Genomic DNA, 230,637 nt, shown 5'->3' on the forward strand with positions numbered 1-230,637 from the left:
CCTGAGATTGATTTCTAATTTGCTTTACCAAATTTTCCTCATTCTGGACTATACCAATTTTCTGATCTTCCTTCCATCTAGCACGTAATTGCTCGTATTGGAACCAAGTATAATTGTTCCCTTCTTCTTTTAATACGTGCAAGGATTTTAATTGCAAACTACCACTTTCAATATACAAAAGATCTTTATATGTAGTCATTTCCTGATTCTGTTCTAAATTTATATTCTCTATTGTATGTCTAGGACTTGCCCACATGGGAACCTTATAATTTAATTTATAAAAATATTTCTTCCAGACACGCAAGAGAGCAATTCTTAACACATGGTTTTTAAAAGCCATCCATGCCATCCATATAGTAAATCATAACCTTCTATATTCAGGATTCTTTCCTCCGTTAGATTAAACCAGTCACTTATTGCGGCGAGAACAGCTGCTTCATAGTATAATTTAAAATTAGGCATTTTAAAGCCTCCCCTTTCCCGTGAATCTTGAATTATTTTCATTTTAACCCTGGCTTTTTTACCTTCCCAATGGCAGATTAATTCCAATCTGCCATTCCTCCAAATTTTTATCTTTGATCTTTATTGGTATCATCTGAAAGAGGAATAAGAACCTAGGTAAAACGTTCATTTTAATAGCAGCTATTCTCCCCAACAGCGATAACTGCAATTTTTTCCAAACTGTCAAGTCCTTCTGAACTTTTTGCCATAAGACCTCATAATTATTCTTATACAATTTCACATTTGATGGTGTAATATAAACCCCTAAATATTTAACCTTTTTTACAATTTCAAATCCTGTTATTTCCTCTAACTTTTCTTTCTGTTGTTTGGTTATACTTTTTATTATCACTTTTGTTTTATTCTTGGTTACCTTAAACCCTGAGACCTTTCCATATCAATCAATTATTTCCAACAAAGATACACCTGAATTTATAGGATTTGTTAAGGTAATCACCAAGTCATCTGCAAAGGCTCTCAGTTTATATTCATGTTGTCGTAACTTTAATACCCTCTATCTCCTTAGATTCTCGTATTTTATCCAATAATGGCTCCAAAGTTAAGATAAACAATAATGGTGATAAAGGACATCCCTGTCTTGTTCCTTTCGCAATCTTAAAAGCTTCTGTTAAGTTACCATTAATTATTATCTGGGCTGTTTGCTCTCCATAAATTGCTCTAATTCCAAATTGCATTTTTTCTATTAATTTAAATAAAAAATCCCAATGCAATTGATCAAAAGCTTTCTCTGCATCCAAAAAAATAAATGCTGCTGATATAAAATTTTTCTTTTCTAAATATTCCAATAGGTTAACAATCTGCCTAACATTATTCCTCATCTGTCTCCCTTTTATAAATCCAGATTGATCAGTATGAATTCTATGTTGTAAAAGTACCATTAATCTATTTGCTATTATTTTAGCAAAAATCTTATAATCATTATTTAAAAGCGAGATTGGCCTATAGTTCCCAGGTTTAGAACAATCCTGTTCCTCTTTTGGTATCAATGAAATAAAAGAAGTTCTCCATGAAGGGGGAATTCCCCCTCCTAATTGTATTTGATTAAATAATCCCTTAAGTGGACCTAACATCTCATCCTGTAGATTCCTATAATAACTTACTGTAAGCCCATCTGTACCAGGAGTTTTCTCCATTTTTAATTGTTTAATTACCAAAATAATTTCTTCAGAAGTTATAGGCTGATTTAATTCTTCCCTTTCTTCTAAAGTTAAACTTTTAACCTTATAATCTTTCATATAATTATCAATATCCATATTCAATATTTTATCTTTAGCATATATATTTATGTAATATTCTAAGAAAGCTTTTTTAATTATATCCTGTTGATATCTCTCTTTACCTTTATATTCTATTTTTTCTATAATACGTTGTTTCTTTTTTTCCCTTAAAGTGTGTGCTAACCACCTACCAGGTCTATTTGCATTACAAAAAGTATTATGTTTGGCATATTGTATATTTGTTGCCATTTGGTCAGCCATTATCATATTAAATTGACTCTGTAATATCTTTATTGCATCCTTAATCTTTTAGTCCTGCGGGTTATGTATTAGTAATTGTTGTTTCTTATAAATCTCCTCTTCTAAGTACCTATGCTGTCTTTGTTGCTTATTTCTCTGTATATTGTTAATATATATTAACACACCTCTCATAAAGGCTTTACTGGCATCCCAAACCATTTCTATCAATGTTTTCTTATTCAAATTATAATCAAAAAATTATTTCATCTGCTTTTTACATTGATTTACATTATCCTGATATCTAAACAAATTTTCATTTAATCTCCATGTTCTTCTGCCTTCTTTTCCATATTGCAGTTCCATCCAAACAGGACTATGATCAGACAAACATCTTGGAAATATCTTAATTTTCTTCACCCTAGAAAGCAGATCATTAGAAGTTAGAATAAAGTCAATAAGTGAAAAGGATTGATGCCTATCAGAGAAAAAAGTATAATCTCTTTCCTCCAAGTTCCGCAGTCTCCATACATCTCTCAACTCAAAATCTTCTATCATCTCAAAAAAAGATTTAGGCAGCTTTGCATGTGCAGGTATCTTCTTAGAAGAAATTCTCTTGTCCTTTCGTGTATCTATTACTCCATTCCAATCTCCTAATATAATACATGATTTAAAATCCCGTAGAATCAACTTGTCATACAACATTCTGTAAAATTTTTCTTGTTGCTGATTGGGTGCATATATACCAAGCAGAAGAGTCTTTTTTGTTTTTAATATAAGTTCAATGGCAATATATCTTCCGTAAATATCTGCCTCTATTAACTTGGTGTCAAGGTTCCAGAAGAACCTCTTCTGCATAAAAGAAACTCAGAAGCCATTGTCTTTCAGAGTTCTTTACTAGCATGAGGAAACTGGCACACGATGAGTGGAATTCCAAAACTGAACTTCCGGATTCTTTTCCCAGTTATACAAACCCCAAGAGTCCCACCCCCCTGACCCCTTTGCTGGTCACATGGTCCCACGTTCTCCCAGTTCATTCAAATATCTTCTCGCCACTCTTCCTGCAGATGTGAACACCATCCGACCTTGACCGCTTGAAGAATGTTACCATACCCCTCAACCAGCTATTGTGGCTGGTTGCTGAGCTGTAAAGGGGGGTGAAATTCCCCCTGGCTGCTGAGAAGGAAGTTCTTGAAATGCTTCAGTTGACGAGGCAAAAATCGGCCTGGGGCCCCCAGGAAAGAAAGGTGCTGAACTTGCTGGTTGCCATTGGTATTCGATCCATCCTTGTCCAGGATAAAATGCCCAACCAGGAGGAATAGAAGCAGCAGGAGGCAGCGTAGGCCTCTGTTGGCGGGAAAAGTCAATTGGAGGGGGGAGTTGCGATTCCCCCCAAGTCCCTGGTGCTGCCTGAACTCCCTGCCGTCTGAAGGAGGGAAGGGAGGTCCTCCTGCGTTCATCGGAATGGCTTTGAGCTTCAGTAATTTCTCCCTCTCTGGTGGGAGGGAAGGTGAATTTAGGCTGACCTAAAGGCTCTCAAGGTGAGTGAGCTGAGCTTATACGAGGCCTCACTTCCAAACGCTCAAAAGTTTCAGGGAGGTCTAATAGGGACTGGGATTTCAGGGGGTTTCTCAGGTCCCAATCCAGTGACTCTCTCGATTCTCCAGGTTTTACTGTCCTCCAGTGAGGTTGAGAAGAGGGAGGGGGCTCTACATTCCGCCCCGAGGAAATGTTTTCTCCCGAACGACAGCTTACCCATGAATCGGAGTCTTTGGGCCGTGCACCAAGCTGACAAGCAGGCTCTACCACTTCGGGTTTTTGAGTCATATCTTCCGATGGGAAGTAGGTGATTTCAACTAAACCCTCAGATTCCAACTTCTGTGCTACTTCTACGCTTTCAGCTTGCTGCCCTTCCATCTTCGCTGGGTCTTTGCACCACTATGGAGGTTGCAGAGGCTGGGGCCCAGCACCCCCCTAACGGGCCCCCTCTGAGCGGAGGAGAGGGTACCGTTAAGCAAAAGAAAGTTATGAGTTTTGGAATAATGTCAAGGTTCCAGAAAAACCTCTTCTGCATAAAAGAAACTCAGAAGCCATTGTCTTTCAGAGTTCTTTACTAGCATGAGGAAACTGGCACACGATGAGTGGAATTCCAAAACTGAACTTCCGGATTCTTTTCCCAGTTATACAAACCCCAAGAGTCCCACCCCCCTGACCCCTTTGCTGGTCACATGGTCCCACGTTCTCCCAGTTCATTCGAATATCTTCTCGCCACTCTTCCTGCAGATGTGAACACCATCCGACCTTGACCGCTTGAAGAATGTTACCATATCCCTCAACCCCCCTTCTTCCCCTCAGGGGAAAAATGTGGCAGCGTCTGGAACCCTAAAGTCTAGTATGGTTTCCAGGCCTGACACTTGGCTGGTATATCTTTTCTCAAATATACCACTATACCATGTTTTTTATCCAAAGCTGAGACAGCAAAATGTTTATCTAACTTTGAATTTATTAAGTATTTTTGACCTGATAATTTAATATGTGTTTCTTGTAACCAAATCACATCATTTCTAAATTGTTTTAAATAATGAAATATTTTTCTTCTCTTCTGAGCTGAATTCAAACCATTGACCTTCCAAGTCAAGATTTTATTTGCCATTACTGGCCTGCTGAAGCCTTTGAGCGATCAGCTGAAGATCATTCTCCCATATCTTCGGCCTTGCTCCTCCCACCGCTTCTGTAGCAGAATCCTGAGCTTTACTTTGAGTTTGTTGCTCCTTTTCTTTACGCTTGAGGGCTCCCATCGTCACTCTTTGTTCTTGTGGTTGTTCCTCAGATGGTAACATCACTGGGATCACCTCAGCTTCCACACCAATTTGAGTCTCTTGAATTCTTCTTTCTATTACTTTTATTTCAACTTTCAGCACAGTAGAAAGTCAGTCTTTGGCCTTAAGCACAGTATCAATACGATATCTTCTTCCTTGATAATACACTGTCAGACCAACTGGAACTTCCCATCTAAATTGAATCTGGTACTTCTTAAGTTCTTGTGTAAAAAATATAAAGTCTTTCCTATCCCTTAACATCTTGGGAGGAATCTCTTTCAAAACCTTCAGTTCCTGTTCTCCTATTTTCAGGTTTTTCTGATATGCAACTTGCAAAATCTGACTTCTCATTGTCCTTTTCAAAAAATAAACTACAATGTCTCTAGGATGTTTCTTCTGCCTGGCAATCCAAGAATTAACTCTGTAAATTTTATCGATTTGATAAGCAACCTCTTGTGGGTCAAGTTCAATAAATTCAGCCAGGGCTTCTGATAATTTTTTTTTTAAATCTTCACCTTTTTCTTCATATAAGCCCCTAATTCTCAGAGCTCCTTCCATCATTCTATACTGCATCACCACCACTTGATCTTCACTTTTGTCCAATTTTATTTGCATTCCTCCCATTCTATTATCTAATTGCTGGTTTGAGTGAACAATTTCTTGCACCTCCTCCTCCACCCCCTCCAGTCTTTTTGCCAAACCTTGAAAAGCGATCAAAATATCTTCTCTTATCTTTTTATTATCTTCTTTTATTTCTTTTATGTCTTCTCTTATTTTCTCATTATTATCCATCATCTCCTTAAACCTCTCCTCAAATACTTTTCCTTGTTCTTTAATCAAATCCTCCAAAGCTACTTCAGATCCCCTTCAGCCTGCAGTCTTAGGTGGTTTAGTAGCCATTTCAATTTTTAAAAGTCACAAAATGTAGGTTTAAAAACTTCTCTTTCCCCCTTTAAGTATAGGAGAGCTCAATTCGTTACAATCCACAAGTAACGTTTCCTAGCTTCTTAGTTACACAGCCTGCTCACTTTCACTTCACTTTACTTTCACTTCCTCTCAGACGCCATTTTAAGCAGTCAGTTAAAGCAAGGGAAAAAAAGTTTCTCTTTTTAAAAGGCAGAAGTCAGGAAGTCAAAAATACTTGCAATCCAATAATTGTTCACTCGTGCTTGTTCCGTCTGCATGTAGAAATCCACAAAAAGAAATCAATTGAGCAGAGATGGACACCTTCTTCTTTTCCTGCTTTTGCAGGAGCGTGCTGAAGATCGGAGCTTGGCAGGATTCAGTGGGATTCAACCCTTCGGGGTTTTGCATAACAAAACAAAGCCCCTGGGGAGATCTACCATTCCCCCGCTGCTCTATTATCTCCCTTTCTCCCAGGGAGAGAAATTGAAGCTGGGAACAGCTGTTCTTCGCTGTTTTCACCGGCTTTTATGATATCCAGTGCAGAACGCCTTAATTAGGCACCCAGCGAAGAAGGTGGCACCACCGAAAGCGAGATTTACAACTCTTAAAGCCTTTTTTGTAATGATGTTACAGTGAGCTCCGGGATTTAGATCTTTAGAAATGAGTACTCCTAGGTCCTTAACAGAGTGTGGGTCAACTTTTAAATCATTACCAGCCAGAAAATATTTGAAGTTCTTATTTCTACTGCCAATGTGCAGGACTGAACATTTGTTAGCAGAGATTTGGAGTTGCCAATTCTTAGACCATTCAGTTACATAGTCGAGGTCATTTTGAAGGGTAGCAAAGTTGTGGTGTTGCATAGTTTAACATCATTGGCAAAGAGGACACAGCTGCTTATAATTTGATCAGAAAGGTCGTTGATATAAAGCAGAAAGAGTGTTGGACCTAGAACGCTGCCTTGGGGAACACCACTGTTGACAGGTGCAGGATTGATAAGGCACTGCCTATTTTGACCACGTGTTGCCTGTTTGACAGGAACACAGCTATCCAATTAGGAGTCCAGAAATAACTTGATCTTAGTCCAGGGCTACATCATAAATCTATTGCTAAAGAAACAAATGTTGTGTGATGATGTAAACTATTCCAAGCAGCAAAAAATGTGATAAAGAATAGAAATTATGGAGGGAACCAGAAGTGTTGCAGCAAGACTGGCTGGAAAATAGCAGGCTTTGACGAGCCTCACGAAAATCCAGCCAGACAAACTGCTGTCGGGGAGGGGGGGGTCTTCAGACTGGAATTGTCTTGAAGGGATGGTGAAGAAGGAGAGGCACCTCGGATGACCCAGAGGAACAGGCAAGTTCCTCGACTGGTTGGAGGCAACTCTCTGAATTGGCGGTGGGGGTGGTGGCCTTTAAAATGACCACTCTGAAGCTGGGACAACTGGACTAAGATTTGTGCAGGAGCAATGTTCGAATGGAGTATTGCTACCAGGTGAGTGATTGGTCAACTCACAGGTAAAAAGATTTTTTTTTAAAAGTTTAAAAGAGGCCCCGGTGTGGAAATAAGTGGCTAATTGGCACTTGCGAATTTTAATTGGAGGGAGAAGAACAAAGAGGAAGTTAAAGGACCAAAGCCCAAAAAAGAAAACTTTCTACCTGGACTTAAAATTGGATTTGGAGAAATTAAAAATAATACAGGAAAAAGAAAACCAAAATGGAATTTGGAGAAATTTAAAACAATAAACGGAAAAGAAATTGAAGAGAATATATTTTTTTATGTGGACTTAAAGATACTCCTTTGTTGTCTTGGGATTTGTGGATTGGAGAGAGACATTTGCTGGTAGAAAGAAAGCACTACAACGATTGCTTTGAAAATTGAAGGAACAACAAGGACCTTGACTACCATGAGAAATTTTAAGGAGTATTTGTTTATTTTTTAAACAGCTGGGTCTTGACTTTGAAAGGAGATGAAAAAGAACAAAGCCTTCAATTGGAATGGACTAGATAACTGCATATTATTTGGAAATAAAAAAGAGAGACTATATGGACTTGAATCTTAATTAAACATAAATTAAAATTAAAAAAATTGAATTGACAAAATGGAGCATTGGGAGTATGAGGAACTAATGGAGATGCTGAAAAATGTGTGTGTGTAAGGGTAATAAAGAAGCAGAAGCCTGGTTAAAATACACAAAAAAAGAAAACAGAATATAAATGAGAAGCAAGAACACAATGTTGAAGGGAAAATAACTGAAGATAAAAAGATAGATAATTACACTGGGATTGACAGTGACAAAAAAAATGGATGTGGGGAATATCCCCCAAAAAAGAAGGGAAGAGAAGGAAATGGGAAAAGACTGAGTAAAAATGGGGAGAATTATGAGGTTAACAGTCTTGAAAGTTAGAGAAAGAATTCAGGGGAAAAGATACAATAAATACAAAAAGAAGAAGAAGAAGATAAGAAAATGGGATAAAGGGAGAAAAATATTAAGAAGTGGAATTTTGGAGAGGCCAAAAGAAAATGGTTAAAAGGGGAAGAATAATGGAGAGAAGAAAGGGAAATAAAGCATTTATTAGTTGATTTAAGGGAACTGTGTTAATAATAGAAATTGTATGTAAGAAGCAAACAAGATGAAGTATATTGTTTATTGTAATCAGCAGATGTAATATGAAATGTAGTTTGGTTTAACTATGAAAATAACAAATTAAGATATAAAATTGAAATGTTAGTAAATGATTAAATAAAATAATTAATTGATGTTAGAATAAGAAATTAGGAATTAAGGAAAATAAGAGGTGGAAGGTTAACTGAGTTAAAAGGTTTCAATGTAAAAATGGAATAAGATGAAATACATTGTTAATAATCAAAAAATGTGATGGGGATTTTGAAAAACATATTCAATATATGGAGAAAAAATTGGGGTTGCTTGGATACCATTTTGGAAAATATTGATTTGAAAATGAATACAACAATGGAGAGAATAGAAAGAGTAGAGAGATAGAAGGAGGGGAGAAGAGAAGAAGGAGAGAGAGGAACAGAAGAAAGGGAAAAAGAGGAAGAAAGAAAAAAGGGAGGGGAAATGAGTAGGAGAGAAGGTCAGAAAGGGAGAAGGAAGGAGGAGTGAGGGAACGGAAGGAGAAGTAGAGAAGGAATAGGAGAGGAAGAAAGAAAGTAGAAAAGGATAGAAGGGAAAGAGAGGAGGAGGAGAAGAAGGATTGTTGTAAAATAATAATAATAATAGTATAATAATAATAGTAATAGTAATTTATTTATTTGTTTATTTATTTATTTGATTTCTATACCGCCCTTCTCCCGAAGGACTCAGGGCGGTGTACAGGCAAGAATAAAACAGACGGTATAATATACAAATTTAAAATGCAGTTAAAAAACTTATTTTAAAATTGGCCTGATAAATAAAATATGTAATAAGCTAAAAACCCCATTTAAAATTAGTTAATAAGAATTTAAAAATTTGTTAAAATCAATTTAAGCCAGCCCCGCGCGAATAAAAAGATGTGTCTTCAGTTCGCAACGGAATGTCCGAAGGTCAGGTATTTGGTGTAAACCCGGGGGAAGTTCGTTCCAGAGTGTGGGAGCCCCCACAGAGAAGGACCTTCCCCTGGGGGCCGCCAGCCGACATTGCTTGGCGGACGGCACCCTGAGAAGCTGCATTCTGGACTAACTGAAGCCTCCGAGTGCACTTCAAGGGGAGCCCCATGTAGAGAGCATTACAATAATCCAAGCGAGAGGTAACGAGCGCATGAGTGACCGTGCACAAGGCATCCCGATCAAGGAAGGGGCGCAACTGCCGAACCAGGCGAACCTGGTGGAAGGCCCCCCTGGAGACGGCCGTCAAATGATCTTCAAACGACAGCCGTTCATCCAGGAGGACACCTAAGTTGCGCACCCTATCCTTTGGGGCCAATAACTCGCCTCCAACAGTCAGCCGCAGCTGCAGCTGACTGAATCGGGGTGCCGGCATCCACAGCCACTCCGTCTTGGAGGGATTAAGCTTGAGCCTGTTTCTCCCCATCCAGACCCGTACGGCTTCCACACACCGGGACAGCACTTCGACAGCTTCATTGGGGTGGCCTGGGGTGGAGAAGTACAGCTGGGTGTCATCAGCGTACAGCTGGTATCTCACCCCAAAGCCACTGATGATCTCCCCCAACAACCTGTCCACGTCCTCGGGAGCCACAGGGTCAAACTCATCCCAAATGGACTCAACAAGACGTGTCTCCTCTCCCTCGCCTGGATCATCCCACTTTCGGTCCAGACCATCCCGGAGCTGAGCGATTTTATCGTATAGATAACCACTAAACTCCTCAGCACGTCCCTGCAACGGGTCATCCCGCACCTCCTGATGAAGGAGGGAGCGGGTCACCCGAAACAGGGCGGCCGGGCGGTTATCTGCCGACGCAATGAGGGTGGAGGCATATGAGCGCCTCGCCTCCCTCATTGCCACTAGGTAGGTCCTAGAATAGGACCTAACTAGTGTCCGATCAGCTTCGGAACGGCTGGACCTCCAGGTGCTCTCTAGACGTCTTCTCCGGCGTTTCATCTCCCTCAGCCCCTCGGAGAACCAAGGGGCCAAGCGAGATCTGTGCCGGGTCAGAGGTCGCAAAGGCACGACACGGTCCAAGGCCCCAGCTGCGGCCCGCTCCCAGGCCGCAACTAGTTCCTCAGTCGTGCCGTGGGCCAGATCCTCAGGGAATGGCCCAAGCTGCGTCCGGAACCTCTCAGGGTCCATCAGGCGCCTGGGACGGAACCACCGTATAGGTTCCATCTCCCTGTGATGGTGGATGGCGGTTCGGAAGTCTAGTCGAAGGAGAAAATGATCGGACCATGACATCGGTTCTGTTACTAAATCATCTAATTCCAGATCATTTAACCACTGACCAGAGATATAAATCAGGTCCAGTGTGCCTCCCCCCATGTGCGTGGGGCCATCATTTACCCGAATCAGGTCCAAGGCCGTCATGGAAGCCTGGAACTCCCGAGCTGCAGTCGATAGCAAGCCAGCCGATGGCAAGTTGAAATCCCCCATGACTATGAGTCTGGGGGTCTCAACCGCCACAGAGGCAAGTACCTCCAACAGCTCGGGCAGGGCTGTGGTCACGCAGCAAGGAGCCAGGTATGCGATCAACAAGCCCAACTGATTCCTATGGCCCCACCTCACATAGAGGGATTCACAACCGGCAATCTGAGGAACAGTGGCCTCCCTCGGTTCTAGATCTTCCTTAATGACAACCGCCACCCCCCCACCCCTACCTTGGGCCCTCGGCTGATGAAATGCTCGGGAACCTGGAGGGGACAGCTCAACGAGGAACCCCCTCCGGACCCAACCAGGTCTCCGTAATGCCCATAAGGTCCGCGGACTCCCCCTGAATAAGATCGCAGATCAGGGGGGCTTTATTAGCCACGGACCGGGCATTACATAACATCAACCGAAGATCCAGGCTCGCTATTAATAGTAATAGTAATAGTAATAGTAATAGTAATAATATTAATGATAATAATAATAATAATAATAATAATAATAATAATAATAATAATAATAATAATAAGAAGAAGAAGAAGAAGAAGAAGAAGAAGAAGAAGAAGAAGAAGAAGAAGAAGAAGAAATGGTAGAAGGGCAACCCCGAGTATATTCAAATTTATTAGGATGAAGAATGAACTAATATGAAAGTTAAAAGAGAATATATATGATTAACAATGGATAAGGAAAGATAACTAATTGAAAAAATGTTAAGAAATTAGGATTTGAGGGCAGATGATGATACTATTTATATAATAAGTATAGAAGTATTAAGATAAGATAAAAAAGTAGGGGGAAAATATTTTGGCAGAAATTGAAACTATGTAAAGCCTATTTGGATATGATAATAGTGTATGGTAAAATGGGCAAAAAATGTGAGTAATGCTCACATAATGCTAGATAAATGGTAGGATATATAGACAAATGGACTAAAATTAACATTAAATTATAGTTTGAAAGAAAACTTTTATAAAATGATGTATCGTTGGTATTTGACTCAGATAAATTAGCAAAAATGTATAAAGGGATTTCTAATAAATGCTGGACATGTAATCAAAATCCAGATTCATTTTATCATAAGTGATGGCCTTGCAAATATGTGAAAACATACTGGATAAACATGACAATGTCAATACAAAAAATATTTAAGATACAAATATTAATGAAACCTGAAGTTTTTCTTTTAGGTATGATGGACAAGGCAATTGAAAAGCAGTTTGGAGTGCTATTCTATCACATGCAGACGGCTGTGAGAATTGTACTTGCCAAACACTGGAAAGAAAAAGATACCAATTGTTGAAGAGTGGATTTTAAAATTGACTGAATTGGCAGAGATGGCAAAATCAACTGCTTTGATTAGAAATAATGGACTAGACAGTTTTTTAAGAGACTGAAGTTTGTGTACTTTCTACACGCTAAATACAATAACAGATGTTTAACAGAGGGACTTGAAGATTAGTGAGCACCCAGCCATGGTGGATCTTACATGTCAATTTTAATTTATCACTTTTTCTTTTCTTTTTTTGTACATTATTGTTTTCTTTTTTGTTGTTGTTAGGGTTAAATGTATGTTTCTGTTTTTTTTCATTTTGTTTGTTTTACTGTTTTGTGTGGTATTTTTTTATGATAAAACAATAAATAATTTTTTTAAAAAAAGACCCATTACTCAGGGGTCTCAAATATTTGAAGCAATTTATCAGTATCTGGTTATTATCAACAGTGTTTTTTGGTTCTATGGGCTTGATATTTGACATGGGCTGATAAAAATACTTCAGTGTTCTGGTGAATAGCTGAAGAATATAGTAGCATCTGAGAATTTGTTCAGCATCAACTTTAGATCACTGTTTTTGTGTGCCAAGGACACACAGTCATCAGGAAAGAGGGATTGTATGGAGGCACCTAGTGTATGTATTCAACCAGTGAAAGTCAGAGAGTCATCCAATGGGTACTTGATGTACATTTCTCCTTCAGACAGCATGTGACAATATGCACATGAATAGGACTGAGGCTAGTACACAACTCCATTGGAAATGCAAATGCAGCTTGTGTGTGTGTACAGTCTTGTAATCTTCCTTATGATATCAGTGTCAACTTTGAAACTGATTGGGCCTGTTGCAGCCATTTTCTCTGTTTCTCAGCTTGACACACTTCGGGGTGGGTGGGAGGGAGCTTGGAATGTCAGATCAGACATCAAAACCTTATTATCTCATGAGAACCAAGGTCATCCCAACAGGTGCTAGCCAGAGACTGGAAGAGGTTACTAAGGAGATGCCAGAACACCTAATTGGACAATGTGACATGTAATCAGGGGAGAGGGGGCTGTCTAATCTTTAATTATACTGAAAGCATGGGAAATAGCCAGAGCTGCTTTTGTAATTCAACTGTGCTGAAATAAAGCAGTTCTTTAAGAAAGCTAAGAGTCTCAGAGTTGCTGGCTTGGCCATTACTCTGAACCTTGACATTAAACCAGCTCTGTCTTCTAAAGCTTTAATTAGCTATAAATTCTTCCAGGGTCCTGAGCCCGGGCTGCCTACCCAATCACTTTCAGGAGGACAGAGAAGACTCAGGGAAGACATGGGATGGAGCAAAGGGAGACTCTGCTTCTCAGCCGTGGGTGGGTCCAGAGAAGGAGATGCAGCAAGCGACCCCCGTAGATCTTGGAGCCGAGTTGGAATTAACCCAGCTGAAGGACTGAGTGGAGAGGACTGAGTGGTGGTGCAAGAGGAGACTGAGTGGTGGTGCAGCAGGAGACCCTGAGGACCATGGACCTGTACTACCAAGCAGAGGAGGACTTCTGGCAGAGGAGGACACCAAAGGCAGCTGAAGCCGAGTTCCACCTGACCTCCCCTTGAACTTTGACTGCGCCAAGGTGGAGAGCAAGGAAGATAGCAGAGTGGGACAAGCACGCAGAGTGGAGATACTTGACAGCCACTTGTAGCCCCTCAGAGCAGTTGAGGGAGAAGTTCTGCCACATGGAGTGTACAGAGTGGAACTGGTACACAGAGCCACCAGTCTGTTCCCTAGGGGGCTGCAGCAGCTGGCACTGCCCCTCAGCAGAGTCCCATGAGGCCTCAGCGAGCAGTAAGTCCTCCTGCTACCATGGGCCCCCAACACCAGATTCTGTATGGGGGCCCCCATGCTGTTCAAGGAGAAAGAGGATGGGTCGATGAGGCCATGCATGGTCAATGAAGTGCTGCATGGTCACCTGTATAACAGGGTCCTGGTGTACCTAGATAATACTCTCATCTTTACCAAGAAGATGGAAGAGCACGTGAAACTAGTGTGACAGGTGCTCAAAAAACTTGGCAGCCAATTTGTATGCCAAACTGTCCAAATGTGAATTCCACAAGTCTTGCTTGATTACCTGAGCTCCCGAGTGTCAAGCAAGTGGGTGGAAATGGACCTGAGGAAGGTAAAGACCATACTAGAGTGGCAAGCCCCTAGGACCTGAAAGCAGTTGCAGAGTTTCCTGGGGTTTACTAACTTTTACCAGCAGTTCATCCCCTCTTTTGCCAAGATTGCCCTGCCAATTACTGGACTATTAAAAACAGAGATGGTGGGGGAGAAACCTCAACCAAGCCAACCATTAAACTGGACAATGGAGTGCCAGAATGTTTTCTTTTTGGCAAAAAAAAAAGTTTTTTATTTTTTAAAAAAAAAACAAACATAAAGAGTACACTTTTTCTGAATAGAGTATTGACCGAGTCAAAATTTACATCTTATAACCATGATGGTGAACCTATGGCATATGTGCCGGAAGTGGCATGCAGAGCCATTTCTCTGGGTAGGCAGAGCCATGGGCCGTTGCTCTTCCGGGTTCTGGTGCATTGGCCAGTGTGCTGAAAACCAGAAGAGCAGCCACCCATTGCACATGCGTGTGTTAGGTGTGCCTCCTTTCAGTACTCAAGAAAGAAAACCCCCAACTCCATTTTCATAGAGGTACTTTTACTGAGTATGAACTGAATGCAACCAAAGAAAAGCAAGATCCGAGGCAATAGGCGGGAAAATTACATATAGGAAATATCCCCAAAACCCTCCCCCCAAAGATCCAGTCAGTATTATCCAATCCACGTTCCTCCAGAGGATCACGTGGGGTGCAGCTTCACATGGCTCCATCCCTCTGGTATGCCTGGACAGTTGGCCTTGATGGGTTATCAGTACGCCTCCCAACTGCAGAGTAACGCTGAGGGAAATTCTTCCAAACCTCACAGCATCTCCACCAGCTTGCTTTCCCCCCTTCTCCCATAATCAAGACAATTCCTCCCTCCCCCCCCCCACGTTGCAATGACAGCCATAGCAAGCAGAGCAATAAATGAATAAAACAATAGACAGCAAACAGAGCAATAAATCAGTAGTAAGCGGAGGCTGACAGCATGCTCCAGGAAGATCATCTTCCTATTTTCAGAGTGCACATGCGCACCAGCCAGCTAGTCTGGTTTCTGGCGCGCATGTGCATGCAAAGACCAGCAACAAGTGCGCATGCCAAAACATGCAGAGAGGGGATACCGGCGGTCGCTTCCTAAGGGAGCAGAGCAAAGTAAGCCGGGGCTTCCCTCCCTTCCTGCCCACGCAAGTTTCTTGTGCAGTTCCAGGTGGTCCAGAGCACTGGTAGACCAGCAGCCAGGGAGGGCAGGGTGGTGGTAGTGGTGGTCTGCCCACGCAGATGACTCCATGATCTGGTTTCCTCCCTGTTGGAAGCCACAGTTCCCTGGCTGGCAGCAGCACTCTTGGCCCCACCACCTTGGCAGCACCATGCACCAGCTGGGGAAGCTCAGAACACTCAGCCTTGCCTGGGCTCCTCCCCACTGGGATCCGCAGGCTGAGCAGGTGAGGCTGGCAGGGCTTTGGCAGCTGGTGAGGGTGGGGTGGTGGTGGACTGCCTGCGCAGATGATCCTGTGGTCGCCATCAAAGCTGGGCTGAAACACCCCACTTGGCTCGCTCCACCAACCACGTGGGTTTCCTGGGCTGCATTACTCCTGCGCAGCTGTATCACCCCAGAAGAACAACCGCATCTGCAGCCGCAGGGGGAAGGGAAGAGCAACTGGCTGGCTCAGACGCATGGGGCAGCATTTGCTGGCAGGGCAGGCAGCTGCCCCGCCCACGGCTCCTACCCCGGCATTAGACCAGAGAGCCTGGCTTGAATGGTGGCGCAGCAGCTGGGGTCGAGTGCGGGTGCGGCACCATCTGCGGTTGGGCCCATTACCAAGCCCCCGCCATGCCAAATCCCGCCCGAAAACCCTGTTGCCACGATCTTGGCAAGCATTTTCGGGTGACAGTGCTGCAATCCCCTCCCCAAATTTCAGGTGGCAGATCTAACCAGGAGGAAAGAGAAAGTGAGTCTGCGGAGAAGGAGGAGGAGGACGTGCGGCTCTGCAATGTGCATTTCCAGGGAAGGCAAGAGAAAGCTATTACTTGATGGGGGGAGAAAGAGTGGAGATCGGAGAAGGCACGGAAGGCAGGACGAAGCTAGGACTCAATGGGGGTAGAAATTGGAGATCAAAGAAGGCACGGAAGGCAGGAGAAAGCTAGGACTTGATGATGGGGGAAGTGTGGAGATCAGAGAAGGTATGGAAGGCAGGAGAAATGAGGATTTGATGGAGGGGAAAGTGTGGAGATTGGAAAAGGCATGGAAGGCAGGAGAAAACTAGGACTTGATGGGGTGGAAAGTGTGGAGATCGGAGAAGGCATAGAAGGCATGAGAAAGCTTTCCTCACTGGAAATGCACATTGCAGAGCTGCACATCCTCCTCCTTCTCCGCAGACTCACTTTCTCTTTCCTCCTGGCTAAATCTGATGCCTGTAATTCGAGGAGGAAATTGCAGCACTGCCACCCGAAAATGCTTGCCGAGATCATGGCAACAGTGTTTTCGGGTGGCAGCACCTTGCCTTACGCCCCCTGCGCAGTGCCCATTTCACCAACTGAGTCTTGACCTCCGCGCTTCCCCGGGCTGCTTCCAGAATCAGGCTCCGACCGAGGCAGCAAAGTTGCAGGGGGCTTGCCGGGAAGCCTGGCACCCAGCGGGCAAGGGTTCGGGGTCGCAGCAGAACAAACAACCAAAGCCCATCTCTGCCGCTGCACCTGCCTCTACCCCCCGTTCTTGGAAGAAGAGCCGCTTGCTGGCCTTGGGCACCCGAGGGAAGCACTGGATGGCTATTTTGAAAGGGACGAGAGCAGTTTATGCAAGCTGCGGGATACAGCCTGAGCCTCCTCAATTGATGCACCTCCCTGGGAATTGCTGCCCTGCCTGGCCCGGGTGTTTGGAAAAACTACACTGCTGGAAGGTGAAGGAGAGAGGAGGAGGGGCCTTACCCAGAGACAAGGCAGCAGATAAAAGCTGCAAGGCTCTGCCATAGTTCTTTCGGGCAAGCCATCCCCACATGGCTCTCAGGTCCCTGTCCAAACTGGCCTGGAAGTGGCGCATCACCTTGCACCTATGAGCGAGGCGGTGGCTGCTTTTGCCGGTAACCTGAGCCTGCAAATTGGCGTGGTGTGCTCAGTTACTGGTGAGAGCAGCTGCCACTTCGTTCATGCCTTCTCATCCTGTAGGAATTTAGCACCCACCCCCCTCCTAGAAGAATGAAATATTCTAGGAAATATTTTAAAAAGCAGAATATTATACCTTCCTGGATGAGAAATGGAGAAACATATTTTAAAGACAAAGGAGCTCCCTGCAACTTCCTGACTCCCCCCCACCTTTGTCAATGGGCCATTAAAAGCCTCAGCTAAGCTCACTCATTCTCCCCACCTTTGTCAATGGGCAATTAAGGCTTCAACCAAGCTCACTCAATCCCCCCATGATTTGCAACACAATACAACTGAAACTCACCACATGGCAAGGCTCAAGCAAGCTTGAGAGACAGCCAGCAAGGCTAGCTAAGACCCCCACCCCCTGGGAGTCTGACAACCAATCAGGATACTCTTCCTGTGCCCCAGAAAGGTCAAAGCTCAGAAAAATCATAAAACCAGGGAGCACACAGGATCTCAGGCCTTTTTCTGTTCAGGAACTCAAGCCATGTGATCCTGACCACCATTAAACCATCTTTCCAAGCAGCCTCCATGTTTCCAGTGTCTTTGTCCCCACTTGGAACTGAACCCAGATGGATATTTCTTCCAACAATCCAAACTGCCGGGTGTTGCTCTGGTTCTTTCTGCCATAGCCACAGAGACTTTTCTTCCAATTCTAGCTATGCCTTGGCACTTGCAGCCACGGCACCCCAGAACTGCAGTTCCCCTCGCTCCAACTAGCAGCATCTACTCGTGTCAAGGAACCAGCAGCCGGGCAGGAGGACAAGGAAGGGCGCAAGGTGACACGCTGCTTCTAACCCAGTCCGGCTGGCAGGTGGGTGAGCAGGCAGCCCTCAGGGAAGAGCGCTGCACTAGGTGACACATCTCCCGGTCGCGGGCTGCATGTGGGGCCCGAGGCATAGGAGTGAGCTTCCCCAGCTGGTGCATGGTGCTTCCGAGGCGGCGGGGTTGAGAGTGCTGCCACCGGCCAGGGAATAGTTGTCACACCAGGGAACGGGCCGGTAACTGGTTGTCCTCCATATGAGGCATGCCAGGCCTCCTGGAAAAAGTGGGGCACGCACATGTGCAGTGGGGGGGGTGCATGTGCACATGTGCAAATGGGGACGCCCATTGCATTATGGGTGCTGGCACATGAGAACGCAAGAGCGATTGCATGCTTGGACTTTTGGCACGCAACACCAAAAATGTTCGCCGTCACTGGCTTATGACGTAAGTACTTCCCAAATGTAATTTATATATTTCAATTTCTGCCATAATATTTTTTTCCTACTTTTTTATTTTTCATCTCTACTTAATTTATAATCACTATTACTATCCGCCCTAACCTACAATTTTAATCTTATTTCATGTCATTATCTTATTTCTCCATTTATCATATATATTTCTCAAAATCACCACATTTGTAAATGATCATCAATTTGTTTCCTCTTAATTTCTTTTTTCTATTGAAACCCTTTGATTTAAACATAGTCATTTCCATCCTTAGTTTCTATTTTTAAAAAATTATAGCTTAATATTTCACATTTATCTCTTAATGTCAATTTTTTTCTATGGTGGACTTTATCATTTCTTATTTCCCTATTAATCATTTTACCATTTTACCAAAAACAATACAGATTTTTCACACCACCTTTTTCAGATACAAACATTATCTTAATCTCTTAATCATATTTTTCTTAATTTCTATTAATATCTTATTCAATTTCATTTGAAGTTCCATAACTTAACTCCTTCTAAATACATCATAATAAGATCATATTAACCCTTCTACCATTCTTTTTGTATTTCACAATTTATATCATAATTCAATTTTTACAATACTGATATTAATACAATTCATTTGAGTCTATAGGAATATAGCATATTTCCTTTCCTTCTTTCCCTTGTTTTTCTCCATTCTACCATTCGTATTAAACAATATATTTTGTATTACAATCACAAATATTAATAATAATACAGTTCACTTATGACTATAAGTATATATCATATTACCCTTTCTCCTTTCCATTAATTACTCCTTTTAACCATTTTCTCTTGGTCCATCCAGCAATCCCTCTCTTAAAATTTCCCTCCCTTTACCCCATTCTCTCATTTTATTTTTTTTATTTTTATAATTATTATGTCTTTTCTTCTGTATCCTTCCTTTGACTTTTAAATCCTTTACTCGTCTAGTTTGTCCTAAGTTCCCATCTGATCTATTCCCCTTTTCTCCTCTCACTTTTCTTATTTCCCCACTGATGAGATCATGAGAGAACATGAGATCTAATGAGAGATCTTAATCTCTCATTAAACTTTTTTGTGCCTTATCATTTCCCCTTTTCTTTTCTCCTTTGGTTCATCTTATCCTCTCTATTTTTGGCACTTTTAATCCCAGTGTAATCATTAAAAATATTTTCCTCTCGCCTTTTCCCCTTTCTTTTTTTCCCCTTAGTTTGCTTCTTTTTTGTAGGTTGTTTCCTCCTATCCCTTCCCTTTTTTTCATTGTTACTCCCAATGTAATCATTTAATTTTTCATCATCAATGTCTTTTATCTTCAGTGCTGTTTTCTTGCTTCTTGTTCTTGTTCTTTATCTTATTGAATATGTTCTAACACAATTTCTCATTTTCTATTAAGATTAAATGATATATGCATCATTTTAACCATCCCAATTAGTTCCTGCCACATTTTGACGTTCTGGTTTGTTTTTAACTCCAATTTATAGTTTTGTTATTTTCCTCCTTCAAACTTCTCATGACTCTTGTATCTCAAGGTCACTGTAATTTTTTCCAGATTTCAAATTGTTCGTTGTAGAGCTTTTATTCCACCAGGAGATGTCTCTCTCCTATCCACAAGTTTCAAATCAACAAAGTCACAAAATATCCAGTTTGTGTATTAAATCCACTTATCAAATATTTTTCAAGTTTGTTCTTTCTCTTCTTAATTTTATATATCCCAAATTCCAGTTTAAAATCCAATTTCAAATCCAATTTAAAAATTTCCTTTACAAGGCTTTTCTATTTTAAATTTTTCTTTGTTCTTCCTTCAAAGTTCAAAACTTTTAAAATTATGTCCAATCTTGTTCAGAAACTTTTTTGGGGGGGTTTCTTTTTCTTATAATAATTTTACTATCTCCAAATCCAATTTCCAATCCAAATATCAAGCTCTGTTCTGGGCTTTAGTGCTTTAAGTTCCATTTTGTTCTTCTCCCTCCATTAACATTCCTCAACGCCAATTAGCTGCTATTTCCTTGCCGGGACTTCTTTTGCAAATTTTAAAATACTTCTTTTTTACCTGTGAGTTGGCCAGTCACTCACCCAGTACCAATACTCCAAAATACCACACCTGCAAAAATCTTATGGTTGCCCCAGCTTCATGATTGTCATAATGGCTGCTGCCACCGCCACCAAATCAAAGAGTTTCCTCTAACCTCTGACGAACTTGCCTGTTCCTCTTGGTTGTCTGAGATGCCTCTCCTTCTTCACCGTCCCTACAAGATGGATCCAGTCTGAATACTCCCTGACAGCAGTTTGTTTGGCTGGATTTTCACAAGGCTCATCGGAGCTTGCTATTTTGCAGCCAGTCTTGTTGCAACGCTTCCAATTCCCTCCAAAATTTCTATTCTTCATCACATTTTTTGCTGCATAGAATAGTTTACATCATCATGCAACATTTGCTTCTTTAGCAATAGATTTATGATGTAGCCCTGGACTAAGATCAAGTTATTTACCAGCTATCTTGACAAAAATTTATCCAACATTTACCATCATCTAGACAAAAATACACTCTGTTCATGTGTAGTGCTTCTAGATCAGGGATCCTTCAACCATTGAACTGGACAATGGAGTGCCAGAATGTTTTCGAAAAGCTGAAGCAGCAGTTTGCTGAGGAGCCAGTTCTGGTTCCCCAACTCCAAGGAGCCTTTTATCATCCAGGCAGACACCAGCATTGTATGGGGGCAGTGCTACTTCAGAGAAATAGGAAAAGGAAGCTGCAGCTGTGCATTTATACCTTGCGAAAGCTGACCAAGATACAGAAGCATTGGGCAGTTTGGGAGAAGGAAGCATTTGCTGCAAGATGGGCCATATTCACCTGGCATCTATTCCTTGAGGGGAGTAAAGTGCCTTTTGAAGTATAGACTGACCATAAGAATCTCGATGTCGAGCCTAGCTCCGGCTCGACACATGACGCTACAGGGATCTGGATCATGGGAGCAGCCCCTAATTTTATTTATTTATTTATTTATTTATTTTTCATATTTATATACCACCCTATCTCCCTAAGGACTCAGGGCGGTTCACAGGCAATTAAAATACATATAAATACAGATTAAAATTGACGATTAAAAAACTTATTCTATTGCCAAATTATTAAAAACAATATAAATAGTAAAAACCCCTTAAAACCAATAACTTTAAAATCTAATCCAGTCCCGCGCAGATGAATAAGTGTGTTTTAAGCTCGCGACGAAAGGTTCGGAGGTCCGGAAGTTGACGAAGTCCTGGAGGGAGTTCGTTCCAGAGGGTGGGAGCCCCCACAGAGAAGGCCCTTCCCCTGGGTGTCGCCAGACGGCACTGCCTAGCTGACGGCACCCTGAGGAGTCTCTCTCTGTGAGAGCGCACGGGTCGGTGAGAGGTATTTGGTAGCAGTAGGCGGTCCCGTAAATAGCCCGGCCCTATGCCATGGAGCGCTTTAAAGATTGTCACCAACACCTTGAAGCGCACCCGGAAGGCCACAGGTAGCCAGTGCAGTCTGCGCAGGATAGGTGTCACACGGGAGCCACAAGGGGCTCCCTCTATCACCCGCGCAGCCGCATTCTGGACTAACTGAAGCCTCTGGATGCCCCTCAAGGGGAGCCCCATGTAGAGAGCATTGCAGTAATCCAGGCGAGACGTCACGAGGGCGTGAGTGACCGTGCATAAGGCATCCCGGTCTAGAAAGGGGCGCAACTGGCGCACCAGGCGAACCTGGTGGAAAGCTCTCCTGGAGACGGCCGTCAAATGATCTTCAAAAGACAGCCCAGGAGAACGCCCAGATTGCGCACCCTCTCCATCGGGGCCAATGACTCGCCCCCAACAGTCAGCCGAGGACTCAGCTGACTGTACCGGGATGCCGGCATCCACAGCCACTCTGTCTTGGAAGGATTGAGCTTGAGCCTGTTTCTCCCATTAAAGATCCAAAGGGATGACATATCAAGGACTTGTTTGAGGGCTGCAGGGATCTGCGTTTGGCAAGCATGGGAAAGGAATCAGCACACTGGTGGCCGGGATAGAGGGAGATGAGGGCTGGGTGTTAGGAAGAGCTACTTTAGTTCTGGGATTTAGCAGATGACGTGGCAGCTGAGGCTGTCAGACGAGGAGGGAGAGAGGGGCCAATGGAGCAGTTCAGCCATGGGGTGGGCCATGAGCAGCGCAGGATGTTTAAAAGGGGCTGAGAGGCAGAAGCTCTCAGCGCTGACTTTATACAGAGAGACCTCAACTTTTACTGAGACTCGGTTTGTAGCAGACCCAATAAACGAAGTCACTATTGGAAAGAAAACCAAGTTGACTTGTTTCTTCTCACGGTGTCTGACACAACTGTGGCTGAGCAAGCCGAGAGGAAATCAGCGCTCACCTCTTTCCAAAGAAGCTGTCTGTTCCACTCAGAGTGAGTACTATGGCTCAAGGCATTTCTAAACCTGAGGCTGAACCCGAGGTGTGTGGAGGGGAAGAGGAGGTGGTCGAGACAGTTGCGGTGGAGGACAGTGAAGTCAGAGTGGTATGTCCAAAGGAGAAGAAAATGGTGATAGAAGAAAGTGGAAACCAGAGGAGTCACGACCCACACAATCCTCCTCTGGCCATTGGTGGCCCTGAAGTTGCTAGAGCCAAAACCCCTCCACCAGTTGGAGCCCCTTCATTCCAGGAATGGTGGGAAAGGAGATGGATAGAAGAAGATGACCAGGACTGGAATTGTTTTATTGGAGTTGGGACTAGTTCTATGGAAGCACTCAGGGAACAGTTTGGGGAGGCCAGTTTTTGTGATGTCCTATCCTGGCAACCATGGGTGATGGGGATGGACTCTTCAGATACATGGAGGCCACTTGGGGCGGCAAGAACTGATTCAAGATTCCACCTGGCTAGTCTCAAATTTAGACTGGAACAGGAGACTAGGAGGTCTAGGTCTTCAGAACATCATCCTGCTGGCCAGGTGGGAGTAGGACCACGATATACCTCCAGCACTCGGGGGGAAGGAACAGCCACCACGTCCCTACCTACCACCATATCCCTACCTACAAGGAGACAAACAGAATCATCCCATGAGACTGCTGGTAGCAGAGAAATGCCCAGGGGTTATGGCCAAGCACAATGGTGGGCTAGGGGGCAGTGGCCAGACCCACAGCCTGTTTGGGGCCATCCACCCATTCAGGCCTCGTTTGATGGAGCTTCAGATCGAGTAAGCTTATTTCTAAACCAAGTCATAAGCCACTTTGATCTATATGGGCGTCTTTATCCCTCGCAATGGGCGATGGTAGTCGCAGTCACAACAGTATTGCAGGGGGAGGCAGTAGATTGGGTGGCTAGTCTTCACAGTGCCCATGCTAGGGAATTGATTGATCTGGGTATGTTTTTGGAGGCGCTGAGGGGAAGGTTTGAGGATGAATCAAGCACCAAATTAGTTGAAGGTGAGATACTTTCCCTCAGGCAGAAAGGTAGGCCGATAAAAAAATACGTTAAAGAATTTCAGAACCTGGAGGACTTCCTGTTTGGCACCGTAGGTGATGGCGGTGATCTTTACGATCACCAACCTCTGGATTATGTGGAATCGCTAGGACAGCTTAAATCTGCTGTCCAGCGGTTCGAAAAACCCTCTCTTCGGGAGAAGAAGAGATGGTGAGCTGAGGGCAGAGGTTGAATTTCCCTAAAGCCCCTGAGAAAAAAGGGGTTTGAAGGGTTAAGTTCCCTCCAGCAACCCGAAGTGCTCCAGATCCGAGGATTTTTCTGCTTTGGCGGAACCAATCACCACGACCAAACACCGAGATTTATTTTGGACAATAAAGGATTATACCGGACAGAACGAAAGTGGGAGAACTTTATGCAAGTAGCCAAGCCAATTCCCCGTTACTTTGTAACAAGCTTGAAAACAGCAAGAAAATGGAGGCGAATTGTTAACAAGTTAACGAGTGGAAAGCGAAAGTGATACTTTTAGCGTTTGCCGTCTGCTGCTGGTAAATTGCATGTTATTTGCTACTTTAACTCTTTAACTCTTTGCTGCCTGCTGATAGAATCTAGGGGAGATTTTTAAATATTGCTTTAAAAGACTGTGTTTCTCAGAGGTTAAGAAGATTTAAAGTGAATATTAAGTTGGAAATAAATAAATAATTTTATAGAAGATGGCAGCCAAACAATTAAAGTCTACTGTAACAAAGGGCTCTGGAATTTCATCAGCTGGTGCCTCTCCAGCTCATACAGCAGAGACTAGAACATTGAACTTAGAGGCGGTACAAGAGAACTTAAAAGACTTTATGCAAGAAAAATTTAAAGTAATAACTGATGAGATGTCTGAAATGAAAGAGCAGATATTAGAAATTCAAGTGGGAAATAAAGAAGTTAAGGAAGGATTTGTAATTGCAGTACAAAGTTTGGCAACAAATGTGATTTTATTAGAAGAGGAAGTTGAAGAAATTAAGCAACATAATTCAAAATTAGAAAATAAAATGGCTGAATTTCAAAGTAAAATGGAAAAAACAGATGATGAAATAGTTTTGATACAATATAGAAATATGGAATTTGCTCTAAGAATCCGTGGTTTGAAAGAAAATAAAGAAGAGAATTTAAGGGAAATTTTTTCTGAAGTATTTGCTGAGATATTAGCAGCTCGTCCAGCAGATGTGGCTTATCAAATTGATAAAATATATCGTGTGAATTCTTGGATAGCAAGGCAAAAAAAGTTGCCAAGGGATGTTGTTATTTATTTTACAAATAGAACAGTGAGAAATCAGATTTTGCAAGCCTCATATAAGGGGGAGAAGATTCAGGTTGCTGGTCAAGATATTTTAATATTAAAGGAAATTCCACCAAAAATGTTAAGGGCTAGGAAGGAATTTGCCTTCCTGGTGAATGAACTTAAAAAACGTCAGATTGAATATAGATGGGATATTCCAACTGGTATAATAGTATATTATGCAGGGAAAGTACATCGTCTCAATACATTTGGAAAAGCAAGAGAATTTTATGTTGAGGCATTAAAAGTTGGAAGTCTTCCTCCATTGGAAGCTAGAAGAAGGGAGACTGAAGTGAAGGAAAGAGAAGTGAAGCAGGTACAAGAACAGATTGTGATGGAAGAAGATTTATTACAAGTGTTGGAAATACCTACGACGGGTTCAGACTCAAAAGAACAAAGGCTGACAAGAGCTGCTGCTAAACGCAAGGAACAAGAGATGAAGGCACAACAACAACTGGCAACTACTACAACGGAAACAGTGGGAGGAGCAAGGCCTAAAGCAAAATGTGATCTGCGGCTAGTGTTCCAAAAGTTTCCTTTGGCCGATAATGGCAATTAAACTATTATCTTGGAATGTTAATGGTTTGAATTCACCGCAGAAGAGAAGGAAAGTATTTCATTATTTGAAACAATTTAAAAATGACATTACCTGTTTACAAGAAACACATATTAGATCTTTAGACCAGAAATATTTGATAAATTCAAAACTGGGAGTACATTTTGTTGCCTCCTCTTTGGAAAAAAAATGGTTTAGTTATATATATAAAGAAGGATATATCAGCAAAATTAATTGAGGTGGATAAGCAAGGAAGATATATTGCTATTGAACTTTTGTAGGAGGGAAAGAAGACATTATTAGTTTATGCTCCGAATCAACAACAAGAAATTTTTTTCAAGTTTTTACATAAAAGAATAGTATTTTGGATTATAAATCATATATATTAATGGGTGATTGGAATGGTGTGTTGGATACTCAAAAAGACAAAAAAATTTAAGGAAGATATCAAGCCGGGCGAAATTACCAAAGGCTTTTTTTGAAATGATGGAGGACTTGGAATTAAGAGATATTTGGAGAGAACATAATACAGAAGAGAGGGATTTTACCTTCTTTTCTGACAGGCATCAATCATTTTCGAGGATTGATTTTATTTTGATTACTAATGATTTGTATTCTAGAGTGAAGAAGACTAAGATTTGTTCAAGAACTCTATCTGATCATAGTCCGGTTTGGATTGAATTTGATCGGGAAAAGGAGGCTAGGAGATCATGGAGGTTGAATGAGAATTTGTTTAAATATGAACAAAATGTAAATGAATGTAAAAAGCAAATGAAAGAATTTTTTATTATGAATATGAAAAAAGAGACATCTATAGAGATGATTTGGGACGCTAGCAAGGCTTATATGAGAGGAAATCTTATACAAATGAATATTAAATACAAAAATAAATTGCAGAAAAAGAAAAAGGAACTGAAAGAGGAAATTAAAAAGAAAGAACAATTATTGATAAATAGCCCAGGAAATAGTAAAATAAAAGAATCAATAAATATATTAAGAGGTCAGTTTAATATGTTGATGGCAGATCAAGTAGCAATTAATTTACAATATGTAAAACATAATACGTTTAATAATGCCAATAAGCCAGGAAGATGGCTTGCCTATTTAATAAGGAAAAAACAGAAATCACGAACGATTGATAAAATAGAATATAGGGGTAAGGAAGTTTATCAAAAGAACTTGATTAAAAAAGCATTTTTAGAGTATTATAGTAAGTTATATTCTAGGGATATGATTGATGATACAGAGATAGAAAGATATTTACAACAACAAAATATTTGTGAGCTTACAGAAAACCAAAGAGAAGAACTGAATCAATTAATTACTTCAGAGGAAATTTTGTTAGCAATTAAGCAACTTAAAATCGGTAAAGCACCAGGTACAGATGGTTTAACAGCTGTTTATTATAAAAAATTACAAAATGAGATGGTTGAACCACTTAAAGAGTTATTTAATAAAATTCAAATGGGAGGAGATGTTCCCCCTTCATGGAGGACAGCCTTTATTTCGTTAATACCGAAGGAAGATCGAGATGGTATTAAAGCAGAGAATTATAGGCCTATATCACTTTTAAATACTGATTACAAGATATTTACCAAGATACTTGCTAATAGATTAATGCCAGTGATGAATCAAATAATTCATAATGATCAGTCAGGATTTATTAAGGGTAGGCAGATGAGATATAATGTGAGGCAAATCGTAAATTTACTTGAATATTTGGAATGAAACAACCAAGTCTCAGCGGCATTCCTTTTTTTGGATGCTGAAAAAGCTTTTGATAGATTGGATTGGCAGTTTTTGTTTAAAGTAATAGAAAAAATGCAATTTGGGGATTATTTTATCCATGCAATTAAAGCAATATATCAGAAGCAAACAGCACAAATAATAGTAAATGGTGGGTTAACAGAAACTTTTAAAATTGGGAAAGGGACGAGACAGGGATGTCCCTTGTCCCCATTACTTTATTTTAACTTTAGAAATTCTTCTGAATAAAATACGTGGTTCCGATCGAATAAAGGGAATTAGAGTTAAACATCAAGATTACAGATTAAGAGCTTTTGCAGATGACCTGGTTGTTACTGTATCTCAACCAATATACTCAGTTACTGGTTTAAAAGATATAATTGGTCAGTATGGCAAAGTATCTGGATTTAAGGTGAATCAGCAAAAGACAAAGATGATAACTAAAAATATGAATATACAACAAAAAGAAGAGTTAGAAAGAACTACAGGTTTTGAAATTGTTAAAAAGGTTAAATATTTAGGAATATATATTACAGCTTCAAATGTTAAATTATACAAAAATAATTATGAGGTATTGTGGCAGAAGGTATGGAAAGAAATGGAGAGTTGGAAGAAGTTACAACTATCTTTGCTGGGAAGAATAGCGGCTATAAAAATGAATGTTTTGCCCAGGTTTTTATTTTTGTTTCAAATGATACCGGTGCTTAAGAATGATATTAAATTACAGGAATGGCAAAAGGGGATTAATAAATTTGTATGGATGGGCAAAAAACCAAGAATAAAATTAAAAATAATGCAGGATACAAGGGAAAGGGGGGGTCTTAAAATGCCTAACTTAAAATTGTATTATGAAGCAGTTGTCTTATCATTAATTACTGATTGGATTAATTTAACTGAGGAAAGAGTTTTGAATATAGAAGGTTATGGTTTGTTATATGGGTGGCATGCCTATTTATTATATGATAAGAAAGTAGATAAAATATTTAAAAATAATATAATTAGAAATGCATTATTGAGGGTTTGGAGGAAATATCAATATAAATTAGATGGAAAGATTCCAATATGGGCAATCCCGAGACACATGATAGAAAATATAAATATATATCAAAAGATGGAGGTAGTTACCTATAAAGAACTTCTTTGGATGGAAAAGGGGGAATTATAATTAAAATAATTACAATTAGCACAGGGCCCCCCCAAGGCTGTGTGCTCTCCCCACTTCTCTTCTCTCTGTATACCAATGACTGCATCTCCAATGATCCATTTGTTAAGCTACTGAAGTTCGCAGATGACACAACAGTGATTGGTCTCATTCGAGACAATGACGAATCCGCATATAGACGAGAGGTCGAACGACTAGCCTTGTGGTGCAACCAAAACAATCTGGAACTGAACACACTCAAAACCGTAGAAATGGTGGTAGACTTTAGGAAAAACCCTTCCATACTTCCACCTCTCACAACACTTGACAACACAGTATCAACAGTAGAAACCTTCAAATTTCTGGGTTCTATCATATTGCAAGATCTCAAATGGACAGCTAACATCAAAAACATCATTAAAAAAGGACAACAAAGAATGTTCTTTCTGCGCCAACTCAGTAAGCTCAAACTGCCGAAGGAGCTGCTGATCCAATTCTACAGAGGAATTATTGAGTCTGTCATTTGCACCTCTATAACTGTCTGGTTCGGTTTGGCAACCCAACAAGAAAAACACAGACTTCAGAGGATAATTAGAACTGCAGAAAAAATAATTGCTACCAACTTGCCTTCCATTGAGGACCTGTATACTGCACGAATCAAGAAGAGGGCCGTGAAAATATTTGCAGATCCCTCGCATCCTGGACATAAACTGTTTCAACTCCTACCCTCAAAACGACGCTATAGAGCACTGCACACCAGAACAACTAGACACAAGAACAGTTTTTTCCCGAAGGCCATCACTCTGCTAAACAAATAATTCCCTCAACACTGTCAGACTATCTACTGAATCTGCACTACTATTAATCGTTTCATAGTTCCCATCACCAATCTCTTTCCACTTATGACTGTATGACTATAACTTGTTGCTGGCAATCCTTATGATTTATATTGATATATTGATCATCAATTGTGTTGTAAATGTTGTACCTTGATGAATGTATCTTTTCTTTTATGTACACTGAGAGCATATGCACCAAGACAAATTCCTTGTGTGTCCAATCACACTTGGCCAATAAAATTCTATTCTATTCTATTCTATTCTAAATCTAGAGAAAAGATGGGGGAAGAAGGGAAAAATTATACATGGTTCCAATATGGACAATTACAAGCTAGATGGAAATTAGATCAAAAAATAGGTGTTAAGCAAATTGAGGATAATTTGTTAAAACAAATGAGAGATCAAGGCCAACAGCATATTAAGAGGTTGTATAATGTATTAGTAGAAATAGACTCAGAGACTGAATTGGTTAAGGATTGTATGATTAAGTGGGCACAAAATTTTCAGCAACCAATAATGTTGGAAACTTGGGAAAGAATTTGGGTGAGGAATGTTAAATTTACACAAGCGCAAAATATGAGAGAAAATTTTTATAAGATGTTTTATAGATGGCATTTAGACCCCCAAAAATTGTCATGTATGTATCCTAATGTACAGGCTAAATGTTGGAGATGCGATTGTGAAGATGCCACTTATTACCATATATGGTGGACTTGTAAAAAAGTTAAAGCATTTTGGATTAAAGTATGGTGGATCATGCAGAATATTTTGAAAAAGAAGATTAAGTTTACCCCGCAGTTCTTTTTACTAGGAATAATTATGGATTGTACAGCTATAGAGACTAAATTGATTTTGAACTTAATAACAGCCGCAAGACTTTTGATTGCTCAATATTGGAAGAAAGAAGAATTACCTACAATTGAAGAATGGACACTTAAAGTATCAAATCTGGCAGAAATGGCAAAAATCTCTGCTTACTTGAAAGACTATACACAAGAAAAATATATTTTAGAATGGAAAATGTGGATTGATTATATTCAAAATAAGTATCAAATAAAAAAATATTGAATAGCATATGAGTAAATTTAGGAAATATTTTGTATTAGATATATTTCTGAAGGAGAGGGGAATTGAGAGTGTGATTAAGTGTGGAGAGACTAGAGATTATAATTTAGGAATTATTTTAGATTATGATTGTTAGTTTTGATACCCTGCATTTTGTTCTGGGAAGTCGGGGTGGGGTGGGGGTAAGGGGAGGGGGGGGGTTGAGGCTAGAGATGGAGTGATGGTTAATGTACAGGGATTATTGAAGATGTATAAATATAATTAATGTAGGGTCGGGTCTGCCCAGTTACCATTTTAGAACGGTGGGGAGGGAGAAAAGAGAGAGTAGGAGGTAGGAAAGAGGAGAAGAGGAAGGAAGAGGGGTAGAAGAGGGAGAAGGAAGGTGTAGGGTGGAGGGAGGAGAGGATGTAGATAAGAGAAGGAGAGGAAGGTCTGGAAAGTAAAAGAAGGTAGAAGAGGGAAGAGTGTTAAAAAGGGTGGTGGTGACTGGGCAGCCCGACTAATTGTATAAAACTGTACATTGAATGAGTTGTTTGACATGATTGTAAAAATAAAACTTTTTTATGGAAAAAAAAAAGAATTTCAGAACCTGGCAGGCCTATAGAGAACGTGGCCGGAGAGACTGCTAGTCCACCAGTTTCATAGGGGACTGGATAGGGACATATGTCAGGTTTGTATTAACCGAGGATTGCCTGCACACCTGGCTGATTGGTTTAAGGCGGCAATAGAACTGGACATTGGCTTACGGGAATTTGGGGGGGGATATGTTAGTGCTAATCAACTGACTCAAAGGACCACAGACAGGACTACACCACATGGTAGAGAAACCACAGCACCACCTTCTTTGCCGGTCACTGTGGCTGCATCTCATCGACTGATTTTCTGGTATTTCCACTGCAATAAATTGGGCCATCGTGTAGTGGAATGCCCTTGGCCACCCCCTCGGACGTCAGGGGTTTCAACACCAAACACCAGAGTAAACCAGAGGGAACAGCCATGGCCCATTCCTGACTGGACAAGAATGGCAATACAGACCATGGCCAAAACTTCAAGTGCTCCTGGGAAAGGTCCTGAGAGATCACCTGTGGATGGGTGTAGTGGAGCTCTACTGGTAGTCGCAATGGATAATGATGAGAATGAGTCCAATGACTCCATGGTAAGTGGCCCTGTTCATCCCTTTATGATCCCAGTAACTGTCCGAAATATAAAGACTGCATTGGGGTTGGAACATGGAGCTCTGATTGATTTAGGGTGCATGTGGTGCTTAATCAGTAGGTCAGTAGCATCGGGATTAGCAGTCACATATCAAATGCCTGAAAGTACCCATTAGACTTGAACAAATGGATGGATCTATCCTTGGGGGAGCACCGACTACCCACGTCATGGACCTGATCCAGTTAGAGATTGGGGATCATTGGGAACATATACCTTTTATAGTGGTACAAAAATTAGTTGAGCCTATTATTTTAGGGTTAACTTGGTTGGATAAATGGTGGGAAGGCGAGTATCATAAACTAAGGTTAACACTGGGACCATAACCACCGGTAGACTGGGCAGAAAGTGGAAAAAGGGGTATCATACAAGAAGAGACCAAAAATAGAAAAAAGGAGGAGTTCCCAAATATATATGAGGATTTGGCACAAGTATTCAGTGAAGAGGAGTGTGAGGTCTTATCTCCACACTGTGCAACAGATTGCGCTATCGAATTGATACCTGGAGCTAAGTTGCCAAAACCTCGTATGTATTCAATAATCTCTAAAGAACTCGAGGAACTAAGGAAATACATTGATAAAAACTTAGCTAGAGGGTTTATTCGACCTAGCCGGTCTCACATGCAGTGCCCGTTTTATTTAGGGGAAAAAAAGATGGAGGTTTACATCTTGTGTGGACTTCTGGGGCCTGAATGCGATTTATGTTGAAAACCTATACACTTTACCATTAATGAAGGATTTACCCTATCAACAGGAAAAATATTCACAAAATTGGATTTGAGGGAAGCGTACTACAGGGTACATATATGACCAGGGGATGAGTGGAAGACAACCTTCAATTGCCCTTTAGGCAGTTACCAATTTCAAGTAATGCCGTTCAGACTACAGGGCGCTCCTACTGTCTTTATGCAGGTCATTAATGAAGTATTGCATGACCATCTATACCGGGTTTTTTGGTATACTTAGACAATAATTTAATATATACCAAAACAATGGAGGAACACACTCAATTAGTCCGACAGGTCTTGAAGAAATTATTAGCTGCCAAATTATTCAGAAAACTATCTAAGTGCGAATTTCATCGTACAGAGATAGATTATTTGGGATATCGTATTTCAGGAGAGGGAATTGGAATGGATCCCAAGAAGGTGAAACCAGTACTAGAATGGCAGGCTCCAACCACGAGGAAACAATTACCAAGTTTCCTCAGTTTTGCCAATTTCTATCAGCAATTTATTCCTTCCTTTGCCCAGATAGCTTTACCTTTGACTGACCTGTTATGGACTAAACAAACCGGGACAAAGCCAAGACCAGGGCAGGTGTTGGAATGGACATCGAAATGTCAGAGGGCTTTTGAGAAATTGAAAGAAATGTTTGCTTGTGAACCAGTGCTAAAACACCCCGATCAATCATTACCTTTTATTATACAAGCTGATGCTAGTGATGTAGCTGTAGGGTCTGTTTTACTTCAACAGAACACTCAGAAGGTCTTACAACCTTGTGCCTATACCTCACGTAAATTTACTCCCACTGAAAGAGGATGGGCTATATCGGAAAAAAAGGCATTCGCAGTGAGGTGGGCCCTCCTTACTTGGTAACATTTACTTGAAGGAGCAGACACTCTGTTCGAAGTCTGGACAGATCACTGGAATTTAGAAACATTGCGGAATCCCAGAAAATTATCTCTGAAACAGGTGCACTGGGTGCAATATTTTAGGAGGTTCAAATTCACACTAAAATATGTACCTGCAGGTAGAAATTTCTTAGTGGATGCGCTGTCATGTATGTCACAATATAAAAGTAAAAGGGGGGAGGTGATACAGGCCATGATACTGGCTAGTCAGTCAATTGGTCAAATACAGTAGACCCAGCCAGGAAATCTTTGGTATGAGAAAGCCTGACAAGTGCTAGCCACCGACACCTGGCTACAGGGTAATAAAACTCGTGTGTCATTTAAAGATGGTCTTGCCTGAAAAGGGGATAAACTATATATCCCAAAGGATGTACGTCTTGCTCTTTTACAGAGATGTCACAACGTTAAATCGGCAGGCCATTTTGGCTTCCTTAAAACATTACATCTGGCAAGACGGCAATTTTGGTGGCCTGGCCTGCATAGAGACTTTAAGGAAGATACCAGGAAGTGTAGGACATGTGCTACCACTAAACTGCACCCCGGAAAGCCTCTAGGTTTACTACAATCAATAGCCGACTCCGGGAGGCAATAGCCGCGGCTGACTGTTGGGGGCGAGTCATTGGCCCCAATGGAGAGGGTGCGCAACTTGGGCGTCCTCCTGGATGGACGGCTGTCTTTCGAAGACCATTTGACGGCCGTCTCCAGGAGAGCTTTTCACCAGGTTCGCCTGGTTCGCCAGTTGCACCCCTTTCTAGACTGGGATGCCCTATGCATGGTCACTCATGCTCTCGTGACATCTCGTCTGGATTACTGCAATGCTCTCTACATGGGGCTCCCCTTGAGGAGCACCCGGAGACTCCAGGTAGTTCAGAATGCGGCTGCGCGGGTGATAGAGGGAGCCCCTCGTGGCTCCCACGTAACACCTCTCCTGCGCAGACTGCACTGGCTGCCTGTGGCCTTCCGGGTGTGCTTCAAGGTTTTGGTAATGATCTTCAAAGTGCTCCATGGCATAGGGCCGGGCTACTTACGGGACCGTCTGCTGCCACTGAATGCCTCTCACCGACCCGTGCGCTCTCACAGAAAGGGACTCCTCAGGGTGCCGTCGGCCAGGCAGTGCCGACTGGCAACACCCAGGGGAAGGGCCTTTTCTGTGGGGGCCCACACCCTCTGGAACAAGCTTCCCCCAGGTCTTCGCCAACTTCCTAACCTTTGAACCTTCCGCCGCGAGCTTAAGACACATCTATTTATCTGCGCAGGACTGAACTAGAATTTTAAATTTTTAAATGTTTAAATTTTAAATCTGGTTTTAAATGGGTTTTATTATTTATATCTCTATTTTAAATATTCGGCCTATGTAATAAGTTTTTTAAATTAATGTTTTACCCTGTATATATATATATGTTTTTTATATGGCTGTAAACCGCCCTGAGTCCCTAGGGAGATAGGGCGGTATAAAAGTGTGAATAATAAAAGTGTGAATAATAAATGGGATGAAATAGTGATGGATTTCATAGTCAACCTCCCGGAGAGTCAAGACTACACAGTAATCTGGACTGTAGTAGACCTATTTTCTAAGCAGGCACATTTTGTACCCTGCAAAGGGTTACCGTCAGCATGGTGGTTAGCATGGATGTTCATATAACACATTTATCGGTTACACGGAGTACCGAACTGAATAATATCAGATAGGGGAGTGCAGTTCACTGCACACTTTTGGAGGAACTTTATTAGGCTCATTGGTTCATCTCAGGGACTAAGTTTGGCATTCCACCCTGGTACTAACAGAGCCGCTGAAAGAGCAAAAGAAGTTATGTAATGTATCAACAATCGGATTGGTCCGATCTCATTTCGTTTGCTGAAGTAACATATAACAATGCTGTCCATCATAATACTGGGTTCACCCCTTTCCAAATAGTAATGGGGAAGGAATTTAACGCTATACCAGAATTAGACCCCGAGGGGCAGGATCAAACATCTGTTAGTGGATGGGCAGAAAAAATCCAAGATGTTACAAGCGTTACAAGCGTTACAAAAGGCTGCTATTGAATACAAAATGCAAGTGGATAAGAGAAGGAGGGAACCCAAGCCTTTCTAAGTAGGAGATCGTGTATATTTGTCCACCAAATATATCAAACTAAGGCTGCTGTGCAAGTAATTAGGGCATATATATTTTGGACCATTTATGATAATCAAAGTTATCAACCCTGTGACTGTTATGCTGAAACTCCCTCCACTGTTAGGGAAAATACATCCAGTGTTCCATAGCAGTTTACTTAAACCTCTAGTGGAGGGGAAACCTACAAAACCACCTGGACCAATAACAGGGGACTGGTATGAAATAGCTAAGATTCTTGATTCAAAGGCGACAAAGGGAAGACTAAAATATCTAGTCAGGTGGAAGGGGTATCCCTATGAAGACTCATCCTGGGTGTAGGAACATAATATTGACGCTCCTAAAATGTTAAGGAGGTTTCATAATATCCACGTAAACTGGGTCCCACTGAAAACGATTAACATTCTGTTTATGTTTTATAAGTGAGCTCCTGGTAGAGGGGCTGTCTGTCGAGCCCAGCTCTGGCTCGACACATGATGCTACAGGGATCTGGATCATGGGAGAAGCCCCTAATCAAGGGATGACATATCAAGGACTTGTTTGAGGGCTTCAGGGATCTGCGTTTGGCAAGCATGGGAAAGGAATCAGCACACTGGTGACCGGGATAGAGGGAGATGAGGGCTGGGCATTAGGAAGAGCTGCTTTAGTTCTGGGATTTAGCAGATGACATGGCAGCTGAGGCTGCAGACAAGGAGGGAGAGAGCGGCCGGGCGTCCAATCAATGGAGCAGTTCAGCCATGGGGCGGGCCATATGCAGCGCGGGATGTTTAAAAGGAGCTGAGAGGCAGAAGCTCTCAGCGCTGACTTTATACAGAGAGACCTCAACTTTTACTGAGACCTGGTTTCTGGCAGACCCAATAAACAAAGTCATTATCGGAAAGAAAACCAAGTTGGCTTGTTTCTTCTCACATCGTCTGACACAACTATGGCTGAGCAAGCTGAGACTGGAGGTACTTAGGATCCCACAGAAGTTCTCACTGAAACAGGTCTGGAGGGTGCAGTACTTTGACCGATTTAAATTTGAGTTAAAATAGATCCCAGCAGGGAATAATTTTTTGGCCGATGCCCTATCCTATATGCCACAGTACAATAGCAGTCAAGAGGAGGTAGTAAATGCTATCATTCCCCTGACACAGAAGGTGGCACAAGTGACTACAAGGCAACAGGCCAGGACAAACCGTTGGACCCAGGGCCCAAGTTAACCCAGCAGCTAAAGAGGGAGCTGCAGTTAAATCTGTGGTTCAAAGACCATGGGATGGGAGCTGATGTCAAGACAGGGGCTAGCCTGAAAAAAAGACAAATTGTACATCCCTAAAACCCAGTGGGTCCAAGTCCTTCAGCAGAGCCATGATGTCAAGAAAGTTGGCCACTTCAGGTTTCTCAAGACCCTGAACCTAGTGAAGTGCCAATTCTGGTGGCCAGGGATGAAAAAGGACATTGAGAGCTAAGTGAAAAGCTGCGCTGTGTGTGCAGCCATGAAGAAAAGGTCAGGGAAGAGCCTGTTGTTGCAGCAAATGGCAGATCCAAACTAATAGCAATGGACTTCATAGTTGAGCTCCCTGAAAGTGGGGGGGGGGGGGACACAGTAATCTAGACGGTGATAGATTTGTTTTCCAAGCAAGCTCACTTCATAACCTGCTTGAGCCTCCTGTCTGCCCGGAAATAGGCCAGATTGTTTCTGCAGCACATTTATAGGCTGCATGGGGTGCCAAGGAGGATTATCTCAAACCTGGGAGGTCTAATTCACAGCAAAGTGTTTGAGGGAGTTTGTGAAAATGATAGGGTGCTCCCAGGGGCTTAGTTCTGCATTTCATCTGCGTACAAACAGGGCCGTGGAATGAGCTAAAACAGTGATAGAGCAATATTTGACTGCTACATCAACTATCAACAGTCCAATTGGGCAGACCTTCTGCCCTTCACTGAGGTTGCCAATAAGGCAGTCCATAGTAGCATGGGGCTTACCCTGTTCAAGATAGGCACAGGCATAGAATTTATCCCCATACCTGAGTACCCTCAGAAACCCTCCTCTTCAGTGAGTTCGACAGAATGAGTGGACTCCCTGCAGAACACATGGGAAGCATAAAGCATAAAGTGTGTGTTAGTTAAGGCTGCTGAAACACAGAAAGTGCAAGCAGACAAGAGGCGATCACCCTAGAAGCCCTTCCATGTGGGGGAAAAAGGTGTACCTCTCCACAAAATATCTGAAACTAAAACTGCTCTGCCAGAAACTGGGTCTGAAGTGCATAGGACCTTTCCCAATAGTGAAAATAACCCGGTGACAGCAGACATAAAACTACCACAGCTACTGGGGAAAGTACACCCTGTGTTTCATTGCAGTTTGCTCAAGCCGGTGGTGGGGTCAGAACTGAGATCAATAGCCTGGATAGGGCCCAAGCCAATAATGTTAGAGGGGGAGACATATTATGAGGTTAAAAGGATTCTAGATTCCAGGTTGTACAATGGCAAACTGCAGTACATAGTTCAGTGGAAGGGGTACCCAATGTCAGAAGCTAGGTGGCTGAAAGCGCAAGACATGAAGGTAGGAAATTCCACAAGAAATACCCCATAAAGGGTCTTTCCAGAGGTAAGGGAGGGTCCTGGGTCGTGTGTGTGTGTGTGTGTGTATGTATATTTGAAGTTTTTCAGGTGCTTCTCACTTGTTAGGGGATACGACTGTCATCTTTGAAACTGATTGGGCCTGTCGCAGCCATTTTCTCCGTTTCTCAGCTTGACACACTTTGGGGTGGCATAGGGAGCTTGGAATGTCAGACCAGACGTCAAAAACTTATCTCATGAGAACCAAGTCATCCCAACAGGTACTGGCCAGAGACTGGAAGAGGTTACCAAGGAATCGCCAGAACACCTAATTGGGCAATGTGATGTGTGACCAGGGGAGAGGGAGCTGTCTAATCTTTAATTATACAGAAAGCACAGGAAATAGCTAAAGTTGGTTTTATAATTGAACTGTACTGAAATGATGTACTCAATAAAGCCGTTTTTTGAGAAAGCTAAGAGTCTCAAGAGTTGCTGGATTGGTTGGGTTCATTATTTGGAACCTTGACAATTCTTAGATTACAAGCAGCTGAACTGAGTCTATTTGCCTGCCATTGTTTAATCCTGGATTATCTAGATTTCTAGTTTGTTTGTTTGTTTGTTTGTTTACATTTATACTCCGCCCTTCTCCGAAGACTCAGAGCGGCTTACAGTGTATAAGGCAATAGTCTCATTCTATTTGTATATTTTTACAAAGTCAACTTATTGCCCCCCCAACAATCTGGGTCCTCATTTTACCTACCTTATAAAGGATGGAAAGCTGAGTCAATCTTGGGCCGGGCTTGAAACTGCAGTAATTGCAGGCTTTGTGTTCTTAATAACAGGCTTTACCAGCCTGAGCTATTCCGGCCCCTAGTTACCTAGGATTACGAATTTGAAATAAAAACTAGGTAATCATAGTTTATCTAGACTTTAGTTAGGCATTTAATAACAGATTAACAGAGTTGGAAGGGACCTTATAAGTAATTTAGTCCAATCCCCCACTCTAGCAGGAGACCCTACACCATTTCTGACAAATGGTAGTCCAATCTTTTCTTGAAAGTCTCAAGTGATGACGCTTTCACAGCTTCTGAAGGCAAGCTGTTCCATTGGTTGATTGTTCTCAGTGTCAGAAAGTTCCTCCTCATTTCTAGGTCGAATCTCTCCTTGGTCAGTTTCCATCAATTATTCCTTGTCTGGTCTTCAGGGGCTTTGGAAAATAGCTTGACCCCCTCCTCTCTGTGGCAGCCCCTCAAATATTGGAACACCATTATCATGTCTCCCCTGGTCCTTCTCTTCACTAGACTAGCCATGCCAAGTTCCTGTAACTGTTCTTCATATGTTTTAGTCTCCAGTTCCTGGTTGCTCTCCTCTGCACTTTTTCTAGAGTCTCAACATCTTTTTTATAGTGTGGTGACCAAAACTGGATGCAGTACTCTAGGTGTGGTCTTACTAGGGCTTTATGTACACTGAGAGCATATGCACCAAGACAAATTCCTTGTGTGTCCAATCACACTTGGCCAATAAAAAAATAATAATTCTAAATTCTAAATTCTATAGAGTGGTATTAGTACCTCACTTGAAAAACTACAGTATGTACTTACAATATGGTAAGATAGAATAATGTGGGATAGACAAAAAGGATTGGCAACTGGCTGATCAATGGCATTCAGCACCCACTGATTCTTCAATGGAACCACATCTACATGGAGGAAAGCATAAAATGGGATACCTCAAAACTCTGTCTTAACCCAGTTTTCATAAATGATCTAGATTAGGGGATAAAAAGGGGAATTCCTCAAATTTGCAGACAATACCAAAGTGGGGGAGAATAGTTAACATTTTAAATGATAGACTCAAGATTCAGAAGGACCTCAATAGACTTGAACACTGGGCCCAATTCAACAAAATATATTCAGAGGTCAGAAAAGTAAAGTCCTAGACTTAGACAAGAAAACACATCACACAGGTTTGGAATAAGTGATTTATGGCTCAACAATAGTAACTGTGCAAGGGATTCAGATGTCCTAGTGGACCATCACTTAAGTATGAGCCAACAGTATGCTGCAGTATGCTTCAGCTGCCAAAAAGCTAATGCAGCCTTGGTTGCACTAACAGAAGGATAGTTGTAAGTCAGACCACATGAAGAGATAGTACCACTTTATACTGCACTAGTGAGACAACACTTGGAATACTGCATCTAATTCTGATCACCATGATATAAAAGAAATGTTGAGAGTAGAATACAGAGAAGAGCAACTGAAGCAGGGGTGAAATCTAAAAATTTTCCCTACCTGTTCTGTGGGTGTGGCTTAATTGGTGGGCGTGGCTTGGTGGTCAGATGACTGGGTGGGCGTGGCCAATAACAATAAATAATAAAAATAATTAACTAAGTATAAAAAACAATAAGAGGTACCAAAAACCAACTTTCACACTTTACACACACACAACACAACACAACACAACAGACTCACACACAATGTAAAAGCAGCTGTACTTCACACTTCACACAGCCACAAAAAGCTCAAAAACCAACTTTCACACTTTATACACACACAACTGACACACACACACACACACACACACACAAAATGCCACATACAGCTTTCTGAGATTTTGTGTGTTTGTGTAGTTAGAGTGAAACACTACAGAAACACACCAAATCTCAGAAAGCTGCACAAATATTTTATTTTATTGTGGACTTCAAATCCCAGAGTTCCTCAGCCAGCAAAGCCAGCCAGCATTAGTTGATCCCTGAGGAAATAGATTAGCTAAGCAATTGATTCTGTCTGGCTGAAAGTGAAACTGGGGCTTTCCGGCTGGAAAAAAAGCCATGCATTCATCAGTAATCAGGTAAGTGCCTTAGAATCTCTACTCTTACTTGTAGAAAACATGTTTTCTACAAGTAAGAATACAAGTAAGGTTCTGCTGATGAGGAACTCAGGTGAGATCGCCAGAGGAGATTTTAATAATTTTTTTAAAAGTGTAAAGTCTCTGTGATCTCAGCTGAGGGGCGGGATCCTCAAAGGCCTTTTTTTACTTTTAAAGGCATGTTTCGGCTGAAAAAAAGCCAGATTTTAAAAGTAAAAAAAAAAACCCTCTGCTGATGGTGCGGTTCAGCAGAAGCAGGGGGCGGGGCCAGGGATTTTTGCTATCGGCCCTCCGAACCAGCAGCTGCCATTGCTACCGGATTGTGCGAGCCGGTCCGAACCGGGAGCATTTCACCCCTGGTCTGAAGGCTAAACCATATGATGAATGATTAAGGGAACTAGGTATGTCTAACAAAGACAAGGGCTAGGGGTGATATGATAGCAGTACTTCCAGTACTTCTCTGGTGTCACAAGGAAGAGTGAGTCAACTTATTCTCTAATGCACCTGTGGGCAGGACAAGACGTAAAAAAGGAACTGAGCAGACCAAAAGCACAGATGAGGCTGAAAAGTCTTGAGCACCAAAGGACAGAAGGGGGCTGGCAGAAAAAACAACAAGAGGCCAGAGCAGGACAGAAATTAAAAGTTAAAAAATAGGCAATAACAAGGACAAGAATGGAACATTAGAAATCAAGAGGATTTCTATAGAATAGATTAATAAAGATCAATCAAATAAATAAGGCAAATCTTAAATAATAAAATGAGGAACTAGAGCTCAAAAACTTTTTAAAAATATAAGGAAGTAAAGGATAAATAAAACTAACATAATAGTAGGCAAGTTAAATAACAAGGTAGAAAAACAAGGACAAAAAGGCAGAAAAAAAGAGGAAAAAAAAGAAAGATACAAAACTTTTACAAAACCAGCAAAAAAGAAACAAACTCATGGGTGATTGATACTATTGTGGTATGCAATATATGTTCCAACTTCCATGTACCTGTATGTGCTTATGCCCAAAGAACATCCAAATTATACATGTACTGTTGGAAGAAATATCCTTCTGGGTTCAGTTCCAAGTGGGGGAAAAGACACTGGATTCATGGAAGTTGCTTGGAAAGAAGGTTTATTGATGAACAGGATCACATGGGTTGAGTTCCTGAATAGGATCACATGGATTGAGGGTTGTTGTTTTTTTGTCACATTATATACAAGCACATACAATGAAAGGAAACAATAGGACAGGAATGGTAGGCACTTTTGTGCACTTATGCATGCCCTTTATAGTCCTCTTAGGAATGGGGTGAGGTCAAAGGTAGACAGTTTTTGGTTAAAGCTTTTGGGAGTTTGAGAAGAGACCACAGAGTCAGGTAATGTATTCCAAGCATTAACAAGTCTGTTACAAAAGTCATATTTTCTGCAATCAAGATTGAAGCGGTTAACATTAAGTTTGAATCTATTGTTTGCTCTTGTATTATTGCGATTGAAGCTGAAGTAGTCTTTAACAGGAGGACATTGCAATAGATGATTCTGTATGTTAAACACAGGTCTTGTTGGAGTCGGCAGAGTTCTAAGTTTTCTAATCCCAGGATTTCAAGTCTGGTGGTATAAGGTATTTTGTTGTTTTCAGAGGAGCGGAGAACTCTTCTTGTAAAATATTTCTGGACTCGTTCAATTGTATTAATGTCAGAGATGTGGTATGGGTTCCAGACAGGTGAGCTGTATTCAAGAATAGGTCTAGCAAATGTTTTGTATGCTCTGGTTAGTAGTGTAAAGTTTTTGGAAAAGAAGCTAGGCAAAATTAGGTTTTACAACTCTTTTTTGCTATGTAGCTGCAGTGGGCTTTGGCACTTAGATCATTTGATATGAAAACTCCAAGGTCTTTAACAGAGTGGGGGTCATCTGTAAGGTAATGTCCATCAAGCTTGTACTTAGTGTTTGGGTTCTTTTTTCCAATGAGCATTTGCTGGTTGAGATTTGGAGTTGCCAAGTTTTAAACCAATCGGATACAAAGTCAAGGTCTTTTTGAAGGGTAGTAGTATTGTTGGTGGTGTTAAATAGTTTGACATCGTCAGCAAAGAGAACACAATAACCTGAGATATGGTCACAGAGATCATTTATGTATAGTATGAAGAGCGTTGGTCCAAGAACACTGCCTTGGGGAACGCCACTTTTGACAGGAACAGGATTTGATAGAGCGTTGCCAATTTTGACCACTTGTCTGTTTAACAGGAAGGCAGTTATCCAATTGTGAAGAGGTCCTGAAATGCCGTAGGATTTTAGTTTTAGGAGAAGTTTATCGTGTACTACTGAGTCAAAAGCTTTGCAGAAGTCTATGTAGATTGCATCTATTGCTTTGCCTTGATCAAGATTAGTAGTCCATACGTTTTTGCAGTGGAGAAGTTGTAAGTTACATGATAATTTTTTTCTGAAACCAAATTGTTTATTAGAGAGTAGGTTGTTTGTTTCTAGGTGGAGGGTAATGGATTGGTTGATGATAGATTCCATTACTTTGCAGGTGACACAGCATAGAGAGATTGGTCTGTAATTTTCAACTAGGCTGGGATCTCCTTTTTTGAAGATAGGGATGACTGTGGCTGGAGACCAAAGTTTGGAAAGGGAACCGGTCATGAAAGCTTTATCAAAGATTATGCTTAGGGGTTCTGCTATATTAGTGGAAAGTTTTTTTAAGATGTATGCACATAGTTCATCAGGCCCAATAGATAAAGATGGTTTCAGTTTGTGAAGAGCTTTTTCAACATTATCTTCTGTGAAGTCTATATGTGTTAAGTCGTTGTAATCATTGTTGGTACGATTGGGGAATGTCGGATATGTGCCATCACTGTTAACAAAGACTGAGTCAAAGAATGTGTTAAAGAGGTTTGCTTTAACTGTTTCATCGTTACATTCTTTGCCGTTAGATTCTTTTAGTGGTGGGATGGATCTTGATTCTTTAAGTTTATTGTTCACAAAATTATAAAAAGCACGATTGGAATTTGTGCACAGAAGGCCTTCTTCTTGCTTTGTGTGGTAAATGGTGCATTCAGTTTTTATTTGGTTGCAAATATTTCTGTAGTGGTTTTTGAAGTTTGCTACATGGCCCTTTTTGTTTCTTCTCCAGAGGGACTTTTTTTTGGATTGAAGCTTTTTTATTGATATGGGTAATTTGTTTTTTTTATTTTGGTGGTGATTTGTGGTACGTATAGTTTGGTGATTCTATTGATTTCAAGTAGGAAAACTCTATAGTGGTCTTCGGCAGTGATACAGGTTGAGAATAGATTTTGCCAGTTAAGAGATGAGAGGTCAGTGTTTATAAGGTCATAGTTAGCTTTTTTGAAATTGTAGTTAGGAATACTATTATTATGACGATTTATGTGAGGGTGTATATTAAGACAAAAGTCTATCATGCAGTGGTCACTGTTGGAAAAGGGTTTTTTTATTTGTAGTCCATAAATTGAGTTTGTGTTATTGCAAAAGATGAGGTCAAGGCAGTTGTTGAGTCTTGTATTGTTAGTTACCAGTTGTTCAAGACCTAGGTCTGTAACGGCGTTGTATAGTGTAGTATGGATTGGTTCAGTTGTACATTCATTTGTTATCCAGTTAATAAAAGGTAGATTTAGGTCACCCAGGAAGATGAGAGGATATGGGCAAGAGGTAAGTGTGGTTAACATATTTGCGTGAGCGATGTCGTAGTCAGGGGCTCTGTAGCATAGTAAGAATCGAAGTGTGGTGTTAATGAACAGATCGCACACAATAGTTTCAGGAAGAGAAAGTTTATGTGCAACTTGAATATTTTTTAGGTTCAGTGATTTTTTGTAAAAGATAGCCACTCCACCACTTCTGTGGTTTTCATGATCTGGTCGAAAAACTTGATACTCTTTGTTTGAAATAATGGAGTCGGGGAGGATGAGTTCAGCCATGTTTCACAAACAAATATAATATCAAATGTACCATTGTTAACAATAGGATAAATTCAGATAATTTATTTACAATACTTCTTGCATTTATTAATTTACATTTGAGACCTGCAGTGTTTGGTGTAGAAGAGGTAAGGGGCATGCATACCTAGTTTTGATTGATAGTTGATTGAGGGTTATGTACAACAGGTGGTTGAAGGAAGGTTGGTTGAGCAATGAGTGGTTGTTCATTGGATGGTTGGAGGTTTTGTACGGGTGGTTGGGGGTTAGTTGGTTGATTGACAGTTGATTGAACGGGTGGATGAATGTTTCGATTGTCAGATGGATGGATGCCTTGATTGATGGATTGATGGATGTTTTGATTGAAGTGTGGTTGAGTGAATGGCTATTTGATTGTAGGATTTTCTTTTTATGCAGTCAGCACGGTAATCAATGTAAAGGTTGGTTTTGCCTTCTTTTTGCCATCATCTGAGCTCTGAATGAAGTTCACAGGATCTAATACGTTGTAGGAATGATAGGTCTGGTCTAGCTCTGAGTTTGTTGAGGCTGAGATTGTTTCTGGCAATTGTGTTTATAGTATAGATGAAATTTCTTTTGCTGGTTTCATTTTTGCATATGACTCTACAGAATTTAGGCGCCACTGAACCATCACTGTATTTGAATTTGGGTCCATCTCTGGAGACTTCAGTTATTTCAGTAGGGTTGAAGGTTGATAATTTGTAATTTGAAATGATATTACGTATTTTATCAATATCTGGTTCATTTGTAATAACTAGTCCAAATAATATAGCATTCTGACACTTTTGTTCTCTCTCAATGGTATCTTTTACTAGTATTGCTACATGGTTTGGTTGATTGGTAGATGTTTGTGGTTTAGTTTGTGTAGAAGACAATGTTTGTTGGTTTGGGAAATGTTTTTGATCAGTTGCGTTTCCATTTATTTGTGCTGTAATTTTTCTTTAAGATTTGTGAAAAGTGTATCAAAATATGCTAGTAATCTTTTTTCTAAATTTGTTTGAATGGTGTTAATGATAGTTTTTTCTAGGTTTGTTAGAATGGAGTTAGTGATAGTTTTTTCTAAGTTAGCTTGAATGGATTCAATGATATTTTGATGAGATTTTACAGTTATATCCATGGTTTGTGTATTATCAGATATAGGATTATTATAATTATGACATAATTTTGATTCATATTGGTCATTATTTGCAGTGGCATCTATTGATCGAGAGTGTTTTGTATTTTTGTTGGAATTTCTGCTTGGCATGATTCCGTTTGTATTTTACAGTTAATTTAACTGTAATTAGACTAATATTAATAGGTGGTAAGGTAAGATTTTAGAATCTCTCTCTCTCTTTTCCACAAGATGGCAGTGTTGGGAAGATGTAGGATGGATAGATGGTGGATGGATAAAGGATGTAAGGTGGAGGCTGAAGGATGAGGATGAGTCTCTTTATCTTTCTCTCTCAACAGTAGAGAAGACAAGTAGAGTGATTGAAGGGTGGATGGAGGTGGTTGAGAGGTTAGGGCTGAAGGTGGAGTGGTGACTCACCGGTTTAGCAATTGGTGTGAAGGGTCCAAGTCGCGTTAGCGTCTTCTTGGCGTGGCCTCAGTGGCAGGAAATTTAAAAGCAGATCTAAGTTGGGAGACTGGAGTCTCCTTGGCACTCTCCAGATTCGGCAGAGTAGAGCAGGGCTTCAGCTTCAGTGGAGGGAAATCCTGAGCTGCAGCCCGGTCCTGATGATCCAGGTCCTGGGAATTCCGGTCCAGTTGCCAGCGGCGGTGGGACGGCAGCAGTCTCGGTGGTCTCAGTGGGGCAGCAGCTCGCCTTCTGCTTCAGTGTGGCCACTTCAGTCCCAGCAGCTGAATCACAAGGATCACATGCCTTGAAAATCTTGAAGAAAAAAAGGGAAGAAATGCTAAGAGACCCTGGGTTTATGCTGTCTCTCGGCCCCACCTTAGAGCTTCCTGTTTCTGTGTAAGAAATGTATTCTGATTGGTGGTCAGACTCCCAGGGGCCAGGGGTCTTAACTAACTTTGTATGCTGTCTCCCAAGCTTGGTTGGAGCCTTGCCGGCTGATGTAATCTTCCCAGGTGCCATGTGGTGAGTTTCTGTTGCTAGATGGGTCCTATTATGTCCTGGAGGCCATGTTTTTTTGTGTTGCAAATGAACTGGCTCAGGCCTTAATGGCCCATTGACAAAGGTGGGGGGCAAAGTTTCTGCCTCCCTTTAGGGGAAATATTCTGCCCTTTTAATATTTCCTAAAATATTTCATTCCTCTAGGAGGGAGTGGGTGCTAACTTCCTAAAGTACCAAATATAAACTATGTGAACTACTAGAGGAAAAAGTAAGGGATCTAGATGCAGCCAAACTCCAACCTACACAAATAACTTCCAGAGGATTTGACTCTGCTGATAATCCCTTGGAGGAAGACAAATGGAGCAAGGGTGAAATCTAAAAATTTTCCCTACTGGTTCTGTGGGTGTGGCTTAATTGGTGGGCATGGCTTGGTGGTCAGATGACTGGGTGGGTGTGGCCAATAACAATAAATAATAAAAATAATAAACAAAGTATACAAAACAATAAGAGGTACCAAAAACCAACTTTCACACTTTACACATACACAACACAACACAGCTGACTCACACACAATATAAAAGCAGCTGCACTTCACCCAAAATGGCCCCTGCAACAAGCAGGAACCTCACACAGCCACAAAAAGCTCAAAAACCAACTTTCACACTTTACACACACACAACACAACACAACTGACTCTCTCTTACACACACACACACACCAAATGCCACATACAGCTTTGTGAGGTTTTGTGTGTTTGTGTAGTTAGAGTGAAACACTACAAAAACACACAAATCTCAGGAAGCTGCACAAATATTTTATTTTATTATTTTATTTTATTTATATTTTTAGATTGGGGTCTCCAACTTTAGTAACTTTAAGGTTTGTGGACTTCAACTCTCAGAATTCCTCAGCCAGTAAATCTGGCTGAAGAACTCTGGAAGTTGAAATCTACAAACCTTAAAGTTACTAAAGTTGGAGACCCCTGTTTTAGATAAAAGCAGCTAAATTTAAAACTTTCTTAACTTTAAATTGCTGTCTAAAAAAAAACTCCTTAAAAAACCCCCAATTAACTATTTTTTAAAGCTCTCCCCACCCCCATTTACTTACCCAATTGGAGGCAGGCAGATTGAGTTGCTCACCGAGGAGATGGATTGCAGGCAGGCAGATTCAGTTGCTAGCTGATGCAACTGATTGCAGCAGCCGAAGCAAAGCAAGGCTTAGTAACCCCTAAAGAAGCAGCAATTAGGCAAGTGGGGATGGGGCAGTTGGGTGGGCATGGGTGGGGGCTGTTGTAAGAGGTTGTAAAAAAATGATTTTAAAAGCCTGTGATGATCAGGCAACTCAGCTGGGATCGTCAGAGGAAAAAAAGATTTTAAAAGGCTCCTCTGACGATCCCAGCTGAAGTTGCCTGATGCCAGAACCTCTTAAAAAGATTGTTTTAACAACCTCTTCGGCCAAAGAGCTTTTAGGATGCAGGCACCATACTCTCACTCAAGTATTCATTTGCACCTTCACAAACCATAGTGCCAAGATTCTACTGACAGTTTTTAATTTATGCATAAGCCCAAATTCAAGTACAAACTTTTTGTACTTAAAGAATATTTAGGTTACAAAAGATGAAATTGAACCATAGTAATAGGACACGGTGCTCAGGGGCTAGGACGTTGAGCTTGTCGATTGAAAGGTCGGCAGCTCAGCGGTTTGAAGCCCTAGTGCTGCCGTGTAAGGGGGTGAGCTCCCGTTACTTGTCCCAGCTTCTGCCAACCTAGCAGTTTTGAAAGCATGTAAAAATGCAAGTAGAAAAAATAGGGACCACCTTTGGTGGGAAGGTAACAGCATTCCGTGCACCTTTGGCGTTGAGTCATGCCGGCCACATGACCACGGAGACATCTTCGGATAGCGCTGGCTCTTCAGCTTTGAAACGGAGATGAGCACCGCCCCCTAGAGTCGGCAATGACTAGCACATATGTGCGAGGGAAACCTTTACCTTTTAATAGGACAGCATAGGTACAATTTGAATAGTGTGTCTAATTCTGGAAGTTTCGGGATGGATTGGATCAAAATTGGGTAGATCCAGGTGAGAGTTTCGAGACCCGTCTTGTTGAGATTGTTTGGGATAGTTTTGACACTGTGACTCCCGAGGACATGGACAGGTTGCTGGGAAGATTGAATGCCACCACATGTTTACTGGACCCGTGCCCCTCCTGGTTGGTGCTGGCCACGCAGGAGGTGACATGAGGCTGGCTCCGGGGAATTACAAATGCTTCTTTGCCGGAGGGGATCTTTCCCGCTGCCTTGAAAGAGGTGGTGGTGAGACCTCTTCTCAAGAAGCCTTCCCTCGACCCAGCTGTTTTAGGAAATTACCGTCCAGTCTCCAACCTTCGTTTTACGGTGAAGGTTGTAGAGAGTGCGGTGGCACGTCAATTACCCCAGTACCTGGATGAAACTGTCTATCTAGACCCGTTCCAGTCTGGCTTCCGGCCCGGATACAGTACTGAGACGGCTTTGGTCGCATTGGTGGATGATCTCTGGAGGGCCAGGGATAAGGGTTACTCTTCTGCCCTGGTCCTATTAGATCTCTCAGCGGCTTTCGATACCATCGACCATGGTATCCTGCTGCGCCGGTTGGAGGGTTTGGGAGTGGGAGGCACCCTTTATCGGTGGTTCTCCCCCTACCTCTCTGACCGGACGCAGACGGCGTTGACAGGGGGGCAGAGATCGACTCCAAGGTGCCTCATGTGTGGGGTGCCGCAGGGATCGATTCTCTCGCCCCTCCTGTTCAACATCTACATGAAGCCGCTGGGTGAGATCATCAGTGGTTTTGGGGTGAGATACCAACTGTACGCTGATGACACGCATGTGTCATGATGTACTTTTCCACCCCAGGCCACCCCAACGAAGCTATTGAAGTACTGTCCCGGTGTTTGGAAGCTGTACGGGTCTGGATGGGGAGAAACAGGCTCAAGCTTAATCCCTCCAAGACGGAGTGGCTGTGGATGCCGGCACCCCGGTACAGTTAGCTGCAGATGCGGGTGTCTGTTGGGGGCGAGTCATTGGCCCCGATGGAAAGGGTGCGCAACTTGGGCGTGCTCCTGGATGGGCGGTTGTCCTTTGAAGATCATTTGACGACCGTCTCCAGGAGAACTTTTTATCAGGTTCGCCTGATCCGCCAGATCCGCCCTTCCTGGACTGGGATGCCCTATGCACGGTCACTCATGCTCTCGTTACCTCTCGCTTGGACTATTGCAATGCTCTCTACATGGGGCTCCCCTTGAAGAGCACCCGGAGACTCCAGTTAGTCCAGAATGCGGCTGCGCGGGTTATTGAGGGAGCAGTTCGGAGCTCCCATGTAACACCTATCCTGCGCAGACTGCACTGGCTACCTGTTGTCTTCCGGGTGCGCTTCAAGGTATTGGTTACTATCTTTAAAGCGCTCCATGGCTTAGAACCGGGATACTTATGGGACCGTCTACTGCCGTCCTCTATCTCCCAACGACCGATGCGTTCTCACAGAGAGGGACTCCTTAGGGTGCCGTCAGCCAAACAATGTCGACTGGCGGCCCCCAGGGGAAGGGCCTTCTCTGTGGGGGCTCCTACCCTGTGGAACGAACTTCCCCCTGGACTTCGACAACTATCTGACCTTAGGACCTTTCGCCGCGAACTTAAAACCTATTTATTCCGCCTTGCTGGACTGGCTTGATTTTTAAAATTTTTAATTTGATTTTATGGGTTTTAAATTTTTGTCAATTTTATAGGGTGTTATTGTATTTTAAATTTGGCCATTTGAATAAGTTTTTTAAGGGTTGTTCTTAGTATTGTATGTATTGTTCCTTTTGTATTTTATTTTGGCTGTTCACTGCCCTGAGTCCTTCGGGAGAAGGGCGGTATACAAATTAAAATATTATTATTATTATTCTTTGGAGTAGCTTCCACTGTTTGTTTGTTGAATTGATTAAACGACATTCTTTTCTACTCATCATACATTGGTATTTTGAGATATTTTATCTTTCAAAAATTATAAGAAATCAATTTTTAAAAAACAATCCATGTTTATTTCTATTATGTTAATTATTATTTAGGTATTAATGTTTTTTGACATTAACTTAGTTTTTATACTTGGTAAATTCTACAGTGAAAAACATAATGCAAATCTTCAAATGATCAAAAGCTAACAATTAAATATTTTCCCTTCATTCTGTAGGCACTTTGTTTAATCCCAACCAACAAACTGACCAGTATTTTTTTTCTAGTTTTGAATTTTCTATTTGACGCATTACATAAAAAAAACATCACAGGGTAGCTCTCTGGGTTTTAGTAACATATTTATGCTAGAAATAGCTATTGCTTAGAAGAACTTTTAAACAAGCTTTTTTCTTGTGCTTTCCCACCATCCCATTTGGGTTTCTTTTTCCCCTCCTGCAGAAATGGACTCCTCAAGGGCTCAGGAAACAGTGACAACACTTGGAGATACAAGACTCCTCCTTCCATCTGTAGAGGCAGATCAAGCCAACCCTCACTACAGTACAAGAAATCTTAGTGACTGAAATGTTGAAAATAAATCCTTTTGCTTTGGATTTTTTGGATACAATGATCTGTTTCAAGTATGTCGGGCATTTTGCCTACAGTTTAAAATGTAGAACAATTAGTCATTTTTAAATGGTTGTACCGCATCTGTGATGTTACAGCCATTGCCATAGCAACAGCTTGCTTCCATGTGCATAAAAAAAGGGAGAAGAGGAAGTATACAGATGTGCTGTCCCAAAATGGGAGATCAGGATTTTTGAACAATTCCAAAACTAGGCTAGTGCACTAGGGATTAACTGCAGTATTTATTCTTTAGATAAATGTTCTTCACATTTCCCTGCATCTGTCTTTGTAATATGCTCCCTGACAGGCTTGCATAAGTGAAAGCTGCAAGTCAAATCTGAGGACCCAGATTGTTGGGGGCAATAAAAGTTGACTTTGTATATAATATACAAATGGATGAAGACTATTGCTTAACACTGTGTAAGCTGCCCTGAGTCTTCGGAGAAGGACGGGATATAAATTCAAATTTTAAAAAAAAATCTCCCTGAATCATGAGAAAAATAAATGTTTGTTGTAACTACATGATTAAAAGGTACAGCAGGGATTCACAACATAGCACTCTTCTGTATTGTCCACAACACTCCCTGCTAATATCCATAGGGTTTTTCCCAAATAAAGGACTGAAATTCCCTTACCAAATATCAATTGTAGAGATTTGAAATTGATGTAAGGTTCCAGGTGTTCTTAAAATCACTTTTCCCATTTCCCTAAATGTTATATTGATTGTTTTTGTAACTTCCTTGTTTCATTTGTATAGTTAATCCTAAAGCTAGGATCCAAAGCACCTGAAGTATGTGTGATTTCTCAAGTAATGCCCCCTCCTGGCCCTGGGGCTTGAAAATGAGTTGAAATCAGCCAGTGAGCTTTTGATGTAGCTCTTTGATTAGATGGCAGCACATTAAGCCACCATAACTGGCCTCTAGGATGAGAATAGCAAGTATTGATTTAACATCACCTGTTCACAACTTTCTCTTTAGATTTCCTTAATCCAGTGGTGAAATGCTCCCAGTTCACACCAGCTCGCCGGATTAGGTAGCAATGGCAGCTGCTGGTTCGGAGGAATCCCTGGCCCCGCCCCCCTTGCCTCTGCTGAGCCCCACCATCAGCAGAGGGTTTTTTTTTACTTTTAAAAGAAGGTTTTGCTTCAGCCAAAGCATGCCTTTAAAAGCAAAAAAAAGCCTTTGAGGATCCCGCCCCTCAGCTGAGATCGGCAGAGCCTTTAAAATTAAAAAAAAATTAAAGGCTACTCTGGGGATCTCACCTGAGTTCTTCATCAGCAGAACCTTAAAAAGCATGTTTTCTGTAGAAAACATGTAGAAAACCTCCTTTTAAGAGATTCTAAGGCACTTACCTATTACTCATGGCTTTTTTCCCAGCTGGAAAGCCCCAGTTTCGCTTTCAGCACGAGACAGAACTAATCTAAATTTAGCTAATCTATTTCATCACTGAGTGATTAATGCTGTCTGGCTTTTCTGGCTGAGCAACTCTGGGAATTGAAGTCCACAATAAAATAAAATAAAATAATAAAATAAAATATTTGTGCAGCTTTCTGAGATTTGGTGTGTTTGTGTAGTGTTTCACTCTAACTACACAAACACACAATATCTCAGAAAGCTGTATGTGGTATTTTGTGTGTGTGTGTCTGTCAGTTGTGTTGTGTGTGTGTAAAGTGTGAGTTGGTTTTTGAGCTTTTTGTTGCTGTGTGAAGTGTGAAGTGCAAATGCTTTTACACTGTGTGAATCAGTTGTGTTGTGTTGTGTTGCATGTGTGTAAAGTGTGAAAGTTGGTTTATGGTACCTCTTATTGTTTTTTATACTTTGTTTATTATTTTTATTATTTATTGTTATTGGCCACGGCCACCCAGCCATCTGACCACCAAGCCACACCTATTAATTAAGCCACGCCCACAGAACTGGTAGGGAAATATTTTAGATTTCACCCTTGCCTTAATCCCTTTCCCTCTGCATTATTGGAGGAAAATAACAATACTCCAATTTTTCCATGTATAAGACACTACTTTTTTAAAAAAATATTTACTTGAAAATGGAAAATGGAGGGGCATTTTAAATAGTCTCTGTGTGCATGCGTGAGAATGGCATTCAACTAGATGCTGCGGAGGATGGCAAACTTCTCAAACCCAGTTTTTGGTAGGAAGGGGACTTTCTGACAACTTTGCCCCCCTTCCCAGTTGGGTGGAACATTGCGCCAGGCCGATGAGGTTTTTTTTTACCCCCCATGAGGAGTTCTTGGCTGGCTAGCGAGGTGAGAACGCGACCACTGGCTTTTCCAGTGAGCTTGGGGCGGCGGCCATCGTTTCTTGGCGTTTTTCTTCTCGGCGGCGGCAGCGGCGGCGGGGATGGTTGGCGGCAACACTCAGCGCCCGGAGTATGTGAAGAGGATTTCCCCCCTCCTCCCCGTTGGATGGAACGTGGTATCCAGTTGGAGTGGAACATCATGGAGTGTCGTGCCAGACCGAGGAGGGAGTCTTCGGCCCTCGGGAAGAGCTTGATGGGCTGGCACGGCGAGAACGCGACTGCCGGCCTATTCATTATGTTTGGGGCGGCGGGCGGCATTCTCGCCATTTTTTCTTGTCGGTGGTAGCGGAAGCGATTGCACTTGATGCCTGGAGCACCCGAAGAGATTGCCCACTGGGTAGTATTTGCAGAGACCATCTTATCAATGAGACTGGAAGAGCTGAAGGGACTGTGAAGGGACTATGCCCTGAATAGAGAGTGGACGTGGGGTGCTGTGTGGTGATGTGGATGTTTCCTCGGCCGGCTGGGGGATGCGGATGTTGGTCCTGCTAACCAGCTCGGGGGTGGCGGCCAGCACCTGGCCGTTTTTTCGGCGGTGGCAGCAGCAACACCTGAAGAGGGCTTTTTACCCACAAAAAAAATGCGGTTAGCTGTGGCGGGGCGTGGTTTTGGACTCCGGCCCCCACGGACTTGACAAGGGTAGCGGTCGCTATGTCTGCCACTCTCCAGCACCAGCGGCGACGACTGTGAACGTCGCAGCGGCGATGGTGGTAGAGGGGCCGAGGTGCCCTTCCCCCCCGGGGATTCTTGGAATCGGCTGATGTTTGGGGAGGTGCCTCCCCCGCCGCTTCGGTGTTGGAGGTGGTATGGTGTGGACGATGGTGTTAACAACGGCGTTTCTCCCCACTATGGCCTTTAGGGGCCCATTTTTATGTCTTCGATACTATCTTTGTCATCATGCACTTGACTTTCCACCTTGGAGCATTGCCATTTGGTGTAACATCTTTGGGACCATCTTTCCCCACTCTCGGATCATCATACTTTCATCTCCCGGCTCGAACCTACCGTGTTTGATTATATCCTTGTTTTACCATCTGAAAGACTGGGTTGGGATTGGATTTTTGCCATTTTATATTTCCGAGATGTATCTGAAGACGCAACTTCTTAGTTTGCGAGATTCCCCCCTCTTGCGAACATGGCCCTCTACGTTATCGAAGGCCTACCTTGATGACGGATTTTGGAATCCCAAGAGGTGGCATGCGGCAAAGAAGAGGCTTAGGGGTTTTTTAAATATGTGTTTTATTAAATTTTTAAATAGGACATCTATGGGGAGGGAAAGGAAGGGAGGGTTGGGTGGGTGGGGACACCCACAGGGGATTAGGCTAGTCCCTGCTAGGGTTCCCGATTTGGAGGTGCTTGATACGGAGGTAGCTGAGGAGGTTAAAACTCAACCTTTTATGGGTATGTCCATCGGCACGGTAAGAGGGAGGGGCAGATATGGTGGAAGCGGGGGCTCATATCATGTTCGGGGAGTATGCTCTCGCTGTTTGCGAGCGATTGCGTGCTCCGGGCCCCCAAGCTTGCCTCGTTCCCCGAGTGGCTATGCCTCCAGGAACCTGGACCTTCGGTGATGCTATGCAATGCCAGGTCTATCGTAAATAAAGCCCCCCTCATAGCTGATCTTATTCAAGAGGGGGGGGGCGGACCTGGGATGAGTTTGAGCCTGTGACCCCTGATGACATGGACAGGTTGTTGGCTAGGCTGAATCCCACCACATGTTTATTGGACCCGTGTCCCTCCTGGTTGGTACTGGCCACATGGGAGGTGACACGAGGCTGGCTCCTGGGAATTACCAACGCTTCTTTGTTGGAGGGCATCTTTCTCACCGCCTTGAAAGAGGCGGTGATGAGGTCCCTCCTCAAGAAGCCATCCTTGGATCCAGCTGTATTGGCGAACTATCGTCCAATCTCCAACCTTCGCTTTTTGGCGAAGGTTGTTGAGAGTGTGGTGGCATATCAGCTTCCCCAATACCTGGAGGAAACTCTTTCTAGACCCGTTCCAGTCCGGCTTCAGACCTGGTTACAGCACCAAGATGGCTTTGGTCGCGTTGGTGGATGACCTCTGGAGGGCTCAGGACAGGGGTTGCTCCTCTGTCCTGGTCCTGTTAGATCTCTCGGCAGCTTTTGATACCATCGACCATGGTATCCTGCTGCGACAGTTGGGGGGATTGGGGGAGGGAGGTACCATTTATCGGTGGTTCTCATCCTATCTCTCTGACTGTTCACAGACGGTGTTGGCAGGGGGGTGGAGATCGACCTCTAGGTGCCTCACTTGTGGGGTGCCTCAGGGGTCGGTTCTCTCGCCTCTCCTGTTCAACATCTATATGAAGCCGTTGGGTGAGGTTATCCGTGGTTTCGGGGTGGATTATCATCTGTACGCTGATGATACTCAGCTGTACATTTCCACCCCGAACCACCCCAACGAAGCTGTCGAGGTGTCTCGAGGCCGTGCGGGTCTGGATGGGGAGGAACAGGCTCCAGCTCAATCCCACCAAGACAGAGTGGCTATGGGTTTCGGCGTCCCGGTACAGTCAGCTTACGCCTTCGCTGACTGTGGGAGTGAAGTTCTGATCCCCAGGGGAAGGGTGCACAACTTGGGTGTTCTCCTGGACGATCGGCTGTCCCTAGAGGAACACCTGATGGCCATCACCAGGGGAGCATTTTATCAGGTTCGCCTGATGCGCCAGTTGCGCCCCTTTCTTGACCGGGACTCTTTACGCACGGTCACTCATGCCCTCTTTACCTCTCGCTTGGACTATTGCAATGCTCTCTACGTGGGGCTCCCCTTGAAGAGCACCGGGAGGCTCCAGCTAGTCCAGAATGCGGCTGCGCAGGTAATAGTGGGAGCACCACGTTGCTCCCATATAACACCTATCCTGCGTGGCCTGCACTGGCTGCCGGTAGCCTTCCGGGTGCAATTCAAGGTGTTAGTGCTCACCTTTAAAGCTCTCCATGGCTTAGGACCGGGCTATTTACAAGACCGCCTTCTGCCACCGATAGCCTCCCAACGACCTGTGCGCTCCCACAGAGTGGGCCTGCTCCGGGTGCCATCAGCCAAACAGTGTCGGCTGGTGGCCCCCAGGGGGAGAGCCTTCTCTGTGACAGCACCGACCCTATGGAATGAGTTACCTCCAGGGCTGCGTCAACTTCCTGACCTCCGAACCTTCAAACGGGAACTGAAGACTCTATTATTTAACCGGGCGGGACTAGCCTAAATATTTTAATTTAATTTTAACTTAATTTTAATTTAATTTTAATGTATTAATCCATTTATAATTTTAAATTTTAAGGGTTTATATTGGGTTGGACCATTTTAGTCAATTTGGCCTGTTAAATATTTTGTTTTAAATGTATTTTAAATCTGGGATTTATGTGTTTTAAATAAGGCTGTACACTGCCCTGAGTCCTTTGGGAGAAGGGCGGTATAAAAATTTAATAAAACTAAATTAAAACTAACTAAACTATACATGGGGGACCGAGAGAAGGCATGACCCATCTCCATCCTCCAGCTCCTGAGCACTGCAATGGAGAAATGGGAAATGGAGTAGCTGACATGAGGGAAGGAGGAGCAGCGAGAAGAAAGAGGGAAAGCAGCCTCCTTCCCTTGCATTGGCTGCTCTCTTTCCTATTTCTTCATTGCAGCACAATGCCACGGAGCTTGCCCCACCCACCACCAACCAGATGCCCTGTAACAGGGTTATAGTTACTGATATTTTCTTCTATTGGTAATAGAAAATCATTGCTAATGTATTACGGGTTTTATACAGCCATTCGGAACACATCACACAGTGCTCAAAATGGGGCAGGGACATAGCCAAGAGCAAGTTTCATAGATTATGGTTGCATAAATAGAAACTACTGCCATCTACCTGTCTACTTTAGAAGTCAGGGGAGGAGGTGATACATGGAGGGAGATAAACAAGGGGAAAAAAATACACATTCTATTCTAGTCCACATCAATCGTGGTCTAGGATAGATATGATATGGATGACGACAGAGCTTAGAAAAGATGTAGAAGAAGTGGAAATAGTGACAAACATGTGGTGGACCATAATCCAGTAAGAGTAACATGGAAAGGCCAAAAGAAAAGAAAAAGGTGGATGATGAATAAAGAAATACTAAAAGATAAAGAGTACGCCCAGATGATTGAAAAGGAGATGAATATATTTTTCAAGATAAACACAAAAGAAGAAACTTCCCTTCAAAACTTATGGGACACTGCAAAAGCAGTGCAAAAGCATACATGTACATTGCCTTATATACTGTAAGACGCCCTGAGTCTTCGGAGAAGGGCGGGATATAAATGTAAACAAAAAAAAAAAAATAAGAGGTCTAACAATTGCCTACATCAGGGGTAGTCAACCTTTTTATACCTACCACCCACTTTTGTATCTCTGTTGGTAGTAAAATTTTCTAACTGCCCACCAGTTTCACAGTAATGCACTGTATATCGTTGTCTGCGCATTCCTCTCACACATCGTGGATTGGGTTTGCGGGGATACCGGCTACCAGCTCTGCTTGTCTGTTACAGCTAGGTGGTGTGGTGGGAGATGTGCGTGCTATACTGGGATGAGGCTCTTTTGTTTACGGTTGCACTATAGCGCCATTTAGTTTCACTTACGTAACATGAACTAAACTTATGCGCAAGTGATACAAATAGTATATTTTCAGAAATTTAAATTGTCATGTGGAATTTTATGAAAACCTAATGGAAATGTTTTTAAATAATGCTATGAAATTTTTTTTAAAAGTCAATTAAATTAAAAAAAAGGAAAGTGCTTCAGTATCAGACAAAACCCCTACCGCCCACCATGAAAGCTGGAACGCCCACTAGTGGGCGGTAGGGACCAGGTTGACTACCACTGGCCTACACAGTGAAGAAAAATAAAAAGAATGAGACAATCTGTTACAAGAACTTTAAAAATGGGAATCTGACCTACAGAAGGAACCCCAAAATAAAAAGATCAAAGGAAATATAGATTTGATAAAACATAAAATCAATTTGACTACACAAATAGAGATAGCATGGAAAATTAAGTCAGCAAAACAAAATCACTTCAAACACACAAACAAAACGGGACGATGGCTGGCATACAAACTGAAAAAAGAAAAAGAGAAGAAAATGATACATCAATTACTAGACCAGAAAGGAGAGACACGCTATAAAAACGAAGATAAGAAAAATAGAGCAAAAAAATTCTTTCAAAACGTATATGCACAAGAAAACGGGCCTCTAGTGGCTTAACAGACTAAGCAGTCTGTTATTAACACAGCTGCTTGCAATTACTGCAGGTTCAAGTCCCACCAGGCCCAAGCTTGACTCAGCCTTCCATCCTTTATAAGGTAGGTAAAATGAGGACCCAGATTGTTGGGGGCAATAAAAGTTGACTTTGTATATAATATACAAATGGATGAAGACTATTGCTTAACACAATGTAAGCCGCCCTGAGTCTTCGGAGAAGGACGGGATATAATTCAAATAATATATATATATATATATATATATATATATATATATATATATATATATATATATATATATATATATATATATATATATATATATATATATATATATATATATATATATATATATATATATATATATATATATATATGTAGGTCTTTGGTTATTCGGGTTTTCTCCGCGTAAAATTGGAAGTGTCTTGGCGACGTTTGACGAAATCTCATTCGTCATCTTCAGGCTTCAACTTCAGGCTTCTGGGAGCAATGTGTGATTGCAGCTGTTTCTTCCTTTTTAACTGCTAGTGAGGATTTGAACTGATTGGGTGGGAGCTTGGCTGTGCTCTGATTGGATGGGGTTTTTTTGTGCTCTGATTGGCTGGGGGTGTGTCCTGTTTGGGTGGGGGCTTGGTTGTGCTCAGATTAGTCTGAGTTGCAGGGGGATTTGAGCTGGTGAGCTGCATTGCTGTTGTTTGGCTTCGTGTTTGTGGTCGTGCTACATCTTCATAGTGGGTGTCTGTCTGCTGTATGTATGGATTGGAGGGGTTTGAAATGGCTAATGTTGCAGCTGCGGTCTGGCTTCTGGTCCTTGGTCGTGCTTCCTGATCAGTGTGGGTTTGGGTCTGCTTTCTGGGTGGATGTGTGGTAGTGACATCCTGGGTGGACCTCGTGAGTGTGGGTCTGGTGTCATTCCTCGTGTTAGGGACTCGTTTGTCAATAAGGGCGGGTTTCCAAATGGCTGGTAGGCAGGAGGTATCATCTCGTTTGTTCATGCTGTATGGGCGTTTTTCTATCTCAATGGCTTCTCTGATTATTCTGTTGTTAAAGTGTTCAGTTTTGGCGATAGTTCTGGTCTTTTTAAAGTCAATATCGTGTCCTGTGGCTTTAAGGTGTTGGACCAGGGAAGAAGTTGGTTCCTCTTTTTTGACTGAGTTCTTGTGTTCTTCAATGCGTGCACTTATTCTTCTGTTGGTTTGTCCGATGTATGTGGTGGGGCGGGCGGTGCATGGGATTTCATATACTCCTTGATTTTCTAACTCAATTTTGTCTTTGGGGTTTCTTAGGATGGTGGATATTTTTTGGTTTGTGCAGAATGCTGTCTTGATGTTGTGTTTGTGGAGGATCTTGCTGATTCTGTCTGTGGTGCCTTTTATATATGGGAGGAGGGCTGTGCCGTTTTCTTGTTCTCTGTCTTGGGTTTTAGTGGGGGGTTCTTTTTGGATTAGTTTGGTAATCTTATTTCTCTGGAATCCATTGGATGTTAGTACGTTTGTGAGAGTGTGTAGTTCGGTTTTTAGGTGTTGTTCGTCAGCTAAGTGTTTTATTCTAGAGATGAGTTTCTTGGCTACGGAGTTGATCTGTGCTGGGTGGTGGTGTGAGAGTGCGTGCAGATAGCGGTTTGTGTGTGTTTTCTTCTGGTAGATGGTGTGTCCTAGGGAGCCATTGGGTTTCTTGTAGACTAAGACATCTAGGAAGGGAAGTTGGTTGTTAATTTCTGTTTCCATAGTGAACTGTATTTTGGGGTGTAGGCTATTGAGGTGTGTGAGAAAGTTGTCAAGTTTTTCTTTCCCGTGTGGCCAGATTATGAAGGTGTCGTCTACGTATCTGAGACAGAGTTTGGGTTTGTGATCAGATTTTTCTAGTGCTCGGGTTTCAAAGTGTTCCATGTAGAGGTTGGCAATGACAGGTGAGAGGGGTGATCCCATGGGTGCTCCTTCTATTTGTTTGTATTTTTGTCCGTTATAGATGAAGTATGTGTTGGATAGTGTTCTGTTTCCCTTCCCCCAATACTCCCAGCAAAGAGTCCGTCAGAGGCCTTCCTTTTTTTTTTCCTTTTATTTACATAGATACATGTCCTGGCCACGTCTACCCACGGGCCTGCCAAGTTTCTGGAGATAACGAGGAAATTATAGATAAGGCCAGAATTACTCACGAATATATTCTTCCCTCCATTGAAATAGTTAGCTCGCGCCAATTCATTAGCTCGCGCCAACTCATTACTTTGTCCAAGACAAAAAACCAGGAAGTCCCGCCTCCTATTTATAGTCTCTGCAGATGTCACTGCATGACAATTATGACTTGGCTTTGTCCCAACTCTTCCGCTGCTGCGCACGCGACACGCTCACGTGACCTTGCATCGCCCAAAACTGTTCTTGGGCGTTGCCAAATCAGAAGGAGGCTCCATGGAATCAGGCTGTGCCGGCCCCTCCCCATCCCTTTGAGTGGGTGCCAGGGAGGGAAAGGGCTCAAGAGAAGCAGGGCTGGCCAGGTCTTCTCCCTCACTTTCTGAATCATCCGAGTCCAGGAGTCCAGGTCCAGGAACCTGGGTCACAACACTATCCCTCACCGCAGGGCCCTTCCCCCGGGGCTGACGATCGGGATGCGGTCGAGCTGGGTTCTGCTCATGGAAGGCCTGCACCAGGTCAGGGGCATGAACGTCGGAGGCATCTACCCAGGAGAAATCAGTCCCGTATCCCTTCCACGCGATCAAATATTGGAAACGACCCTTCAGCCAGCGGGAGTCTCGTACGCTGTGGACTTCGTATTCCTCCGATCCGTCCTCGGCGACAGTGACGGGTGCTGTTGGGCACCGAAGGGGACTCGGTGTGGCCTCAGGAACCAGAAGGGACCGGTGAAAAACGGGGTGGATCCGCATGGATCGTGGCAGGGTCAGTCGGTAGGCTACCGGGTTGATGACTGCCTCGACAGGGAACGGGCCGATGAATCGGTGGTCCAACTTCTTTACCGGGCGGTTGGACGGGAGGTGTTTGGTGGAGAGCCACACCCGGTCTCCAACTGCCAGCGGGGGCGTTGCCCGTCGGGAGCGGTCGGCGGACCGTTTGTAATCCTCCTTTGCCCGATTCAGCTGCTGACGTACCAACTGTTGGACCGCATGCAATTCCGTCAGGAAGGTCTGCGTTTCGGGAACAGGAGAGTCCGGTGGTGCCAGAGGGAAGAGCCGCGGATGGTACCCCACATTGGCAAAGAACGGGGTCATCTGAGTAGAGGTGTGCTGAGAGTTGTTAAAAGCAAACTCCGCCAGGGACAGGTAGTCGGCCCAGTTGTCCTGTTGCTGGTTGATGAAGCAACGGAGATACTGTTCCAGTATACCGATGACCTTCTCTGTACCCCCGTCGGTCTCCGGATGGTGCGATGACGACAGACACACCTGCACCTCCAACGCGGCCATCAGGCTCTTCCAGAAGCGGGCTGTGAACTGAACTCCGCGGTCTGAAACCACCCTGTCCGGTAGACCATGGAGGCGGAAGATGTGCTGCAGAAAGAGACGGGCCGTTTTTGCGGCTGTGGGCAGTCCGCGGCATGGGATGAAGTGTGCCATCTTGGTGAGCATGTCCACCACCACCAGCACCGTGGTGAACCCAGAGGACGGCGGCAGGTCTGTCAGGAAGTCCATAGAGATCGCCCCCCAGGGTCTGTCGGGTGTCGGCAAGGGCTGGAGGAGCCCGGGCGGGGCCCCCGTGGCGACCTTGGCTTGCCGGCACGGTACGCAGGATGTCACATAGGCATGTATATCATGCCGCACTCGGCGCCACCAAAAGGTCCGTGTCACCAGGTGGAGGGTCTTGAAGAACCCAAAATGTCCTGCTGCAGGGTTGTCGTGGCACTGGGTCATGACGAGGGCTCGGAGTGGTCCTGTGGGCACATATAATCGCCCCAAACTTGAGTAAGTCCTCCTCCAAGGTCCAAGGAGACGTGGGGCCCACCTCCGCCTCCTTTGCTGCGACCAGGCGTCCTGGCGCTGCGCCTCGCACCTGGGCCCGCAAGTCCACTGGCTCCGTGCTGCGGCCAAGGCTTCTGCCGCAGCACTGTCCGTGGAGGAAGGGGTCCTGGCGCAGAGGTACTCTGGCTTGCGGGACAGGGCATCCGCCCGGTTGTGACCGCTGGGAATGTACGTCACGCGGAAGTTGAACCGGGCAAAACAACGACCACCGGATCTGCCGCTGGTTCAACTTCCGAGCTGTGGTGAGGTGCTCGAGATTCCGATGGTCCGCTCGACCTCCACCTGATGTCGGGCCCCTCCAGATGATGTCGCCAAGCCTCGAATGCAGCCTTGATAGCCAGCAACTCTTTTCCCAGATAGTGTAGTTGCGCTCGGAAGGATTGAGTTTCCGGGAGTAGTAAGCGCGGGAAAAGTGTGCCACCATTCGTCGGAGCCTGTAGCAGCACCGCTCCCAGAGCCACATTGGACGCGTCTGTTTCCACCACAAAAGGCCGGAGCGGGTCGGGATGCCTCAGGACGGGTTCTGTGACGAAGGCTTTCTTGAGGGCTGTGAATGCTTCTTGCTGCGGGGGACCCCACCGGGACGCAACCTTCTTCCTGAGGAGCTGGGTAAGTGGAGCCGCCAGTGGCAAAGCCCGGGATGAAGGTCCGTAGTAGTTGGCGGCCAGCAAGCGCTGAACATCCTTCACCCGACGAGGGGCTTCCCAGCTACACAAAGCTTCTACTTTGCATGGGTCCATGGCTATGCCCTTGGGCGAGATGATATGCCTGAGGAATTCTATGGAAGTCCGGAAGAAGACACATTTCTCCAGCTTCGCATTGAGTTGTTGCTCCCGCAAGCGTTGCAGAACCAGACCGACGTGTCGAAGGTGGCTTTCCCTGGACCGGGAGTAAATCAGGATGTCGTCCAGGTAGATAACCACGAACCGATCCAACATGTCTCGGAACACGTCGTTCATGAAGTGCTGGAAAACGGCGGGAGCGTTGGTCAACCCAAATGGCATGACAGTGTATTCGTAGTGTCCGTATCGGGTGCCGAATGCCGTCTTCCATTCGTCTCCTTCTCGCATCCGCACCAGGTTGTAGGCCCCCCAAAGATCAAGCTTGGTGAAGATCGTGGCCTCCCGCAACCTCTCCAGTAGCTCCGGGATGAGCGGCAGGGGGTAGCGATTCCGCACCGTAATGGCGTTTAGCCGGCGGTAATCGCAGCATAGGCGCAAGTCCCCTGTCTTCTTCTTCACCAAGAGGACCGGGGCCGAGAGGGACTTTGAAGGCGGATGAACCCTCGGGCCAGGTTTTTGTCCAGGAAGTCCCTGAGGGCGGCCAACTCGGGCTCCGACATGGAATACAGGCGTCCCACAGGCAGTGGTGCGTTGGGCATAAGGTCCACGGGGCAATCGTAGGGCCGATGCGGGGGTAGTCGGTCCGCCTCCTTCTCGCTGAACACGTCGGCGAAGTCCGTCAGCTCAGGAGGCAAGGTGATGGCAGCGGTGGGCACGTTCTGGCCGGCACAGGTGTGGCGGATGTGATCGACGCACTGCAGACTCGGGAAAGAGATGGTGTTCCGCGACCAGGCCACCTGAGGATCGTGGGTCCGAAGCCAGGCCATCCCAAGGACCACAGGAAAATGAAGTCCGCCGTGACATAAAACTGGATCACCTCCTCATGGTCCCCAATAGCCAGGCGCAAAGGCTGGGTGGCAAATTTAATGGGGCCGGACACCAGTTCTCGCCCATCAATTGTCTCTACCCGCATCGGAGGGTCCACCGGAACCACGGGGACCGCAAACTGGGTCACAAAGGCCTGGTCCATAAAGTTTGTTGTGGCCCCTGAGTCCACCAGCGCATGCGCCTGGAGCCCGTCCGACTGGTTCCCCAACCATATCCGTGTGTCCAGAATCAGATGCCGAGGGGGCCCAGAGTCTACTTCCGCAACGTCCAGTGGGGGCTTAGTACGTGCCCGACCTAGGGTTTCCCCGAGGTCGGGCCTGCTCCGTTTCCCGATTGGTCACGCTGTGATTCGGGGACCGGCGTGCGTGCCCCACTTCGCTTTCTGGGGCAAGAAGCAGCGAAGTGGCCGGGCTCCCCACAGTACAGGCACAATCCCCCTTGGCGCCTCCGGTTCCGCTCCTGGGCTGTCAGGCGAGATCTGGCCGCTCCCAACTCCATGGGCTCTTCCGCAGCGGTTACAAAACGTGGGGCGACCCTGGGTGCTGGTGGTGCAGGAAGTGGGGGCACAGATGTCGACGGCGGGTCCCGGGGGGTGCGACGGGACGGTCGCCGTTGCAGACGGGCATCGAGGCGGAGACAAAGGGGCACCAAGTTGTCAAGGGTCCGCGGCGCCTCCACGCGGGCCAGCTCGTCTTGCAATTCCTCTGAGAGTCCCTCCTGGAACGCGTCCACCAGCGCTGCATCATTCCAGTCAGAGCCCTGGCACAAAAGACGAAATTCGGCGATGTACTCCTGCAGGGGGCGTTTCCCTTGACTGAGTTCCTTAAGGCGCCTGGTTGCCGTCAGCATTCGAACGGGGTCCTCATACATGGTGCGCAGGTGCTGCCAAAAACGCTGTTGGTCCGCCAGCAGGGGGCTGTCCTGGAGCAAGAGGGGCGTGGCCCATCGAGCAGCCGAGCCGGAAAGAAGGTTAATCACGAAGGCCACCTTAGCCCGGTCGTCTGGGAAATCCTCTGGCCTCATAGCCATGTAGAGCTGGCACTGTCCCAAGAAGGTCGGGAACATCTCAGGCTGCCCAGAAAACTTATCCGGCACGGTTATCGGGCACTTGCGGCGAGGAGGGGGAGGAGGGGGGGGGGCTGCAGGCACATTCCTGGCAGCAAGTTGGCCTGCCAAGTGAGCCACTTGCTGCTGGAGCTGTTGATTAGCTGCTTGTAGCTGCTCTAACTGCTGCTGTACCTGCTGCTGATCCATCTTTGGTAGAAGATGTTTTAGTCAGGTCTTGGACAAAATGTTCTGTTTCCCTTCCCCCAATACTCCCAGCAAAGAGTCCGTCAGAGGCCTTCCTTTTTTTCCTTTTTATTTACATAGATACATGTCCTGGCCACGTCTACCCACGGGCCTGCCAAGTTTCTGGAGATAACGAGGAAATTATAGATAAGGCCAGAATTACTCACGAATATATTCTTCCCTCCATTGAAATAGTTAGCTCGCGCCAATTCATTAGCTCGCGCCAACTCATTACTTTGTCCAAGACAAAAAACCAGGAAGTCCCGCCTCCTATTTATAGTCTCTGCAGATGTCACTGCATGACAATTATGACTTGGCTTTGTCCCAACTCTTCCGCTGCTGCGCACGACGATTACGTCTACGTGACCTTGCATCGCTCCAAAACTGTTCTTGGGGCGTTGCCAAATCAGAAGGAGGCTCCATGGAATCAGGCTGTGCCGGCCCCTCCCCATCCCTTTGAGTGGGTGCCAGGGAGGGAAAGGGCTCAAGAGAAGCAGGGCTGGCCAGGTCTTCTCCCTCACTTTCTGAATCATCCGAGTCCAGGAGTCCAGGTCCAGGAACCTGGGTCACAACAGATAGGCAGTGGTTGGTCAGATCTAGGATGTGCTTGGGGGGGTTATATTTGTTTTGGATAGCTGTCAAGGCTTCTTTGATTGGCACTTGGGTGAAGAGGGATATGACATCAAAGCTCACGAGTAGGTCGCTGGGCTGTAAGTTTTGTTTCTTTATGATCTCTATGAACTGGAATGAGTTTTTTACATGTGAGGCGATGGATTCTGCATAGGGCTGTAGTTGTTTGGCGAGAAATTTGGCTAGGTTTTGTAGAGGTGAGCCTATGGAGCTGACTATGGGTCTGAGTGGGGTTCCTTCTTTGTGTATCTTGGGGAGGCCGTAGAGCTTAGGGCATCTGGATGATTTCTCTCTGGGAATAATTCTTTGTTGGATTTCTTCACTGATGGGGGAGGCTTTTATTTTGGATCTAGTGGTTTTTTCTAGGTAGGTGGTGGGGTCTGTTTTTAGGGGCTTGTATGCAGGGTCTTGGAGTAGGTTGGTTAATTTGGTTTGGTAGTCAGATGTGTTCATAACCTGTTGTGTGCATTGCCCTTGTCTGCTGGTAGGATTATTATGCTGGTGTCTTTTTTCAGGTTAAGTAGTGCTGTCTGTTCCTCTTTGGGTAAGTTGCTTTTGGGTGGCTTGCTGCTGCAGAGGATGTTGGTGATTTCGAGTCTGATTTTGTTAGCGTCATCGGGGTTGGTTTTGGTCAGGCTGGTTTCAACTCCGCATATAATAGTTTCAGTGGGGATGTATTTGGGAGTGACTGCAAAGTTGAATCCTTTGGAAAGGACATCGGTTTCAGCTTTGGTGAGGATCCTATCTGAGATGTTATGCACTGTTTGTTTCATGTGTGGCTGTGAGTGGGGAGGGGTTTGTTTCTGGCGTTCTTGTAGTCTTCGGAGTTTGTTGGTGTGTGTGTCTGTCTTGAGGGTGGTCTGTGTTTCGGCTCTCCAGACGGCGAGTTGTTTGGATTTGTCCCAAAGTGCAGGGTGGATCTTGTTGCTGAGTTTGAGGTGAAGTGTGAGGAGATCTTTGTTGATTTGATCTAGGAGGAATCTTTTTGTGTGAAGTTCATTTCTGATTAGGGCCAATTCTGTTCTTTTTAGGATGCGTTTGGCGGCTGCAGAGTTGGAGTGGAATTTCATTTGGAAGCATGTGGGGATTAAATTTTGATCTCGGCAGTTTCGTAGGAATGCAAGGTCACATAAAATGGAAGCTCTTTGGACTTCTAGTTTTTCATAGGTCCTGGTCAGATGGTGGATTTCCTCCCCGTAGAGGTGCAATATTTGTTTTCTGAGGTTTTCGCGGGTGTTTGTATGTAGGTCTTTGGTTATTCGGGTTTTCTCCCGCGTAAAATTGGAAGTGTCTTGGTGACGTTTCGACGAAGTCTCATTCGTTATCTTCAGGCTTCAGCTTCGTGCTTCTGGGAGCAATGTGTGATTGCAGCTGTTTCTTCCTTTTTAACTGCTAGTGGGAGTTTGAACTGATTGGGTGGGAGCTTGGCTGTGCTCTGATTGGATGGGGTTTTTTTTGTGCTCTGATTGGATGGGGGGGTGTCCTGTTTGGGTGGGGGCTTGGTTTTGCTCACACTAGTCTGAGTTGCAGGGGGATTTGAGCTGGTGAGCTGCATTGCTGTTGTTTGGCTTCATGTTTGTGGTCGTGCTACATCTTCATAGTGGGTGTCAGTCTGCTGCATGTATGAATTGGAGGGGTTTGAAATGGCTAATGTTGCAGCTGCGGTCTGGCTTCTGGTCCTTGGTCGTGCTTCAGGATCAGTGTGGGTTTGGGTCTGCTTTCTGGGTGGATGTGTGGTGGTGACATCCTGTGTGGACCTTGTGAGTGTGGGTCTCGTGTCATTCCTCATGTTAGGGACTCGTTTGTCAATAAGGGCGGGTTTCCAAATGGCTGGTAGGCGGGAGGTATCATCTCGTTTGTTCATGCTGTATGGGCATTTTTCTATCTCGATGGCTTCTCTGATTATTCTGTTGTTAAAGTGTTCAGTTTTGGCGATAGTTCTGGTCTTTTTAAAGTCAATATCGTGTCCTGTGGCTTTAAGGTGTTGGACCAGGGAAGAAGTGGGTTCCTCTTTTTTGACTGAGAACTATTTTTTCTTCTTTTTTGACTGAGAACTACCATCCAATCAGAGCACAGCCAAGCTCCCACCCAATCAGTTCAAACCCCCACTAGCAGTTAAAAAGGAAGAAACAGCTGCAATCACACATTGCTCCCAGAAGCACGAAGCTGAAGCCTGAAGATGACGAATGAGACTTCGTCGAAACGTCGCCAAGACACTTCCAATTTTACGCGGAAGAAAACCCGAATAACCAAAGACCTATATATATATACTTGAAGAAGATATTAAACAATACCTAAATAAATCAGATCTAATGGAATTAGAAGAGACACAGAGGGAAATATTAAATGGCCAATTAGTTTGACTGAATTAATGGAGTGCAAACTACTATCACAAATAGAAGAATATGGGAAGGTAGCAGGACTCAAACAGGCTAAAACCAAAGGCACTAACTAAAAATCTTACAAAACAACAGGAGAAGGAATTAGAAGACAAAATGGGTATACAAATGACAAAAAAAAATAATCTAGGAATTTGGCTAACAAATAAAGGTTCATCGATCAGAGAAGAATAAAGAAAGACTTAGAAATTGGGAGCAAATTACAGCTATCTTTGCTAGGAAAAATAGCATCAATCAAAATGAATGTGTTACCAAGAATACTATTTTTATTCCAAGTAATACCCATAAAATTAGGGAAAATTTTCTTTAAAGACTTCAATAAACTTATAGCGAGTTATATTTGGCAGGGGAAGAAACCAAGGATTAAAATAAAATCTTTACAAGATAGCAGGGAAAGAGGAGGATTCGGATTTCCAGATTGGGAAACCTATTATAAAGCAACATCATTGATATGGATCAAGGATTGGATAGAATTAAAAAATAAAAGAATTCTAGCATTCGAGGGGTACTATCTACAAAGAGGGTGGCATGCATATCTGTGGGAGGGAAAAAGTAGACAGCATGGATATTTTCAAAGGCATTTAATTAGAGAAGCACTGCTACAGACATGGCAAGGGATAAAAAAGAACCACTGTTATAAAATTCCGGAATGGTTATTCACAATTGAGGCACAAATTTACCCAAATGCATTAGACATTGGTAACATGAAAAGATACAAAGTTTTGTTAAATAATCAAGGGGAACTAAAAACAAGACAGGAATTAAAAGATACAGACATTGATTGGTGGCCTTATATGCAAATAAAATCCAGATACAAGACAGATTTAATACAATTTGGATTCCCAGGAAGCATATGAATTAGACAAAATTCTTCAAGGTACAGAAGACAAATTGATTTAAAAAGTCTACAATTATTTATTAAGATACAAATTGGAAGAAGAGGTAGTCAAAGAAAAAATGATAATTTGGGCAAAAATTTTCGGTTATAATATTGAATTAGATAAGTGTGAGAAATATGGAATACAAATTATAAACTAACTATGTCTGTACCCTATAAAGAAAACATGTATAAAATGTTTTATAGGTGGCACCTGTCACCAGCTAGATTGGCAAAGATGTTCCCCAACACTTCATCACTATGTTGGAAATGTAAACATCATGGATATTTTCAAAGGCATTTAATTAGAGAAGCACTGCTACAGACATGGCAAGGGATAAAAAAGAACCACTGTTATAAAATTCCGGAATGGTTATTCACAATTGAGGCACAAATTTACCCAAATGCATTAGACATTGGTAACATGAAAAGATACAAAGTTTTGTTAAATAATCAAGGGGAACTAAAAACAAGACAGGAATTAAAAGATACAGACATTGATTGGTGGCCTTATATGCAAATAAAATCCAGATACAAGACAGATTTAATACAATTTGGATTCCCAGGAAGCATATGAATTAGACAAAATTCTTCAAGGTACAGAAGACAAATTGATTTAAAAAGTCTACAATTATTTATTAAGATACAAATTGGAAGAAGAGGTAGTCAAAGAAAAAATGATAATTTGGGCAAAAATTTTCGGTTATAATATTGAATTAGATAAGTGTGAGAAATATGGAATACAAATTATAAACTAACTATGTCTGTACCCTATAAAGAAAACATGTATAAAATGTTTTATAGGTGGCACCTGTCACCAGCTAGATTGGCAAAGATGTTCCCCAACACTTCATCACTATGTTGGAAATGTAAACATCATAAAGGAACGTATTATCATATGTGGTCATAAAGCGAAACAATATTGCCAAAAAATTAAATTACAAATAGAAGAAATTATAAATCAACATATAGAAATGAGGCCAGAAACATTTTTACTGGGAATAATTACAGGGCCATATGAAAAAGAAATACGGTATTTACTTAGCCACATAGTTAAAGCAGCACGAATAGACTACGCACAGAACTGGAAAAATAACAATATACCATCAGAAAATGTAATTAGAAAAATCATGGAATGTGTGGAAATGGATAAGCTTATGAAAAAAAAAAAGAAACAGAATATTATCTAGTCTGGGAGAGATGGTATAAATGGTTGGAAGAAAAGGGGAAAAAAAGGACAAGGAAAGATTAAATAACGGCTAAATTAGGAATAGAAATATAAGAACAAATAGAAAGAAACAAAAATTGTGGAAAGGAAATTGGGTACACATGTATATCTAAGTTTATATGTAAATAAAATAATCAGAATAATATATATTATAGTGATATATATATGATATATTGGAAATATATGTATGAAAGATACATTAGAATAAGAGAGAGAAAATGTATAAGTATTGATCACTGACACAAAACCGTTGAAAAGAAGAAAGTGTTAATATTTCTTTTTTTGTTGTTTTTAAAATCTGTTTAAAAAAAATATTTTTTTAAAAAAAGAAGTCAAGGGAGGAGGAAAGGGACAGTGGTGGTCTTGAAAGCAACTCGATCTCTTGACTCTAAAGAGGTGATTGAACTCAGCCCTTGCTATTTTCAGAGACAGCCAGATCAGTCTGGCTAGCAACAGCGCTGAAAACGCAGACCTCACCCACAGGGGGAGTTGACCTTCAGCAATCTCGCACATACGTGGATCCTTCATATAGTTCTCACCTCCCCAGTCCTGGCTGCAGCCCCCCAGGTAACCTAGCGAGCATTGCCCGCAGAGAGCTGCTTCTGCCTATGCCCACTGCCGACTCACAGCCCCTGCACTCCAAAGACAGCGGGTTGGGCTGGTCTCGGAAAGGACCATTTCGCAGGCCGCCAGATCTTGGTTCCCTGTCAGCCATACCGGTGAAGGAGCTGGGCAGGGACAGATGGGGCTCACAAGGGGATGACAAGGCAAATCCTTCCGGCAAAAGACACAAAAGACCCGAAAGACACCACACAAAAGACCTGAATGGACTGATGGCCGGCGGCAAAGGAGGAAAGGAAGGAAGGGGCGAGCGGGTCTGGGAATGGCAGCCCTGACTCTGAGAGGACCTGAGGGCAGAGGATAACCCTGATTTCTTTCGTGCCACCACTCCGTTTCCCCATTGCAGTGGAGCAACACACTGCAGAGCTTGCCCCACCCACCACCACACAGATGCCATTCATTTCCCCCAAGCATTTCTTTGTTGATCTAATTTCCAGCTCTGTTGTGTTTCTCCAACACATTTCTCACCATCGTATGCAGGAAAACAAGTTTGTGGGACTAAAAAAAAAGTTCAAGCAATCAATTCCAATTTCCCGCAAATCTTTTTTTCTTTGTGAGAAGTTGTAATTGATTCATTGAACTTTCTTTTTAGTCTGTTAGAGTTTATTGTAGCACACAAAACCAGATAATTCAGCAGGATTCAAAACTTCTTTATATATATAATAATAAATAAGGCAAATATACAATACCCATGCTGGTTTTTCCAACGTGGCAGAGAGAAGAGATTGTAAGTAGGTACAAACACAAGCTGGGGACAGCAGAGATAAGTCTTCTCCTATATACAGAATAGTTGAGCTAAGCCACGCCCAGTCTCCTAGATGTCTGAACCATCAAACAGCCTCCACTGGTTGACCTCGTTGTTATGCCTATTCCAACCCATGAACTCTTATACACCGACATAGTCCCACAAACTTGTTTTCCTGCACACGATGGCAAGAAACGCAATGGAGAAATGTGTCAGACCTGGAAATTATATTAGCCAAGAAATGCTTGGGGGAAGCGAGGGCATCTGGGCACCAAGTGCTGAAACAGGCCTGTCTCTCTCTCCAGCAGTTTCCAAGGCCCGCCAGAGGGAAGGTCAGCATCTACTGGCACTTAAACATGGTAGCATTCCAGATTTTTGATTTTGGGGTAGGAAAAGTGGGGGGCATCTTATACATGGGGGTGTCTTAGGCAGAAAAATATTTATTTTGATATACTCGTTTGCATTTGTTCTTTTGCTCTGGGGGAACCTAAGATCCTAACCCATGTGCTCCTTTTATGCCCTTTCTGAAGTAACATACATTCTGCCCTTATACTTTCATATGCCATCAGAAATCCATTCTACCTTGAGGACAATTTTATTTGTTCCTTTCTGTAAGATCAGGACCCTAACACTAGTAGGAGAGTTGCAAAGTTTCTTTCATTTGTTACTGGAAACCATTTTCTGATTTTATTAATGTACAATTTTATCTTGTTCTCTTATGTGTCTTATATTACATCTAGATCTTATATTTTATCATATTTTGTCACTGACCAATATACAATTTTACTTACAGATACTTATGTATATACACATTCAGATCCCTATATGCTGTATTCACTTAATACTGTAGTGTAATACTACAGTATTACAAATAAATAAATAAATCAATCAATCAATAAAATAAATAGTGTAATACTCAATAGGTGGGATTCTAATATGTTACAGCAGTTGTTCTCAATCTTTTATTCACCATGTACCCTCTTTAAATACCTTTTGTGGCTATGGACCATGGCCACAGACCACGAAGACTTAAGTTTTAAAGCACTAGACTGCATCAAGCCTTCATGATGACACTCACAAGATTTGCTATTGGTAGAATAATTGGGGTCTTGATAGCAATCTTGGAGTTGAGGTGTGCCAAATACATAATGCAATACATTTTCTCATATTCACCTGATGAAATTGTTGCAGATTTTTTCTTTGCACTGCTGAAGGGCTATTTTAGTTAATAGCTATTTCTGAAACATAAGAGTATATACTAGATTGAGTTGAAGACAATGATATTGGAAGCAATAAATACTTTCTCCTCTGATTGGGGTCCAAAGGTTTGCTGTCAGATGTGCTGGATGAGACTAAAATTCAGATATGTTAGTAAATATACATTTGTTCTACTTTTTCTTCTATTTTAGATAGAGATTATAGGAAAAATTTCAATTAAATTTTAGTTTACCATTATATATTTAGGAACATTTTAAATAAAAAATGTTTTGGATCACCAAATAATATAATCATAGGGCTAGAAAGGACCTAGTCCAGTCCCCTGCCCAAGATAGACTTTATTCCATCTCCAACAAATGGATGTCCAATCTTTTCTTGGAGACCTCTAGTGATGGAGTGCCCACAATTTTAGATGACAAGGTGTTCCATTAATTTTGTTACTGTCAGGAAATTTCTCGTTAAGGCTAAATATACCTAGTTCTCTTAAACATTTTACTGCATGATTTAGCCTCCAGACCCCATTTCATTTTGTTACTCTTCTCTGCACACTTTCAACGTGTAGAGCAGCATCTTTTTCTCTACTGTGGCAACCAGAACTGGATGCAGTATTCCAAGTGTGGCCTCACTAATGCAGTATAGAGTGGTGCTATTACTTACTTACTTACTTATTTATTTATTTATTTTATTCACCCATGGTGACCCAAGGTAGTTTACAGAATAAAAACCACATTTAAAACAATACAAACTAACAAAAAGAACCAAATAAATTAATATAGTACAATATAACAAAATCACCCCCCACTTTTATAAATTTTTATAAAAATTTAATAAATAAATAAATAAATAAATAAATAAATAAATAAATAAACCTCCCACTTCCACCCTGGCAGCCCTGCTCTGGGTTCCCCAGGTCCGCTGGCAGAACCAGGTGTTCAGCGCCTTCTAGAAGAGTATTAGTGTGGGGGCCATTCTAATCTTTGGGGGAATGATGTTCCAAAGAGAGGGAGCCACATGGAAAAGGCCCTTCTTCTGGATCCCACCAGGTGTATCTCCCTTGTGGATAGGTAAAAGTAAAGGTTCCCCTCTCACATATGTGCTAGTCATTGCTGACTCTAGGGGGCAGTGCTCATCTCCGTTTCAAAACCGAAGAGCCAGCACTGTCCGAAGACGTCTCCATGGTCATGTGGCCAGCATGACTCAACACCAAAGGCGCACGGAACACTGTTACCATTCCACCAAAGGTGGTCCCTATTTTTTCTACTTTCATTTTTATGTGCTTTCGAAACTGCTAGGTTGGCAGAAGCTGGGGAAAGTAACGGGAGCTCACCCCATTACATGGCAGCACTAGGAATTCGAACTGCCAAGCTGCCGACCTTTCGATCGACAAGCTCAACGTCCTAGTCCCTGAGCCACCGTGTCCTATGCCCTTGTGGATGGGACCTGCAATATTCCCTGCCTCCCCTCTCTGATGGGTTAGGTAGATGTGACCAGCAAGAGACAGTCCCTCAGATAACCTGGTCCCAAGCCATGAAGGGCTTTAAAGGTGTCAACCAGCACCTTGAATTGCACCCAGAGGGAGGTGGGGCTGAGTTCCCAGTGTTATGACATGCCTCAGGGAAGCTCCTGGGGATGTTGAAATCCCAGCTCCCAGTTTTTTTGGAACATAAATCTCCTCGGAGGGGCGATAAACAAAGGAAGCACACTCTGCTGGTCTCAGGGAGCCTGCAAACTCTCTGATTGATCCAGAGAATGCTTCCTAAATTGACGACTGGGAAACTGGCCATTGCATGCCACTATGATGCTGGGGCAGTCACTGGAAGAGAAGGAAGATAGAAGGAAAGTGTGATCGATCTGAGTGAGATACTTTAACTATAGATTTTTAAAACTTTTTTTTAGAAGAGCCCCCTGGGGAACAACAGAGGACAGTGTGACTCAAAGAAAGCAGGTGGGAGCGGGTTTTCCACCTCTGGAAGAAAAGCTGCAAGGAAAGCTTTTGGAGCCATTATAAAAAAAGAAAGTGATTTATAAGGATTTGTTGGAGGATAGAAAACCGGACTGGACATCTTAATTTTTAAATTAGGAACTATTGGTTAATGTAAAACTGACTATACGAACTTTGTTTTTCTTTCATTTTTTCTTATAAATATCACATTTTCTACTTATATTGAGAGATACAGTATAAAGAGAAAAAAAAGAAGAGCAAAGCATCACTGCCATCTACAGGCTAAAGTGCACATTAGAAGACATAAGAGGGGGAAAACAGCTTTGAGAATTTGTGAACTAAATTGATAAGTTGTTGTTTTGATTGAAGAATTAAGATAGAGAGTGGAACACTGGAATCCCACCCCCCTTTTTTAAAAGTGTAGCTCTTGGAACTTAAAAGGAAAACATAACAAGACAAGCTAAACAAGGCTGTACAAGATTTGCTTTTTGAACAAGTGTGTGTGTGTGTGTGTGTGTGTGTTTTGCTTTTTTGTTTTGTTTTTTTTGTTTTGCTGCTCTGCAAAACTTTTCTGGATAGAAATACTTGGTGATTGCACTTTTGGGGCTCAGTGGGCCGACTTGGATTACAAATTTCTTTTTCCCCCCTCCTCATGACAACTTTTATTGCTGCTTAGTGGATTTTTTTGTGTTTTTTCTTTTTTTTCCTACTGTTTTTGGGATTTGGTGGGCCAATTTGGATTACAAATTGATACTTTATAAATTTTTGTCCCAGTGACATATTTGGATTAGGATTGGAAGAACTGAAGAAAAGAAACATTTTATAAACTGATAAAATCTGATTTGCATTATAAATAATATTTTTATTTTTCCCTTGGATTATAATTGTCCTGACTATTGGTGGATCACAAATATTAAGATACTGGAAGATGAAGAAAACAACATCAGCACCATCCTCAGTGTCCTCATTGATGTACTCCAGCCAAGCTGGTCAGAGAACATTGGATGCAATGCTTCAACAAGAGAAGACTAATGCCGCACAAGCAGAAATAAAAATTACAATATAAGCCCTCCATGATGATTTGAAGGAACAAATAGGGAAAGTAGAAGAGAAAATAGAAAAGAAAATAGAAAAAGTAGATGATAAATTAGAGAACCTACAACAAATATTGGAGAAAAATGAACAACATATACAAAAAATAGAAGAAAAAGCCGAATTGACAGAAAAGAGTCGGAGAGCTTGATTTTAGATTTATAACAGCAGAGCAAAATAAGGAAAAGACAATAATATCTTTAGAGATGGATCAAGCAGATTATTATCTAAGATTCCATAATATGGAAGAAGAAAAAGGAGAAAATTTAGCAGAAATAATGGCAGATTTTCTGACAGAAGCGTTGGAGATGCCAAAGGAGAAAATGCTGGCTGACATTGATGAAATATTTAGAGTGCACACTAGATATGCACTGGGAAATAAACTTCCTAGAGAGGTCCATGTCAGATTCACAAAGAAAGCAATAAAAACAGAAATCTTGCAGAGAGCGAGAGACGATCCTTTGAAATATAAAGGGAAAGAAACAGTAGTGTTAAAACAAATCCTGGGAAGAGTTAGAGACTTAAGAAGAGAATACCAGTTTTTGACAAAATGCTTAATCAAAAAAGGAGTGAACTTTAGATGGCTGATTCCAGCGGAAATATTGGTGACATGGCATGAACAAAGACATAGATTGATTCAATAGAGAAGGTGGGACAATTTTATGACCAGTTTTTGGGACCACAAGAGGAAAAGAGATTGAGAGAGGAAAGAGAGGTTAGATGTCAAGAGGAACTTACTGAAAAAAGAGACATACAACAAAAGGAAGATGCAATAGAACAGGAGGAAATAGCAATAAGAGAAGGAGCAAGGGCAAAAGAAGTAAGAGAGATAATAGCAACTAGAACAGCAAATCCCATTTATAAGTAAACACCATAGAAGAAGAAATAAAGTTAATGTCAATTAATATAAATGGACTGAATTCAACTATAAAAGAGAAAAAAACCTTTAATAAATTAGAAAAATTAAAATTGGACATAATTTGTTTACAAGAAGTTAACATTAAAAAGCAACATAAAAGAAAATTAGAATACCCAAAAATTAGGAAGTTATATGCCTCTCTCGCACAACGAAGTAAGAGGGGTGTAGTACTCTATATTAAAGAGACAATAAAAGCTAAACAAATTTTCACAGATGAAGAAGGGAGGATCTTAATGAACTATAAGCATATAAGTTTATAATAATGAACTATAAACAAATGCTTCTAGTGGCAATATATGCCCACCAAATGATAATCAAGAGGATTTTTATCGTAAATTACATAAGAAAATAATAGAATTGTAATATGAAAACATATGCATTATAGGAGACTTTAATGCAATTGTAGATGTGGACTTGGACTATAAAACTAGTAAAATGAACAAAAAAGTGAGGAAAATACTCCCAAGATCCTTTTTTAAAATGATGGAAGAACTAGGTATTCAAGGTGCTTGGCGAGGAACATATCCCAAGAAAACTCAATATATGTTTTATTCAAACAGACATATATCCTGGTCCAGATTAGACTTGTTGTGAATGTCAACTGAGCTAATAGCTAATATACAAGAAATAAATATTCAGACAAATGTCTGGGTGAATCATATCCCAATAAAAGTTATATGGAAGGGACAAAAAAAGAAGTCAAGATGGACAATGAATTGAACAATATTGAAAGAAGAGGAATATATGCAATTTATGGAAAGAGAAATGGACTTCTTCAAAGAGAATAGAAAAGAAACTTCATTACAGAATGTATGGGATATAGCAAAGGCATATATTAGAGGATTAACCATAACATATGTGGGAAAGAGAAACAAAAAAAAGAAGTCAAGTGCAAAAGAACTAAGAAGAGGAGTATTGGTTAGGGAAGTGGTGGCTCAGTGGCTAAGATGCTGAGCTTGTCAATCGAAAGGTCAGCAGTTCAGCGATTTGAATCCCTAGTGCTGCATAATGGGGTGAGCTCCTGTTACTTGTCCCAGCTTCTGCTAACCTAGCAGTTTGAAAGCATGTAAAAAATGCAAGTAGAAAAATAGGGACCACCTTTGGTGGGAAAGTAACAACATTCCGTGCGCCTTTGGCATTTAGTCATGCTGGCTACATGACCACAGAGACATCTTCAGACTGTTCTGTCTCCTTCCCCACCTCAGATCCACGAGCTGGCCTTCAGCCAGTGGATTCACGGCTCTTATCAGTCCTGGCAGAGAAATCGCAGCTGCCTGCCAAAGTTCAAACAAATGACTCACATAGCAAGACTTTCAGCACTTTTTGAAACGGTTCAGCTAAACTTTTGCTTCCCGTGGAGTGAGATCAGTCCCAAAGCTCCTTATATATCCTGTGGGGTGGGGCTCCTACCCCACCCTTCCTTTTGATGACGCCGCCTCTCTAATAGAATAGAATAGAATAGAATAGAATTTTTATTGGCCAAGTGTGATTGGACACACAAGGAATTTGTCTTGGTTACTATATATTCGCAAGTTCCTTGTAGGTACACATAGGTCTTCACAGAAGCTGACATATGATGTTACAGTATCTGTGAGTTCATCCAGGTCTGCAGAGGTATCTTTAATAATATTCCAATCAGTGCAGTCAAAACATGCCTGTATCTTTAATTTTTATTCCTCCGTCCAGGTCTTCACTGATTTAATTATTGGTTTTGTGGCTTTAAGTCTTTGCCTGTAAGCAGGTGCAAGGTGAATCATGCAATGATCAGAGTGTCCTACAGCTGCACGTGGTAAAGACCGATAAGTTCCTTGGCTTAGGACCTGGGTACTTACGAGACCGCCTGCTGTTACCTCATGCCTCCCACCGACCTGTACGCTCTCACAGAGAGGGTCTCCTCAGGGTGCCGTCCGCCAAACAGTGTCAGCTGGTGCCCCCCAGGAGTAGGGCCTTCTCTGTGGGAGCATCGACGCTCTGGAATGAACTTCCCCCTGGCCTACGTCAAGTGCCTGATCTTCGGACCTTCCGTCGGGAGCTAAAAACACACTTATTTATTCAAGCGGGACTGGCATAATAGTTTTGAATTTTAAATTGGGATTTTATTAATACTTTTATAATTTAAAATTTAAATTTTAAATTATCAGCCTTTTTATAATTTGTTATGTTTTAAATGTTGATTTTAATTGTATATATCTTGTGTTTTATTTCTGGCTGTACACTGCCCTGAGTCCTTTGGGAGAAGGGTGGTATAAAAATGTAATAATAAATAATAATAATAATAATAATAAAAAGCATCTTTTAGTGTTGTGTAGCAATGGTCTAGAGTATTCTTGCCTCTAGTGGGACAATTGACATGCTGAAAGTATTTTGGTAGCTCTTTCCTTAAGTTTGCCTTGTTTAGATCTCCCAAAACAATGGGAGATCTTCTGAATCTCTAATCTTCTAATCTTCTGAACGGGTCAATCCAAGCTTGATTATTATTATCAGCTGGGTCTGAAGGCATAGCCTGGGGAAGGGAGGAATCAGGGGATGACAGCCTCATTACGTCCTCCGACTGGTCTGGTTCTGGCTCCTGGAGCTGAGCCAAAGGAATCGGTGCTCCCGAGGTAAACCTTACCAGCCCTTCCCCCTCACTCTCAGTCACTGTCGAGCATAGGGCCAGGTTCGGGGGCTGGAGTCACAACACAGACAGTGCTGGTTCTCCGGCTTTGAAATGGAGATGAGCATCACTCCCCAGAGTCGGGAACGCATCCAGAGAAGCAAATGGCGTTGATTTTTCTTGATGCACAGAAGGCGTTTGATAATATGAACTGGCAGTTTATGCTGATGCAACTAAAAGTCATGGATTTTGGGGAGAGATTTATTAAGATGATTAAGACAATAAACTACAAACCAGGGGTCCCCAACCTTTTGGACATCAGGGACCACTAAGTTCATAATTTTAAATCCCGCAGACCAATAATACGAATCCAGCGCATCGCTTGCTGAAGCGCCTGAACTCCCAGTGACGGGATGGGGACCTTCAGGCACTGTCCCTCCTCTCTCTTTCTCCCGCCTCTCTCTTCCACTCTTTCTCATTCTCTCTCCCCCCCTCTCCCTTTCTCTCATTCTTTCTCTCTCTCTCCTTTTTTCTCTTTCTCCCCCTCCCCTTTCTCTCATTCTTTCTCTCTCTCTCCTTTTTTCTCTTTCTCCCCCTCCCCTTTCTCCCACTCATTCTTTCTTTCTCTCCCCCTTTCTCTCTCATTCTTTCTCTTTCTCTCTCTTTCCCCCTTTCATTCTCTCTCCCACTTTCTTATTCTTTCTCCCCCCACTCTTCCACTCATTCTCTCTCTCCCTCTCTCCCACTCTTTCTCTCTCATTCTCTTTTCTCTCCCCTCTCTCTCCCACTCATTCTCTCTCATTCATTCTCTCTCTTCCCCCTGTCCCACTCATTCTCTTTCCCACTCTTTCTCTCCCCCCCACTTTCTCGCTCTCATTCTGATTCTCTCTCTCTGATTCTATTTCATTCTGTCTCTCTCTCATTCTCTCTTTCTCACTCTCTGATTCTGATTCTCCATGCATCCTTTTCAGAGCCAGGTGGCTTCAAGCAAGATCTGCAAAGAGAGCCCCCCCCCCCCGGTGACATCCCCGGGGAGGCAGGCAAGCCAGGTGGCAGGGCGCCCTTTGAGTTTTCCCTCTGGCTGAGTAAGCAGCCCAGAGACTCTGGGAGGAGGAGAAGGTGGGCAGAAATGGGAGGGGGGCGGAGTGTTTTGGAGAAACAAGGCGCATCAGGATGGACCATTGCCTGCTGTGCCAACCTCGCAAAATTGAGGTGGGGGGGTTGATACTTAATGCAAGACATCCCCTTCGGGTCCCCCCACACTTCTTCCAAGAAGGCAGTGCTCTCTCTCTCTCTCATTCTCTCTCATTCTTATTCTTTCTCTGTCTCTCATTCTGATTCTCTCACTCTCTGATTCTCTTTCTCATTCTCTCCCTCTCATTCTGTCTCTTTTTCTCTATTTCATTTTGCGTGGCATTAGCATTTCGCTTCGGTATATTTGCCCAGCCAGTGGATCAAAGCAGCCTTCGTCTCCTGCCTCTTAGGACTCAGAGCTGTAAATGGCGTCTGATCAGCGGAGCAGCTGGATTTTGCTCTCCATAGTGGATGCCAGATTGTCCCCCTGCAAGCTCTCGTCTCTTGAGGAGCCCAGCCAAACTTTCCCACGCTGCTTCAGCGAGCACTCCTCGTGAGACGAGAGCTTGCAGGTGGGCAAAAGACACCTTCTGGACAAAGATGCCATTTGGCATTGGCTTCCCAAGCATGAGCAGGCAGTATAGGAGATAAAATGCTTGGTCACTATTGGTCCAGTGTTAAAATATTACGATGTTACAAAGACTGTTACCATCCAAGACTGTTACCACTCAAGCAAAAATGGCCTAGGATGTTGGCTATTGCAAGCTGATTGCATATGTATCCAGAGCACTCTCTTCTGCCAAGTTGAATTATGCTCAAATTGAAAAGTAATGCTTAAGTATTGTATTTGCCTGCCAGTGTTTCCATCATTATCTTTATGGCCGGGATACAATCACCGCTGAAACTGATCACAAACCGCTAATAACCATATTCAAGAAGCCCCTTTTGTGCACTCCCAAATGGCTGCTGAGCATGATGCTTAGTTTGCAGAATTACAACCTTAATGTTGTCTACAAGCCAGGACGTGAAATGTATATTAGTGATACCCTGAGTAGGGCTATGTTAGATCAGGTGACACTTGGAGGAAAACATGAGCATCAGACAGTCTGGTGGTTGCAACAGGAACAAACTTTTTTCACTGAAATTAATCAAGCATACTATCTTAATGTCACAAATCAGCAGCTATGTCGGCTTAGGCAGCACACAGGTACTGATGTAGCTTTACAGGCACTAAAGGCTATTATTATGAGTTCCGCCTCTTTCCAATCTACAATTCTAATCAACAATTAACGAAGGTATCCATTTTGTTTCTTTTATTTAGAGCCGCGCTTTATTTTGCTTTAACTTTTTAATTGTTCCAATTAGTTCCATTTAAAATTCATGTCCCAATTTAATTAGTTCCAATTCATAGAGGAAGAAGAAAATCAGAGAAATTTCACCACGTTGTAATTTTAAATTCCCTGGTTTTTTTTCCTTTTTATATTTTGCAACAGATTTTAAAAGTCTCCAAATTTTCCAGCTTTCTTTAAGGGTTTCCTTATTTTTTCTTTCTTTTTGACGGGTCTCCACTTCAATTTTAAAAATCAAATTTCTTTTGGGTCTTTGGGTAAATGCTTCCATTTATTTTATTTTGTTGTGTTTACAATCCTTCTTAGTTTAGCCGCTATTCCACCACCGAAGATTTTTTTTGCAAATGTCAAATTAAAGTATTTTCTTGTGAGTTGGTATTCACTCACCCAGCTTTAATATTCCGTCTAAATCACGGCTCCTGCTCAAAAACTTGATCCAGTTGCCCCAGTTTAATGATGGCTGCCATAGCCACTGCCCCCGCCGCTGAGTCAAAGAGTTTTCCTCTGACCTCCAAGGAACTTGCCGGTTCCTCTCAGTTGTCTGGGGTGCCTCCTTCTTCACCATCCCTACAGGACAGCTCTAGTCCGAAGATCCCTCAAACAGCGGTTTGTCAGCCTGGGAATTCCCAGAGCTCGGGGGAGCTTGCTTTTCCCCATCCATCTCGCCATGACCCTTCCGGTCGAATCCAGGAAATAGAACCCCTTACGGACTGTTCAGGTGAGACAACCATTAAGAGATGCAAGAGTCAGTTTGCACATTATGGCCAACAAGATAAAGTGATCTCAGATACTGGTCCTCAGTTTATGAGTTTATAATTTAGGAGATTTGCTGCTGATTGGGAGTTTGAGCATGTGACCTCTTCACCGTGTCATCTGCAAGCTAATAGCAAAGCTGAATTAGCTGTGAATATCACTAAGAATCTATGTAGGAAAGCTCACAGTGAAGGTAAAGATCCATGGAAAGCCATTCTACACTGGAGAAATACCCCATCTGAGGACATGGACAGTAGTCCGGCACAGAGTCTAATGGCAAGGAGACTAAAGACATCATTACCAGTGGCCGACAGGCTGCTTGAGCCTTCGGTGATACAAGGGTGTTCCAGAAAAGTTACGGCTGAAGAGACCAGCAGTCAAGGCAAGATATGACAACTCAGCTAGAGATTTGCCAGAATCGAAGATTGGGGAATGGATTTGGATGAGACCACTGCCTGGAGATTGAACAGGTTGCTGGAAAATGGGTAGCTGCTTACAAGTGGCTCCACATTCTTATTTAGTGGATGTTGAAGGAACTTTGTATCATCGCAATCAGGGAGACTTGCATGTAGCTGACCGGCCAGATTTTACATATCCTGTGGACAGGCCAAATATATCTGGTATTATCACACCGCGCTTACCCATGGACAATGAGGAATGCACAGGGATGGGGCCTCAGACTAATGTTGATGAGAGCTCGGAGCAAGCAGGTATACCTGATAGCAGTCGAGCGCTGGACACTCCAGTAAGAGGCGAGAAGAGCCCAGCAGTTCCAATGAGGTCGAAGCCCATAGTGCAAAGAGAGCCAGTCAGCGCAAGAGGGCTAGTCATCACTCGCAGTGGCCAATGTTCGCAACCACCTGACAGACTCAACTTGTAGAAAGTATTGATATTGTTCCCTTTTACAATTTGAACTCTTTTGCAATGTTTTATACTGTTTTAATGTGTGATAGTTGTGTTAATATGAAAAGGGAAGATAATACAGTTGCTTGCATCGGAACTTTGTATGTTTCACAATGTTCATAATATTTGTAATGTTTTAATAATATAATGTTCTATACTGTTTTAATGCTTATATATAATGCTTATAAGGTTAATAAGGTTTTATGTTTTAATATGTGATAGTTGTATTAATGAAAAAGGGAAGATGTTACAGTGGTTATGTCTGCAGTCTTGGCAGGATTAGTTTGAGATGTATTCTCTGCCTCTCGAGGAGCTGCCTTCAGCTGCTTCTGTGAGGTATGTCCAGTTCCTGTCATATGTAGATATATAGCTGCAATGATGGCTTGTTGTGGGTCTTTTCTTACAATTAAACTATTTGAAACAGGAGGTGTGTGCACATGTGCAGCAGAGCTGAGCTGGGGTGATGGTGCACGTGTCCACAGATACACCTCTGTGTGCCACCTCTGGCACGCGTGCCATAGATTTGCCACCACTGCCCTAGATGATAGGCTCAAGATCCAAATGGATCTTGACAGACTTGAACACTGGTCCTATCTAACAAAATAAAATTCAATGTAGAGAAAAATAAAGTCTTACACTTAGGAAGAAAAACCAAAAGTACACATATAGACTGGGTGAAAACAGGCTTAATAGCAGTAACTGTGAGAGGGATCTCGGAGTCTTAGTGGAGAACCAATTAAATATAAGCCAACAGTGTGTGGTGGCAGCCAAAAAAGCCAATGCAATCCTAAATTGCATTAACAAAGGAATACAATCAAGATCAAGTGACTGCTCTATACTGCATCCAGTTTTGGTCACCAGACTATAATGTTGAAACTCTAGAAAAAGTGCAGATGATTAGGGATGCACCAAGATGATTAGAGGTCTGGAGGCTAAAACATATGATGAACGGTTGCAGAAACTGGGCATGACTAGTCTAGTGAAGCGAAGGACTAGGGGAGACATGATAGCAGTTTTCCAATATTTGAGAGGCTGCCACAGAGAGGAGCAATTTTCTAAAGCACCTGAAGGCCAGACAATGGATGGAAGCTGAACAAGGAGAGGTTCAACCTGGAAATAAGGAGAAATTTTCTGACAGTGAGAGCAATCCACCAATGGAACAGCTTGCCTTCAGAAGTTGCGGGAGCTTCATCACTGGAAGCTTTCAAGAAGAGCCTGGCTGCCATCTGTGAGAAATAGTGTAGTAGGGTCTCCTGATTGGGCAGTGGGTTGGACCAGATGACCTACAAAGTCCCTTCCAAGTCTGTTAATTTGTTAAAGTTGGATCTGTTATGCAATGTCCTTTTAAGTATCAGAAGTGTTATAATATCCCGATCAGTTATCAGTTAAGACCAACCCTCTCTTCCTAAGATTTAGCTTTAAATTATTTTATACACTTCATTAGCCTAGCTTAGAAATATTACAATTGCTCTGAATTCTTCTGAGCCCAGAACTAGACAGTTGAGATGGAGTCTGACAAAAGCATAACAGAGTGGAATGTTTGCTTCATATAATTAAAAAATATGTCTGATTTGTTACATCCCTAAATTGCATTTGCATTCTTTCAGCCATAAGAAATTCCTATTTGGAATCAATACTATTCTAAGAGTTTTTTTTAACACAAATATTAATACCAGTTCAGGTATCCTCTATCCCAATGGTACTCAACCTGTGGTCTGCGGACCACAATATTATCACAGGGAGTCTGCAAAGACTTGAAGAAATGTTGTGATTTAAATCTTGAGTTCAGTCTTGGTGGTCCGTGGCCATTAAATAACCCTTAAAAGGTATTTAAAGGGTGTCTGTGAGGAAGAAAAGGTTGAGAACCACTGCTCTATCCCATATTTAAGCATTCAGTGATGGTTTTACAGGGGAACAACTTTGAACATGTCTATGCTGAATTTGTTAATTTCATGCCATTTCTCTAGCATGCTGTGATTCTATTTCTGCTTTCTAGCTATCCTAACCAATTACATCTGAAAATTTGATAAGGATGCTTTCCAATTTGAGCTTCCGGTTTGACTCCGCTTCATTGATGGCAGTCTTTTTTAGACTGCTAACCCCGTAGTCTGTAGAGCTGCCAGGACACCATAAATCAGCTGTCCGGCAGCTTGTAAATCTTCCCCTCGGGCAAAGAGGGAGAGATGAGCATTCAGGCTGAAGTTGAGCCACCAGAGAAGCCCCAGAAAAGTTTCTGGAGGCATGAGGGGAGTGCTCCTTCCAAAGTCTGAAAAAAAGCTCCAGACTCGGAGGGCATCTGCCTTTTGGTAGGAAAAAAACATAGCTTCCAATCTCCACGGCAGAAATTGATTTGTGATGGATTGTAACGCGGACAGAGCAGAAACTGGAGTTCTAGCATTTGTTTGTAAGAAGACTGCAAGCTCCAATAAAGGATACATTTATTGCGAAGATAGGAGAGAAGAATGCAAATGGTGTTTTGTGGAAAGCAAGCAATGGCGATTTATGTATTGGAAACGAAAGTTAAGGAAATGCTTATTAACAGCTCGTGTGGAACTAGGAGATATACAAGAAGATACTGACTAAATGGAAGAAATGATAATTTTATGATTTATATTTCTTCTTCTTCTTTGGGATTATACTGATTTAGAAGAAAAGTTTTTTGAATCTTTCCTTTTTAACTCCTTTTTGTCCTCTGTTACTGGGTAGGCTATATATTTTAAAAAATGGCTTTTAAGCAAATAGTACCAAAAGCCACTAAAAACTTTGAAATTTCTTCAGTTCAGATACGAAAATTAAAAGAAAAAATTAAAGAAGAATTAAGAAATTTTTTACAAGAGTTTCTGGAGACTCGTTTTTCAGAAATAGATCAAAAATTTGATGAAACAGAGAAGGGATGTTGGATTTTAAGGAAGTGGTGGAAGAGTAGAAGAGGGAAATGAAAATGGTAAAAGATGCAATTTTGCAAATATTAAGGTCTTGTATTCAGATGGAGGATAGTTTTGAAGAAATTAATAAAGCTAATTTAGAGTTGCAAAGAAAAATAGAGGAAATTCAAAAGAATCAAAACAATTGGAACTTAGATAATAGGATGGAAGATATACAGGCAAAGGTAGATAGGGCAGATGAAGAAAGAGTAATATTACAATATAGATTAATGGAATATGCTATAAGGGTGAGGGGGTTGAGGGAAAGTAGGAAGGAAAATTTAAAAGAGATTTTTACGCAAGCTTTTGCTCAGATAAAGGGTGTGGAGCCAGAAGACTTTGAGATTAATATTGAAAGAATTTATTATGTTAATTCTTGGTGGGCACGACAAAATAGATTACCGAGGGATGTGGTTATTTATTTTACAATTAAAAAGGTTAGGTATGAAATCTTGCAAGCCTTTTATAAAAATAAATTTCAAATATTGGGACAAGATATAAAAATGATGAAGGAAATTCCTCCTAAAATGTTAAGAAAGAGAAGAGAATTTGCTTTTTTAGTGGATGAGTTTAAGAAACATCAGATATATTTTAGAAGGGAAGTTCCAATGGGTTTGTAAGTGAATTTTAGAGGTAGAAAGTATTTTCTTAGTACAGTTATGAAAGCAAGACATTTCTATATTAATGTTTTAAAGAGTGGGAATGATTTGTTGTTAGATGCTAAGTTAACTGATTTGGAGATGATGGAAAATAGAATACGAGAGGGGGGGAATGTTTAAGATGTGAATATGATGATTATGGTTAATTCCTAGAATTGATTGGTTTAGGATATAAATTATAGGATTTTTGTTATTTGTAAGGTATAAACCTATGGGATGATATTATTTAATTGTGAAGGATGGAAAGTAAAATTTATGAATTCAGATAATGTTGCGGATGTAATGATGTTAATTGTTTACTGTTATATTGTGCATGTGACTTAAATGATTATTCGTTTTAATTGATACGTTTATAGACAGTAAAAGTTATGAAGTTAAGTTGGAAATATTGTATCTGAGAGACTTTATTCGTAATGATATTTGACTGATGGAGTAATATTGGAAGATCGGACAACAAATGTTATGACAATTGAAGAAATATATAAATGATATTTGACTGATGGAGTAATATTGGAAGATCGGACAACAAATGTTATGACAATTGAAGAAATATATAAGTGATTGAGCTCGAGAAGATGGACTGTAATTTAAGAAATGGACTTATGAAATTTGAAGGAATATACTGTCAAGGTTCCAGAAAAACCTCTTCTGCATAAAAAAACCTCAGAAGCATTGTCTTTCAGAGTTCTTTACTAGTATGAGGAAACTGGACACGATGAGTGGGATTCCAAAACTGAACTTCCGGATTCTTTTCCCAGTTATACAAACCCCAAGAGTCCCACCCCCCTGACCCCTTTGCTGGTCACATGGTCCCACGTTCTCCCAGTTCATTCGAATATCTTCTCGCCACTCTTCCTGCAGATGTGAACACCATCCGACCTTGACCGCTTGAAGAATGTTACCATACCCCTCAACCCCCCTTCTTCCCCTCAGGGGAAAAATGTGGCAGCGTCTGGAACCCTAAAGTCTAGTATGGTTTCCAGGCCTGACAGGCGTCCCCCCTTGGAAAAGAAGCTATATCCTAGGAAAGAAAACAAAGAGTTGATAAAGAAGAGTGTCAGTGGTCCACACTTCCCTTCAACCCCCCTCTCCCCCCTCCAAGAGGTTTTTTAGGTTTGTCAGGGAAAGTGTCGTGAAATTGTTTAATCAAATTGTCCGCATTTACTTTCCAACTTTTGACCCAGGTAGAGTCAGATAATGGATATCCCTTCCAGAGGACTAAATATTGTAATTGACCTCTGTATAGTCTAGAGTCAAGGATTTTCTTGATTTCATAGTGGGTTTCACCTTGGATTATCAAGAGTGGTGGGGGAGCGGCAGGTTGAGGTCTCAGACCAGACTGTCTAGCAGGTTTTAATAAGCTGGTATGGAATACCGGGTGTATTTTCCCCAACATTCGAGGGAGCTTGAGTTGAACGGTAACGGGATTAATAATTTTTACAATGGGGAAAGGACCCAAAAATTTTGGACCGAATTTTCTGCTGGGTATTCTCAACCTCAGATACTTAATAGATAAAAAGACTTTATCTCCAATGCGAAAAGGGGGTTGAAGGGAACGGTGTTTGTCAGCTTGGGCTTTGTAATTCCGAGCTGTCACAGCTAAGGCCTTTTTTGTATTTTCCCAACCTTTTTTCAACGAATTCATCCAGTCCGTTAGGGAAACGGAAGTGGGGGGTTGCACGGGGAGTTCAGGCACTGGAACGAAGTCCATGCCGGTGGTTACTTGAAAAGGGGTTAACCCCGTGCTGCTGTGTACAGCATTATTATATGCGACCTCTGCAAATGGTAACAAATCTGACCAGTTTTCTTGTTGGTAATTTACATAACACCGTATGTATTGTTCCATCATCGAGTTTAATTTTTCAGCCGCCCCGTTGGTCTCCGGATGGAACCCAGAACTAAGTCCTTGAGATGACCCAATGGACCGTAGGAACTCCCTCCAGAACTTGGCTGTGAATTGAACACCCCTGTCGGATATTATCCTTTTAGGAACTCCATGCAGTCTGTAGATGTGTTTGACGAAGAGCTTTGCTAATTTTCTCGCCGATGGCAATCCGCTGCACGCAGTGAAGTGGGCCTGTTTAGAGAACAAGTCCACTACGGTCCATATCACTGTATTACCCCCACTAGGTGGGAGTTCAACAATAAAATCCATGGCAATCTCTTCCCAGGGTCTGGTGGGTTCGGCTACGGGTTGCAGGAGTCCAGGGGGTTTCCCTGGTCTGGACTTCATGGTGGCGCAGGTAGCACAGCTCCGGACATAGTCTTCGATATCTGATTTCATTTTTGGCCACCAGAATTGTCTTCTAGCCAAGTGGAGAGTCTTTAAAAATCCAAAGTGACCTCCTAGGCGAGAGTCGTGGCTTCTTTGTAGTATATGCAGCCGCATAGCGACGGGTACATAAATCTTGGTTCCCTTCCAGGGTATTCCATCCCTTAAGGTGAGGTCTGTCAAGTTTTCTTTAAACCAAGCATCGTCAGTGAGTGCTGATTTTAATTCTGCTAGTAGTTTATTTGGTGGGATGTTAGTACTACGGCATGATCGCGGTCGAGTAAGTGCTTGGCTGGCTGGTTCGCTATCGGGAATCATCGCATGTATTACCTCTTCGCGTTGGCTGTCAAATTTGGTTTCCTAGATAGGGCGTCAGCCAGTAGATGCAGGTGGGTTTAGCTGGCCTGCTTGCGGTTGAAGAGGGATTTGCGGGAGGGCCATTGCTATTGTGGCTGGTTGCTGAGTTGTAAAAGGGGTGGAATTCCCCCGGCTGCTGTGAAGGAAGTCCTTGAAATGCTTCAGTTGACGAGGCAAAAATCGGCCTGGGGCCTCCAGGAAAGAAAGGTGCTGAACTTGCTGGTTGCCATTGGTATTGGATCCATCCTTGTCCAGAATAAAATGCCCAACCAGGAAGAATAGAAGCAGCAGGAGGCAGCGTAGGCCTCTGTTGGCGGGAAAAGTCAATTGGAGGGGGGAGTTGCGATTCCCCCCCCAAGTCCCTGGTGCTGCCTGAACTCCCTGCCGTCTGAAGGAGGGAAGGGAGGTCCTCCTGTGTTCATCGGAACGGCTTTGAGCTTCAGTAATTTCTCCCTCTCTGGTGGGAGGGAAGGTGAATTTAGGCTGAGCTAAAGGCTCTCAAGATGGGTGAGCTGAGCTTATACGAGGCCTCACTTCCAAACGCTCAAAAGTTTCCGGGAGGTCTAATAGGGACTGGGATTTCAGGGGGTTTGTCAGGTCCCAATCCAGTGACTCTCCCGATTCTCCGGGTTTTACTGTCCTCCATCGAGGTTGAGAAGAGGGAGGGGGCTCTCCATTCCGCCCCGGGGAAATGTTTTCTCCCGAACGACAGCTTACCCATGAATTGGAGTCTTTGGGCCATGCACTAAGCTGACAAGCAGGCTCTACCACTTCGGGTTTTTAAGTCATATCTTCTGATGGGAAGTAGGTGATTTCAACTAAGTCCTCAGATTCCAACTTCTGTGCTACTTCCACGCTTTCAGATTGCTGCCCTTCCATCTTCACTGGGTCTTTGCTTCGCTGTGGAGGTTGCGGAGGCTGGGGCCCAGCACCCCCCTAACGGGCCCCCTCTGAGCGGAGGAGAGGGTACCGTTAAGCAAAAGAAAGTTATGAGTTTTGGAATAATGTCAAGGTTCCAGAAAAACCTCTTCTGCATAAAAGAAACTTAGAAGCCATTGTCTTTCAGAGTTCTTTACTAGCATGAGGAAACTGGCACACGATGAGTGGAATTCCAAAACTGAACTTCCGGATTCTTTTCCCAGTTATACAAACCCCAAGAGTCCCAACCCCCTGACCCCTTTGCTGGTCACATGGTCCCACGTTCTCCCAGTTCATTCGAATATCTTCTCGCCACTCTTCCTGCAGATGTGAACACCATCCGACCTTGACCGCTTGAAGAATGTTACCATACCCCTCAACCCCCCTTCTTCCCCTCAGGGGAAAAATGTGGCAGCGTCTGGAACCCTAAAGTCTAGTATGGTTTCCAGGCCTGACATATACAAGTGGAGAAAATTTGAATTTGAGAAGGTGGACTAATTTTAAAAATGGACTGTAAGAAGAAGTAATATGCGAAGGAAAGATTGTATTGGTATTGTTCTTTTTCTTTTTTATTATTCTTTCTTATCTCTTTATTCTTATTGTGAGGGGATTTAAAGTTTTAGAGAGGGGTGGGAGTTTATGTATATTTTGTATACTTTAGCTTTTGATTGTTGGTCATAATACCCGTATTTGCTCTGGAAGTCCGGGGGGAGGGGGGAGGGGGGAGGAGGGGGGGGAAAATGATACATGGATTGGTTATTAATGTACAGTAATGATTGAAGATATGAAACTAAAATTTGAAATGATATTGGGGCTGCCCGACTGCAATTTCAGAAAGAAAGGGAGAGAGTAGAAGGAGGGAAGAAAGTAGGTAGGAAAGAGTTGAGAAGGAGGAGGGGAATAAGAAGGTTAGAAAGGGTGGAAGAAGGGAGGAGTGGAGAAGGAAGAGAGGAAGTAGTAAAGTGAAGGAGGGGAAGGAGGGGAAAGTAGTAGAGGATAGAGAGAGGTTGTGAAGAAAGGAAGTTGCAGTCGGGCAGGCCCGAATCAGCAATAAATAAAAATTAATGATTAATGATGGACAACAGACTGTACATAAATATGTTGGAAAATGGAAATAAAAAATTTTTTATTATAGAAAAGGATGCTTTCTAATTTTGCATTCAAATAATTAATTAAAATATCCATTGTCATGCCACCCAGCCAACATTTAGCAAGCTTGATAATCAACATGTCAAGTAGTACTTCATCAAAATCTTTATAGAAGATGGTATTAAATATACAGCATCTCATACTTACACACCTCTTGTCCAAATATTCAGTATGAGTGTAGTGTAGTGTAGTGTTAAATCTGCTCTAGCTAAACTGAAACTGGGCACCAGCACTTACCTATTTGAGAAGATAAAATAATTTCAAAAGATGTGAATATTAGCCTCCTGTTCATTAATAGCCTTGAGGTAACATGTAGCACACTTAAAACATATTCTTTTTTTTGAAAATGAGAGGGTACATAGTAAGCTTAAAGGACCAGCAGCTGCATTCACAAGACAGAAATAAATGCCAAAAATGGGTGAAGCAATTTCAAGCATTTCAAAGTGTTCTTTCAAATGTGGTGAACTTTGTCAACTTCTGCACTTATTCTTGCTTTTTGTGTTTTCATTGGTGGGATGAATAGCACTTGACCAAGTTTCTTTGCCGCTTTATGAATCTTCTGTTTATCTCCCTCTTGTTGCTGCTTTAGCTTTGCCTTCAGTCTTGCTTCTTTCTTTTTTAGAAAACTGATCACATCTGTGGCAGTGATTCCTTCTCTAATGGCTTTGGTAAGTGCTGCTGTTCCAATAGTATCCATTTCACTATCCTTTAAACACTTTTTTTTATAAACTAGTCTATATGGACCATGCAACTTATTGCTTCCACAGATACTATTATTGCACTTAAGGTCAGAGAATTTCAGCTCCACAATTTCTTGTAGTTTTCTTACAGCCATGCAGAAATATTCCTCTCCTTCTTTTTCTTGCCTTGTTCTGACCTATAAAAAGGAAATTATAATTAGATTGGTAAATGTAGACTGTACAAGTACAAGGATGGCAGAGACACATCATGACTACTCCAGCCCCCACGAATTCTGATTAATGGAGAAGTGGTGCCATGTTTCCTCTTCTGATTCTGTTTACAATTTGTGGCTGTTACACCTGGCATTCAGGAACAGAAGTCCCTCTATGAAGGAAATGGGTGGTTTCTAAATTTTATAAGTAAATAAAATTAAAAATAAACTAAAGATGCACAAAATATATATTATGAAGTTGTAATAATTTCCTATTATCATATTAGAGAAAATTTTTGTTAATAATATGCACTGTTTGCCACTTCAGGGTTTAAAGGAAAATTAAGATATGCAGAGTTAAATGTTTTTGAAGTCCAAATAAATTACTTTTTGTTCTGATTAGTTGGCAGTTTTAATTTTTTTTATTCATAAACATTTTTTAATACAGTGCATTGTCAGGGTATACCATTTACAAATAAAAAAGACCAAAGAAAGGGTGATAGTAAATATTAACACAAACTAACAACAACAACAACAACAATAATAATATAACCAAAAAGCTTTAACTAAGTTTCTTCTTATATTAGATTATTTACATTTTTGTTGATTATTGTGATTATAGTTATATACTATTTTCAATGCTAACATTCATAATCTTACTTTCTCTAATTTCTACCTCTTGTCTCTATCCATTCATAAAATTTATTTCAAATCAAAAAATATTCTGTATCTTCTTTATCTTTAATTTTTAAAGTTAGTCTGTCCATATCGGCATAGTCCAAAATTTTTCAAATTACAACCTCCTCTAGTAGGGTGTTCATATTTTTCCAGCATTTAGCATATATGATCCTTGCTGCTGTCAGTATATGTAAAAATAAATATGTGGTCCCTTTATCATAACCCTCCTATACTATACCTAAGAGACATGTTTCTGGTTTCAACTCAATATTCTGTTTAATTATCATTTTCAGCCAGCTATGTATTTTCTCCCAATATTTTCTTGCTTTACTGCACATCCACCACATGTGATAGTAGGTACCTCAGGTCTGATTGCATTTCTAGCATTTGGCAGACAGATTACTGAACATTTTTGCCAGTCTTGCAAGTGGTAAATGCCACCTGTAGAACATTTTAGAGGTTTTCTTTGTTATGTCAAAGCCATAGTCAATTTATAGTTTCTGTTAGTTGGCAGTTTTAAGCCACATTATTTTGAACATTGTATTAGGGCAGCTGTTGAGTTCTTTTCCTTTTTTTCAAGCCTAACCATGATGTCCCTGCTGTTATTGCTTTAAATAGGATGGAGGATGTGATAGTGGGAACAGAGGGAACAACATGGTTGTTTGTGTGTGTGTGTGTGTGTGTAAGCTTACAGCTGAAAAATTGCTGCTGTCTGGTTATTCATTGCCATAGGAAAGGTAAGAATTTATGCTGAGCTATATTGTGTACTGTTCTTATTTTGGAGGCAAAGGATGCCTCCCACAAACATGGATGTATGTTTATGTGTACAGCAGTATTTAGCACACAAACCTTGTATAGCTATTGAGATTGCATAAATGAAAATACAATGTTTGGTAAAATACTTGGTTTAGGAAGATTGAGACTATGTGCATTATATCTGCATCTATCTGCATCTCTCATGTTCTGTTGAGCTTCCAGAGTGCATTTTAAAACTTTATTTAAATCTTTATTTAAAAGTTATTCAAATTATTTATTAAAGATATTTCTGCACCTCAAATGATACACTTCTGAGTGGTAGACAGAAGAATTCCAAAAAAACAATCTCCCAAATACAGTAATTCATAACAATTAGGCAATCTGGATGATGTATACTATCTACAGTCCATCTATGACCCAATTCAGTTAGGTTTATGGGTGGATCATAGCACCCATCACAATGGTGGATGACCTTTGGTTGCCTCAGGATGGGTGCAATGCATCTACTCTAGCTTTCTTTGACCTCTCAACTGCCTTTGATTTCATTGACTGATTCTTCTCAATCAGCTTAGGATGATGAGAGTGGAGCGACCTTTTTGTGGTGGTTCTCCTCTTTTCACCATGCTGGGCTCCAGTTGATGTTTGTTGGGGTGATAAGTCTAGTCCATGTTGCAGATGCTTCAAAGATCTACTTTCTCTGCACTCTTCTTTAACAGTTACATAAAATCATTGGGCGAGGTCATCTGCCAGCATAGAGTAAAATATCATCAGTAGGTTGATAATACTCAATTGTACATCTCTGCCCCTCTTTATCCTGACAAAGGCCTAATGTCTGTAGGTTGTGAAGACCTAGATCAGGAGTGTCAAATTCAATTTATTTGAGGGCTACATCAGCATTATGGTTTCCCTCAAAAGGCCAGTTGCTTGTAAGAATATGATGACTCACAGCAACTAGGTGGGTGTGACTGGTGGGTGTGGTCAGCTTGATGCCACTCACTGGGTGTGGTTAACTTGGAATGTCTGAATCAGGATGGAACAAGTCACACTGGTTAACTCAACATGAGGACAATTTGGTGCCCCACAAGCTCCTTGCCTCCCCGAACTGCTGGCAGCTAAGCACATGCATGTGCGCACAAACAAAGACACTGCATTCTACATTTGGGGACTTTTATCCACTGAGGAAGGAGAGGGCCTTCTCCCCAAGCCCAGGCATGATTGGCAGTTTGCAAGCTCAGATGTGGATAAGTCTCCAAGCTTGGAATGGTGTGTATGTGCATGTACATGCACAGCATGCCAAAGGAGATGTTCTTCCAATCCAAGACATTGTTGGCATTTTCCAGTCCGGTGCCTTCGCCCAGCAAAGCAGGAGGTGGAGGATGATACTGCTGTGGGTTGAAGTGCAGAGGAAAAAGTTTGCAAGAAGCAGTTTCCTCCAAGTCCAACTTCTGCCTTGACAGAACTTTGGAGAGCAAGAGGAAGAGGCAGAGGAGCAGTGCTCCCCGATCCTGCAAGCCAGATCTAATCACATCTTGGCCTGAATCTGGCCTGCAGGCCTTGAGTTTCACATGTCTGACCTAGATGGAGAAAAGCAAGCTCTGGCTTAATTCTGTTAAAAACAGAGTGGCTCTGGGTTTTGGACCCAGAAAGTTTCTATCCTTTAAGTAAGGTATAACTTTACAAGAAGAAAGATCTTAGGCAAGCCTTCTTTTGCAGGAGCACTGCTGCCAGGGCCACATCACTACCATCTGCTTGGATTATGAATTGCCATTCTGGATCTGGTGCTGGAGGATCGGTTCTTCAGTGAAGAGCTTTTTTAATGTCTTGAAGGCTTTTTGACAGGCCTTTCAAAAAATTTTTTTAATTTTTGACCAAGCAAGCGGTTGGCTTGGTCATGGCTTCCCAGGGGTTAGCCCCATTTTTAACAGTTCTGTTAGGGGCAATGTGACCTCTGCGAATGCTGGAATAAACTGTCTGTAAAGGTTTGCAAATTCCAGGAAGCTTTGCAGCTGTTTGCGGTTGTGTGGGGGTTGTAAGTCTAGCACTGCTTTTACTTTTCCTGGATCCATTTCCACCCCTCCGCTGAATATGGGGTAGCCTAGGTAGTCAAGGGAAGTTTGATGGAATTCTCATTTTGACAGTTTTTCAGCCAGGATTTTTTTCAGCACTTGCCGCACCAGCTTTATGTGTCCTTTGAGGGTCTTACTGAATATGAAATCTAAATAAACTAGGACCCCTTTGTATAAGTGTTCATGCAGCACTTCATTGATTAATTGCATGAAGACTGCTGAGGGCCCTTGCAGATCGAATGGCATGACTTTGAATTGGAAGCTGCCAAGTGGACAGTTAAAGGCTTTTTTCCATTCATCTCTTTCTTTGATTCTGATATGGTAATAGGCCTCCCTCAAGTCCAGTTTGGTGAACACCTTCCCCTTGGCTAAGTGGCTTAGCATATCCTTCAAAAGTGAGAGGGGGTAGGTGCTTTCCACACACATGGCATTAATTCTGTGAAAATCCATGCAAAGCCTCATCCCATCTTTTTTTCCTTTAAACAGTACTGGGGCAGCCCCCCTGGGTTTTGCGGGTTGGATAAAGCCCCATGCTAAGTTGGCATCAATGTACTTTCTTAGCTCTTCCATTTCCTTCGAAGTCATGGAGTATATCTTTGGCTTGGGCAGCTTGGCTTCTGGCATGAATTCAATTGCACAATCGGTCAGGGTGGTGTGGGGGGAGGAAGTTGCAATTCTCTTTGCTAAAGACGCCCGATAGGTCTCTGTATTCCCCTGGCACTTGCGGGCAGCCAGGCGGTCCATCGGTTTCAGGGGCTGAGGCCTGCAGCTCATTAGTAATAGTGTGGCTTACAGAGACTTGGCCTCAGCCAGGCTTTTTGGGAGGCAGCGGTCCAATGCCTATATTTAACTTTCATGGCTTGTGCTCACTCCTCAACCAGCCTGGATTTCTGAAAAGTTGCCAAGAAGAAAGAAAAGGAGTAGTGAAGAGCCCCAAGGAGAATGCTTTCCAAGACAGAGAGAAGAGAGAGAGAGAAGGAGAGAAAAATGGAGAGAGAGAGAGAGAAATGAGAAAATGATGGAGGGAGAGAGAGAGCCCATTTTTGGAGTTTTGTGTGACATTATGTCCAATTTGCTTTTTTTCCTCCCTTTTTTTGTTTTGTTCCAATACACACAAAGGGAATAAACATGTGTATAGCAAAACATGTGTTAATGCAATATTTTTCTGTGAGAAATACTTGATTTTCTGGAAAAATTTCTGGGGTGCCAACACTTTTGGCCATGACTGTATTAATTGAGTAATTAATTTTTTTTCCTTTTTTCATTTTGTACACCAACCATCTGCCTGGCTTGTTTGCATTTTCAAAAAAGTTCTGTTTAGCTGCCCTTAATTTACATGCCAGGACCTCTTGTTCAATTAAGTTTATTTCATGTTTTTTCAATTCCATTTCTTTTTTAAGTCTTTTGTTTTATATCTCTTTTTGTAATTCCTTCTCTAACTTCTTATAGTCCTCTTCCAACTTTTTTTTTTTGCATTTTTCTTTTCTTTTTATTCTTTTTTCCCAGATACGTCATTGCCAACTCTCTAAAATATGCTTTCGCTGATTTCCATGTTTTGAAGTGACGTATCCTCTTTTTTATTTTCTTTAAAGAAAAAAACCAATCCCTTCTCCGTAAATTGTTGAATTTTTTTCATTTAAAATTGTTTGATTCAAAGTCCATCTTGACCTTTTTCTTTGCCTTTTCCATATTATTGTAATCGGATTGTGATCTGCCCGTAGAATAGAATAGAATAGAATAGAATAGAATAGAATTTTTTATTGGCCAAGTGTGATTGGACACACAAGGAATTTGTCTTGGTGCATATGCTCTCAGTGTACATAAAAGAAAAGATACGTTCATCAAGGTACGTATATTTGTTTCAATATTTACTTCTTGTACATTAACTAATAAGTCTGTTGACATCATGTTAAGAAACCAGCATGGATGCATAAAGAACCATCTGACAAATTGAAAGACAAAAAGGACAAATATAAAAAGTGGAAAGAGGGGCAAATAACTAAGGCAGAATATCAGCAAATAGCCCGAGCCTGTAAAGATGAAGTGAGGAAAGCTAAGGCTCACAATGAACAAAGGCTAGCGACAAAAGTAAAAAATAACAAAAAAAGCTTCTTCCAACATGTTAAAAACAAGAAAAAAGTCAAGGAAACAATTGGCCCATTGCTGGGAGAAAGTGGCAAGAAGATGACAAGCAACAGGGAGAAAGCAGATCTACTTAACTCATATTTTGCATCTGTCTTTACACAAAAGGAAAAAACAATCCAACCTATCAAAAACAGCACTACAAAAAACAGATTAGAAACACAAGTTAAAATAGGGAAGAAAATGGTAACTGAACACCTGTCTACCCTAGACGAGTTCAAATCACCAGGACCGGATGGATTACACCCCAAGGTTCTGAAGGAACTGGCAGACGTGATCTCAGAACCACTGAACTATATCTTTCAAAGATCCTGGAGCACAGGGGAACTGCCAGAGGACTGGAAAAGAGCTGATGTAGTTTCCATCTTCAAAAAAGGAAAAAAAACAGACCCAGGAAACTACAGACCTATCAGCCTGACCTCAATACCGGGGAAGATTCTAGAAAAGATAATCAAGCAACGAATCACCAAACACCTAGAAGCAAACAAAGTAATAACCAAAAGCCAACATGGGTTTGTCAAAAACAGATCATGCCAGACTAATCTTATCGCATTCTTTGACAAAATGACAAAATTAGTAGACCAGAGGAATGCTGTCGATATAATTTACTTGGACTTCAGTAAAGCATTTGATAAAGTAGACCATAACCTACTACTAGATAAAGTAGAAAAATGTGGGTTAGACAGCACCACCACCAGATGGATTCGTAACTGGCTGACCAACTGCACTCAACATGTAGTCCTCAACGGAACTACATCCACATGGAGGGAAGTATGCAGTGGAGTACCCCAAGGCTCTGTTTTAGGCCCAGTACTCTTCAACATCTTCATCAATGACTTGGACGAGGGGATAGATGGGGAACTCATCAAATTTGCAGATGACACCAAGCTGGCAGGAATAGCCAACACTCCAGAAGATAGGCTCAAATTACAGAAAGATCTTGACAAACTTGAACATTGGGCGCTATCTAACAAAATGAAATTCAACAGTGAAAAAAGTAAGATTCTACATTTAGGCAAAAAAAAAACAAAATGCACCGGTACCGTATATGTGGTACTTTGCTCAATAGTAGTACCTGTGAGAGGGATCTTGGACTCCTAATGGATAACCATTTAGATATGAGCCAGCAGTGTGCAGCAGCTGCTAAAAAAGCCAACACAGTTCTGGGCTGCATAAACAGAGGGATAAAATCAAGATCACGTGAAGTGTTAGTGCCACTTTATAATGCCTTGGTAAGGCCACACTTGGAATATTGCATCCAGTTTTGGTCTCCACGATGTAAAAAAGATGTTGAGACTCTAGAAAGAGTGCAGAGAAGAGCAACAAAGATGATTAGAGGACTGGAGGCTAAAACATATGAAGAACGGTTGCAGGAACTGGGTATGTCTAGTTTAATAAAAAGAAGGACTAGGGGAGACATGATAGCTGTGTTCCAATATCTCAGGGGTTGCCACAAAGAAGAGGGAGTCGGGCTGTTCTCCAAAGCACCTGAGGGTAGAACAAGAAGCAATGGGTGGAAACTGATCAAAGAAAGAAGCAACTTAGAACTAAGGAGAAATTTCCTGACAGTTAGAACAATTAATAAGTGGAACGACTTGCCTGCAGAAGTTGTGAATGCTCCAACACTGGAAATTTTTAAGAAAATGTTGGATAACCATCTGACTGAGATGGTGTAGGGTTCCTGCCTAGGCAGGGGGTTGGACTAGAAGGCCTCCAAGGTTCCTTCCAACTCTGTTGTTATGTTATGTTATGTTATGTTATGTTATGTTATGTCTATTCTAGACCATGACATGTGTCTATTTGAATAAAAAATATATTGTTTTTCATTCAAATGTCCTTTTCCCCACGCATCTTATATACTTAATTCCTCTACTATTGTAAAAAAAAAAAGTCTTTGGAAAGGTTTTCCTAGGTTTCTTATTTGTCTTTGTCGTTTTATAGACCATATCTGCATCTATTACCGTATTAAAATCACCCACTATACAGATATTTTCATATTCAAGTTCCAATATTTTTCTGTGTAGTTTCCCATAAAACTCTTCCTGATTATCATTTGGTGCACATAATACTACCAGAAGTATTTGTTTAAAGTTCATTGTTACTTCCACCATAAGGATCCATTGACAAATATTTGCTTAGGTTCTAGTTTTTCTTTAATATATAACACTACACCTCTCTTGCTTTGATGCATCAATGAAGTGAATAGTATTCCCAATTTTGAATATTTTAATAGTTTTTTAATGTTATTTTCTAATGTGTACTTCTTGCAAACACATAATGTCCATCTTTGAACTATTTAGTTTTGTCACCTTTAGTCCATTTATATTTATTGATATTGCTTTTATTTCTTCTTCCATAATTTACTTATTGCTGGTTTTTGTCGATCTTGTCATTCTTATCTCTCTTTGTTCTTTTGCATCTTTCCCTCTTGCTCCTTCTCTAATTGCTCTTTCTTCTTGTTCTTTTGTCCTTTCTTTTGTTTTCTCTTCTTTTTCTTTTACAGCTTCCTCCTGATGTCTGGTCTCTTTTGTTTCTCCCAGTTTTCCATCGTCTAGTGGTTCACAGAATTGTTCATAAAATAATTCTGCTTTTTCTACAGAATCTAATCTGTGTTTGTTCTTGCCAAGTCACCAATATTCCTTCTGATATTAACCACCTGAAACTCACTCCTTTTTTGATTAAACACTTTGTCAAAAATTGGTATTCTTTTCTCAAATCTCTCACTCGTCTAGGTATTTGTCTCAACACTATCTCCTTGTCCTTATATTTCATTGGGGCATTCCTTGTTATTTGTAATATCTGTTTTTATCGCTTTCTTTGTAAATCTTAATAATAATAATAATAATAATAATAATAATAATAATAATAATAATAATAATAATAATAATAATAATAATAATAATATCAGAGTTGGAAGGGACCTTGGAGGTCTTCTAGTCCAAACCCCTGCCCAGGCAGGAAACCCTACACCATTTTTTTTTTTTATTCAAAAAGTTTTACAAAAAAATTTTCCCCCTTTCCCCCCCTCCTCTCCCTCCCTTCACAAGCCCCCTCCCCCCCCCGACTTCCCGGAACGGGCACAAGGTATAGTTAAAAATAAAACAAACATATGCTAAAAAATTTTCATCCCAACTTAATTATACCCCTACAATCATCAATTCCTAACTTCCCCCAAAAACAATCAAGAATAATACATCATAATCATTCAAAAACAGTCTGATAACTCTTAGTCTGATATCTACGTTGAATATAGTCAATCCATTTTTCCATTCCTTTAAGTATCTTTCTTATGTATTGTCTTTCAAAAAGGCTGATATCTTCGCCATCTCAGCCAAATTGGCAACCTTCAATATCCATTCTTCTATTGTAGGTACTTCTTTTTTCTTCCAGTATTGTCCTATTAGTAGTCTTGCTGCTGTTATTAGGTTTAAAATCAATTTAGTCTCAATTACTGTACAATCCGTAATAATTCCCAACAAGAAAAATTGCGGCAGGAACTTTATCTTCTTTTCAAAACATTTTGTAAAATCCACCAAATTTTTATCCAAAAGGCCTTTATGTCCTTACAAGTCCACCAAATGTGAAAATATGTAGCGTCATCACAATTACATCTCCAACATTTTGCTTGCATATCTGGATACATACACGATAATTTTTTAGGATCTAGATGCCATCTATAAAACATTTTATAAAATTTTCCTCAGATTCTGTGCTCGTGAATTTAACATTTCTAACCCAAATTTTTCCCAAGTTTCCAATAATATTGGCTCCTGAAAATTTTGTGCCCACTTTATCATACAGTCCTTTACCAAGTCCCTTTCAGAATCTATTTCAAGTAACACATTATACAATCTCTTTATATGCTCCTGAGACTGATTTCTAATTTGCTTTACCAAATTTCCCTCGTTCTGCTCTATACCAATTTTCTGATCTCCCTTCCATCTAGCACGTAGTTGCTCATATTGAAACCAAGTATAATTTTTCCCTTCCTCTCTTAATACCTGCAGAGATTTTAACTGCAAATTACCTCTTTCAGTATACAAAAGATCTTTATATGTAATCATTTCCTGATTCTGTTCTATGTTTATATTTTCTACTGTATGTCTAGGACTTGCCCATATAGGAACCTTATAATTTAATTTATAAGAGTATTTTTTCCAAACACGCAGAAGGGCATTTCTTAGCACGATTTTTAAAGGCCTTATCCACTTTTTTGTCGTAAATTAAATATGCATGCCATCCATATAGCAAATCATAACCTTCTATATTCAAAATTCTGTCCTCTGTTAAATTAAACCAATCACTTATTGCAGAGAGAGCAGCTGCTTCATAATATAATTTAAAATTAGGCATTTTTAAACCTCCCCTTTCCCGAGAATCTTGAATTATTTTCATTTTAACCCTTCCCATATGAATTTGTTAATTCCCTTCTGCCATTCCTCAAGATTCTTATCTTTCTTAATTATTGGTATCATCTGAAAGAGGAATAAAAATCTAGGTAAAACATTCATTTTAATAGCAGCAATTCTCCCCAGCAAAGATAATTGCAATTTTTTCCAAACAATCAACTCCTTCTGAACTTTTTGCCATAAAACCTCATAGTTATTCTTATACAATTTCACATTTGACAATGTAATATAAACCCCTAAGTACTTAACCTTCTTTACAATTTCAAATCCTGTTATTTCCTCTAGTTTTTCTTTCTGTTGTCTGGCCATATTTTTTATTATCACTTTTGTCTTTTTCTGATTTACCTTAAACCCTGAAACATTCCCATATTGATCAATTATTTCCAACAAAGATTTACTAGAATTTATAGGGTTTGTTAAAGTAATCACCAAATCATCTGCAAAAGCTCTTAACTTATATTCATATTGTCTAACTCTAATTCCTCTATCTCCTTTACTTCGTATTTTATCCAATAATGGTTCTAGAGTTAAAATAAACAATAATGGTGATAAAGGACATCCCTGTCTTGTTCCTTTCGCAATCTTAAAAGGTTCTGTTAAGCTACCATTGATTATAATCTGTGCTGTTTGCTCTCCATAAATTGCCCTAATTATTCTTAAAAAACCATCTCCAAATTGCATCTTTTCTATTAATTTAAATAAAAAATCCCAATGCAATCGATCAAAAGCTTTCTCTGCATCGAGAAAAATAAATGCTGCTGGAATAAAATTTTTCTTTTCTAAGTACTCCAGTAAATTAACAATCTGCCTAACATTATTCCTCATCTGTCTCCCTTTTATAAATCCAGATTGATCATTATGAATTCTTCGCTGCAGAATCAACATTAATCTATTAGCTATTATTTTAACAAAATCTTATAATCATTATTTAAAAGTGAGATTGGCCTATAATTCCCAGGTTTAGAACAATCCTGTTCCTCTTTGGTATCAATGAAATAAAAGAGGTTCTCCATGAGGGGAATTCTCCTAGTTGTATCTGATTAAATAATTCCTTAAGTGGACCTAACATCTCATCCTGTAAATTCCTATAATAACTAACTGTGAGCCCATCCATTCAGGAGTTTTCCCATTTTAATTGTTTAATTACCAAAATAATTTCTTCCGAGGTTATAGGCCGATTCAGTTCATCCGTTTGTTCTAAAGTTAAATTTTTAACCTTATATTCCTTCAAATAATTATCAATATCCTATTCAATATATTATCTTTAAGATATAAATTTGTATAATATTCTAAAAAGCTTTTTAATTTTATCCTGTTGATATCTCTCTTGCCTTTATATTCTATTTTTCTATAGTACGTTGTTTTTGTCTTTTCCTTAAAGTGTATGCTAACCACCTACCAGGTCTATTTGCGTTACAAAAAGTATTATGTTTGGCATATTGTATATTTGTTGCCACCTGATCAGCCATTATCATATTAAATTGATTCTGTAGTAACTTTATTGCATCTTTTTGATCATGTGGATTATGTATTAATAATTGTTGTTTCTTATAAATTTCCTCTTCTAAATACCTACGCTGTCTTTGTTGCTTATTTCTCTGTCTATTATTAAGATATATTAACACACCTCTCATAAAAGCTTTACTGGCGTCCCAAACCATTTCTATCGATGTTTCATTATTCAAATTATAATCAAAAAATTCTTTCATCTGCTTTTTACATTGATTTACATTATCCTGATATCTAAACAAATTTTCATTTAATCTCCAAGTTCTTCTACCCTCTTTTCCATATTGCAATTCCATCCAAACAGGACTATGATCAGACAAACATCTTGGAAATATCTTAGTTTTCTCCACCCTAAAAAGCAAATCATTAGAAATTAAAATAAAATCAATACGTGAGAAGGATTGATGCCTATCAGAGAAAAAAGTATAGTCTCTTTCCTCCAAATTCCGCAGTCTCCATACATCTCTTAACTCGAAATCTTCTATCATATCAAAAAAGGATTTAGGCAGCTTTGCATGTGCAGGTATCTTCTTGGAAGAAATTCTCGTCCTTTCGTGTATCTATTACTCCATTCCAATCTCCCAATATAACGCACGATTTATAATCCCATAGAATCAACTTATCATATAACATTCTATAAAATTTTTCTTGTTGCTGATTGGGTGCATATATACCAAACAAGAGAGTCCTTTTTGTTTCTATTGTAAGTTCAATAGCAATATATCTTCCGTGAATATCTGCCTCTATTAACTTGGCTGGTATATCTTTTCTCAAATAAACCACTATGCCATGTTTTTTCTCCAAAGCTGAAGCAACAAAATGTTTACCTAACTTTGAGTTTATTAGGTACTTTTGATCTGATAATTTAATATGCGTTTCTTGTAAGCAAATAACATCATTTTTAAATTGTTTCAAATAATGAAATATTTTTCTTCTCTTCTGAGCTGAATTCAAACTATTGACATTCCAAGTCAAGATTTTATTTGCCATTACTGGGCTGCTGAAGCTTTTGAGCAATCAACTGAAGATCGTCCTCCCGTATCTTCGGCCGTACTCCTCCCACTGCTTCTGTAGCAGAATCCTGAACTTTACTTTGAGTTTGTTGCTCCTTTTCTTTACGCTTAAGGGCTCCCCTCGTCAGTCTTTGTTCTTGTGGTTGTTCCTCAGATGGTAACATCACTGGAATCACCTCAGCTTCCACACCCATTTGAGTCTCTTGAATTCTTTTTTCTATTATTTCTATTTCAAGTTTCAGCACTGTAGAAAGAAAATCTTTGGCCTTAAGCACTGTGTCAATACGATATCTCCTTCCTTGATAATACACTGTCAAACCAACTGGAACCTCCCATCTAAATTGAATCTGGTATTTCTTAAGTTCTTGTGTGAAAAATGTAAAGTCCTTTCTATCCCTTAACATCTTGGGAGGAATCTCTTTCAAAACCTTCAACTCCTGTTCTCCTATTTTCAAGTTTTTCTGAAAAGCAACTTGCAAAATTTGATTCCTCACTGTTCTTTTCAAAAAATAAACCACAATGTCTCTAGGAAGTTTCTTTTGCCTAGCAATCCAAGAATTAACTCTATAAATTTTGTCAATTTGATAAGCAACCTCTTGTGGATCAAGTTCAATAAATTCAGCCAGAGCTTCTGATAAAAATTTTTTTAAATCTTCCCCTTTCTCCTCATTCAAACCCCTAATTCTCAGAGCTCCTTCCATCATTCTATACTGCATCACCACCACTTGATCTTCATTTTTGTCCAATTTGATTTGCATTCCCCCCATTCTATTTTCTATTTGTTGATTTGACTGAACAATTTCTTGCACCTCCTCCTCCACCACCTCCAGTCTTTTTGCCAAACCTTGAAAAGCCATCAAGATATCTTCTCTTATTTTTTTATTATTCTCTTTTATTTCTTCTCTTATCTTCTCATTATTATCCATAATCTCCTTAAACCTTTCTTCAGACACTTTCCCTTGCTCTTTAATCAGATCTTCTAAAGCTGGTTCAGAACCCCTTCTACCCCCAGTCTTAGATGGTTTAGTAGCCATTTCAGTTTTTAAAATTCACAAAATATAAGTCTAGAAACTTCTCTTTTCCCCTTTAAGTATAGGAGAGCTCACTTCACTTCATTAAAATCCACACATAACATTTCTTATCTTCTTAGTTACACAGACTGTTTGAAATTCCATTCGTCACTTTCACTCCCGTTCAGGCGCCATCTTTAAGAGTCAATTAAAACAAAGAAAAAAAAGTTTCTCTTTTTTAAAAGGTAGAAGTCGGGAGATCAAGAATACTTGCAATCCAGTAATTGTCCGCTCGCACTCATTCCGTCTGCTTAAAGAGATCCATGAAGATAAGACAATTAGCAGAGATGGACACTTTCTTCTTTTCCTGCTTTTGCAGGCACGCACTGAAGTCGGAGCATGGCAGGAATATTTATGGGACCGTCGACCCTTCAGGGCTCTGCTTAATTAAAAACAAAGCCTCTGGGGAGGTCTACCAACACTTCCCTGCTGCTCTTATCTTTTCCCTTTCATCCAGGGAAAGAGATTAAAGCTGGCTTTTCCTGGCTTTTACGATGTTCAGTGCGGAGCCCCTTTAATTAGGAGCTCAGCGAAGAGATGGAGCCACCGGAAGCCAACCCTACACCATTTCAGACAAATGGCTATCCAACATTTTCTTAAAAATTTCCAGTGTTGGAGCATTTACAACTTCTGCAGGCAAGTTGTTCCATTGATTAATTGTTCTAACTGTCAGGAAATTTCTCTTTAGTTCTAGGTTGCTTCTCCCCTTGATTAGTTTCCACCCATTGCTTCTTGTTCTATCCTCAGGTGCTTTGGAGAATAGTTTGACTCCCTCTACTTTGTGGCAACCCCTGAGATATTGGAACATTGCTGTCATGTCTCACCTAGTCCTTTTTATTAAACTAGGCATACCGAGTTCCTGCAACAGTTCTTCATATGTTTTAGCCTCCAGTCCTCTAATCATCTTCGTCGCTCTTTTCTGCACTCTTTCTAGAGTCTCAACATCCTTTTACATGCACTTCTCTTGGTAGTTTATTTCTCATTGCGTATCTTGTATATACCCCTAAATACCTTGTCGATCCCATTTAGTATCTTCTCTTTAGGTTCCTCCATCACTTCTGCCAGCATCTCTGCCATTACTTCGGCCAGGTTTCCCCCCTCTCTTTCTCTATATTTTGAAATCTTAAATAATAATCAGAACGGTCCATCTCTAAGGCAATAATTGTTCTTTCCTGATTTTTGTCAACTGATGTCAATCTTTCCTCAAGTCCTCCTTTTTTTCTGACAAATTAGCTTCCTCCTCTACTTTTTGAATTGTTTCTTCATTTTTCCCAATCATTTCCTTGACTTCTTTTAAATCCTCATCTACTTTTTCCATTTTCTCATCCAATTTCTCTATTCTTTCTTTCAAATCTTCATGAAACATCTATATTAAATTTTTAAGTTCCATAGTCTCTGGTGTTTTCTGTGGCTCTGCAGTAGAGGGGCTTGCTGCTGAATGTAATTTCTTTATTCTTGATTTTGGTAGTCACCCAATTTATAATCCAAATGTGGTTTCAATTTATAATCCAAATATCTAATCTACCCCATTGGGTGGATTAGAAAAAATAGGAACAAAAGTAAAATCCAAACAACCACCCCAAAAAGAAAAAAAACAAAAAACAAAAATAACATAGGTCAATAAAAAGCTATAAAAAGAGAGATAAAAGATAAAAAAAACAAAGAAAAAAGCAGACCAAATATCCTTCTTCAGGCTCTTCGTGCCTTAATCCAAATTCTCTTTATAATTAAGCCAAACCAAAAGTGCCTTTTTGTCAAACAGCCAAAAAGAACAAAGAGGAAAAAAGGAAAAAAAGGAAAAACCAGATCCAAAAGTCTTATCTAACCATTTGTTCCCACCAGCAAATGGTAAACAAGAAGGTAAGAACAAAAGTTCCAAAAAATACTTCCAAAGTAGCAAGGGAAAGAAAAAAGGAGATATTCAAAAAACAAAAACAAAATCAGCAGGTAAATCCATTACTTCAACCTTTCAAAGAGCTCACTATTCAGCTTGACTTAAAAACATAACTCCCAATGTGCCTCTCTTCCTTTGTCATCTGTTTCTTATCAGTCCAGCCAACATTGTCAAAGTCAGCCTTATTTCTTGTATTCAACTCAAAGTCTTTTCTCTTATGCCACCAGATGGCACTACAGTTTTATTTTCAGTCAGCAAAAATAGAAAAAATTAAAACTTTTAAAACATTTCTATTTCATTCAAATTCATTGAAATTCATTAAATCATATTTAAAAAATACTCAGACAGGTTTTGTATCTTCTCTTATTTTTAAATCAATTTTTTCAATAACTTTTCCTTGGACTTCTTTGCTTTCCTTGCCACTCTAATACTGGAAGTGGAGAGTCGACACAGACCCATTCTTCCTCCCCTCTTTGCGCCACTTTTCCACTCTATATTAATTCCAAGCGGGTATGAAAAGAAACATACATAAAAAGCCAGGTTCTCATGCAGATGATCCACTTTTGTCTTTTGCTTTCTCACTTCAGTTGCGGCTGCCCCAGCTTCTTAGTGGCATAGTATGGCCACTTTCTCAGTTGCCGGTATGAGAGGCTTCTTCCGACTAACCAGGGAATTTGCAGTTTCCCTGTCAGTCCATGCCTCTCTTGTTCACCGTCCCTATCAGAGGGCTTAGGTCAATGAAGACCCCCAAACAGCTGAGATATCAACGGTTCCCCAGGAGCTCCCGAAGCACATGTTGTCTCGCCACAACGCTGGCCATGCCCCTCCGCCAATTTACATTGTCAAAGGCTTTCTGTGCATTGAAAAAAAATTAGCACCATTTGTTTTTCTGAGTGCACTTCATAATATTCCAATGTGTCTAGAATAAATCTTACATTGTTTTTTATTTGTCTTTTTGGAATGAACCCAATTTAATCCGGGTAAATGAATTCATTCAGAAATCTTTTTAATAATAATAATAATAATAATGATGATGATGATGATGATGATGATGATGATGATGATGTTTTAATTTGTATACCGCCCTTCTCCCGAAGGACTCAGGGCGGTGAACAGGCAGATAAAATACAGACATACACAATAGTTAAAACAACCCTTAAAAAACTGATTTAAATTTGCCCAAAAATTAAAATAACATACATCCCCATAAAATTACTCTCTCTGCCATTTAATCTCTCTTCCAGGCCTAACACACACACCCATCAGAAGATCGTGTCCTGCAACGAGAGTAACACAGGGGTTCAGTTCAAAAGACTAATCACCGCTTTCCCCCCACCTTCAGGGGGATCCTTGGGCTTATCAGGATATTTATCATGGAATTGTTTTACTAGACTGCCTGCTTTTACATCCCAGTTTTTAACCCAAGAAGCTTCAGACAAAGGGTACCCCTTCCAGTGAACTAAATATTGCTATTGACTTCTATATAATCTAGTGTCAAAAATCTTTTTAACTTCCGTGAAAAACAGGATGCACTTTCTCTAGAATGCAGGGGAGGTTAAATTGAACTGTCATTTGGTTAATTATTTTCACTATTGGGAATAGACCTAAAAACTTAGGTCCCAGCTTTTTACTAGGCAGCTTTAGTCTACCTCTGACGCAGAGCCCTCACCTGAGCTTTCCCCAACTCCCATGACTGGCCCATGTTCCTCCCCAACCTCCTCACTGCCTGACTCCGCTGCCACCTCCACTGGACCATGACTTGTGCCTGCTTGAATAAAATGTGTTTTGATTTTCCCCCGGATTCATTTCTCTTCATACATCCTGCATAGATATTTCTTCTGACATTTTAAAAAAATGCCTTTGGGAGTATCTTCCTTGCCTTTTTTCCAGTCATGCTACTTCTGTAATCTAGTCTTGCATCTACAATTGGATTAAAATCTCCTACAATGTAAATATTTTCATACTCCACTTCTAATATCTTTTTATGCAGCTTTTGATAGAAATTTTCTTGCTTATTATTTGGTGCATATATTGCTATTAGTAGTATCTTTTTTTGGTTTGTTACTATCTCCATCATTAAAATTCTTCCTTCATATCCGTATAAATTTGTTTAGAATTTATTGTTTCCTAAATATATAAAGCTACCCCTCTTTTCTTTTGCTGTGCTGATGAAAAATATAATTTCCCAATTTTGGGGTATTTCAATAGTTTACTGTACTGCTTCTTTATGTTATATCTTTTTAATTTTTGCAGTTGGGTTAAAAAAAATTTCCTTTTTGTGGGTGAATTCAGTCCATTTATATTTATTGACCACATCTCGCTTTCCCATTCTATCTGTTATTTATATCTAGGTGTCATTTTCCTGACCTGCTCCTGAGTTGCCATAGGCAGGTGGATGGGAAATCGTGCCTTGCAGCTACACAGAGGAATTCACAATAGTCAATGACTGCGTAAGGAATTCACCTCAGTCAAAACAAAACACATCCTAGCTGCCCAAAGTCAAGGCCATGTCCACAGAGACCTGCAATGGCTGGAGGAAGTGACTTCTATGAACTGTGAAATTGCTTTGTTGGGAGTGTGACTGGTGACACACCTTATGGGGAGGGGGAAATAGGGTTAGAGGCAAGGTGCGAAATGGGTGAAGTCAGAGTTGGCTACACTTAGTATGTGCCGACATGGCGCTCGTAATAAGCAACCAGATTTTTCTTGCTAAATGGTTTGGGGCTCCTGCTTTTATTAGAGCATCGGTCAGAACCTTGACAATAGGTCTTAGAGTCGTAGTTGTTCTTCTTTGTCTCTGGTCTTTTGCCTTGCTCCTTCTCATTCTGCTCTATTTTTTTCTTTTTCTTGTTGGGTCTTCCTCTCTTCTCCTGTTGATTCCTCTTGTTCTTGATATTCTAACTCTCCTCTTATTTCTTGTCCCTCATTTTCAGCAAAGTAACAATCATAAAATTCTAATGCTTTATCTATCGAATCCAGTCTACATATTTTCCCCTCCCAATTTACTAGTATTCCTCTGGTACCATCTAAAGTTTGCCTCTCTTTGATCAGCTTTATGGTCAGAAATTGATATTGCTTACGTAAGTCTTTTACCTTCCTAGGGATCTGCTTCAAAACCAGTTTCTTTCCCTCTATAGTCCAATGGATCTTCCCTTGCTCTTCTTAGTATTTCAGCTCTTACTGATTTTTTAACAAATCTCACAAGTACCTCCCTCGGGACCTTGTGTCTCCTTGCATAACTTGTGTTTATTCTAAATATTTAATCAATCTCTCCCTCTATCTCTTGCTTTCCTATCCCTAAAGCATTTGCCAATAGCTCTGCCATCACTTCAGGGAGGTCTTCTTCTTTATCCTTCTCTATATTTTGAATCCTTAGGAAATGGCTGCTTTCTCTATTTCCAGAATAATCGTCTCCTCTAGGTTCTTATTTGTGTCAGTTCCTCCATTTTTTCCCAGGTTTCTTCTGATCTATCCTCTATTTTCTGGATCCTTAGTTCTTTTTTATTATCATTTGCTGAAAATTCTCTAATCTCTCATCCCTGCATCTAGGTTTGAGGCATCATCCTCAAACAAATGGTTGGATGGAACGTAAGAACTTGATTCCAATACAATACCTTAGATGCCTTATTAACTACCAATAAGACGACTGGACTGACCTCCTGTTATTCGCAGTTGTCACCTATAAAAACGCTGTGCACAGGACTTCCTGTTTGGCACCGTAGGTGATGGCGGTGATCTTTACGATCACCAACCTCTGGATTATGTGGAATTGCTAGGACAGCTTAAATCTGCTGTCCAGCGGTTTGAAAAACCCTCTCTTCGGGAAAAGAAGAGATGGTGAGCTGAGGGCAGAGGTAGAATTTCCCTAAAGCCCCTGAGAAAAAAGGGGTTTGAAGGGTTAAGTTCCCTCCAGCAACCCGAAGTGCTCCAGATCCGAGGATTTTTCTGCTTTGGCAGAACCAATCACCACGACCAAACACCGAGATTTATTTTGGACAATAAAGGATTATACCGGACAGAACGAAAGTGGGAGAACTTTATGCAAGTAGCCAAGCCAATTCCCCGTTACTTTGTAACAAGCTTGAAAACAGCAAGAAAATGGAGGCGAATTGTTAACAAGCTAATGAGTGGAAAGCGAAAGTGATACTTTTAGCGTTTGCCGTCTGCTGCTGGTAAATTGCATGTTATTTGCTACTTTAACTCTTTAACTCTTTGCTGCCTGCTGATAGAATCTAGGGGAGTTTTTTAAATATTGCTTTAAAAGACTGTGTTTCTCAGAGGTTAAGAAGATTTAAAGTGAATATTAAGTTGGAAATAAATAAATAATTTTATAGAAGATGGCAGCCAAACAATTAAAGTCTACTGTAACAAAGGGCTCTGGAATTTCATCAGCTGGTGCCTCTCCAGCTCATACAGCAGAGACTAGAACATTGAATTTAGAGGCGTTACAAGAGAATTTAAAAGACTTTATACAAGAAAAATTTAAAGTAATAACTGATGAGATGTCTGAAATGAAAGAGTAGATATTAGAAATTCAAGTGGGAAATAAAGAAGTTAAGGAAGGATTTGTAATTGCAGTACAAAGTTTGGCAACAAATGTGATTTTATTAGAAGAGAAAGTTGAAGAAGCAACATAATTCAAAATTAGAAAATAAAATGGATGAATTTCAAAGTAAAATGGAAAAAACAGATGATGAAATAGTTTTGATACAATATAGAAATATGGAATTTGCTCTAAGAATCCGTGGCTTGAATGAAAATAAAGAAGAGAATTTAAGGGAAATTTTTTCTGAAGTATTTGCTGAGATATTAGCAGCTTGTCCAGCAGATGTGGTTTATCAAATTGATAAAATATATCATGTGAATTCTTGGATAGCAAGGCAAAAAAAGTTGCCAAGGGATGTTGTTATTTATTTTACAAGCAGAACAGTGAGAAATCAGATTCTGCAAGTCTCATATAAGGGGGAGAAGATTCAGGTTGCTGGTCAAGATATTTTAATATTAAAGGAAATTCCACCAAAAATGTTAAGGGCTAGGAAGGAATTTGCCTTCCTGGTGAATGAACTTAAAAAACGTCAGATTGAATATAGATGGGATATCCCAACTGGTATAATAGTATATTATGCAGGGAAAGTACATCATCTCAATACAGTTGGAAAACTGTAGGGGCCGGGATAGCTCAGGCAATAGAGAAGCCTGTTATTAGAACACAGAGCCTGCAATTACTGCAGGTTCGAGCCCGGCCCAAGGTTGACTCAGCCTTCCACCCTTTATAAGGTATGTAAAATGAGGACCCAGATTGTTGGGGGGGCAATAAGTTGACTTTGTAAAAAATATACAAATAGAATGAGACTATTGCCTTATACATTGTAAGCCACCCTGAGTCTTCGGAGAAGGGCGGGGTATAAATGTAAACAAAAAAAAAAAGCAAGAGAATTTTATGTTGAGGCATTAAAAGTTGGAAGTCTTCCCCCATTGGAAGCTAGAAGAAGGGAGACTGAAGTGAAGGAAAGAGAAGTGAAGCAGGTACAAGAACAGATTGTGATGGAAGAAGATTTATTACAAGTGTTGGAAATACCTACGACGGGTTCAGATTCAAAAGAACAAAGGCTGACAAGAGCTTCCTTTGGCCGATAATTGCAATTAAACTATTATCTTGGAATGTTAATGGTTTGAATTCACCGCAGAAGAGAAGGAAAGTATTTCATTATTTGAAACAATTTAAAAATGTCATTACCTGTTTACAAGAAACACATATTAGATCTTTAGACCAGAAATATTTGATAAACTCAAAACTGGGAGTACATTTTGTTGCCTCCTCTTTGGGAAAAAAACCCGGTTTAGTTATATATATAAAGAAGGATATATCAGCAAAATTAATTGAGGTGGATAAGCAAGGAAGATACATTGCTATTGAACTTTTGTTGGAGGGAAAGAAGACATTATTAATAGGAGTTTATGCTCCGAATCAACAACAAGAAAATTTTTTCAAGTTTTTACATAAAAGAATAGTATTTTGGGATTATAAATCATATATATTAATGGGTGTATATAAATCATATATATTAATGGGTGATTGGAATGGTGTGTTGGATACTCAAAAAGACAAAAAAAGTCAAGCCGGGCGAAATTACCAAAGGCTTTTTTTGAAATGATGGAGGACTTGGAATTAAGAGATATTTGGAGAGAACATAATACAGAAGAGAGGGATTTTACCTTCTTTTCTAACAGGCATCAATCATTTTTGAGGATTGATTTTATTTTGATTTCTAATGATTTGTATTCTAGAGTGAAGAAGACTAAGATTTGCTCAAGAACTCTATCTGATCATAGTCCGGTTTGGATTGAATTTGATCGGGAAAAGGAGGCTAGGAGATCATGGAGGTTGAATGAGAATTTGTTTAAATATGAACAAAATGTAAATGAATGTAAAAAGCAAATGAAATAATTTTTTATTATGAATATGAAAAAAGAAACATCTATAGAAATGATTTGGGAAGCTAGTAAGGCTTATATGAGAGGAAATCTTATACAAATGAATATTAAATATAAAAATAAATTGCAGAAAAAGAAAAAGGAATTGGAAGAGGAAATTAAAAAGAAAGAACAGTTATTGATAAATAGCCCAGGAAATAGTAAAATAAAAGAATCAATAAATATATTAAGAGGTCAGTTTAACATGTTGATGGCAGATCAAGTAGCAATTAATTTACAATATGTAAAACATAATACGTTTAATAATGCCAATAAGCCAAGAAGATGGCTTGCCTATTTAATAAGGAAAAAACAGAAATCACGAACGATTGATAAAATAGAATATAGGGGTAAGGAAGTTTATCAAAAGAACTTGATTAAAAAAGCATTTTTAGAGTATTATAGTAAGTTATATACTAGGGATATGATTGATGATACAGAGATAGAAAGATATTTACAACAACAAAATATTTGTGAGCTTACAGAAAATCAAAGAGAAGAACTGAATCAATTAATTACTTCAGAGGAAATTTTGTTAGCAATTAAGCAACTTAAAATCGGTAAAGCACCAGGTACAGATGATTTAACAGCTGTTTATTATAAAAATTTACAAAATGAGATGGTTGAACCACTTAAAGAGTTATTTAATAAAATTCAAATGGGAGGAGATGTTCCCCCTTCATGGAGGACAGCCTTTATTTCGTTAATACCGAAGGAAGATCGAGATGGTATTAAAGCAGAGAATTATAGGCCTATATCACTTTTAAATACTGATTATAAGATATTTGCCAAGATACTTGCTAATAGATTAATGCCAGTGATGAATCAAATAATTCATAATGATCAGTCAGGATTTATTAAGGGTAGGCAGATGAGATATAATGTGAGGCAAATTGTAAATTTACTTGAATATTTGGAACGAAACAACCAAGTCTCAGCGGCATTCTTTTTTGGATGCTGAAAAGCTTTTGATAGATTGGATTGGCAGTTTTATTTAAAGTAATAGAAAAATGCAATTTGGGGATTATTTTATCCATGCAATTAAAGCAATATATCAGAAGCAAACAGCACAAATAATAGTAAATGGTGGGTTAACAGAAACTTTTAAAATTGGGAAAGGGACGAGACAGGGATGTCCCCTGTCTCCATTACTTTTTATTTTAACTTTAGAAATTCTTCTGAATAAAATACGTGGTTCCGATCAAATAAAGGGAATTAGAGTTAAACATCTAGATTACAGATTAAGAGCTTTTGCAGATGACTTGGTTGTTACTGTATCTCAACCAATATACTCAGCTACTGGTTTAAAAGATATAATTGGTCAGTACGGCAAAGTATCTGGATTTAAGGTGAATCAGCAAAAGACAAAGATGATAACTAAAAATATGAATATACAACAAAAAGAAGAGTTAGAAAGAACTACAGGTTTTGAAATTGTTAAAAAGGTTAAATATTTAGGAATATATATTACAGCTTCAAATGTTAAATTATACAAAAATAATTATGAGGTATTGTGGCAGAAGGTATGGAAAGAAATGGAGAGTTGGAAGAAGTTACAACTATCCCTGTTGGGAAGAATAGCGGCTATAAAAATGAATGTTTTGCCCAGGTTTCTATTTTTGTTTCAAATGATACCGGTGCTTAAGAATGACATTAAATTAGAAAAATGGCAAAGGGGGGTTAATAACTTTGTATGGATGGGCAAAAAGCCAAGAATAAAATTAAAAATAATGCAGGATATAAGGGAAAGTGGGGGTCTTAAAATGCCTAATTTAAAATTGTATTATGAAGCAGTTGTCTTATCATTAATTACTGATTGGATTAATTTGACTGAGGAAAGAGTTTTGAATATAGAAGGTTATGGTTTGTTATATGGGTGGCATGCCTATTTATTATATGATAAGAAAGTAGATAAAATATTTAAAAATAATATAATTAGAAATGCATTATTGAGGGTCTGGAGGAAATATCAATATAAATTAGATGGAAAGATTCCAATATGGGCAATCCCGAGACACATGATAGAAAATATAAATATATATCAAAAGATGGAGGTAGTTACCTATAAAGAACTTTTTTTTTTTTTTATTAAAAAAGTTTTACAACAATTAATTTTTCCCCCTCCCCCCCTCCCTCCTAAACCCCCCTCCCCCCCCCCCGGACTTCCCGGAGCAAACACAAGGTATAGTTCCTTAAACAAAACAGTCATACATTAAACTTTTTAAAATCTAACACAATTATAATCTTTCTCTCTCACATAACCTGACTTCTTCCATTAAAATCAAAAATAACATCCTTCATTCAAAAGCAATCCGAAATTTCTTAATCTGATATCTATTTTGAATATAATCAATCCAGTTCTTCCATTCATTTAAATATTTTCTTGAGTACTGTCTTTCAAGAAGGCTGAGATTTTAGCCATCTCAGCCAAATTGGAAACTTTCAATATCCATTCTTCTATTGTGGGTAATTCTTTTTTCTTCCAATATTGTCCAATCAACAGTCGTGCTGCTGTTATTAAGTTCAAAATCAACTTAGTCTCAATCACTGTACAATCCGTTGTTATTCCCAAAAGGAAAAATTATGTAGAAACTTTATCTTCTTCTTCAGAACATTCTGCATAATCCACCAGATTCTTATCCAGAAAGACTTAATTTTCTTACAAGTCCACCATACATGAAAATATGTAGCATCATCACAATTACATCTCCAACATTTCGCTTGCATATCTGGATACATACATGATAATTTCTTAGGATCTAAATGCCATCTATAAAACATCTTATAAAATTTTTCCCTTAAATTTGCGCTATGTAAATTTAACATTTCTAACCAAATTTTTCCCATGTTTCCAACATTATTGGTTCTTGAATATTCTGTGCCCATTTTATCATACAATCCTTTATTAAATCTCTTTCAGAATCTATTTCTATCAACACAGTATACAATCTCTTTATATGCCCCTGAGTTTGATTTCTAATTTGTTTAACCAGATTTTCTTCATTTTGAATGATACCAATTTTCTGATCTTCTTTCCATCTAGCCTTTAACTGTCCATATTGAAACCAAGTATAATTCCTCCTTCTTCTTTTAATGTATCCAAAGATTTTAGTTGTAAATTTCCCTCTCATTGTATAAAAGATCTTTATAAGTAATCATTTCTTGTTCCTGTTCTATATTTATATTCTCTACTGCGTGCGAGGACATACCCACATAGGAATTTTATAATTTAACTTATAATAATATTTTTCCAGACACAGAAGAGAAATTCTCAACACATGATTCTTAAAAGCTTTATCTACTTTCTTATCATACAATAAATATGCATGCCAACCATATAATAAATCATAACCTTCTATATTCAAAATCCTTTCCTCCGTCAAATTAAACCAATCACTTATTACCGAAAGAACAACTGCTTCATAATACAGTTTTAAATTAGGCATTTTTAATCCTCCTCTTTCCCGTGTATCTTGCATTATTTTCATTTTGACTCTCGCTTTTTTCCCTTCCCATATAAATTTATTAATTCCAATCTGCCATTCATCCAAATTTTTATCTTTCTTAATTATTGGTATCATCTGAAACAAGAACAAGAATTTAGGCAGAACATTCATTTTTATAGCTGCTATTCTCCCTAACAAAGATAATTGTAATTTTTTCCAAGTATTCATTTCCTTCTGAATTTTTTTCCATAACACATCATAATTATTCTTATACAATTTTCCATTTGATGAAGTAAGAAAGACTCCTAAATATTTAACCTTTTTTACAATTTCAAATCCTGTTATTTCCTCTAGTTTTTCTTTCTGGTTCTTAATCATATTTTGGTTAACACTTTTGTTTTATTTTGATTCACTTTAAACCCTGAGACCCTTCCATATTGATTAATTACTTCCAACAAATATACACTCGAATTTATAGGCTGAGTCAACATAACAACCAAATCATCTGCAAATGCTCTAACTTTATATTCATATCTTCTAATTCTAATACCCTCTATCTCCCTTAACTCTCTTATCTTATCCAATAAAGGTTCCAAAGATAAAATAAACAATAAAGGTGATAAAGGACACCCCTGCCTTGTTCCTTTCGCAATTTTAAAACTATCTGTCAAACTACCATTAATTATTATCTGAGCTGTTTGCTCTCCATAAATTGCCCTAAGTATTCGTGTAAAACCATTTCCAAATTGCATTTTGTCTGATAATTTAAATAAAAATTCCCAATGCAAACGATCAAAAGCTTTCTCTGCATCCAAGAATATAAACGCTGCCGGAATCTGATTTTTCTTTTCCAAATATTCCAATAAATTCACTATCTGCCTAACATTATTCCTCATTTGTCTCCCTTTTATGAAACCAGACTGGTCAGTGTGAATCCTTTGTTGTACAATTTCCATTAACCTATTTGCCATTATTTTTGCAAAAATCTTATAATCATTATTCAAGAGTGAAATCGGTCTATAATTCCCAGGCTTAGTACAATCCTGATCCTCTTTTGGTATCAATGAAATAAAAGTAGTCCTCCATGATGGTGGTACTCCTCCTCCCATCAATATCTGATTAAATAACTCCATAAGTGGACCAACTATCTCATCCTGTAACTTTTTATAATATATTGCTGTAAGTCCATCTGTGCCTGGGATTTCCCTATTTTTAATTGCTTTATTACCAAGATAATTTCCTCAGAAGTTATAGGCCGATTCAACTCTTCCCTTTGTTCATTAGTTAAACCTTTAACTTTATATTCTTTCAAATATTTATCAATATCCATATTCAATATTGTATCTCTGGCATATAAATTTGTATAATATTCCAAGAAAGCTTTTTTAATTTTATCCTGTTGAAATCGCACTTTACCCTTGTATTCAATTCCTTCAATAGTACGTGCTTTCTGTCTTTTCCTTAACATATAAGCCAACCACCTCCCTGATTTATTGACTTCCGGTGGTTTCGTTTTCCCCGAGGAGGACGCCTGGAATGGCGTCCCGAACTGAGATTCTGTAAAAGCTGGTGAAACAGCAGGAGAACGGCTGTTAGCCAGCTTCAAAGCTTTTCTCTGGGTGAAAGAGATTAGCCAGAGCGGCTGGAGAGCAGAAGATTGCCCCAGGGGCTCTGCTTTCTTATGCAGAGTCTCGGAGGGCTGCCTGCATAACCCAGCCTCACTCCAGACTCGGCTCGATCCTGTTAATTAAGCAGGACAAGAGGAAAACGCCCACCTCTGCTCAATTGATTCCGTTTTGAATAACTTAAAGCAGACGGGACAAATACAAGTGATCGATTACTGGGAAGCAAGAAGAGAGCTGACTTCTACTCCTTTTAAAAGGGAAAACTTTTCTCACTTGAACTTAGTGAAGGAAGAAATGGCGTCTGAGAGGAAGTGGATTGAGGCTGCTTGTGAGAGAAAGTGAAGTTCGTCTTTGTGGATTTTAGCTGAATAGAAGCTTTCCAGAGGAGGCAAGGTGAAAGTTTTATTTTACAACTTTAATTGGAGACTTTTGAGACTTTGAGATTTTATAATTCTAATTAGAGACTTTACTTAAATTAAAATGGCTTCTAAGCCACCAAAAGTTCCCATGACGAGAAGGGGTCTGAAACTAATTTAGAAGATATATTAAAGGAACAGAATAGAGTTTCTGAAGAGCGATTTAAAGAAATTATGAATAATATTCATGGTGTGAAGGATCAACTTAGGGAAGAAATTAAAGAGACTAATAAAAAATTAGAGAAGATTTATTGATGGTTTTCAAGGTTTGGCAAAAATTTGGAAGTAATGGAGGATAAAGTGGAAGTAATTAGTCAAGCAAATCAGTATTTGGATAATAAAGTTGAGAGCTTCAAAATAAAGTGGATAAAAATGAGGATCATGTGGTGGTATTGCAATATAGAGCGTTGGAGAAGGCTTTGAGAATTAGGGGTCTTCAAGACCGGAAGGAAGAAGATCTTAAAAAAGTTATATCAGAAGCCTTAGCTGAAATGTTAGGCATGGACCCTCGAGAAGTTGATTTTCAAATTGATAAGGCATATAGGGTTAATTCTTGGGTAGCGAGGCAGAAAAAGCTTCCAAGAGATATTGTAATTTACTTTTTAACTTCTACAATAAGAAATCAGATTTTGCAAGCTACATACCAAAAGAAATTGCAAATAGCAGAACAGGAGGTGTTGGTTTTGAAAGAGATCCCTGCTAAAATGTTAAAGGATAGAAGGGATTTTAGGTTTTTTACACAAGAGCTTAAGAAGCATCAGATTCAATATAGATGGGAGGTTCCAATTGGTTTAACAGTATTTTTTCAAGGCAGGAGATATCGAATTGATACTGAATTGAAAGCAAAAGATTTTCTTTTTAATGTATTGAAAGTGGATGTAGAAACAGTGGATAAAAGTCTTCAAGAGAAACAGAGTGGGAAGCTGAAACTGCACCTGTGATATCAGTACCTCAAGAACAATCTCAAGAACAAAGAGTGACAAGGGAGCTATTAGGCGTAAGGAGATGGAGGAACGACTTCAAAGACAGGAACGGATTCTACTACTGAAGCTGTGGGAGGAGCCAAGTCAAGAGTGAGGGTCTTCAGCTAATTGCTCAGAAGCTTCAAGAGGCCAGAGATGGCAAATAAATTTTGACATGGAATGTTAATGGTTTAAATTCAGCACAGAAAAGAAGAAAAATATTCCATTATTTGAAACAATTTAAAATGATGTGATATGTTTGCAAGAGACACATATAAAATTATCAGATCAGAAATATTTGATTAATTGAAATTAGGTAAACATTTTGTTTCTTCTGCTCGAATAAGAAAAATGGTATAGTTATATATTTGAAGAAAAATATATCAAGTAAATTAATTGAAACGGATATTCAAGGAAGATATATTGCTATTGAATTGATTTTAGAAGGAAAAAGACACTTGTGATTGGCATATATGCACCTAATCAACAACAAGAAAATTTTATAAACTGTTACATGAAAAATTGACTTTTTGGGACTATAAAACATTTATTATATTAGGGGATTGGAATGGTGTAATGGACACTAGAAGAGATAAAAGAACTCTTTCTAAGAAAATTCCTATGCATGCAAAATTGCCTAAATCTTTTTTTGATTTGATGGAAGATTTTGAGTTGAAAGATATATGGAGAAGGCAGAATTTTGATGATAGAGATTATACTTATTTTTCGGACAGGCATCAATCTTTTTCACGTATTGATTTTATATTAATTACCAATGACTTGCTTTCTAGGGTTAGGAAAACAAAGATATTTCCAAGGTGTATATTGGATGGAGTTGCAATATGAAGGTGGAAGAAGATCATGGAGAATAAATGAAAATTTGTTTAGATATGAGGATAATGTAAATCAATGTAAAAAACAAATGAATTTTTTGATTATAATTTGGGAAAGGGAACTTCGATAGAAATGGTGTGGGACGCGAGCAAGGCCTTTATGAGAGGAAATTTGATATATATTAATAGTAGACAGAGGAGAAAACTACAAAAACAGCGTAGGGATTTAGAAGAGGAAATTCAGAGGAAACAACAATTATTGGTATATAATCCACATGATTTAAAAACTACTGAAGCGATAAAGATATTACAGAGTCAATTTAATATGTTAATGGCAGATCAGGTGGCAACCAATATACAATATGCTAAACATAATACTTTTTATAAAGAACTTTTTTGTATGGAAAAGGGGGAATTACAATTAAAATCCAGAGAAAAGATGGGGGAAGAAGGGAAAAATTATACATGGTTCCAATATGGACAATTACAAGCTAGATGGAAACTAGATCAAAAAATAGGTGTTAAGCAAACTGAGGATAATTTGTTAAAACAAATGAGAGATCAAGGCCAACAGCATATTAAGAGGTTGTATAATGTATTAGTAGAAATAGACTCAGAGACTGAACTGGTTAAGGATTGTATGATTAAGTGGGCACAAAATTTTCAGCAACCAATAATGTTGGAAACTTGGGAAAGAATTTGGGTGAGGAATGTTAAATTTACACAAGCGCAAAATATGAGAGAAAATTTTATAAGATGTTTTATAGATGGCATTTAGACCCCAAAAAGTTATCATGTATGTATCCTAATGTACAGGCTAAATGTTGGAGATGCGATTGTGAAGATGCCACTTATTACCATATATGGTGGACTTGTAAAAAAGTTAAAGCATTTTGGATTAAAGTATAATCATATAATCATATAACATCAGAGTTGGAAGGGACCTTGGAGGCCTTCTAGTCCAACCCCCTGCCCAGGCAGGAAACCCTACACCAGTGATTCCCAAAGTGTGAGCCGCGGCTCCCCAGGGAGCCGCGCTATCGTCATGGGGGCGCCGCGGAATATCTGCGCCCGCTGGGTCTGGCGCTGATGCGCCATTTCTGGGGCATCTGGTGCGCATGCGCAGTTGCAGGTCGGATTTCCGGGGGAGCCGCGGGCGAAAAAGATTGGGAACCTCTGCCCTACACCATCTCAGTCAGATGGTTATCCAACATTTTCTTAAAAATTTCCAGTGTTGGAGCATTCACAACTTCTGAAGGCAAGTCGTTCCACTTATTAATTGTTCTAACTGTCAGGAAATTTCTCCTTAGTTCTAAGTTGCTTCTTTCTTTGATCAGTTTCCACCCATTGCTTCTTGTTCTACCCTCAGGTGCTTTGGAGAACAGCCCGACTCCCTCTTCTTTGTGGCAGCCCCTGAGATATTGGAACACAGCTATCATGTCTCCCCTAGTCCTTCTCTTTGTTAAACTAGTGCCCAGCTCTTTGTTAAACTAGTGCCCAGTTCCTGCAACCGTTCTTCATATGTTTTATCCTCCAGTCCCCTAATCATCTTTGTTGCTCTTCTCTGCACTCTTTCTAGAGTCTCAACATCTTTTTTACATCGTGGCGACCAAAACTGGATGCAATATTCCAAGTGTGGCCTTACCAAGGCATTATAAAGTGGTACTAGCACTTCACGTGATCTTGATTCTATCCCTCTGTTTATGCAGCCCAGAACTGTGTTGGCTTTTTTAACAGCTGCTGCACACTGCTGGCTCATATCTAGATGGTTATCCACTAGGACTCCAAGATCCCTCTCACAGGTACTACTATTGAGCAAGGTACCACATATACGGTACTGGTGCATTTTGTTTTTTTGGCCTAAATGTAGAACCTTACTTTTTTCACTGTTGAATTTCATTTTGTTAGATAGCGCCCAATGTTCAAGTCTGTCAAGATCTTTCTGTAACTTGAGCCTATCTTCTGGAGTGTTGGCTATTCCTGCCAGCTTGGTGTCATCTGCAAATTTGATGAGTTCCCCATCTATCCCTCGTCCAAGTCATTGATGAAGATGTTGAAGAGTACTGGGCCTAAAACAGAGCCTTGGGGTACTCCACTGCATACTTCCTCCATGTGGATGTAGTTCCGTTGAGGACTACACGTTGAGTGCGGTTGGTCAGCCAGTTACGAATCCATCTGGTGGTGGTGCTGTCTAACCCACATTTTTCTACTTTATCTAGTAGTAGGTTATGGTCTACTTTATCAAATGCTTTACTGAAGTCCAAGTAAATTATATCAACAGCATTCCTCTGGTCTACTAATTTTGTCATTTTGTCAAAGAATGCGATAAGATTAGTCTGGCATGATCTGTTTTGACAAACCCATGTTGGCTTTTGGTTATTACTTTGTTTGCTTCTAGGTGTTCGGTGATTCGTTGCTTGATTATCTTTTCCAGAATCTTCCCGGTATTGAGGTCAGACTGATAGGTCTGTAGTTTCCTGGATCTGTTTTTCCTTTTTGAAGATGGGAACTACATCAGCTCTTTTCCAGTCCTCTGGCAGCTCCCTGTGCTCCAGGATCTTTGAAAGATATAGTTCAGTGGTTCTGAGATCACGTCTGCCAGTTCCTTCAGAACCTTGGGGTGTAATCCATCCGGTCCTGGTGATTTGAACTCGTCTAGGGTAGACAGGTGTTCACTTACCATTTTCTTCCCTATTTTAACTTGTGTTTCTAATCTGTTTTTGTAGTGCTGTTTTTGATAGGTTGGATTGTTTTTCCTTTTGTGTAAAGACAGATGCAAAATATGAGTTAAGTAGATCTGCTTTCTCCTGTTGCTTGTCATCTTCTTGCCACTTTCTCCCAGCAATGGGCCAATTGTTTCCTTGACTTTTTCTTGTTTTTAACATGTTGGAAGAAGCTTTTTGTTATTTTTACTTTTGTCGCTAGCCTTTGTTCATTGTGAGCCTTAGCTTTCCTCACTTCATCTTTACAGGCTCGGGCTATTTGCTGATATTCTGCCTTAGTTATTTGCCCTCTTTCCACTTTTTATATTTGTCCTTTTGTCTTTCAATTTGTCAGATAGTTCTTTATGCATCCATGCTGGTTTCTTTTGTGATCTACTATTTTTCTTCTTCATTGGTATTGTGTTAGACTGTGCTTTTATAATCTCACTTTTCAAAATTTCCCAAGCTTCTTGAGTTGTTTTCCCCCTGAGGATTCTCATCCATTGAATCCTTCTCAAGCTCTCTCTAAGTTTATTGAAATTAGCTTTCTTAAAGTCCAAGACTCTAGTTTGACTTTGTTCTACTACTTGTATTTGCTTAATGTCGAATTCCAATATTGCGTGGTCACTTGCCCCCAAGGTTCCTGTAGCTTCAACACCTTCTATCATTTCATCTCTGTTAGTGAGAATTAAGTCCAATATGGCTGATCCTCTTGTCGCCTTCTCTATTTTTTGGGAAACAAAGTTGTCTGCTAGGTTTGTTAGGAACCTGTTGGATCTTCCACTTGGTGCAGATTTTGTTTCCCAGTTGATGTCAGGGTAGTTAAAATCCCCCATTACTACTGTGATGTGCTTCCTACATATCTTAGTTAGCTGACTAGCAAAAAGTTCATCTACTTCCTCTGTTTGGTTGGGTGGCCTATAGTATAGACCTATGGCAATATCGTTTTCACCCTTTTATATTGACCCAAATACATTCAAGATGATTTTCATCATTGTTGTGCTCTATTTCTGTAGAGATGTAGTTATTTTTATATATAGTGCAACTCCACCTCCTCTTTATTTGGTCTATTTCTTTTAAATAATTTATATCCCTCTAGTTGTATGTTCCATTTGTCAGTTTCATCCCACCAAGTTTCCGTAATGGCAACAATATCATATCTACCCTCATTTACTTGGATTTCTAATTCACCCTGTTTATTCCTCATACTCTGTGCATTGGTGTATAGACATTTGAGTCCATTTGGATTGATCTTGTGTTTACTGTCTACATAACCTGTGTTGACTGCCCTACTTTCTTGCCACCTGTTGGTTTAGTGCACATGGTACGGCACTCACTGTTAAATGCTTGGTTTTGCTTGATAGCATGGTTGATAGTCTTACCCATACAGACATCTATGTTACATGCACTGATAACCCTTTTAGTTTTCGATTGCTGGGGACAGAAATTTTCTATATCAGTTAATTCTCTGTCCCCACTGTTCAGTTTAAATGTTTATCCAGAAAATCTGTGAATGTATTGCTAAGTAACTCAGTCCCTTTCTTTGATGGATGCAATCCATCTCTTTTGTACAATTTTTCATTGGACCAGTTGCAGACATCATGACTAATAAAACCAAAGCCTTCCCTTTTACACCACTCCTTTAGCCACACATTAAACTCCACTACACGCTGGCCTTTATCTTTTTGTTCCTTATGTACTGGTAAAACCTCTGAAAAGTTAAGCCCACAACCTATGCTATTAAGTTCATACCCTAAGCTCTGGAAATCATTCTGCACAGAAAGCACATCCTTTTGGGACAGATCATTTGTGCCAAGATGTATAATAGCATCAACATCAGAATCCTTACTGGCATTCTTGACTATCTTAAGAATACGCCTCTTGTCTCTGCTGGCAGTAGCACCAGGTAGACACCTGACGTCTTTCAAAACCTCCATATCCTTTCCTAAATTTACATCCCTTACAATTGAATCACCAATCAGAAGGTGGCTTCTCTTTTTGGATACCTTGCTCTTCTTGTGTGACCGATCTGTAATACTTGATACACACTTTTCCAAAGTAGGTTCACACTTTTCCAAAGTAAGTTCTTCATCTTGAACCATAATCCCTTGATTGTTTGAGTTATCCGTATCACAACTACCTTGATCTGTCACTTTAGTGTTCCTATTTAGGTCAGCAAGGGCACTATATCTGTTATACTGGGACACTGTAAAAGCTTTGTGTTTATGGTTCACAGCTCTCACCCTGCCAGATCCCACGGTTGTCCATACTGCCCTTTTCCTGCAGGATCTTTGTGGTAGAGGGGGCTGATGGCTCAGCAGTTGGAATGGCTGAATTGGGTACCTAATTTCTGCTTGGAGAGCATAGATTAGAGATTCTAGATATGTAATCTGTCCACGTAGACTGCTAATTTGTTTACAAAGAGGACAGTACCCAAATTTGAAAAGGGTACTGCGAAAGACAGCTGCAAAACAAGTATTGCACTGAACTAAGCCAGTCATTTTGAATAGAATAAAATCACAATCTCAAGTGGACCAACCCTGAATATATTATTGCTATTTTTTATTTATAGTGATTAAATTAGATTCGCGCGCCGTTAGGCGCACGGGTTGTGAAAATGAGAAAGAAATGCAGAAATTTTCCACCCCCACTACTCCTTAAAGCAGCAGCTCAACTCACGTGTTTTTCTGAAGCAAATCAGGAAGAAATGCAGAAATTTTCCACCCCCACTACTCCTTAAAGCAGCAGCTCAACTCACGTGTTTTTCTGAAGCAAATCAGGAAGAAATGCAGAAATTTTCCACCCCCACTACTCCTTAAAGCAGCAGCTCAACTCACGTGTTTTTCTGAAGCAAATCAGGAAGAAATGCAGAAATTTTCCACCCCCACTACTCCTTAAAGCAGCAGCTCAACTCACGTGTTTTTCTGAAGCAAATCAGGAAGAAATGCAGAAATTTTCCACCCCCACTACTCCTTAAAGCAGCAGCTCAACTCACGTGTTTTTCTGAAGCAAATCAGGAAGAAAAAATGGTGGATCATGCAGAATATTTTGAAAAAGAAGATTAAGTTTACTCCGCAGTTCTTTCTACTAGGAATAATTATGGATTGTACAGCTATAGAGACTAAATTGATTTTAAACTTAATAACAGCCACAAGACTTTTGATTGCTCAATATTGGAAGAAGAATTACCTACAATTGAAGAATGGACACTCAAAGTATCAAATCTGGCAGAAGTGGCAAAAATCTCTGCTTACTTGAAAGACTATACACAAGAAAAATATATTTTAGAATGGAAAATGTGGATTGATTATATTCAAAATAAGTATCAAATAAAAAAATATCGAATAGCATATGAGTAAATTTAGGAAATATTTTGTATTAGATATATTTCTGAAGGAGAGGGGAATTGAGAGTGTGATTAAGTGTGGAGTGATTAGAGATTATAATTTAGGAATTATTTTGGATTATGATTGTTAGTTTTGATACCCTGCATTTTGTTCTGGGAAGTCGGGGTGGGGGTGGGGTAAGGGGAGGGAACTGGGGGGTTGAGGGTAGAGATGGAGTGATGGTTAATGTACAGGGATTATTGAAGATGTATAAATATAATTAATGTAGGGTCGGGTCTGCCCAGTTACCATTTTAGAACGGTGGGGAGGGAGAAAAGAGAGAGTAGGAGGTAGGAAAGAGGAGAAGAGGAAGGAAGAGGGGTAGAAGAGGGAGAAGGAAGGTGTAGGGTGGAGGGAGGAGAGGATGTAGATAAGAGAAGGAGTGGAAGGTTTGGAAAGTGAAAGAAGGTAGAAGAGGAAGAGTGTTAAAAAGGGGGGTGGTGACTGGGCAAGCCCAACTAATTGTATATAACTGTACATTGGATGAATTATTTGATATGATTGTAAAAATAAAACTTTTTAAAAAACAACAACGCTGTGCACACAAGCACAAGGTTTAGTCCAAGAGTGGGTTGCTTCTGGTTCGTACTGGTTCAGGAGAACCGGTAGTAAAAATCTGTGGTATTTCGGAGAACCGGTAATGATCGATGGCTGGCCATGCCCCTGAACTGGTTCCCGGACCAGTTGCCGCTCACTTACCCCACCTGCCCAGTTGCCGCTCGCTTGTCCCGCTTGCCCAGTTGCCACTCGCTTGCCCCGCCCACTCGTCTGCCCGACACTTGCATGCTCGCTGTTCACTTGCCCATTCAAACCTCACCTTGCCCATCCAAGTACTATATAAACACCTGTTCACCACGCAGCCCACTACTCACCTCGTGACCTTGCCTGTGAATTCTGCTCCTGCCTGCTGAATTCGCCTGCGACTGTACAGAGCTGCCTTATCCTGCCTATAGGTAAGCTACCCTAGTCCACCGTACCTCGGCTGATGCCTTTCACTTGCAGCCGGTCAGGGCTTGCCTGCAGCATTTCAGGCCACCCACGCCAATCCCCAGCTATCCAGCTCCTCCCACGCTGGCTGGGGCTTGCCTGCCCTGCAGCCTTCCAGGCCGACCACACCAATCCCCAGCCTGCTGCAGCTACCCGGGCCAGTTTCCCACCTCCCACGCTGGCTGAGACTTGCCTGTGGCCTTTGGGGCCGCCCATGCCAATCCCTGGCCTGCTGCGGCTACACGGGCAAGTTTCCCACCTCCTGCGCTGGCTGGAACTTGCCTGCCCTGCGGCCTTCCAGGCTGCCCATACCAATCCCTGGCCTGCCGTGACTACCCAAGCCAGTTTCCCGCCTCCCACGCTGGCTGAGGCTTGCCTGCCCTGTGGCCTTTGGGGCCGCCTGCACCAATCCCCAGCCTGCCTTTCCTACTGGCTGGAGCTTGCCTGCTGCCTTCTGGTCCGCCCACTCCAATCCACGCGCTTCGCAACAGACTTGGCTACATCCCAGGTGGACTAATATTTCCACCATCCCTTCAGCCTCCAGCTGATCTTACCTGCCTGCCTTGTAAAGCCTCATTCCTCCAGCCAGCCTTCAGTAGCTGAATAAAGAGCAGCTTGCAGACCTGGCTGGCTGGAAGTGGACGACATCCATCTGCTACAGCCATCTCATCGATGAGCAACTGATTCTTCCTGCCTGTCTGTCTGATACAGCTTCAGTTGGGTAAGTGGCTGGGTTTTTCAATTTATGCTTTAAAAAAAATGATTGTAATAATGTTTTTTGGGGCGAGTGTCATTCTTTTTAGGAAATGAATTTTGGAAGAAATGTCGTTCTTTTTAGGACATGGATTTGGGGGGGGGAAGTGTCATTCTTTTTACAAAATGGATTTTGGGGGGAAATGTCATTCTTTTTAGGAAATGGATTTTGGGGGAAGTGTCATTCTTTTTAGGAAATGAATTTTGGGAGGAAGTGTCATTCTTTTTAGGAAATGGATTTTGGGGAGAGCCATTGCTAAAACAAACCCCATGTTAAAAAATATTTGAAGCCTTCTCCTTGATTTAAATTTTTACTTTATTAATTTCTGCACATTCTAATATTGTTTTTATTCATTTTCATATTTTTATTTTTCCACTTTTGTGCAAACACAATTCTAGCAGCTGTCAACATGTATACAAAAATATATGTATTGTATTCCCTTTAAAATACCCAACAAAATATTTCTGATTTTAAATCCATATCTTGCTTTACCATCGCTTCTAACTATTATGACACCACTAACTCTTGAATTGTACTGACCTAAATACTTCACCTACTTCATCTATTCCTGTTCTTTGAGCTGGGGAATAAATTTCATGAAAAAGAATTCAGTATTGCTTTGTAAATGTACCCTTTCTTCTTGATCTAACTTCTTGGCTGAAACACTTTATTTTTCTTGTTTGTTGGACCCCGAACACATTCTGAAAAGATTGTATATTGTTGGGGATCCCTTCTGTTGTCTTTAGTCCTTGTCTTACAACCATAATCAAGTCCAAAGCACAATATTGTTTCTTTTCTTTTGCAGTAGTGTTTAACAGGATGAAAAAGCAAAGTATTATGACCTCTTTCTTCACCAAGAGACCAAGACTGGAACAATCATACAACAGAATTGGACCCAAAACCATCAGAAGCACCTGTACCACAAGCACCACTTGAACGTGGAGAAAGCAGCAAATCAATCTCCTCACTGAAAGTCTTCCCGATCTTCCAGATTGCTGGACATTTCAGCAATACAGCAACTTTTAAGAGAAGTATGATGGTTTGGAAGTTGCACACAAAAAGTTAGGTTGTAAGTACTGCGTGAATCATGATTTTGCATTCGAGAAAGGCATTCATGTTTCCAAAGAATGGAAACACTTCAAGATTGAGGTGGCAAGGACAAGTAAAGAGGTACAGTAAGCATCTCTTAGGAAAAATTGAAAGAACATTTTACATCAAAATCTCACACCATTTGCAGAGACAACCTAAAACAACAGGAGCTGGTTGTGATCATAAAATCAGTAGATAGGTCAACTGACAAACATTTATCTACTACTTGTAGAGTTTTTTTTACAGTTTACAGTCTGCACAAAGATGTAAACCATTTTCAGATATAGAAGGAGAGGTAGAATTGCTAACTACAGTTGGAGTAGATATGGGAGTAGGATTGCATTCACGGAGAAGTGCAGGGAAAATAGTTGCTTTCATTGCAAACAAAATTAAAACTGAAATGTTTAGTAGTATTATTGGGCAGAATTTAAAAATATGTTTGATAATTGATGAAGCCTCAATGCTATCATGCAAACCAGTTGTGATAGTTTTTGTAAAAGTTGAGGATTCAGATAACCCAATAACAGTTTTTGTTGAGCTTGTGGAATTGGAAAAACAAGATGCAGAGACAATATTTTCTTCAGTGATGGGAAGTTTACATAAAGTTGAGTTTACTATGGAATAACTGCAAAAACATTTAACAGCATTTTGCTCCGATGGTGCCAGCGTTATGCTTGGGAGAAAATTTGGAGTGAGCACTAGACTAGCGAGAGTTCCCAAACATCATAATATGGCACTGCTTGAACCATCACCTCCAACTGGTTCTAGATGACTCCATAAATGACATCAAGCAACTGAACCATTTCAAAATATTTCTAGATAACATACACATCACTTTCCACAAATCCTGAACGAGCCAGACAGAACTTTTCAATGTATCAGAACAACTTGGACTTGAAATTGTAAAAATTGGAAGAATTTTGGGACCAAGATGGGCTGCCTGTAGCTTAAGGTTAACCGTAGCTGTGTGGCATGCTTATCCAGTGCTACATCAGTTTTTTCATGGAAATGAAAAATACCCAGGCAAGGCTGCCCGTCTTGAAAATAAATTTTTTTTGACTGATTTGGTCTTGATGATTGATATTCTGAACGAGATTTCTCTTCTCCCAAATGCACTATAGGGAAGAAATACAGATATCATAAAGGCCAAAAAAATTGTGCTGAGATCAATTAAAGCATTTGAAATGCTTAGACGGGGAAAGGGTCCATATGAAAAAAAGGTTGATGGAATGATTACTTCAGAAGCCTTCAAAAATATAAAATTTATTCAAAATCATTGATTTGTCAGACTTCCTCGGAAAAAACTTTTGGAAAGCATAATAACAAATTTGAGGAAAAGATTGATGGATTGCGAACATTTAAAAACAGGTAGCCAATTGCAAGACTCAAATAAATTACATTTTTTCACATTTTTGGAGCCAAATTACTGGAATATTGAAGATGTAGTCGTTCCATGGCTAGAAGCTGAAGAACAATAGCTTGAATTTGGTAAAATTTTTAATTATGAAATTAATATGAACAATTACAGAGATTTTGTAGAAAATGTATTAAACGAATCAAAGAACTATGCAATTCCTGACAGTATTAAAAAAGCTAAAGATATTGTCAGAACAATTGCTGTGAATTCAGCAGAGGCGGAAAGGGGGGTTTCAAAAATGAACCTCATATGTTCAGAACAAAGAACTCGCCTAACTATTCCAAATATAAGTAATCTGATGACAATTAGTTGACAATTGGCCTACCTATGACACAATGGGACCCTATTCCTTCGGTCAGAAAATGGCTAAGAGCACAACATTGCATAGCCGACGATCCAAGAATAAAGAGCAAAAAAATTGCAACTGAGGAGACTGCCACTGCCAATGAAAAAACAATGTGGAAACATCTTACAGCTAAACACCAGTAACACAAGTAAGTACTTGTGTGTAGCTTTTTCAGTGTGTTAGTGCATGCAGTTAAAAGCTTCCTTTCTGTATCCCTTCTTTGTGCAAGTCATTCATTAGAGCAAAGAAGTCTGTGCTGTGGAAGATAGACAACTCTTTCATAATTCTTCTGTAAGTACTTGTTATTTATTAGGGCACGGACTATGGTCAGTGACATTGAAGACAGACAACACTCATCATTCTTCTGTAAGTACTTGTTTGTGCAGTCCATTCACTAGAAGGAAGTCTGTGCCATGGAAGACAGACAACTCTTTCATCATTCTTCTGTAAGTACTTGTGTGTAGCTCTTTTAGTGTGTTATTCTTACGTAAGGTGTAAGTGCATGCAATTAAAAGCTTCCTTTCTGTATCCACAAACCAAAGGGAACATTAGGACAGGAACGGTAGGCATGCTGGTGCTCTTATGCACGCCCCTTACAGACCTCTTAGGAATGGGGTGAGGTCAACAATAGATAGTCTTTGGTTAAAGCTTTGGGGACTTTGGGAAGAGACCAGAGTCAGGTAGTGCATTCCAGGCATTAACAACTCTGTTACTGAAGTCATATTTTCTACAATCAAGATTGGAGCGGTTCACTTTAAGTTTAAATCTATTGTGTGCTTGTGTATTGTTGTGGTTGAAGCTGAAGTAGTCTTCGACAGGAAGGACATTGTAGCAGATGGTTTTATGAGTTATACTCAGGTCATGCCGCAGGCGGTGGAGTTCTAAATATTCTAAACCCAGGATTTCAAGTCTGGTGGCATATGGTATTTTGTTGTGATCAGAGGAGTGGAGAACTTTTTTGTAAAATATTTCTGGACACGCTAAATTGTATTAATGTCTGAAACGTGGTGTGGGTTCCAGACAGGCGAGCTGTAATCGAGAATTGGTCTAGCAAATGTTTTGTATGCTCTGGTTAGTAGTGTAATCTTTCTGGAGACGAAGCTACGCAAGATTAAGTTTACAACTCTTAAAGCCTTTTTGGCAATGTAATTGCAGTGGGTTTTGGCACTTAGATTGTTTGATATGAAACTCCAAGGTCTTTTTTTTTTTTTAATTTGAATTTATATCCCGCCCTTCTCCGAAGACTCAGGGCGGCTTACAATGTGTTAAGCAATAGTTTTCATCCATTTGTATATTATATACAAAGTCAACTTAATTGCCCCCAACAATCTGGGTCCTCATTTTACCTACCTTATAAAGGATGGAAGGCTGAGTCAACCTTGGGCCTGGTGGGACTTGAACTTGCAGTAATTGCAAGCAGCTGTGTTAATAACAGACAGACTTAGTCCGTTGAGCCACCAGAGGCCCCTTTGTCTTTGACGGGGTGAGGGTCATCTACAAGGTAATGTCCATCAAGCTTGCATTTAGTGTTCTGATTCTTTTTTCCAATGTGTAAGACAGAGCATTTGCTGGTTGAGATTTGGAGTTGCCAAATTTTTGACCATTCTGACACAAAGTCAAGGTCTTTTTTGAAGGGTAGCCACATTGTTGGTAGTGTTGAATAGTTTAACATAATCGGCGAAGAGAACACAATTACTTATAATATGGTCACAGAGGTCGTTAATGTATAATATGAAGAGTATTGGTCCGCTGCCTTGGGGGACACCCTATTGACAGGAGCAGGATTTGATAGGGCACTGCCTATTTTGACCACTTGTTGCCTGTGACAGGAACGCAATTATTCAATTATGGAGGGGTCCGGAGATGCCGTAGGATTTTAATTTTAGAAGAAGTTTGTCATGTACCACTGAGTCAAAAGCTTTACAGAAGTCTATGTAAATTGCATCTATTGCTTTGCCCTGATCAAAATTTGTAGTCCATATGTTTTTGCAGTGAAGAAGTTGTAAATTACAGGATAATTTTTTTCTGAAACCAAATTGTTTATTAGAGAGTAGGTTGTTTGTTTCTAGGTGGAGGGTGATGGATTGGTTGATGATTGATTCCATTACTTTGCAGGTGACACAGCATAAAGAAATTGGTCTGTAATTTTCAACTAGGCTGGGGTCTCCTTTTCTGAAGACAGGGTATAACAGTGCTATAACAGTGGAAAGCTTTTTTAAGAAGTATGCACATAGACCGTCAGATCCAATAGATAGAGATGGTTTCAGTCTACAAAGGGCCTATTCCCCTGCAAAATCTATTTGTGTTAGATCGTTGTAATCATTGTTGGTACAACTGGGGAATGTTGGGTATGAGCCATTACTGTTAACAAAGACTGAGCCGAAGAATGTGTTAAAGAGATTTGATTTAACTGTTTCATCATTGCATTCTTTACCGTTAGATCCTTTTAGGGGTGGGATGGATCTCGAGTCTTCAAGTTTGTTGTTTACAAAATTATAGAAAGCACAATTGGATTTTGTGTGCAGAAGGTCTTCTTGTTCTTGTGGTAATTGATGCATTCAATCTTTATTTGGTGGCATATATTTTGTAGTTTTTAAAGTTGGCTACATAGCCAGTTTTGTTTTTTTGCCAGAGGGATTTTTTTTTGGATTGGAGCTTTTTTATTGATATGGGTAATTTGTTTTTCCTGATTATGGTGGTGGTTTGTAGTACGTATAGTTTAATGACTCTATTGACTTCAAGTAGGAAAACACTATAGTGGTCTTCAGCAGTGATACAGTTAGAGAATAGAATTTGCCAGTCAAGAGATGAGAGGTCAGTGTCTATAAGATCATAGTTGGCTTTTTTGAAATTGTAGTTTGGTATACCATTATTATGGAGATTTTTATAAGGGCGTATATTGAGAAAAAAGTCTATCATGCTGTGGTCAGTGTTGGAAAAGGGTTCTTTTATTTGTAGTCCATAAATTGAGTTTGCATTGTTGCAGAAGGTGAGGTCAAGGCAGTTGTTGAGTCTTGTATTGTTAGTTACTAGTTGATCAAGACCTAGATTTGTAACAGCATTGTACAGGGTAGTATGGATGAGTTCAGTTGTACATTTGTTTGTTTTCCAATTAAAAAGAGGTAGGTTGAGGTCACCCAGGAAGATGAGAGGATAAGGGCAAGAGGCAGCCCATGTTAGTAGTGTGGTTAACTACACTACTAACATGGGCGATGTCGTAGTCGGGGGCTCTGTAGCATAGCAAGAAGCGAAGTGTGATGTTAAAGGACAGTTCGCAGACAATAGTTTCTGGAAGAGCGAGTTTATGTGCAACTTGAATATTTTTTAGATTCAGTGACTTTTGTAAAAGATAGCCACTCCACCTCCCCTGCGGCAAGGAAGTCTGTGCCGTGGAAGACAGACAACTCTTTCAGCGTTCTTCTGTAAGTACTTGTGTAGCTGTCTTGTTGTTTTGTGTACTTATTTTATTCTTATGTAAATAAGTAAGTGCACAAAATAATAAACTACCTTTTGGTATATCTTCTTTTTGTAGGTCATTGATTAGGGCAAAGAAGTCATGCCGCTGAGTCACATGAGCAGGAAGCCACGCCTGCCAAGCCACATGAGCAGGAAGCCACGCCCAGCGAGCCACATGAGCAGGAAGCCATGCCTGCCCAGTCACATGACCAGGAAGCCACACCCAGCCAATCATATGATCAGGAAGCCACGCCCACAAAATAAGCCACAGCCACAGAACCGGTAGTAAATTTTTTGGGAACCTACCCCTGGTTTACTCCCTTCCAGGTTGCTACAAATTCCACCCAATGCCAACGTTACCAACCAGTGAATCTACCATACCATCCTTAAAGGAGTGGATGAACCAGTTACAAAATACATGGTGGTGGTTCACAAAGCATTAGATGAAGCCAAAGCAGCCTACAAGGCACAGGCAGATAAAAAGAGAGTAGAACTTAAACCATTTCGCTTGGGGGATCGAGTATACCTTTCCATGAGATTCCTACAATCTTTACAACCCTCCAAAAAGTTGGGACCAAAATTTTTCAGACTTTTCCCTATTACATGCATTATAAACCCTGTTACAGTGTAACTTGAATTACCAAAATCCTTTAAGGCAATTCCACCCAGTATAGCCTCCTAAAGCTGGAGATAACCTTGCCCTTGAAGCCAGAGGCTCCCCCAGTGCCACAGCCCATTATGGTAGAAGGAGAACAACATTTTGAAATTAAATAATTCCTTGACTCCCGAAAATCACACAGGGCAATTTAATATTTAATGGCATAGAAACGAAGGGGTTCACAAGAAACACGTTAGAGCTCCTCAATTACTCAATTGCTTCAACACCCTTTACCCAGATAAGCCTAATTGATATCTTGTCCTTTTGTCTCCTCTTTATTTTTTCTTTTCTCCGGGTGTATCCCTCCTTCTCTTAGGGGGGTGCAGGACAGTATGTCAGGCCCCCATAGATCCCTATCAGGATACCGCCATTCTGGCGGGAGGGGGGAGCCTTGGTATTTTTTATGATCTGTCACTTGCTTTGGTCCTTCTTCACTTTGATGTATCTTCCTGAGAAAGGGAGGGGGAGGGATGAGCCTGGGGCCATCTGTTTGTCTCAGCTCCAAAGATGAGAGAGTGGCACCTGAGAAGAGTTTATCACCTTCTCAGCTCTAAGTTCTCCCAACACATGGGGATTGGCATGCATCGGACTGAGCAGTGGGGAGAGGTTTTGATGAACAACTTTTAACCTAACTGTAAGGACTTGCGTTTACTCCCCAAATCAATAAAGTACAGACTCTTGAAACAGCAGCATTTCAAAAGGAACTTTTTATTGAAAGGAAGTGATTGCAAGACAAAAGCAGAGCAGGCTCTAAGGTCCCCTTAGGCAATTCTGTTAGGATAAAGGAGTTAAAAACCCATCCCCTCAGTCTGATGTTGAATGAGCTAATCCACAAGTGTGAAGATGGTGTGAAGATGCTCATCCTGGGAAGGAGATAAGGGTCTGTTCCCAGGTGCTTCTTTCAGGAGGCTTCAGAACTGAGACAAAATAGATGGCCCTCCCCGCCTTACACATTCCCCAAAGGTAAATCAAATCACAGGGCAGATAGGTGTCAGACTTAGAGTTATAAATTAATGGATTGCAGGATATATAGAAAACAGGAAGAGGGTAATAAGTGAATAAATGATCCAGGCCATCGTCCCCACAGAAATGGCAGTATCACAATAGGGATCTGACATGCTGCCCCCCCCCAAAATGAGGGGTCCACCTGTAAAGAAAGTATAAGAGAAACAACATAGTGAGTTATTTGGGTTTGTCAGTGTATGGTGAGTGGAACTTTTTCAGTAATGAAAAAAAACCAGATTGAACCTAAAAAGCTTAATGTGGGAGATTGAATATACCTCTCTACATGCTATCTCCAATCCTTACAGCCTTCAAAGAAGCTTGGGCCAAAGTTTGTAGGACTGTTCCCCATCAAACACATTATTAATCCAGTCACAGTAGAACTTTGTTGTTAGTTGCAAAGTCTTGTCCGACCCATTGCGACCCCATGGACAACATTCTTCCAGGCCTTCCTGTCTGCTACCATCCCCCAGAGTCCATTAAGCTCACACAGTAGAACTAGACGTGCCCAAATCTTTGCAGAAAATCCACCCCATTTTCCATTGCAATTTGTTAAAGTGTGAGGTAGTTTCTCCTTTAAGACCATCTCCCCCTCCTGTCCCTCAGCCATTCATGGTGGAATGGGAACAGCGCTTTGAAGGACAAGGATGCCGTCCAATATTTGGTAGCTTGGAAAGGTTTTCCAGCCACCCAAAACAAATGAGTAGACAAACGACATGTTATAGCCCCTAAGTTGCTCAAGCAGTTTCATAATCAATACCTTGATAAACCTAAACAAGTCTAACATTCTGTTTCTGTCTCCTGTTTGTTCAGTTTACCACTGGCAGGTGTGACATCTCTTTTTTCAGGGGGGCAGAGGGAGCAGGTTGCTGGAGCCAGATACTTTGCATGCCTTCACTTTTGCTGTAACATGTGGGATTTAGGGAGGGGGCAGGCAGGTCTGTGCAATGGATGGGCTTCCTCCCAGCCAGATCCTGCCTGCAACCAAGGTTGCAGTATCCTGAGAGTTAAATGCTATCAAGCTGGCCCTGGAGTTATCATAACACCTTTGCAGCATATTATTGGCTATGGGTGGATTGGGGTTGAAGAGGGAAAAATAGCTTAATGCTTTGAGCAGGAACTTCAAATTTCAGCTGACTTCTCTTCAATCACTTTCTCTCAGTAAAAGTTTCCTTTGAACTACCACCGTTTCAAGAATCATGCTTTCCTGAGGAGATAACTGAGGAAAGCATGACTCTTGAAACAGTGCTGTTCCCCTTCCACCATGAATGGGTGAAGGACAGGAGGGGGAGCTAGTCTTTAACAAACTTCAATGGAAAATGGGGTTGACTTGCCACAAAGAAAGCTTCTTGGAAGGCTATAAAGATTGGAGGTAGCAGGTAGAAAGGTATATTCAATGTCCCACATTAAACTTTTTAAGTTCAGTCTGTTTTTTCTCAGCTTGGCTTTTGTAGGCATCTTTGGCTTCATGAAGCATCTTGTGCATTACTGGCCAGGTGTTTTGTAGTTGGCCGATCCATTCCTTCTGTTGCAGTAGAATAAGGCATTAACATCAAATCATAACTTTTTGTTTTTTCATGATAATATGAACAAGCCATTTCTATAAAGATCTATCAAGTACTTATGTTTTTCTTTAATCAAAATTTTGCCATTTCAGCCAACTCCATCAACTTCTGCAACCATTCATTCAGGTTAGGAATCGAAGTGTCCTTCCGTTTTTGTGCATACAATAGTCATGCTGCTGTCAACATATATAGTAACAAAGTTCTAAATTTTTTCTCCAGGTCTTTTTCCATTAGACCCAAAAGAAAGAATTCTGGTTTCAGCTTTATCGCTATTTTCAAAATTTTCTGTATTAAAATATGAATCATATTCCCATTTTTTCTGCCTTATCACATGTCCACCATAGATGATAAAAAGTCCCTTCTTTACTTTTACACTTCCAACATTCATTTGACATACCTTTATACATCTTAAATAGCTTATCTCAGCGGTCACCAACTGGTGGTCTGTAGACCACTGGTAGTCCACAAGAAAATTTGGGTAGTACGCAGAAAAATTATTTGCATTTTTTTATATTGCATTAAATCAGGGATTCTCAAACTACGGTCCCTGGGCCAGATAGATGTAATGAACGGAGGAGTTGCTGCAGAGAGTCTCCCCCTTGTGTGGGTCGGAGGGGGGCAGAAATTCCAACTTGGGGTCCGCGTCAGCTTCCTTGCTTTGGGTGAAGGCTGGAGGGAAGTGCCGCTGGTGGTGAAGAGCTGGAGAGCCTTGTTCCAGTGGGACTACATCATGGCCTGGAACTGGCTGCCCATCTCAGCCCACTGAGCCTCTAGGCGTCGGTACCTGGCCTTGCACTCCTGCAGGTCTTTCCTCTGCTTGGAAAGCCTATGCTCCTAGTCCTCAGTGAGGTGCTTCTGCTGAGCCTCCTTCTTGGCCAGATCCAATTTGAACTGAGCCAGCTGTTTCGCCAACTCTGTCTCGTGGTGACTGCTTAGCTCCAGCAACTGCTTCCTGTTGCGGCCCTAAGGAGCCCGGGCGGGCAGACGTGGAGTAGCGAGTAGAGGCTGGCAAGGCACCCCACGAAGTGAGTGACATCAAGTTGGCCATGCCTACCCAGTCACATGATCACCTTGCCACACTCACCCAGCCGGTCATTAGACAGATCATATTAGTGGTCTGCAGGATTTAAAATTATGAATTTAGAGGTTCCTGAGGTCCGAAAGGTTGGTGACCCCTGGTGTTAAATACCAAAGATACATCATTTTAGAAATTTTCTTTTAGATTATAATTTAATGTAAATTTTAAACTCTTCGCCCACATATTTTTCCATTTTTCAAGCATCACATTATATCCGAAATTCCTTGCTCATTGAATCATACAATGTTTTACATTCTCATTTTCAAAATTCAATTTCAATAACATTTTATAGATCTTAGCAATAATATGTTCATCATTTCCACATAATAAAATTTCCAATTCATTTTTAACAGTCAAATCCATAACACTTTTTATCCAGTTTAAATCTTTCTTTCAGTTGTTGATAAATAGACCAATGGCAAACATAACCTTCTGATTCAAGTTCTTCCCTTGGCTTCAATATTGTTATCACCCGGGTTAAAAGATAAAAAATTACCATAAATCAACCAGTTTGGCTTTGCCACCATTTCTTTTTGGGAAGTAGTCTTAATAGTGGTTGTTAACCTTTCTATGTAATCTGATGTGATGGTCTGTTCTAGTTATTCCTTGAGAGTTGACATAGTGTGCTGATATTTGTTTAGTCTAAGATGTGCATCTGTGATCATGAGCCATATTGCTTTTTGCCCATTTGCTAGGACTATTTTCTATCCAGCTGTGTATTTATTGAAGGTTTGTATTTGACACTAATAAGTGTCAAAATATTGGAATTTTGTAAGTTCATTTTCAATACTCTATATTAATTTATACTATATATGTATACTGTATAAATTGTGTGTGTGTGTGTGTGTGCATGTGTGTGTATGTTTGATACACACATTTGGTAATGCCAGTAAGTCACAATCTTAAATGTATGCAAATGTATTCCTTCATTAGCAAAAAACATAACTTAAACTTCCCACCCAGAAGATTGAAAACAAATTAACATCCCAAATCCCAAAATCTTCAACCAAAAACTGTCTACTATTGACCTCACCCCATTCCTAAGAGGACTATAAGGGGCGTGCATAAGAGCACAAAAGTGCCTACCGTTCCTGTCCTATTGTTCTCTTTATTATATCTAATTAATATAGCTATGCATATCCTTTACATACATACATACATACATACATACATACATACATACATACATATATTGGAAGTGTCTTGGCGGCGTTTGACGAAGTCTCATTCGTCATCTTCAGGCTTCAACCGTGCTCCCAGAAGCACATTGCTCCCAGAAGCACGAAGCTGAAGCCTGAAGATGACGAATGAGACTTCATCGAAACGTCGCCAAGACACTTTCAATTTTACGCGGGAGAAAACCCAAATAACCAAAGACCTACATATATATATATATTTCATGATATATTTTTCTTTTTTACTATGACGATGTTTATGTATACTGTTGTGACAAAATTAAATAAATAAATAAAAAAAGTAGAAAAATAGGAAGTCTTAATCCCAACTGGATTTCTAACAGGTCTTACCTTTCTATAACAAGCCAGTTTCCTGAGGGTTATATGCTCACATAACTCCTGGCATAGATTCAGAAGATCTTTCTTACATTTGTCAAGTTCTTCCATAATTCTGCTAACACCAAGGCATCCCAGATCAGAACCTGACAAAAGACAGCCCTTGTAACACACAGTCTGGTTCTGGGTATCTTCTATTATCATATCCAAAACAGTCTCCTGTGAAGGAGGAGGGAAGTTCCAAAACTTTATTAATTTTTCATAACTATAATCTGCAAGATAAATTCAATGCCTACAAAATGTAAATTACATCTAGTTCTACCTGAAGATTATACTGGACAAATATATATAAATTACAGTATATGGATTTCTTAAATAGAACAGATTCAACTAGAAAATACTGGAAAACGAACATTACTAGAACAAAGATGTCCCCAACAAGTAATATTAAAATTAATCTTATTAGATTATAGTTCAAAAAATGGATTTGTATCACATCCAGAATTTGGGTTTCTTCCTGCAAAAAATCTTTATTTAGTTTTGTAGGATTTCAAAATTAGAACAGAGTTTTGTCCATATGGATAGAATTTATGTAGTTAAGAATTCCATTCTGTGATTTATGATTTGCTTAAAGCTTAATCACGATTTTCAGGCTTTTAAAACAGTATAATTATATGTCATACAATTGATATCAAGAGCAAGTACAGGTAGCCCTCGACTTACAATAGTTCATTTAGTGACGGTTCAAAGTTACAACATCACTGAAAAAAACCACTTGGCAACTGATTCCTATTTATGACCTTTGCAGTGTCTTGGGATCATGTGATCACCTTTTACAATCTTCTGACAAGCAAAGTCAATGAGGGAAACCAAATTCACTTAACAACTGTGCTACTAATTTAACAACTGCAGTGGTTAACTTAACAACTGGGGCAAGAAAAGTTGTAAAATAGGGCAAAACTCACTTAACAAATGTCTCACTTAACAACATAAATGTTGGGCTCAGCTGTGGTCGTATATCAAGGACTATCTATAATCCAAACTTAAAGTATGTAATATATATAAAGTATGTAATATATGCTATCTCTATTATGGGAAGTATTTGACATACATTTCTGTCTTAGTGTCTTCAGACTAGTTTACTCTAAAACTTAAACCAAACATTTGATTAATCTGACTGTGGTCTCCATGACTCACCAACTACAACCAAGTACAGAACAGGAAGGCAGATCAGAATAAGGCAAATAAGAACTATCTTACAGCACATGCAAACACTCAGAAATCTGATTTCCGTATTCCAGCTGGAGCTCCTATGGTCCTTCCATTTATACACAAATCAAATACTAATTACCTAGAAAATTTCCATTTTAGTAATCAAATTTATGACACCCCCCCAACATTCTGTATGTGCAGCAAATTACCAATTGCTTTTAACCTCAACAAGAGCTCTAACTCAAATATAGTATATTGTCAAGCATTAAAGAAGCACTTAATAGACACTTAACTGGTAGCTGTATCGATAATTTTGTTCAATTTTGTAGGGGGAATTTTTATAAACAAATCTTGGCTGAAAAGGGAAATTTAAAAAATATGTAACTTTTTATAACCACATTATTGAGCCATACCATCCAATGCCAATAAAGGGATTCCATAGGCTTCCACTTCAAAAATGCTTCTAGACGGGAGCAATCAGATTCCACAAAATGCAACAACTGAAGAAATGAAAAACAAAGTGTATTTAATTATTGCAATATAACATAAAGTAATATGGTTTCTGTAAGGTAATAGGCATGTCTAGCAGTGCAAGCTTTAGAGATCCCTATTAGATGACTAACATACCCCCAACTGATCTGTAGACAAAACAATTCTATATGTATAGTAAATATACAGCATAATCCCTGATCAAGAATTCTCCCCCACCTCCCAAATCCCTTTATGAAATAGTCACAGAAGAGTTGCAGAAGGCTTTTGTTCTGAATTTCCTTGGTTATGGTAAAAGCAAAAAAAAAAAAAGCCCCTCACCCTATCTCTGTTCTCAAATCACAAGATGAAGTTAAACATTCAAGGGCTCAGAAAGAGATACAAGTCATACAAACCTATAAGTGCAATGAGCATTGAGACCCAAAGGATATTTGAGGATTGATTTTAGTTAGTATATATTCAAACCCCAGTTTTCTATAAGGTAGCCTTTTCGTGAGAACTAATCACCATCTTTTTGTAAAGCCAAAACCCATTCATGTATCTTAATATTCTAAACTGTATGGGTGGTACCTGGTTCAACAGAGTAATTGTGAGAGGGATCTAGCAGTCCTAGTGGTCAATCACTTAAATATGAGCCATTAGTGTGATACAGCTGCCAAAAAGGCCAATGCAGTCCTAGGCTACATCAACTGTGGGATAGTATCAAGATCACATAAAGTGTCAGTAGAAAGAGTGCAAGAAAGAGCAACAAAGATGATTAAGGAGACTGGACGATAAAATATAAGATGAATGGTTGGAAGAGTTGGGTATGTCTAGTCTAATGAAGAGAAGAACTAGAAGTGACTAGAGAGCACTCTTCCAATATTAGAGGGGTTGCCACAGAGAGGGTTGACCTATTCTCCAAAGCACTCGAGGGCAGGACAAGAATGAATACAGGTAGTCGAGTTACAAATGGAATGGAGCCTGCCCATTCCATTTGAAATCTGAGGATTCATGGGTGTGAATATCATACCTTGAATGTGATCACTCCTTCCTTTTGCCCACATATTTGATAATCAAATATGTGGCTTGTTAAGTGCACCTGAGGTATCTCAGGGTGGGGAAGGCCTAGTGATGGAACAGGCCACTTGCTTCACACCACCCAAGGCCTCCCCTGACTCACAGATACCTCATTCTCCCTCCCCTAGTCTCTAGTTTTAACATTTTTAATGAGTTATAAAATATTATAAGATACAAAATGCAAAAATAAATAGAAAAGTAGTGGGGAGGAAAAGGGGGAAAGTGAGGAAGGATAAGAAAAGAAAAAAGAAAAAGAAGCATTGACTTCTAATTCTCTCTGTTGCAGTAAAATTAGGTCTTAGCATCAAATCACAACTTTTTGCTTTTTCATGATAATATGAACAAGCCATTTCTATAAAGTTCTATCAATCTACTCGGTAAAACCCAAAATCAAAGTTTCATTCTTTTCCACTTCAAGCACGAAGTTTAGAACCAGTCTCCATACGGAAACAAAAGTACTTATATTCTTTTCTTTAATCAAATTAGTCAGTTTTGCCATTTCAGCCAACAAGGTGACTTCCTTTATGAAGATGCGTCTCCTCTCCAGCCTGTTTCTTTGTCTCCTTTCCCCTTTCTCATCAGCAAAGGGCTTGACGAGGCCTCTGGTGATGAAAAAGGAGGCCGGGAAGGCCACACCGGAGGTCTCGTCAAGTGGATTGCTGGTGAGAAAGGAAGCCTGGAAGACATGCGTGGCCTTCCATGCCTTTTTTTTCATCACCGGAGGCCACAAGCAGATTACCATCAAGAAATGAGGTCTGGAAAGCCGTGCACAGCTTCCTTTTTCATTACCTGACCCTCATCAAGCAGATTGCCAGCGAGAAAGGAGGCCCAGAGGCCACACACAGCCCTCTGGGCCTCCTTTCTTGTTGCCAAAGCGCTTAAAGATTGCATCTCTTTAGGCTTTGGCAGCCCTTTTCAAAAAGTCTTTGCCGATAGGAACAGTGTTTCAGAGGGACGCACCCGCTTCTCCCAAGTTCTACTGCTGCCAAAAAAAGCTTTTTGCAAAGATCTGTCAAAGCCTACAGGAACACAGTCTCCCTACAGGCTTTGGCAAGGAAACTGCAAATGGAGGGAAGGCCTAAAGGACCAAAGCCTTCCATCCATTTGCAAACATCCAGGACTCAATTCGCAGAGAAAAGAGGTCTTAAGTGCAGTGTCACGCGAGATCAGTAGCACGAGATCTGGCGCTACTGATCTCGCAGTATGTTAGGCCTCTGTTCTCTGAGAACGTACTGAAAGCCTGAAGCAATGAAGCAGGCAAAGAAAGTGTGACAGAGAGATCTTCACAAGGTGAGTCTCCACAAGCATACTGCCTGTGAAGACCCAGCTGGGAGGGGAGAGGAATAGGCGGGGCGAATGTTGCTGAGCCTCTGCGGTCATTCATAAGGGCAACTACTGCCATAGTGCTGCAATATTCATAATTTTGGGACTTGTTCATAAACACTAGGGGGCACTAATCACGTAACTTCGAACATACAGTAAGGGAATGCTTGTAACCCAAAGATTACCTGTAATTTGAAACTTATCAAAGAGCCAACCTAGAACTAAGAAGAAATTTCCTGACAGTGAGAACAATTAATCAATGGAATGGCTTGTTTCCAAAAGTTGTGGATGCTCCCATCACTGGAGGTTTTTAAGAAGAGATTGGACAGCTATTTGTCCAGCATGATAGTGGTCTTCTGCTTGGGCAGAGGACCTCCAAGTCCCAGGCCGCAACAAGCTCCTCGGCCGAGCCGTGGGCCAGATCGCCAGGGAATGGCCCAAGCTCCATCAGGAACCTCTCCGGGTCCATCAGTCGCCTGGGACGGAACTAACGCATTGGTCCCGTCTCCCTGCGGTGTTGAGCGGCGGTCCGAAAGTCCAGACGAAGGAGAGAGTGATCTGACCATAACAAAGGTTCATTAGCTAATTCTCGTATTTCCAGATCACTCAACCACTGTCCAGAGACAAAAATCAGATCCAGTGTGTTTCCCCCAACGTGGGTGGGGCCGTCAACTAATTGGGTCAGGTCCATGGCCGTCATGGAGGCCATGAACTCCTGAGCCGCCGTTGACGACATACCGGCTGATGGCAAGTTGAAGTCCCCCACGACCATAAGCCTAGGGGTATCAACCGCCAACCCGGCTATCATCTCCAGCAACTCGGGCAGGGCTGTTGTCACGCAGCAAGGAGCCAGGTACGTGATCAACAAGCCCACCTGCACCCTACGTCCCCACCTCACGTAAAGGGATTCACAACCGGCTATCTGAGGTACAGTGGCCTCCATCGGCTCTAGACTCTCCCTAATAATGACCGCCACCCCTCCACCCCTACCTTGGGCTCTCGGCTGATGAAATGCCCGGAAACCCGGTGGGCACATCTCCACCAGAGGCATCCCTCCTTCAATGCCCAATCAAGTCTCCGAGATGCCCATAAGGTCCGCAGCCCCCCCCCGTATAAGATCATGAATCAGGGGGGCTTTATTTGCTACGGATCTGGCATTACATAACATCAGCCGAAGGTCCAAGCCCTGAGGAGACTGGCCACTCGGGGAACGGGAAAAGTCTGAGGGGCCGGAGCGTGCAATCGCTTTTAAACAGCAAGTGTGCACCCCCTGAACATGATATGGCCCCCCCTTCCGCCATATTGTCTGTGTGATCCTATACAATTGATCAGTAGAGAGATCCTTTACAATAGTGTGTCTCACTGAAATGAGAAGCTCACCAATTGAAACTCTGGTGAATGAAGGATAAATGCCAAGTTCTGTTGTGTTGTCTTACATGTTGCCAATTTTATCTGCCTATTTGTTGTTAGACAAGGTCTTTCCAACCAATTTTGTGATTAAGTGTCACAGGGGTAACTCATTCATGTAGAGTGCACACACCAACTTCCGGTCAACCTTGATCTCTACCCAGTGCATGGCACCACCTTAACAGCCAGTATTAACATTTGTAGAATCTCCTACAATGGCCTTCAAGCTTTTATCAATGCCTTTCCTTTTCATGAAACACACCAGATTATTAGCAATCACTTGAGCAGGTTTCCTTGTTTTTGAGCCTTTCTCAGGAGTGAAATGATAAAAATACCTTCCACCCGGCTCACTGCACACAGAATAAAGTTCTTCTTTGATGGTACTGGGGAATTTGCTGGCTTGAATTGTTTTTGCTTTCAGCATAACTTTAGCTGCATCTATACGGCCATTGAAGATGTATTCTATTTCATCCTTCTTACAGAGCTCATCAAATTCTTGATCTAGGGACTTTGTAATTTTTTCCTGGGCTCTCTTGACTTTATTGTGGTCAACTGCAAGTCTCTTGTCTTTTCTGGTGATCAAGCCAGCATCTATGAAGGTGGCTGGGGTAATGGCAGCAGTGAAACGTAGACCAACACCATAACTTATGGTCTGCATAACAACACTTGTTATTTCTAATCTATTGTAGTCTGTCTTTTCTTCTGAAGTAGAGGATACGTGTGTTTGGTCTAAGGCCTCTTCATAACTTCCATCACATTCCTCTTCATCTTCATCATCAGTCTGTCCTTCATTTTCATCGTAAGTGATAATTACTTCATTTGTCAGTATCAAAATGCCTGAAATACTTATATTTAGCGAGCCTCTGTCTCTCATCATCTTGCCACTTTTGCCTTTTGACTAGTCATTTCTCCTTGGGACATCTGGCAAACCAATCTGGTGCGATCCAAAAGAACCAATCTTGTCTCTCTGACCTTTAACGAAAGCAAGTTCCTTCTTTTTTGCAGCCAGCAGGGCAGCCGAATTCAGCACACAGAACAATTTGACACTTGTAGTTGAGGATGTCAAACAGTTTGTCAAGTTTCACAGTGAAAGTCTCTTTGACCTCTAGCTTTCCTCTACCAAAAGATATATTTTTGGCTTGATCCCAGCTCTCTTGGATCTTATTCAAGATTCACTCATGAATTTACAACAGGAATCACAAAAGAACTGTTCGCTTGTTCCCACTTTTCAAGTACTTTTGGATATATGTCTCCTGCAAGACTGGCTGCTGGGTAGTTTCTAGCATCATCACTACTTTGTTCTCTTAACAGTAGGCCATATCTGAGAATGACTTGCACTGTTGGGAGTTCAAACAGCAACAAGTCTTTGCCAGTCCCAATTAAGTTGCTCATTGAGTGAATGTTCCCAGTTTTGTTCTTTTTTTAAGAAGCCATTACAGATCAGTTATCACACTCACAGGAAATAAGACCAGCAGTATTAACGTTCTCAGACAAAATAACATTTAACAGAAAGAGAAAGACAGCTGAGTCTGTGAAATGAAACAAACAAAATATTAAAAAGTTATGATATTTATGTAGTTATTTACCAAACACTTCTAAATTATACTGAAGTAACCAAAATATCTTTACAATCCCCAAGGCATGTCACAACTTTTGAGCACCCCTAATGTTTGGAAATTGAAAGTTGAAAAATTTGACACACCGTAGACACTTGCTTCAGAATATGTATTTCACAGTGAAAGCAGTTTCTTTTGTTTGAACTTATTTTTATATCGCTGGTCAAGGAAAAGGAAAGAAGACAACTTTCAACCATTAGCTGAAGATGTAATTTCTGCATCATCCTGGATTATCCCAGTTAGGTGAAATAAATTTAGTAATGAGAATTTTACATCTGCAGCCAACCCCAATCCCAAGGTATTTGAAAGGGTTTTTTAGAATAAATAAAAATAATATTTAATGAATAAATAAATTTAGCATGTATATAGAATTCTGTTTGTATTATATAAATTATTGGTACTACTTCTAGAAACAAAGTTTAGGGGAAGTCACTGATCCATTTTTTATAAAAAACATAGATGAAGCTGGGGAACAGTTGCACATCTAAGGGTATCTAATGTGTATGGGGTCAAGAATAAATCTGAACTAAGGACCTGTGATTCCCAGCAATATAGGTAGTCCTCACTTAATGACCCTAATTGGGATTGGAATCTCCATCACTAAGCAATGTGGTTGTGAAGTGAAACATCACGTGACCACGCCACTTAGCAATGGTATTTTGGGTACTCTTTGTTGCAGCTGTTAGGCTAGGGCTTGACCGTTCTACTCTGCCATGTTTGCCTCTGCTTCAGCTCCCCTCCTCTGCCTATTTTCCTCTGCCATCTTTGCCCTTTTGGCCATCTGAACTCTGTTGCCCCTGCCATCAACTTTCACTATCTTCTTTCTGCCACTACTGAAGAGGAATGCCTGGCCTTGCCTTTATGAGGCAATTGCCAGCAGGACCAAGTTGGATGCACCTCATCAGCAACTGCCAGCAGAGTCAGGGTGGGCATGCCTTGGGTTTTTTTTCATCAGTTTAAACTTTTTGCCTTTTGCATCAACCCATTTTTGGTGCTACTTTTGGCTTGCCCTGTGGCTTAGAAATCTTTTATGTAGCACCAGAGCAAAAAAAGTGAACACTATTCAGCCATACTAGTAGATTACCAGTAGTTTTTTAAAAAATTATTTTAGCAATGTAAGCATGTTATACCCATATTCTCCAAAAGACCCATCTTGTCATTGGCTAAGCAATGAGGAAGCCTTCTCCCTTGAGGGAGGGGGGAAAGTTCCACTTTGCAAACTGGTAAAATCTCAAGATGCTCAGCTCAGCCTGTTTTGTAGGCAGCTCTTTCATAACAAGCACTGCAGAAGACTAACTAAGATCCTTTGGAGTCATACTCTAAGATATTTATTCCAGCTACTTTTTCCCCAAAATAAGATCTACCCAGAAAATAAGCCCTATCATTTTTCATGCTGCTTGCAATATAAGCCCTACCCCAAGCCCTAGTTAAAAGCATCATCAGCGGGGGTGTGGGTGGACATTTCCAGCACAGGAGTCAGCAAGCGCTAAGGCCACCAGAGCCCGTAGCTTTTCTTTGCGGCTCTTCTGTCCTTTCCCAGAGAGGGGTTACACTTAGCAAGGGCCCCCAACCACAGTGAGTTTTCCAATGGTCGGCAGCAGAGGCTCCATCCTGAGCAAAGCGGACAGCCAGGGCTGCTCTGCTCGGCCCCATCTAAGTGTAGAGAAGCTGGCTCTTCTGTCACCGTTTGGGTGGGCCCCGCGCTAACAGTGGCCAAGGAGGGCCAACCGCCCATGCCTGGGATCCCACATGCCTTGATCTCCCTCTCTGTGGGTACCATGGGAGAAGGAGAAGCGTGCTAGGTGAGGACTGGCCTGGCTACTGGCCCCCAACGCCTTACCTTCAGCAGTTAGCTGTCCACAATCTCCAAGCCAAAGCTGGAACAGACACTCTTGGGCCTTGGCAACAGCGAGGACAAGGCAGAGGACAGCGGCAATCAGACAGATGGTGGGGATGGGATGCTGGTGCCCAAGAGCTCCTCCTCTTTCTCCAGGGCAACAGTCAGCACCTCCCTGTCAGCCTGGGCCTGCAGGGGGAGGAGCCACATGCTTGCCTCCATCCAAAAGACGTCGGCTTGCTGCTGGCCTCACGGAAGTTCTTCACCCTCCTGGCAGGGCTGCTCTTGGCCGACCTGCTGGGCTGTTCCTGCCTGGTTCCAGGGCGAATTGGCCCAGATCTACGACCTCTGGAACGCCCCCTCCTATGCTGTTGGACTGCCAGGGCCCTTTTACCAGTGGCCTCCGGTGAAGCCGCACAGCCTGTACCACCTCACCCATCACCTTTGGGCTGCTAAGCATCAATCTGCATGTCAACTTGGTGCTGGGGTATGGGCCCGGCATTCTTTGGTGGGTGCTGGAGGTCTCGTGCTGGCTGTGTGAGGCGGGCGTCGGGTTGCCCCTGGCCGCCTTCACCCTTTACCTCACCTGAGACTGTTCTGCAGGTGGCTGCTGACTCTGCCTCATCTTCTGCCAAGAGGTCAAGCAAGACAGATGGCGGGGGAGTGGAGCTGCCTCCCTCCACCTGTCAGACACTCACCAAAGCTCCACAGGGCAGAGGAGGGGTGCACCGCCAGGCCTCCAGGAGGTACTGGAAGCTGCTGAGTAGCAGATGGGGTTTGGCGGCAGGCCAGGCTAGGTGAAAGGTAAGGTGATGGCAACAGCTGGTGGCAGAGCAGCCCCAGGTGAGGTAGAGATCAAAGGAAGCCATGAGCAGCCCTATGCCTGCCTCACACAGCTGGTACGAGAGCTGCAGTGCCCACTAGGGCCAGGGACCGAAGAGTGTCAGGCTCAGCCCAGTGCCCGCAGCAACGAGTAGGCATTCAGGCTGTTGCTCATCAGCCTCAAGGTGGTGGTGAGGAAGCTCTGGTGGTATGTTTTCACTGGCAGCGGGAGAGGCACTCTGGGGGTCATAGATCTGTGCCAACTCACACAGCACCAGGTAGGAGCAGCCCAGTAGGGCAGCCAAGACCAGTACTGCCAGGAGGGCAAAGAGCCCCGCACAGGCTACCACTTGGTGACCAACAGCCTGAGAAGTGTCTCAGTAGCAGCAGGGCCAGCAGGCAGGATGGGCGGAGGCCAGGGCGGGCCGAGAGCTCGCCTGTTGTGGCTCTAGGCAAGCAGATGGTGGGACAGAGAGGGCAGGGCTGGCAGTAGAGGCACTCCCACTCCCATCAGCCCCTCTGCTTGCCACCTCCTGTACGTGAAAAAAAAAAGACAGCCTCGAAAATAAGCCCTAAAACCTCTTTTGTAGGCAAAAAATTATAAGAACAGGTCTTATTTTCAGGAAAATATGGGTAGGATATAGCTGAAGCTTGGAAATTCTGCAGAAAGCAGGTTTCTCTGAATTATTAACATACCATCATGCTATAGAAAGAGGATTACCTGCTTATATCTTTCTGCTTGTCTTCCAACATCAACTTCTACGACTGAGAAATGGCCAATAACAGGGTCAGTATGAGAACCTACTGTGTAGGAATGTACCTGGTAGAGAAACATATGGTGAGAGATAGGGTATGAGATGTATCTAAAACTACATATGTAAATGTATTGTCTGTAAAAGCAACAATATGTAACACATTGTTGCTTGTAAAGGCAATACACTTAAATGTGTAGTTTTAGGTATTAGATTACAGGGAGTCCTCGAATTAACCACCACAATTGGAACTGGAATTTCGGTCATGAGTCATGGCATCACACGACCGGACTAGATTTTATGTGTTTTTACTATGATTGTTAAGTGACTCACTGCAATCATTAAGCAAACCACATAGTCATATGAAACCATTTTATCCATTTTTGCTTGAAAATTTTTATAAAGAAATCAAATCTCAAGGCTATTAGGCGAGACAACCTTCTGCATGTTTCCCACCACCAAATCAGTGGAGAAGTTGGCAGGAAGTTCCAGGTGGCTCAAAACCAGGACAGCAGGCAAGAAAATGATTGTTGCCTATCGGTGGTTAGGATTAGGGTTTCATAGAGCTACAGTACATAAAATAAAAGTAGCATACTTCAGTAGGCTAGACAGATATCATGCTGCCTTTAGATAAAAGAGGTGTTGGTCCTACCTGATACGCTCCTTCTCAGAGTTTGGGGAAGATCATCCAGGAATGAGTAGTGCTCTGCTTCTCTGCTTGGAGACCGAGTTAATTTTTCTTGACCACGTCTCCCTTGCCTGGGTCCTCCCCATTTCAATGAAGGTGTAGCAATGATGAGGCTGACAACCTGTGAAAATAGGAGCCCCTCCCGGACTAGGGACCAGACAGTGAACAGGGTGGGGCTGGATGATTTTCCCCGAACCCTGAGAAGGAGCATATCAGATAGGACCAACGCCCCTTCTCCATTGTGTTTGGGAAAATCATCCAGGAATGAGACTTACCAAAGCCAGTCAGTGATATGGGAGGGAAGTAGTCTGGTCCCAAGACCCCCGCTCCATGCAAGCCCTCCGGAGGACTTACCTGGCCAAGACTGGCTCAGCCAAAGGGGAGACAAAATGGCTCCACTGACCTCCCTGACAGAAGACCGTGCTTCCCTCGCTGCCAGCGTGGCCACGCAGTCGGGAAAAGCGTCTGAAGCATGAAGCCGCTGAAGGGCCTGAAGGCGCTTACGAGGACATGGCCGCCTGATTCCAAGCTCGGATAGGCAAGGGACCCTCCGTGGTGCCCCTGGAGGATACCTGTTCTGTCCCCCCTCCCACTTCATGGAGAAACGCAAGTTTCACAGTCCTTTTATTGACACAGACCTGATTCTTCTGTAGGAAGCACAAGACTTGGCAGCGACCGTGCAGAGGCCTGCCAAGTTCTGAAATCTTTATCTCAGACAGAGATAAAAGCACTCGTGTCCAAGTCCCGTTGCCAAGCTTACAGGAAAGAAAGGCCTTTAACTCCTGAGCAACCAAGCTGCAACACACACTGGGTAGTTTTTTGTCCGTCACAAAGCCCAATGGCAGCTCCACCCGCTTTTATCCCCTGTGGAGTGTGGCTCCGTGACTCGCATTCTCTGAGCCTGCCAGACCTTTTCCTCTGCTGTGCATGCTTATCTCTTCATCGCTGCCTCAGGTCGATCCAGGATTGATCCTCAGCAGCTGAAGCTTGGGGCATTGCCAGGGAGGAGGAGGAGGGTCCGGGAGAGGGAGGCCTTGTCAGCTCCTCCTCCTCCTGGCCTGCAGCTGGAACCTGGGGCAGAGCCAGAGAGGAGGATCCTGGAAAGGGAGGCCTTGTCGGCTCCTCCCCCTTACTCTCAGAGTCCTCCTGCTCCATGAGGATAGGCTTGGGGGCCGGAGCCACAACAATACCTGGAAGTAAGAAGTAAGAATCCCCTCCCCCTCCAGGAGGAGAAGGAAGGCCCTGCCCGGCAAGTGTGATGAGATTCCCCCTCGCCAAGGTGTGCAAGTCACCTGTAGGTCAGATTAGGGCATGGCAGCAAGGGATGCAGAGGCCGTCCCAGGCCCATGGCTCAGGAACAGATCCCGGAGACTGGAGAGGTCCACCGGAGCCCAGCGCTGGCAAGTTGGACTCCTGCCAGATCTCCACTGCTGAGGCCATCAGGAACCCGAGCCCGCTGGCTACGTCAACAGTCAGCAGGGGGCCCAACCCCCGCCAGGTACACGTTGTGCTGATCCAGGACCACAGGAGGTGGTACACCAGAGTGGCCCTGAAGTACTAGTGTTGAGCAGTAGCTGGGAATGTAAGACCCAACCTTGAGGAACCCGGAGGGAGTCAGATGCACGCCCTAAATGTAGGAAGCCTCGGATAAACTTGTTGTGGTCCGCTAGCAGCCTGCAGAGCTGGCAATGGATTCAGACAGCGATGAGGCTGAGATGAGGCCAGGGTCATCAGGGAATGAGGTGCAGACTCCAGAGCCTCCAGAGCCTAATAGTAGTGAGGCAGAGGAACAGGAGGAGCCTATTCCTAATGTACGCATGAGAAGAGCTTCCAGAAGGCAAGAGCCGCTCAAGCAAAAAGGACAACTCGGGAGTAGGGCCAAGAGGTGACTGGCCCCTCCCATAAGGCTTAAAACAGACCAACAACGGTGTTTGGGCTTTGCCGGAAAACAATGCTGGTAGCTTCGTCTTCTACTTCGTCTACATCTTGCATTTATTTTGGTGACTTCTGAATGTTTGCCAAGAAAGGCCTTTGGCAGTTTGACTAATTGGAGCAAGGTTTGCAATAAGACTGAGGAATTTGAGTTGGGAGGAATTTGCTTTAATTTAGTTGAATTACGCTGGGAATGAAATAATTCTCAGCTGTTCGAATAAAGTTTTTTTCCCCCACGGACTGAGTTTCCTATTACGTACTTGGGCCTGGGTCACAACAAAACCTCAGAACTGAAGACAGGGCCCAGCGTGCTGGCTAATGGACAAGCTGGGCAGTGCCCCTTGCCAGGCAGTGGGATGGCCTTCCAGAAGCCATGATGACCGGAAGACCCCTGAGGGAAAGCATCCTGGAGCAGGATTAGATCCTGAAGCTAGACACCGGGTGCTGCATTAGCAACAGGTCTCACCTCCCACCGGGTGCGGTAACGCCAGTCCAGCTTGTGAAGTACCTCACTAGACCTGTCCATACCGGGGAACCTAAGGGATCCCTTCAGCCAGAGTGCCAGGGAAAACAGCACTCAGGTCGAACTTGGGATATGGAAGACTTATCATCTAAGCTGAGAACCGGATCCTCCACCGCATCAGGAGTCCAGCAGACAGCCCCAGTCCGCTGCGAGGCCTAGCAAGAGTGCTTTGGGATTTGGCTAGAGGCCAGGAAATGTCTGCCTCCCTAGCCCCTGGCTGTCCTATAAGAGAACAGTGAGCCGATGGAAGCTGCCAATCAACTTCTGTGAACAGAATCCCAGTCGTACTTGTCTAGGTATTCCAACCTGGAGTGCAAGGCACCCTGGTCTGACTATGGTAGTCAGAAGGTTCCCTGTAGTGCACTGCTCAGAGCATGCCCTAGGACGGCTGTGAGGCAGGATTCTGGCAGGTGTATACCAGGGAATATATACCACCCAGTCGAGGGCTCCCCAGATACCCCAAGGTGAGTACTTGCGTGAGAAATCTGACTACCTGCCATAATTAGTGAGAAGGCCTGTGTCTTGGAACACCGATAACAGGCCCATAATCCGTGTCCCGCGCAGGCCGGAGGAGGACTGGAAGGGAGATCTTTTGATAGAACAGACGCCTCAATGGCCATACCAAAGGTGAATAGAGACCCCAGAGATGTGGAGACCCTGAGTAGAAAGAACACCTCTGACCCTGTGGGTCTCTAGGGGCGTCTGACAGGAAGGTACTATTGCAATCTCCAAATTTACTGCACGACAGCCCTTCTCGGCCAGAAGTGACCTAATGGTGACAGAAATCCAGCTCTATCTCCGGGCCCTAAAGAACCGCCCTTGAGGCAGGAAGGTAAGGGGTGACAGTACTGGCTGAACCAGGCAGGCCTGGTTTTACCCTTCCTAAATGCTAATCAGGACCAATCCAAACGCATCTGGCAAGAGGGGGGAAGAACCCCAACGGGTTCCCAGGCCAACTTCCACTTACCCTGTAACCATCGCCAGATCCTGACGAAATCAGGGTTGAGGACTGGCTGTCACTGAGGCAGCAACTGATATGTACATGTGTTGTGACTCCAGGCCCCGAACCTGGCCCCATGCCCAGAAGTGACTTGGACCAGGCCTGCTGCCAGAAAGTGACTTGGACAGTGAGGGGGAAGGGCTGTCAGGACTTACCTCGGGAGCACGGCTTCCCTGGCTTAGCTCCAGGAGCCAGAAGCAGGCCAGGTGGAAGAAATAATGAGGCCTAGGAAGTGCTGAGTCATGCAGCCACACCCCACAGGATATAAAAGGCAACGAGAGCTGGTGTGTCTCTTTGTAACAGGCAAATCCACTGATTGACTAGAGCTGAAGTTTGTGACTCACCAGCGTCGTGGAAAATAACGAGGGCTCTTGGCAGACGCTGGCTCTTTTGCCGCCAGAGCTGATAGTGCTGGCTAATTAAGCCATCATTCGGACGGAGGCGGAGGAGGACAGAACAACATGAGAGTGCCTCATCGAGAGTGGCCGCTGTCTGGACTCAGCGCTAGATAACAAGTCAGCAATATCCGGTGCGAGCGTCCAGCGCAAGGGAATTCCTCACATGCCAATGGCGGAGTCCTCGTAAGGATGCCCAATCAAAGGAAAGGTAAGAAATGGCAGCTGAGGGCACTATAGCCACGATGGCTGAATGAGGTGCCATGTTTAAGTCACCCCTGCCCTCCTGTCCTCAGTGGCCCAATTGCCCCTGTATCCATAGACAAGGTAAGATTGAGGCCAAGGCTGCCAAAGTGGCCTCTACATACTGTGCTAGCGGTATAACAGTGAGGACCACAGCCACAGCATGTGGCCCCGCCTAATGCTAGGGGTGAATGGTGTCCCACCCTTAGAAGGGCCCCCTATGTCAAGCTCAGGAAGAAGTTGGGTGACTAGGTAGTGTCAATCAAGCAGGCGGTTGACCAATCTCAGAGAGGTTTGCCTGGAATGTTGATTACACTCCCTGTCTGGCCATGGTCAAGGGTCTGTGAGGCATAATCTGGACAAACCAAAGACCTGGGAAAAGGTGATGGACCTGTGCCCTTGTCGATCCCCTAAGTAATGGGAGATTGAACGCTTCTGGTTTAGGAGTTCTACTCTGACTAAGGAGAGCATGTGGGGAAGGAATGATAGGTCATCCCCATGACTGCATTGTGGTTGTTCAGAGTGGCTTGTGGAACTGCACCTAGCTCTGAGATCTTGGGTGCATTACAACCTGTCATTCTCCCATGGCCCTAGCCGGAGAAATATCAGCTTAGTTGATCATTCTTGTCTGGCGCTGCTCCTCTGTGGGAGGGATCCCCCACTTCCCACTGTGGGGGGTGAAAGGTGGAACGGAGGCAACCAGATCTCCCCAGAGGGAGCAGGTTCTGGACACGAACAAATACAAACTGCAGTCTAAGGAGGCCATATCTGATGAAATTATTCTTCTTTACACCAGGTGTCTCTGTTTGCACCACCTGGAGAACTCCAGCTAAGAAGCTAAGAAGGTACTGCCTCCCCGAGGGAAGGTGACCCATTCAGATCTCCATCACAGAAGACGCCATGCCAGCCTTCCAAGCCTTGCAGCTGCCAACATACTGCTGCATGAGGTAGCCAGACCACAGGGGAAGTGCCCTATGGTGGTAGGAACCCTGATGGCTGTGCCTTGGGCTCTGCCGAGAGGTGCCTGAAGCCCCAGGTAGAATGGCTTCGAGGCTGTTGTGTCTCGCCCGCTCCCCCTGCCCCAGCCGGGCTGCTCTTATCTCCTGCCGGATGCTGATAGTTCAGAAGAATGTCCTGGCATGCCTCCAGGCCCCAGCCCTGGCACCATGCCCAGACAGGCCGAGCAAGACGAAGGGCCTGACGTGCCTTCACCCCCCAGTCCTGGCACCATGCCCAGGCAAACGGAGCAACTAAACCCCTCCCCCACAGCATGTGAGCCTGAAGAATGTGAGGCCAGTCATGAGCTAGGATTGCCAACAGCTGGAGGCTGGAGAGATCCTCGCTTCCGGAGAGTTGAGAGGCGACGTCAGCAAAAGGAAGGGAGGGGCAGGCCTGGATAAGTGTTGAGTCATGGAGCCACACCCCATGGCCTATATAAAGGATCTGCTTTCTGGCATTCTCTGAGTCAGGCAAAGTCTAACTTGGATTGCTGAAGTCACTTCCTGGTCTCCTGCCAGGAGAACTCTGATAGGACTTTGGCAGAGCTGCAGAGGCACGCTTGATACGGACTTCCCCGACCCGGCCATCAGCGGAGGAGTGGGACACGACACCTGCTCTTATGAGCGACCCTCGCCCTGTTCCCTCTTTCCAGAGTGCCAGGGGTGACTCTCCCTTATCAGCCATTTCCAGGTAGATTGGCTTGTAAGGAGCAGCTGCTTGCTGAGTTCAGTTGGCATCAAGCCTGTCTACCATATTGTTACTGGGCAGACTAGTAGACAACGCGTAGCCAATTTCACAGCTAAAAAGGCACCAATGTTCCCGCCTTTTCTTTTTTTCTATCAGGCCTACCAGCTCCCTGAGCCCTCTCAACGCGGCCCTAATGGTACCAGGTACCACCGCTACCACCCAAGTGGAATCAGAGTTGGTTCAAAGGGAGCTAGAGATTGGTTCAAAGGGAGCCAAGGCAAGGTTGCTATAGCACTAATTCAGCTCCGGGAAAGCATGACTATGAAGGAGCTCAGTCGCTGTAGCAGCAGGTATGGCCTAAGCGTTTCCTCTGATAAACCGTTGGAGGCAAGGCAGATTAACCACGACGCTGTGACCTTGCCTTTGAGCTGATGCCAAGTCATCTCCTGGTCCTAGGCAGTCTGGTTCGAAGGGAGCTCTCCTGCCGTGGTTGCCATTGCGCTGATGCCAAGTAATCTCCTGATCCCAGGTAGACTGGCTGTAAAGGAGCTCTCCTGACGTGGCTGCCATTGCACTGATGCTATGTTATTCCCTGATCCTAGACAGACTGTTTCTAAAGGAGTTCTCCTGCCATGGCTGTCATTGTGCTGACTCCAAGTTATTTACCGATTCCAGGCAGACAGACTCAAAGGGAGCTTTTCTGCCATGGCTGCCATTGCGTTGCACTCTGCCAATTTTATGACAAAATTCAAGGCAGTCTGACTCGAAAGCAGCAATACTGCTGCAGCAGCTATAATGGCACTGTGTGCTCCTTACGTGTTTTGAACATTATGTTAAGAGGCAGCCTGACTCGAGAGGAGCTCTCCTGCCGATGCCGCGCTGTTGCTGGTCATGTTCACCGGGTTACCTCATCAGATGGAGCAGACTGGCTCGCCAGAGCTCTCCTGCCTCAGTTGTAATGGTGTCGAGCACTATTGCTGCTGAAGTGGTTTGGCAGCTGAGGCAGACTGGCTCAAACAGAGCACTCCTCCCATAGCTATGACTGCGCTGAGTACTCTCATGCTCCTCGAGCCCTAAGGGAGGCCTCCTATATGGCTGAAATGGAGCCGAGTGCTGTTGCTGCATCTTCTTGTGGAACGAGGCAGACTGGCTCATGGAGAGCTCTTCTGCCGTGGCACGGTGGCACAGAACACGCAGCTGCTTTCACTGATAAATCAGGCAGACTGGCTCACGAAGAGCTCTCCTGCCGTGACAATGATGGCGCAGAATGCGCAGTCACTTTCCACATTACAATTTCAGGCAGACTGGCTCGCCATGAGTGTTCCTGCTGTGGCTCTTGAGGCGCCAAACATGCTGCCGCTGTCAGTATGCCTGGATGACACCAGGCAGGGATTGAGTCCCTTTCTGCGTTCGCAGACTAGTGCCAGGGGCAGCCCGATCGAAGGCAATGCCCTCTCCACTGAGCATGGGACAGGCAGGGACCTCGGCTAGCCGGTAGGGAGGATTACCAGTGGACCGGTAACCTCCCAGATCGCTCTCCAGAGATCACCCAGTCCAACTGGGTAAAATGTTTCCATTAATTCGAAGTCAGTTCTGTATTTAGGATGAGCCTCTTTTTCTCAGTCTCAACTCATGGAAGACCAAGTCAAACTGGGGAGGACCCAGGCAAGGGAGGCATGGCCAAGAAAAATTAACTCAGGCTCCAAGCAGAGAAGCAGAACACCACCATTCCTGGATGATCTTCCCAGACACAATGAAGAAATTCAAAAACAATGTATTCTAATGCTGAAAGTTAACCACACATATCAAAAAGTTGCTTTCCTTGCTTTGTCCATGAATCTTTGCTTGGAAAGTTTAATTGCTTACACTAATAACAATTTTATGTCTCAGAAGGCGAAGTGATACTAATAGACATTTTGTCCACCATTTTGCTCTGTTTTGTATCTCTCACTGAAAATCAATTGTGAAACATTATTTGGAGCTCTATTGATCCTTAATATATATAATTTGTATTACCTTGAAGATCTGTAAGCCTACTATGGCCTCTTGCAGCAGAAGTCTAAATTTCAGTTATGACTTGGCTGCAAACTAACTCCCAGTTCAGCTCAATGGCTAAACTATGAACTAAAACATGGAACTATGGCATGAGTGGGAGGTAATATCCAAGCTGGAGGCTCTTCAGGACTCATAATGTCAAACCATGATTAACTGTTATATCAGAATAAACTGATTATGAATCTACAGTGGTTTCAGGCTTATGAACTTTCCATTCAGTTTTAGTACCTAATAACCTTGGAAAATAGAAAATAAAAAAAATATCACCACCTTGTAAAGAAAATATATCCATTCTTCTTGCTACAAACGTTGGCTAAAAAAAATAAAGACACACTCTTAAACCCTATTTTGTTTTAAAACTTCTTCTGAAACTTATAGAATCAAGACCAGAGAAGGATAATGCCATGAAATATAAACTATTGCAATCCAAGTTCTACTTACTTTATGCAATAACTTGCATTTCTCTTCCTGGTCAGAGTGGTAACTCCGCCACTGGAGTTTCAGGCAGCCATTCAACCACTGAAGGTATTGGACATCTTTTTGGCCTTTAATGTGAGGTTTTGAAACAAGGCTTTTCCCATCTTGCAGACATTTTAGAGGAGGATTGCACTAAGAAGGAAAATAATAACAAAATCTCTGAAAATGATTTTTGCTCTGTACCAACTCAGCTTTTCACAGTATCCAAGGTTTATTACGTGAGTTTACAGACTATTCCTATAGATGTTTAGTAGATCTATTGTTGTCTAGAAATTTTAGTAGAATTTCTAAAGATGCTACTGATAGAGAAATGTCTCATTACTCAAGAGTCTGATGAAATGTATTCCTCTAGGAATAGTAATATGTAGAGCTCTCTTTTTATTATTCTCTTTCTTGATTGTATTCTATCTCTATATCATAACTTGAAAGGAAGTTTTCATAAACAGAATTTTTCCCTTTTCTGCTCTGGGTTATCACATTCAAGCAGCAACATACAGATATTTTCATTAAAAGGCATCAGATTCTCCCAAAATATATATATTCAAGATGTCGAATTCAAGAAATATTAAGTATGTTAAAATAAATGAAGCTCCCCAGAAATGAAAAACAATTTATCAGACTATCTAAATTTTCTGAATATTTCATGAAAGATTGAACGAAAGATTGATATAGGGACTGTAACTGGGAGCCTAACCCTGAGATTCATTATCTAAAATGGCTGAAGGACACCAAGCTTATCTGCTCCTGACATATTCAAATATTCTAGTCTTTGAAAATGTGTCACTTTGATCACCATCCCTTTATCAACAGCACCAACTTTTTATTCTATCCAATGCAGTGAAATATTGGAAAGAAATTATGTAAAGTGATTTGGGACTGTATCCATCAGCTTAAGTCTCTGAACATTGAACAGAACCAAATGTTGTATGGTGGAGAAAAAAAAATCTTGTAATTCATCATGGAAAGAGGAAATTGGTCTTTCTCCTTCTAGGCTTTATGCCTGGCAGCCTTAAGATTAGGTTGGTTTAGGTAGGCACTATGCAGACCAGTTTTTTGCCCTTAAAGAGATCTGTAAAAAATACATGAATGTGAGAAAGCAAGTTTATAGTATACATTTTGATTCAAAGAAAGTATGTTAAAGTGAACAGTCTTGAATTGTAAAATGTTTGGAGTAGAGTCCAAAATTAGTTGCTGAATGCAGTAACAGCATTGTGCAATAAATCTAAACCATACCTGAGAATAAACGAAAAGGTTGGCAGATGTTTCATATTAGCAGAAAAGGATTAAGATGGCGCATTGGGTGTTTTAATATATACCTTGTCATTTATTTTATATATTTATTCCATATACGCTATATACATAGAATGCTTGTGCTGATATAGAGGTGTGATGCTTGATACATGAATGTATATAAATGTATAAGAAGCTAGCACAGAAGCTGAGAAATATGTAAATCTATGTATTGTATTGTATTGTATTGTTCGTATTGTATTGTATTATATTGTATTGTATTGTATTGTATTGTATTATAAATCTATATTAGTCTTATTAGAAATCAGGACAAATATTAAGTTTGCCAGGTTAAACTAGTAATAAGTTTATAAGTAATTATGTGTAAGTGGCCACTAATCCTAGATATCAAATCATAGTAGATACGCTACTATATCTCAACTCTGAAGTCCAGATTTTGAAATCAAAACTGAGTAGTCCTATGCTACAAAGATGTCTATTTTTGGTCTCACTCAATATTTTATGTATATTTCATAGCTGTTAAATACCAAGATAAAGCCTTATTGCTTAGCCAGCTCAAAAAATAAAAAGCAGGGCTTTAATTATGCAGAAATAGATGAATAGTTGGTATTACCAGATTGACTGCTACTTTTTGGGGGAGGGAGAGGGAGAGGAATGAGGGAAATTTTAAAATTCTTTAAGTAGAAAATCACTTCACAATTTTATTAAATATAGAATAGATATGCATAATTCTGTTACTTAATAAAAGTATGTTTTGGCTACTGAAAACAATTATATATTCATTTGATTGCACTTATTTTGAAAATAAGGAATATCCCTTTTTCCTGGGGAAGCAGGAAGGCAAAAAGGTAATGTTGAAAATAGAAAAATCAATCAATCCTGATAAAACAGGCAAACTCATGTCTTAATGGAGATATAACCATTCCTTTTTGCTGCCATGACTATACTGTGAATTTATATTCAATTTGCAGTTAATTATTATTCCTATATATCACTGGTGTCAAACTCTCGGTGTCACATTGCCGTCACGTGATTTATCACGTTTTTTTCCTTTGCGGAGCTATGGTGGGCGTGGCCTATGTGTGATGCATCCAGCCAGCAGGCCACCAGTTTGACAACCCCTGAGATAGATAGATATATATATATACATACACATATATATATACACACACACACACATACATACACATGTATGTATGTATACATGTATGTATATGTTTTCTGAGGTTTTCGCGGGTATTTGTATGTAGGTCTTTGGTTATTCGGGTTTTCTCCCACGTAAAATTGGAAGTGTCTTGGCGACGTTTCGACGAAGTCTCATTCATCATCTTCAGGCTTCAGCTTCGTGCTTCTGGGAGCAATGTATGTATATATGTATACATGTATGTATGTATGTATGTATCTATATCTATATATCTATATATCTATATATATATCTGTCTGTCTAGAAGCATTGCTCCTAGAAGCACGAACTGTAAACACCAGCCTGAAGATGACAAATGAGACTTCGTCAAAACGTCACCAAGACACTTCCAATTTTACACGGGAGAAAACCCGAATAACCAAAGACCTACATACAAACACCGTAAAACCTCAGAAAACAATATATATATATATATATATATATATATATATATATATATATATATATATATATATATATCCACAGTATTGTTACCAAATCACATATTCCCCATTTTATATAAGTGGGTTTATTTTTTCTTTCCTATATAACAATTGCATTTGTCCACGCTAAATTTCATTCTGCTATTTTCAGCAGATTTCTCTACAGCAGCGATTCTCAACCTGGGGGTCGCGACCCCATTGGGGGTTGAATGACGATTTGCCAGGGGTTGCCTAAGACAATCGGAAATATGGGAAGTATACTTGCGAGTCGAAGAAACACGCTCCAATGGTTGACTCCACAAGCCAGCTGCAGGCTCTTCAAATCGCTAGCCGAATTCGGCTTCAGGCGCGATGAATTAAAAAAGAAAGAAATCTTTGGTCTGATGTCTCCCTCTCAAACCAGCTGCAATCATTCCCAATCGCTAGCCTAATCTGGCTTCAGGCGTGATAAACTTAATAGGGGAGGAGTCTCCGCTTTAATGCCTCCGTCCTCAAGGCAATCGCAAGCAGTTCAGATCGCTAGCCAATACGGGTTCAGGTGCGATAAATTCAAAAAAACAGTTTGCTGCTTTTTTCCCCCTTCTAGGGCTGCTGACGCGCGCTGAGATCGCTGCCTATCACCTCGATGAAATCAATCAGCAGTCTTCCTGATAATTTTACGGTTGGGGTCCCCACATCATGGGGAATTGTATTAAAGGGGTCGCAGCACTATAAAGGTTGAGAACCACTGCTCTACGGTATCTAAATCTGTTTGAATTTCATTTCTGCCTTGTACAGTTAGCCACCCAACTATATATTTTCTGCAAATTCATAAAAAATTCTTTGAAGTTTGTAATAAAATAATCTTTATAGAGAGAAAAAATCGTATCTTGTGACAATCCACTCAGTCCTTCCCATCCTCATATGATATGAAACCACTGATTACCACTCTTTTGAGTACAATTTTTGAAGCACGTCAAACGTGGATGGCATGTCAGTCAAGTCAAGACAATTGGGCAGAAAATTAATATTTAAATAACCTGTTAATCAGAATATTATGAGATACTTTATTAAATGATTTGCTGAAATCAAGATATATAACAATGCATTCCTACAAATAATGCTATATTTCATCAAAGTTTAAGAAAAATAACAAAACAAGCAAAAAAAATAATTCTACAATTCTACAATATATCCTCACAGGGTCTGGACTATTTCTACCTAGAGATGGTCAACAACAGACTTGGAGAACCGAAAGGCCCAAAAAAAGGGGTGTCTGCAATTCAGATGTCTTTCAATAAGGAAGCTAAATATTTTAAATTAGCATAATTTCTAATCTGCCTTTTCTACTTTAGCTCTAGGTAAAATAGTATGCATTCAATTCTTTAAGCCATTTGTCTCTTATACAATTTCCACAAAGTATGCTGAGAACATGTACATCTGATTGGAATACATTAAAAATAACCTGCCTCTATTGCCAATCTCAACAAAAAAAATCAACTGACCCACTCTCTATTTCATTATTTAGCTGCCAATGAACATTATTCTTCAGCCCCTTGAACTCACCATGCATACTTTTGCTTCATCCCAAAGTTTAAATCTATTTAGTAGCAATAACTTTTCTATTAGAGCTATTCTGCAAAGGAACCAAGAGAATGCCAATAGCAATTCTCTGCTTGCTTCTGAACCATCAGCAGGAAGGTGATAAAATTTTAGTCTTCTATATCCATAGCTCAAGGCTGCATATTTGACAAATCTGATTTGGGTGCCTAAAGGGGAGATAAGGTAAATCTTGATTATTTATTACCATTCAATAAATCTTGATTGTTTATTACCATTCAATAAATCTTGATTATTTATTACCATTTAAGTAACCACAAATTCATCAAAAAGAATACCAAATGCTAAAACAAGTAGAATCAAAATTTGGAAGGCAAGGGGATAAAATCCTATCACTTCAGGAGTTAATTTATACTATAGTAACCTAGGAGGACATGTTCACAGTTTCCTCCTTTTAAAAAAATTGGACCTTCAAGGTTAGGGCCTCTGACAGCAAAAATTATGTACTAGCCTCTCAGTACCATCTCTGTTCCCCCAATAATAACTTAGTTCTTAAAATGAAAAGAAAGTGATCTCCCATTATCCCTGAGTTCATTGAATTATTAAACAAAGGCTTTGTAAAATTATAATATAAGAAGAAACCATTGAGTCCAATATCTTGCTCTATGCAAAATAAATATTAAAGTATTTATATAAAATGACTGTCCAATTTCTGTTCAAACATCTCCAGTGAAGAGAACCTCACTGCCTTTTTGAGTAATTCATTCAATAGTCAAATTATAATGGTTACTGTTGATTCTTCTTCTACATTGGGCCTCTGGTGGCTCAACAGATTAATGCAGTCTGTTATTAACAGCAGCTTGCTTGCAATTACTGCAGGTTCAAGTCCCACCAGGCCCAAGGTTGATTCAGCCTTCCATCCTTTATAAAAGTGGTTCTCAACCTGTAAGTCACGACCCCGTTGGGGGTCGAATGACGATTTGCCAGGGGTCGCCTAAGACCATCGGAAATATGGGAAGTATACTTGTGAGTCGAAGAATCGCGCTCCAATGGTTGACTCCACAAGCCAGCTGCAGGCTCTTCAAATCACTAGCCGAATTCGGCTTCAGGCACGATGAATTAAAAAAGAAAGAAATCTTTGGTCTGATGTCTCCCTCTCAAGCCAGCTGCAATCACTCCCAATCGCTAGCCTAATCTGGCTTCAGGCACGATAAACTTAATAGGGGAGGAGTCTCCACTTTAATGCCTCCGTCCTCAAGGCAATCGCAAGCAGTTCAGATCGCTAGCCAATACAGCTTCAGGTGCGATAAATTCAAAACGAAAATAATTTTATGGTTGGGGGTCGCCACATTGTGGGGAATTGTATTAAAGGGGTCGCCACATCATGGGGAATTGTATTAAAGGGGTCACAGCACTATAAAGGTTGAGAACCACTGCTTTATAAGGTAGGTAAAATGAGGACCCAGATTGTTGGGGGCAATAAGTTGACTTTGTATATAATATACAAATGGATGAAGACTATTGCTTGACATAGTGTAAGCCGCCCTGAGTCTTCGGAGAAGGGCGGGATATAAATGCAAATAAAAAACAACAACATTTAACTGGAGCCTTTTTATAACTATAGCCCATTCTTCTATAGGAAATCCTTTCAGATACTTAAAGGCTGCTATCGTAAATTTTACAGTAATTATTATTTCTTGAGGGAAGACTAGAAAGTATCACATATGCCTTTTAACTTGGACAGCATCAATCCTGGAATGAGATAGTGGCATACAACTAATCTATAACAGATTGCCAGCAGGGCTTTCTGCCTGAACAGCTTTGCACTTTTCTAGAACAAAGAAAGAAAGATATCATATATTTCAGGTTTTATCTTGTCTTAGATGCTAAAGTCATTTGGGTGATCTTGATCACTTTCACTTACTCCTAAAAAGGCAATGGCAAGCTGTTTCTGAAAACATTGCCAAAAAACCTGCATGGATTTATCTAGGCAGTTGCCATAAGTTCAAACTGACTTGAAGGCATCCATAAACAAATAATTTACATCAATATGTTATGTAGAGTTCACTATATAAAAACTACAGCAACACTGTCTAGAATCAAAGTAATGTACAGTACATAAGCTAATAAAACTGTAATCACAGTAATTTAATACTCTGACAGTATGAATATGTAATAAAACAATTATCAGATGGTTTGTGAGACTTCATGAGAAAGCTGCCTGAAACAATTCAATCTGAATTTCATTGAGTTGCAGTCATTCAGTTCTCAATGCATGTTTGTCTGGCATCAGAGTAGGATATATACCACTGGTAAGATCTTACCTCTGAGGGTGAGAGAATAGTGGGGCAATTGAAACAATCATTTTATTCCTTGATGAAGCATTTCTCAAAGCACTAGTGCTCCATAGCAGTGAGTAAAAAAACTATTCCTAGAGGCTGGATTGATTATTCTAATCAAATAGTGAAGCAAACAGGGCTATCAATATGGTTGCACCCGAGTACCTTCTCCAATGCTGTGGAAGTTTTTAAAAATCTGATTTTTTGAAGCAGGTTGGATAATAAACGGAGCACTTGTAAGAATTACTAGGTGTAAGGCTTACTATGAGGATGACTGAACCAGGGGTGAAATACTCCCAATTCGGACCGGATCACCTGATCCGGTAGCGATGGCAGTGGGTGGTTCGGAGAACCAGTAGCAAAAATCCCTGTTCCTCCCCCCCACCATGCGCCATCATCAGAGGTTTTTTTAAAAAAACTTTTAAAAGCATTTTTTCTTCGGCTGAAAAAATGCTTTTAAAAGTAAAAAAAAAAGCCTCTGATGATCGCGCGGCTCAGCTGGGATCGTCAGAACCCTTTAGAAGCATTTTTTTTGCAACCTCTTCTGCTGAAGAGGTTGAAGAAAAAATGCTTTTAAAAGGCTCCTCTGGTGATCCCAGCTGAGTTGCCTGATCATCAGAGACTTTTAAAAGGATTTTTTTTCAACCTGTTTGGCCGAAGAGGTTGTAGAAAAAATACTTTTAAAAGTAAAAAAAAAAGCCTCTGATGATCGCGCGGCTCAGCTGGGATCGTCAGAACCCTTTAGAAGCATTTTTTTTGCAACCTCTTCTGCTGAAGAGGTTGAAGAAAAAATGCTTTTAAAAGGCTCCTCTGGTGATCCCAGCTGAGTTGCCTGATCATCAGAGACTTTTAAAAGGATTTTTTTTCAACCTGTTTGGCCGAAGAGGTTGTAGAAAAAATACTTTTAAAAGTAAAAAAAAAAAAGTTGGCCACATCCACCCAGTCACATTACCCCACCACCACCACCAAGCCACGCCCACAGAACCGGTAGTAACAAATTTTACATTTCACCCCTGGACCAACATTAAAACACATTGCTACTTTTCAGCAATGAGAGCAGCAAAGAAATATTTACCTTGCAAAGCTTGCTGCATCATCAAATATTATCAATAACCACCTAATTGGAATTTATGTTAAAGCAAGTGGCAAGTGCCATTCCTTCAACATTCCTTCAACATTCAGAGATCATCTGACAGCACCATAATTTCAGTGCTAGGCAAAGATTTTCAAAGGTTTCTTAATGTATCAAAAGATGTTATACTTTTACTGTTTTTATTCAAATTGTTTTAACTGTCCACACTTTTATCATTTTATATTTCATGTACCATCTTTTAGATTGAGGCTGTCAATAAATTTCATAAACAAATAACATAGTTTTGTTACTTTCATTCTCCCCCACCCTCCAAAACTGAACATGTTCCCACATTCACAGTAATTTGCTACCTGTATCAGCAGACTTTATCTGTCTTCCATCATGGATATGATTCAGGAGATGATATAGTAGCTTCCAGAATATTAAACTCTGTTTAAAATAGAGAACACTGAAGACATTTGCTGTAGTTTATATGATTTTGCTTGAATCCCCCAACCTTTGTCCCATTCTATCCCCTCGTCAAATATACAAATTCTAGATGGTTCTCCTTTAAAAGAAATCCTTTTTAAACCTCCAATAATAACAAATTTATGACTAGACTCAGAAAACCAAGTAGGTCAGGTCTTGCTAGTACTTGAATGGGACATCTTCAGGGAATATCAAAGCTGCAAGGTAGAGTGGAAGGTTGAAAAAAATCAGAAAAAGACAATGGCAAATCACTTCCAATTGATACATCAAGAAAAGTATATGTTATATCTATGTAATCACTAGATGTTGAGCTTGACATGAACCTACGGGGAAAGAAGATATCCTTTCTTAAACAGACAAACTACAGTACCCATAAAAATAAAGGACTAGTGGAATGACACACCCATCAATTAACAGCAGTGCCAAATCTGTCACCTGAGAGCAGATGAGATATAATACAAGTTAGTTTGAATTCAGTAATTCTTTTCCATTTTCAAATCTATTTTTTCTGAAATATCTATTTGGAACTATGCCCATCATTTCCTAAACCCCACCCCTTTCCCCCCCTTCTGTTCAATCACGTCCAATTTTCAGAGACTGTCAGACTGCCTGGAAAAGTCCTGCAATTTTTCTTGGCAAACTTTTTCAGAAGTGATATGCCTTTGCTCCTTCCTAAGACTGAGAGAAAGTTATTCAATTGGCTTTGTGCCTAAGGCGGAACTGAAACAGTCTCTAGCTTGATGTCTTAATCATTATACCAAACTGACTCTCAAAAATCCATTTGTTGTTAATTTTTCATAAGTATTTATTTCCCAAAACTTTTTATACTGAGGTGTTATTTATGTATTTACATCCTTTATTATTTTTTATAAATAACTCAAAATTATTAAGACTCCTTCTTCCACCTATTCTCTTCAAAAGGACACTGTAAAGTGAGTTCGGCTGGAGAATGATTCACCCAAAGTCACCCAGCAGCTTTCATATCTAAGGTAGGAGTAGAACTCACAGTCCCTTGCTTTATAGCTTAGATGAAACTTGTTCTCTTTGTTGTGGTGGTAAAAAAAACGAATATAAGCAATATAAGCAAAAGTACACTCTCTCACACAAAGCAAAATAGGAGGAAGGAATATTCCATATCTTCTCCACTTTGAGTTACTTGTAAAATAAATAATAGCAAGCATGCAAGGTTATCTAAATAATAGCAAACATGCAAGGTTATCTACCCATATCCATCCATGCAAGCAAGCAAGCAGCTTTTCTAGATTCTAACTCAATTGTAAGGGTCAAAACATAAACAATAGTAAATTGTTTGATTCATCAAGTACCACCAAATATTGTTTTTTCCCCTTAAAATATGGTATTTAACAGTTAGGTATCTTTTATGGCTCCCCGATTGATTGCCATTGAAAGTGCAGAATATCCAATTAAATAATAAACAGAATAAGCATATTTCAACTGCAGAATCATTCAAAGCAAGTAATGGTGATTTTGGAGAATATTGAAACTGAATTAATTCAGAGATATATTTTTCATATTTCAATGTATCAACAAATGTGCATCTAGTCTATATATCAGCGAGACACATGCACTTTGGGGTATATTCTCAAGTGAATATAATTTTTAAACTTCATTAGCTGTTTATAGTGATGGAATGTTTACCACTAAACATTACCACGATTCTGGATGTTTTTTTCGTTTTCTCTTCTTACTTGGTGCTCTCTATTCACCTATGCGTTACCAAATTTCTCTTAAAAACATTAGTAGCATCTGACAAAATAAATTAGTACATTGGAGTTTCGTTTTAAAAACTGGAGCCTCTCAATAAGCATGGTTATACTATCTCTGTCGAACACGTAAAATCAGCTCTGTGCGGTCGGAAGCTCAAAAGAAAGAAGGGAGACTGTTTCCTAGGATATATTCCCTAAAGGGAAGAAAGCCCTCTTCAGAGAAAAACACCATCAACTCTGTCATTTTCTGCTGAAAAGGTGCATTGGACCAACGAGACGCTTTTCCTAGTCTATCCGCCCAATCCCGCCTCCATTCGGCGGGAGGGCTACAAGTCAAAGGCAGCAGTTACCCTACAACGGCGTCTTTCAGTCTCGGCCGCTTTAAAATGTCCGGATTGCAACAACTCTCAGAATTCCCCAGCCCGACACATTTTCAAGTATATGAGGCTGAGACACTTTGTCCTATGCTGTTTGAGGTCTAGTCTCGTTTTTTAAGCTGCCTAGTATGTCTCACGCAAACACTGCCGGTAAAAAGAAATTCGTGCTCAGTGCCTGAAGTTACCACCCACTTAGAATGAGAGCTGCCAGGAGCATGTACAGAATCGCTTCCCCTTTCCCCTACTCACCACCTGAGGTTGATCGAACTTGGCTTGCCGGAAAGTCTCTGGAGAAACGTGCGAGCCAGGCAAGCTCAGGCTCAGCGCTGCAATAGCTGCCGGCAGGTAAGTGGATGCCGGTCGTTGGCAGTTCATTATCTTGTTTATTGGGCTTATTTTCGCGCGTCTCTCTCAAAAGCTGCACGACGTTACGGGGCTTGACAGGAAGTAAGCGTCAAGTGCGCATGCACAGCAGTGAATCTGACGCTCAGTCGCTTCCCGATGTCCTCATCATGCCCTTTACCATAGAGAAAAAGAGAATTAAGCATAGACTTTCAGGCTTTTTAATAAATTCTGAGATTCGATTTAAAAAAAAAGTCTGACCTCTTTCGAATTATTGGAGAGTCGTACGTTAAAGAAAAGCTAAGATTACTTAAGCAGACATCGAACGGGCAGCGACCACAAACTGAGAAGTTTTTTCTTTTTCTGCCTCAACTTTTATTTCGAATATTTTAATTATTTAGATTTGCAACACTGAAAAATTAGGTCACACTGAGGATCTAATGATATTTTTTGGACACGGGGGCAAGGCGGAGGATTTTTGAGGAATTATTCAAATTTCCTTCAGTTATTTTGTCTAGATCAATGATAAAAATGTCAAGGCATTTTTAAAATTTCATACAATTTTTGGATGCCGAAGCCCGAGATGGGGGGGAGGGGGGAGAGAGAGATTTATGCCCTCTCTTGGGCCCTGCCTTAGAGCTTCCTGTTCCTAGAGCATATGCACCAGAACAAATTCCTTGTGTGTCCAATCACACTTGCCCAATAAAAAATAAAAAATTCTATTCTATTCCTGTGTAAGGGCAGGTATCTTGATAGGTTGTCAGACTCCCTTGGGGTCATGCAGCAGTAACTTTGTAGCTGTCTTGAGTCCCAGGCTTGGTTGAACCTTGCTGGGTGATGCAATCTTCCCAGGTATCATGTGGTGAGATGGGTAAAGGGCTAATCCTTTCATGTCCTGAGGGTGAAGGTCTTAATCCCATCACCCTGGAGCTGAAGTGAGGGGCAGGGAACTGATTTGTCTTTAAAAATATGTTTCTCCTTTTCTCATCCAGGGAAATATAATATTCTGCCTTTTTAATATTTCTTAGAATATTTCATTCTTCTAGGAGATGGGTGGACGCTAACTTTTGTTGGAAGAAATGTCCATCTGGGTTCAGTTCCAAGTGGGGAAAAAGACACTGGAAACATGGAGACTGCTTGGAAAGATGGTTTAATGGTGGACAGGTTCACATGGTTTGAGTTCCTGAACAGAAAAAGGGACGAGATACTGAGTGGGCCTTGGTTTTATGCTTTCTCTGAGCTTTGAACTTCCTGGGGCACAGGAAGAGTATCCTGATTGGTTGTCAGACCCTGAGTGGGTGGGGGTCTTAGCTAGCCTTGCTGGCAGATGCAAACTTCCCAGGTGCTACGTGGTGTGTTTCTGTTGCTAGATGGGTCCCATTGTGTTGCAGATGATGGTCCATTGACAAAGGTGGGAAAAATAAGTTTCTGCCTCTGGCCCATTGACAAAGGGGGGTGGGGTAGGGAGCTGCTTTGTCCTTAAAACATGTTTCTCCATTCCTCATCCAGGGAAATATAATATTCTGCCCTTTTTAATATTTTCTAAAATATTTCATTCTTCTAGGAGAGGGGTGGGTGCTAACTTCCTACGTTTTCTTATACCTTGTAACTAGCTGATTGCTAATTCAAACTGTAAGATTTGTACTATATAGAGACCTATAAAAGCTATTTTATTTTTGCACCATTTGTTATTTTATTTTTAATCAAATTGTTTTCAACATTCCACTTTTCTACTCCCAGGTGTAGAAAGTTAGCACCCATATTTTAGGAAATATTAAAAAGGCAGAATATTATATTTTCCCTTGTTGGAAGAATATCCATCTGGGTTCAGTTCCAAGTGGGGACAAAGACACTGGAAACATGGAGGCTGCTTGGAAAGATGGTTTAATGGTGGTCAGGATCACATGGCTTGAGATCCTGAACAGAAAAGGGCTGAGATCCTGTGTGCTCCCTGGCTTTATGCTTTTTCTGAGCCTTGAACTTTCTGGGGCACAGGAAGAGTACCCTGATTGGCTGTCAAGACTCCCAGGGGGTGGGAGTCTTAGCTAGCCTTGTAGGTTGTCTCTCAAGCTTGTCTGAGCCTTGCCATGTGGTAAGATTCTGTGGCTAGATGGGTAGGGGATAATCCTATCTTTGTCATGTAGACAATGGACTGGCTCAGGCCTTAATGGCTCATTGACAAAGGTGGGGGGAATGAGTGAGCTTAGCTGAGGCTTTTAATGGCTCATTGACAAAGGTGGGGGCCGCTTTCCAAGAGCATGTTTCTCCATTTCTCATCCAGGGAAATATATTCTGCCTTTTAAAATACTTTATAAAATATTTCATTCTTCTAGGAGGGGGGTGGGTACTAAATTCCTACAATCCCTACTTTTTTTTTTTTCTTTTTCAAAATGTGAGTTTTGGAACATGCTCTTGGCAAAAAATTAAAATTGATCAAATCAGCGGGTGCTTTTAATTTTCCTGATGCAAAGGAAGCCATTGATAGAGACAATTTTACAGTATCCAATTTTCTATGCCAATTAATTTCAGCTGTTAGATATCACTTTCTGAGAGCTTCCAGTCAGGTCAAGCAAGCACACATCCCAAAATTTTCACAGCCATGGTTTTCCTTTAAATTACAGGCTGTCCATTTCCAAGGGTTGGTTACTGAACCTGCCCTAGCTCTTACTTAAGTCTATCCAAGATTTTTTTTTTCCAGTCCAAATTGAGGTTAATCAGTGTGCAATCCAGGCTTTTTCCTTTCTTTCTTTCTTTCTTTCTCTTTTTTAAAAAATTACACACAATGAGCCCTGGGACTTCTACTCATGAGACCACCAGTGCAACATATCTTGCTTTACTGGGCAACTGGGCAGCATCATTTGTGAGTCATAGTCAGGGCTTGGGTTTTGGTTATCACTTTTTCTGCTATCTCTTCAAGAGAGGAATTGCCTGAGGGGGATGCCCCTCCCCCATGGAATTAGCAGGGAGATCTGACTCCTTGGGCTTTTAGTGCCACAGAGCAAAATCAACCTAGGGGAAGCCTTGTGTGGAGGTAAGTGAAGGGAATAGACTAATTCTGAATGGTGTGTCTCTCTGTGTGTGCCTTTGTATGCAGCTACTTTTACAGTAAAGGCAATACAAACAATACAAACATGCTGGACAAATTTCCCTACCATTAGACAGAAATCTCAGGTGTTCAGAACTAACTGGCAGCCACTCAAATACAATCCTTACATGAATACTTTAGACTGATTACAATGTAAATGAGACAAGAAAGAAAACCTTACAATGAATTTTCCACCCTCCCCCATAGTCTTTCCAGTTGTCTTCTGGGAATTGAAAAGAGTCTTTTAGTCTTTACTTGTACATCTCAGGGTCCTTTCTTTCATGTCTGCTAGGTGGCATGCTTGGTAATAAGGCTGGTTAGTCAGGTTTGGAAAGGTCTGCTCCAAATCTGGTTGCTGTGATGGCTTTCAGTGGGGGCTGGATTCAAACTCAATTCCTGGCTCCAACAAATGGAAGGTCTCCTCTGGGGGCAGCATCTGGAACCATGTGCTCTGCTTCCACAGTTGCAGAGTCATCTTTTCAGGGCTGAAAGACATTAGAACAGGATCTCCTCCCCACTTTTGTGGGTAATCTTCTCAGGAAAGGCATTGTAACAGGATTAAAAAAGGAGGGGGGTAGATATCTTGCAGGCAGAGTTTGAAAAGAAACAACACATCAATATTGCAGTTACTAAAAGATAATGCAGTTTCAACAAAATGCAGTTTCAACAACTGATGAGAAAGAAAAAACTGGATTCACATGCTTCAGGAACAGGTAAAATCATTTAAACACACAGTAAATGCAAGACTGAATTTTTTTTTCTCTTGTAAGTGAACTTAAAACGTTTCCTCATAAACTTATCTTGTAAGTGAACTTAAAATGTTTCCTTATAAACTTGAGTTGTTACTTTAAGATAAAGAGGAGGAGAAAAAAGCAGAAATGAAAAGTTCTGTACCCTATTCCCGGTGGCCACACGAAAATAGGGCAAAGGCTTTCTTTCTTTTTTCTCTCTCTCTCTTTTCCCTATTTTATTGCTTCAACCTTTTGTTTTTGTTTTTCCCTAACAATTTAAAATTCTTGTCTCTAGAGATCAGATACATTTTACAGTTACAATTACTTCAAGGGCCCACAAAGACAGACATACACACATAAAAAGCAAGGAGGACAAAGAGAGGAAAACAAAACTGAGATTTACACACACACTGATCATTCCCACCATAAATCTCAGTTAAATTAGGGAAGGCACAAATCTTAACAGACAGACCACGTGGTTCCATAGAAGACAGAGAAAGAGACAGACAAACAAACAAAACAAACAAAACAAAAACCCAAACATTCCTATTTATATATTTCCCTTTTCTTTTAAGTACCTTTATTTAGCCAAATTTGTTTCCTATTCTCATCTTTATTACACAATTTCCTTAATTTCTTTTTCCGCATACCAGGTAAAACTGGCAGCCTCCGGGCACTCCAGCCCCCAAGCAGGTCTTCCAGGGGATTTCCCGCCACCCTCGAGCTACTGCTTCCCATGTTTCCCTCTCCGATGTGAGGTTTTATTTTTCACTTTGGCTTAGCCGGGTGGACCCTCCTACAGTTTTCAGAAAAAAAAGTTCTGGGAAGGACTTCGACTCCCTTCTGTCGAAGTATGAGCACCTTCCTGTTAAGGGAGCTTCCGTTTTGGATCAAAAAAGGTGATCCCAGAGGACCTACTGCCCTGCCAGTAGGTACGAGCACCTCCTCAACAATGCTTCCTGCTTCCTTTTTCACATACCAGGCAAAGCTGGCAGCCTCCGGGCATCCAGGGCCCCAAGCAGATCTCCTGCTTCCTTTTTTTCTTTTTTCTTTTTCCTTTTTCCCCTTTTTTATTCTCTTAATTGCTTCATTCACACTTACTTTCCTCTCGCTCGGTTTCCGTTCCCAATAAACACAAAATTCCACGTTTGGCTTCCCCCCCTTGCTTTCTCTATCCTACCGGTCACGGCTCGGTGGAGCTAGCAGTAGGCAGAGGTGCGGCTAGAGGTTGCTCAAAGAGGTGGAATCAGACTGTTTCCTCAGGTGGAATCCCACACACACACTTCTTCCTTCCCTAACAGAAGGTCCTGTGCTCTGGCAAAACCCCCATGCTCTCCAGACTTTTGGTCTTTCTGCGGTTAGGAAATGCACAGAGGATGCAAGATCCAGCTGTGATTGGGAGCAGGGCTCTCTCATTCACACACATGCAGGCATACACATATTTCCCATGCTTTTCCATGCTTAAAATTAAAATTTAGAGGTACTCACCTTCTTTCCAAGCAGTCTTTGAGCTCAACACTCAAAACCCCTTTAAAACCTAGTTCCAAATGGCCAAGGTCCAGGAAAACTTACCCACAGACTCAATGGGTCTGTTGCTAGCAAGGGAGGCTTACCTGGGCCAGGTCCATTGGTTAGGTTAGCTTGGAGTCCCATCTGTGGGTGCCAATTGTTGGAAGAAATATCCATCTGGGTTCAGTTCCAAGTGGGGACAAAGACACTGGAAACATGGAGGCTGCTTGGAAAGATGGTTTAATGGTGGTCAGGATCACATGGCTTGAGATCCTGAACAGAAAAGGGCTGAGATCCTGTGTGCTCCCTGGCTTTATGCTTTTTCTGAGCCTTGAACTTTCTGGGGCACAGGAAGAGTACCCTGATTGGCTGTCAAGACTCCCAGGGGGTGGGAGTCTTAGCTAGCCTTGTAGGTTGTCTCTCAAGCTTGTCTGAGCCTTGCCATGTGGTAAGATTCTGTGGCTAGATGGGTAGGGGATAATCCTATCTTTGTCATGTAGACAATGGACTGGCTCAGGCCTTAATGGCTCATTGACAAAGGTGGGGGGAATGAGTGAGTTTAGCTGAGGCTTTTAATGGCCCATTGACAAAGGTGGGGGCCGCTTTCCAAGAGCATGTTTCTCCATTTCTCATCCACGGAAATATATTCTGCCTTTTAAAATATTTTATAAAATATTTCATTCTTCTAGGAGGGGGGTGGGTACTAAATTCCTACACCCTAAAGCAGAAACATTTCTAAAAACAGAAACGCAGAGCCTCAGCAAATATTTGGTGCCTATTGAGAAAGACTGGGGCAAAAAAATATTTTGTAGAACTAAATAAAACAATTTTAAAATTCATTTGGTTAGGGAATAAAGCCCAAATAAAACTTAAACTCTTACAGGATAGTAGAAGTAACGGAGGATTCGGACTCCCAGGTTGGGAACTTTACCATCAAGTGGCAGCCGTTACATGGCTTAAGGATTGGATAACACTTTTTTTTTTATATAAATAATTTTTATTTCCATCCAGCATCATATTTATGTACAAACTATTATCCATCATTAATCATTAAATTTTTATTTATTACTGATTCAGGCCTGCCCGATTGCCACTTCCTTTCTTCACAACCTCCCTCTCTACCCTCTACTACTTTCCCATCCATCCTCATCTCCTTCACTTTAATACTTCCTCTCCTCCTTCTCCACTCCTCCCTTCTTCCACCCTATCTAACCTTCTTATTCCCCTCCTCCTTCTCTACTCATTCCTACCTACTTTCTTCCCTCCTTCTACTCCTCTCTCCTTTTCTTCCTGAAATGGCAGTCGAGCATCCCCAATATCATTTAAAAAATTTTAATTTCATATCTTCAAAAATTACTGTACATTAATAATCAATCCATGTATCATTTTCCCCCCTTTCCCCCCTTCCCCTTCCCCCCCCAGACTTCCCAGAGCAAATACCGGGTATTATGACCAACAATCACAAACTAACGTATACAAAATATACATAACCTCCCACCTTTAAAAATTTAAAACTTTAGATCCCCTCACAATAAAAATAAAAAGATAGGAAAGAATAATAAAAAAAAAAAGAAGAGAAGCAATACCAACTTCAAATATTACTTCTTCTTACAGTCCATTTTTAAAATTAATCCATCTTCTCAAATTCAGTTTTTTTTCCCCACTTGTATATTCCTTCAAATTTCATAAGTCCATTTCTCAAATTACTGTCCATCTTCTCGAACTCAAATTTTTATCATTTATATATTTCTTCAATTGCCATAATTTAATGTCCGCTCTTCTTACAGTCCATTTTAAAAATTAGTCCATCTTCTAAAGTTCAATTTTTTTTTTCAGCCACTTGTATATTCCTTCAAATTTTATAAGTCCATTTCTTAATTTACAATCCAGCTTCTCAAATTCAAATTTTCATCACTTATATGTTTCTTCAATTGTCATAAGATTTAATATCCAATCTTCCAATACTACTCCATCAATCAAATATCATTTCGAATAAAATCTCTCAAATATAGTATTTCCAGCTTAACTTCGTAACTTTTACTATCTATAAACGTATCATTTAAAACAAATAATCATTTAAACTACATCCACAATATAACAGTAAGCAGTTAAAATCATTACATCCACATTATCTAAATTCATAAATTTCACTTTCCATCCTTCACAATTAAATAATATCATCCCATAAATTTATACCATACAAATAGCAAATAACAAAAATCCTATAATTTATATTCTAAACAAATCAATTCCAAAAATTAACCATAGTCATCATATTCACATCTTAAACATTCCTCCCCTCTCCCATTCTATTTTCCATCATTTCCAAACCAATTAACTTAGCATCTAACAACAAAGGATTCCCACTCTTTAAAACATTAATATAAAAATGTCTCGCTTTCATAACTGAATTAAGAAAATACTTTCTGCCTCTAAAATTCACTGACAAACCCATTGGGACTTCCCATCTAAAATATATCTGATGTTTCTTAAACTCATCCACTAAAAAAGCAAATTCTCTTCTTTTTCTTAACATTTTAGGAGGAATTTCCTTCATCATTTTTATATCTTGTCCCAATATTTGGAATTTATTTTTATAAAAGGCTTGCAAAATTTCATACCTAACCTTTTTAGTTGTAGAGGATTGGATAACTCTTAAGAATAATAGAATACTAACAATAGAAGGCCATGAGTTACAGCTTGGCTGGCACGCGTTCATCTCGGAGGGGAAAAACAAATTTCATATATATTTTCAGAGACATCAGATAAGAGATGCCTTGTTAGACATTTGAGGGACAATCAAAAGAAATTATTACACAAAAATACTGAGGTGGCTATGTGAGATATGACCCAAATATTTTAATCCTCACAATTCATAAACAAGTTTGGTTCACAAAATCAAAGGTTTATTGGAGATAAAATGAAGAAAAATAAAAAGTGGTTGCAAGCGCGGCCTCTTAGACCCTTCCCAAATGGACTGAGTTCAAAGAGCACAAAAAGCAGTTTTCAAGTTACACATTTTATACTCCTACACAATGCACACCACACCTAAGAAACTCCCCCCAACCCCCTTATTCTACTAAGTCATTTCTTTAAGAAATTTTAAAGAAAATGTTGGATAACCATCTGTCTGAGATGTTGTAGGGTTTCCTGCCTGGTCAGAGGGTTGGACTAGAAGGCCTCCAAGGTCCCTTTCAACTCTGTTGTTGTTGTTGTTGTTGTTGTTATTATTATTATTATTATTAAGTCATTTCATCTTCTAAAGGGTCATCAAGATAATTTATCTGGAGGAACAGATATCTTGTTACTGGTAGCTTCCTCCTGGGCGGATGTTCCTATCTAACTGAATTGTGGCCTTGCCTTGGACATATGTTCCTGTCTTGCAAGAAAGATTTTTAGCAAGTCATCACGTACTGTTTTACTGAATACAATTTCTGGTCATTTTACGACAGTAAGAACATCATAGCTTTTTAATATATACATTACACTTTATAAAAAAATAACGTATTATTCATTTCCTTCAATCCTCCCTTTTCTATCTGAATTACTTTTTTTATATTTGTAGCAATTCATAATTTCCTACTTTTTCTCCAGGTCCATATGAGAGCAAGTTTTTACATTCCGACTCCTCCATCTCCAACCTTTGTCTTTCCACCTTCATTACCATCATGGTTTCCTTTTTCCCTCCTATTGATGTTATTAGGGTCATGCTACTCATGGTCCTTTTTATTAATATTTGTATGAGAGGAATCAAACATGGTAAGAGCATGATAGTTAGGAATCCTAATATGGCCAATTTTGCTAGTTCTTTCCAATTTGGAAACCACCCACCAAACCAATTGTTTTTTGTTTAATGGAAAGAAGGAAAAAAACATGTCTTAATTATTCCCCATATGCAAGATCCATACCACCTCTTGGGTAGATATCCATAGGCATACTTTCCACATATCTAATATATACCTTCCAGAGCTACCCAGTCCAGGATGTCACTTTCGGGATCCTTTAAATAAGCCATTTCAGTTATTTCACTTAATACTTCCTCTTCGAGGTTCCACTTCCTCCCCATCAACTGCCATTGTTCCATAGTAAAGCAAATCATGCTATCCTATTAGCAATCTTCTTTTTTTCATATCACAACATAACACTACTAAACTAGTCATCAGAGCCCATGTCCCTTCCTTACCTTCTGTAAATGTTATTATTCCTGAGCTTCCCAAAGCCACTGTTCTTCCATGTTTGTTCTTCTACACATAAAACAGTTCTTTACAGTAAGCGTTTTGGTAATTTCCTTAGCCAATTGTACAAACATGTTTGCTGCAATCTTAGGGAATTCAGGCAATTCTAATTTTTCAAACTGCTCAGTTGTAGTCTTCTTCAGCTGGGAAAACAGTATAGGCAACCATTCAGTCCTAAAAGGGAAAAATACAAAAATAGCCCAGTTAATGAAGAACACTATTCCCACTGGTAACCTTACTGTCCACCAGTCCTTTGGGTTCTTCGGATCGTCAACTTCAGTGGATCTTCCACCTTTCTAGGGCTGGCACAGGTCCTTTCACTTGGGAATAATGAGCCCAGCCTTTTTCCGCAGTTTGAATGGCTGTCTCAGTGGTCAGCAGGATAATGAAGGGTCCTTCCCAGCTTGGGGTCAGTTTTTCTTCCTTCCAGGCTTTTATAACACCACCCACTGTCCTGCTTTATATTAATATACAGCAAAGTCCAAGGGTGGTGTTTATGTAAGAATGCCTTTCTGTCGCAAAAGTTAAAAAAACCTGGACAGTTCTTGTAAATATTTAATCTTGTACGTCTATAAATAAGGTACTCAATCAAATATCCTAAGTATTATATCCCTCTTTCTACATCTTGTAATTTCTAACCCATCTCTGTAACAATTCCTAAAAGGGCAACAACATCTGCTGCTAACAAACAAACAATGCCATAGAATGGAGCATCTTGACTCCTAAGCATTCAAAATGCACACAGCCATAAAGACAAAAAATGGAGGTAGGAAGAATAGCTTCAAAAATAAAACAAACAATCTAAATCAGGGATCTCCAACCTTGGCAACTTTAAGACTTGTGGACTTCAACTCCCAGAGTTGAAGAGCTTTGCTGGCTGAGGAACTCTGGGAGTTGAAGTCCACAAGTCTTAAAGTTGCCAAGGTTGGAGACCCCTGATCTAAATAAGGTATTTTGGGTCAATGCTCTGCAATATATTCGGGTCAAACTTTAGTATCAATTCTGTTTTAAGTAAAATGTGAGTCAGATTCAGATTCCATTCAGATAGAAGCATATTCACATTGAGTACGGTAAAACATTTTCAAATCTAAGCAAAGTCTTTCAAAATAATTTCTTTTATATAGGTTTAATTAAGCATTCTAAACATCAAAAAATTCCAATAAAATAAAATCAAAATTGTATTCAGAGCAGAAAAGAAAATATATCTGCATAGTTTTTATATGCAGATGAAAGAGACTAAACAGAGAAAGGCAAATCTGCACGAGCAGGTCACCCATTTGCCCCACTTTTCTCAGACAGGCTCTGAGGGAGGGGGATAAGGGAAAGAAAAAAGGTTTAAAAGGAGCAGAAAAACCTCACTCCCCCACCCCCACATTTGCTGCTGTCCTTTTTTGTTTTTGTTTTTCAAGGCAAAAAGTCCTTGAGTTAACAACCAGCGAGGACAAGGAAAAAAATTTTTTTAAACTACACAGAAATCTCACCCCTTTTCTCCACTCAGCATTCTCTCAACAAAATAATTTTCTCCGCTCCTTCCTCTCTCTCTAGCTTTAGTAAATCAAACATTTTTCCCATATTCTTCATGGGATCTTTCTCATTTCTTTTCCTTGCAACTTACTGTTTCTTTATATGAAAGGGAATCAAAGTATTTTCACACCAACTTTTACCTTCAACATACTCACATTTGCACTGCAATCAAACTGCTTGTGTAAACCAATTTCACATGCAAAAATCCCCTTTCATACAAACCAATCATTATAATTATTTCAGGGAGCTTTTTCACAAGCCAATGAGCTCCATTTGCTAAATAATTTTGTGTACTATTATCAGAGGGTTTCATCCTCCATCTAGGTCTAGAAATGATTACACACAGACACATACAAACACGCAGTGTTCTTGGACCAACACTCTTCATATTATACATTAATGATATCTGTGATCATATTACAAGTAATTGTGTTCTTTTTCCTGACAAGGTCAAACTATTTAACACCACCAACAATACAGCTACCCTTCAAAAAGACCTTGACTTTGCATTTGAATGGTCTAAAACTTGGCAACTCCAAATCTCAACTAGCAAATGCTCAGTCTTACATATTGAAAAAAAGAACCTAAACACTAAAGTACAAGCTTGATGGACATTACCTTACAGATGACCCCCACCCTGTTAAAGACCTTGGAGTTTTCATATCAAATGATCTAAGTGCCAAAGCCCACTGCAACTACATCACAAAAAAAGCTTTAAGAGTTGTAAACCTAATCTTGCATAGCTTCTTCTCCAAAAACCCTACACTACTAACCAGAGCATATAAAACATTTACTAGACCAATTCTTGAATACAGCTCGACTATCTGGAACCCATACCACATTTCTGACATCAATACAATTGAACGTGTCCATAAATATTTTACAAGAAGAGTTCTCCATTCCTCCGAATACAACAAAATATCTTATGCCACCAGACTTGAAATCCTGGGTTTAGAAAATTTAAAACTATGCCGCCTTCGACATGAACTGAGTTTAACTCATAGAATCATCTATTACAATATCCTTCCTGTCGAAGACTACTTCAGCTTCAATTGCAACAATACACGAGCACACAATAGATTTAAGCTTAATGTTAACCGCTCCAATCTTGATTGTAGAAAATATGACTTCAGTAACAGACTTGGAATATACAACCTGACTCTGTGGTCTCTTCCCAAAATCCCTGAAGCTTCAACCAAAAACTGTCTACTATTGACCTCACCCCATTCCTAACAGGTCTGTAAGGGGCGTGCATAAGAGCACAAGCGTGCCTATCGTTCCTGTCCTATTGTTTCCTTTTGTTATATCCAATTAATATAGTTATTATATACTCATGCTTATATATATGCTTATATATTGTATAGTTATTTCATGCTTATGCTTATATATACTGTGTGACTAAATAAATAAATAAATAAATAAATAAATAAATAAATAAATAAATATACACATATATACCAACATTTCCAGATCTTTGGAGGTTTTGTCCGTCCCTTTGAAACTTCACTTTTTCTTTCTTTTGTCAATCTGTAGCTCATTCTTCAAGCAGTGGGCAAACTCAGGAAGTGTTTTTTATCAAAAATGTGATCTTGGCAAAGTAGATATCAGACTAAGAGTTATCAGGCTGCCTTTGAATGATTAGGATGTATTATGTCTGATTGTTTTGGGGGAAGTTAGGAACTGTTGAGAATTGTAGGAGTATAATTGAGTTGGGAGGGAAAAAATTTTTAGCATATGTTTATTTTTAACTATACCTTGTGTTTGTTCTGGGAAGTCGAGGGGGAGGGGGGAGGGGGGTTTGTGAAGGGAGGGGGGAGGGGGTGGGGGGAAAGGGAAAAAAATGTTTGTAAAACTTTTTCAATTAAAAAAAAAGTGATCTTGGGCCCTAACCACTGCCAGTTTCCTACAGTTTCAAACTCAAGCTGAGAAGTTTACTTAATTTGCCGGCCACCCAAACATATCACAATCAATTCAATCCCATTCAATTCTACATGCTATTATTATAGATGCACATCTAAGAATTTTTAACAGAACTCACATCAAATTGTTCAAGTCAAATTATCTGAGTCTTCCCATTTAGACAGGCTTTACCTTTTTATTACCTGCTAAACCCCGGATGGGAATAAACATTTTCTTCTTTATTCTTAGTTTTTTTTCCAGAGTTTTCTGCCTCTTTTGAGAATGGTAAATTCTCAAGATCTTTATAACTGCAGTATTTCTTTTCTTCTACTCTTGGGTCTTTCTACCACACATAACAGCATAAACTAACCATATCTTCTTTGGTCAGCCCCAACTTCTGAATCATCTTACTGTATGGAGGGGCTTCCCCAACCTCTAAGTATTTTTCCCTAAAGGACTAGTCAGGTTTATTTACAATTTGGGATTCCTCCTAATTGTTTTAGTGAACTTCTCACTTTTACTCGAAGTTACACCCATTGTTCTATGTCCTCAAGCACTGGATTGTTACTAACAGCCCTGGGGATTTTCTGTCTCTTCTTTTTCTAGCTTGAATCTCCCAGCAGATGCTGGCTTATTTTTAAAGATCCAGACTCTTCTCCATCTTAGGTCTCCCAGCAATCACTGGCTTATCTTTAAAAATCCAGAGTCTTCTCTATCTATCTTGCACGTCTCCGTTAGCAGATGTCCTAAAGGACTAGTGGAAGGGATTTCTACCTCCCTATTTGTTAGTTTTACAGTTACTTTCTTATTATTTGCTTTACAACAACAACAAATGCTTTTACAACAACAATTACCCAGACTCCTAAGAGTTTTCCTGACTATGGTTCCATGAGGTTCTCGATCTTACGGCCACTCAAAATCCACAACAGCAGTTCACTTCCCTTCAGGCTGGCCTTCCCCCTCGAGTAAGGGAATGCAACCTTTCAGGTCTGCAATAGCTTTGGACTCACCAGTGTTCCCAGAACACAGTCCAACACACACACACACTGCCGTTATCACAGAACCTCCCACAATCACTCTCCTGACCACCCAGGTACAATTGTGTGTTTCCCTCCTTCAGGGCAAAAATGTCTTAGCTAGGCCAGTACACTAGGTTACCTGGTCCTGGGCCTCAGTTGTTGACTCTCTTTCTCTTCTTTGATTTCATAGACCAGAGTTGTTAATTTAGTTTGGCTCAGAGCCCGCAATGGGAAGCTAGGTCTCAGATAACTCTAGGCAGCTAAAATCAACAGACGCGCCCCAAGAATTCACTGAGAAAAGTCCCCCCCTTGAAGCCCACGAGCCCCATGTTGGGTGCCAAGATTGTGAAATATAAGATCCAAATATTTTAATCCTCACAATTCATAAACAAGTCTGGTTCACAAAATCAAAGGTTTATTGGAGATAAAATGAAGAAAAATAAAAAGCGGTTGCAAACACGGCCTCTTAGACCCTTCCCAAATGGATTGAGTTCAAAGAGCACAAGAAGCAGTTTTCAAGTTAAACATTTTATACTCCTACACAATACACACCACACCTAAGAAACTCCCCCCAACCCCCTTATTCTACTAAATCATTTCTTTAAGACATTTCATCTTCTAAAGGGTCATCCGAGGCTTCCGGGTGGCGCCGCTCCGCTAAATGGCGGACAATCTCAGTCCGCCCGTTCTTTGTGATTCTGTGAGAGCTGTTTAGACAGCGTTAATCTTCTGTCAACAGCTCGTAAATCTCTGCCCTCGGGCAAAGAGGGGGAGATGAGCATTTGAACTGAAGTTGAGCCCCCAAGAAAAGCCCCCGAATGATTTCTGGTGGTTTGATGGGAACGCTCCTTCTATAGTTCAAAAAAAGCTCCAGAATCCAGAACGCCTCTGCAAAAGCAGAGCAAAACGCAGCGTCCATCTCCGTGACTGAAGAGGATTACTGATAAATTGTCAACACGGAAAGAATCGAAAGCAGGAGGGCTGGCATTCGTTTGTAAGATGATTTTAACTCCCTGACAGAGAAGTTATTTGAAGAGTGGAGATGAAGAAAGATGGCGTTTTGTGTTTTGAAAGTGAAAGCTAAGGAAATGCTGATTACAATTGCTGGCGTGGAACCTCTAAGAAGAAAATAACAAGATTTTTTTCTAAATGGAATTCTTTTTTTTAAAAAAATCTATTCTTTTTTTTATCATCTTTTTCTTACAGTGCTCAAGAAGAAAAATTTATTGGTTTTCTTTTTTTTAATTCCTTTTCTTTTCTTTCTTCTTCTTTCTTCTTCTTGATATTACTTAGTTTAAAAATGGCCTTTCAGCAAAGAGATTTAACCACCTCTAAACTATTGGAAATTTCTTCACTTCAGGTACGGAAATTGAGAGAGGATATAAAAGAAAGTCTAAGGAATTTTTTACAGGAGCTTTTGGAGGCTCATCTTTCAGAAATAGATCAAAAATTTAATGAAATGGAGAAAGAAATACTGGATTTTAAAGATTTGGTGGAAGAGCAGAGTAAGGAGATGAAAAAATTAAAGGAATCAATTACTCCATTATTGTTATCTAGTACACAGACAGAAGAAAGACTGAATGAATTTAACCAAATTAATTTAGATTTGCAAAGGAAAATAGATGAAGTTCAAATTAATTTGAATTTAGAAAATAAAATAGATGATATTCAGGTTAAGGCTGATAAGGCAGAGGAAGAAAGGGTTATATTACAATATAAATTAATGGAATATGCTATAAGGGTAAGGGGCTTAAGAGAATCTAAAGAGGAAAATTTGAAAGAGATTTTTATTCAGGCCTTTGCTCAGATGGAGGGAATGGAACCAGAAGATTTTGAAGTTAATATTGAAAAAATTTATCGTGTTAATTCCTGGTGGGCAAGGCAGAAGTGTTTACCGAGAGATGTGGTTATTTATTTTACAAATAAGAGGATTAGGTATGGAATTTTGCGAGCATTTTATAAAAATAAATTTCAAATATTAGGACAAGATATAATAATGATGAAGGAAATTCCTCCTAAAATGTTAAGAAAGAGAAAAGAATTTGCCTTTCTGGTGGATGAGCTTAAGAAACATCAGATATATTTTAGATGGGAGGTTCCAGCAGGTTTAACACTGAATTATAAAGGAAGAAAGTATTTTCTCAACACAATTTGTAAAGCACGAGATTTTTATACTAATGTATTAAAGATGTTAAGTTGAATGGTGAATAGATGGTCGAAAATGTGTAAGATAGAAGAAGGGGAGGGAGAATGTTTAACTTTATTACATATGATTATGGTTAATTTTTGTAAATGATTTATTGTGGATATAAATGTGTAATTTTAGGGGTACTATATGATATATTAAAGGTATAAAGGAATAGGAAGATGGAATATTGTTTAATTTTGGAGGATAGATAGTAAAATTTAGGAATTTGGATTAAATATTATATTTAAGAGATGGATGTAATGTTAATTAGAATGTAATTGTTATAATAGATATATTTTGGATAAGTTATAGGTGTAATTTTAATAATGTTATTTGATATAAGTAAGGTAAAGTGAAGATTTTAATTACTACAATTGATACTTTGGATATTTGTAATATTATTTGTTGTATATATAAATGTTAAAGATGTGAAAAGATGGACTATTGCTTACCCCTGAAGGTTGGACAGAAAAATTAAAGAAACTAAGCTGGAAATATGAACTATTTTTGAGAGACTGCTAAGGAAAGAAAGACATTTTAGAAGAACCCTTGGTGAATATTGGAAGATGGAACGTTGTTTTGATATTGATTGATGAAGGTTGGATATTAAAAACTACGTACTTTATTCAAGAATAAACACTAACTCAATCGGAAACTTCTGAGAACTCTAGGAGTGGAATGGTCTGATATATAATGGAGTGGAAGAAAAGTATCTTCTTTGTCTTTGGAAGGGGAGTGGAGGTTTTAAGGAATGACTATGGATTATGATTTGTGCTAGATTTTAATTTTTGTTGTTAGTTTTATACCCTGTACTCGGTTCTCGGAAGTCCTGAGGGGTGGGGGGAGGAAGGGGAAGGGAGGGGGAGGGGGTAGAAAATGGATTGATGGTCAATGTACAAAGATGATTGAAGATGTATAATTAATGTAAGATCGGACCTGCCTGGCTACTACTTTAGAATGAAGGGAAAGAAGGAGTAGAAGAGAGAAGGAGGAAAGAGAAGAGGAGGAGGAGGAAAGGAAGGAAGAGGGGAAGAGGGAGAAGAAAGGAGTAGGGAGGAAAGAGGAGAGGATGTAGATAAGAGAGGGGGAGGATGGTTATGGAAAGTAGAAGAAGGTAGAGAAGGAGAGTAAAAGGAAAAGGAAGGGGGTGGTGACCGGGCAGACCTGATTAATTGTATATGAGGGTACATTAAATATGTTATTGGATATGTTATTGGATAAGAATGTCAAAATAAAACTTTTTTGGAAAAAAAAATAAAAAATAAAAATAAAGGGTCATCCTGACAATTTCTCTGGAGGAACAGATATCTTATCTTGTTTACTAGTAGCTTCTTCCTGGGCGAATGTTCCTATCTAACTGAATTGTGGCCTTGCCTTGGACATATGTTCCTGTCTTCCAAGAAAGATTTTTAGCAAGTCATCACGTACTGTTTCACTGAGTACAATTTGTGGTCATTTTACAACAGTAAGAACATCATAGCTTCATGTATTAACAGTAGGAACATCATAGCTTCATGTATTAACATAATGTATTAAAACATTACACTGTATAAAAGAGTAACTTATTATTCATTTCTTTCAGCTATCAACCACGGAAGCAATGATTTACCCCAATGTATTAGACTGGAATAAGGTAGTGACATACAAAGAGTTATTGGATGGGCACGGAAAACTTAAATCTAACCAAGACTTAAAGTCTCAAGGAATAGAAATAGATTGGTGGCCATATTTACAAATTCAGACAAGATATAAAAAAGATTTAGAAAATTGCGGCTTCCAAAGAGCAAGAATTGGATAAAATATTATTAGGGACAGAGAAAAAAATGATAACCAAAACCTACAACTGTTTTTTAAAATTTAAAATGGAGAAGGAAACAATGAGAGACAATGATAATTTGAGCCAAAAATTTCAGATATAACATTGAATTGGAACACTGGGAAAAATTATGGGATTAATGATGTCGGCAGCTTATAAGGAAAACATGTACAAAATGTTTTATCATTGTCATCTACCTCCGGCAAGGCTGGTGGAAATGTTCCCCAATAGGCCAGCAAATTGTTGGAGATGTAATCACAAACAAGAGACATTTTATCACATGTGGTGTACATGCCCAAAAGCTAAGAAGTATTGGATGAAAATTAAAAAATGGTTAGAAAAAATTACAGAACAAAAAATTAAGATGAAACCAGAGTTGTTCTTACTAGGTATCATAAAAGGAAATATACCGGTACCTTCACTACTGGTTTGCAAATGTGAGCGCACACACCTCCTCCACACATGCACAGAGGGTCAAAAACGGGATGTGATGACATCTGGGCAGATGGGCAGAGCCTCCCGCCACCAGCACTACCAGTTTGCCTGAGCCGGATAGAACCAGCTGAATTTCACCACTTCCCCTCAGGACATAATAGAATTAGTCCTCTACCCATCTAGCAGCAAGGGTCACTGCATTTCAAAATTTCCTAAGGACATTGCATCACCCAGCAAGGTTCAACCAAACTTATCTCAGACAACCTCAGCTATGACCCTGTAGAGCCCCAAGGGAGTCTGACAGCAGCCAATAGAATACATATTCTTGCACAGGAACTGGAAGCTCAAGTTCAAAGCCCAAGAGAGGGTATAAATACCTCTCACTCGCCATTCCATGTGGTCATCTGCCCAGGACCTCAAATCCATATGGTTCTGTTCATCAATAAACCATCTTTCCAATTAGCCTCCATGTTTCCAGTGTCTTTCTCCCCACTCGGAACTGAACCAGATGGATATTACTTCCAACACAGGAATTCTTTATTTTTCTCACAAGCTACAAGACCAGTTTCAAAGCTTCATTAATGTGGAAGATTAACCAGCTCCTTCTCCATCTTGTCACATGAATTTTCACCCTTTAATTTCAAAGCTCTAATGTCAAGAGATCTGGCATTCTTGAATACATAGATCTAAAATAATCAGCAATATATCAAGGCAAATTAGAAGTCAGGCCTTCTAATTTATTCCTAATTTTGGGGAAAACATCCAAGCATTATTTTACTTTCTGTTGGTAGACCTTACAATAAGCAACAAAAGACAAAGAGAATGTACTAACCCTTTAATGAACCCTATATATAGTAAATAAGGCAGGAATCAGCTTGGTGAAGCAGTTCTAGGATATATCTATCAAGAAGAAATACAGTACATTATAAAACTAGCCGATTTCTATTCCAGTTTCATGTGTCAAGATTCTAGGTCTAACTTAGATGTAACAGTACTCTCATTGTAATGCCACAACCAGGATGCAGTATGAAATTTATTACTGTAAGCATGTGAGTAAACAAGCATATTGTTTTTACAGAATTGTAAGAAGACATGCTATCCTGTGAAGAAAATACATTCTATGTGTTTCTAATCTCATGAACTAATGTGTTTCTAATCTCATGATGTATCTTTCTAGAAAGTAAAAACTACAGTCAGTATTTGATGACAAAAGTGTATCCTATGGCTTGTCACCCAAAAATTCAATCTGCCCAATATCTACTAATAAACTCTAACTGGACAACTGGTATATAGGAAGCCTTAACAGGAGTAGCTTATACAGGAGCTAGCACTGTTGATGAAGAATCAGAATCAGAATTCTAGTCCAGCCCAGGGGTAAAATGCTCCTGGTTCGGACCGGCTCGCCCGATCCAGTAGCGATGGCAGCGGGTGGTTTGGAGAACCGGTAGCAAAAATCCCTGGCCCCGCCCCCTGTCTCTGCTGAGCCTCGCCATCATCAGAGGGTTTTTTTTTACTTTTAAAAGCAGTTTTTCTTCAGCCAAAAACATGCTTTAAAAGTAAAAAAAAAGTCTTTGATGATCCCGCGGCTCAGCTGACAAGCCGCAGGGCATCTCAGGGTGGCCTTCGCAGCCATTAACACCCGTGGCTGCTTTAGGGAGAACTAGTCACTGGAGCGAGGAGCCAGGGCATGCAGGGGAAGGTGTGGCTACATTGACTGGGACCATGGGCAGTGTGTCGGGAGCGTGTGTGAGAGTAGGGTGGGGCTGGCTTAAGGGTTACCTGGGTAACAATGCTTTATAAGGTGGTAAGGAGCATGGAGTAGTAGCTCCAACAATATCTTCCTATATTTGCTTATGGATGTCAGTATGTACCGGTAAACAGGATTCAAACCATAATCTGTGTGTGGAGTTTTTCATTTATATCAGAACCTGATAGTTTGTTGGAAATCACAGCAACCACCATGGCTGAAGGTATGGTATCAGGGCTGGAAGCTGCAGACTTGGAAGAGTCTGTTGCTGCAACAGAGGTGACTGTGCTAGAGGCTGTGGAACCAGCAGAGGAAGTATCCCCAGCAGTCAGGCAAAAGGAATGCCAGGCACTGGGGCAAGGGACCCTGAAAGACCAAGAGGGAGTGGAAGCGGGCCAGTGTGGAACAAAGGACTGGTGGCTGGTGTTTCCAGGGGCAGTGGACTACAGGGCTCAACTGCCCACTGGTTCGGTGCTCACCCCTTCTGAGGTCCATTTGTCCCAGTGAAGAGAGAGAAGGATCTCAGATGATGACTGGAGCTATTCTACAGCTGTTGGTAGTCAAACAATAGACAATTTGCAGGAAATATTTGGGGCTGTGGGGTTCAGGGGCACAGGCCAGAGCAGGGGATGACAAGACTGTAAGGTGGCAGGTCACCCTCCGCAGGAGTCACACGCTCTAGAGGCTGTGTCTCCGGGACCCTAGTGAGAGGCGAAGATATGCAGTGCAAGGGCCATTGGGAGCGCAAGCCCATAGGCCCCAAACTGGCATGGCAAAAGCCAGCCGGGTACTTTATACCGTGAGGGAGGAGATGGATGGACCTTGGGGTTATGGGAATGATGGTCCTATGCCCCATATGGTAGCAGGAGCAGGTCAAGGCCAGCCAGTAGTAGGACATTGGGACCCACCTGCGATAAGGGCAGCATTTAATGGGAATCCAGAGAAAGTAGCCCTCTTCATCGGACAGGTATTGAACAATATGGACTGGTATAGCCATCTATACACCTTGCAGTGGGACTGAGTGATGGCCATCACGGCGGTAATGGAGGCCAAGGCCGCAGACTGGGTAGCCAATTTATACAGAGAGCACGCTGAGGAGTTAGGAGATCTGGGCCTCTCTTTGGCCGCCCTCCAGGAATGCTTTGAGGATACCACCAGGTCCCAGCAGGCAGAGGTGGAACGGTTAACTATTCAACAAAGAGGAAGGCCTGTGAAAGAATACAATCAGGACTTTAAGTGTCTGGCAGGCAAAGTGCAGGTTTGGCCAGAACGCTTAATAGTCCATCATTTTAGGGAGGGTCTCGACCGACCCCTATGGCAGGCTTGCTTGTGCCAGGGATTGCCTCACCATCTGATGGCCTGGTTCCAGGCTGCTATGGAATTGGGACATGAGTTGAGGGAGGACTGGATGAAGGGGACTGTTTGGGGCCCAAAAGCCCCATTTTCTCCCACCAGCCTCACCACACAAAACCAACCCATGGCTGTGAAGCCCCAATGGGTGGTAGAACCAACAATGCCTGCGCCCACTAGACCACCCCTGATGTGCTTTCGATGCAGAAAGCTGGGCCATTGAGCAGCTGAGTGTGCGGATGCTGAGCAGAAAGACAGCCAGGACCCACAGTGCATGGCAAGGGATGGCCAGAAAAGGCATTAAGGCCACACCTGAAAAACTAAGGGGGGCTCAACAAGCAACACCTATGACCCCAGGTGTGGTGACAGTCAGACCAGCCAAGGGACCAACCACCAGCAGCAGTGAGGAGGTGAAGACAGACCCAATGATGAGTATGCCCATTAAACCCTTTGTAATTCCAATAATGATAGAAGCACGGAGAAGGAACTGTACAGCCTTAGTGGACACACGATGCACCCATTGCTTGATGAGCGAGGGGGTGGCCACAAGGTTGCGGGTGGGACTCTGGAGGTTGTCCCGTCCTATAAGTTTCGAACAGATGGACAGCTCATTGCTGGGCAGTCAGCCCACCACCCACGTTATGGATGAGGTGGTCATGGAGATAGGTGCCCATAGGGAGACTCTGCGGTTCATGGTAATACCTAGGATAACTGAGGATATAGTTTTGGGTCTATCTTGGCTGGACAAGTGAAGCTCGACCATTTGGGTGGAGTTGTTGACACCTGTGAATAAGTCTAGGCCCAACCCCACCACGGCATGAGGAGCGGCTCCGAGCCTCGACCGTAGACTAGGGTGGACTGATGGAGGCCATAGTGCAGTCCGAGGACAACAGGGAGTTAGATTACCCTGCAGTGTATGCTGATTTGAAGGAGGTATTCCGCGAACAAAAATGTGACACCTTGCCTCCCCACCCTCACCCCCCAACTGTGGGATAGAGATCCTCCCAGGGGCTACTTTACCGAAGCCCAAGGCGTATTCTATGACCCCAGATGAGCTGAAGGAAATGACAGCATACATCGAGAAGAACCTGAAACGGGGGTTTATCCATCCGCAAGATCCCGGGTGGCTGCACCCATTCTATTTAGAGAAAAGAAGGAGGGGGTGGGGTCTGCGTTTGTGCATGGATTTTAGGAGGATTAATGCGGTGTGCATTAAACACCTATACCCTCTGACATTAATGAAGAACATGTTGGCCCGTTTGGCAGAGGGGCGGGTGTTCACCAGATTGGATCTCCGAGAAGTGTATTACAGGGTACAAATAAGAGCAGGAGATGAGTGGAAGAGCACATTTAATTGCCCCCTTGGTAGTTACCAGTTTAGAATGACTTTAAGGTGGAGCACCTTGCAGCACCTTTGGCCTGCAAAGTGCTCCAACAGTGTTCATATAGTTTATCAACGAGGTTGTGCAGTACCTAGATGATATACTCAAATACACAGAGACCGTGGAGGAGCACATCACTCTAGTATGCCAGGACCTGAGGAAATCGTTAATCATGCACCTGTATGTGAAACTGTCAAGTGCTAGTTACACCGGACCCAGTTAGACTACGGCTTTTGTATATCATCTGTGGGAGTGAAGATGGACCCAGCTAAGATCAGAGAGGTGATAGACTGGCAGGCACCCAGGAACCGAAAGCAGTTAGAACTTCTTGGATTTCTCCAGCTTCTACTGCCAGTTTATCTCATTTGCCCAAGTGGCTCTGCCATTAACTAAACTTCTCAAAACAAAACACCCCAAGGGGAAACCCCATCCGGGCTATCCAATACACTGGACCCTCAAGTGCCAACAAACATTTGAATGCCTAAAAGTGCTTTTTGCGAAAGAAACAGTTCTCCAACACCCAGATCCGGCAAAACCTTTTGTGGTGTAGGCTGATGCCAGTGACGTGGCTGCGGCTGCAGTTCTTTTACAGCGGAACGGGGAAGGAGCACTGCAGCCATGTGCATATACGTTATGAAAGTTAAGGAGCCTGAGCGTAACTAGCTGATCTGGGAGGAGGCCTTTGCAGTTCGGTGGGTATTAATGACCTGGCAGCACCTCCTGGAAGGGTGTGTGTGTATGCCCTTTGAAGTGTGGACGGACCACAAGAATTTGGAGGCCCTGCAACAACCTCGATGGCTGTTGCTGAAACAGGCGAGGTGGGCCCTGTATTTCAGGCGATTTCATTTCACCTTGAAATACATACCAGTGGGAAAGAACTTCCTGGCTGATGTACTCTCCCGGAAGCCGCAATACGACAGTGCCCGGGATTAGGTGGTGCAAGCCATCATACCAGCCAACTGAACCCTGGCACTAGACTCCTACCATCCTCTGTCTGTATTCCAGCAGACATAGTGGCCCCATTCCACAGGCCATCAAATCTGCGCTTCTGGGAGCCCAATGGTACAAGGAAAACTGCTCCATACTTATCCAGAGGAACACTTTTGCTTGGAAGGCATCCAAATTATATGTTCCCCGGGAGATGCGGTTAGAGGTACTCCAGCAATGTCATGCTTGCCCTGCCAGCCATTTTGGGTACTTAAAGATCTGCACTTCACCAACCACCAGTTCTGGTGGTCCCAGATGAAAAAGGATATAAAGGAATACGTAAAGAGCTGTGTGGTATGTGCTACCATGAAACCCCAACCAGGCAAACCAACAGGCCTGTTGCAGACAGTGGCAAACCCTGCACAGCCATGGGACAGATAGCTATGGACTTTATCGTAGAGTTACTGGTCAGTTGGGGCAATACAGTTACCTGAACTGTAATACACTTTCTTTTTTTAAAAAGTTTTTTTATTTTTAAAACATACAAACATAAAAGCATCTTCCATTCAAATACAATGTGTCGGGTGAGTTACAGTTCTTTTGTGCAATTTCAACAATTACATATCATTAATTTATTTACTCTTACAATTTATAATCCAACGTGTTCAAATATTTTAATCAATTGATCCTTAAATTAACTGTAATATTTTATTCTCTAATTTAGTATAAGTTATTCTGGATCAATATTTTATCTTCTTACCCCATTTATTCTATCATCTTAAAACCATTATGTCATTCAATAATTTAGCCTTGTTAAAAGCGCCAATCTTCTTTATCATATTTTCCCTTCTAACCATTGATAAAATAAATCCCATATCTTGTAATATTGCTTATCTTCCTGTTCTCTAATTTCAAATGTCAATTTACTCATTTCTGCACATTCCATTATTTTCTTAATAATTTCAGCTTGCAATGGAAATTTCTCATTTTTCCAATTCTTTGCAAATACAATCCTAGCTGCTGTTATTACGTTCACAATCAAATATCTCAATTCTTTATTATAGGTTTCAGGTATAATCCCCAATAGAAAAACTTCTAGTTTAAAGTCTATATGCTTTTTTATCATTTTCTCCAAACATGTGTGGATTTTAGTCCAGTATCTTTTAGCTTCTGTGCATGTCCACCACATACGGTAATAAGAACCAGGTTTCTGTTGACATTTCCAACATTTTTCTGATTTGTTTTTGAACATTCTGGCTATTCTTGTTGGGGGCAAGCGCCACCTGTAAAACATCTTATACAAATTCTCTTTATACGCAGTAGACATTGTCATCTTATAATTTTGCATCCACAATTTCTGCCATATTTCTAAATCAATCCCATGCCCAAAGTTTTCCCCCCAAGCAATCATAGTCTCTTTAACTTGTTCTTCTTCTAGTTTAACCTCTAATAGGTATCCATATAATTTTCTAATTAAATTGCTATCTGTACCTGTTAAAATTTTATCTAAATTAGTCAAATTATTATAAAAACCTTCTATTTTAAAATCTTTATCATAACTGGAGCGTATTTGCAAATATGAAAACCAATTCATTTTTACACCTTGTGCTTCTAGTTCTTGAATCATTTTTAATTCACCCTTTTCATTCAACAATTCATTATATCTAACAATTTGTTCCTTTCTAAATATTATTGAATATGAGAATGCCTCAATCGTTGATACCCAGACTGGAATTTTTAAATAATGGTTTTTCTTAATTCTTTCCCAATTTAATAGCAAAGCCTCTCTTAGCAAAGCACGCGCTGTTTGAGAGCGATTGCACGCTCCGGCCCCTCAGACTTCTCCCGTTCCCTGAGTGGCCAGTATCCCCAGGGCTTGGACCTTTGGCTGATGTTATGCAATGCTAGGTCCGTAGTGAATAAAGCCCCCCTGATTTATGATCTTATACAGGGGGGGGGGCTGCAGACCTTATGAGCATTTCGGAGACTTGGTTGGGCACGGAAGGGGGGGTTCCCCTGGTCGAGATGTGCCCACCGGGTTTCCGGGCATTTCATCAGCTGAGGGCCCAAGGTAGGGGTGGAGGGGTAGCGGTCGTTATTAGAGAGAGTCTGGAGCCGATGGAGACCACTGTTCCTCAGATAGCCGGTTGTGAATCCCTTTACGTGAAGTGGGGGCGTAGGATGCAGGTGGGCTTGTTGATCACGTACCTGGCTCCTTGCTGCGTGGCAACAGCCCTGCCCGAGTTGCTGGAGCTGATAGCCGGGATGGCAGTTGATACCCCCAGGCTTATGGTCATGGGGGATTTCAACTTGCCATCAGCCAGTGTGTCGTCGACAGCGGCTCGGGAGTTCATGGCCTCCATGACGGCCATGGACCTGACCCAATTAATTGATGGCCCCACCCACGTGGGGGGAAGCACACTGGATCTGATTTTTGTCTCTGGACAGTGGTTGAGTGATCTGCAAGTATGAGAATTAGTCATTGAACCTTTGTCATGGTCAGATCACTCTCTCCTTCGTCTGGACTTTCGGACCGCTGCTCAACACCGCAAGGAGACAGGACCAATACGTTGGTTCCGTCCCAGGCGACTGATGGACCCGGAGAGGTTCCTGATGGAGCTTGGGCCGTTCCCTGGCGACCTGGCCCACGACTCGGCCGAGGAGCTTGTTGCGGCCTGGGAACAGGCCGCGGTGGGCACTTTGGATTGAGTCGTGCCTTTGCGGCTTCTGACCCGGAGTAGGTCTCAACCAGCTCCTTGGTTTTCCGAGGAGCTGAGGGAGATGAAGCGCCGGAGAAGACGCCTAGAGAGCGCGTGGAGGTCCAGCCGTTCCGAAGCTGACCGAACACTAGTTAGGTCTTTTACCCAGACCTATCTGGTGGCATTGAGGGAGGCCAAGCGGGCCTATGTCTCTACCCTCATTGCGTCAGCAGAGAACCGCCCAACCTCCCTGTTTAGGGTGACTCGCTCCCTCCTTCATCAGGAGGGTGGCGATGATCCCTTACAGGGTTGTGCTGAGGATTTCAGCAGGTATCTGTTTGACAAAATCGCTCAGCTTCGGGACGGTTTGGACCAAAATTGGGTAGTTCCGGGAGAGGAGACGGAGGCTAGTCTTGTTGAGACCGTCTGGGAGGAGTTTGATCCTGTGGCTCCCGAGGACATGGACAGGTTGCTGGGGCGGCTGAATGCCACCACATGTTTATTGGACCCGTGTCCCTCCTGGTTGGTGCTGGCCACCCGGGAGGTTACACGAGGCTGGCTCCAGGGGATTGTCAACGCTTCTTTGAGGGAGGGTGTTGTTCCCACCGCCTTGAAAGAGGCGGTGGCGAGGCCCCTCCTCAAGAAGCCTTCCCTGGACCCAGCTGTTTTGGGCAACTACCGTCCAGTCTGCAACCTTCGCTTCGCGAAGGTTGTTGAGAGTGTGGTGGCACATCAGTTACCCCAGTACCTGGATGAATCTGTCTATCTAGACCCGTTCCAGTCCGGCTTCCGACCCGGGTACAGCACGAAGACAGCTTTGGTCGCGTTGGTGGATGACCTCTGGAGGGCCCGGGATAGGGGTTATTCCTCTGCCCTGGTTCTCCTAGATCTCTCGGCGGCTTTTGATACCATCGACCATGGTATCCTGCTGCGACGGTTGGAGGGACTGGGAGTGGGAGGCACCATATTTCGGTGGTTCTCATCCTATCTCTCCGACCGATTGCAGACGGTGTTGGCAGGGGGGCAGAGATCAACCTCGAGGCGCCTCCTTTGTGGAGTGCCGCAGGGGTCGGTTCTCTCGCCTCTCCTGTTCAACATCTACATGAAGCCGCTGGGTGAGGTCATCAGTGGTTTTGGGGTGAGTTACCAACTGTACGCGGATGACACCCAGCTGTACATTTCCACCCCTGACCACCCCAATGAAGCTGTCGAAGTGCTGTCTCGGTGTTTGGAGGCCTTACAGGTCTGGATGGGGAGAAACAGGCTCAAGCTCAACTCCTCCAAGACTGAGTGGCTGTGGATGCCGGCATCCCGGTACAGTCAGCTGCAACCGCGGCTGACTGTTGGGGGCGAGTCATTGGCCCCGATGGAGAGGGTGCGCAATCTGGGTGTTCTCCTGGATGGACGGTTGTCTTTTGAAGAACACTTGGCGACCGTCTCCAGGAGAGCTTTTTACCAGGTTTGCCTGGTCCGCCAGTTGCGCCCCTTTCTAGACCGGGATGCCTTATGCACGGTCACTCACGCCCTCGTCACTTCTCGCCTGGACTACTGCAATGCTCTCTACATGGGGCTCCCCTTGAGGTGCACCCGGAGACTACAGTTGGTTCAGAATGCGGCCGCACGGGTGATAGAGGGAGCCACTCGTGGCTCCCATATAACACCGATCCTGCGCAGGCTGCACTGGCTACCTATGGTTTTCCGAGTGCACTTCAAGGTGTTGGTTACCACCTTTAAAGCGCTCCATGGCATAGGACCGGGATATCTTCGGGACCGCCTTCTGTTACCACATGCCTCCCACCGGCCGGTACGCTCCCATAGAGAGGGTCTTCTCAGGGTGCCGTCAGCCAAACAGTGTAGGCTGGCGATCCCCAGGGGGAGAGCCTTCTCTGGGGGCGCACCTACCCTCTGGAACGAGCTTCCCCCAGGACTTCGACAACTTCCTGACCTCCAGACCTTTCACCGCGAGCTGAAGACATATCTATTCTTTCGAGCAGGACTGGCTTAAATAGGGTTTTTAAATATGGATTTTAGTGGGGTTTATTTCTTATATTTTGTATGGTATTTTAAATTTAGGCTATTTTGAATAAGTTTTTTAAAATGTGTTTTATTGTAATATATTGTATTATTTTATTTGCTTGTTCACCGCCCTGAGTCCTTCGGGAGAAGGGCGGTATAAAAATTAAATTATTATTATTATTATTATTATTATTATTATTATTATTATTATTATTATTATTATTATTATTATTATTATTATTATTATAAGATGTCTTCTAGAATACCCTTGTGTTTTAGCTTCTCCATACCATAGAAATGCGTGCCATCCCAACGGTAAATCATGTCCTTCCAGAGTCAGTATTCTGGTGTTTCTTACTGTTATCCATTCTTTTATCCACATTAAACTTGCGGCTTGGTAGTATAATTCCCAATTTGGCAAACCAAAGCCACCTCTTAACCTTACAGTGGTTGTCCACTGGCCATATTATTTTCTGGGATTCTTTCTTTTTTTTCAATTTATATGCTAACCATCTACCTGGTTTATTAGCATTTTCAAAATAATTCTGTTTCGCACAATTCTGTTTTTTGCGCTAAGTCTTCTTTTTCAATTAAACCCATTGTTTTCTGGGGTGGTACTTCTAAGGTCAACACAAATAACAATGGAGATAACGGACATCCTTGTCTTGTTCCTTTCATTATGTTAACTTTTTCTGTCATGCCCCCATTCATCGTTATCTTTGCTGATTGTTCATTATAAATTCTTTTTATCATGTTTGTAAATCTCTCCCCAAAGTCCATTATCTGTAATTGCTTTTCCATAAACTGCCAATTCAGTTATCAAATGTTTTCTGTGTATCTAGAAATATCATCACCATTTGTTTTTCTGAATGTACCTCATAATATTCCAAGATATTCAAAATTATTCTCATATTATCTCTAATTTGTCTTTTGGGTAAAAAGCCATTTTGGTCCATGTGAATAAATTCATTAAATGATCTCTTTAATCTGTTCGCCATTATTGAAGCAAAAAACTTATAGTCTACACAATGAAATTGGTCTATAGTTTTTTACTTATTGCAAATCTGTATCTTCTTTAGATATAAGTGTAACATATGCCTTCATCCATGAGTTTGGCATCTTTGCTTTTACTATAAGTTCATTAAATAGTTCTAGCATTACATTGCTTAACACATCTTGTAATATCTTGTATAATTCCGCTGGTAATCCATCTGGTCCTGGTATTTTCCCATTTTTTTGCTTTTTAATTGCTCCTTTCTATTATTCTATTATTCTATTATTCAGGTATTTTAGGTAGGTCAGATTTTTCTAAAAATTGTTTTGTCTTCTTGGTTATATAGTCTCTCTTAATAATTTTGGATTATTTTCTTCTTTTCTTCACTTCTATATTTCCCTTTTCATCTTGTAAGTGATTTATTAATTTCTTCTCTTTTTTTCATTTTATACACCACCCATCTTCCTGGCTTATTCGCATTTTCAAAAAAGTTCTATTTGGCTGATCTTAATTTACGTGCCAAAAATTATTGTTCGTTTATTTCATGTTTTTTCAATTCCATTTGTTTTTAAACGTTATTATTTTGTGTGTCCTTTTGTAATTCTTTCTCTAATCTCTTATATTCCTCTTTTTTTATTTTTTTTTTATTTGCATTTATATCCTGCCCTTCTCCGAAGACTCAGGGCGGCTTACACTATGTCAAGCAATAGTCTTCATCCATTTGTATATTATATACAAAGTCAACTTTTATTGCTCCCAACAATCTGGGTCCTCATTTTACCTACCTTAAAAAGGATGGAAGGCTGAGTCAACCTTGGGCCTGGTGGGACTTGAACCTGCAATAATTGCAAACAGCTGCTGTTAATAACAGACTGTCTTAGCAGTCTGAGCCACTCACTGGACCCTCTTCAGTTTCTTCTGTATTTTTTTCTTTTCTTTTTATTCTTCTTTCCCAAATGTTATTGCCAAGCCTCAAATATATGCTTTTATTGTATCCCGTACATTCTAAAGAGATGTATCTTCCTTTTTGTTTATTTTTTTAAAAACTCTAGCTCTAACATTTATAATCTTTACCAGGCAATGCCTACAATTACAAGATGAGGGACATGGTAAATGCCATAGAAATATTTGGGGTTAGGGAAAAAAACTGGCATGAGTTTTAACAAGAAGGGGACATTGGAACTAGAGGTGATTCATTTTTGTTTTTATTTTTATTTTTTTACAAAGCAATAATAAAAATTATATGAGAGAAATGTTTAGAGACATCTCAGGAAGTCACAAGAATGGATGCTGCCTAGGCTCTGCAGATCCAGCCAAGGTGCTGGAAAGCTGAGTAAACAGTGGTCCCTGCCAAACACAGATGTGCAATGGAGCCGAGGACTCCACGATTTCGCTTACTAGGATCTATAAAAATAAGACAGAATATTCATATGGTGTAATACAAATAGCAACATTAATAACTGATGTGCAAAATAAATTTGTTGAAATGCTTTTTTTTTGTCCAGTACGTTCTAGATGCTTCAAGGAAATTGTTGTAATCTTTATATACAAAAGAGCAGAAATAAAGTCATTACTTATTTATATGGCATTACAGACTATCTTGGGCAACCTTCTATGTGTCATTTTTGTTATGTGGTTCTCTTACTAACTTGCAATTTCTACATGCTTTACACTCATGGCACATACTTTCCAATTTAAAATAAAGGGCTAAGTATCTGCATAGCATTTTTAACTCATGATATATTATTTCCCCAAACACTAGCCCTAGTAGGATGGTTACTTCTACATTTTTGATAGCTGGCTGAGTACAAGAAAAAGCTAAGCAACTAGACATTCAGATATATACATTCAAGTTTTCCTCTTCTCTGTTTCTCTAATCATGATTTTCATTCTATTCCCTAGGGAATACTAACACATAGACTTCATTCACAAATAATATTATGCTTATCTATGGTTTAATATAATGTGCAAATTCACTTTTATCACTTGCCATTATGGATAGATAAACCCAACATCTTATTTTTGATTTCAAATGTTTTCTGGGAATAATACAGTCTATATAGATCCATTATATAGTGCAAGTCAGATTTTTAAAGCAAAATTTGCTGAATAAACTAAAAACAACCTAGAATCACCCTGGAATCACAATGCACACAGCCAGTTTAAAATACATGCCTTAGCAAGATTCATGATCCAGTCATTCTAAATTTGGTGTTGTTGGTTTTAACAATAACATTTAAAAAAATTAAAAATGCTTTGATTCAATATGTGAATTTAGCCTCATTTAATCAATAAATAAAGTCCTAATGTTCTAAGTAAATTAATTCCAGGTATGTTTTTCCTTATTTCTTTCCATTTTCTGGGGAAAATATAGGACCAGCTATATTAGGGGCGTCAAACTCAAGGCCTGTGGGCTGGATGTGGTTCATGGGTGCTTAAATCCGGCCCCCATGGCCCACCTGGAAATATCAAAGGACCAGCCCGCGGTGCCTCTGGCAGCTAAAAGAGGTGGCAACAGAGTGCTGCTGAGGCCATGGAGAGTGAAAATGAGGTGCATGGGGGCCACACATGAACTCTTTGCACCCCGTTCTGGCCAGGTGGGTGCTGCAGGATGCATCTGTCCCAGCCACCCCACCAGCTGCTGGTCCACAGAGGATAACTACAATGCTGATCTGGCCCTCAAAGAAATACAGTTTGACAACCCTGAGCTATATTGTCTAAAAATAAACTTTAATTATGAATTCAAACTAATCTTGACATAACCCAGATTATGTAAAACAGTGTATGGATGTCAAGTGAAGCAGGAGTTTATAAACACCACCACAAAAGTTGAAAACAGCTTTGCAAGAAATGACATGATTGTAACTCTCAATACAAGGACTCACCTCCTGTGTAATAGCCATAAGCATAGAGTATTCTTCCAATTATCCATGCTATACCAAGTCCTGTAGCAACATGCTATGAAGAATAATTGTACATGAAAGGATGTTTACAATTAAATGGATATTAAATGGACAGTTTGTCACTACAATTAGGATCTATACTGTGGGAGAATCATTCTGAAAAGATGTGGTTATAGCAGCTAAGAAAGTAAATAAAGACAGGTACAAAACATAAAGCTTATTCCACTATTTCATTTGCTCCAGAGTCCTTTTAACACCCTGTATTGGGCAAGTGCAACAATTATGAAGTGACATGATCAGTCCAATTCAACTTTCTCTTTTACCCTGTATAACTTTTACCTTTCTTTCCAAATTTCTCTTTATCAAGTTACATTGTGAGCTTATTTAATAACATGAATTTATGTTGATCGTGACAGAGCACATTTAACTGGTTCAAAAGATCAACTTTTTGTGGTCTGATTCATGTTCTTAAGATATGTAAGCAATAGTTGTCATCAATATCAATCCAAAAATATTTATTTCATAGGCAATCTTCCAGTTTCTTAAATCAATAACTTTGTTCTAATTATGGCTAATTGAACATCCTTCAAGTTACCAATAAGAAGTTTCTGTATTTTGGGATTCACTGGTTGGCGCTGCAGGACAGATATGGGATAGCAAAGCTCTGTGGAGCTCCACGAAACCCAGCTGATACCTGCTTGCCAGGAGACCTTACAGGATCAAAGACATCCTGGAGGGGTGTTGAAGAAAGGAGGGACACTTTGTAGATCACGAGGAAACAGCCAGTTTTGGTCGCCACGATGTAAAAAAGATGTTGAGACTCTAGAAAGAGTGCAGAGAAGAGCAACAAAGATGATTAGGGGACTGGAGGCTAAAACATATGAAGAACGGTTGCAGGAACTGGGTATGTCTAGTTTAACAAAAAGAAGGACTAGGGGAGACATGATAGCTGTGTTCCAATATCTCAGGGGCTGCCACAAAGAAGAGGGAGTCGGGCTGTTCTCCAAAGCACTTGAGGGTAGAACAAGAAGCAATGGGTGGAAACTGATCAAAGAAAGAAGCAACTTAGAACTAAGGAGAAATTTCCTGACAGTTAGAACAATTAATAAGTGGAACGACTTGCCTTCAGAAGTTGTGAATGCTCCAACACTGGAAATTTTTAAGAAAATGTTGGATAACCATCTGACTGAGATGGTGTAGGGTTTCCTGCCTGGGCAGGGGGTTGGACTAGAAGGCCTCCAAGGTCCCTTCCAACTCTGATGTTATGTTATGTTATGTTAAATCCTACTGATTGGCAGCAGAGACAACAGCCAAGGTTTGGCAAGACCGAAGCTGACCACCGGGACAAGAAGATTATGAGCTGAAGCAGTTTGTGGACAGAGGATTGGAACTGGGTGAGACAACTTTCAACTTCTATATTAGAGATTTAAACCCAAATAAAAGAGTTCTTTAAAAAAACCTCTCCAAAATGCTAAGAAAGTGGCAATTTAACACAGAAAGATTATAGACCCAAAAGTGAAACAAACTTTTAATGGAAGACAATGAAGCTTTAAAATATAGAAAGCCCAGACTAGAACTTGTAGCAGTGTGAAAACTGACTTAATTTGCGGATAACACTGTCTGATTACTAGAAAAAATTATATAAGTAAAAAGGAATTCTGTTTTTTTTTCCTTTTTCTCTCCTCGATCTTTTTGACAATCAGCTGTTCTATCTTTGCTTTATTTAATGCTGGAACTTAGGAGTGGGGGTGCCACTTGTTAGTTTCTTGCAAAAATCAAATCCAGAGGCACACAAAGATAACTGATTCAGCTGGATTCATTAACTTCTTTATATGCATAATAATACATGAAATAAGTTTACAATACCAATAGCAGCTTCACCGTTTCATTTCGGTTCAGATCAGCAGACAAGTTCACACACACAGCTTCACAGCTCAGAGTTTAACACACATTGCTTTCTGTTTCACTTTTCTCTGCACAGAATCAGAAGCTGTAGACTAAGATACACTCTGGCTCCAGTCTGTCTCAGTTCCCAATTGGCTGATTTAGTTGCTATGCCTATTCATTGGCTGACCTCGTTACCATGTCTTTCCAGTAATGAATATTCTGACACCACCTACTGGTGACAGAAGATATTATACTAGTACACGGTGGGAAAAGACCTTGGCAAGTCAGGATTGATTGATAACAGAAGAAAAACAAGGAGGAGAAATAGTGAAAGGCAAACAACACCTGGAAGACCTCTTTATTTTGGTTCCATATCGACTGTCATTTTGGCTGCTTGGAAATATTTAGTGAGCCTTTTGAAGATTTTTAAGGCAAGTAAAGGTAAAGGTAAAGGTTCCCCTTGCACATACGTGCTAGTCGTTGCCGACTCTAGGGGGCTTTGACTCAACGCCAAAGACGTATGGAATGCTATTACCTTCCCACCAAAGGTGGTCCCTATTTTTTCTACTTGCATTTTTATGTGCTTTCGAAACAGCTAGGTTGGCAGAAGCTGGGACAAGTAATGGGAGCCCACTCCGTTACACGGCAGCACTAGGGATTCGAACCGCCGAGCTGCCGACCTTTCGATCGACAAGCTCAACCGTCCTAGCCCCTGAGCCACTGCGTCTGATTTTTAAGGAAATGTTTCTTGTTAATTATTTTAAGGCAAGGTGGACTATAATTAACAAGAAACATCCTTGAAACTGAACACTTGATTATGTGGATTAAAGAGATTTTTGGAAATCTGGTGGGCCAATCTGGATTAATAATACTATTTGATAGAACACTTTACAAGGCGAAAGAAGAAAAAAGAAAAATTAAACAAGACTTTAAAATTTGGATAATTTTGAGGGTGCAAATTGGAAAATTTTAAGAACTATAAATTTTGCGGATTTTGAGGAACAGTCTCGGGACTGAGTAAAAGTTACTAATACCGGCGTTTTTGGGTTTTCTGGGCAATTGGGATATTGGAAACTTGGTGGAATATTGAGTAACTTTCAGAAAACAAATACAGTTCATAAAGAAATACTATTGATGTTTCAATGTATTCAGGAAGATATGACAAGGAATTATAGGAAGATGATGGAACTGATGCAGGATACAGATGTGACACTAAAAAACCCACAGTAAATAACAATAAAAGATGAACAAAAAACTCAGAAAATAGAGGAGAAATCAGAAGGCGCTGAGGAAAGAATAGAGGAGATAAATTAAAAAATGATATACACAAATAAAGATATGGAAGAGATAGTAATAATTCTTAAAATAGAACAGATAGATTACTCTTTAAAAGCTGAAAATATAGAAGAGAATAATGAGAAAGATCTCCCATAAGTGATGAAAAAATTGCAGATGGGTGTTCTAGAGATCCAACAGCAAGAAATAGGTGTTGAGGCAGATGAAATACTTAAATTAAATAAGTGTGAGGTAAGGAGATACAAGATCCCAAGGAGAAATATGAAAGATTTACCAAAAAGTCAATAAGAGTTGAAATTCTAAAAAGGGCAAGAGGTGATGGATAGATATAGAATATTTCTTAATATGGTGGCTATTTTATTAAGAGTTAGAAAAAAGAGGTAGAAAGTAGAAATTGGGAAAATAGTATTATGTATACTGATATATAATAGAATATATAACTACAATGTATACACAAATGTTAGAAGTTGAAAGATTATGATTATGTATATTTAAATATTATCATTAGTATTGCGTATAAAGTATATCGACCCAGACAATATATTGTTCACTAAGCACTTATGGATGTTAAAGAAAAAACTATAAATAAAATTATATATAAAAAAGAAGTTTCCATAGTTCTTATTTTTTTGCAATGTTAAGTGCTAATTTAAAAAAAACAATTTGCAAATCAGGATGCAATATTTTACACTGATGCCAGATGCTGATTACCGTATGAAAGTTATTTATTTATTTATTAAATTTGTTTGCCGCCTATTTCACCATGAGGTGACTCTGGGTGGCTTACAACGTTAAAAAATAAAAAATACAACAACATGTATACATTAGGAATAAAACATTAAAAAGAATAAAATACTATACAAATACAAATTATCAGCTATAACTAAAAGATGGATGGGTATGAATATACAACATTAATTCTTCTGCCTCTAGTTTTACTATATTGCCTTAAGAAGTATTATTGGGTTAAAAAGGTACACCAACTTTCATTGAACAAGTTGTTAATCATATCCAGACTTAAATATTGTTCTTACCGGGTAATAGATCCCACTGATTCCAAGAAAGAACAGGAAGGAAGGATATGTTTCCAAGCTAAAAACACACAGATTTTAAAGTATACTTCATTAATGGGTTTTACTCATTTATGTCCAATTGAACATTATACAGAACCTAACATATCCACAAAAAGAAAACAAAATATTCTGCTATCCCGATACCTTTAGCTTGCCTGCAATCATAATAGTAAACACAAATAGATTCATCTTACAATTTGTAATTTTGCTCTGGTTTTTTTGCACAATACATTCTTGATCACTGTCTTTTCAAACAGGTGCTCTGCAGTTGTCTAGAATTACATCCAAATGACCAATAGTAACTGCATTTCATGATGTCCAAAGACAGAGCAAGTAACGTGACAGCCTGCCCCATTTAGGAGAAAAGGCATATGAGTGCTGCTTCAAAGTAACCAATATAGATTTCAGGCTTCCACAATTCCTCTCTAACGTACAGGGGAATTCAGATGTCTTCTAGGCACCAAATCTGGAAGAAACTGGGAACGAGCACAATCTAATAGAAACTACTTACGTGTTCTGGTGTGCCCTCTGGATACAGTTAAAGATATGCCCATTTTCAGGGTCTGTACTGTACATGGTTGGATACTATTGAGGGAAAAATTACATACATATATGATTATATATATGCATATATATACACATATATATATACGTAGGTCTTTGGTTATTCGAGTTTTCTCCCGCGTAAAATTGGAAGTGTCTTGGCGACATTTCAATGAAGTCTCATTCGTCATCTTCAGGCTTCAGCTTCGTGCTTCTGGGAGCAATGTGTGCTCACAGCTGTTTCTTCCTTTTAACTGCTAGTGGGGGTTTGAACTGATTGGGTGGGAGCTTGGCTGTGCTTTGATTGGATGGGTTTTTTTTATGCTCTGATTGGGTGGGGGTGTGTCCTGTTTGGGTGGGGGAGCACGAAGCTGAAGCCTGAAGATGACGAATGAGACTTTGTCGAAACGTCGCCAAGACACTTCCAATTTTACGTGGGAGAAAACCCGAATAACCAAAGACCTACATACAAACACCCGCAAAAACCTCAGAAAACATATAGATATACATATATACACACACACAGTGTAGCTATATAAATAATATATACATTAATTCAAAGCTTACAGTATATTTGAAAGAAATATCTCCTGAAAGAAGCTGCCTTTTTTCTTACTCATACAATAGACAGGTAAATTGGCAAGCATATAGACAAATTAAAATTTAAAAAATACATTAATACAGCAAAGAATGATTAATAAAAATAACATTTATAAATAATAGAATAATTTAATAAAGTAAAATAACTGCATTACCATGCTTTTGCCTACTTTTGTTATGAAAGTAAAAATTAGATATATGAAAAGCATAAAAAAATATAACAAGATGTAAACTAGATCACATACAGAGGAAATGCTGCTCATGGGAATCTTTCTATTTAATTAGCTTAGATGTTTTCTCTGTAGTGGAATCCTGACCTTTCAATTTCAAGCACCTCCTCTTGACTGATACAAATTTTACAGTTACCTTATTTTAACTAACAGCAACTCTCATTTTTATTATTTGCTTACAGGTAATTCTCACATAATTATGATAATTAGGACAAGCAACTCCATTGCTAAACAAGTTTAAATTGTGACATCACCAAATTGCCATTTGTGTTTGTCTGTCAGAAGTTGGCAGGGAATGTTGCAAATCCTGATTATGTGACTGCAGGACCCTGCAACAGTTATTATGAGCTGGTGGCTAAAGGCTCAAATTGCAATCATGTGACACAGGGATGCAGCAACAGCTGCATCTACAAGTACTTATAACCGCAGAAGTGTTTTAACTCCCCCATTTATACCCTTCTGGCAACCTGAACTTTGTGACCTCTGACACTAGTTGACCTTTGCTATCTTTTCCCCTTCTGCTGACAAAGCATGCGTGCCCAGCCTAAATACAAGATATGGAATAGTGTTGGAAGGGATCTTGGGGATCTTCTAATCCAACCCCTACTCAAGCAGGAGACCCTATAGTATTTCAGACAAATGGCTGCCCAATTTCTTCTTTAAAAACTCCAATGATGGTGCAACCATTAACTTCTAAAAGGAAGCCATTCCACTGATTGATTGCCATAACTGTCAGGAAATCCCTCCCTAGTTCTAGGATGGTTGTCTGCGTGATTAGTTTCTACCCATTGCTTTTTGTCTTGCCTTCAGGTGCTTTGGAGAATATCTTGACACACACACACACCTTCTTTGTGGCAGCTGCTTAAGATACTGCATACTGCTATCATGCCCCTTCATGAGGTAGCTGCTAGATGCCAGAGGCTTTCTTCCCCAGATCATATATAGCAGTTTCCTCATGAGACTTGAGTTAGACTTTGCTTTGTACTGCAGCTTGGGAATTTCTTGCAACCCCAGAGCTATGGCATGCGACGTAGCCCTTGAGCTGCAGCATTTTCTTTCTCTGGCTTCCTTGCTCTCATGCTGCACTTCAGCACCTCCCAGCTTGCATGCCGCTTGCATTGGGCCTTCCAGGGCTTATGTGGGACACAAGCCACTTGCTATTTAGTGATCCACAAGTCAGGGCAGTTGGCACTGTGAGGATTGCTGTTGCTAAGTGATAGTCTCATGGTATCATGTTTTAACTACCAGTACTTTGCTAAGCAATGGAAATTACAGCCCCACATGTGGTTGTAATGCCTTGAGAAATGCCTTATCTCTTCATTGCCACTTACTGATTCTACTCATTTCTGCAGCCCAAATCTTTATTCACTTTATCTTTTAAAATTGTAAGTGGTATGGATCCAATTTATTGGAGCAAAATCTGTGCCCTTAAATTAAAGTCACCTTAGAGGGCTAAGGCCTCTGCATAAATCAGGTTGATAGATTCTGACTGGGTCTTTTAATGGTTCTGAATTCCTTCCCCATGGGCTATGAAAGTTTTAAACTGGTTACTTGTTTTGCCTGTTTATTTTTTATTATTATACAATATTTTAATTATTTTTTAAAATATTGTTTCCTGAAAGGTGAAGGACACTATTTTACATAATTCAACTTGAAGTATTTGCAACATTTCTACACACATACATTTCCTTTCAGGAAATGCCAGAGTTTCTGCCTCTAGAAATAGCTAAATACCCATGCTTACCTCCACATGATATTTCTTGCGTGCATTCGCCACATTTACTGCAAGGTGTGTTATCAAGACAAAACTGGCAGTACCAGTGAGAATCACATAACCATATTCTTTTGAGAAAACCACCATTTTGGCCCTATGAAGAAAGTTAAAAGTAGTAAGTTAGTGCGTGTTCATTCCAATATATAGTAGATAAGAGTATATCATCTGATCTAAACAGGTAATAATTATATTCTTTCCCCAGAAGAGGACATTAAAAAGAGTAAAGAAAGTGAGGAGATCAAAATAGAGGCCGATTTCTACAGATTAGCACTTATGAAGCATGTTCTTGGGCCCATCATTGTCAAATCCAACAACCAACCTTTCCCCATCCTGAAATAACTTAAACCTTCCTAGAGAAAGTTTTAAAGGCACCATAAGAAAACAAATTAGGCAGCTTTGCTAATTTGAATGAATATTAAAGAGATAATATTCATATCTCTTCTGTGTAGCTTCATTACACATCCTACAGGAGAAAACATATGTTAAATCTTTTAAGAACTTTGGTAGATTGAAAACATACCAATTTCATCACTGGGAAGCTGAGAGTTCTTTGTTCTTTCGATTAATGCAACTAATTTTGAAAAGAAAAATCCAATAGGATAATAGTGTAACTTTCACCAAGGATGGGTTTTCTCAATCTTCAGTTTTCTCAAGTTTGGGATTTCCTGGGGATCTCCTTTCTAACTATTAGCTAGAGCACGGGTGTCAAATTCGCAGTCACGTTGCTGTCACATGATGTTTCATGACATTTTTCCCCTTCGCGGAGCTGGGTTGGGCATGGCCTATGCGTGATGCATCCGGCCCGTGGGCTACCCCTGATGTTAGAGCCAACCAAATTGCTATCATTTCCTGGGCATTCAGATATCTATATCAGAATAAATTCCAAGGAATTTTGTGAGTCTTGTTTCAAACAAAATATGTTTAGATTGTGCTGAAAGTAAATGAGCACAAAGAAATAGCAGTGTAAAGTCACAGGGAATACAAATTATTCTACAAACCACAGTTTAGCATGATTTAAGACTCAAGTCAGAAAAGAATATAACTGGTTTCCTGGAGATTATTTAGAGATTTTTACCCAAAGCTTTCTTCTTTTGCATTTGGTGTTCTATAACAACAACAACAACAACAACAACAACAACGGAGTTGGAAGGGACCTTGGAGGCCTTCTAGTCTAACCCCCTGGCCAGGCAGGAAACCCTACACCATCTCAGACAGATGGTTATCCAACATTTTCTTAAAATGTTCTGATATCAATGATTTGTTTCTCCTGACAATCTAGCTAGAACTATGAACTACAGAATAGCAGGGGATTGAAATAGCAATTGCCTTACAAAATAAACAACATTTTTCTAGAAAACAAGGTAACATTCCTTTTAAAATAATTGCCTGAGCAAAGCCTATGCTGATTAACAGTCCCCGAGTGATTACTAAAAAAAATGCCAATTTTGTAATCATTCTAAATGGTTATGCACAGGAAACAAATTCCTGTGTGCCCACTTGGCCAACAAAGAGTATTCCAATATTCCAATAATGATGAGATGGCAATATACAAGTCTTTCATGAGCTAAAAAAATGAAGACAGACTATTGCAAAATATCTCCAAATTGCAGGATTCAGTCATAATTCCAAACTACTGTCCTAATTCCTCTGCCTTTCATAATTTTCATGTCCTTACATAAAACCAATATAAGTTCTAGTATATGCTGATACAGTATTTAAAGCTGCATCCTCACTGTAAATGAAGTTGCATCTTTATATTATGTGAGCAAAGATATATTTGGGACGAAATTAGAATTTTCCTCAAGCTTATACTCTTACAAATCTCATCAAGCCCTAGTAGCAGTAACCATAACCACTATGAATAAATTCAGTAAAAAAAGCAGTGTAAATCCTTGTATCTGAGATATTTGCAAAGGGTATTTGCAAATCGGTAGGGGATGAGTTCAAGTTTCACCTTAAGCATTAAAGTGGGCTGGATGACTTTGAATCAATTACTCTCTTTCAGCCCAACCCATCTCACAAGGTTGTTGTGGGGAAAATAAAAGGAGGAAAGAATATTAGGTAAGTTCAACCCCTTGAGTTATTTATAAAATAAAGGCAGGATGCAAAAAATGAAGAACCCTGCAGGCAGCTAATGTTTCCTATGTCTTCTTTGTTTTCTTCTTGATATCCTAGTAACTAAGCAAGTTTTCCTTTACGTTGTATTCAAATATGAAATACAAATTCAACTCAAAATCTGGGTACAGAAAAACTGATAAAAACCATAGCAAGTCGCTTTCTCTCTGTAGGCAGTCTTTCAAGCAAAACAGTCCAGCTTCCTCTTGTTCTCCTAGTTTGAACTTTAAATACTATCATGGTCTTGCTTTGTGCTGTCTTCTGTGCTTCCTCTATATCACACCAAAAATAGAATTTTTTATTGGCCAAGTGTGATTGGACACACAAGGAATTTGTCTTGGTGCATATGCTCTCCGTGTACGTAAAAGAAAAGTTCTTTAGCAAAGAACTTTAGGCCTATTTTTTTTTCTTTTGCTGGGAGTTCCTGAAATATTATACAAGTTTGGAGCTACTTACTTGAAGGAAACAATTGTGTGCTGCATAATATTCTAATTTCACTATATTTCGGCTAAAAGAAAGACACTTTCCCCCATAATGAGAAGCATAAGCACGCCATATGTAGCTACAAGCCCTAAACATCTACAGCACATTCAAGCTAACCTCAACTAAAGAGAAATTTCTTGGCAGTGAGAAAGTTCAAAGCAGAGCCCAGAGAGGAAGAATTTGGCCCCACACAATGCACTCCTTTAGGTAAAGAAATAAGCAATGGCGGTATCGATAATTTGTGAGAAACAGCCGAACTGTCTGCACTCTCAACAAATAGTACTTTAAAATACGGTTGACTAGTCGGGAACAATATGAAAGCGCTTCCAGACCTCCCGCAGAAGGTTTTGTAGAGAGCATTCTGAGCTAAAGTCTGCAGGGACGATTCCGGTCTAAATTCAAGAGCTCATCACCTCAGTCTCAAGGTGTGGTAAGGAGCAATTTCCTCTACCCACCCCCGGGAAGGACAAACAAAGAAAGCGTGTTTACGACGATTAGCGAGCAAATACCCCACCAGCGGCCTTCGAAAAGGCTTTTTCCCTGTAAGCGGACAGGAGCTCACCCTTCTCTGCGAGCTGATTCGTCAATCAAAGGGCCAAGGCAATAAGACCGTACAGCAGCCACTCAGCCAAATCACCCTCCTCCTCTTAGCTGGAAGTCCAGCACCTGCCCGCGCCAGGAAGAACCTAAAAGCTCCGCCCAGAGCAGAAAGAGGTTCCTGTGAGCGCCGCGAGATCTTCCTCTGATTCTAATGTTCGTTCTTTCATAATGTTCTATAGGTGCTCTTTGCTGACATTCTCATAATAGTTGTTTGCAGTACTCCAATTTAACTTATCTAGAATTTTGCTGTTTCCAGGATGATGGACTATTATATTCCACTTGGGGCACTATAAAGGCAGGATTATCCTCCAGCCTGTTTTGGCTTAAGCTTTTTTACCAGCTGTTCTTTCACTTATTTGGGATATGTAGGGATCAAGTCCATCTGGCATTACATCTCCATTACTGTATTCTGTTATTAAAAGGGCAGAGTTCCACAGTGCCGGATGTACATGTAGGTGTGTTCATGTGCAAATAATAGTGGAAGGCGAGGCACACTATTGCACAAATAAATTAAAAATATAAATTTACATATAAATTGATATTTTTGAATTATTCTTTAAAAAACTATACAAAGCTGTACAATCCAGAGGGATAAGAGCTTTTACACTGAAATCCAAACACTTAAAGTTCAATTTATTTTATGCATGTAGATAAATTCCCTGGTACACCTGAGTAGTTCAGATTCCCTTCAACCCAGTCTGGTTGCAGTTGTAGCCCAGTTAGTGCTCTAAGGTTGTTTAGTTAGTATAGCAGGGCAATGAAATATGATCCATGATAATTGCTTATTTCTCCTTATAGCAGGCAGGCTGCTGGTCTGATTACCCTGTCATTCATTCTTTAAAGCAGGAGTCCCCCTCCCCTCCAAATGGCCCAAGAGGATGCAAGATTCCTACCAGGATTGTTGGAATATTGCAGGAAACCAGGACTCAGAATGTTCATAGAATCATAGGGCTGGAAGGGACCATGGAGGTCTTCTAGTTCAACCCCCTGTCCAAGACAGGAGTCTCTATACCATACCAGACAAATAGTTGTCAAATCCTTTCTTGAAAACTTCCAATGGCAGTGCACCCACAACTCTGTGAGGCAAGCTGTTCCGTTGGTTAATTCTCATTATCAGGAACCTTTTAGTTTCATGTTAGAGCTCCTTCTGAAGAGCTTCCATCTACTGTCTTGCCCTCAAATGCTTTGAAAATAACTTAACCCCACCTCTTTGTGGCAGCCCATCATATACTGAAAGATAGCTATCATGTCATCCCTAATTCTTTTCTTTGTTAGGCTTCATATACCTAGTTCCCTTAACTGATCCTCATATGATTTATCCAATAGACTCCTTACTATCTTAGATGCTCTTCTCTACATTCTTTCTTTTTTGTATCACAATAACGAGAATTAGATGCAGTATTCCAAGTGTGGCATCACTAGTATAGTATAAAATGGTACTATCATTTCTTGTGATTTTGATGCCATCCCTCTGTTGATGAAGCCTAGGACTGCACTGGCTTTTTGGGCAGCTGTTCATACTTAAGCAGTATTCCACTAGGACACCTAGACCCCTCTCACAGTTACTATTATTGAATCAAGTACTGCCTATTCTATACCTGTGCATTTGGTTTTTCCTGCCAAGGTGCAGGATCTTATTTGTCTCACCACTGAATTCCATCTTGTTAGCTAGGGCCCAATGCTCAAATCTGTTAAGATCCTTCTGCATCTTGAGTCTATCCTTCAAAGTGTTAACAATTCCCCCCAATTTGATTTCACCTGCAAATTTGATAAGCATTTTTTCTATCCTCTTATCTAGATAATTTATGAAGATGTTGAGTTGCTCCTGAAGTACCCTATTGCATGCCTTCCTTGCATATAGATATAGTTCCATTCAGGACTATATTCTGAGTGCAGTTTGTTAGCTAATTGTGAATCCATCTTGTAGTGGTACTGTCTACCCCATGTTGTTCTATTTTACCAAAATATGATTGCGGTCTACTTTGTCAATGCCTTATTGAAGTTTAAATATACTACAGTATATCCACAGTGTTTTCCTGGTCCACTACCATATTTTTTGGACAATTTAGCTTTGGATGTTACTAATAATGGTACATGGTATATAGATTAATTGTACATATAGATTAATGACTCTTTGTACTTCAAGTAGAAAAGTGTTATAATAATCTTATAATAATCTCCAGCAGTGTTGCAGTCGTTGCATAAGATTTGCCAATCTAGAGATGAAAGGTTGGCAGCTATGAGGTCATAATTTGCTTTTTTAAAGTTGTATTTAGGAGTCCTATTATGAGATTCCTTGTATGGATGTAAATTTAGACAAAAGTCAATCATGCAGTGGTCACTGTTGGAAAAAGATTCTTTGATATGAAGGTTATAAATAGTGTTTAAACTGTTGCAGAAGATTAAATCGAGGCAGTTGTTGAATCTAGTGTTGTTAGATACAACTGATCAAGTCCTAAAGTAATGACAGCATTATACAGAGTCGTATGTATTGATTCAGTAGAGCACTCATTTAGGGTCCAATTAATAAAAGGTAAATTGAGATCACCATGAAAAATAATGGGATGTGGCCATGAGGCTGCTTATGTTAGTAAAGAAGTTAGTTTACTCGCATGATCAAGGTCATAGTCAGTTTCACCATGAGCCAGATGTCTTCTGAGCTCTGTACAAAGCTCATGGGAGCGTGCACACTGTAATGTTGAAAGGTCAGGCCACGAACGCAGTTTATTATGATTAATGAAATTTCTGGCAAGTGTGTTTATTGAGTGGATGAATATGATAGCAGCGTTCCAGTATTTGAGGAGCTGCCATAGAAAGGAGGCGGTCAAGCTATTTTCCAGAGCACCTGAGGGCCAGACAAGGAATAATGGATGGAAACTGATCAAGGATAGATTCAACCTGGAAATGAGGAACTTTCTGAGAACAATCAACCAATGGAACAGCTTGCCTTCGGAAGTTGTGGGAGCTTCATCACTTGAGACTTTCAAGAAAAGATTGGACTGCCGTTTGTCAGAAATGGTATAGGGTCTCTTGCTTAGGCGGGCGGTTGGACTAGGTGACCTATAAGGTCCCTTCCAACTCTGTTAATCTGTTATCTAAAAAGATGAGATATTTCCATAACAATAGCTTTGTTCATCTTCCTGGACTCTGAAGCATGCCTATAGAAATCTAGAAAGAACTGAGTCATGTGGCGTAGGGCTTGAAATAAGCCCCTGAGAGTTCTATGCTTGGTACACTAGCTGATGAGTGGGTCAATGGGGGATTCAAATAAAAATCCTGTTCAACAGCAAGCAAGAAAGATGAGGGAAAAGCTAATGGTAGAGCTGGCCTCCCTCCCCGATATTTCCCCACTGAATGCCAGTGACAAAAGGAATATTGATGGGGTGAACTGCTTTTAACAATGGTCTATATTATTACAGTATAGAAGAAAAGTTAATTTACTTCTGCTAGTCAGAAATCTGATACCTCAGGCTATATGCCAAGTGAGCAAGGCCCTTGTCAGAACCATGGTCTGCTCATTTCCAACTCTGACTGATGTCTTCTGGGTGTCTTGAGAGCAGAGTGTTGTTCGTAAGTTAAGGGAACATGGGTGAGTACTCTGTGCTATTGCTGATGTCCTGCTTAATCTTTTTTTTTAAAATTTATTTTATTGACAAACATACATTTAAAACATCAGTAATTCCTTCCGTGTGATGCCTCGGTGTTTTCTTCCTGGCTCCATCTTTTGTTGTTTCTTCTTTCTTCACTCCAATTTAAACATTTTTCCACAGATACATTATTATAATTTTCTTACATAATTATCCATTGCTCATCTATACCTTTCTTCTAACCAATGATAAAATTTATCCCATATCTTAAAATATTCTGAATCCTCTCTTTCTTTAATCATCAATGTTCATTTCTGCATAGTCTATTTTTTCTAATAATTTCTCTTTCCAGGGGTATTTTCTCTGCTTTCCAATTTTGCGCCAAAACAATTCTTGCTGCTGTAATTACAAGTATAATCAAATAAATATTTTCTTTACTAATTTTCTCTGGTAGGATCCCAATAAAAACAACTCCGGTTTTGAATCAATATGTTATTGGGTCATTTCTTCTAACCAACCCTTTATTTTCTCCCAATAGTTTTTGGCTTCTGGACATGTCCACCACATATGATAATAAGATCCTGATAACTGATGACATTTCCAACATTTAGCTGATTTATCTTTAAACATTTTTGCCAATTTCTCAGGTGGCATATGCCATCTATAAAACATTTTATATTGATTATCTTTATATGCAGTGGACAGTGTTAATTTATAATTCCTCTCCCATAGCTGTTGCCATTTGTCTAGGTCTATTGAATATCCAAATTTTTTAGCCCAAGCTATCATAGTTTCCTTTAGTTGTTCCTCTTCTAACTCAATCCCCAACAAAAAGTTATAAATTTTGTTGATTAATTTGTCCTCCGTTCCTCTGAGAATCTTATCCAGCTCTGTCTTTTCTAAATAAAAACCATCAGAAACCATATCTTTCTGATATCTTGCTTGTATTTGCATATACATATATCAATCTAACTCAATCCCCTGTTCTTCCAAATTTTGTTTCTGCTTCAATTCCCACCTATCTGTTAACAAGTCCTTATACCTAATAATATTTCTAAGATTAAAAGTATTTGGATGTATTAAAGCCTCCATTGTTGATAACCATGTTGGAATGTTCATATAGTATTTATCTCTGACCTTCTCCCATGAAAATAGCAGTGCATTTCTTATGTAATGTCTATGAAAGTACGTATGTATCTTACTTCTCCCATACCATAAAAAGGCATGCCATCCTAGTTGCAAATCATGTCCTTCCAAAGTCAGTAATCTTGTATTCTTTAATTCCATTCATTCCTTCATCCAAGTCAGTGCTGCTGCCTGGTAATATAGTTCCCAATTTGGCAGTCCAAATCCTCTCCTTAACCTCGTATCCTGTAACATCTTTAGACTAATTCTAGCTTTTTTCCTTTGCCATATAAATCTTCTTGTTGTTAAGATATTGAAAATAAGTTTTTTCAAGTTTTATTGGTACTGTCTGAAATAGATATAATAGTCTTAGTAATATGTTCATCTTTATAATTGCTATTCTCCCCATGAGTGAGAGTTGCAAGCTTTTCCATTTCTCCAAATCCTTCTCAATTTGATCTTTTAGTTTATAACAATTATCTTCTTTTATTGTTACACATCTTGATATTAAATATATTCCTAAGTATTTCACTTTTTTCACCACTTCAATATCCAGCCACTCTATTATCTCTCTTTTCTGTTTTTCTGTCATATTTTTCACCAGTATTTTTGTTTTTTCCTTGTTTATTTTTAAGCCAGGACACTTTTCTATAAGCCTCTATTTCAGGGGTGAAATGCTCCTGGTTTGGACCGGATCGGCTGATCCGGTAGCAATGGCGGCGGGTGGTTTGGAGAACCGGTAGCAAAAATCCCTGCCCCCCCACCTCAGCTGAGATGCGCAATCATCAGAGGGTTTTTTTACTTTTGAAAGCATTTTTTCTTCCACCAAAAAAAATGCTTTTAAAAGTAAAAAAAAAAGCCTCTGATGATCACGTGGCTCAGCTGGGATTGTCAGAATCCTTTAACAACATTTCAGCCAAAGAGATTGTAGAAAAAATGCTTTTAAAAGTTAAAAAAAAAAAGTTGGCCACGCCCACCCAGTCACATTATCCCCCCCACACCAAGCCACGCCTACACAACCTGTAGTAACAAATTTTACATTTCACCCCTGCTCTAGTTGTTTTAATAGTTCAGAATCCGATATATGTGGTTCTTCCAGAATAAATACTAGGTCATCAGCAAAAGCTTCCAGTTTATATTCTTTTTTAATTTTCATTCTTTTATGTTATCATTTCGTCTGATATTCCTGTTCAAAACTTCTAATGTTAAAATAAATAGCAGTGGGGATAGCGGACAACCTTGCCTTGTACCTTTCCTGATTTTAACATTCCCTGTCATTTCTCCATATATCATTATCTTAGCTGACTGTTTCTCATAAATTGTTTTTATAATATTTACAGATCTCTCCCCAAAGTCCAGTGTCTTCAATTGTTTTATCATAAATTGTCAATTCATGTTGTCAAAAGCTTTTTGTGCATCTAAAAATATCATTGCCATTTGTTTCTCTGGATGTGATTCATAGTATTCCAACATGTTTAATATTATCTTCGTGTTACCTCTAATTTGTCTCTTAGGTAAGAAACCATTTTGATCTATATGAATAAATTCATTTAACAGTCTTTTTAATCTGTTTGCCATTATTGAAGCAAAAATCTTATAGTCCATATTTAATAGTGAAATTGGTCTATAGTTTTTTATCAGTTGTAGGTCTGCATCTTCTTTAGGTATAAGTATTACATATGCCTCTCTCCATGAATTTAGCATTCTTTCTTTGTCTAGAAGATCATTATACAGTTCTAGCATTACATTACTCATTATTTCTTGAAAGGTTTTATATAGTTCCGATGGTAGGCCATCTGGTTCTTCCCACTTTTTTGTCTTTTGATTGCTTCAGTCAATTCCATCATTGTTATTCTTTCTTCTAATAATGCCTTATGTTGTTCAGATATTTTTTGGTAAATCTGAATTTTCTAAATATTTTATTGTCTCTTCCTCCAAAATGTCCTCTTGACAGCATAGTTTTTCATAGTATTTTTGAGTTATTTTCTTCTTTTCTTCATTACTACAGTGTAGTTTCCCCTTTTCATCTAATAGATGCTTTAGTATTTTCTTCTCCTTTTCTTTTTTTATTTTATATGCTTCTTCATTTAGTTTTATTTCATGTTTTTTTAGTTCTGTTCTTTTCTTAATTCTGTCATTCTGGCTATCTTCTTGAAATTCTTTCTCTAGTTTTTTGTATTCTTCTTCCAATTCTATCTGTTTCTGTCTGTTCTTTTTGTTTTTCTTTGCAGTATAGGTTATATGCCTTCATTGTATCCCATACATTCTGAAGCGATGTATCCTCTTTTTTATTTATTTCAAAGAAAGGTTTTAATTCTTTTTCCACAAATAGTTGCAGATCATTTTCTTTTAGTATTAATGTATTCAAAATCCTTCTTCTTCTTTTCTTCTGTCCTTCCATAATCATTGGATTATGGTCTGCTTATATATTTGAACCAATATTCACTTCTTGTATATATTCTCTCTGCCGACATCCATATTATATCTATTCTCGATCACAATAAATGTTTATTTGAATAGAAAGTAAATTGTTTTTCTTTTAAATATTTGTGTCTCCAAATATCTTGAATACTCAACTCTTCTGTCATTGTACAAAAGGATTTTGGCACTATTCTCCTTGCTTTTTTATTTGTCTTTATTGTTTTATAATCCAGTTCCACATCTGTTATGGCATTGAAATCTCCCATTATATAAATATGTTCGTAGTCCAATTCTAAAACTTTTCTTTGTAATCTCTTATAGAAATCTTGTTTTACATTTGGGGCATATAGAACTATCAAGAGTATTTGTTTGAAATGTATTTTATTTCCATCATCAAGACTCTACCTTCTCCATCTTCAAAGAGAAACTTGGGTTCTAACTTTTCCTTAATGTACATGGCTATCCCTCTTTTGCTTTGATGAATTAATGATGTAAATAAAGTTTCTAATTTTGAGTGTTCTAATAATTTTTCATGTTGCTTTCTAATATGAACCTCTTGCAAACCCGTAATATCCATCTTCAAATTTAATTTGTTTAATATTCTATTCCTTTCTATCATCACATTTAATCCATTTATATTTATCAATATTGCTTTTATTTCTTCTTCCATGTTTTACTTGTTGGTAGTTTTTAATTTCATCACCCTGGTTTCTCTTTGTCCTGCATTCCCTCTCTCAGTGCCCTTTCTTCCTGTTCTTTTATTTCCTCTCTTTCTCTTCTTCTTTTTGTTGTATGTCTCCTGTCGCTCCCCAGTCTTCTTCCACTGGTCCAATAAATTGATCATAAAAGGATCTTGCTTTATCAATGGTGTCTAATCTAAGCCTTCGTTCTTGCCAAGTCACCAAAATTCCTTCTGGGATTAACCATCTGAAATTCACTCCTTTTGATATTAGGAGTCTTGTTAAAAATTGGTATTCTCTCCTTACATCTCTAACTCTTTTGGGTATTTGCTTCAATACCAGACTTTCTTTATCTTTGTGTTTTAATGCTGTATATCTTGCTGCTTGCAATATCTCCATTTTCAATGCTTTCTTTGTGAATCTTACATGTACTTCTCCTGGCAATTTGTTTCTCATCGCATACCTTGTATGCACTCTAAAAGTTTCATCAATTTCATTTATAAAATTCTCCTTGGGTTGATCCAGAGCTTCCATCAATATCTCAACTATTACCTCAGGCAGATTTTCTCCTTTCTCCTCCTCAATATTTTGAAATCTTAGACAAAAATCAGCCTTTTCCATTTTGAGCTTGATTATTGTTTTTTCCTGTAAGTCTCAAATTTTAACAGTTAACACAAATTTTCCTACTAGTGCCTCAAACTTTTTTCCCGTCTCTTCTGTCTTTTCTTCTACTTTTTGAATCCTTCCTTCATGTTTCTCCATCATGTCGGAACAGAAGCTCCTCAAACTGGGCATCAGAGAAAACAACCACAGAAGTCTCTAAAAACCTAGGGTGGCTGCAACGGAAGAGGAAGAAGAGAGACAGCGTGTGACATCGAGGTGAGAGAGTTTGATACTTTGGGAAAGGAAAGAAGAGATTTTCTGCTACAAGCCCGCCTGAAAATTAAAAAGGGTGGAAAAGAAAGCTGAAAGAAAGGGCTGAGAGCGGGTGTGTATTCGCTCTCGTGCCCAGTAAATTAGCTGCAAAGAAAGCTTGCAGGGGTGGGAGCCAACTTTTAGCTTTTAAAACCAAAGGGAAAATCGGAAGATTCCTCATAAAATAAAAGTAATTTGGACTTATTGATAGTAACTGGAGAAGTTGAGCCCTATTCTAGATGGGAATAGTGGTAATTGATAAAGGATACTTTGTAATTAGACTATAGTAGAAAAAAAGTTGAAAGTATGGTGTATTGCTGAAAGTGAGTCAACAGTGCCACTTCGTGGCTGAAGAAAAAGTATTTCTAAGACTGAAAAGACTTCTAACTAATTTGACCTTAACATTTGGTTAAAAAGATAAAGACAACAGATGTGCAAGGAGAAGATTGGAAGCTGAGCTTTGCTTTTGGTTTATAATTTTCTACTGTTTTATTTTTTGAAACTGGCCTTTTTATTTACCCATTTGGGAACACTTTGAAGAATTTGGCTTTGATTGATTTTTTTTTGTTAGAAGATAACTGGAGGACAAGTAAAATATTTGAGCTCACATTTGGTATTTCTATTCTCTACTTTTTCTTAAGAATGTTTATTTCTTTTTTCTTCTTTTGCTATTTTGAAAGTTCTCTTTTTTTTCTTTTGATTATAGTTTAACACCAGAACTAAACTAACAAGACAGTGGATTAAGACCAGAAGAGTCTGAAGAGTTTTTTTTATTGGGACAATGTAACATTTGGTTTTTGTTTTGTATATCTTCCTTCTTGATTTTTTCCCTTTTTCTTTTGGATTTTTTCCCCCAACACTATTTTTAATCTGGATTATAGGGATTTTTGATCTGTGAGGGTGGTGGTTGATTTGGTTTTTGCTGCACTTTTACCTTTTAACTAATCCAATCTTCAGGGAGGATTAGATACTTGGATTACAAATGTATTATACTTGGAATATAAATTTACAAGAATGAGTGCAAAGAAAAAACTTACAACACTGCTACATCCAACAGGCAGTCCTGTTTCAACAGAAAAGACCCTGGAAATGGAGCTAAAAAAATTCATGCAAACCCTTCGTGATGATTTGAAACAAGATATAAAAGAAATGAAAGACGTGTCCTGCTTAATCTTGACCAAGATACTTTGTCTACTCTGCAAATAGACACTATTTTTTCATTTGTTTCCAACCCTCTCCTTGGAGAATGCTTGCCTTTCATATGTAACCAAACCTTATTATGTGGAATCCTCTTTATCTACAGCAGGGCTGTCAATGAGCTGGCCGAATGTGTCATGTGCTGGCCATTCCCATGCCCGGTTTAGCAAAGGGGAAAAAAGTCCCAATATGTCACGTAATGCTACTGTGACGATGTGAGTTTGACACCTCTGATCTAGAGAGCAAGGACTTTGTGCTCTCCTTTGAAGATTCTGTTTTCTGTAAGTGATCAATAATTTGATTCAAGTGTTCCATTTTGGTGCTGGCTACCATTTCTGGAGGAAAAAACGGACTTGCCTGGCCAAGCTACTATTTATTTATGTTGAGCTCCCTGAAGAATGGAACAGTGTCTCCCATGCTTTCGAATAAGGGGAATATAGTATCCCTCTTTAGAAGATGAAATGTACTTGATGTTCAGCCTTTTTTTTTACCTTTCTCAAGAATACTTTTTAAAAAGTTGCAATAATGAGTGCCTAAGCAGAGTTGAGCCAATTTTAGGGAATCACTGTAATAATTTTCAGTGCTGGTAAGTAACACAATGCTTTATTGTTACTAATGCATGTTTTTTTTTCATTGTGGAAGGTTATTAAATGTTTAAGTTTTGATGAAATGCACTTAAAAACATAAAAGCAATTCTTTTTATTCAAGCTAGCTCCAGTCCTTTGACGATCACTGCTGCTCTAGGCAGTATTTTTTCCCATAGTGGGAAAAATTGGCAATACTGTTATTTTTAAGACTGTGTTTCTCTGATGCCCATGTACATAATCCCATCCTTGGAATCTTTCAAACTGACATTTATTCCACAGTGTAATTCTTAGACCAGATAAAATTTAAGCGCTGGGGACTTTTTGGAAGCAGAACTATAAATATGAAAATGCTTAGATAACAGTGCAGTTTCTTTCCCCCTCACTTTTCTTGAGATGGATTTTCCATCATTATTATAGCGTTGAAATGATGATGATAATTATTGGTTTATAACTGTGATATGTATGTGAAATACAATTTATTGGGTTCTATGTGAAAGTATGATATTTATTTTTAATTGTTTTGACTTTTATTCTGAACCTTCTTTTACAGTAGAATAAAATACGTAAATTGAAATAAAAACCCCTTCGTTCTGTTGAATGGGATCTACTTCAATGGAGTTTTACTAACAATTACAGCCTCAGTATAATCTGTTTATGCTTTTCTACTGAGAAGAAAGTCCCACTGTTTGCTTTATAATTACTGTAAGCATGGTGAATGGCCTGGGAGATACTTACAATAAACATACATAGAGCTCCATTGGTTATGCATAGAGAGAAATCATTCTAGTTCTCTATTTCCTCCTCCTTATCATCTTCTCTGGCAGTTAAGTACTCATATATCACTGCACATACTCCCATCAGCCAGGCCAACACAGTGCCAGCAGAAAATATACCAAAGCCAACTAACCCCAAAAAGAGGTAGTCTTGGTTGCTGAAATGGATGTAGCACTTGTAGTAGAGTTCTTCCTGCGCCTCTTCCAGCATTTTCAAGCCATGCATAAAAACAGGGCTGTAGCAGGTGACATTGGCTGGGTCTGCAGAGAAAACACAGGAATGAAAACAGGCCTTGATTTATGCTAGAAATCATACCAACAAAGGATGGTACTTAGTACTTGCAGGAAGTGATACCTAGAAGCTCTCAGAATGCACTGTAATTAGTTATCTAAAGTGGGAAGATCCATGAGTTCATTTTCCACTAGAGGCCTTGAGCCCCATAGAATAATATATTTGGATTTGAAGAGTACCATTCAGAGTTAACTGATCACATCATGCCTCCTGGTGGTCAGTATAACTGAAAATGCCACACAAAATGCACTCTTTGTAAAAAAATAATAATAATAGAGAAATATCCTGTAAAATCCATACATGGGGGCAGGGGGGCACATGCTCAAGGTGGATACAATTCTGGGAGCTACCAGCAAAAAATGCCTGGAACCTTAATCTTTTATAGGCCTAGCAATTACTTAAAATCTTGTGCTGTCATTCAGAATTTGTTATCAATAAATGTATTAGCCTCCATTTTGTTCTGCCTTTTCTTTTGAATCTCAATGTGAAACTACTGGGTGAAGTAATTCATCAGTTCAAAGTCTAGTATTATCAGTATGTTGATCATACCCAGTTGTACATCTCAGCCCTGGACTGCTTAGATATATATGGGGTCCTTAAGGTCAGGGATGGCTTTACTATTAGTCTTGGATGGCGTTTACTTTCCATTCACAATAGGTAGGTATGTAATGTGGGATCCTCTTGGACTCATAGCTACTGTTCAAACAGCAGGGAGCAGCTTTGTTCAGGAGGGCCTTTGCACATATTCATTTTGTGTATTACTTGCACCTTTCCCTTAATCAGGAGATCTTCAGACAGTTAACTCGCGCAGGTTCTCCTTGCAATATGTGGTATATGGGGCAGGGGTGAAATGTAAAATTTGTTACTACAGGTTTTGTGGGCGTGGCTTGGTAGGGAGGGTAATGTGGTTGGGTGGGTGGGACCAACTTTTTTTTTTTACTTTTAAAAGCATTTTTTCTACAACCTCTTCAGCCAAAGAGGTTGTAAAAAAATACTTTTAAAAGTCTCTGATGATCAGGCAACTCAGCTGGATCGCCAGAACTCTTTAAAAGCACTTTTTTAACAGCCTCTTTGGCTGAAGAAGTTGTAGAAAAAATGTTTTTAAAGGGTTCTGACAATCCCAGCTGAGCTGCGCGATCATCAGAGGTTTTTTTTTACTTTTAAAAGCATTTTTCTTAGACAAAAGAAAAAATGCTTTTAAAAGTAAAAAAAAACTCTCTGATGATCGTGCAGCTTAGTTGGGCATGGGGGTGGGGGGGGGGCAGGGATTTTTGTTACTGGTTCTCCAAACCACCGTCACCATCACTACCGGATCAGTTGATCCGGTCTGAACCAGGAGCATTTCACCCGATATGGGGCTGCCCTTGAAAACCACCTGGAAGGTACAACTGGTTCAAAATGCAGGGGTATGGGAAGTAATGGTTGCGCCTTGCTACATGCCCATGTGTTATTGCTGCTGTGCAAGCTTGGTTACTAATTGGCTTCTTGGTGCAATAAAAGTGCTACTCATCACTACAAAGCCTTTCATGACATAGGAACTGGTTGTTTGAGGTATTGCCTGTCTCCAATTGTTTATGCTCATCCAGTACACTCAGGCAGAGTGGGTATGCTCTCAGTCCCATCCATTAAATATTGTGACTTTGTGGTACCAAGGAAATGTGTTTTCTCTGTCACAGCCTCCGCCCTCTAGAAGAACAACTCTTCAGATACATATGGGTCCAACTCTCCAAGTACTCCAGAAGTTTCTTAAGACATAGCTCTGTTCTGAGGCCTGGAGTTAGAGTATGTGTGGCATTTCTGCTGAATCTTTATCTGAATGTTATTGATGGTATTTTATCTAGGCAGTCATGATTTAATTTATGTATTTCAAATATTGTAAAATCCTTGGGATCTTCTGGAATTAGGTAATCTCAAAATCTAATCATTTAAATTAAATTAAATTAAATGTTGCCACAGCAACAACACTTTGAAGTAGCTTGGGCTGAGAAAGAGTGAGCAGGCCCAAATTATTCAGATAGCTTTCGCGCCAAAAGGAATGCTAGAACTCACAATCTCTAATCCTGCACTTTAAATAAACATGACTTCAGGATGCAGTAAAAACCGAGAGTTATCTGCCATGATCCCATATTAGAGTACTGCAAACATAAAGCTGCACAAATATACCATCACACACAAAGCAATTGCTATTTTTTCAGGCTTTTGTGAAAGCCTGAAAAATGGGGCTGTTAATCAGTAAGAAAAAAGGCATGCTCACACAGAGTCCGAAGTATTTTGCAAGTATGCACAGCCTTTTATTTTCTACAGGTCAATAAACTACTAACCATAATTTGTTCTGAATTAGTTTGAAATTTTAGAGTTGAACTTTGTTATTATATAGCAACTATTGTGAACTTCATTGTGGAAATAACATTAGGGAAAGTGCTAACCTTACAGACCCAGATTGTATTTCATAAGTCTGAAATCTCTTCTGAAAATAATAAATTGAACATCACATTTAGTTTCATCTTTTTTATAAATTTCAAAATATTTGAAATGCTTTGGACTTTGCTTCTCAGAACCTCTGCAGGTTATACTATAATGAAATCCAATGAATGTTGGGATGGGTTAGGAAGGTATAATCAGCAGAAGCAGATGAAATGAGAGTGACATATTTCCTATGCACACACTTTTGTTCTTTTTTTTTAATTGAAAAAGTTTTAAAAAACAAACAAACATTTTTTCCCCTTTCCCCCTCTCTCCCCCTCAAAACCCCCTCCCCCCTCCCTTCACCCCCTCCCCGGCTTCCCAGGTCAATCACAAGGTATTATTACACATAAACCAAACATAGACTATGATTTTCCCTTCTAATCCAATTAGCCTCATCCGAGTCTTTTCATTTCCTAACCTCCCCCATAACATTCTAAAATAATACATCCTAATTAATCAAAGGCAATCTAATATCTCTTAATCTGATATCTATTTTGTAAATAGTCAATCCATT

General features: G+C 40.7%; 2 protein-coding genes across 5 annotated transcripts; both read right to left on the bottom strand.

The window, feature by feature from the left end:
• Positions 1-92,566: 92,566 nt before the first annotated feature.
• Positions 92,567-182,754, bottom strand: TEDC1 (tubulin epsilon and delta complex 1). 2 transcript variants are annotated; one of them, XM_058175853.1, is made up of 9 exons: positions 182,529-182,754; positions 172,928-173,195; positions 170,457-170,535; positions 166,681-166,883; positions 162,223-162,390; positions 153,229-153,327; positions 144,368-144,454; positions 142,758-142,961; positions 92,567-93,483 (listed from the first exon to the last, which is right to left on the bottom strand). In XM_058175853.1, exons 2-9 carry the CDS (start codon positions 173,051-173,053, stop codon positions 93,058-93,060), a joined length of 1,392 nt encoding a protein of 463 aa, XP_058031836.1. In that variant the 5' UTR covers positions 173,054-173,195; positions 182,529-182,754; the 3' UTR covers positions 92,567-93,057. The 2 variants fall into 2 exon arrangements, with proteins under 2 accessions (XP_058031836.1, XP_058031837.1); XM_058175854.1 differs by lacking the exon at positions 153,229-153,327.
• A 21,009-nt stretch (positions 182,755-203,763) lies between these two features.
• On the bottom strand, positions 203,764-216,271 carry MGST3 (microsomal glutathione S-transferase 3). Of its 3 annotated transcripts, none has more exons than XM_058175866.1 (6): positions 216,043-216,257; positions 212,853-212,976; positions 210,247-210,320; positions 209,697-209,754; positions 205,462-205,534; positions 203,764-203,980 (listed from the first exon to the last, which is right to left on the bottom strand). In XM_058175866.1, the coding sequence occupies exons 2-6, from the start codon at positions 212,967-212,969 to the stop codon at positions 203,871-203,873; spliced, it is 432 nt and encodes a 143-aa protein (XP_058031849.1). In that variant the 5' UTR covers positions 212,970-212,976; positions 216,043-216,257; the 3' UTR covers positions 203,764-203,870. The 3 variants fall into 3 exon arrangements, with proteins under 3 accessions (XP_058031849.1, XP_058031850.1, XP_058031851.1); XM_058175867.1 differs by lacking the exon at positions 216,043-216,257 and adding an exon at positions 213,403-213,796; XM_058175868.1 differs by having other exon boundaries at positions 203,978-204,115; positions 216,043-216,271.
• Between the last annotated feature and the right edge of the window lie 14,366 nt (positions 216,272-230,637).

Source organism: Ahaetulla prasina, chromosome 3, assembly GCF_028640845.1.
Source record: "Ahaetulla prasina isolate Xishuangbanna chromosome 3, ASM2864084v1, whole genome shotgun sequence".
NCBI lineage: Eukaryota > Metazoa > Chordata > Lepidosauria > Squamata > Colubridae > Ahaetulla > Ahaetulla prasina.

What these genes read in the sequence shown, in the direction of transcription:
- TEDC1 (XM_058175853.1), bottom strand. Translation starts at nt 173,053, where the DNA reads ATGAACTGCCAACGACCGGCATCCACTTACCTGCCGGCAGCTATTGCA. An exon ending in ATGAAGCAAAAGTATGCATG is followed by an intron (nt 162,391 to 166,680) that starts GTGAGTTCAAGG and finishes TTTCCTTCTTAG; the next exon opens with TGCAATCCTCCTCTAAAATG. An exon ending in CCCTTTATTGGCATTGGATG is followed by an intron (nt 142,962 to 144,367) that starts GTATGGCTCAAT and finishes CCTCCTTCACAG; the next exon opens with GAGACTGTTTTGGATATGAT.
- MGST3 (XM_058175866.1), bottom strand. Translation starts at nt 212,969, where the DNA reads ATGGTGGTTTTCTCAAAAGAATATGGTTATGTGATTCTCACTGGTACT. An exon ending in TCAGTGGGATCTATTACCCG is followed by an intron (nt 205,535 to 209,696) that starts GTAAGAACAATA and finishes TATTCTTCATAG; the next exon opens with CATGTTGCTACAGGACTTGG. An exon ending in TTATGGCTATTACACAGGAG is followed by an intron (nt 203,981 to 205,461) that starts GTGAGTCCTTGT and finishes TTATTTTTATAG; the next exon opens with ATCCTAGTAAGCGAAATCGT.